This window comes from Oryctolagus cuniculus, chromosome 1, assembly GCF_051225735.1.
Source record: "Oryctolagus cuniculus isolate XC-2025 breed Fujian yellow rabbit chromosome 1, ASM5122573v1, whole genome shotgun sequence".
Lineage (NCBI taxonomy): Eukaryota > Metazoa > Chordata > Mammalia > Lagomorpha > Leporidae > Oryctolagus > Oryctolagus cuniculus.
The window spans coordinates 222,275,903-222,564,260 of NC_142867.1; the positions used below are offsets into that span (position 1 = coordinate 222,275,903).

At 37.8% G+C, this 288,358-nt stretch overlaps 2 pseudogenes; both read left to right on the forward strand.

Annotated features, from left to right (window-relative positions):
* The first annotated feature begins 17,146 nt into the window (after positions 1-17,146).
* LOC103352044 (RNA-binding protein PNO1 pseudogene) lies at positions 17,147-154,391 on the forward strand (annotated as a pseudogene).
* Positions 154,392-223,762: 69,371 nt separating this feature from the next.
* LOC103352043 (heat shock protein HSP 90-alpha pseudogene) lies at positions 223,763-224,685 on the forward strand (annotated as a pseudogene).
* The last annotated feature ends 63,673 nt before the right edge of the window (positions 224,686-288,358 follow it).

Sequence of the window (288,358 nt, forward strand, 5' to 3'; positions counted from 1 at the left end):
TTTAAACACCTAAGAATAATTGTGTGTTAATTACAGTGTTCAACCAACGGTAGTAGAAAAAAAATACTAAAATGGATAAAGTATTACATTGTAAATCAACCATCAGGACAAGAGCTGATCAAGTCACTGTTTCTCATATTGTCCATTTCATTTCAACAAGTTTACCCTTTGGTGCTCAGTTAGTTGTCATCGATCAGGGAGAACATATGATATTTGTCCCTTTGGGACTGGCTTAATTCACTCAGCATGATGTTTTCCAAATTCCACCATCTTGTTGCAAATGACCGGGTTTCGTTGTTTTTGACTGCTGTATAGTATTCTATAGAGTACATGTCCCATGATTTCTTTATCCAGACTACTGTTGATGGGCATTTGGGTTGGTTCCAGGTCTTAGCTGTTGTGATTTGAGCTGCAATAAGCATTAAGGTGCAGACAGCTTTTTTGTTTGCCAATTTAATTTCCTTTGGGTAAATTCCAAGGAGTGGGATGGCTGGGTTGTACGGTAGGGTTATATTCAGGTTTCTGAGGAATCTCCAGACTGACTTCCATAGTGGCTTAACCAGTTTGGTATTTCTATTATGTCTGTTGGTCTGCATTTCTGATTTTGTACTTCTATCAGACCGTTTTGATTTTATAGCCACGTATTTTGCATTGAAATATGTATTGAGATGCCACAGGTTTCATTTTTTATTGCTTGATATTGCTTTGGCCATTTGGGGTATTTTTGTTTCCATATAAATTTTTTTTTAGTTCTGTGAAGACTGTCCTTGAAATTTTCATTGGGATCACATTGAATCTGTAAATTCTTTAGGATATGATGGACATTTTCTTGATATTAATTATTCTAATCCATGAATATGGAAGATTTTTCCAGGTTGTGGTGTCTTCAATTTTTTTCATTAATGTTTTGTTATTTCTTTGTAGTGAACTTTCACTTCCTTGACAAAATGTTTCCCAAGAATTTTAAAAAAATTTGAAGCTATTATAAGTTTGACTGGTATTATAAGTTTTTTCTCAGCCATAGCAGTGTTGTATAAGAATGTTATCCATTTTTATGTGTTGATTTTATATCCAGCTACTTTACTGAATTCTCTTATGAGTTCCAATAGTGTCCTTATAGAATCTTTTTTGTTCCCCTATATAAATGATTTTTTTGTTTGCAGACAGGGATAATTTGACTTCCCCATTTCCAATTTTCATTTCTTTGCTTTATTTTTATTTCCTAATAGCTCTGGCTCCAGTAGTGTATTGCATAGTAGTGGTGAGAGTGAGCATTCTTGTCTGGTTCCAGCTCTTAGTGGAAATGCTTTCTGATTTTCCTCATTCAATATGATGCTGCTGGCTATGGGTTTGTCATATACTGCTTTAACTGTATTGAGACATGTTATTTCTATACTCAATTTTTGTAAGGTTTTCATCATGAAATGATGCTGTGTTTTATTAAATGCTTTCTCTGCATCTACTGAAATAATTATACAGTATTCATCCTTTATTTTGTTCATATGATGTACTACATGTACTGATTTGCTTATGTGGATCCATTCCTGCATCCCTGGGAAAAAATCCCACTTGGTCTGGGTGATTGACCTTTTTGTGTGTTATTTTGATCAGATTTTTTTTTTTAAACTCATTTCTAGTTAAACTTCTCTAAACCAACCTGCTGAAATGGTGTGATCATCAATCATCTCAAGTTGCTTTGTCCAATCCTCACTTCTTCGCTTCCTCTTATTCAAATTTTTAGACACATACAACACAATTAATTGCTTTCTCTATTTTAAAGCATCCTGTTTGCTCTTCTAGGCTTCTTATTTAAAGAATTCAGATAATTTTTATCTGGCCTTACCAACTTTTCTTTCACAGTTGCCATTTTTGTTACTCCTTCTCAGCCAGACCTCTAATTTTTGGTGTCTAAAGATCATTTCTGGCCAACTGATTTCCTACCTGAACATTTTTCCTAGGTGAGGATTTAACAGCCATCGGAATGAATTTGATTAAAGTTTATTTACTGGTAACCACACATTTTTTTCTCTGATACTGACATCCTTGAATTACATATATAAATAATAAATATATACATAAATAATTGTGTTTAAAATGCCATGAATTACCGAAAGAGAAACCATGAACCTTGTTGTTACTTAACAGCTCACTCTTAATGTAGTAATTGTCATTTCAATTTGTAACGTTAAGACTATAAAATCCAGATATTATTTTTGATTATTTTCTCTTTTGGACTCCATCATTCTGTCATTAAAGCCTATCAGCTGAACATCTAAACTAATATTCCAAATTCATTTACTTCTTCCAACTTCCACTATTATTGCCCTAGCTCAAGCCATAATCATTTATTGGAATTATCTTAATATACTTTATTGGCTTCTATGTCTATACTCTTGCCCATGAAAACAGCATTTCTTAAAACAAAAGTCTTTGTGATCTTTTAAAATCATGAATTATATTATGTAACTTATTTGCTTAACTTCTTCCAATTATTTCCTATTGTACTTGGAATAAAATCTCATTCATTCACCATGATCTCTAAATAGATCATGAGGCTCCTTAAATAAACCCCTGATTATTCTTCCCAGGTTTCATGCACCCATATTACTTTTCTCATTGTGTTTCAGCCTATTTTCTGTCTCCCAATCAGTTCAATGTCAATGTAGCTCTAGGGCTGTGTTACCTCTTCCCTCTAGGTAGTATCATTTCCCCTCAGAATTTGCAAGGTATTCTTTCTTGTCATTTATGTCTTAGTTGTGTCCACAGTAACCCATTGTGAAGCAACTAATTACTAACCATCACCACCATCTATTTATTTTCTTCACACAACTTATCATTCTGCTAAATCATTTACTTGTTTATTGTGTGTTTTACATCTCTCTTGATTAGAATATAAACTTATAAAGTCAAAGGCTTTATAGGTTGTATTTACAGTTTCCTCTACTCTAAAATCTTGGTTTATTATAGGTACTAATTTATTATTTGTTTAATAAGTAAATAATGAAGAACATAACTTTGAGAGACATAGAAAGCTGTATTATAGTCATAACTCCTCCATTCTCTGTTCCAATAACCCTGGAAAAATTTCTTTGGCTGTTAGAAATTATTTCTTCATCTATAAAATGAGGACACTAATATTTCTTTTACATTGTTATTGGGAAGCTTATGAGAGTATGCTATTACAATCCTTTACATAGTATTTAAAAAATAGAAAATGATTTATTTTCTTATCATTATAATTACTATAGTTATCATTATCCCTACTTCCACACCTATGGTAGTGCATCTTCATTGTTTGTACAACTTTTTATTATTATCTTATTATTTTCACTGTTGGTTAAGAGCCATGTGCTTTAAGACATGAATGTAACTTGTAAGGTGATAAAACAATTGTCACCCATCTTATCATTATAATCTTCCCTTCAAAATCTGCTTTTGAGTGAAAGGAGACTGAATTCTTTTTTTTAAAAGATTTATTTTATTTTATTTGAAAGTCAGAGTTACAGAGAGAGAAGGAGAGGCAGAGAGAGAGAAGTCTTCCATCTGCTGCTTAACTCCCCAATTGGCTGCAAAGGCTGGAGATGCACTGATCCGAAGCCAGGAGCAAGGAGCTTCCTCCGGGTCTCCCACATGGGTGTAGGGGCCCAAGGACTTGAACCATCTTCTACTGCTTTCCCAGGCCATAGCAGAGAGCTGGATCGGAAGTGGAGCAGCTGGGACTCGAATCGGCGCCCATATGGAATGCCACCACTGCAGGCAGTGGCTTTACCTGCTACGCCACAGTGCCGGCACCTAAAAGCCTAAATTCTTACTAAAGTGAGTTAACCTCAGACAGCTCAAGACTTGAGAGAACTGGAACTAGTCTTTGGGCTGCATTCAAATACAACCTTAGCAAGTTCATACTGCTCCCACAAGAAAGATAAATGATTCCCGTGCATCTGAAAAACTTAGAAATTTAAGTTATATTTACCGCATCACTTAGTCATTTAACTGCTGGTGCATAACAAATCACTCTGAAACTTAGTGTTTTAAAAATCAGTAATTAACTTAAATAAGTCCATGGCTCCACAACTTGGTAATTTGGGTAGGATTAAGTTGGTGATTCTTCTACGGTTTTGCTGGGTTCATTCGCCCATGCCTGATAAATGCTCTTCAGACAAGCTCAGCCTCCTGGGTCTGATTATCAGTAAGGGCATGAGGATACCTGCTTCCCATGACTCTCATTCTCCAGCAGCTGGCTAGGTTTTTTAAAACATTAATAATGGTCTACATTCAAATGGTAGAGAAATCAACTTCCCTTCTTAATGAAAGTTGATATAAAGTATTAATATATAAAGTTATAAAGCATGAAAGTATCTGGATTAGTTAGCTCCTCCTGTTCTTCAAATAATGTTAGATAATTCACATCTTCCTTCCATACCCCATTTCCTGAGTATGCCTTTCCCCATGTTGGCTTCACTGTGTTATATTCTATATTCTCTTTTTCACAATGGCTAAGAACTCACTATGATGATAGATGCAAAAATTTCATTTTTGTATTGTTCAATATTATCTATATTTTGTTCTGTACATTCAGGTTCAATTATAAAGCTACTGCTTATATCATCAACAAATTCAATATTACTAATAATGATTTCCTACCCTGAGACGAAGTAATAATTTTATTTTGACCTTTAGGATACAAAGTGTGGGAACAGCACTGTAATGTAGCTGGTAAAGCTGCCACCTGTGGTGCTGGCATCTCAAGTGGGTGCAGGGTCCAGTTTTTGCTGCTCCACTTCTGATTTAGCTCCCTGCTCATGTACCTAGGAAAGCAGCAAAAGATAGCCCAGGGCCTTGGGCCCCTGCACCCATGTGGGAGACCTGGAGGAATCTCCAGGCTCCTGGCTTCGGATCAGCCCACCTCTGGTGGTTGCAACAGTTGGGGAATGAACCAGCAGATGGAAGACCTTTCTCCCTCTGCCTCTGCCTCTCTGTAACTCTGCTTTTCAAATAAATGAGTAAATCTTTTAAAAAATAAAGAAATAAAAGACAAAGTGTACAACAGGTCACAATTTCAGGTAAAGTGACTAGGCCAGGGAAAAATAAAAATGGGACAAAAGAGCACTGCTTTTAGCTTGAAAAGCACATTAAATAATATTTTTATGCATAAATTATACCTCCCAGATTCTAAAAGTTGTGGTGGTACTTTGAAGCAGAAATAGTTCATGTTACAAGAAACTTTTGTCATCTTCTCACAGAGCTCTAGGAAATACACAAGGCTTTCTTTAAGAACTACATGCTTGTATAGCTCCCAAACATCTGGCGAATGCAGTACTCAAATCAGTTGGTCTGATGATTTGGCATCCTATAGACCACGTATCTAAATAATCAACAAAACAGATTGAAATTACTGGGGTTTCAGATGTCATGTCAATAGATCAGCTGAGCTAGAAGATGGTTGGTTGACAGGTTGGAGCTGACTGGCTGGCTGCCTCAAACAGATGGGACCCTCTCTGGTACATGGCCTTCTTCCCAAAGGCAATAGTGCATGCAGTAGCTAGAGACAGAGGCCACTTTCCAATGATGCAGTCAGTGTCAACTGGATGGTTTCAATCAACCAAAGCAACATTCCATGTAAGAACAAACTGACCTTCCAGAGGATTCAGCCAAAGGGTTCCTAGTGAGTTGATAGTTATCCTTCATATAAATATAACACACTTTACAAAGCACTTTCACATCATCTGACTCATTATAATGGAACACAGTTTTGTTTAAATTTTATCAACACATAATAAATGAGAAAATTGATGAAAGCTTACCAATTTGCTCAAGGTCACTTAGGAAAATAGTGAGCCAGGGTTAGCACGTAGATATTCCGATTCTGAGATATTACTTCCTGTGCAGCAATGAGAAAGGCTGATGTTAGGAGTTACAGCAATGAATAAATGAGAGATGCAATTGTTGATATCCAACACTGAGCTCATATAGGAAGGAGGATCAAAGAAGAAACCAAGATAATCTATAGTTATTTGGAATGGGGCTTATATTAAAAATAATAAGAATTATTACGAATAATCTCCCTCCAGAAAAAAAAAAAAAAACATTTTCCCATTTTGATGGTTCTACAATTTCAAGAAGTAGGAAAATAAAGATAGCCAATCAACTCCTCTAATATGATAGAACCAAAGTTACTCTCTACTGTTGCTTGAAATATTTTTAGTCCATGAAACAGGATAAAGTTCTTTCTTTTTTTAACTTTTATTTGGTAAATATAAATTTCCAAAATACAGTTTATGGATTACAATGGCTTCCCCCCGCCCATAACTTCCCTCCCACTCACACCCCTCTCCCATTCCAAATAATCAACAATTGAAGAATTATTTATTTATTTGAAAGTCAGAGTTATACAGAGAGAGGGGAGATACAGAGAGATAGAAAGAGAGAGAGTGAGAGAGAGAGGGAGAGAGGTCTTTTATCTGCTGGTTCACACCCCAGTGGGCCACAATGGCCAGAGCCAGGAGCTTCTTCTGGGTCTCCCATGTGAGTGCAGAGGTCCAAGGACTTGCACCATCTTCCACTGCTTTCCCAGGCCATAGAAGAGAGCTGGATTGGAAGTAGAACAGCAGGGACTCAAACAGATGCCCACATGGGATGCCAGCACTGCAGGCAGCAGCCCCAACTGCTACACCGCAGCATCAGCCCCTCTTTCTTTTTAAAAAAAAAAAATATTTATTTTATTTATTTGAAAGACATAGTTATAGAAAGGTAGAAGCAGAGAGAGAGAAAGTGAGAGGACTTCCAACTGCTGATTCACACTCCAAAAGGACACAACAGCCTGAGTTGAGCCAATCTGAAGCTAGGAGCCAGGAGATTTTTCTGGGTCCCCCATGTGGTACAGAGTCCTAAGGACTTGGGCTGTGCTCCAATACTTTCCCAGGAAAATTAGTAGAAGTGGAGAAGGCAATACTAGAATCAGAGCTCATATGAGATGCCAGTATTGCAAGCTGGGGCTATAACCTGCTGTGCCACAGCACTGGCCCCAGTTAGGTTTCTTTTTCCAGCGGATTATGATGAACCCAACAGGAGTCTTTTGCTGCCATTGAGAAATGGAGTTTGTTCTCCCTTTGTCCTGATCTTGAGACTATTTATCATTACAAAGAAGAAGAGCTGATGCTTAAGGAATTTCAGGCACACCCTTTAGAATGGCAGGAAATATTTCTCTTTCTGTCTTAGGATATATTTTCAGGAGATATGTTCTCTTGGAGCCAACTACTATGGTATAGGAAGCCCAAACCATAGAGATTGGTCACAGTTAGGCTCAATAACTCACATGATCCCCAAATCAACAGCCATATCAACAACTGGCCATGTAAATGAATAGGTTTTTGGCATTCTTATCAGATGAAACTCCAAGATGAATGTAACCTCAGTCAACATCACATGCAGAAGAAAACCACACAGATGAGCCAAGATAATCCATAAATACTATAAGAACTTGAGAAAAGGAGCTGGTGAAATGCAAGCATAAGGGAAAAAAAAGAGAATGGAAATTCTGATTGATGTGATAATACGTGTATTTAACTATTGCATGATAACTCATAAAAATGCACAAGTTTTGGCTGGCGCCACAGCTCACTAGGCTAATCTTCTGCCTGAGGCGCTGGTACCCCACTTTCTAGTCCAGGTTGGGGCGCCGGATTCTGTCCTGGTTGCTCCTCTTCCAGTCTAGCTCTCTGCTGTGGCCCAGGAGTGCAGTGGAGGAGGGCCCAAGTGTGTGGGTCCCTGCACCCACATGGGTGACTAGGATAAGCACCTGGCTCCTGGCTTCGGATCTGCACAGCACGCTGGCCGTAGCGGCCATTTGGGTGGTGTCTTTCTCTCTGTCTTTCTCTCTCTCACTGTCTAACTCTGCCTTTCAAAAAAAATGCACAAGTTTTCATGTTAGTTGGATTTTTTTTAATTTGAAAAACTCAAATAACTGTAAGACATATTAAAGTAGCTCTAATTTTAGCTCAAAAAGTTTTGGGATGATTCATTATTCAAGAACCGATAACCAGAATGGAAATTAGTGCCTAGAAGTGTGATATTGGTTTTGCAAAATGTAAACATTTGCTACAGGCTTTGTAGTTAACAAGAAGGCAGGGTGTGGTTATGAATCAAAGGAACCACTGGGAAAGGTGGGGAAGGGAGAATTTACTTTGTTACTCACATAATATAGTCGTAGTGAAAAGTTAACTGAGAACACAGAAAGCAGAAAAACACTTAAGGAAGAATATTTACAGGGATAACACTAAAGGAGACTGAATGTTTCTCTTTTTATAATTAATTAATTTATTTTTAAAATTTTATTTAAGAAATACAAACTTCAAGCATTTAATATATACAAATTTGAGAACATGGTGATTCCTCTCACCCTACCTCCCTCCCACCCATATTCCAACCCTTCTTCCTCCTCCCTCTTCCTTTCCCATTCTTATTTTTTTACAAAGGTCAGTTTTCAGTTAATTTTATACTCATAAGATTAACCCTACACTAAGTAGAGTGTTCAATCTACTTAGTATGAAGAAAAAAAGAATAGAACAGAAACAAACAAATGAACAAGAAAAGCATTGTTTCTCAATGGTCAAGTCAAGAGCTGTTCAAAATCACCACATCTTGTAAAATTTGGGACATGCTCAAGCTGACTTACCCCAAATGTTAGAGTTAGAAACATACCAGGGGATTCCAATTCAATCCCATCAAGGTGGCATGTACCAATGCCATCTCACTAGTCCAATTCTGTTCACAATTGATCATAATGAAAGGACTAAGAGTCAAAGGGATCACATAAACAAGTCTAGTACCTGCTATTACTAACCGATAGAATAAATAAAGGGGAAAGCAATCCAACATGGGAAGCAAGATACACAGCAGACTCATAGAATGGCGGATGTTCTAAATAGCACTCTGGCCTTAGAATCAGCCCTAAAGGCATTCAGATCCGGCTGAAAAGCCCATGAGAGTATTTAAGGCATGGAAAGCCAAGACACTCTGGCAAAAAAAAAAAAAAAAAAAAAAAAAAAAGAAAGAAAGAAAAAAACAAAAAAACAACAACACACTAAATGAAAGATCTCTGTGAGTGAGATCCCAGTGGAAAGAACAGGTCTTCAAAGAAGGAGGTACCTTTCTCTGAAGGGAGGAGAGAACTTCCACTTTGACTATGACCTTGTCTAAATAAGATAAGAGTCGGTGAACTCAAAAGGCTTCCATAGCCTTGGAAACTCATGACTGGTGCATAGGGAGATTACTGATGCCATAAACAGGAGTGTCAATTTGTTAAGTCAACAACAGGAGTCACTGTGCACTTACTCCTCATGTAGGATCTCTGTCCTTAATGTGCTGTGTATTGAGATTTAATGCTATAACGAGTACTCAAACAATATATTTCACTTTGTGTCTCTATGTGGGTGCAAACTGTTGAAATCTTTACTTAATGTATACTAAACTGATCTTCTGTATATATAGAAAATTGAAAATGAATCTTGATATGAATGGAAGGGGAGAGAGAGCGGGAAAGGGCAGGGTTGCGGGTAGTAGTGAAGTCATTGGAGGGGTGGGGAGCCAATGTAATCCATAAGCTGTACTTTGGAAATCTATATTCATTAAATAAAAGTTAAAAAAATCTGCATATAGCCAGATTAAAAATTTAAAAACAAACAAACAAACAAAAACAAAATCATTACATCTCAAGGTGTGTTTCACTCCTATAGATTATCTTTTAGGTACTTTACTAGTTACCACAGATCAGAGAGACCATATGGTGTTTGTCTTTTTGTGACTGGCTTAATTCACTAAGTATAGTGGCTTATAGTTGCATCCACTTTGTTGCAAATGATAGGACTTCATTTTTTTTTTATTGCTGTGTAGTGTTCCATAGTGTATATATACCATAATTTCTTTATCCAGTCCTCAGTTGATGGATATCTGGGTTGTTTCCATATCTTAGCTATTATAAATTGAGCTGAAATGAATATGGGGTACAAATAACTCTTTCATATGCTAATTTTATTTCTATTGGGTAAATTCTCAGGAGTGGGATGGCTGGGTCATATGGTAGGTCTATAATTAGATTTCTAAGTTATCTCCATACTGTCCTCCACAGTGGCTGTACCATTTTACATTTCCACCAACAGTGGATTAGGGTACCATTCTCCCCACATCCTCACCAGCATTTGTTATTTGTTGATTTCTATAGGAGAGCCATTCTAACAGGAGTGAAGTGAAACCTCATTGTGGTTTTGTATTAACAGTGGCACAATCTGTGCTGTTCTACCTCACCCTAGATTGCCAGGGTGGGCGCTTTTGGTTGGTTCCAAGCTGCTGGATCCTTTTTTGTTATCTTGCTCATTGCTTCATGTCTGCACCTTCCAAACAGGTCCTGTACATATCTAAGGCGTTTGCAGTATTCCACACTGCAATTTCCCCTGCTGCTTTACCCTGAGAGTGTACTTTTTCCACTTCTTTTCTATTAATTTCACGTAGCCAAGATCAGAGCACTCTGTCCCTATTCCGCATCTTGGAGCCCCGCCCCCATACAATAATCATTTCTTTTAGTTGCACTTGATAATTCTGGATATAGAGACAGATGAAAAGATATGGGGAAATGATCTTTTAGTTTTCAAGCAGAATCTCAAGAATTTTTTTTGAAAGATTTTATTTATTTACTTGAAAGTCAGAATTACAGTTAGGCAGAGAGAGAGAGAGAGAGAGAGAGAGTCTTCCATCCACTGGTTCACTCCTCAAATGGCTGCCACAGCCAGAGCTGAGCTGATCTGGAGCCAGGAGCCAGGAGCCAGAAGCCAGGAGCCAGGAGCCAGGAGCTTCTTCCAGGTTTCCCATGTGGGTGCAGCGGTCCAAGGACTTGGGCCATCTTGTACTGCTCTCCCAGGCCATAGCAGAGAACTGGATTGGAAGGGGAGCTGCCGGGTCTCAAATCAGCGCCCATATGGGATGCTAACACTGCAGGCAGTGGCTGAACCCGCTACGCCACAGCGCCAGTCCCCTAATTTTTTTTTTAAAGTTAGGACTTGCTGGCTCAAGAAAAAAGTGATTTTCTCCCTCTGGTATCCAAGAAAATGGCTCCTGCTAGTAAATCAAAATGTAAAGGTATAGCTTTGGGAATGCTTCTCTTGGATGCTTTTTATTTTTGCAGGAATTTAACCAGGAAATGGGGCTTCTAATCATTAAGCAGGGCATTTATTTTAAATAATAGCTTCTAGATAATAAGGATAATAAGAATCTTAAAGACTTTTTGAGAGTGGCAGCTGAATATGAGGATGCCCTTTCAGTATAAGGTGCTCTCAATCCCCTCCTCGCTTCCGTTTCATGCCATAACCAATAAGTGCTGGTCACACCAAAAAAAAAAAAAAAAAAAAAGAATTTTAAGGTTGACATTCTGTAGTACTCTGAAGCCCAGACCAAGGTAAGAAGGGACCTTTCTGAAAATGATTTTGCTATTCTATTATTCTATTATTTTGTTTTTTTTTTAAATAAATATTTTATCTATTTATTTGAGAGGCAGAGTTACAGACAGTGAGAGAGACAGAGAGAAAGGTCTTCCTTCCATTGTTTCACTCCCCAAATTGCCTCAATGGCCAGAGCTACACCAATCCAAAGACAGAAGCCAGGTGCTTCTTCCTGGTCTCCCATGAAAATGCAGGGGTCCAAGCACTTGGGCCATCCTCTACCGCTTTTTCCCAGCTGGATTGGAAGAGGAGCAGGCAGGACTAGAACCAGCACCCATATGGGATGCCGGCACCACAGATGGAGGATTAATTTACTGGCACCAAGGTGCCGACCCCTATCATTTTGGATAATACCATTTTAGATAATAGGCTAATACAGGCTTACATTTATACAGTAATTATAAATTGATACATAGGAAACCCATAGGATTTTAAAGGGGGGTATTTATAAACTTGAAATTTACATGACAGAAGTAATTTAAAATGAATTGAGACTTTTGGGTCTCTGACTTCCTATGTGCAGAAAAGACACTGAGCATGCTAATTAAATGCAAGCATGGTATTTCTTGTGGAAAAGAATGGATAGTGCAGAAGAGACAACCAAGAACTTAGACAACAGAACATAGATAGCCACTAGCAAGGTACATGCCTCTAATCAAATAATTGCCAATAGTACCCAGCTTCATTTTAGAACTGTGATGGACATTTAATGCGGTTTACCTGCTTTCAATTCCCCAGCACCCTTTCTTGGATAAGACAGCATGCTGTACATGGGTTGCTTCTTAAATTTGAGGGAATTTTGCAAACTGATTTGTAGCTCATTCAGTGACAGAAATTGGCTGTGTTGGGAGTATTTTACAGCATCAAAATTAGTAAATGCTACAAATCAACTCTGTGCAGTACCTAAAGAATGACACACCTATTTAGTAACAGAACCCTGAATATGTTAAATGTGTCTCCTGTCTCTGTCTCATCATTACATATTGAGGAGAGGGGCGGGTCCAGTTAGTCTTTTGTTCAATGGACTTTAATATGGAAAGGCACCATTTTCTTTTTTTTTTTTAAAGATTTATTTATTTATTTGAAAGTCAGAGTTACACAGAGAGAGGAGAAGCAGAGAGAGAGAGAGAGAGAGAGAGAGGTCTTCCATCTGCTGGTTCACTCCTTGATTGGCCACAACAGCTAGAGCTGCACTGATCCGAACCCAGGAGCCAGGAGCTTCCTCCGGTTCTCCCACATGGGTGCAGGGGCCCAAGGACTTGGACCATCTTCTATTGCTTTCCCAGGCCACAGCAGAGAGCTGGATCAGAAGTGGAGCAGCCTGTTCTTGAACTGGCACCCATATTGAATGCCAGTGCTACAGGCCATGGAGTTAACCCACTGCACCACAGCGCCAGCCTCTCTAACTGGTTTTAAGGTTAATAAATACATCTTTAAAATTATTTTCAAGATAAATGTTATCTTTAAATCAGTAGTTTACAAATAAAAACAAGGATATCTTAATTGGGATGAAGCAGCTTATACAAACAAGATTGAGCTTACCTTGCAACTCTTGTTTTCTGAATCCTACCTGATATTCAGTCCTTTGTATCTGACTATTTTGGCTTCTTCCTGACATTCTTGACGTCATTCTCTGTGATGTTTATTGCCTGTTAGCAAACTTTACAGGTTCAACACTTCTATGCTTTGAAAATAGTGAAAACTTAAGCCTACCACACCCCCAACCCAGAAAATGTATTATAAATCAAACATGGTATCCATCACCTCTATCTGCAACATTTGACATATTGGTAGACACTTAGTAAGTATATGATTTGGAAGGATTTCTCATTGAATTATTCTTTTTTTTTTTTTTTTTTTTTGACAGGCAGAGTGGACAGTGAGAGAGAGAGACAGAGAGAAAGGTCTTCCTTTGCCGTTGGTTCACTCTCCAATGGCCGCCGCGGCTGGCGCACCGCGCTGATCCGATGGCAGGAGCCAGGAGCCAGGTGCTTTTCCTGGTCTCCCATGGGGTGCAGGGCCCAAGCACCTGGGCCATCCTCCACTGCACTCCCTGGCCACAGCAGAGAGCTGGCCTGGAAGAGGGGCAACCGGGACAGAATCTGGCACCCCGACCGGGACTAGAACCCAGTGTGCCGGCGCCGCCAGGCGAAGGATTAGCCTAGTGAGCCGTGGCGCCGGCCGCATTCTTTTTTTTTTTTTTTAACAGTACCTCAAGCAACATTTGTCCAGTAGACTTCTTCATTATATGGTGGTCAGCAAGTATTTATGAGCTTTCTTCCTTATGGCCAGCTTCGTATAATGCCTAGTACAATGCTTAGTATAATGCCAGAATTATACATAAAGTTGAGGTAGATACATACTGTCAATATATTGACATTCACTTGGAGCTCTTGGAAGATGTCTGTATAAGGAAATACAAATGTGACTTTATTATCTTATTTGTGAACAGTGATGCATAGATTATCTGTGATTATTTTAAAAGTTACTGTTTATGGATGAAATGGCCATATTTTCATTGGACTATTTCTTATAGCCTTTGCCTACGTTCTTGCTACGTTTTTGCTTTTTATTTGTTGAACTGTTGATTTGGTGGAGCATTAAGTCCTTGACTAGTGTAAATTAAAAATATGTAATCTCAAAAGTGAGAGAAAGAAATAAAAGTTAATTTATTAATTAAGAAAGTTTACCAGCAAAAATATTTATAAAACCATTTTATAAGCATGTACACATACACATTCCATACACTGAATTATGAGAAAATGACTAAAGAGTCCCTTTTCAAGGCAAAAGTGTTCAGGAACTATTTTTCCCATCAATAACTCAAAACTTAAATGAAAAAAAAATATATTTCTGGGTTGACAGCTCTCTGGAACTCCATGAGTGATATTCCCCAAATATTCCCCAAGATGGAAAAACAGGGGAAGAAAGAATATAAATTGAATGAACCCAGGAAAAATTGCTTCTGAATTGTGGCTAACTCCATTATGTTGTGCAATAGTTCACCTATATGCTCAAGAAGGACTCTCTAGTTCCGTATTACCTTAATATATAGTACAAAAACTCACCTTCCTAAATTCCAGACAATTTAGTTCACATTCTGTCAAGAAGTTTTTTTTTTAAGTCTACTTCATCACATTTAAAGTGTTGCTTATTTTAAAATAATAAAGATGCTCACCAACATGTACATTGCTTCCTTTTACTGTTTTAATTATTTGAAAGGTAAATCTAGAAAAAGTGAGAGAATGAGAGAGAGATAATTGTCCATACCCTAGTTCACTGTCCAACTGTCTGCTACAGTTGGGCTTGACCAGGTAGAAGACAGGATCCAGAAACTTTATCTGAGTCTCCAGATGGGTCTCCGGGACCCAGATATTTTAGCTATTACCTGCTGCCTCCTAACACATAGATTAACAGAAAGCTAGATTGGAAGAAAGTAGGGACTAGAGCATAGGAACTCTGAAATAGGACGTCAGTATCCCTAGTGGTATGTTAAACACTCTGTCTAATGTCTACCCCATTTTTTAAAAAAGATTTATTTATTTATTTGAAAGTCAGAGTTATACAGAGAGAGAAGGAGAGGAAGAGAGAGAGAGAGAGAGAGAGAGAGAGAGAGAGAGAGAAGAGAGAGAGGCCTTCCATCCACTGGTTCACTCTCCAATTGACCACAACAGCCGGAGCTGCCAGGAGCTTCTTCCGGGTCTCCCTCTTGGGTGCAGGGGCCCAAGGTCTTGGGCCATCTTCTACTGATTTCCCAGGCCATAGCAAAAAGCTAGATCAGAAGTGGGGCATGCGGGACTCGAACTCCTATGCCACAGCACCTGCCCTTCCCACTTCTTTTTAATAATAATTCTTTGAAATAGTTCATTAAATGTTAATAGTGTGCCACACAATATTTACACATGTCAATTCATTTTGCAAATTAAAAAATAAAAGTAAAATATTTAGAGAATTTTGCCAGTTTTTTTTTTTTTAATCAGAGAACTTACCAGTAATGATTATATCACCATTTACCGAGAGTCCTTTTGGTGACAAATAATTTTATTACTAAAAGTTGCATGAGATAAGTGAGGATCTAAAAGATTAAGTTATGCCTGCAGGTAAAGCCGCCGCTTGCAGTGCTGGCATCTCATATGGGTGCTGGTTCGAGACCCAGTCACTCCACTTCCAATCCAGCTTTGCTATGGCCTGGGAAAGCAGTAGAAGATGGCCCATGTCGTTGGGCCCCTGTACCCATGTGGGAAACCTGGAAGAAGCTCCTGGCTTTGGATTGGCACAGCTCCGGTCTTTGCAGCCGATCTCTCTCTCTCTCTCTCTCTCTCTGCCTCTCCTCTCTCTGTGTAACTCTCACTTTCAAATAAATAAGTAAATCTTTAAAAAAAGGATTATGTGTTGAAAATCATTCAAGTTGAAAGTAGTAAATGTTAGATTTAATTCCAAGTAAGTCCTTCTAATACACAATGAAGATTTTGAAGAACAATTATAGAATCTTCTATAATATAATCTGTATTAGGTGATTACTCTATATGATTGAATGAATGAATTAGAACAAATTAAGGGCTATTTTGGGATCAACATTAGAGGTAAATTTACATAACTGTTGGTGAGTTTGCCAAGGTAACATTTATGACCTCTTCTTTTTGTGAAATTCCTTGAGAATAATAAAATTAAGAGATATGAAGAGAAAAAGTTCAATTTGATTGGCTGGGATAGAATGCCTTAAAGCAAGCACTTAACAAATGTGACAAAGCAGTCAATTTCCAACCACTTGAAGGTGCAACATGTTAGGCCTTGGGGCATCCTGTTAGTGGGCATTTTAGAACCCAATAGAGATCTTTTACTTGATTTCTTATGTGTATGTAAATGATGTATTTTTGGAATGAAGAGCTGACGTATACAACAATGTAATTCACATTTGTCAATGAAAAGATTTCATAACCAGGGTTGAGGAAATACGTTACTGATATGAGCTCCCCTTTGTTTTTTGTAAGCTTCTGTTAAGTTGGAGGTAGAATTTTACCACTATGACAACACGGGTAAAAATGAAGGATGTTGGCTATGTGAAATAAGTCACACATGGAAAGAAAATGCTGCATGATCTCACGTAAATGTGGGATCCAAAACTGTCAAATGCAATAGAAGCAGAGAGAATGCCAGTTCCCACTAGCTGGGGGAAGAAGAAATGGGGAGATGTTGGTCAAAGTGTACAAAGCTTCATTCATATGGGAGAAATAAATTCTGGAAGTCTATTATACAAGTCAACTGTTGTTAGTGATACTGTGCTGTATACTTGCAATTTGCCAAGAGGGTTGATCACACATATTCACACACAAAAGAAAATGGTAATGGAATGAAGTGATGGATATTTTGATTAGCTTGATTGCGGTGATCATTTACAATATATGCATATCAAAACATCAAGTTGATTATACCATATCAAATTTTTCTTTGTTAATTATACCTCAACAAAGCTGCAAAGAGAGGATATGAAGATAGGACTAAAATATCACAACAGATGTGTGCTTAAGAAACATTGCTGAGTTATTGATAAAAACGTATACAAAACAAAATAAATAAATTCTGTGTAGTGTAAGAGGAAAAAAAACAAATGGAATTTCACAACTTGAAATCTTGCTTGGGAATATTTTCTGAAAATCGTCATGGATTTAGAAGTGTTCTGTAAGCTTCATTTCCACTCTGTATCTCTTCTTTTACAATTAAACAGGCAGATTATCCTGAATGCCTGCTTTTGGTCTGCAATCTTTGTGGTGATTAAGAATATGGACTTTGGTGTCAGAAGTCTCATGATGGAAACATTCACTGCAAAATACTTGGAAGTATGTGATCCTGGACAACTCACTTAAACTCTGATTACTTGTTCCCTTGTGTAGGAATAACAGCTGCCCCATTGATGAGAGTTTAAAAAATTAGATATCATAACTAACATACCTAAGTTCCTGATTTATAGTAAAGATTAATGTTATTATATTTAAACTATGATTACTATTATTATTTTAATGTGTTATGCTGCAGTTATTGAAAGGTAGGTGAAGTGAGGGATCTTATAACTAAAAAGACACCAACTTTAACACTGAAATGTAGTTTAGTGATGAGTGCAGGGACCCAGGGTACACATTAGCAGTTATGAATGTGTACTCTTATAGTAGTATTTGTGTTTAAGTTCATTTTATTTAGGGAGCTTAGGTAGATACTTGTAGATACATAGAATTTAAGGTCTTGGGGTGGAGTGACGCTGATGCAGTGGTTAACACATAATTTGGTACACCCACATCCCCTATCCAAGTGCCTGGGTTAGAGTCCCAATTCTACTTCTGACCAAGATTCCTGCTAATGTGCTCACTGGGAGGCAGCAGATGCTGGCTCAAGTACCTGGGTCCCTGCCATCCAGGTGGGAGACCTGCATCCTATTTCAGGCTCCTAACTTCAGCTTGGCCCAGTCTCAACTCTGACTCTTGTGGGCATTTAAGGTGTGAACCAGTGGATGGAAGCCTCTCTCTCTCTCTCTCTCACTTTCTCTCTCTCATTCTCTCTCTTTCCTACATCCCTGGCTCTAGTCCCTTTTCCACCATTCTAAAACTTAAAAAAATAAGAATTTGTGATCCTGTGAGTATGAAGGAAGACATTGCTAAAAGTATATAAAAGTTGAAATTCCTTACTGAATGCTATAGATTGCAGCCACTGATCATATAAATGTGTTACTAGTACAGGAGAAAAATGAGCTGATTTTTTTAAAATATATTATTTAGGTAAACATTCACAGAGAATTTTTGATGGTACAGTAGACTTAATGACCTGAATAATTATAGTTAACTCCTGAGTGGTCATGTGCAAAAAAACCAGGAGAAATGAATGGAAAACACACTAATATAGACCTTTAGTTGAGAAGATTGTTTTTAATTTCTCCTCTACTTTGCTTTCGAAGAACTGCAAATGAAGAACAGAGATGACTTAAGGAAATTTTATCCTCTTACCTTCCCTTAAAAAATGCCTGTTTATTACTACCATCTTCCCCAATTGCCTATGTCTTCATTGTCACAAATAATCTGTCATTAAAGACTAAAGGAGGCAGAAAAAGAGGAAAAAATTAGCTGGAAGAAAAAAAAAGTAGCACTGTAATGCACATATGTTTTCTTAGTGACTTATTTGGTTGTACTAATTTGTGCATATTCCATTTAAAACAGCAATTCTCAAGTCTTTTTCCTCTTCTTGCCACCCATTACTGATGGCATACACATATGCTTGAGGCTCTCACATGCATTGGGCCATTCGCAATGTACTGTAATCCCACTCTTTCCTTTTATATCCAAATAATAATAACAGATTCCAAGTAAGTATATGATCAGCCACTCTTGTTAATGTTTAAACTTCTAAAATATTAATATTTAGCAAATTATTGGCAAATTAAATTTTTACCCTGCTATATTCTTTATGTGAATTGTCTCACTTAACCCTGCAATAATTCTATGAAGTAGGGATTAATATCTTTTTGGCATAAGTAGTCAGTTATCAAACCAACACACCTTCTCCTCTTGCACAGAGGATGCATTACTTTCCTGTGTCATTTGAAACAAATTACCAAGAACTTGGTGACTTAAACAGAACTTTATGTTCTCAGTGCTTTGGAGTTCAGAATTCTGTAATTACTTCTGATGAAACAAAATCACATTTTTGTCATGGCTTTGCTATCCCTGAAGAGGAAGAATCTGTTTCTTGGCTCTTTATGCTTCTGGGGGTTTCTGGAATTTCACTATGAGGTCAGGTTATGCTATAAAGTATAATATAATATATAATATAATATAATATAATATAATATAATATAATATAAGTCTAAAAGCAGGTAGGTACTCTCAGGGAAGATACCAGTGCATGGTTCTATGTTGCTGAGAACAGATGCCATGCATGCCTGTTTCAAGTAGTACAGTGCATAATTAAAGCAACAAGAACAGGTGGAAACCCACAATATCCAGCAATTCTAACAAACTCATCCCTCAGCTAATTTGGGCAGTGTAGCCGTATGTGCTGAACTTGGTGCTGCAAAAGTTATACCCTGACCTTTGTTACAAAAAGCTCAGGGTACATTTAAGGGCCCTCATTGAATATAAAGCTAAGCAGTTCTAAGAAAATTTTACATGTGTCCTGTAAGAAAGAACAGGGGTGTACTGGCTGTGCTCTGAGTTATTTGCATGCAAAATGATTTGTGAACTTACCAGTGCATTCTACATGGAGCACAAGGTTCTCCTTGGAAAAGCAGAGGAGGAATGGGGACCATACTGGGGCACTTCTGTCACAGCTGTCAATCCTTGACATTGCTAAATGACTCCAGTCTCCTTCACAATATCATATTTCTACTTCTGTTTGTATGAAATATTTCTTGGCCTTTGTTCTTTTTGTTTTCACATTCATTTATTTATTTAAATTGACAAATAAAATTGTACATATCCATTATGTATAACATTTACATGTTGTTTGGGGACTTGTGGAATGGCTAAATTGAGATCATGAACATAGATATTAATTTTGGCCAGTGCCACGGCTCAATAGGCTAATCCTCCACCTTGCGGCACCTGCACATTGGGTTCTAGTCCTGGTCGGGGCGCCAGATTCTGTCCTGGTTGCCCCTCTTCCAGGCCAGCTCTCTGCTGTGGCCCGGAAGTGCAGTGGAGGATGGCCCAAGTGGTTGGGCCCTGCACCCACATGAGAGACCAGGAGAAGCACCTGGCTCCTAGCTTCAGATCAGTGCGGCGCGCCAGCTGCAGCACACCGGCTGCAGCAGCCATTGGAGGGTGAACCAACGGTAAAGGAAGACCTCTCTGTCTCTCTCTCTCTCTCACTGTCCACTCTGCCTGTCAAAAAAAAATGAACATAGATATTAATTTATATATTTATCAAAATTTTTGTAGTGAGATCACTTAAAAACATAACCCTTGGCAATTTTCAAGAAGACACAACACTGTTGTTTACTATAGTCATCATGATGTGCAATAGGTCACTTATTTAACTGAGAATTGTTTTCATTCTTCCATCAACATATTACCAACCCTGCAACTAGCCCTTGGTAACCTGCTATTCTACTCTATACTCCCAAGAGTTCAATTTTTTAGATCTCATACATGTGTAATACCATGCAATATTTGTTTTTCTGTATCTGGTTTATCATTTAACATAATATTCTCCAGGTTCACCTATCTTATCAACAGTGGCAAGGTTTTCCTTGTTTTCTTAAAGCTGAAAATAATCCAAAATATTTATAGGTTTATTTTGATTTATCTGTTCACTCAGTGATGACCATTTAGGTTGATTCCACATCTTGACTATTGTGAATAATGCTGCAGTGAACATGGGAGTAAAGATATCTCTCCAACATACTGATTTCATATCCTTGGATTGCTATCTAAAAGCGACATTGCTGGGCCGGCGCTGTAGCATAGCAGGTAAAACAATGCCAAATGCTTTTTTTTTTTTTTTCCAACAAGCTAAACATTACAAGGCCTAGAGATTAGAACCTGGTATTTTGGGTAGCCATCATTGAGCCTACCAGAGTACAGAATCATTCTTGACAATAATGTTATCAGATTTTACATTCCTCTGCCCCCTACCATATGGATATCATTATGTGATAATGGGCTGCAAGCAAAAGTAATATGTTCTGCTGCAAAATTGCTTCCCATACCAAAAGTCAGCAATGAAAATATTTGACTTCTGGTTGTCCATTAATTTCCACAACCTTTAAAAATATGGAATGATAATTGCACATGCCACAAAAAAGAAAAGCCCCACAACAACTTTTAACAAGGATAACCAAAAGGAAAATGACATAAAAATATCCAACTTCATAAAATAATTGGTTCCTCTGCTGATTCTACAATTCTGGAATCAATAATCAGCATTGAGTTTTGTAAAATTTTGTTTTTAAAGTAATACACTGACATAAATAAACAGAAATACTTTTATATTAAATGAACATTATCCCATCATCCTATGACTATAGCTGTGATCACTTTTACTTGAACTGATTCTCAGTCAATATTACTAAATTATCAGTCCTAAGAAACGTTAGTGCTAGAACATAGGAAAACTGTCATTCACAATTCCCTAATGTATTATCATTTGCTTATTGTCTTCTCTAATTCATTGCCACAGTCACTGTGAGATTGGTTTCTGATATAGTAGAAAGTACACAGACAGGACAAGTACACATGAACCAGTTAATCTGTCTTCCAAGCTTGGCTGTTTCTCAACATTTTTTATGACCTTGGGTAAATACCTTTCACTCTGTTTCCTCAGTGACTACTTGATTCTTCAAAAAATAATAAACTGTTATTAAAATAAAAGAAGAGTTGAAATTTTTGGTTTTTGAGGACATTGTTTTATTACTGTTGTTATTGCTATCTTCTAAAAGAAAAATACTTTTTTCACTAAAACATAATATTTAAGCTAGAAAGATCCTAAAAATTGTTAGTATTTACACATTAGCTTCTAAGATTTCTCTTTTTTGGCCCTAACCTATAATGTTGAGTGATAAGTCTGCATGGTTTTTGTTTTTTAAAACTTGAAGTGACTTCTTTAACTCTGATAGCTGTGAGTTTCAAATGGCAAGAATATCCATCTTTTCTGTATGTGTTCCATGATCGGCTGTTGCATGTTTATGACTCTGATTTCTTTTTGTTCAGGTGACTTTATACCATTATTATTAATATTATTTTAATTGGGCATGTATAACATTGCCGCATAGAATAGAGTAGAAAGTTGCAAAACTTGGTAACTTAAACACTGAACATATCCAAAATCTGTTCAGAGTTTTGTGCATTGTATTTTGCTATTTTTGTGATGTTATCCTGTAAAATCTCCCAAATAAAACATTGAACATCCAACAAACACACAAAAAAAATAAAAAATAAAATAAAATAAACCAACTAATACATATGCAAATATTAATAAAACCTACACTATATCATGACTGGAGCATGTTCAACAGTTCATTATCATAACTTGTGAAGGTTCCAGGATGATGGTGAAGATTAAAAAGTGGCCCAGCCAAAGTGAAACATCTACTCCTAACATCTTGTGTGTTGAGCTCTTGACTGATCTCTATTCTTGGGTTTGGTCTTGCATTTGTACTGTCAGATTTAGATACAGACATATCCTATCCTGGAACATATTCCCTTCTATCACCTCAGTGCTCTGCCTTACAGTCTTCGAGTAACTCCTCATGGGCGATTTCTAAGTTAACACTTACCTGTGACTTTACATTTCCATTTTGGTGATCACCGTTTTAAAGGGCACTACCTCTCTACTTATTCCAAGGAGAATCACCTTCCTTTGGGAGTTTCTGATGCCAGGAAGCCTACAGTTTTTTTTTTTTTTTTTTTTTTTGAAGTTCTTACTCTTTGAATATCTTGGCTGATGATGTGAGGTGAACAATGGGGGAAAGGGCAAGTCTAGTTCAATTACCTATATTGCCTTGAAGAAGGTAGAGGAGCTAACTTACATCTACATAACCTGGATACTGGAGATCATTGTCCCACTACTGTTCTCAAAACCAGACCTCATTGTGAACAAACATTTTTTAGATCCAATTTTCATCAAGACTAAGTCACTGAGCTGATGGACTATTGCATTTTGGAGATAAATTATGCTTTTAATTTTGCAAATGCATCTGAACTGCAAAGGCATACACATCTAGATGTAAAACTAAGAGCAATTCCATAGATTAGGAGGCTGCATGATTTGCATTCTGCTGAGCAGGACCAATGGGCAAGGAGTGGTCAGAGTCCCTAATTTATTGGTATTTAATATTATGTGTCTCAGTGACTATGTTGTTGCATTTTATTGAACAGAGACACAATAGAAGCATGTTTATTTGCCATTAATTAAAAAATATATTCTAATCAATAAAATAAAAAATAAATCTCATGAGCTTTTTCTATTCTGCAAATGCATGCTTGGGTTGGAAAACACTTTTGAGAATATTCAAGCAGCAGCACATTTCTTTAAAACTTATTTTATTTTCTTGAAGATCCACAAATAGAGGGGACAAAGTATTGACTTTAAAATCATTCTTTTATTTTTTGGTTGCTATTAAAAATGATCTAACAGGGGCCGGCACTGTGGCTCAGTAGGTTAATCCTCTGCCTGCAGCACTGGCATCCCATATGGGCATTGGTTCTATTTCCAGCTGCTCCTCTTCCAATCCAGCTCTCTGCTATAGCCTGAGAAAGCAGTGGAGGATGGGCCAAGTGCTTGGGTCCCTGCACCTTCATGGGAGACCTGGAAGAAGTTCCTGGCTCCCGGCTTCGGATCAGGCCAGCTCTGGCTGTTGCAGTCATTTGAGGAGTGAACCAGTGGATGGAAGACCTTTCTCTCTCTCTCACCCTCTCACTGTCTATAATCCGTCAAATAAATAAAATCTTTTAAAAAATCTAACACACTTAAAACATTAAAAAACACTCTTGATAGTAATGGGAAATAGAAGTGTATTCTCTTTATCTGAGTGCCTTTAATTTTGTCCTTTTGAATGAAAATTTGGGTGAAAAATCAAAATAATAGCCATGCTCAACTATACAATTCACATGTTCACATATGTATAACTTGTCATGCTTGTGAAGATACATATCTATACACACATACATACATGATATCCATGGATATAGGTATAGTACATCTACATCATACTCATATTTAATGCAGATCTCTGGGAATAGATATAGAAACCCTCATGCCTCCTTTAATCCACCCTGAGAAGTTTATAATTAGGCAATTTACTTGTTGTGAGAATATAATAGAGGGTTCTTAACAGAAACCTAGATAGTACAGCCTACTGCACTTCTAAGTTATATGTATATCCAATTGCTCCTAGAATACAAATCTATATAATATGCTACTGTTCTGAACACTACAGTAGGCAATTGAAAGACAATAGTATTTAACCGTCTATATTAACAAAGAAAAGGTACAGTAACAATAATAGAAGGTATAAATTTTTCAGCACAATTATAATCTTGTGACGCTACCTACATATATGTGGTCAATTGTTGGTTGAAATGTCATTATACGGCACATGGCTGAGCATATACATGTTTATAAGCATTATTCTCAACTGTAATGCTCAAAATTAACACAGAAAACCCATTGGTGGAAATCTATGCCAAACCCACTCATTTGTACTACAGTGTTAATTGTGAAGTCCTCTGTCCCCACTTGTGCAATCTGTATTTCTACTTCTAAAATTCGTATATGTCATTTGAATCCAAATCAAGTGTGCATGTTACTGTTCTTGGGATCTTATTTTTCATGAACACTAGTCACCAGTTCTAGAATAAATATTTCCAGATACTGCATGAAAATCTGTTAAACAAAATTTCATAAATGATGTATCATTTTCCAATTATAAAATTCCATCTTCGGACAGTAGAGAGCTAATGTCTGTCTATAAGCTGTTAATTGAATTTAAAAAATGATGATAAAACTTTCTAGTGTGTGTTAAAACTTTCTTGGTGTTGGTGAACAAACCTGGACCTTTCATTGCTGGTCTGTCCTTATATTTTGCCTGGTTTCTGAGGCACATCAAGATTTTTGAAGATCCACAAAAACATATTTTATGGCATCTTGAGGCAGAACAGTTTTAGGGGAAGAAATTGAAAAGTTTGTTCCCATAACAAGAACTGACTTTGTACATTTTTGACATCCATCCATTTCATTTACTCAATGAATAATTAGCAGATTGTCTCTTCTTGGCTAAACTACATCACAGTGAAGCCATGGAGGTACAGGATCAAGAGCAACATTCAAAGTTTCTGTCCTTATGTTGTACACAGTCCTGGAAAGAAAGAGAGGTGGAAGAAATAATCATAGAAATAAATGAAATAGTGCAACAGAAAAAAAAAAACAGTTTAGAAATTACCTTACTTGCCGGCGCCACGGCTCACTAGGCTAATCCTCCGCCTTGCGGCGCTGGCACACCAGGTTCTAGTCCCGGTCGGGGCGCCGGATTCTGTCCCGGTTGCCCCTCTTCCAGGCCAGCTCTCTGCTATGGCCAGGGAGTGCAGTGGAGGATGGCCCAAGTGCTTGGGCCCTGCACCTTATGGGAGACCAGGATAAGTACCTGGCTCCTGCCATTGGATCAGCGTGGTGTGCCGGCCGCAGCGCTCCGGCTGCAGTGGCCATTGGAGGGTGAACCAATGGTAAAGGAAGACCTTTCTCTCTGTCTCTCTCTCTCTCTCACTGTCCACTCTGCCTGTCAAAAAAAAAAAAAAAAAAAGAAATTACCTTCCTCTATGACTGGTTGGCATAACTGATTAATTCTACCACACTTTAAAAGAACTATTAGCAATTCTTAAACTATTCAAAAAAAAAAAACAATCAAAAGGGAGGAGATTCTCCAAAAACTACTTATATGAGGCCAGTACTACCTTAATTCCTAAAACAGAAAAAGATACAACAGAGAAAGAGAACTGTAGACCAATATTCCTGATGAACATAGATGCAAAAATCCTTAACAAAATACTAACTAATGGAATTAAACAATACATTAGAAAGATCATTCACCCAGACCAAGTGGGATTTAGTCTTGGTGTGCAGGGATGTTTCAACATTAATAAATCAATAAATATGACACATCACATTAACAAACGGAAGAACAAAACCATATGAGTATCTTAATAGATGCAGAAAAAGCATTTGATAAAATACTACATCTTTCCAAGATGATAGCCTTAAGCAAATTGAGAATAGAAGGAACATTCCACAACACAATAAAGGAAATTTATCACAAACCCACAATCAGTGTCTTATTTAATGGGAAAAATTTGGAATCATTTCTTACTAAGATCTGGAACCAGACAAGGATGCTTGCTTACCATTACTATTCATTATGGTCCAGAAAGTTTTAGCCAGCACTACTAGGCAAGAAAAAGAAATCAAAGGGATATAAATTAGAAAGGAAAATGTCAAATTGTTCATCAAATTATCCCTATTTTCAGAGTATATGAACTCATAAATGAGTTTGGTTTAGTGGCAGGATATGAAATTAACAACAACAAAAAAAACCAATAGCCTTTGTATACACAGATAACGCCATGGCTAAGAAAATATATCTAAGATCAATAACAATAGCTACAGAAAATATTAAATCCCTTGGAAAGAATTTAACCAAGGAGGTGGAAGATCTCTAAACCAAGGCGGTGAAAGATCTCTACCATGAAAATTACAAAACTGTGGGGAGCAGCCCGGACTGGACTGAGTTACTGGAATTAAGACTTATTCTATGCATCTGCTCTCCCACAATATGGCGCTGGGAGAGAAGTAAACAGCTTCCACACAGCTGCCTCCAGTTCAGCTAATAAACTGTAGGACTTGCTCCTGATTGGAGGAGAGCAGCGTACTCAGCGTGTGGGCAGCCGAGTTGGGATTGGCGGAGGAGGACTATAAAGGAGGAGAGAGACGGCATGCACGAGGAACATCTAAGGGGAACATCTAGCTGAAGGAACACCCGTGCAGCCCCCGAGAAAGCCGGCCGGCGGTGTGCCGCTCCCCTGCGGAAGTGGGGAATGTGGCCAGGGGGAACTGCCCTTCCACGGAGGTGGAAGGGATAGTAGCCAACCCGGGAAGAACCAGCAGCAAACCCGGGGAGGGCCGAGCAGACGAAAGAACAGCGCAGGGTCCTGTGTCGTTCCTCCACGAAGACGGGGAGCGACACAAAACATTAAATAAATAAATAGAAGAAGACACAAAGATGCAAAAATATTCCATGTTTATGATTGGAAGAATGAATATCATCAAAAATCCATGCTACTGAAAGCAATTCACAGATTCAATGTGATCCCAATTGTGGGGAGCAACTCGGACCTAGACTAAGTTACTCGGATTAAGACTTATTCTATGCATCTGCTCTCCCACAATATGGCGCTGAGAAGGGAGAAACAGCTTCTACACAGCTGCCTCCAGTTCAACCAATAAACTGTAGGACCTGCTCCTGATTGGAGGAGAGCAGCGTACTCGGCGTGTGGGTAGCAGAGTTGGGATTGGTGGAAGAGGACTATAAAGGAGGAGAGAGACAACATGCACCAGGAACATCTAAGAGGAACATCTATCTGAAGGAACACCTGTGCAGCCCCCGAGAGAGCCGGCTGGCGGTGTGCCGCTCCCCCGCGGAAGTGGGGAAAAGTGGCAGGGGGAACCGCCCTTCCACGGAGGTGGAAAGGTCGGTAGCCAACCCGGGAAGAACCAGCAGCAAACCCGGGGAGGGCCGAGCAGAAGAAAGAACAGCGCAGGGTTCTGTGTCGTTCCTCCACGAAGAGGGGGAGCGACACCCAATCAAAATACCAATAACATTGTTCTCAGATAGAGAAAACATGATGCTAAAATTGATACGGAAACACAAGAGACTTCAAATAGCTAAAGAAATTTTAAACCATAAAAAAAAGCCAGAAGCATCTTAATACCAGATTTCAAGACATTGAACTGTGCAGTTATAATCAAATAGCCTGGGACTGGTGAAAAACAGGTAAGTAGACCAATGAAACATAATGGAAACTCCAGAAATCAATTCACACATGTATAATCAACTTGTCTTTGACAAAGGAGCTAAAATCAATCCCCTGAGCAAGGATATCTCTTCAACAAATGGCGCTCAGGAACATGGATCTCTGCATGCAGAAATATTTAACAAGACCCTCACCTAACACTTTACACAAAAATCCACTCATAATGGAACAGACACCTAAATCTATGACCTGATGCCATCAAATTACTGGAGAACATTTGGGAAACCCTACAAGACATTGGCATAGGTAAAAACTTCTTGGAAAATTCCCCAGAAACATAGGCAATCAAGGCCAAAATTGACAAATGAGATTACATCAAGCTGAGAAGCTTCTGTACTGCAAACAATACATTCAGCAAAGTAAAGAGGCAATCAACAGAATGAGAGAAGCTATCTGTAAAGTAGGCAACTAATAAAGAATTAATATAAAGAATTTATAAAGAGCTCAAGAGACTCAATAACAATAAAATAATCAAGTTAAGAAATGGGCAGTGGACTTGAATAGTCATTTTGCAAGAGAGGAAATTCAAATGGCCAACAGACACATGAGGAAATGCTCAGGATCACTAGCCATCAGGTAAATACAAATGAAAACTACAAAGAAGTGTCACCTCATTCTAGTTAAAATGGCTCTCAAATAGAAGTCAACAAACAAAAAGTGCTGGCTGGAAAATATAACCTAATCCACTGTGGGTGGGAATGTAAACTGGTACAGCCATTGTGGAAGACAGTATAGGGATATCTCAAAAAGGTGAAAAAAAGATATACAATATGACCCAGCAATTGCATTCCTGGGAACTGACACAAACAAATTGAAATCAGCATATGAAAGAGTTATCTGTACCCTGATGTTTATTGTAGTTCAGTTCACAATAGCTAAGATGTGGAATCAATGCAGATGTCCATCAACTGATGACTGGATAAAGAAATTATGTGATATATATACTATGGAATATTAATCAGCCATAAAAAGCAATGAAATCCTGTCTTTTGCAACAAAATGGATAAAATGGAAACCATTATACTTAGCGAAATAAGCCAGTCCCAAAATTTCAAACATCGTAAGTTTTCCCTGATCTGTGGTAATATATTTCCAAAAATGTGATGAATAAGAATGGAATTGACATTTTAAGATTCAGTCATTATTTACAGCTCTTGTCTCTATTGTTGAGTAACAATGTTCTCTTCTTCTTACTCTTCATTGAACACTTTACTTACTGTAGGATTAATCTTATGAGTATAAAATAAACTAAAAGTACATCACTGTAAAAATTGAGATGGAATAGGAAAAGAAAGAGGAAGAAATATCACAATGTTCCTAAATCTGTATACATGAAGCATGTGAATGTGTATACCTTAATATAAAAAAAACTATATTTAAAAATATTATCAATTTAATTTTTAAAATTACCTTTCTTGGAAAAATGACATTTAAATAAAATCTGAAGAATGGGTAAGGTATGAGGTAACCTGAACATAGTGAACAAAGAGATTTGCTCATGAAGATTAATTCTTTTTTTTTTTTTTTTGACAGGCAGAGTGGACAGTGAGAGAGAGAGACAGAGAGAAAGGTCTTCCTTTGCCCTTGGTTCACCCTCCAATGCCCGCTGCAGCCGGTGCACTGCGGCTGGCACACCGCGCTGATCCGATGGCAGGAGCCAGGTACTTATCCTGGTCTCCCATGGGGTGCAGGGCCCAAGCACTTGGGCCATCCTCCACTGCACTCCCTGGCCACAGCAGAGAGCTGGCCTGGAAGAGGGGCAACCGGGACAGAATCCGGCACCCCGACCAGGACTAGAACCAGATGTGCTGGCGCTGCTAGGCGGAGGATTAGCCTAGTGAGCCATGGCGCCAGCCTCATAAAGATTAATTCTATTGGGCATTCTATTAAGTATATTGCATTTCATGTGATATGTCCTGCACCAGAATGTCAGCTCCATTGGCCAGGAATTTTATTCTTTTCCTGTTTACTTCCTGCAGCCCGGCCTGGTGTATATTGGGTGCTCAATAGCATTTCTTTTAAAGCATGAATTCTTGCCCAATACTAAAGTAACCCTAAAAATTTGGAACTATCATGATTCTTAGCTTATTATCAATGAAAATGTTCAAGCTTGAAATGGATAAGTGTCTTTCTCAAAGTCAAGGAGTTTCAATAATGGATTCATTTGACTCATTTTATTTTTCTGTTTTTGAACTGACAGCATTATGCTCTTAGATGATGCATAGAAAAATGCATACATTCCCAGGAGTAGATGAATGCCAAAGTAAGATGTGTTACATTGATATAATACACTAATTTATATCATATGGTAGTAAAATATAATTGCAAAGCTTAGAATATAATTCCACATAAAAACTGCATATTTGGACACATTATATGAAACTTTACAATCTAACAATACATGTTTGTGTTTGTTTATTACCTGTGTGTTCCCAGATAACTGTAAGGAGATACATAATCATTCTGGCATGAACTCTATCTTCAGATTCCTTATAATCTGTTTATAATCACACTATAGGTCATGGAACTTTCTTGAGAATTCTTTCCTTAAGAATTTTGGGCAGGTTAATAAATTTCTCTGAGACTTGACTTTTTCTTTCAGTGAAAATATGAAATAATAACTATTCCCATAGAGTTCTATGAGCACTTAGGATAATATTTATGAACTGCATGCTTAAGGATGAATGCTCTACTAATGACCTCAATGCTAGTGATGACAGTGAGGATGACGATGATTTGAGGATGATGAAGGTGCCTGCACCCGGAATGAATTAAGGCAGGCAATGTACAAATGCATAACAGTAATGATATAAAGCAGACCTTAAAAGGAATTCATATTTTTAACAATAGAATTTCAAAAATGGGAGGTATATGTTTATACAAAATATTCAGTGAGATGTTAAAGATATTTGAGAAAATGAGAGCATAAAATATTCAATTTATGCCCTGATTGTAAACACATGAAAACATACAAATATGTAAATGGATATCTAAAGTGATTTGAGGTCATTTATACCTTTATCTGTGGAGTTACTTCAGTATGTTGTAAGATATACATGTTCTCACACTAACACACTCACCCTAGTGGAGTTTTCTTGCTTGTTTCCCATGGTAAAGGGGACTGCTACTAACATGAACCTTGATCTTAAGAGCACCAAGCTCATTAACTCTGAAGACTCCTCTGGGAACTATAACAAGTGAGAACATGGCTTTGGTCCAGTTTCTAATGGACACCTGTCCCAGTGACAAATAACTACTTTCACGGTGGGCATATTTGGAACTCTTGGGTATTAGATCACAAGCAAGGCAAAGAAAGTCATTCAAGTTCCCATCATCATTTGAAAGGCTGAGATAATCTCTATGAGTCACAGGATCCCAATTCTAATAAAACAGCCTTGTAAAGTGTGTATGCGTTGAAGATGGATGGGAATTCACATGGGGAGGTTCAGAACTTAGAAGGTTGCAGGAAAAAAAAGTGCACATATGAAGAAAATGTGTTGACTGTAAGTGTCCAAAAGTTACTTGCGTTTCCTGCTATCAAAATATGAAGTCTCTTCCCCTTCCCTTTGAGTCTCGGTTGACCATGTGACTTGCTTTGGCCAATAGAAAGTGATAAACATGCAATAGTGCAGGTTCTGAAACCAAGGCCTCAGAACACCTTTAATTACATTTCCCTGAGATCATCATGCAAGAAATCAAAAATGGGATTCTAGAAGAGGAGAGGTAACCAGAAAGAGAAACAAGACCCACAGTTGAGCATTTTCACTAATTTACAGACATATATAGGCAACTTGGACCTTGCAGCAGAAGTGAATGTAACTACATGAGTGACTCTAGGAATACCAGTCCAGCCAGCCTTCTGACCTGACAGAAATAGTACATCATTATTGTTTAAATTACTAGGTGAAGGGTGGTTTGTTACACAGCAATAAGAAACTGATACATTTGGTCATAGAGATTAGTTGAACCCCATAATTGTCTTTCTGTTATCTCCCTGAAAACAAATAAAGGTAATGCTATTAGGTTTGGCTACATCTTTCAACATGATATCAAGAATAGGAAATGACCAATTGTTTTAGGCCCCACTATCAAAAGAGATTAAATCATTTAACAATGAAATGGGGATATGGTTAACATGTACATTTCCTCTATGTTGTAAAATCCAGTCCAACTTGTTTGCTGTCTGCTTCCCTACCCCATGTCTCTACTCCTTTTCACTCCCACACGGATCTGGGAACTAAAAGATTTTCCCTTTGGTTCTGCAGAGAAATTTACTGTTCTCTGTTCAAATTCCTTAATTTATTAACCCATCCATTCACTCTCTGATTTGTCAGATATTTATTGATTGTCAATTATTTGTATTCAAGGAAACATGCTGCAGATAGAATAGTAGGAAAAAAAAGAAAGCCTACCATTGTCTCACATTCCAAATCCATCCATGTATCAAACAAGGATAAAATAAAATAAAAGAAATTTCTATTTTTAAATACAAACTACTTGGAAGAAAATTAGGGTATAGAACCATTTTTTTACATGTGTTTGTATCTATATGCATGCACACATGAGTTTAATTGTATAATGCAGTGAATGTGAAAGACATGCCTTTCAGTATAAGTTTATACATTTATACATATTTTGTATGTACTCATTAACATGCATAGGTGTGAATTTATATACTTCAATTGCAGTGTTTCAGCAGGTATAGCATATATATTTAGCCTGTGTGTGTGTGTGCATGTTTGTGCATGTGCATGTGTGTGTATGCATGTATGCTTACAAGCAGATAAAAGCACATGCAAGAACAAGGCACCAAATAAGTACACATTCATGTTTTGTTTATGTATGCATACATATAGCTGAACATGTGTATGATGAAGAGGAAAACACATATGATTTAAAAAAAAGAAAAAATTGTTAATATTTTACCTGTTTCTGATAAGTAGGAATTCCTTACTTGGACATCTTCTGAAGGTATCAAAAATAGGAATAGAAAAACTATTCCTAAGCTTCCCGTATCCTCCAAGTTTTGATACTCTGTCAATTCATTTATAATAAGCTCCATTTCTAGGAACTAATTTATCAAAAATAAGACAGAATCCACCGTTTGAAAAAAAAAGTCAGACCCATTAGAATTATTATGAAATATTCAGTAAGAAATATTTGAAGAAGAAATATTAGTATTTGACAAGACTCAGCATAGACATTTAATGGTGTCTTTATAAGGAGAATAAGATAACCAATCAAGAGCTTTGGTTACACAATTTGACCTCTGAAAGGTGCCACATCAGTTCCACTAATTAAGGATCAGGGAATTTTATGGGATTCATTGATGACATGGATTGCTGACAAAATACCCTTTCTAGGCTATTTAAATGAGCAAGATTTCAGTTAGTAGTCATCATCAGTTTGGAATGAATTACTTGCTTCTGTTCCATACTACACCCCTAGGAAGGCTTAATGGGTAATGTGTTGTGTTTTTCTAGATTTAGCAATCACACAAGATAATGATGCAGCGAAGTTCCCATTGTCTTACCTTGGAGACTCCTGAGTGCTCAATATATTCAACAGTTACGTTTGGGAGGTCCCAGCCTCATCAAGAAATTCCAACCTCAAACAAACCAGCAGAACTATTATGTAATTTGTTGTTTTATCCTCAAAGCAAACTTTTAAAGCATCTGAAACATCCTCAGAAATCTCTTTACTAATCAACCATGCTACAAATAATGCATAATGCCCTATTTCAAATAGAACTGTAACAACAAAGTATTTTCTATTTGCCAATAATGCAGATACATTATTTCATTTCCTCTTAACTGTATCTGTGCTAGGCCATCATTATTATCTCTGGTTCAAAGATGATGAAATGAATGTTCTTAGAGAATTAAGGAATTTACAATGGCATATGGACTGAACCTGGGAAAATCTGGATTAAAAACCAGTTCTGCCTTTTATACATTTATTCATCAACCACATATTTGTTGAGCACAGTTCACCATATATTGGACTCATTTTAGCAACTTGGAATACAGCATTGAACAAAAGAGACAAAAATACCTTTCATGAGACCTGATGATCAGATTTTACAATGTGAATATTATTGCTGACTTCCATAAGAACCGGGTTAATGGTCATGAGTGATTGGAATGCTTCCAGCGAGAAAAGGAGCAAAGGATTAGAGGCAAGGAGTTAGCACATTTGCAGTAAAGAATCAGAGAAAAGGCCAGAAGCTGAAAGGACTTAAGAAGTCCAGACACAATTTTTTTCCCTCTTTCTTTTTTTTTTTCTTTTTTTTCATTCTTCAAAACTCTAAACAAAAGAGGAGTTCACGAACAGGTCAAGGAACTGATTTAGACAGGAACATAGACTATAAAAGAAACATTAGGGAATAATGCTAAGGTTCCACATTGGGGAATAATGCTAAGGTTCCAAACATCTAGTTATATGAGATTAACACTAGAATATGAACACATTTGTCTAAAATGAGTTGACAGGGATCTGTGATCTGATTGCTGCCATTGTTTTTGATAAAACAGAATACAGAATAAATAGTCAAGACGAACAGAGGTATGGGGTGCTTTATGGTTTGAGAACAGAAGTAATAGAAAATGTCATCCACCAGAAAGGAAGGATGAACAAGGGTGAGTAGTGTGATGTCCAAGAAGCACCACGAATGAACTTAACTCTTTAACTATTGTGAAAGTTTATTTTTTTGTTTGAAAATAAGAGTGAGGGGACAGTGTTGTGGTATAACAGGTATAGTCTTCACCTGTGATGAATGGCATCCATATGGGTGCCAGTTTGTGTCTCACTTTCTCCACTTGCAATCCTACTCTTTGCTAATGGCCTGAGAAAAGCAGAGGAAGATTACCCAAGTGATTGGGACCTTGCTACTTATGTGAGAGACCTGGATGAAGTTTCCGGTGCCTGGCTTTGGCATGGCCTTCTCTGGCTGTTTCAGCCATCTGGAGAAAGAACTTACAGATGGAACATATTTCTCTCTCTCTCTCTCTCTCTCTCTCTCTCCATCTCTCCCTCTCCCCCCCCCAACTCTGACTTTGAAATAAATAAATATATTTTTAAAAAAGAAAAGAAAAATGATATATACAAGGAGAGAGAGAGAGAGCACTCCGATTCACTGATTTGCCCTACAAATGCCCAATATAATCAGGGCAGGGCCAGGCTGAAGCCAGGAACAAGAATTCCATCCAGGTCACCAAGATGAGTGGCAGGGAACAAAGTACTTGAACCATCTTCTACTGCTTCCCAGAATGCACATCCACAAGAAACTCGATCAGAAGCAGAAATGGGAATCAATCCGAGGCACTCTGGAGTGGGATAATGGTGGTCCTGCTGGCAGCTTAACCCACTGAGCCACAATGCCCACCCATATTTCCTTTTAAAATATAATTTTCCTCTTCCATTTTTCAATTGCCCTAGTTCTTAATCAGTTTTGTACAAAAAAGAAACATAATTTTGTGACTACTACCTTTGTCCAATATTGCAGTTACTAAGTGCAATGGCAAATTAGCCATTTAATATGAGGGCTGTGGGCTTGTGAGTGATAAACTTCAGTTTCCTCATTCATAAATTGGAGTTAATTTTATTCATGGTACACTTTTTAAAAAATATTTATTTATTTGAGGGATGGAGTTACAAGCAGAGTGAGAGGTCTTCCATCTGTGGGTTCACTCCTCAACTCACCACAATGTCTGGAGCTGGGCTAATCCAAAGCCAGGAACCAGGAGCTGCTTCTGTCTCCCACGGAGGTATAGGGGGCCACACACCTGGGCAATCTACTGCTTTCCCAGGCCATTGGCAGGGAGCTGGATCAGAAGTAGAGCAGCTGGGACTCGGACAAGCACCCATATGGGATGCTGGTTCCACAGGTGGAGGCCTAAATTACTATTCCATAGCGGCAGCCTCCAGGGCACTGTTTAAAAATTCAAAAGAATATGCTAACATACACTGTTCTCTCTAAAGTGTCATACTAATATGAGTGTTTATTATGTTTTTATCTGAAATCTATTTAATAACACATCTATAATATTTTATTTGCATAATACATATTTGCATAGATTAACTTTTTTGAATATTGAGTTTACTACAATATTGTGTGTGATCATAACCCAATGCAATGTAATCCTTCCTCTTAGAGGAAGATATGAAGGAATGAGTTGCTTGAATGATTGGTCCAAAGTCTGCTCTGGCTTCTATAGATACTCGGGGCAACTGATTCATATTTTAGAGATCTTTGTCACAGAACAATAACAGAGACATTAAAAGAAGAGGAAAGTAAATTGACATTCAGAACCTTACCTTATCCCCCCGTGTTTCTGTGATTATTCAATCTAGTGACTTTTGTCGGTTCTGGAGTCCAGGGATCTGTGCTTGCAAACTCAGCCACAAGAACTGAGGATACAGATTTTTAGGGCTGTCTGAGGTTCCACACAGAGTAACATCAAGAAAGAAAGAATTCCACAAAGGGGAATCAACTTCTGGTAATATGGATGTTTTTCTGAACCTCCTAGGTAATTGCAGACAAGCACAGGAAGACAGTGAGACTTGCTTTAGAAAAAAAGAGAGCTGTGATAATAGGCACTTCTTCAAGCCTTGAATCTCATGTTTAAGTATGCAAAACGCATTTTAATTATCATCACTATTATACCATTCATCATTGTGCTGTATTGTAATAAGAGGTAATAGGATGCATTGTCCCTTTCTTGCATTAAACATGTCAAGTACCATAAATAGGACAATTGACATAATTGCTGTAAATCCCAGGGTGTGTATGTATGTGGGTGGTAGTGGGGAAAATTATTATCCAACCCTCACTTACAATATTCCAGGATGAATTTACATAATTGGGTCTAAAAATGGTATGTCACCATTAAATACACTCACCTTTCTTGCCTCTAGCTCAGCACCACCTTTATGCCCTTTTTCTGAAGAGGAAGGGTTGCGACAGTTTTCACTGTGTTCTTTTAAATGCTCTCTTTTGTTCTGTGAGCTGGATGGAAAAATAGGGCTGATGCCACTGGAAGCTTGGTCCTGAATTTGTTGAAAAAATTCAATTATCCTTTAAGTAGGAAGGGGGACAGGAAATACCACATTTTATGACACATATGCAAACCAGAATTAAACATTTTTGAAAATATTTACATTCCAGAATGTGTCCTGACAAATTAGAAGAAAGCCTGGACCAGCCAGTTGACAGGGAGTTTGACCACAGTTTATTGCAGAAAATTTTGTGGCAAAAATTATACATTCTTTTCTTTAATAAAATCACCCCAAAATAACCATAGTGGAAGATGTATATAATAGAAATACTACCCACCTGTCCCTCAAAAAAAGTCAAGAATGAAAAAATGTCAGAACTTTTCAGAATAGAGAATAACTGAAGCCATTGAAAACTGAGAGCTCTGTCTGTGTCCCAGGGTCAACCCCCTATCCCATAAAAGAAATCCAAACAGACCATTCTGTCCCAGGGTCAACCTCCATCCCATAAAAGAAATCCAAACAGACCATTCTGTCCCAGGGTCAAACCCCATCCCATAAAGGTAAACCAAACAGACCATTCTGATCTGAAAATGCAGACAAGAGTCACAATTTGCATTTTTTCTTGCACTGGAGGATTATACTCTTTATTTACTTTTTAAATATTACTACCAGAACTGTATTTCCATGAAAATTATGTTACTATCCCATTAGTCTGAGCTGTATCCTAAATTTTGATTTCTATAAACGAGATTTCCTTAAAATGTCCCATATGTAACAGAAGCTTCATTCAGACTTCTTGTGCTTGTTTCAATTCAGTTTTCATAAAAGATTTATAATGATTTTTCTAAAAGCTTAAATGAAACCTCTTTCTTTTACTGAACTGTAGGGTCTTCTCATTGCCATTAGGGTAAAGTTCAGACTTGGATGTGTGTTATTTGATCTTGCTCCTGTTTGATGCTGGCCTCATTCCTCACCTGTCTTCCCATACCCACCCCTACCCCCTAATTTGCACTCCTTATCCCCCTATCTTTCCATTTAATGATCATGGGATTCTTCTAAGACTCTTTCACTTTTTTTTTTTTTTTCCGAGTTAACTCTATTCTCCGCCATTAGACTTACATTGAGGTTTTACTTCTGTCCAGGATGCCCTATCCAGATAAATAAATGACTACATCTCCTGGATAACACCTTACTCTTTGGTTGTATTATTAAAGATCACTTCCCCTGATAAGTTAACATTTTCCCCCAAATAGCCCTTCAACAAGTTATCTTGACTCTACTTTTACAATATATATCCTGAATTCACTCAGTTTTTTCCATCCCTACCTTGACCATTCTCATCTAAACAAAAATTTACTCTTACAATGGCCATAGTTTTATCTCTCAGTTGGTCTCCCTGTTCCATCTCTGGGTACATGCATTCTATTCTCCATGATGGAAATGCTTATTTGATATGAGGCAGCTTCTAATACTCCCCCTGTTTAAAATATTTTAGTGGCTTCCCACTGAATACTGAGTAAAGCCCAAGTTTCTTAGGAAATGTTAATAGCTTTGCTTAAGCTGGACTCTGTCCATCTCTGGACACTGGACCCGTGGTATCCTTAATCAGTGTTGGGGATGGATGGCTACTTCTCATCACTGAGGAATAAAGTCACTTGTCATCCTCTCCTCAGGACATCTGCAGCTAGATTATTCTTCCCCTATCTACCTGCTCACTTTTCTCTATTCCTGCTTCTTTTCACTACTTGAAAGCATGTTTAATCCCCAGAATATAAGCTTCATAAGGGAAGGGAATGACTCCGACTTATAGACCACTGTGCCCATGTAGTTAAGTCCAGGGCTAGCCGGCGCCGCGGCTCACTAGGCTAATCCTCCGCCTTGTGGCGTCGGCACACCGGGTTCTAGTCCCTGTCGGGGCGCCGGATTCTGTCCTGATTTGCCCCTCTTCCAGGCCAGCTCTCTGCTGTGGCCAGGGAGTGCAGTGGAGGACGGCCCAAGTACTTGGGCCCTGCACCCCATGGGAGACCAGGATAAGTACCTTGCTTCTGCCATCAGATCAGCGCGCTGCGCCCTCCGCAGCGCGCTGGCCGCGCCAGCCATTGGAGGGTGAACCAACGGCAAAGGAAGACCTTTCTCTCTGTCTCTCTCTCTCACTGTCCACTCTGCCTGTCAAAAACTAAAAAAAAAAAAAAAAAAAAAAAAAAAAAAAATCCAGGGCTTGATCTCCCAAAAATATGCAGTAAATATTCCTAATGAATGAATAGTGTATGTGTTTCATATAATGATAATTACTGTTTTCTACAAAGGTATACTCTCTGGGAGGAGGTTAGAACCTGAGTAGACTTCACCCTGTCTTGACATATTACCTAGTACTCTGAATTTTTGCTCGTTACTGGCTGAGTAAATCAGTTGCTTGTAGTTTGATACTTATCCTTCTTTTATTCTCCAACTTTAAATGACACAACAGGGATTTCATAAATTTTTTGGGTGACCAAATACAGAATAAACATAGATAGCTTTAAGTCTCTGTAATGGTTAAAAAAGAGAAGGTCCTATTGGAATTTATATTTGGAGGTTATAATTCTTATACTCCAATCCAGAAAAATTTTTCAGGAAATCTTATTATAAGATTGTCAAAATTTAATTAACTTAAACCTCTCCAACTTATTTTACCCAGAAATCCTTTTTCCTGTAGATTTTTAGTTCTGAGAAAGATGCTTTGGAAAAGCTATTGAGGAGAAAATAACAAGGGAATTGGAAAATTTGTTGATTCAAATTTTGCCTCTGACAGTTACTGTTTGTAAGACTTTAAACAAGTTATTTAACCTTGCTCCTTACTCTTCTCATCTTTGAAATAGGCGTAATGATGCCTTCCTGTCAGCCTCATCATGGTAATGAGATGGTGTATGTTTTAGTGCCTGAAACACAGATGGCACTCAGTAGAGGTGTTTTCTACTTCATATCTCCCATTTAACCTTCTCTCATCCAAAATGTGAGCCTGGTATCATTTTGTCGTCATTTTTGTTGTTTGTTTTATTACAAAAGTGGATGAGACTTGGCTATGACTCTGTGTTCCCTTGTTTGCAACAGCTGCCCTCCCTCCATTGAGTCAGGCATCATTTAATAGTTGATTTGACCATACACGTACCAGCAGCAGTCAAGACATAATTCTTCCATCTTTTCTGTAGCTGCAGATGGCCATAGAACCATCTGTGCCTTGGAGAATGAGTCATTCTTGGAGACAATGTGGAAGCAAATGGCCATTTGTATCTAACACATGAATTTTTTACTGATGGAAAGTACTGAATCCTTCCCAATATATCTTTGTTCTTTATGGAAATTTGTGACGTTCTTTGTTCAGTGTTCTAAAAAGAAGGCTATGTCGATGATGTTTTTCAACATAATAATAACTTGCATTCATATAGCATAGTATGATATTTATACTAGAGTTAATTCCATTTATTCCAGATGGCATTTGCAGATTGTCAATTACACATCAGTCCCTGATGGTGTAAGAGAGAGCCTGATCTCAAGAGATTATATGATATTCTGAAGGAACTTAAAAAAAATTCAGAACAATTGGACTAAAAATAAGTTTATTTTGGTGCAAAAATATTTTCAAGTTGTGTGCAGTTTTTTCATAATAAGCATTTTCCATGAACTATTTGAAGATCACTTATACACAGCCACATAAACAATGAATCCAGTACAGCCCTGTTTGTTTCTGAAGGCAGATATACTGTGGTCTCCTTTTTAAAGCTGAGAAAACTGAGCTATAAAGTAAATAACTTATTCAAAATGATTCCTACTTTGTCTTCTATAATAATTTCAATATTGAATACTTATTAACACATACTATAGAAATTAGTTATTTTAATAAAGTAAAATGTTGAAACATATGAATGGTTTTCAAATAAGTGTATTTGTCTTATTTTTTATTTAGACAATAGCACAAATCATTAGTCAGTAGGGATATCAAAGCTTACAGGAATTTTTAGTAAATATATTAGACATTATTATCATAGTTTGTGAGATTTTTTAAAGATGTATTTATTTTTTTGAAAGGCAGAGTTACAGAGAGGCAGAGGTAGATAGAGGAGAGAGAGAGTGCGAGAGTGGGAGAGTACGCGGGCGCACGCGCGCAAGAGAGAGAGAGAGAGAGAGACAGAGATGGAAGTTGAGAGTTCTTCCATTTGCTGGTTCACACCATAAATGGCCACAGTGGCTAGAGCTGGGTCAGTCTGAAGCCAGGAGCCAGGAGCCAGGAGCCAGGATTCAGGAGCTTCTTCCAGGTCTCCCATGTGGGTGCAGGGGTCCCAGGGTTGGGCCATCTTCTACTACTTTCCCAGGCCAAAGCAGAGTCTTAGATCAGAAGTGGAGCAGCCTGGACATGGCCCAGTCCCCATATGGATCCTGGCACTGTAAGCACCATCTTTATACACTCTGCCACAGCACTGGCCCCCACAAGATTTTAAAAATCATTCTGTTGGGGTTTTTAAAAGTCTCAAAAATACTTTGATGCCAGGAGAGAAAAAGTGCTCATATTGCTAATGTGCTCAATAAATTCTTCCTTTGGCCTATCTTCAGAAATTTGTATTTTTGATATAACCATTGATTAACCACACTTGAGTCCTGTGTTTTCCATAATAATTTGTGCTTTTTGCTATACCTTGAATCACCTTGTCTCTGAATATCAGAGATAGGATCCTCATTGTCAAGGATCTTACTCAAAATGCACCTCCCTTTCTGATTCAGATGGCAGTAATTGGAAACTCACTTATGATCCCATAACACTATGCAAACATTTCTGCTATACCAGTTTAGTCTATGATACCCCAATTATTTCCTTCTGTTTCTGTGTTAAATGTATATTCCCTCCCCGATTTATCCACTATAATCACTGCTGACAAGAATAATAAAAATAATAACTCTGATATGTTAAGTGCTAATAACATGACTATATTACAGACTATAAGAATTATCTTGTTATAACAACTCAGCTATTATCATATCCATCTTAACAATTTAAAAAAGCTGACATTTAGTCACGTTTACACAGACACTGTAGTTCTGGGATGCAAATCCAGGTAAGCCTGATTTTATAGCCTAGAGACTATTAAATTATTATACCAGAGACTATCTCAGTACTTGGTCTCAGGCTTTGACCAAATATTTATTGAATTCCATTAAAATTAAACTTAGTGATCACATGGGGAGCACTTTGGTCTAGTTATAGTCAAATAAGTACGCATTGCAAATTAGTGACGACCAGATTAATGAGGCCTAGGCTGAGTTCTGGTGGTGCTGCTAGCAGATGCTAATGTGATCTATTATTATAGTTAATAATCTTCATAATTACAATCTGAACTATGTGTCTTGGTTAAATAATTTTTTCTGACTCAGCCAAGAGCTCTAAACTGGACAAAGGAATGGTGTTCTCTGCTGATTGTAGTTACATTTATTTTAGACAAATTGAATAAGTGAAAGAAAACTAAAAACCTTGTATCCAACTCTATAATTTTGGCAACCTAAAATGAAATAATATCAATAAGAACAAGGCCATTTTAGTAATTGTCTAGCCATGACTTAGGGTCATGTCATCTAGAGGAAGACATACTTACATATATTTAGTACCTGCTCTGTGATAAATTATTTAATTCTCAAAAAGATTAGAAGAGCTAGTAATTATTATTGATAATGTATAAAATGAAGAAACTGAAACTTAAAAGTGAAGAGATGTAATGTTAATGGGAAGAAGGGCAGATGAGAGTTGAGAAAGACTGACAGTACTGCACTGATGTAGACCACGTTGTATGTCCTTGTTCCTCTCTGATTGGAGAACAGAGCGACATGAGGAGGTCATACCTCTAGAGGCTGCATTATGGAACTTTGTTTACTGATAGGCAGGGTCAGAGCGTGCCCATATATAAGCTCTATCTCTGTCTTTTGCCTTTTTTTGCATCAGCCAAAGAGATTCCTGGCCTTTTAATATTTAACAAACAAGGCCGGCGCCTCGGCTCACTAGGCTAATCCTCCGCCTAGCAGCGCCGGCACACCGGGTTCTAGTCCCGGTCAGGGCGCCGGATTCTGTCCCGGTTGCCCCTCTTCCAGGCCAGCTCTCTGCTGTGGCCAGGGAGTGCAGTGGAGGATGGCCCAAGTCCTTGGGCCCTGCACCCCATGGGAGACCAGGAGAAGCACCTGGCTCCTGCCATCGGATCAGTGCGGTGCGCCGGCCGCAGCTTGCCGGCCGCAGCTTGCCAGCCGCAGCGGCCATTGGAGGGTGAACCAACGGCAAAAAAGAAAACCTTTCTCTCTGTCTCTCTCTCTCTTACTGTCCACTCTGCCTGTCAAAAAAAAAAAATTTAACAAACACTTTCTGTTTCCTTTTACTCAAATGGGACATGGGACAATTTTTTTTTTCTTTGTCTCATTACCAATGGTCGAAAAAATTAGACTCTAGGAGAAGGACCATAATTTGCGCTTGAAGTTAAGGGACATGTTTTTGCTTAACTTGTGAGTCCTAAATTGAGAACCTTTGTCGACTGGCTAATAATTATGTTGCCCAACCTCTCTTTTTCTGCACAGACACACTTACACATACACACACACACACATTCACACACACACACATTCACACATGTGCAGTTTGTGGAATTATTATGGAGAGCAGTTACTGATTCTAACAAGATCTAGGTGCTTTGGATCCTCCTGCAAAGGATTACAGAACTTACTGGTTTCTAGTTTCACCTCTTGTGACCCCATCCTAATACTTGATACAACTTGAATACAAATATCCTATGAAGTGTTCTGTTTAGGAAATCTTGGATCTGTTTAGCATCCCTGTTCCTATAATTGTGACCAATGGTTGAAGGATGGAATAAAACTTTTAAGAATATGTCAATGTCTGTGATAATGTGGTTTGAATAGGACAAGAAACAAAACTTGTAAGAAGTTGAGGGATGTTTTTGTTTCCATCCAAAGATTCACTTCACAGCTGGATTAATCTAATCTCACTAATACAGATGGTAGCCTACTCCCCACTATGGTCTCTCATATCTCCAAATTTTTCTCATTTACCACTTATTCTTCTTGGCCTATGAGTGTTCACCTTATTTAAGATATCATCCAGGTATAATCTATCCAATAACAGTAACTCTTTTTGTTTCCCATGTCAGGTATATTTTACCTGCTTTTTTATTTTTAGATATGAATTCAGATTCCTTAATTTTGTGTTTAAGGTTCCATTTGTCCCTATCTCTTTCTTCAGTTGTATTATAAACGTTTTAAAATCAGGGAGCCAGAGCTGAGCTGACCTGAAGCTAGCAGCAGCCAAGAGTTCTTCTGGGTCTCCCACGTAGTTGCAGGGGCCTAAGGACTTGGGCCATCCTCTGCTGCTTTCCCAGGCACATTAGCAGGGAGCTGGATCAGCAGTGGAGCAGTCAGGACTCCAACCAGCACCCACATGGGATACTGGTGCTGCAGGCTGGGGCTTTAACCTGCTGCACCACAGCACCAGCCCCTTTCACATAACATTTTAAATTTACATTATAGTGTTTTGTCAAAATTTGTTTTAAATCTTTATCAAACAAATTAAAAATTATACACTACTACGGCTTTCATGGTCTGTGACTCTTCTAACATTTACTTTATATGTGTGAAGTTGAACATCTTTTCATTTGATTGTTGTTTATAGCCTATGTTTCTGCTGAACTATGGTCTATTTACTTTTATTTGTTGAACTCTTTCTTTAATGGAACTTTAAGATACATATGTTAAATGTTTGTATCTATTACAGAATTTTACCAAAAGGCCAACCTTATAAGATTCATAACAGTTAGCAAAATTCAAACTAATAATTGTTCATATATAAGTTATCATAAGGAAGTTACTGTCCTAAGCATTAGATTGTTTTTACATGGCAAACATCAATAGCTTATAGAAGAACAGATGATTAATCATGCCTTTTGCCTCCCTTTTTCTCCCTACCTTTGTCTCTTCCCTGTAACTTGAAATTTTTGACCTTGGCACAGACCAAATTGCCTATTGGATTCATGAATAAACAGTTTCTTTAAGCTGTCAAACAATGAGCATTCAATTTTCTCTCTCTGGAATGACTTTCATATGACTTTAGAGTTAACATTAGCCTTCGTAAGTCCCTCAATTCAGATTAGGGATGTTTCTCCTAAGAAGCATCACTGATCACCAGTAGCAAACAGCATCCCACCCTTTTACTATCACCATTTGAAAAACAGTAACGGTAGCAAAAAGTTCTCATTTTTTTGGCATGTATGAAAAACTGGGCAAAGAAATAGCAGCCAGCTGCAGATCAGCCCAGGATGCTCTCAGCTACCATCTCATAATTGAAAAGTGGCATTCAAGGCAGTGGCTCCAGCAGACTGGTGTTTGTAAAACTGCATCTTGCTTTTCTTTTTAGACAAGTTCCCTTTGAACGTCTTCCTTTCCTTCTTATAGATTTTCTGCTGCCTACAAACACCATGGAGATGAGTATGGCTACTTTGTTATTGAAACACCATGGTTGAAACTTCTTTCTTTATGCCCTTTTTTTCCCTAAGGAGGAGAAAGCTGAACATGGCACACAAATCAAAGAATGTAATCCAATCAAATAACCCAACATGGCAATGATTTGTTTTTACCAAAGCTGTAGGTATTTTATTTCTGGTTTTTTTTTTTTTTTTTTTTTTTGGACCGGCAGAGTAGACAGTGAGAGAGAGAGAGACAAAGAGAAAGGTCTTCCTTTTTTTGCCATTGGTTCACCCTCCAATGGCAGGAGCCAAGTACTTCTCCTGGTCTCCCATGGGGTGCAGGGCCCAAGGACTTGGGCCATCCTCCACTGCACTCCCTGGCCACAGCAGAGAGCTGGCCTGGAAGAGGGGCAACTGGGACAGCATCCGGCGCCCCGACCGGGACTAGAACCCGGTGTGCCGGCGCCGCAAGGCAGAGGATTAGCCTAGTGAGCCAAGGCGCCGGCCAGTATTTTATTTCTAATAAAAACTTCTAGAAGAGATATTTTTTCTTTCTTAATTTGTTTCTGTTTATGGTCCTGTAGTAGAGATTCCTACAACCATCTGGTAGAAACAGGTTAGCGAAGTCAGCACTATAAAGCCAACAGGAAACCAAGAGCTTTACAACTTGAGTGTTTCCAAGCCTGAGTGTTGTACACAACTGTCCGCTTGCTCTTCAGTCGAGGAATGCCACAGCTTGCTTTGCCTGGAATCTACTTTGACTTTTCCTGTCTCAGGTTTTACCTTGAAATCTAATACAGTATTGATCTATTGTCTGTTCCTAATAGATGCCAATTGACCTGGATTCAAGCTTTTCTCCATTGCTTTCTAGTTGGATGTTAGTAGTTTCTTGTCAGCCTTTCCTTTTTCTCATGAAAATGATAACTAGCTCACAAGGAAATCAACGATAAATATTCATAGTGTTGCTCAAAGTGTCAGATGGATAATCAATGTTAAAATGTTTAGTAACGTTAAATACTAAACACAAATCTTAAGATGTTTTTGCTGTGTTGATAGTTTTTCATGATTATAAATGCTGTTTACTTCAAGTTATGAACGTGTTAAGTATCAAAGAGAGAGCTCAACAAAATGCTCATTTTACTCTTAGTCCCCACATTATGCTGTTTTTCAATATTCTTTCAAAATTCTTTCAAAATATATAGCTTTATAGGGTTATAGCTTAACTGATATCCTTACTGAAAACTGAAAATTGTGTGAGTTCCTGTACTTCTCATATTTGTTCACACCATTTGTTCCTCCTGTCATACTTTCTGAATATTTTTACCTAAATTATAGCAATCCCTTGCATATTCAGGCAAACTCCACTTCTGTGCATCATCTTCTGTTTTGTCTTTGTACATTATAGAAATCAGATAATGGTGGTAATGGCAATGATGTTGATGATGGTGGTTGTGGCAGTGATAACAGTGGTGATATTGTTAATAATGTTGTGTTTTTGTTTTTTTTTTTTTTTTTTTTGGACAGGCAGAGTTAGACAGTGAGAGAGAGAGAGAGAGAGAGAAAGGTCTTCTTTTCCGTTGGTTCATCCCCTAAATGGCTCCCACGGCCAGTGCACTGCGCCTATCTGAAGCCAAGAGCTAGGTGCTTCCTCCTGGTCTCCCATGCGGGTGCAGGGCCCAAGCACTTGGGCCATCCTCCAGTGCCTTCCCGGGCCACAGCAGAGAGCTGGACTGGAAGAGGAGCAACCAGGACAGAATCTGGCGCCCCAACTAGAAACCAGGGTGCTGGTGCCGCAGGCGGAGGATTAGCCTAGTGAGTCCCAGCGCCAGCAATAATGTTGGTTTTAATAATAGTTCTAAAACCTGAAAGCTCTAGGTCCTTAGTGGTAATGGAAGACTCACATAAATCAGAAAAATGCAGATGGAAGATTGTTCAGTTACTGGAGAAAGAAGGAGCACGTGGATACTAAGGATCCACATAGTGAACTGAGGGTCAGAGTCCATGTAATTCAATGTATTCTGGAGTAAAAATGGTTAAAACTGTTGCAATACATATTGCCAAAAAGAGAATCCAGAAGGGAGTAAGAGAGGCTGTGGGCGAGAGCCTGATTGTTGAGGCATATCCTTACAATATTCTGGAATGGGAAGTTATGTGATTTAAGGTGGCATCTCTTAGCTTCAATTGATAAACATGAACTTGGGAAGGTACAGGACTGCATTCTGTTCCTAGTTTACTCTTCCAGATCATATATCCCCAGTTACTTAATGCTGCTCAGTGTGTGTGTGTGTGTGTGTGTGTGTTCTGTTTAAGTGGGTAAAAAGGATAGAATTGTACATATTCATCAGACAGAAAAGTGATTACAGTCAACAATACTGTGTGATAGTAAGAAAGGCATAAGAGAAGATTTTGAATGTTCTCCTCACAAGAAAATGATAAAGGCTGAGACGCATTATCTATTATCCAGAGTTGATCCACACACAATATATAAATATACTGAACCATCATACTGTACCCTATAAGGATATCCAGTCATTAGCTGTCAATAGAGATTTTTAAAAACAAGGAACTATTGTTCATAAAGTGCTTTCTCAGGGTGCATGACACCCTATGAATCTCCTATTATGGCAGACAAACATGCTAAAGATCAAACAGCAGACGCAGTATAATGAGGTCCTCTAGCAGGTGCAGGCAGCAGACATTCTTTTTAAAAAGGATAAATTGTTTTATAGCAGGAAATTCAGGAATTGGGAATCATAATCCCTAATAGTCAACCAACAAAACTAGCAGGGTTTCAGGACCACAATCAAATGGATTGAGGCAGACAGCAGGAATTTAGATACATGATTAACTTTAAGATTGGATAGGAAACAGAGGCAGCATCCCAAGACTACAAATGGGAAAAAAAAAAAAAAAAAAAAACAGAAGGGAAAACCGTGAAAAATTCAAACCAAAACATGAGTTTTGCGAGTGTGTCCTAAACTTCAGACACCAGGTGCATATTTAAAGCAGCAGGATTCATTCCATGCCACATACTCTGGTGGGCCTGAGGCTAGCATACCATCTGCCCTTGTCAGATTACTCAGGAACTAGATGATGCCAGGTTTACAAGTGAAAAAGTAGCCATGACTTCCATTGCTTTGCCCCAAGGAAGATGGGATGTCCCCACAAAAGTGGGAAAGTGTTCAGATGAGTAGTCACAGTACCAGGCTAATTATGTTCCCTAAAGTTGGGGCCAGATCTGAGGATGGTTGCAGACATAAAGTACAGACGTACAAGAGCATCAGGAGCATTTAGATTGTGCCATAGAAGATGCACAGAGCAAAGAAGCACTACAGACCCACTGAGACAAAAAGTCTCGAGATCTTACATCAAATCTTGACATTACCAGTTACACCATCTTGAGAAAATGCTGAGGAAGGCCCACTTTGTCTTTATCTGTGATATTAACAAACGTAACTGTCATGTATTGAGCAATGACCAGGTGCCGTGCTTACATTGCTAAGAACCTTGTGTATATAATCTTATTTCACTTCCATAACGAGTAATGAAAGACAAAATCTTATTTTCTCAATCCTCTGATGAGGTCAGTGAGAGCTAGACAAGGCAGAATGAGGTAAAAAGGATGAAGAGTCCAGAAATCAAAAAGGTTTGTTGGAGTCTGGATTTCAATTTTGGTCTATTCAAACTCAGACATTGCAACCTTAATTAATATACTTTACAATGGAATTCAACTTTGTATGATTTTGCTTTTTGGAGGGGGAGAGCATACAAACTTCCTTGATACATTTTACATATTAAAGGAATCCAGAGTGTTTTTGTTGAATGAGCTTAAATTGAGGACTTTTATTTATTTATTTATTTGATAGGTAGAGTTACACATAGAGGAGAGACAGAAAGAAAGGTCTTCCCTCAACTGGTTCATTCCCCAAATGGCCGCAGCGGCTAGAGCTATGTCAATCTGAAGCCAGGATCCAGGAGCTTTCTCCGGGTCTTCCACATTGGTACAGGGTGGGGGTAGGGGACTAAAGCACTTGGGCCATCTTCCATTGCTTCTCCAGGCCACAGTAGAGAGCTGGATTGGAAGAAGAGCAGTCAGGAATAGAACCGGTGTCCATATGGGATGCCAGTGCCACAGGCTGATTACTAAATCACCACACCACAGCACAGGCCCCAAAGTGGTGGAATCTTCCATCTGCTGGTTCACTCCTCAGATGGGTGCAACAGACAGCACTGGGCCAGGCAAAAGCCAGGAGCCAGGAGCCAGGAGCATCATCCACGTCTCCCATGTGGTGGCAGGGGTCCAAACACTTGTGCCATTTTCTGTTGCTTTTCCCAGGCATTAGCAGAGAGCTGGATGGAAATGGAGCAGCTGGGACACAAACAAATCCCATATGGGATGCTGGCTTCACAGGTAGCAGCTTTCCTTGCTACACTATAATACAGACCTCTAAATGATGATGTTTTAAAATTATACAAGCAGACAGCCATGATTAGCACCTTAGACTTCAGTATATGTTGTAAGTATAAGCTTGATAGTGATGTTATTTCCTGTAGAGCCACAATTCATTTTTACCCATCCCAGGATTTCTCTAGAGCAACGCTAGTAACATATTGATCCTTTATTGTGAGGGGCTGTCCTGGGCATCATAGGATATTTAGCTTCTACTTGGCCTCTACTCTCTAAATGACAGTAGCATACACTACTGCCCCCAGTTGAGACAATAATCAATGACATTACCCAAGGTACTCCAGGAGCAGCAACTCCCCAAGATGATAAGAAATCTTGCTAATTTATAACCCCATCTTCTGTTTGAGGGGGTTTCTCAAGAGGAAAAACAGGCACCACATGGTGGATAATTATTTTATCCATGTAAAGAGTTTGCTAGATCCTATATGTCATTCAATAAAAGATTCTAAAAGCAGACAATGTTACGTTCTGTTGAAAAGTGTAGTCTGTGCCTTTAGTACAAATGTAACAACTAATATCACAGAACATGCTTATTCTTTTTTATTTTAAGGAGATTTATTTATTTGATAGGCAGAGATACAGAGAGGCAGAGGCACATACACACACAGAGAGAGAAAGAGAGAGAGAGAGAGAGAGAGAATCTTCTATCTGCTGATTCACTCCCCAGATGACTTAAACGGCCAGAGATGCACCGATCAGAAGCCAGGAGCCAGGAGCTCCTTCCAGGTCTCCCACAGGAGGTGCAGGGGCCCAAACTTGGGCCATCTTCCAGTGCTTCCCCAGGCCATAGAGCTGGATCGGAAGTTGAACAGCTAGGGGACTTGAACTGGCACCCACATGGGATCCTGATATTACAGGAGGCAGCTTTACCAGCTATGCCACAGCACCAGCCCCATATGCTTATTCTAATGCTAGTTCAAATCCCAGTTGCATCATTTCCTGTCAACATGGCCAAGTTTTCCAACCTCTTGCAACCTATTTTTTTTAATCTGTGAAATAAGCATACTAACAATTTATTTCAAGAAGTAATCTGGGGGCTGGCACTGTGGCGTAGTGGCTAAGGTCACTGTCTGCAGTGCTGATATCCCAGATGGCTGCCGGTTCAAGTCCTAGCTGCTTCACTTCTGATCCTGCTCTCTGCTATGGCCTGGTAAAGAGTATAAGATGGCTCAAGTCCTTGGACCCTTGCACCTTTGTGCGAGACCCAGAAGAAACTCCTGGCTCTTGGCTTGGAATTGGCCCCACTCTTACTGTTGCTGCTATCTGGGAGTGAACTAGCAAAGGGAAGACCTCTATTTCTCTCTCTCTCTCTCTCTGTCTCTCTCTCTCTGCCTCTCTCTAACTCTTTCACATAAATAAACAAATCTTAAAAAAAAAGAAGTAATTTGTAAATTGGAGATAATGGTAAGGTTGATCTCATAAAAAGACAATAATTTAATATTCATAAAGCCCAGTGTCAAAAAGGAATAAGCTAAGTAAACATCAGTGATTACTTTTAACAGTTCTTGGCCTTATTGTATAATCTGTTGCCTTTTTTCCTGCCAACTGAGCTGCTAATGCAATTAGAAAGTAAGCTCTTTTGAACAGGGGCCATGTTGAAGCTGTTTATTGCTGAGTTCCTAATACCTAGGGCATAGCCTAGAATGCAATAGCTGCTTAGAAAATATTTGATGAATGAATCAATGGATTGAATAACAAAGCAATATTCTAAGAAAGACCAAATGCAGCCAGTATCATTAAGCACTGGTTGTAATGCCAATGATTGCTAGCAACTGAATTAGGAGGAAAAATTATATACCTCCCAAGGAGAAAGAGAAAAAAAAATGGAACGCATTTGCAAGCTATCTTTCAAAATTGGCTGAAAGGTCATTTGAATTCGGAAGTTGATTTAGCTAGCCTTCTCCTTCCCCTACACAATGCAGATTTTAATTGAAACATACACCCCCAGCAGCAGAGAAGTAATGAGCTAAAATGTCACTGCTGTGAAGTAGAGCAAGAGTGGTCCCTTAAAGGATACCTCTCTTTGCTGGGTAAAGGAGACTTAGCTGTATCAATTAAGAGAGGAGAACTAAGGAGTGACATGGGGCATATACAGGAAAAGAATGATTTCTTCTGGGGAAACCTGAGCAGCCGTTGTGAAGAAGGTAGTATCTGACCCGAGCTCTTCACCAGGAGTAGAGAAATAGCCTAGTGATTGCATGTAGGTGTTTATAATAAACAAAGGTTATAGATCATAATTCTGCAACCCAGTCCCTAGGCGTGTGAAGTTATTTGTATTTTACTTTATTCCATCATCACTTTTAAAGCTCCAATTTCCTTATATAACAGATGGGGGAAAATAATACCATGCCCTTCATAAGGTCCTTGTGAGCATGACATGAGATAAATGCATAAAATTTTGGCACTGTTCCTGGCACACAGTAAGTATGGAATGCAAGTGTCTGTTATTGATGTTATTATTACAGGTGAGTTGGGCTTCCAGCAGATGAAGCAACATAAACTTGGGGTGTAAAGAGGCTATAAAGTGCAGAAGTTAGGGGTGAGCTTGTTTTTGAGAAAATGCAGAGGGAGGTTGTGATGGGCAATCAGGTAGGGATCAGATAGATGAGAACATGCATTATGATTTTAAATATTTGAGGCTTTTGTGACAAGGTAGAGAAAATAGAGACATTTTTGGTTTTCTGTCAGTCATAGGGGTTATGTAGGCAAGAAGTGGCCTTTCAATCCCTGTAAATCAATTCATGTAGGTGACCTGGACCAAATTCTCTGTCTAAGAAGGAAATGTTGCTTGTGGCAGGAGTTATTCCCTAGCCAATCTTCTCCATTTTCCTGCCAAAATGAGGGCCTCTTTCATTGTGTGATGGAGAGAGAATGCCACATGTAATTAGAGAGAATGAGCAGAGAGGAAGAGAAAAGGCGGTAAGCATGCCACTGCGCTGGCGGAAGTCTCTCAGGAACAGAAGGCGATGTGTTGTGACAGATGCCTTTGTTATGTTGTTTGTTAAACACCGCGTGGCTGCATTTCACAACATTTCTGAGTCTGCCCCTGCATTCTCCCGGCATTTTGACAGCAGAATGCAAACTCTTGGGGCTGAGGTCAGGAAGTGGATGGAATCATGTGGAAGGCAAGGAGGTTTCAGACAAATTGATGCAATGACATTTGTGTTCCAAATCACCCTCATCCAAATATCCTACCCCTATCCAATCACTGCCTGTTTTGGGGTCTGATAGTCATAGTTTGAGAAGTCTATTCATTCTATTCAATTAGATTCAAATCTAATGAACATTTGAGTCCCAGAATTGCAGCTAACTATTCTGAGCTCTGGGGAAAGAAATAGGATAAAACACTGCCCCTACTCTCAAGAGATCCACAATACAGTGGAGACAATTAGATAAATGCATACCATACATATGCCCATGCCCAGACGCGTTTACATATTTGATCCAAAAACTAGGGTGTAATGAGATTTCAAAATAATCATAATTTGTTCAAGTTTGAAGGAAAGAATGGTAGCAGAAATCATTGAGAAATGTAGTAAGTCCTTGTGAATCATGAAGGAAGAGGAATAGGTGTTGATTAGTGAATAGCAAGTACATGGATAAAGACAGGGAGATGAATCCTTGGGAAACAGTGCATGATTATATTGATCTGGAGCACAGGATTTTTAGATGAGAGGGTAAGAGAAGAACATAAAGATGCAACAACGGAAAGTTTCTCTAGTATTGTGGAAATCCTTAATAGCAGAAGGGGAAGAGAAGGAGATACAGAGAGACAAAAAAGATTTGGCAAAGGAGAGTCATTGAATGATTTCTGATAATTTGCATGATACTTCAGGTTATACTTTGAAGTACAGCTGAAATTTTTCAATTATAATCAACTTTACATGAGGGGCTTTATAACAGCATGATAATCTAACTGTTGTCTTGTCTTAGTTGGTTTTTTGCTGCTGTAACAGAATGCCACAGTAGGAAGACCTTTAATAAAAGTATATCAGACTCATAGCTCTGGAGGCTGCAAGGTTCAAGATCATGGCTCAGGCATTGGGCACCATCCCATGAAGGAAGGCAGAACAGCAAGAGTATGTGAGAACGAAAGACACAGTACAGGTAATCCTGCTTTCCTAAGAAATCCACTCTCACAGTAACTCACCCAATCTCACGACAGCAACATTGATCCATGCATGAGCCAATAACCTCTTATTAGGCCTCATCTCCCAACACTGTTACACTGCGGGCTAAACTTCTGAAATATGAACATTGTAGGACACATTCCAACCCTTGCATTCCATTCCCAGGTCCCAAAATCCACGTCTTTCTCACAATGTGATCTGCTTTTATTCCACGTGAATTGTTCCACAAGTCTGAACTTGTTCCAGCAGCAACACATATGCCCATGTCCAGAGTCTCTCCTAAATCAGGAATGTGTGAGACTCAAGGGACAATGTATCTTGAGGAAAGTTTTGCACAGAATTTGAGAACTGAGTAAGGATGTAATTAGCATTTATATATGAGTATAAATATCACTATGAGAAAGGCATCAAATTTTATTTTAGTTTTTAAAGATTTACTCATTTATTTGAAAGGCAGAGTTACAGAGAGAGAGGGAGAGATTTAGGAAATGATTTTGCATCCGCTGGTTCACTCCCCAAATAGCCACAATGGCTGGGGATGAGCCAAGCTCAAGCCAGGAGCTTCATTTGGATCTCCCACATGGGTAAAAGGGGCCCACATACTTGGACCATCTTCTACTACTTTTCCAGGAACCTTGGTAGGCAGCTGGATCAAAAGTAGAGTAGCTGGGACTTGAACCATTGCTCACATGGATGCCAGCGTCACAGCCCAGTGACTTAACCTGCTGCACCACAATGCTAGCCTCAAGAGACAGGTGTTTTTCAAAATTAAAGAATTCTAACATAAAACATTTAATTGGACATGGAAGAACATATAAAATAGTAGGCACACTTTTTTATGAGAGAGAAGTAGAAAAGAACCTACTTAGTATGCTTTATAAAATATGTTTTATTTAAGTAATATAGTGTTTGATTATATTTTAGCTAGAAACAAATTATTTAATAAAAACGAGAGTTAACTTGGTCCACATTTTCTCATAACAACCTAATTTCACTATAAACAAATTATTAAACAGTTGACCGAAGTATCTTAACTACTTGAACATTAAGTAAATTAAATTTATATAACCTTTGGAGCAAAGGGAAACAAAAAAAAGGTTAAAAACCATCTAGAAAGCAATATAAGGAATATAAGAAACTTATTTGCATATGTCTTCACAATTAAAGAAAATAGTGAAAAACTAGAGATAGCATTTATCTTGAGGAATTAATAGAAAAGCAAATAAATTTGTACAAGGAATTAATAAACATAAAGCTTAAAATTAATGAAAGTGAATTAAAAATGGCACAAAAGGGGCCGGTGCTGAGGTACAGTGGGTTAAAGTCCTGGCCTGAAGTGCCGGCATCCCATATGGGTGATGGTTCTAGTCCCAGCCACTCTTCTTCCTATCCACCTCTCTGCTATGGCCTGGGATAACAGTCCTTGGGCCCCCGCACCCATGTTGGAGACCCAGAAGAAGCTCCTGGCTCCTGGCTTCGGATCAGTGCAGCTCCAGCCATTGTGGTCAATTGGGGAGTGAACCAACGGATGGAAAACTTCTCTCTCTCTCTCTCTCTCTCTTTTTCTCTCTCTCTCTCTGCCTCTCCTTTCTTTGTGTAACTCTGACATTCAAATAAATAAAATAAATCTTTAAAAAAATGACAGAAAAATATATCCAGCATACAAGCTGGTTGATTATAAAGGCAGTGAGATAGATAAAGCTCTTTTTAGCTTGATAACAATTAAAAGATATACAAAATATTAAAAATTAAGAACTATTAAGGAGCTATAACTACAAACACAATGTGGTCAAAGGATCACTGTATATATATATATATATATATATATATATATATATAAATAGCAAAATTTTGAAAACCTAGATGTAAAAGGATGATTCCTGGGAAAACTAAATAACTATAATTGATACTATAATTGATCCAATTGATCCCAGAGACATAGAAAATGAGAAAAAAACAAGTCCAATAAAAGATACATAAAGCATAATTATGCAGCTACCATTAAAAGTAGTCATAGGGTGGAGGTGGGGTCAGGTGTGAGTGTTGTGGCTCGGCTGGGTCAGCTGCTGCTTGGGATGCCTGCCTCTCAAAACCCAGTGCTGGATGAAACACTAGTTCCTCTGCTTGCTGTCCAACTTCCTGCTAAAGCATCCTGGAATGTTGTGGATAATGGCTTCAGTGCTCGGGCTGCTGCCACCCATGTGAGAATTGTAGATGAATTTCCAAGCTCCTGGCTTTGGCCTGGCCCAGTTCTGGCTATTGTTAGCGTTTGGGAATGGAACCAGAAATTGGAAGCTCTTTCTCTCTCTCTCTATCTCCCTCTCTCTTCTCATTCTGCCTTTCAAGTAAAATAAATGAATAGACATTTTTAAAAGCCACATGAAACAGATTCAAATCTGACCTTAATAAAGAATAATAATTTCAATGTTATTTACAATATGCTATTCCCTAGAAAAAGACATCATCTCAATTTATTTTATGAAGGCAGTAGGACTTTAAAATCAAGAGGCCACAAAAGATGACACAAGCACCTTCATAGATTGGAGGATTTGTGTAGAGGACCTAGAAATGGATCTGCATGTATACAATGTGTGTTAATTAAAAGACATTTTCTTGGAATGGGATATAAATGCAAATAATATATACAGTATACAGTTTGAGGAATTTGCAAGTGAACTCGCTCATGTGAGCACTATATCTGCTAGATTTGTCATCATTACCTCACTCCAGGAGTCCCATTTCTGCATTTTTTCAAGAACTACCTCAAACTCTTCTCCAAGAATAAACTATATTTATAATAAAATCATAGATCTAATTTTCCATGGAATGTCTTGAGATGCTATAAGTCTTTTGGTTAAAATTATTATTATTATAACTCCTCAGCTCAAATGATCCTTAGGTTATAGGTTAAATCATCATCATGTTCATAAAAATTATGAGCAGATTTCATATAATTATTTTTTTTTATTTTTTATTTTTGACAGGCAGAGTGGACAGTGAGAGAGAGAGACAGAGAGAAAGGTCTTCCTTTGCTGTTGGTTCACCCTCCAATGGCCGCCGCGGCCGGCGCGCTGCGGCCAGCGCACCGCGCTGATCCGATGGCAGGAGCCAAGTACTTATCCTGGTCTCCCATGAGGTGCAGGGCCCAAGTACTTGGGCCATCCTCCACTGCACTCCCTGGCCACAGCAGAGAGCTGGCCTGGAAGAGGGGCAACCGGGACAGAATCTGGCGCCCCAACCAGGACTAGAACCCGGTGTGCCGGCGCCACTAGGTGGAGGATTAGCCTAGTGAGCCACGGCGCAGGCCCAGATTTCATGTAATTATTATAAGGTAAGTGTTTTATTTTGAAATTTGAATCACGTAAAATTAAACTGAATATGCACTATTATTTTGTTTAAAAAAATAAAGAAATTGAGATTTAGAGAAATGAAACAATTATCCAAATTAACATAGGAAGGAGTTGGTAGAACCAGGGCTGAACTCATTTATGGGATCCTTCCACAGGATATTTCTACACCAGAAATTGTTAGTGGAATTAAGTCAAATAATAAACATAAAGTGTTTAAAACACTACTCACTACAAAATATATGCATAATAAAAGAATAATTACATAGCAATGCCAAAAAATACTCAGCCTTCACAACAGTATCAGGTGGATTGATTAACCTCCCATTTGCAGGTGAGGAAACCATGGCTCATGGTAGGTAAATTATCTGTCAAGTTCACACAACTACCTGGGAAAGACAGAGGCAACATTGGCCGTTTATTTCCAAATCTTGTGTTCTTAAACATTGCAAAGACCTAGGATCAGCTGCAACTACATTGACCTTAGGCAATTCATCTAACCTCTCTGTGTCTTGTCTGAATAATCACTACTTTTGAGAGCCTTAACTACTGTTCTAGTTATCTCAGAGTGATGGGATAAGAAAGGTGAAGGGGCTTTGTAATAATAACATCATAATACAGAAGATGATTGCCTATTCCTTCCTTAGTAGCATAAAGTGGCAGAGATAACAGCCAGGTCACCATTACTGCCAACAAATAATCATTTCAAACTAAGAAGAAAACTATGTGCTTTGACATATATTACCATAATAATTTCATAATATGTTTAATTTTCATGAAAATGGAGTTTATATTGCCTGGCAAATGGTACTTATTTCTGCATCCCACAACATTAATGGCAAAAAAGCAGAGCAAGCTATTTTCATCATTTGGGAGAACCGAGGTGGGGTGGATAACTGAGCCTTGGGGATATAATGAGCATTGTCATGATTCAAATTGTGAATTGCCACTTAAACAAAGGCAAGAATCTGTATTCACTGATGTTCAAGATTCCATGGGTTCTTGCAGGGAGAAGTGGGGGCTAGCACTTCAGAAGATGCTCACAGCGTAACACCCTACTACTGCAGCTGCCAAAGATTCTCTACTGACTACCAGACCACCTGTCTCTCCTGTTGTCATCAGTTCTCAATTCATCCCAAGCTTTCTGTATTTGCTCTCTATTTTTCTAACTCGACTTTCTTCCCCCAATCTCTCTTTTTTTATATACACACTCTACTTATCAGTAACCATTACAAAAGTCATGCTCCTCCCAAAATTTCTCTTTTTTTCTTCATTAGGTGTCATATTTTTCATTTCCTTTAATTAAATTTTATTTTCATTGGTGGCATATTTCCAGTTTTCCATGAAAAATCAACTATTTGTCACTACAACAATAAAATATCCAGTTTATTAAGTGTGACAAATATATAATTGATAAATGAAAGTGTTATTATTCCTACTTGTGTCCTATGCTCTTCTGCCAGAGTACTTCATTTTACTATTATTCTTTAACTTATAGTTTTCCAATTTTTTATATACATGCAAATACTCTATTTATCCTAAAGGTACTTTGAAATGAAAGCCACTGTTCTAATTATAAATATGCTGTCAAGTAATAAGGTCTATAAAGAAAAATAAAATGAGGTAAGGATATCAGGTTGATAACAATAGATTTTATGTGGGATGACATCACCCACATACATAAAGCAGGAATGTTCCTGGAAGTTATAGAAGCTATTGGAATAACTACTGCAGAAAAGGTAGATTCACTGAAATGTGAAGTGTGGGAATTTAAGATTGTAGGAGCATGATATGCGAAGATGCAGAAGTGGAAATGAACAAAGGGAATAACAAAGGGATTCTCTCCAACTTTCTCCCATGTCATCTGCTGCCAAGTCATGACCATCCTAATCCAATGATACCTTTAAACAATAGCTTATTTATTTCCTTATTTATGAGAGAGAGAGAGAGAGAGAGAGAGAGAAACTCCCATCTGCTGGTTCACTCCCCAAATGTCTGTACTGGCTGGGTTGGGCCCGGCCAAAACTGCAAGGTAGGAACCCAACCCAAATCTCTCATTCTTGTGGCAAGGACCCAATGATCTTAGCCATCATCTTCTGACTGCTACCTCCCTGAGTGTGTTAGGAGGAAACTGGAATCAGGAGGGAAGCCAGGGCTTGAACCCAGGGACTCCAATATGGGATGAAGTTATCTCAAGCAATATTTTAACTGCAAGGACTAACACAAGCCCCTCATTGGTACTTCTTAATTTCTTCATTCACTTAATCAACACCTACACTAAAACAAAGGCATTCAATCCCTAGAGGTGTACCAAGATCCGTATTGCCTATCTTGCTAGTGCTTCCTCATGGAAGCTACCTAAAACAGACCACAAAGCATGTACATGCACACACACATATACACACGCATATATATATATATACATGCACATACATACAAATATATATTTATTTAAAAGTAGTGCATGCATAAGAGATGCCATTAATTTTTTTAAGATTTACTTTATTTGTTTGAAAAAGCCACAGAGAGAGGTAAAGACAGAGAGAGAGGTCTTCCATCCGCTGGTCTACTCCCCAGATGGTCGCAGTATTAGGAGCTGAGCCGATCTGAAGCCAGGAGCCAGGATCCTCTATGGCTCTCCCACACAGGCGCAGAGGCCCAGGCACTTGGGCCATCTTCCACTGCTTTCCCAGGCCACAGCAGAGAACTGGATCAGAAGAGGATCAGCCAGGACTAGAACCGGCACCCATATGGGGTGCTGGTGCCTCAGGCCATGGCTTTAACCCGCTGAGCCACAACACAGGCCCCAGTGTCATTAATTTTTGTTTTTTAAATCTACTAACATTATTAAGGAAGTTGAGGATCTACTTCTCTTTCATCGTTCTAAAAATTCCATTTCCCACTCTCTCCAATAAAATACTTATATTTTCAATGTATTTATTATTGCATTTAGTTTTACAAAACAGATGCTTTATATTAGTTCATCATTTAAACAATATACACAATTGAGCTAGGCAGTCTACTCTGTTTATTAGTCCATATGTGTTCCTCTAACAAATATCTGAGATCAGGTAATTTATAAACAACAGACATTTATTTCTCACAGTTTCAGAGTCTGTGAAAGCCAAAATCAAGGCACTGGCAGGTGTGTAGTATTTGCTGAGGGCGAACTCACTGCTCACAAGATGCAGTCTTGTATGTTGGGTCATCAGTAGAGACACATGCTGTACCCTCATATGCTGTTAAGGGACAAAAATTAAAAGGACCTAGTTAATTCCCTCCAGCCCTTTTATAAAGCCTGAGTCCATGTGTCACACAGCATGCATGGCTTACTTCCTTCCTTGAGGCCCTACCTCCTACACTTGATATTGGAGATTAAGTTTCAGTATGAATTTGGGGAGCACAAAATCATGGATAGACCTATGATTAAATTTCTGTACTTTTCATCTATTTTCCCCTCCTGGAATTAATAATTGCTTTTTTTTATTTCTCTTTGCTTTGATTTCAGACATTAATTCACCTACAAATTTCCAACAAAACCAACCACAGAACTCATACGGTAGCCACACACCATAGTCTGTGTGTATCTGCTGACAAATTAGCCCCTGTGGAACACTTGATCCTGCTCAATTCTGGATTTAATTATTGTCTAGCAGGAATTCACAGCTGTTTTCTGGGAATCTCTTTCATTGTAATTTTAAAATTGCATTATCCTTTCCTCTGCCCTGCTTCTGTTGGGGATTAGCATCTTCTCTTGATTTGTACTTTCATATTGCTGGATCATCTCTCACAATATTTTCTCTAGTACTTCCAGAGTCACATTTTTGAAACCTTGTTTTCGATAGTGTCTTTATCATTGTTTATGGTGTTGGGAGTAGATTGGGTGTAGGAATGCTGCTTTTCTTTCTGGGAGATTTTAGTGTTGATTCTTTCATTTTTTTTTCTGTGAAAATTTTTCAGATTTTCCCTGGTGCAGGAATTATTTTTTTCTTTTTGGAATGAAAATTTGTTGGAATTCTTGCCTAGGATCTATGGTCTTCATTTCTTAGAGAGAGGTACATTCACACACATATGATAGGTTTATGCATATGAGTGTATGTGTGTATTTATAACGTCTTTCCTGTATATCTTCCATATTCTCTTTCTTTTCATTCATAATATAATTGTCTTTCAGTATACACAGGCATTGGTTCCAGGACCCCTAAAGATATCACAGTTGGGCGATGCTTAATTCCTTTAGTTAAAAAAGGAGTAAGAATTGTATAAAGCCTCATATACATATACTTTCCCTTATACTTTTGTCATTTTAAACTTATTCTTAATATTATTACTGCTATAATTAGGGATGTAAAAGACATGAGGATAAAGAGACAGCCTACGTTTCCATCCACTGAGTCATCTCCCAAATGCTCGTAAGAGCCTGGAAGTGAAGAACTGAGTCCAGATCTCCCATTCAGTTCTGGTCTCCAACATGAGTGTCAAGGGTCCAGATATTTATACCATCAGGGGCAACAACAAGGGCAACAACAGGTTGCTATTATAGTTTGATATTATAGCTCTTCTGCCCTTGTTGTTGTTGTTGTTCTTTGATATCTCTCTAAGTAATATAGTGAGGTACACATTGCTGTCTGCGACATATATGGAAATGTATATATGAGTAGAGAGACAGATAAAATTATGATGCTATTGGCACTTTTGTTAATTATCCTTTAATTTTGTATGTTTGTGGTATGTGGCTTAATGTCTTGACACATGTATACACCACAGAATGGCCAAATCAAGTGTCACTCCATCTCTCTCTCTCTCTCTTTTTTAGTGAAAGCACCAAAATTAATTTCCCCAATAATCAACATTATATTGTTGATAGCTTTGGTCGGCCGGTGCCACAGCTCCCTTGGCTAATCCTCAGCCTACGGCGCTGGCACCCTGGGTTCTAGTCACAGTTGGGGCACCGGATTCTGTCCCAGTTGCTCCTCTTCCAGTCCAGCTCTCTGCTGTGGCCCAGGAAGGCAGTGGAGGATGGCCCAAGTGCTTGGGCCCTTGTACACACATGGGAGACCAGGAGGAAGTACTTGGCTCCTGGCTTCGGATCGGCGCAGTGCACTGGCTGTGGGAGCCATTTAGGGGACGAACCAACGGCAAAAGGAAGACTTTTCTCTCTGTCTCTCTCTCTTTCTCATTGTCTAACTCTGCTTGTCAAAAGAAAAAGAAAAGATAGCTTTGGAGATTTTGAACAAATCCCTGAATCCAGCCCTCCTCGTCTGAAATTTTACCTTTGGACAAAATCACCCAGTCCTCTCACCCCCAACCTCTCGTGAGCACCAGGATATTCTCTGCGGCTGTGAATTTTACTTTAGTAGATTCCACATAAAAGTGAGGTAAGCAGTGTTTGTCTTCATGCACGGGGCTTATTTCACTTGACATCTTTTTGCACTAGATTATTTTACTTAACTCTTAACAGTAAGAAAAATAAATTGAAATAAATATGAAAGAACTGATAAAAGCAGACAAATACTTTCCACCATAAAGAGATTAACACTTTTAGTATATCAAGAGTTAAGGAAAAATTGTAACAAGAAAGTTTGAGTTCTTAATACTTAGAAAAACAATGTATGTGTGTCCATTTACGACCTATGCATCATCTCCTTCTTTGAGGAAACCAGCTCTTAATTCTCAATCACCGTCCAGTTCTCCTCTGTCAAATGCTATTATTAGTAAAGTGTACAATGTTTACATATTCTGGTCTGAAACTACAATTCTCACTGTTGTTTCATTTAATTGTATATTGAATTAGAATCTGAATTCACCCCTGATCCCGTTCCCATGGCTTCCTCATTTCCAATTACTTTGTCATCATTTATAATTTTGTTTGCCTGATTTCATTTTCCAGAATCTTTTAGTTTTTAAAATTCTAACAGTATATTTTATTTAATCCCATCTATTCAAAATGTCATCATATCAACATATAATCCACACAAAGTTATTGAGATCTTTTGTTTTGTCTTAGTCACTTTATCCCTATGAAGTCCTCAATGTCTGGTGTGTGTCTTCAGTTAGAGACTTTTCCAATCACATTAACTGCAATTCAGGATTTCAGTGGCACACATGGCTAGTGGCTGCAGCCTTGGAAGCACAGTCCTAGACTTTTTCCTTTCTTTGATCCATTTCCTACTAAATTGTGATTCTACCCCTGCAGCTTCTAGAGGGATTCCCGGAGTGTCAGTTTTGTAGTTATTTGTTTTTTCTTATTTTAAAAAACTTTTCAGCTGAAGCTCCTGGCTCATGGCGTTGGCCTGTCCCAGCCCTGGCTATTGCAGCCACTTGGGGAGTTAACATGGAGAATTAACCAGAGGTTGAAAGGCCTCTCTGCCTCTGTCCCTATCTCTCCTCTCTCTGTAATTCTAACTTTCAAATAAGTAAATACATCTTTAAAAAAAAAAAAAAAACTCTCAATAGTGTTTACTTAAAATAGCTTACATTTATTATCACAGCCATGCCAATAATCATGTATTCAGGTAGTCTCATTTTTCAAATGAAGAAACTGAGCTCCCCAGTGGTGCAAACACTTGTTCACAAGATGAGTGATTTTTGAAGTTGGGTTGTGTCCCACGTTCCTCTGGTTGCAGATTCATACTCATGTTCTTTTAATTCTGTCAAAAAACCTTAAAAGTTTGCCAGATGAAGGAACAAATGTAAGTAATACACTGCTTTTAATCCTCCGTTCTTTTAAAAAAGATTTGTTTATTTGAAAGGCAGAATGACACAGAGAAAGGGACAGAGTCCTCATCTGCTGGTTCACTTCCCAAATGCCTGCAATAACCAGGGTAATGCTACACTGAAGCTAAGATCCAGGAAATAAATGTGGGCAGGAATCCATGTACTTGGGCAATGATCTGATGATCCTTCCAGGCATATTAGCCGGAAGGTGGATCAGGAACACAAAGGAATCAGGAATTGAAGAAGGGACTCTCATATGGGATGTAGGCTCCCCAGAGGGGTCTAATCCTCTGTGCTGCAATACCCATACTAATTTTTCCTTCTCTAATATCTAACCCCTTCTTCAATATTTCTTAAACTTAAATACTTCTTGTATAATTTGACTTGGATATACTTCTTGCAGTGAATTTAAGTAGTTAGGAATCGACAACATTTCAATAACTTGGACATTGACTATTTTTTTTTTTTGATGTCTACATTACTCCAATTTATGGAGTAATCAGCACTCTGTCCTACTATCCTACCATCCTGTGAGCTCTCCCACTGTCATCAATTATTCCTCCTGTATGCATTTTATTGCAACCTTCACTTGGGGGCCCCAGCTGCCAAATAAAAGGTCATTTAACAGGCCTGTTATCTTTTTGAGCACCATTCAAGGCCACCTCTTCAATGAGCTCCTCAGAGAGAGATCCAGGTGGGAGCAGAAGGGCAGGTCACTTCAACAGTGTTTCCATGGTGACCCCTACATGAATGTGATGTTAGCTCATGACTTTGGACATAATGACCACTAATCACATCCTCTATGCCCCTCAGGACTCAGTGACTGCTTCAGCAATTTCCTGTGACTTCCTATAATGGCACGAGTTTCAGAAAGGTAAACTTCCTACCTCAAGCAGGCAGGGCCAACCAGCAATTACTTCGGGGCAGAAACTTAGAACAGAGTCTTTGCAGGTATCTCCACTAGGGTAGGAGATAAAAAAATCTTACTAGGATCTGAAGTGCCAAATAGACCACTCTAGATGGAGTGTTTCAGCTCCTAATTAACCTTGACTCAATTCAGTTCTGACCTACTTCCTTTCTGAATCCCACACAAAGATAATGTAGATAAAGGAAACTATTTCTAAAGTAAAATCTTTGAAGGAACAAAGAATGCTGGAATAAGTAGGAAGAGGATATACTATAAGGTCAAAGTTAACAATCTTCAAATATATCAAATATTGTCATGAGAAAGAAAAATTAAGGTTGTACTGTCTAGAAGTACAATCACTAAGAGGGAGTTACAGGCAGCCATCCTCTCCTTAGGAGGCTCATATATCATTGTGATCAGGGTAAAATATGAATCATGCTTCTGCCTTTGACCAACAGTGTGGCTGTGTGAGAATGTTGGTTTTCCTGTACTTGTATTTCCTTTTTTTATAAAATAAGGATAATATTGATATTTCTACATTTTATATTTATTGAGACCCTTTGTGTATTCATAGGGGCACTGTGAGGATTAAAGATACTGACTCATAGAAAGCATTTGACCTAGTTTATGGTAAATGACACACATGCTAGAAGTGGTCTAGACTGCTGTTATTATCATCATTCAAGCAATTACTAAAAATAAATTTATAAAATTCAGAATTGCTAGAAAGATCCTAGAGGTATTCAGTATCTCATTGCTAGCCAAATAATGACAAACAAAACATGGGAAAAGTGTGTGTGTGTGTTTGCAGCATTGGGGCAGGGGGTAGCATATAGTAAAGGGTTAAAATATAAGGCAATTAGTTGAACTATAGATATTGAATTATTGGGTTGCTAATTGTGAAATACCATTACACTGTGGTGTTTGGACACCCCTCACTATTGCCAAGTGTCTATGTAGGATTTCACTTCCTTTTACTGACAGCCAGTAGGTATGGAGTAGAACCACCACTTGTCACCAAAGCAAACTGATAGGAAAATCACAACTTTCCTTTATATAGCATTCCTATGCTTTCTGCATCCCAGTCTCATGAATTGTATTTGATTTTTTTTTCTTAGATATGTCACTGCCAGGGCATTGTATCTCCATATGGGCTCTTAAGTTCCTACCTTCATGAGTTTTCTTAATCCGAACATATTATGAAAGTTAAACTTTGAGTGCCATCTTCTCTTCCTAAAATTCCCACTTGAATGAATTTCTTTTTCACTTTTCAATATGTTAAATCATTCAGCACATGGTTACTGACTGTCCAATGTAAATACAGAGAGGAGAACAACCTAATTAGGACCATCATGGAGATTTGGTTCTGGAGTGGGGGAAGAAGAAAATACACAAAAAACTACATGGGTAACCCTTTTGCCAACATGAAATACCATGCAACAGAAAAACTGACTGGTCTAAATTTACATCTATTAATATGACTGCACCTTAAATACTATTATATGAGTGAAAATAGGAAATGTGATGTTAATACACAATAGTGGCACTTTGTAATAGATTTTGCAGTATAGGCCAAGAGTATTAGAAAACAAATTTAAGAGTGGTGAATCCACTATGGGGTAGAGAGTGAAAAACAGGAAAGGGATTTAGTAAGAACAAATAAATACTTCAACTTCTTTAATGAATTCTATTTTTTTCCTTTGGAAGGTAAAAATAAGGATATGTGTTTGAAGTGATTCCTAAAATAAAATAGTGCTACAAAAGGTATTATAAATCATAAAAGGGATTTTTAAATATTCTATGATATTAAATCAAAATAAGGAGTGATTGATTTAGTAGGGACATAGGACAAGACTGGCTTTTCTGTCACAGTGGCAATACCATTCAATAATGAAAATTAATAAGGTATAGAGCAGGGAAGAAGGGAAATGTGCTAGCTCTATCTATCTCCTTCAACATGAAACCTATTTCATCTCCACAATTGAAAAGGAGACTGATTAAAACTCTGATTATTGTTTACCTTTGTATCCAGTGAAACACTAAGCATTTTGTTATGTTGAACCCTAAAAAAGGTAGAATCTTGGAGCTCATGTAACCTGAGAATAACAAAGAGGTTAAGAATGCAATGCACATTTAATTTTTGTTGATACTTCTTTGGCAACTAGTCTAACAAAAAATCTTTAAAAATATTCTTATTGGGCAATTTTCTACCCTATCTGTTCCAGATAATATCTCCTCTTTGTTTCCAATTTATTTGTTTCCAATTAAGTAATGGATGATGTCTGAATTGCAAGCTTCCCCCTATGAAATATACTTTCCTCATTGTCCTTTATGTAGTTCACGCTACGATATTCTTTAAGATTTTACTCATATACCTGTGCCTTCATGAAATCTTTACTAATCAGTTGACTCCAAAGACTGAAGTCACTTCTCTGTACTCCTTTATAACTTCGTGATATTCCTTAACATGAGCTTTCTGGATATAAATTAGTTAGGTTAAAATATATGAAATAAATAACATGATTCATCTTTGTCTAGCGCATTAGAGAGCTCAAACTTGCCATGGTTCATGAGTCACTGTAGAGAGCAATACATTATAGTCATTATTATTATTATTATTATTAAAAGATGTGTCCCACCCTCAAAAATGTATATCCCATCATGAGAGATGGCAACGTTATAGGTGTAACACTATACACATTATTGCTATTCTTTATGTCTCATAGTCTAACAAATTCATTTTTGGCACACAACAGCTACTCAAGTATGAAAGAAAGAGATAAATAAATAAATAAATCCGTGAACTAACCAACATATGAATTCTGTTTATCTAGCCACATGGATATCTCATTCTTGCAAACATCCACCTTGTGCCCTAAGGGGTGGTGTTATTTATTATTTGCATAGGATAGCTCTTTGACAAATGAACAAAAGTCTGAGCTGGCTTCATTAAGAAGGATGGATATAAAACAGCAACATGTCTGTGCTGAGCCATTGAAAGTGAAATGGGATAATTGCCGTGGTTACAATGAGACTGATCAAGCTGAGAGAAACAAGTTTCAAATTGTTCCAATCAGTCCTAATCCAGCAGAGTTATTAACAGTGTTCTACCCTGGTGCGACTGCATCTGCTAACTCGAGATAATGATTTATATCACAGTTTATGAAAGTTCCAATTTGTCCTAATTCAATAAGTGAAACCCAGCAAGGCAGGCAGGAGACATACATTGCACTATGGCTGGAATCTCCATTTCTTCCTCCTCCTCTGCCACCCCCATGCAATCATAGCTGAATGTGCATCTGTTTGCCAAGCACCTGTTTTTGTAGTCTTTGAAAGTGCCAAGGGAGACAGAGCAGCAAGCTGAAGAAGTTCTTGATCATACCCTATGTCTGAAAGACCCCACAGGAAGAAATGTTTAGGGCAAAATTGCCATGGTAGAATCACATGATTAGGAGGCTATGTGCATTCAAGGTAGGCAAATGCGTAGAGACAGAAAGTAAATATGAGATTACCCCAGAGCCTGGAGGTTGGAATGAATAAGGGTTAGGGAAGGATGAAAAGTAAAATGACTAGTAATCATTATGAAGTTTCTTTTTATGAGATGAAAATGTTCTGAAGTTTATGCTGGTGGTTGCACAATTGTGAACATATTAAGAATCATTTGTGAACTATGAAGGGGTGAGTTATATGATATGTAAATTATATCTCAATAAAGCTGTTTTAAAATGAATACACAAATAAATGAAAACAACAAATGGAAATGCTTTAGAGACTCATAGTTTAGAAGTTCTCTCTCTAGAAATCAATGGCCCTTAGATTAGAGAGCGGTGACTTCATCAATGATTCAATACTCTTTATTTATGTTTGCTTCTGCAGGTGTGTGTGTGTGTGTGTGTGTGTGTGTTTGCTTACATGCAAGTTTCTCTTTTGGGAAGAAAGTACAGAGCTTCTATTAGATGTCAAATTGCTTCTGTGATCTAATAAGTTTATGAACCATGAACAGGTTTGATTCATTAAGCAGAAAGTGGGTTGTTCAGACAATTTCCCTAAGTCATTGTTAGATGAAGAACTAGATGGCAGGAATTCCAGAGCCAGTCAGGAAGTAATTTGCATGTTGAGATCTCTTGGACACCAGTTCTTGGCTCCTAGTCCTCCTTTGAAGCAATGTTTTTCTCCCTCCAGCAAGTAGCTGTGTGTCTCCTTCATAGACCAAGGTGATATATACAGATGTCAGATGACACTATGGAAAGCACACTGAGCTAGCTCTCTTCCCTAATAGAGAGTTGGATATAGGATAACACAAAGTGTGTGGTTATTGAACCAATGAATAAAATGAGAGCCATGAAATGCTATCAGTTTACTTCATTGACATTAATTTTAATCATTGGAAAAATAAAAAGATAGGTCTTTAAAATGCATGACAAGAGTTTTGGGTGAATACTGACATCATAAATAAGAGTGTCAATTGTTAAATCAACAACAGGAGTCACTGTGCACTTACTCCCTATATAGGATCTCTGTCCTTAATGTGTTGTACTATGTGAATTAACAGTATAACTAGTACTCAAACAGTACTTTATACTTTGTGTGTTTGTGTGAGTGCAATCTGTTAATCTTTACCTAGCATGTACTAAGTTGATCTTCTGTATAAAAAGAGAATTAAAAATGAATCTTAATGAAGAATGGGATGGGAGAGGGAGTAGGAGATGGGATGCTTTGCAAGTGTGAGGCTGGTTATGGGGGAGGGAAGGACCACTATAACACGAAATTTGTATTTCGAAATTTGTATTTATTAAATAAGAGTTTAAAAAAGTGCCTGTTTCAGGGCCAGCACTGTGGCACAGCAGATTAAAGCCCTGACCTGAAGCGCCGACATCCCATATGGGCACCGATTCTAGTCCTGGCTGCTCCTCTTCCAATCCAGCTCTCAGCTTTGTCCTGCAAAAGCAGTAGAAGATGGCCCAAGTGCTTGGACCTCTTCATCCACGTGGGAGACCCAGAAGAAGCTCCTGGCTCTTGGCTTCAGATTGGCACAGCTCGAGCCATTATGGCCATCTGGGGAGTGAACCAGTGGATGGAAGACCTCTCTCTTTGTCTCTACCTCTCTCTGTAACTGTCTTCCAAATAAATAAAATAATCTTAAAAAAATAAATAAAATGACTGTTTCAATTGCCTTAATATTTGGCAATGATGGTCATTTACTTGAGACTATATTCTGCATGACAAGTTAAGATACCTGATTTCAAAGATTCTATCCTCTGTGTTTATGCTGAGGATGGGAGAACTTCATGTCACCTCTAACTCAAGTAGACAGCTAACCACTCAGTTCAGCTGTGAGTAATGCCCTAGTGACCCTCATTGCATGACAAGCAAACTCAATCTCCCAATGCTGACTAACCCAGCCAGTTATTAAAATAAATACATAACACTTCTTGAGTGTCCTTGTTAACCAGATAAGATTTATAGCTAAGAACATACAAGTTCAAATTAAAAATGAATCCTTCCTTAAAGATCTCACAGTCTTTGGGGAAAAGAAAAACTATCTGGAGACAACAATCAAGAAGTCAGTTCAGGTGATAAGCATTTCATACAGTGATTCAGATGAACTTGGGGCACCCACATCCTTTATCAAAGCACCTGGTTGAAGTTGAAGTTCAAGTTTCCATTCAACTTTCTACTGATGTACATCTTGAGAAGGCTATAGGTGATGGTTTAAGTCCTGAGGTCTCTGCCACCCACAGCAGAGACCAGGATTGAGTTCCTGGCTCCTGGCTTCCACCTAGCCCAACTTTGACAGTAGAGTGAAACAATGGATAGAAGATTCTCTCTCTCTCTCTCTTTCTCTCTCTGCCTCTCTCTCTCTCTCTTCCAAATAAAATAAAAATAACTTAAAAATATTTTTAGAAAAAGATGACAGATTATAACTATTGAAGTCCTGGACTGAACAGATTAATTAAACTATCTAGGGAAAGGTGCTATGAGTATTTGTAGGATTAGCAATGGTGTTGGAAGAAACCTGGTTACTCAGTCTTGGGAGTAAATAAGAATAAATTTATCAGAGAGAGAAAGTGTCCTAAATAATGATACGGTAAAAGCACATTACATATTTCTGGAATACTGATTATTCTGGAATGAACCTAGGATAGTATCTGCTATTTAAGGAAAGCTCAACAAATATTTGTGGAGTTAATGAGTCAATAAACAGCTAAATATTAAACTATTATTACTAATGATACTAAAAATGAAAGAAATATCTATATGTATCAGATTGGCTGCAAATACAGTGTTTGGTCAAACTTTGTTTTAAAACTTTGCCAAATAAATTGATGGGAATTATATACTGCTACAGTTTTATAGATTTATTATTTTAAAATTTATTTTATATGAGTGAAGTTCAGCATGTTTTCATTTGCTTCTCATTGCCTATTTTGCTGGACTATGGTCTTTTTTACTTTTTATTTGTTGAACTCCTTCTTTAATAGAGTCATTAAGCCTTTCATTATAATGCAAATTAAAACATACCATTTCAAAAAATAATTAATATTAATTTGGAAAAAAAGAAAAAATGATATCTGCACTATTAAATTTTAACTGGGGTTAGACTCAATATTGAAGACTTTTCTTGAATTGTAACCATTTTCATAGCAACTGATGAGGTAAGCTTTGCTATGATTTTCATTTTGTAGATGAGTTTCTTAAAGCTCAGAGGGGCAGAGAACTTCTCCAGTGTTACACAAGAACTGGGCTACTATAGTGTTCATGACTTTATATTTTGTGCACTTAATTATTTTACTATAAGATATACAGTGTGTTGAAAAGTGGGTTAGGAGGAGATATACTTGGAAAGATGCATTACAGCCATACTGTGGACAGATTTGAACATTCCTTAGAGAACTTGGGTTCACCCTAGTAGGAAAGAAAGCTGTTTAGAGTTTTTAAGAATAGGTGAGGCAGGCAGGAGCTAATCTATATTTGGGAAAGACAACAAGAGTGTTGTAAAATATGGGCCAAAATGGCAAGAGTCAATATGGTTTAAAATCAGTTGAGAGAAAATAAATAAGGCATCTTCCACATAATATTTTCTAACCTACTTTTATTTTGCTTAATAATATACCATGCATATAGTTCCACATGAATACACCAACATATATCTCAATCATCATTTTCAGATAAAGTTTTTTTTTATTGTAAGAAATTATAAATGTAAAAAATGAAGGCCAGTGCCGTGGCTCACTTGGCTAATCCTCCACCTGTGGTGCCGGCACCCTGGGTTCTAGTCCTGGTCAGGGTGCCAGATCCTGTCCTGGTTGCTCCTCTTCCAGTCCAGCTCTCTGCTGTGGCCCGGGAAGGCAGTGGAGGATGGCCCAAGTCCTTGGTCCTGAACCCACATGCGAGACCAGGAGGAAGCACCTGGCTGCTCCTGGCTTCAGATCAGTGCAGCACGCCGGCCGTAGTGGCCATTTTGGGGGTGAACTAACAGAAAGGAAGACCTTTCTCTCTGTCTCTCTCTCTCACTGTCTTACTCTGCCTGTCAAAAAAATGTGAAAAATGAAAATAAAATCCTAACTTCATGTATCTAGCATATACTTTTCACAATGATCATACTATCTAATTTTAGCACACCCTATCTTATTATGAAGCAAATTTTGAAGCAATTTTGTGTTATTTATTAAAGATTTATTTCTATGTACATTTCTAAAATAAAGAGCCTTTTATCTTCATTCAATCAAAATTCTCTAAAGTGTTATTCTTGAACTACAACCCAGACCAAATGCCACCTGCTCCAATTTCATGTGTGATTCAACCTAATAATTATTTTGGCATTTTTACATTTTGACATAAGTAAAAAGAAAACAATATTTCATGATAAGTGAAACTCTATGAAACTCAAATTTTAGTGTCCATTAATAAAAGATTTTCATTATTTAAATTTTAAACAAGTTAATTGACACATAATTTACATATTTATGGGATACAGTAATAACTCAATACATGAATACAATGTGCAATGATCAAATCAGTGTAATTAATAGTTCCATCCCTTTAAAGATTTAACATTTCTTTGTATTGGAAATCTTTAAATTCTTCTTGTTCATTATTTATAAAATATGAGAAGTCTTCAGCATTCATGGGAAATTGTATTATGAATAAAGCTATGCATGAATTTAAACATTTACCTGTTAATTCTATCTTTCATGAATTTTTGAAATACCCTCTGCTGTGGCCCGGGAAGGCAGTGGAGGATGGCCCAAGTCATTGGCCCTGAACCCACATGGGAGACCAGGAGGAAGCACCTGGCTCCTGGCTTCAGATCAGTGCAGCACGCCGGCCATAGTGGCCATTTTGGGGACAATATCCTCAATTTTGTCTGTAGACCCCTAGAACCTAAAATAGTTAGTGAGAATCACTTAGAAGGCTTCTAAAACACACATTCCTGAGACCCAGCCCAGTGACTCTGATTCAGTGCGTCTGGGACAAAGTTATGAATTTAAATCTCTTTTTTTGATGTGTCTTTTTAAACATTATGTTATTATTTGAAAGCCAGAGCTACCAAGACAGAGAAGGAGAGGCACAGAGAGAGAGATCTTTCCATCTTCTGTTTTGCTCCCTAAATAGCCACAAAAGCTAAGACTGAGCCAGGATGAAGTCAGGAGCCAGGAGTTTCTTCTGGATCTTCCAAGTGGGTCCAAAGCCATCCTCTGATGCTTTCCCAGGCACGTTAGCAGGGAGCTGGATCAGAAGTGGAGCAGCCAGGACTCGAATTGGAGATCACATGAGTTGCCAGTGCTGCAGGCCTTGGCTTTAATCCGCTGAGCCCCTGCGCTGGCCCCAGAATTTGAATTTCTTATAAGCTCCCAAGTATTGATATCACTGGTCAGCACCCACATTTTCTCTGACCTGACAAGAAAATGAGCAGGGATTCAGGGCAGGGGGAGTGATGAATCTTACTGTTCAGTCCTTCACTAAATTCCTATCCCAGTATTTCATCTGAGAGGCTCTCCCTATGCCCAGCAGTCACAGCCTGAGCCTCATATGTGAAATTTCATCTCTTCTTGGAGAAAATGAGGACAGCAATCCTGCCCATGTGGATCACATTAACCAGGCAGATATTTATACATTAGATGCACAGCACACCTTAACTAGGAGTCTGGATCCTAAGCTTAAAATATAGATAATTACCCAGTCTCAAAAATAACCTCTCTGCACTGAGCCTTTAAACAAAACGAGGGAGGAGGGTCTGAAGAAATTGAAGGTATGAAAGAGAAGGACTAAAATAAAATAGTAATGAAAGCCTCTGTTTTAGAAAACTTGAACATCAATTTTCCAAAATAGAACATTTAACTCCCATGTCTTTCCCAGTCTGAATCAAATGTGTTTCTTCTCTTGTACTGCCTTTTCTGGATTGTGCCATCATCTGTCCTTTGGTGTGAACTTTGGATAAGAGAGGATAAAGCTTGGCTCTGCTCATTCCAAGCTGCGTGACTTTGGCCAAGTTACATAAACACCCTGAGTTCAGGTGCTAGAATGATCCCTTGCTATCATTTGGCTGGAGCTATCTCTGATATAGCACTGAAATTCCCATGTCTCTGGGACCTCTTAGTCCCAGGCAAACTAGAAAGTTTGGTCACGTACCACAATTGTTAAGATACAACAAAACAAATTTTAAAACCAAGCATATATATTGGCTAAATGATTAGGTTATCATGAACATTCAAGAGCAAAAAATCAAGCACTGAAGATGAGTTTATTCCTCCCTCCCTCTTCAGGTACCCATGCTACAAAGTTCAGCATACTACTTGAGTATCCCCACTCAAGGACAATCCACACCACTCCCATGGCACAGCATCTTTCATTTAGCTCCTCCCACTCTTACAGCCCAATTCGCCCTGCTCAATATAATGCCTCACCTGTCTGTATAGAAAGCACTAGTCATCTGGGCTTCTCCATTGGGTTTCATACCTCTATTCTCAGCATCTCCAACAAATCTCACAGGTATCTCTTTCTCAGTTCTTAGTCATACAAGTTATTTTAGCAGTACATTTCCTTCTGTGACTCTCTTTTGCCCAACTAAAAGTGATGGCCCAATTCCTCTGTAGGAGTTTGTGGTCACCCCCTTCAGTGGCCTTAACACCTATTAGAAGTCTCCACTTTGGTTTACTGATTTGTTTGCTGTTGTGAAGTGGCTTTGCTTAAACTGTTTCTTCTGCCAGAAATACTCTCTTCCTCCTTGATTCAGAACAGTGTTTCTCAAACTCAGTGCTATTGATATTTCGGATTTGCTGTGTGGGGAGGGAGGGAGATTCCTGTGCATTGTAAGATGTTTAGCAGCATCTTTGACCCCTTACTAGCTTGATGTCAGTATTGCTTCCAACTTCAGCAATTATGAAAATCAACAATCAACTTGTAGACTACGTCAGATACCTCCCAAAGGACAAAGCTGCCTGCCTTTGAGAGTTAAATATGCCTACCTCTGCCTACCACCCAAAACCCAGTTTTCATTGTCCATAAAATCTTCCAAAGGCAGATTTATACCTTGCATCAATTGTTTATGAATATGTCTTTCTCCCTCATGAACTTGAGAACTGTTGAAAGGAAAGATCTATTTTTGATTTTCATCTTTTTACTCTCTCCACTCTCCAGGATAAATGCTTTATTAACAAGCCCCCAGTAAGTATTTCTTAAGTGAACTGTGAAGCCAAGCAGATGGTTCTTTCGCTGAGGCTTTATATTTCTTATTGAAAGTTAAGCCAGGGTTTCTTAGCACACTGAGATCATCTAATGCCTTTAAATAAATATATGAGGAGATCTTCAAAAAGTTCATGCAAAATTCACATTATGAAAAATTGTACGTGGCTCTCAAATATTTTTGCACCAGAATAAACTTGTCTCTGAATTTCTGTTTCAGCAAGTTTTCTCTAAGTATTGTCACACTTGTGTGTATATGTACTTATTATTAAATTTTTAAAGGTTGGATTTTTCAGTATCTTCTTAAGTTTGACAAACGAAAGGTTCACCAGTCTTTTCTAATTTTCTTTTATATTTTGGCTTTGTTTGTTTTCTCTTGACTGTGCTTTTGCCTCCCTGGTCCCATTTTACACAGAGCTCTTCCTTTGCTTAGCTTGCAAGCCTTTATTGCTGCGTTAGCCAGTTATACAGTCACATTTGCTCCTCTTTCTATCCTGTCCCTTCTAATCAGCTGCTTCACTAACTGGTAGCTGGCATAAAGAAGCCGTGCTAAGTGCACATCTGTTCACATCTGGCACATAAAGGGCTGTAGGTCACATTTGTACAGGCTGCACAGATGATTTCACAGCAGTCTAGGGAAAAGAAAAGAAAAAATCTCTGGCCTGAAAGTTTTCTGTATTTGATAGACCACAGTAACTGGGGCATTTCCAGCTGGCATTCAGCTTGGCACTTGGAACAAAGAATGAAGTGGGTTAGGAACAGGGAGCTGGCTGTTGCCAAGACCTTTTTTTTCCTTTTAGTTCCTTCTGGACTTGAGCGTAAGCTAGTTGGAAAGGATTCTCCATCTCATCTCCTCCTGCAGTGTGCCCTCTTTCAGTTTGCATGGACCAGCCAGTCTCAGACCATTGTTTTTAACTACATCCTGTCTTCAGCTTGCAAACATTAATAAAGGCAATGTTTTTACAAATAGTAGGCATTATGATTGTCTCTCCTCACTCTGTTCCTGAATCTACAATAACAGATTGGAAAATGAAAGCCAAGGTTCTGAGTCTCATTGGGAAAGTCAGAGTCTCCTTCTGAGTTAGTTGCTGGGACCAAGAAGCAAGGGGCACCTGGGAAGTAGCCAGGAAAACACAGGCTGGTGTAAATGTAGTCCAAAATGAACTGAGATTTTTGCCTACAAAAATGGAAATGAAAGTAATTTGTAAATGCTCTTTTGTGATACATTTTTTGAAAGAGCCAAATAAGCAGCTGTCAGGGGCTGCAACTAGATGTTTTATAAGGCACTTTTTAAATGCTGACAAATCTGTCATGTTTTTATCAACTTACCTACCGCTACTCCCAGATTCTATTGTTCATTTATTTGCATTCGGTTTCCCCTTCTGTATTCTCTTCCCTCTTCTCTTTCTCCTGTCTTAACTTTTCAACAGACACAAGGCAGATGTCTCCACAGGAAGTGAGTATAACATAACCAGCAGATCACTAGTACCTTCTCTTAGCAGTCATGGAGGCTGACATTCACCATTAAGGACTTTGAGAAAACAGAAAGGTAAAACAGAAAGTTTTGATCCTTGAGTGTTCTTGTAACCTAATAAGATAATAAGGAAAGAAGCTATTAGTAAATCCTTTGCTAGCACAATAATACTTTCTAGTATGTTTAGTTCCTGGCCAACTTGTCAAGGTGTTCAATGCATAAGAATTCATTTAACTTCCACATTCACCTTGAAGTATAAGCAGGTGTGCATTATTTCATCCACTATGTAGATGAGGGAACTACTGTACAGGGAGGATGAGTGATGTATCCAAGATTATGCAGTGATGAGTGCTCGATGCAATCAGGCTGCAAGCCTCATACAACAAATCTGGTGGGATCTTCCACCATTTTATCCTCAGAGCCAGTGAATCCAGATCAGGATGACGTTTATCTCAGCAGCAAAGGTGACTGTTTCATTCCATCATTTGTTTAAATGAAGTGATCATTGTTGTTTGAATCACAGGCATAGATGAAACAAATCAAGTTCTGTTGTGAAAGTCTGCTTGCAGACATAGAGTGTTCATTTTTGGAAACTAAATAAAAAGTGAAATAAAAATGTGATATAAGCAAATAGTGTCACTGACTTCTGGAGGCTAAATAGGAGAGGTCAGAAAATACTTCTTGGAGAAGATGGAGGATAAGGTGAGCTTTAATCTCATTTAAACAGTAAGGGCAATGTCTCAGAGAGATAATAACATCCCCAGGAACTTAGCAAGGAGATCAATTGCTATACGTATGGATGTATGTATGTACAGAAGGTGAAAAATATGGTTTACTGTACCAATACCACCACTTCACTCGTGCTCAGAATTAACCTCATTGTTTTGTTTTCTTCATCTTTATTTTTATTTATTTATTTATTTTGGACAGGCAGAGTTAGACAGTGAGAGAGAGAGAGAGAGAGAGAGACAGAGAGAAGGTTTTCCTTTTTCCGTTGGTTCACCCCACAAGTGGCTGCTATGGCCGGCGCGCTGCACCAATCCGAAGCCAGGAGCCAGGTACTTATCCTGGTCTCCCACAGGGTGCAGGGCCCAAGCACTTGAGCCAGCCTCCACTGCACTCTTGGGCCACAGCAGAGAGCTGGCCTGGAAGAGGAGCAACCAGGACAGAATCCGGCGCCCTGACCAGGACTAGAACCCGGTGTGCTGGTGCCACAAGGCAGAGGATTAGCCTAGTGAGCCGCGGCACCGGCCTTCTTCATCTTGAGAACAAAAATAATGGTACATTCTGTTTGCCAAATATTTTTAGGAGGCATCAAAACAAAAAAGAAAAATATAATAAAGCCAAATTGCTCTACAAATGTGAGCCCAGTGGCTAAACATAATCATGGCTATAAGACTATGTTGTTAATAGATTATTTTCAAATCGAAATATAACTCCAAAGAATAAAATGTGTAATACAAAATATTATATGTTTAAATAGCTGAATAAGCATATCCTACATATAAAGAAGAAAGATACCGAGAGGTTATTAGGTAGATGATGGAAGATTTAAAGAGATATCTCAAGAGCAGAATGTGTTCAATCTCATTAGTTATTCAGGAAATATGTATTCAAACCAAAAAGTGGTATCACTACACACACTTCAGTAGAGCACAATAAAAATAGTATCGAATGTCAAATATTAGCAAAGATATAGAGTAATAGAAATTCCCTATATTGCTGATAAGGAAGTATATTGTATCAATTTTTTTGGAAAAACTGCTTAACACTGTTTGCTAAAGCTGATCATTTATATATTTATATACCCCATGACCCAGGAATTCTGCTAGTAGGAATAACCAACTAAAATGTGTATTTTATTGCAACTTGATGCAAAAGCAAAAGATGCATGGCAGGATATTTATAGCGGTAGAAATATTTTAAATCTCAACACAACAAAATATCTCTCAATAGTAAAAGGAATAAAGTATCAAATACTCAAACAATAGGGTGCTAACTAGTTGCATGAACACACTTTGCTCCACCCAAGAATATAGAAGAATCGAAATAAAAATAACCTGAACAAAGAATCCATATATAAACCATTGTTAATTCATGATAACTATTTATGTAAAGTTTGGAAATATGCAAAACATTGATGGTAATAGAGGTGAAGAACAGTGGTTACTTTGGAGTAGTGGGAAGAGGGATCAGGACATGGCTGGCATGATGGTTCTCCTGCTGTGTTGATCATGTTCATTTTCCTGATTTTGGTGATAGTCCTATGTTATAAAGGTGAGTTAACTTTGTTAAAATTCAAACCATTAAATCCCAGCCTCAATACCTATGAGCAATGTAAATTTGAGCATGTTTTAACGAGTTTCCACTTTTATTTTTATTTTTATTTATTTGAAAGACAGAGTTACAGAGTGAGGTAGAGAGAGAGAGAGAGAGGTCTTCTATCCGCTGGTTCACTCCCCAGATGACCACAAGGGCTGGAGCTGCGCTGATCCAAAGCCAGAAGCCAGGAGCTTCTTCTGGGTCTCCCACTTGGGTACAGGGGTCCAAAGACTTGGGCCATTCTCTACTGCTTTCCCAGGCCATAGCAGAGAGCTGTATCGGAAGAAGAGCTGCCAGGACTAGAACCAGTGCCCATATGGGATGCTGGCACTTCAGGCTAAGGCTTTAACCCGCAGCACCACAGTGCCGGCCACACAAGTTTCCACTTTCTAAATATCACAGGACCATTCAATTGTTGAGAAGGTATATATGTAAGACATGTAGAAAATTGCCAATAATATAGTTAAATGCTCAATAATCATTAAAGTCAAGGTTATTATCTACAAAGGGAGTGAATAAAACTTCTTACTCTATAAAGTTCTTATGAATAGTCTCTGGAATGGTCAAACCTTAACATAATTGTTGAAAACTAAAACATTTCCAAAAAATGTAAATTTTTATGAATTAATCAAGCAAATTTGTGTTTGAGTTTGAGTTTATGCAATCCCTGAGTGTATCCTAACACACCTTGGCATTCTGAGAAACACACTCACCAAGTGAAGCCTATCTGAGATATGACAGTTATACCTCATTTGGAGACATCAACTATATCAATCTCTTCTCCCTTTCATTCTGCTTATAAGTATGCATTACTATCTGCCTAACCTGTAGAGTGTGGCTTACCTGAGAAATGTTCCATTTCTAGCCATATGGAAACTATTAAAACAAGAGGCATTAAATATTTAACAGGATCATTTATTTTATTTTTTATTTTTCTTCCTTCTTATTTTCAGGTCAGCAAGGGAATGCAGAGTGTGATGCTATGCATGTAGCTGCAGACTGGCTTGCTAACTTTCTAGTCTGACAGAACTGGCTTGTTTCCTGCCACTACCACTCATCAGATGACATTGGGTCAAGTCATTTCAGCTCTTTATGCTTCATATTGTGTGCCTGTGAAAGAAGATGATTATAAAGGACCTATTTTTGGCTGGCGCTGCGGCTCAATAGGCTAATCCTCTGCCTGTGGCACGGGCACCCCAGTTCTAGTCCCAGTGGGGGCGCCGGATTCTGTCCCTGTTGCTCCTCTTCCAGTCAAGTTCTCTGCTGTGGCCCAGGAGTGCAGTGGAGGATGGCCCAAGCACTTGGGCCCTGCACCTGCATGGGAGACCAAGAGAGGCACCTTTCTGGCTTTGGATCAGCGTGGTGCGCCAGCCTCAGCACACCAGCAGCAGCGGCCATTGTGGGGTGAACCAACGGTAAAGGAAGACCTTTCTCTCTCGCTTTCTCTCTCACTGTCCACTTTGCCTGTCAAAAAATAAACAAATAAATAAATAAAGGACCTAGTTTTTAGTGTCAGCCTAAGAATTAAGTGAGATAGTATACTGAAATATTGTAAGTTCATTGGTAGTAACTGGCAGTTTTTATTTTTATTTTTATTTTCTTTTATCCTCCCTCAGTCCTGACTGTATTCCTTTTTCCATAAATTGAGATGGAATTTACATATGATAACTTCACCATTTTAAAATGTGTAATTCAGTGATATATATTCACAAAATTGTGTAACAGTTAATATTATGTCATTCTAGAATATTTTTTTCATCCTTAAAACAGTCTCATTCCCATTAGAAGACACTGTTTTTACCTCCTTAAATTCCCTGACCACAATGAATCTGCTTCCTGTTTCTATACGTGTGTTTCTTTTGGATGCTGAAGGTTAATGGAATCATAAAATACGTGGTCCTTTGTGCATGGCTCCCTTCATAAAGCATGTTTTCAAAATTCATTCATGTTGTAGTAAGTTAGTACTTAAATCCTGGTTGATAGCTGAATAATATTCCATTGTGTAGGAATAGTGCATTATGTTTACCTTCGGGTATATTCAAATCTTGAAATTATATAATTTATTGCTTAAGCAATCATACTTTGCCTTTCATTTTAAGATTCCCAAAGAACAAGTTTCCATTAGACATACATTGAGAGACGCTATTGCATATTGCATATCAAAGTTTAGAATTTGATGCCTAAGTTTAATGGTAGCTTCATCCGTTCTTTTTTGAATATATTTAGCTCAGATATATAATTTCTTTTTAGCTTATTTTTCTAATTTATAAATGAGAATAGTAATGTTGCTCATATAATTTCTTTTGGAGTCAAAATTAGACATTTTCTGATGCAAAGATGCAAAATTAGGTCCTCTTTCCTAAGACATAGTCTCTTCTGTTTGTGAGAAATGCTTACTCAGATTTTCTGGGAATTTTTCTCTCCCATGTCAATGGACATAGACTTCCACAGCAACCCCATCTTTACTATTTAAGCATCACAGATAAACAAATGTTCCAGGTAACATTCGCTACCCTGTGCCCAAAATTGTATGATACAATAAAATAGTTTTTTTTTTTTTTGAGTATCAATGTATACTTAGAATCATAAGAACAAATTAATTCAAGTGAACTGAGACTTTTTTTAAAAAATATTTATTTATTTGAAATTCATAGTTATAGAGAGAGAGGGAGAGACTGAGTGAGCGAGAGAGACAGAGAGATACTTCCTTCAACGGGTTAACTTCCCAGATGGTTGCGATGGCCTTGGCTGGGCCAGACTAAAGCCAGAAGTTTCATCTGGATCTCCCATGTGGATAGCAGGGGCCCAAATGCTTCAGCTGTTGTTGGATGATTTTTCTGAGGCCATGAACAAGGAGCTGGTTCAGAAGTGGAGCAACTGAGACACAAACTGGCATTTGTTTGGGATGCTGGAGTCTCAGATGGAGGCTTTACTTGTGGTGCCCCAACACTGGCCCCCCTGGTGAACTGGGATTTAAATATTGACTAGCGTGCTTTCATTGGCTCAATTTTTGCTTCAAGTAGTTTTATAAAAAGGTTATTTCAATGTAGTTCAAGAAGACAGTTACTAATGATGCAATAATACAAAAGGTAATGACAGATATAGGCTAGTTTAAGTATACATAAATATGCAAGTAATATCCATCTCTGATTTTCTTCCAATCTATCTATCATCTACCTACCTATCTATATCTATTTTTTCCACCACATCCTAAATTGGAACCAGTCATCAAAATCTGCTGAAATCAATTGAAAAAAGTCATTATGCAGGAGCTCAAGAGTTGTATAGAAGTCCTTGTGCATGATGGATTCTCCGGGGAGCCTCATTCATTCCCTTTCTTTTCAGCAGTTTGTTCCATTGGTCCAGATCACCAGACTGGGAGTAGATATCCTGAAGATCCATTCTCTGCAATCATCCATGGAGGAAGCAGTCACCTGTTAAATTTAGATTTCTCGAATCTGCCAAGAGTCTGACACAATGATAAACAGCCACCATTTCTGGTAAAGATTGGGAAAGCTCACTTATTCACTGCTAATTGCTTTGTGGTACTGAACCATAAAAAACGGCAGCAACTCAGTCCACAGCAACGTGTGATCATGTAAGGATGGCCACCCATCTTGATGACACTAAAGTCATTTCATCCATCTCCAGACTGCTGCTTAATTGGTTACTACCAGGTTTAAGACACAGCTTTTTGAGTAATTGAGGGTCTGCAGGAACTTTTTGAAAAATTACTTAAAGAAAATTATTTTCTTCCTCACTACCTCTAGAGTTATATAGAGAAGAGAAGCACTCAGACTTCTTTATTTTTATCTTTAGTTTCTTCATTCTGTTTAGGTTATTCCCAAGAAGATGACATACAATTGATTGACTACTGGTCAGTGGGTGTAAGGGTTCTCTTCGCTCTTTCTCTCGCTCACTCTCTCACTCCTCACATCCTGTCCTTCTCTCTGTGTGTCTCTCTACCCTACCTTACAAGGACTGGGTCATATTTATAAGATCAAAAATCTGAAAATCAGGGGGCTGGGGCCGTGGCTCACTTAGTTAATCTTCCATTTGCGGCTCCGGCATCCCATATGGGCTCTGGGTTCTAGTCCCAGTAGCTCCTCTTTCAGCCCAGATCTCTGCTGTGGCCTGGGGGGACAGTGGAGGATGGCCAGGTGCTTGGGCCCCTGCACTCACATGGGAGACCAGGAGGAAGCACCTGGCTCCTGGCTTCGGATCAGCACAGCGCCATCCGTGGCGGCCATTTGGGGAGTGAACCAACGGAAGGAAGACCTTTCTCTCTCTGTCTCTCTCTCTCACTGTCTATAACTCTATCTTTCAAAAAAAAAAAATCTGAAAATAAATTCTGGAGGGAAAAATGAAAGAACAGCAAGCTTTGTACTAAAGTGGATGTCTCATGTGTTCACGTTGTGCTTATCAGAATTTCTGTGGTCAGAGTTCCCGCTAAGCATAAAATTCCATATTCATTTTATGCAAAATGTGTTGCACATGGAGACTTTCTCTAAGAACCTCTTTGCAGGGAGTTCCTATTTTATTGTAATATATTAATTTCCTTGCAGTTTCTTTGGTTTAGTCCCATAATGACATCAGTCCCACTATCACCCCATCATCTTACCTTTACTTCTAAAACCAGCTTCCTGGAAAGTGCCGCCAGAATATTTTATTATGATATGTTTTGTAATATTTTATATGGATAGACAATGCAGTAAATTCAGTAAAAAATTGAGTAATGTAAGAGAAAAAAACTACTACCATTCCAACACTTATTCAAAAATATTTACTGAGCACCGACTTTCTGCTACTTATTGTTCTCGAAACTGGGATTACAATAGTGAATAAAACACATCCCTGCTATTGTGGCTGTAAAATTTTGGAGTCGTAGGCCAATAAGTAAATACATAAAACATTCAGCCTGCTGAATGATAAGGGCTATGGAGAAAAGTAAAATGAAGAAAGAGACTAGGATATTTGGGGTTCAGAAGGGAGGTGGGCCTTTTGAATAGAGCTTTCAGAGAAGATTTCACTGAAAATATGACATTTGAATGATGTTCTGGAAGAGGTAAGAAAATGAGGCACTTAGCATTATGGTCAGAAGTTATGGGGTAGTGATGCAGTGAGAAGAAACAGAAGAGCAAATCGTACGAGGGGAATAAATGCAATCAATCCTGTTTAGATATTTTCCATTTAATACTATTGAAGACTAACTGACTTATAATCAGAGGTATCTTTTTTTTTTTTTTTTTTTTTTTTTTTTTTTGACAGGCAGAGTGGACAGTGAGAGAGAGAGACAGAGAGAAAGGTCTTCCTTTGCCGTTGGTTTACCCTCCAATGGCCGCCGCAGCCGGCGCGCTGCGGCCAGCACACTGCGCTGATCCGATGGCAGGAGCCAGGTACTTATCCTGGTCTCCCATGGGGTACAGGGCCCAAGCATTTGGACCATCCTCCACTGCACTCCCAGGCCACAGCAGAGAGCTGGCCTGGAAGAGGGGCAATGGGACAGAATCCGGCGCCCCGACCGGGACTAGAACCCTGTGTGCCGGCGCCACTAGACGGAGGATTAGCCTAGTGACCGCGGCGCCGGCCAGAGGTATCTTCTTAAGCCTACAATTCTCTGAGTTTTGACAAGTCTTACTAAATTTATATTCATATATTCATCAACATAATCACCAACAAGTAGAATTTGCATTTGATTCCCCTAAATGTTCCTTGTGTCCCTTTCTTCAGCTGCAGCACCAGTAATGTCCAACCTGCTCTTTGTCACAGTAATTTGACTTTTCTACAATGTATCCTATGGTTTATAGTCTTTCATGTCAGGTTTATTTTACTTAGCAAAAAAATAAAATAAAAGAATATGCAACAACATGGATGAAACTCAAAATGTGTCATGCTAAGGAGAATTCCATTAGAAGAAGATGCTAAAATGTGTGTATCTATATTCATCTACTGATAGAACTGTGGATTATTTCCAGTCTTGCATTACTAGAAATTAAGAAGCTATAAATATGTGTATCGAATTTTTATGGAGACATATGTTTTAACTTTTGTCAGATAAATACCTAAAAGTGGAATGGTTTCATTATGTGGTATATGTGTGTTTAGTATATAAAAGCTGTCAAATTATTTTTAAAAATGGAAATAACCTTTTGCATTCATACTAGCAATGCATACATTTACAGGAACACCATATATTTAAGGATGTTTTACATGGTCAGGCCTTTACTGAGATACTGGCAGTATCTAACTGTTTTTCTATGCCCATTTACATATTTACTACTGAGGTCCAAAATCCTTTTGTATGCTTACTGGAAATTTATATATTTGCTTTTTAAGAGAATTTGCAAGTAAGCTATTTTCAAAAATTTAAATAGGTTTTAACATTATTAAATTATAAAAGCTCCCTATATACTCATATTCTAGATATCAATCTTTTATCAGTATGCATATCAACTTTTAATTTTCTTAATGGTATATTTTTAATTTTGATGAAATCCGACTCACCAATTTTTCATTATTTTTGACAACTGTAAGTTTGGGTAGATTTTCTTGTAGACTTATAATTTAATTTTATGTTTAGGCCTATGATCATTTACAGGTGTTCTATTTTTCTATATATAATTTCAAGTCAGCATCAAGACTTACTTTATTCCATAAGAGTATCCATTGCCCTGAAATTTGTTGCACATACCTTAATTTCATGATCTCAATGCTTTAGCAGTAGTGTGAAAACCAGTTAGTTTTGTTAAGTACATCTCTATTCCATTCAAATCTCTCTAGCCTTGTGTGAATGATACACTTTTTCATTCATTGTAATTTAAGAACATGTCTTAAATCAGGACATTTGTTTATAATTTCCAGAATTATTTTAGCTACCCTTGAGTTTTTAGTGTCAATTTTAAAATCTGTTTGTCAGTTTTTGCTGGATTTTAATTGTTGTGGTATCAACACTATAGTTAAATTTGGGATTACCAGATTAACACTGTTGGGTCTTCCATTTTAGTAATATAACACATAGGTCTCATAGACTGTCCTTTTTATATGTTCCCCCCAGAAGTAGGTTGATAATGTTTTGCCATATTTTGTGTGCCCCAGTACCACATTGGCATACACATAGTGACCAGAATATATATAAAGCATTGGAAAGTGAAGAACCTACTCTTGGTTTGGCCCAACAATGCTTAAAGTTGGGTAAACTGGTTTGTTTTATAATTCTCAATTTCACCATCTGGGAAACATAAAACATCCCTTCTTAACTAACTTCAAAATAGTTTAATTAATATAAGACAAAATTAATATGAATTTTTTGTAAACTTTAAGGAGATTTGAATAATAGTATAATATTACTAATATGGTACTATAAATTGTGGTGCATTAAAATCTATAGATCTTTTTTCGGAATGGTTTTCTTGCACTCCAAATATTTCCACAAACTCAGGGTAGCTAACTGGGTTTCTTGGATCTATCATAGTGAGATGTGGAAATTTGGCAGCATATGAGCAGGCACTTGGTATAGCAGTTAAAATGCCTCTTGGGAAGCCCACATCCCGTATCAAAATGCCTGATCTTAGGTTTGGGATCTACTCCTGATTTTAGCATCCTATTAAGTGCATCCTGGGGGGCAATGGGTTGTGACTCAAGTCATTGCATCCCTATCACCCATATGGGGGACTCAGATTGACTTCCCACTTCCTGCCTTCAGCCTGATCCAGTCCTGACTGTTGGAATTATTTGAGGAGGGAACCAGTGAATGGAATATCTCTCTCTGTTTGTCTCACTGCTTTTCTGTCTGATATTAAAATTAATAAAATAAATTTCAAAAGCATTTCAAAAACTTTACAAAAAACTCAGGGTAACCAGAACATGCATGTATGAACATAATCAGATATATATCTATTCATGTGCCTGGTTGCATGTGTGTACATGTATGTGAACATGTACATGTATATCGCCTGACTCAGCCTATTTGAAATGTTAATTGAAAAAATATCAATGACAATCAGAAAACTCTCTAACAGTAGTAGAGTTATTAGGAAAAAATAAGGTCAAAATATGTTTACCACTAGTCTAAATATAGAGCCAGTTGCTTAGAAAGAGCCTTGTTCATTCCAACAGAGAAATATCCTGGGGAAATGAGTTGATGATTTTTAACTATCTTGATTCCCCATGTGTTTTATAGAGACAAAAATGGAACTTTCAGTATCAGCATTCACTTGTTAGGATTTGTGGCACAAATGCAATACTTTTCTTATATATGAATATATTATAATGAGGACAGGGAATAATTACTTCCAATTGGGACTCCTTTTGATGACCACTGGATTGTTAACAGTGATAATTAGCAGCCAGCGCCGCGGCTCACTAGGCTAATCCTCCGCCTTGCGGCACCAGCACACCAGGTTCTAGTCCCAGTTGGGGAGCCGGATTCTGTCCCGGTTGCCCCTCTTCCAGGCCAGCTCTCTGCTGTGGCCAGGGAGTGCAGTGGAGGATGGCCCAAGTGCTTGGGCCCTGTACCCCATGGGAGACCAGGATAAGCACCTGGCTCCTGCCTTCGGATCGGCGCGGTGTGCCCGGCCACAGCGTGCTGGCCGCAGAGGCCAGTGGAGGGTGAACCAACGGCAAAAGGAAGACCTTCCTCTCTGTCTCTCTCTCTCACTGTCCATTCTGCCTGTCCAAAAAAAAAAGTGATAATTAGCACAGTATGAAAAGGAAGGAATAATGTAGATATTAGAATCACTGCATCAGATCCTAACATTGCCACTTACTAACTTTGTGAACATGCTAAGATAAACCTGACTCTAGATCAATTTCTTTGACCATGGTTGGGAAGGACTGCCTAGATGGCTTATGTTCTAACCCAATTTAAGGTTGCACCTAAGCCAATGTTATGGAGAAAGTTCTTGTAAAACACATATCAAAGAGATCTACCCCACAATACCTAACATTCTGGGATTTTGGAATTATTTCTGTGGATTAAACATGAGTGATGCAGATTAAAACTTTTTGAGTTTTAAATGTACCATGAATGCTCCCAAGTTCCAATACTTTATTATTTGTTAAACAAAGCAAGTACTGTGTGCATTCCAGCTTGTCAAAGATTTGAAGTATGCTTCCTCCTTCTTTAATATAGACATGGAAGGTCCTCAAATCTTGGATTGAAGCCTCACTGGAATTTTATTCACAGAGTTGTTTCTGATCTACTCTACGCAGTTCCTTCACAGTTTTTCTCATTGGACACTCTGTGGCTTAAACTTAGGCATCTCTAACAGAATAGTTGTCATAGAAAAAGGGCACCACATGTGACAATAGTCAAGATGGGACATGGTAAAACTGTTACTGGAAACAAATTATGTTTTAGGGTGAAGGTAAATCTGCAGATAACATATATGTTTTATTAAACAGTAGAGAAAACCTAACATAACCTAGGTCCTAAGCAGCTATATCTCACTATTATAATATCTCATTATATAATTTAGTTTATATGTTTTTTACTATTAGGCTATAATTCTATTGACATGTCTGAATCATGATAAGCTATTGAAATAAATCACTGTAGAACAAAAGATAACATTATAGGTTAATGGAATACTAAATGTCACAATCTGTAGACAAACCTCTTCTACTAAGAGGGGGCATTTACTGTTAAGTTTCATCTCCGTAGTACTGTCTGGTTTCTATCATGTTGTATAACTCAGTGACTCTAAAGAGTTGAAGTCTGTGGTTAACATCTCAGGAAAAAATCTTCTGAATATATAAAAAATCTGATCAACATCATCTCCAGTTCTACCACCCTGGTCTATCTCATCATTGTCTCAAATTTAGTAGCCCCTAGAATGGTCTCTGCAATTTATGGCAGCTTGAGTGAACCTATTAACGTCAGATCATGCAACACCCCTTTCTGAAGCCCACCAAGGACTTCCTTTTATGATCCAAAGAAAAGCCAAAAATGTAAAAATTCCATGCGTAATCTGGCTGTTAGCTTCTCCTTTGACATAATCTGCAGCCCCCTCTGTTCAAGCAATACATCTGCCCTGCTTGCTACCATCAAGTCCACAGGACACGTCCTGTCTCACAATGTACACTTGTTCTTTCTTCTCCCAGATTCATTATGTCTTACTTACCTCCTTAGGGTCCTGATTCACTCCGTTGAGCCTTTCTTTAACCATCCACTTAGAATTACTGTGTTTCCAACACTCCTGACACCCTTTTCTAGCTCAAGTTTTCCTCATAGCTCCTGTTACCTTTTAAAGCATATATTTTATTTATTTGCTGTTTTTAATAGTTGTTTTGACTACAAGCAATTAATGAAATGGAAAATAAACTCTATTATAGCCATAGCTTTTTGGTCTATTTTGACTATTGAGATCTATTATCTAGAAAAGTCATAAACTCATGAAATATACCTAATGAATTTATTTTGAATAAATGAAACAATGGAAAAAAGGAAGCAGGAAAAAGGGAATTGAAGGATGGGTAGTTAGTTAGAACTAGCACTTTGAATTATTCCAAGAAGAATAAACTTCATTTGGGAACATAAATTGAAATTTGTATTGGAACAGTGCCCTGCCAGGACAAAGCCAGTTCACTGGAGTTAAGCAGCTTGCTTGAGATCATTCAGTGATTTATGGCCAAACCAGGCCTACAGCCAACCAGCGTACTCATTTACTGCCCCAACACCCATTCTCTCCTCAGTATATACAGAATCACTATGAACAATCACTTGCCAGCAGGGATTTCTTTTCCCCAATCATGAGTTTTCATTTAAAAAGTAAAAAAAGAAAGAAATTCAGATTATGAATATGAAGTAACAATTGAAATGAGACCTTCTATGTATACTTTTCATCCTTTGTTCTTGATGACAGAGGGTCTTTCGAAGACTCTCTTCCCCAGATTAGTAATCATAATCGAGGAAGTTGAATATGGAGACATTAAGCCATGACTAACTGAGTGTCCCCAACTCCACAGCATGATGGAAGATACCAAGGAACTTTCTGCTATACTTCTGGCTCTTTTTATCTTATAGCTGAGCCAAAACTAATAAAACATTTTTAAGTTGTGAAAAGTACAATATACACAAATTTGTCTACTCTCTTACAAAGTATTTCCAATATCTTTCCTTTTAGGATAAATACTACTGTGGGATGAGTAGAAGAAGGCGACTCTGTTTCATGTTCTCTAGGGAGAGAGTGTGGTATTGAGGACATAGTGAAACTAAAACATTTTTAGAACTATCGATTATCAGTAATGAAAAGGACTTTGGAGCTCTGCTCCCTCCTGCTAGTACCCTATTTCAGAATGCAGTAATAGAAGCATGGAGCAGTGATTCATCTACTGTCACACACACTGTGGGCAAACTGCGATATGAAGGCAAATCATGTGATTCTCAATTTGGAACCATTTCTTGCTTTTATGCTATTTTTGTACACTAAGCTGCATTTATCTCTAAAAACCAATATTCCATGTTACATTCAAAGAAAACCAGAAGTGCCAGAGCAAAGAGTCAAATATGTATTTTAGTGATAAAATTGTATAAACCCAAGGTAGAGAAATGGAGCTGTTGAAAGGCAACAGATGAGAGCCTAAGTAGTTGAGAGAATCAGGTTGTTTGGAGTCTAGAAACCAACACTTTGTCAATAATCATGTTGCCTACAGACAGAATTTCAAACATGGATGCTGATATTTCATTAGCAATGACTATATCAGATCAACAAACTTAGGGAGGGTGTGCAATATGCTGGGGGATATGGTCTATCCAAAAGATAACAGTGCTTTGCCACATTTGTCAGATGAGGAACCTGAGTCTCCCACTAAAAAACGGATAAGAGGATGCAAATTTGACTGTAGATCTGTTTAACTCCTATGCCCAGTTGATACAAAGAAGATTATTGGCTGCCTTTTAGAATGTACACTAGAGAGTGGAGAGAACTATACATCATTCTTGGAGACTGAACTTATCAAAAGCACACCTCACGTTTCAATTAAAATGCATTTAAATGTTTTTGTTTATTTTTTCATTTATTTGAGAGACAGAGAGACAGAGATTGAAATAGTTAGAGATACAGGCTGGCAGACAGAGCTACCATCCACTTGTTAACTTCCCAGATGCTCACAATAGCTAGGGCTGGGTCAGGTTAAACAAAGGAACCAGGAATTAAGGGTTTCCCACCTAGGTGGCAGAAACTTAATTATCTGAGTCATCATGGTGACCTCCCAGATTCTGCATTAGCAGGAAACTAGGCAGGAGCTAGAGCTGAGTATTGACTCCAGAAATCCTGATGAACACAACCAGTCTGATCTGGAACTTGCCCAACTTAATGTGTGTCTTAATTGCTATTCTAAATACCTGTCCCTGCATTACATAAGTTTTAATAGAGGTGGTACCTTTCATAGTCAGGTAGATAACTGTTGTATTCAGCATATACTAAGTGATCAATTAATAATTTTAAAATTCAATTATAATAATGCTATAATTACATAATTTTACTGTAAAAATTACTCATTAATATTTTACAAATTCATTATAATATTAAGTAATTTTCTTTTTTATTTATTTATTTATTTATTTGACAGGCAGAGTGGACAGTGAGAGAGAGACAGAGAGAAAGGTCTTCGTTTTGCCGTTGGTTCACCCTCCAATGGCCGCCCCGGAGGCGCGCTGTGGCCGGCGCACCGCACTGATCCGATGGCAGGAGCCAGGAGCCAGGTGCTTTTCCTGGTCTCCCATGGGGTGCAGGGCCCAAGCACTTGGGCCATCCTCCACTGCACTCCCTGGCCACAGCAGAGAGCTGGCCTGGAAGAGGGGCAACCGGGACAGAATCCGACGCCCCGACCGGGACTAGAACCCGGTGTGCCGGCGCCGCTAGACGGAGGATTAGCCTAGTGAGCCGCGGCGCCGGCCATATTAAGTAATTTTCATATACCTCAGAAAATTACCTCTGGAACCTAAAATCATGCTATTAATATTATTTATTTGTATATGTTTCTCTCTTACTAAACTTGAAGACTCTCTTTTTTTTTTTTTTTTGACAGGTAGAGTTATAGGCAGTGAGAGAGAAACAGAGAAAGGTCTTCTTTCCGTTGATTCACCCCCAAAATGGCCACCACAGCCAGTGCTGCACCTGCCCAAAGCCAGGAGCCAAGTGCTTCTTCTTGGTCTCTTATACAGGTGCAGGGGCCCAAGCACTTAGGCCATCCTCCACATCCTCCACATCTCCTGGGCTACAGCAGAGAGCTGGACTGGAAGAGGAGCAACCGGGACTAGAACCTGGAGCCCATACGGGATGCTGGCGCCACAGGCGGAGGATTACTTAGTGAGCCACGGTGCCTGCCCCAGAAGACTCTTTAGGGGCAAAAAGAATGTCATTTCCTCTCAAGTGTGGTTCTGTGAGAAGCTTTCATCCACTGAAGGGTTAAGAAAAAAAGAGTTCATGACTCTTTGAGGCAGAGTAAATATTATTTCTAGAAAATTAGGGCTCTGAGTGATTAGCTTTCTGCTAAACTACCATTGGTGAAATAGGCATTAGAATTAGAGTTTTCCTTAGTAAATTCAATTTTTCATTATTTGTATTTCATATTTCAGTATACCTTAAGTTTCCTATCTAGGAGAAATTAGAGTACTTCTCTTTTTCTTATCTGGTGATTCTAACTTGTAATCACTTGGGTAATATTTTTTAAAATACGCCTGGACACTATGCAGCATTTAATTCTTTCTCTTTCTCCTTTCCAAGTCTCTCAGGTCAAAGATTTCACAAAGTCCCTATAATTGTCAGATAAATAAAATCACATTGCTCATAATTACCAGGAACAATTCTGTGTAATTAGATGTTAACTCTAGTGTCCCCTCTCCTTATGACTCTAAATAAATACCTATTCCTGTCTCAGTCTGGGAAAAAGCTTGGTTGAAAATGTAACTGCTTTTTGCTCTCCATGTAATTAACTACCATTAAAAGCTACTAATTAGATCGTAAGTTTTAAATAAGTTGCCCTAATTACCTTTGGTACACGGTGTATTGAGTCAGAAGGGCAAGTCCTTCAGAGCCAAGAAAACTTGGCTCTGTCACTAAGAGAATTAACAGGGCTATTGGGCTTCTGTTTTTCCTCCCATTCATAAATGGGTAAATGAGAAGATGGGGGTGGGATGGATAGAGGTGGGGTAAGAAATGTGGGTGAGATATGCAAGGCTTGGCAAAGCCAATCTCATACCGTCATCCTGGAAATTCGCTTACCTGTGTGCAAGGTGGATTGATCCTTAACACTGCTTTTGGACAGAGCCTACCACGTAATAACTGTTCTTGAGTCCTGAATGAATGAATGGCTGAATAAACAGGTAAGTGTAAAAATGAATTAGAATCAACACAGGATGTCATATAAGATTATAAATTTTGAAATATAAACAATTTATAGAATTGAGTTCAATACTGATAATTACTCTTAGAAAAAGTCTCCAATGGTAATTTTAATAGAGTAATAATTTTTACTAAGACCCAGTTGTCATCATTTAATGATTCTGATTGGTATTTCCACATAATAATCACTCAATAAATGGTGATGAATATAGTGACGATGATGATGATAATGATGATGATGATGATACAGCAAAATGTACAATTTAGATTTCAGTGGTTAGTGCTGTGGTAATAGGCTAAGCCTCCACCCACGATGCCAGCATCCCATATAGGCACCATTTTGCATCCCAGCTACTCCTCTTCCTAACTAGCTCTCTGCTTGCGGCCTGTGAAAGCAGTGGAAGATGGGCCAAGTGCTTGGGCCCTGGCACCCAAGTGGGAGAACCAGAAGAAGCTCCTGGTTCCTGGCTTCAGATTTCCCCAGCCAGTGGATGCACGACCTTTCTCTCTGTTGCTCCCTTTCTGTATAACTCTGCCTGCCAAATAAATAAATAAAATAAAAAAGAAAGTCCACCACAAAGAAGCATCTCCTAAAAAAAAAAAAAGGCAAAGTTGCAAAGTTTCAAATGAACAAATGAGCTCTATTGCTGATATTATGATGAGAACCATTTTATTTTTATCTGTTACATTATTAAGTCACTCCTAACAAACTCACCCTAGAATATTTTCTATATCCTTAATTGGGTCTGGAGCAATTAAAGAAGAAAATTCAGTTGTTGTTGTGGCATAGTGGGTAAAGCCACTGTCTGTAATCTAGCATCCCAACTGGAGACCAGTTCAACATCCTGATGTTCTGGTTCCAATTCAGATCCCTATTAATGTGCCTGGAAAGAGCAGCAGAGGACGGCCCAAGTTGTTTGGGACCATGTCACCCATGTGGGAGACCAAGATGGAGTTCCATGCTCCTGATTTCAGCCTGGTGCAGCCACATCTGTGTCAGGCATTTTGGAGTGAACCAGTGGATGGAATCTCTGTCTCTCATTCTCTCTCTCTCAATCTCTCTGCAACTGCATTTCAAGTAAAATAAAGAAATCAGGCCGGCGCCACGGCTCAATAGGCTAATCCTCCGCCTGCAGCGCCAGCACCTTGGGTTCTAGTCCCGGTTGCTCCTCTTCCAGTCCAGCTCTCTGCTGTGGCCCAGGAGGTCAGTGGAGGATGGCCCAAGTGCTTGGGCGCTGTACCTGCATTGGAGACCAGGAGAAGCACCTGGCTCCTGGCTTTGGATCAGCGCGGTGCACTGGCCGCAGCGGCCATTGAGGGGTGAACCAACAGAAAGGAAGACCTTTCTCTCTGTCTCTCTCTCTCTCACTGTCCACTCTGCCTGTCAAAAAAAAATAATAAAAGAAAGAAAGAAAGAAAGAAAGAAAGAAAGAAAGAAAGAAAGAAAGAAAGAAAGAAAGAAAGAAAGAAAGAAAGGAAGGAAGGAAGGAAGGAAAGAAGGGAGGAAGAAAAAGGGGAGGAGGAGGGGAAGGAGGAGGAGGAGAAAACACAGGCTACTCTCTAAGGAGCAGACATTCTGATGAGGCTACTAGTGTGTAAAAATAACACCACTGTGCAATAGCAAAAACCTTTACAAAGTACTGCAAGAAGTCACCTCATAGAACACATAATATCATTGATCCATTTGTTCAATCATTTCTGTCTTAAACACATAATTTAATATGTAACAGTTGTGACAAGTAGTGTAACAGCAATAATAAGAAAGTGAAGATAACAGCTAAGGTTAACTTAGCATGTATTTATGTGACACAATCTGTTCATAACGTTTTATGGAGATTAAGTATTCACCACAGCAAACCTTCAAGTAGAGACAAAACTGGGGACCCACAGTGATTTCTTTACTAGTTCACATTAATGCAGTATATTAAAATTTGAAAATGGCAAAGTCAGCACACAAATATGATATTCTTGTTACAAAACTAAAATTCTTAAGTATTGGATAATATGACCATGTTTAGAAAGGAAATAATTGAGGTTTCTTCTACTGTGACCTGAAAATCATGAGTAAACTTTTCTACATGTATCTCCTTTCACTTTCTTTCTCTTTGCATCTTCATTCCATCATAACAAAGGAAGGAATAGATTATCTATCAGGATATTTATAACTACACATTTACCTAGTTGATATTTCTTATAGCACTAAGAATCTGATTGAGTGGGACTGGCACCGCATAGTAGGCTAAGCAACTGCCCACGGTACTGGCAATCCATATGAGCACAGGTTCCTGTCCCAGTTGCTCATCTTTCTATTCATCTCTGCTTATAGCCTGGGAAAGCAGTGGAAAGATGGACCAAGTGCTTGTGTCCCTGCATCCATGTGGGAGACCTGGAAGAAGCACCTGGCTCTAAGACTTATATCAGCCCAATTCCAACCATTGCAGCTAACTGGGGAGTGAACCAGTGGATGGAAGATCTCTCTCTCTCTCTCTCTCTCTCTCTCTCTCTCTCTCTCTCCTTTTCTCTATCTGTAACTCTGTCCCTCAAATAAATAATAATAATAAATATTAAAAAATAATCTGAGTGAGTAAGCTAGACTTTCAATATGTATCAGTCTCTCTGACATCAAGGTCAAGTTTTCTTAGAGTTTCAAAATCACCTGGCATAAAGTCAAATTCAAAATGATGTCTTCTGCCTCTGTCTCTGCCATTGTCTCTCTCCCCATTTCTATGCCTATGTTTCTCTGTCTGCCTGACTGCCAAACCGGTGAGGAGACTTCAAAACTCATGGAAAAACAGAGTAAAAGGATAAATTTAGTGCAAAAACTTTTGAAATTCACACTTAGTTTTATAATATGAATTTTCCATGAATTTTTGGAAATCCCTATATGAGATACATATGAGAATAATATACAGTTATAAATGTATCTATGCATTTATGTGTACATATAAGCATACATATGGTAAATATATATACATACACATACATATACATATACATATACATATACATATAAATATATATATGGATGTTCTAAAATGTTCCTGGAAAAATTAAATTAAAAAGATTAGTTTATTTTGGTGCAAAAATATTTTAAATTCCATGCCCAGTTTTCATATGATATGCATTTTCTATGAACTTTTTAAAGATCTCTTGTATTTTTTATAATTTTTTGCACCAAAATAAACTTATCTTTCAATGTCCTTTCAACAAACCTTTTGAAATATTCTTGTAGGTGTACAAACAAATATGAACATTTAAGTGCACACATACACATAATATATCTATATAATTAAGATGTTTGTACTTATTAAAATAGTATAGGAAAATTATATTTATACATGAATTATATCTTATAAAACTACTATCATTAATATCAAAGTGATTAACAGCACAAAACAGGCAAAGTTTTTTCCCTAAACTCTAAAAAGCATCATCTTCCTCTGAATAGTAATGCATTCTTTTCTTACCCTGAAGTTTATTTTTATCACGACATGTAATTGCTTTATAGTTACTCACTTTTGACAGAAAAGAATCTATTGAATTCAGTGTTTTTTCCAAGATGTGCATGCATTACCCTTTATCTTGTTCTCTTTCCACCTGTGTTTTGGTTATCCCATATCTCAGATTTATAGTATAAAGTTAGATTTATGCACAGAACCCCTTCAACAGTGCTCACAGTTAGACACATTTACACCTACTTTGGCTCTATGGAGATGAAAGGATACTTTTTCCTATACCCACTGGCTGGCACTCTGACATTCTAAACAGATGGAGAGCACTGAGCATTTTCATTATTCTAAATTGCCTATTAGCCAATGACTACTAGTGCATTACCCAAAGTGCTTCAAAGAGAACCTAGGAAGGCACAAAGTTTCCTACCTATTTATATATGTGTGATTACAGATGTCAAAATGGGCGATGGTTTGAGTCCCATCCAGCTCTCTGCTATGGCCTGAGAAAGCAGTGGAAGATGGCCCAAGTACTTGGGAACCTGCACCCACGGGGGGGGACCCGGAAGAAGCTCCTGGCTCCTGGCTTTGGTTCGGCCCAGCTCCAACTGTTGCAGCAGTTTGGGGAGTGAATCTGCAGATAGAAGATCTCTCTCTCTCTCTCTTTCTCTATCTCTCTCTTTCTTTTTCTTTGCTTCTGCTTCTCTGCATCTTTACCTTTGAAATAAATAAACAAATAAGTCTTAAAAAAACACAGCAGTATTCTGAGTTCACAATTGGAGTGTGCTATGAGAAATTTTGTTTGTAAATGCCCAAGTTTCTAATACAGATAATCTAAGAAACTCAATCTGATCAAGATGGGACGTGGGCAAGAAAGGTGTTATGGAAGATATTAATGCTAACGTAATCCGTAATGAAAAATGATAACTAGTCTGGCAGAAAAAGTTGTAGGGAAGAAATTTCAGACACAGGAAAAAGAATTTGCAAAATAGATTAGCCAATGTTTAGTTTTAAAATATTGGGTATAACCTTATAAGATAGGAAATAGAATCCAGCATCAGCCTCTAAGATATATACATTTATTTATTTCTTAGTGTTTTATTCAAAACTATGAATGGACATCAAATTAGCTTGGTCTTTCTTATGCAAGTCATCTAATAGTAGGAGAATTCTGACATGAGAAGGAGGTTTTTGGAATCGTCTACATTTTGTTTTACAGCAAACATATAACTGTTTAAAAATGTTAAATAAAAGGAGGTATAGATGACCTACAGTGGTTCAATATTAAAGCAATTAAAAGCTTATCTGTTGGGGAAAATACTACTTTTTGCTGTGAATATCAATTCCCATCCAAATAGAATGATTCTGTCCAGCATGAAACAGTAAGATGTTTTCTGTTTCCTGATTCTTCCTCACTTTGGGACTTAGAGAAAAACTATGGGGGTATTTGCAATGGTCTATCTGTCTCTATCCTTTTCTAGGTCTGAATGACAAGTCAAGCAGAGAAATTGAATTTTTCACTTCTCTAAACACTTTTGGCCCTTAGGAACGCTGGAAAAGGTCAAGAATTTTGCAGTATGTTCCTCCCTAGGCTACAGGATCAAAGCTTCTTTTTTAAAAGGTTGCTGCAGGCCCAATGAGACAGTCAGTCGTGACGGAGAATATAAACAACAGTTTGTGTCTTTCGTGGCAGTGCATGCTACTCTTGGGGGGTTGACTGTGAAGACAATTTCTCCAGAGAAATGTGTTGCTCTCATTAGGGAAACAATAGGAACAGAAAACAGACACATGGGCAGTATGTGGGTAAAGATTTGTGTTTTGCATTCCATATCCCCATTTTTTCTTTTACTTTGCTCTCTTATTTCCCTTTTTTCTGTCTTTTTTTTCTATTGGTCCTTTCCACCAGTTGCCTTCATAGTTTTTCTTAAATTTTAGATCAATCTCACTTATAAATTTTCTCATTGTATTGTGCTTACTGTTGTTATAGACATTCTTCAAACTGGCTCACTCACGTGGGGTATTCCTGTCCGTGTGCAGTTGCCTCCCCTCTATTGTAAGCTGCAGATACTGACTCGCTTTTAATAAGCACAATAGAGTAGCAATTATCAGATGTCATTCCAAGATGAAATTACATAAAGCAGACATATTTCATCTTGCTAGTCTTTTTGTTATCAGTTTGGAGCCATCTCTCTGCCTATGAAGAGGCTCAAAAGGCAAGAGATTCATTTTCTTTTTTAACCAACAGCCATGAGAGTGTCCTTAGATGAGGGTCCTTCCCCAGTAGAATCTCATATTGACAGAAACCTTGTTTGGTATTTTTTTACGGCACTGGAAGAGACCTTGTGCCAGAAAATCTTAAGTAAACCGCCTTTGATTCCTGACTTACTAGACACTGTGAGATAATGGTTATTGTGTTAGGTCACTATGTTTTGAGACATTATGCTTTACAACAATAGATAATTAATGCAATTCATATCCTTCAACATCCCCCATATTTATTGAATCTTTTTGGAACCTCTTTTGTTCCCTGTTTAGTCTCTATCTAAGTTCCAAGCTGCCCAGATTTCAAGTTTGTCCATGACACAGAAAATTAAAAGAATCAGAATGGTTTATTATTAGTAACTTTCAAACTAAATTAGATGTCTGCAAACATACCCTGCATATTGGACAGGTCAGCTTTTCTGGCCTTCCTTTAATTATACTATTTGTTAAATATACATCCATTTGTCACTTTGGAAAACTATTTAATGGGTACCTACTACCTTTAATATATTGTTTCAGGTGCCATATATAACAGGGCAAGGATATACATTTCCTGTCATCAAAAATATTTTGAATAAAATTTTAAAAGTAGTAAATGAGGCATTTTATGTTTTAGGAGGGAGAGAATACCTTCTACCTGGAAGATCAGGTAAGGCTCTCTAAGGGAACATATTGTGCTGAACTTTGAAGACTGTGCTTGATTTGTATATGCCCATTCCAAATTTTGTTCACTTCTCTCCATTTGAGAGTCCATCTGTCTTACACTGTGTCTATAATCAACTCCTACATAATATGCAAAGACTTAAACATGATAGAAAAGATTCCCTTTGGATGTCTGCATCACACGTTGGAGTGCTTGTTCTGAGCCCCAGCTCCTCTGTTTTCAATCAATCGAGTTCCATGTTAATGTATCTCTCTCTCTCTCTCTCTCATTCTTTCTGCCTTTTTTTTTTTTTTGACAGGCGGAGTGGACAGTGAGAGAGAGAGAGAGAGAGACAGAGAGACAGAGACAGAGAGAAAGGTCTTCCTTTTTCTGTTGGTTCACCCTCCAATGGCCGCTGCGGCCGGCGTGCTGCAGCCAGCGCACCGCGCTGATCCAAAGCCAGGAGCCAGGTGCTTTTCCTGGTCTCTCATGTGGGTGCAGAGCCCAAGGACTTGGGCCATCCTCCACTGCACTCCCTGGCCACAGCAGAGAGCTGGACTGGAAGAGGAGCAACCAGGACAGAATCCAGCGCTCTGACCAGGACTAGAATCCGGTGTGCTGGCGCGGCACCGCAGGCGGAGGATTAGCCTATTGAGCCACAGCGCCAGCCACTTTCTGCCTTTCAAATAAAAGAATGCAAGGGCTAGCCTGATTTCTACTTTTATTCTACTTCATCCTCAATATTCTTACTAGCTAGCTATGTTTATCTTTTTAATGCTTCTACATCCTTCAATAGCTATGTATATTCAAGCATTTTATGAATATTTGACTTTTCCCTTAACAGCAAAAACAGTATAAATCATGGTGTAGGGACAATTCACCATGTTCCTGTCTTAGGACTAGTGTATCTAGATAGTAGAGGCCATGATGGTTGGCAATATTTAGAATAATAAAAAATTATTTGTTGTGAGAGAAACAAACCATTGGTGAGACAAAGTGATTTCTTTCTATAGAATGCACAATTGTTTGTTTGCAAAGTGGAATATCAGAGTGATTGTAATTTCCCATTTTTCCTTCCTTTGTGACTTGGAGTAAAACTAAGGCAATATTTGAAATGCCTATTGAACCATCGTACTCAGTCCTGTATCTTCATTTCAGTTTAAAATGCATGTTTCTTTGAAAAATTAGAGGGCCAGCATTGTGGCATACAGGGTAAAACCACTGCCTGAGACGCCATCATTCCATAGGGGCACCGGTTTTTATTCTAATAGATCTACTCTGACCCACCTCCCTGTTAATATGCCTGGGAAAGCAGCCAAAGATGGCTTGAATGTTTGGCCCCTCATTCACATAGAAGACCCAGAAGAAGTTCCAGGATCCTGGCTTTGGCCTGGCCTAGCCCCAGTCATTGCAGCCATTTGACGAATGAACAGTAGACGGAAGATCTCTCTCTCTCTCTCTCTCTCTCTGTATCTTCCTCTCTTGCTATAACTTTATCTTTCATATCAATAAATAATCTCAAAAAAATTTAAAGAGCTATGTATAGCACTCTGGAGTTATTCTCTCTTTTTTTTTCAAAAATAAATATATTTCTTCAGATTAGAAAAAGGTATATCATAGCAGATTTTTTATTTTGTTCTTCCAAATTGTACTATGTGAGATACACAAGAGATAAGTAGTTAAATTTGAGCTATGCCATTGCCATCTATATTTTTTTTATGGGACCTTCCTCAAATTCCCTAAAAGATGTTCAAATTTTTAATATTAAATTTGGAACCCAAAGAATTCAAAACAATAGTAATGATGACACAATAATTTGCATCCCAGAATATTTATCATAAAAAAAATCCTTAAATTAAAGGAATGTTTTGGAAAGAACATACAAGATAAACAGCACAAATATGGTGCTGTATATTGCAGTAGATCAACCCAATGGATTTTTAGCCAGCCATTAAAATGATGACTAGTAAAACATAAATGTAAGTGCGGAAATGTTTAGAATGTGACATTAATAAAAAGAGAATACTAAGTTACATGTAAATCATAATTATAACTATAATTTATATTTACTTATGAAAGAAAATAAAAAATAACAGAAAATAAAACAGCTGCTATGTTAGAATACACATCCTTTAAATTTTAATATGGGTTTTCTTGACACTGAATTTAGGGTCTGATCATTTATTTGGTGGAATGAAAGGGCATCTTATCCATGGTAGAATGTTTAGTCATATCCTTGGCATCTACCTAGTAGATGCCAGCAGCATTTTCCTGGTTGAAACAAACAAAAATGGTTTTAGACCTTGTGAAATGTCCTGGGAGGAAAGAGGACACACACAGTTACTTCCAGGTGTAAACCACTGTTTTAATGAAGGGTTTATCATTATTTTCTTTTGTTTTTAGAAGATAGAACATGCATAAATAAAAATGATTTAAAAAATCTTTGCCCTTGACCTGGCATTCACTTCAGCAACTTACCTAGAGAATAGTTGATATCAGCAATGTTCTGGTTTTAACAGACAAGGGAGCAAAGCATTAATGCATGTTGACCTGCTTGGGGATGTCAGCAAACCCCTCCAATCCTCTGAGTACTGGAAATTGGGGAAGAGAAATCAGTGCACGTTATATAAGAATATCTTCTACTGACAGTGCAGAGTATTTTTATCCTAGTGGAATTTGCCTCTGGGCTCTGAAGCCCTCTGTCAGGGAGTAAAGAAAACTAATTGCAGTGAAATATCTTTTCAGGCAACCTGCCCATCACCAAACTCTATATGTAGGGGAAATACACATTTCCTTTAAAGATGTTTCAATGGAAGTCAAACCCCAGAGGAGTCTTTTCAGTGCCAGGGAAACTTCTACACAGTATAGGACTTTAGTTCAATTGAGGAAATGCAAAAATTTCAATAAACCATTAAAAATTTCTCTAAGATTTCAAGAACCCATATTACCCAATCACCTGTCTTGACCTCTTATTTTATATTCAGGGAAACTTGAATCTAGAGGAGCTAAGTCACATACCAGTTCAACACACCTAATTGGGTGCACAGCACACTATTAAGCCACGTATATCTAAACTTTCTTAACCTTCAAGCAAACTTTGTCTTTAGTATTTTCTATTTCTATAATTGTTTATCATTGGAAAATCATCTATTTCTAGGTGAGTAATGTCTTCCACTGTTTGGAATATGGGTTGATCTTAAAATAGGATATCAAATTCAAGCACTTACTGAATAAACATTTGTTGAGTACTGCGTGCCAAATGCTGTGTCACAGAGTGCGTTTGCAAGATTAGAATACCAATGTTTTATACTTTTTCTGCTGTTTTTTTTAGATCTGCACATTATGCCACTCACACAAAGAACATTCAATCAATGCAGACTGGTTATCTGTACAGTTTGGCACACATTCCTATGGACTTACTGTGAAGGGTAAAGCTGAAAACTTGTCATGGGACTCCAATCCCATTAGGCTGGGTGATACTAATGTTATCTTTCATGTTAAAGTCATGATATTAAGTGTTCACTTACTTAGAGGAGTCACTGTACATTTACTCCCCCTGTAGGACCTCTGTCCTTAATGACTTGTACTATGAGAATTCACTGTAAACCTTGTTTTCAAACAGTACTTCATACTTTGTGTGCGTGTGTGGGTGCAAATTATTGAAATTTTTACTTAGTATAGAGTTGGTCTTCTGTACATAGTTAATTAAAAACAAATCTTAAAGAGGAGGTGGGACAGGAGTGGGGAGTGGATATGGGGGTAAGAACCACTATATTCCTAAAGTTGTACCTATAAAAATTGTATTCATTAAATAAAAGTTTTCTTAAAAATAGAATAGCATTAACTTCAATCTCTATTCTTGAGACCCTACTTCCATATTCCTGGGAACAACTCCTGCAACCTTTCCTTTCTATGACCTTGTCAGGCTCCTTCACTATCCTGGGCCAATATACATGTTAATGCATACACAGTAATCCTGCCATAGAAAATATACCATTTTTTTTAAATTGCTTTGTTTATTTGAAAGGCAGAGTTAGAGAGATAGAGAGATAGAGAGAGAGAGAGAGAGAGATTGATTTTCCATTCTCTGGTTCACTCCCCAAATGGTCTCAACAGCCAGGGCTGGGCCTGACCAAAGGCAGGAGCCAAGAGCTTTCTCTAGGTCTCCTACACTGGTGTAGGGGCCAAAGGACTTGGACTATCTTCCATTTCTTTCCCAGGTGCATTAGCGGAGAGCTAGAGTGGAAGTGGAGCAGCTGGGATTCAAACCAGCACCCAAATGGGATGATGGTATCTGGTATCCTGGGCAGCAGCTTTATGTGCTATGCCTCAATGTTGGCCCCAGAACTTACCATTTTAATTTTGAGTAAAGGAAATTCTAGTATCCTGTGTAACAACTGTAGCAAATATAAACAATTCCAACTTTGCACAAGAAAGGAAGTGTGAATTTAAAAAGTGGCTAAATGCCAGAAATTCTTGAATGTGCTTGGGGTTTCCATGGGAAGAATGTTTATTCACATAATCCTCATGGAATTTTTTTCAGCAATTCATATTTTTTCTGTGAACAAATGGCCGTTTTACTTTTGGCAGTTGCTCATAGAAATCAGGCTTTTGGACTTGTCTTAACTATTTTGTGCATTGTTTGTTTGTTTTCCATAATGCCTTTGGGATAGCAAGACCCAAAGTTTCTGATTTGCTGAGATAGCCAAGTAGGGATCAAAATGCTTTCTCACTGTGAATCACAGAGGGAGAAAAAGAAAAAACAAGAGAAGACAAGAAAAGAAAGAATTGGCAGCAAGGACTCTCAGCATTTTCCTCCCCAATGGGTTAGTGGAAAGCAAACCACATGTGGCTGAAAATCAAGGTGTTTTAATTTGAATTCTGGTTCTATGATTGTGTTAGAAGACTCATGGACATCTTAGTGCTACCAATTTTGTTGCCTGTTTTACAGAGATGTAAATACGTTCCTTAAAAGCAATATGCAAGAGCAGGAAAGTGACATTAAGTTAATATGCTATACTATTTCTTGGATTGGCTATAAAATTTTATATATAATTAAAGCCATAAGATTTTAAATGCAAATTTAAATATGTATGTTATTAATGCAATAAGCATTCAGTTTGTCCTTTAAGATGCATAGATGCAACCAGATCAAGTAATCAGTGCATATGCATGATAAGAATTTTATGATGTGTGCATTTAAACAATTGAATTCCAGTTGAATGATCTTTATTCCAATCAGAGGACACAAACTAATTTTTAAGTTATGGGAAATGACTGGATTAGAGGAAAGAAACAGAAATAAAACTTAGAGTCAGTAATGCATAAGTCAGGAAAACCTGAGATGAGATTGATGTATAAGTTGCTTACTGTGGGAGATATCACAGGGATAATCTGTAAAGGAATAGAGGAAACAGGAGAGGAAATATTATTCATTAAAAAAAGGTGTCTTTTCATCTGAATCTATCCTGGGATCTTGGGAGTGTGAATATCATCACAAAGCTAGGTCCACATTTTGGTGGGAGTGTCTGATATTTTTTCCCAAGAGTCCTATTATGCATCAAGGTGACTACAGTTAATGATGAGATATTATATTCTTAAAAATGCCTGCCATTTTATCTCAACATATTAATCAGTGATTTTACTCAAGCCACTCTTGGGGGAGATGTCTTTCTCTGTTTCTTCAGGCTGTGTGACTTTGAGTAGCTATTGTAAGAAAACCAATGAGTCATTAATGGCCCACACTAATGGCATCTGTAGAAAGCATGCACTAGCCAGGTCACAGCTTTGTGAGTTTGACACCGATAACAACTCTTAGTTACAGTAAGGCATACCTATACCTGTTTCTTCCACATCTAAACCCTTCCCCTTACTAATATTGAGACTTCCCGCACATTCTTACAGACTCAAGACAACCTTCTTCCTTTCAACCACAATGTGAGCTGAATGTACAAAGGTTCTCTTCCCTTATTCTTACTCAACATTATAACCCACAAATGGCAGTTCTCGACCTCCCAACCCTGTAATTGCTGTCCTTCCTTCCTCTCAAGACCAGTGCCTGTTTATTCATCCGTGTTTCCCAAGGGACTAGAAGAGTGATTGGAATATAGTTGCCAATAAATGATACGTTGTCTTCAGATAGAACAGAAGCATGGATATTCTAATAACTAAAAATATTCTCTCCAACTCACCTTCACTGTAAGAGGTGAAGACAGTGACTATGCCAGATGTAGTTCTCATCCTCTCCAATACCTAGGATATTGTCTATTGTGTAATGGGCTCTTAGTAACTTCTTATTGATTGATTAATATTGATATTGTTACCTTGAATTAGTCCACAATTTTCAGCTAGGAAAGTAAATTGATTAATGGCTTTTGCTCTAACTCCAGATTTAAAGTTATGAAGCTTTAGGACTGAAAATCATCAAAATAGTCCTCATCATTCATAAATGAATTGTCTTTACATCACATTGTGGGTGTAATTGTACCGTGTCCATGTGAAATTCTCTCATTTTGGAGAACTTACTACAACTGAGGAGAGGATTCTCTGTTATTGAAAACGCAAGAATTTCAGCACATTGTTTCTCATTGAATTGAGATCTGCTAGGCAGGGAACTTAGGGTGCTATCAGTAATTCAGTGGAGGGCAAGCTGACTTTATTCTTGCTTTACTAATCTGTTTCCCCTCCCTGAATTCTAACTGAAGGACCTTTGAAAAACTCTCACCTTGGGAGGAGTTGGCACAGTGGGGGTGTCCAGAGGGAATCTCGATGCCTTGCTTGAAATGTCCCTCATAGCAATCATTGTCCAGTGTTTCTGGCTTTAGCTCAACCTGCCTATGTGATAGTCCATTCTCCCTGACTCAGCCTTCTGTGCCCAGACAAATGATTCACTCCCACTGCATTTTTCTGCTCTTGCTAAATAGGCCCTCGAACCATCACTGTATCTTTCAATTCCAGCTAACAGCTTGGACAGCAGTTTTTAAAAAATGTTACTAAGCAAGCATGCTCAGCCAGAGAAATCATGCAGACTCCTTTCCAAATGCTTCCTCATTCCCTATGGGCTCACAGAGATTGCTGTCTTCTCTGAACTCAGTACAAAGTCCACTTCACACATTGTATTCAATGACAAATTGTTTACCAACCTGAGCAATTTTGTGAATCTTAGCTAAAATTTATCACATATTAGCTATATGCAAACAGTTTGCAAAATCCTTTGGACACATCATCTTATTTAATTTCTACTAAACACCTTTGAGCTTACTACTGTTTGAATTCAGATTTTACAGAGGAGAAAATGGAGGCACAGAAAAAGTAGGCACAAATAATTAAGTCGCTTGCCAGAAAGGGCAAGGTGAAAAAATTTTTTTGACACCACACATCTGACTACTGTGTGAAACTTCTGTCCTAACCCTATATTTTTATGCTAAGATGTCTTGAATAACATAGGTTGATTTCTTCCTTTAAGTTTTTCAAGAGCTGTGACATAATACCTGAACTCTCTGGAGTTCATTTTCTTCATATTAACAAGGAAGAATATTGAGTTCAGTGCTTCCCAATCTAATAAATCCCACATAACAACTATATCATTTCCCAAAGGACAAGTTAGGTAAGAAGATAAGGAGATTGGATGGAAAAAACAATTGCTTACCATGGAAGACATAAGAGGATAATATGGGCCATGGATGGGACTATACCCCATTAATATTTCTGCAGTAGGAAAGCCAAGGATTAAATCAGCAAACTAATTCTCATCCATCTGCAGCTAGAAATACTCTCAGAGATGACATGTATTTCAGTTATCAAACTCCCCAAAACTCTGGACTTAGAAACTGAGTAGAATCAAAAATATTCCATTTTCCGCCGGCACCGCGGCTCACTAGCCTAATCCTCTGCCTTGCGGCGCCGGCACACCGGGTTCTAGTCCCGGTTGGGGCGCCGGATTCTGTCCCGGTTACCCCTCTTCCAGGCCAGCTCTCTGCTGTGGCCAGGGAGTGCAGTGGAGGATGGCCCAAGTGCTTGGGCCCTGCACCCCATGGGAGACCAGGAGAAGCACCTGGCTCCTGCTATCGGATCAACGCGGTGCGCCAGCCGCGGCGGCCATTGGAGGGTGAACCAACAGCAAAGGAAGACCTTTCTCTCTGTATCTCTCTCTCACTATCCACTCTGCCTGTCAAAAAAATAAATAAATAAAAACATAAAAAATAAAAAAATATTCCATTTTCCTTGGGAAAAGAGGGAAAATGAAGGTAAGCAAACTGTACCAGGCTGGTATTTGTGAGTGTGTGTTTGTGTATGTGTGTGTGTGTGTGTGTGTGTATGTGTGTTTAAAAAGGCAGCTCCAGAAACTGCCCATGTGAGTGCATGGTTGCCTATGTTGCCATCCATCTTACAGTCTCTATTTTTTGCCTCCTGAAACACAGGTATGATATTAGAACTCTAACAGATTTCTTGGTCTTGGGAACAGGGCTTTCTTTGCCACAAACCAGTTATGGCATAATGGTGGGCTAAAGAATGTTGAATTACGGAGGACTTTGTGCACTTTCCATGCTAGTTCTGGCTGCCTAGCTTCAACATCTCTATGTGAAATGATAAAATTTAAAATTAATAATCCAATAAACATCAGAATTTGGATTTTCTTTTCTTTGATGATGCTAAATTGACTATTAAAAAGCATTAAAGAAGAATTTGAAACTAAGAGCTAATATAGCCATTTGGCCTTCCAATTAACATGTCAGGAAGGATTCCCCTGTTCCATATTGGTACCCGTGAATTTGATACCTGGCTCCAGTTACTACTTCCAGCTTCTATTGATGATGGCCCTGGGAGGGCACAGTGATGGCTCAAGTACATGTGTTCCTGCCACACTTCCAGCGGGAGAACTGGACTGAGTTCCCAGTTCCTAGATTCACCTCATTCTTTCCAGTCTTTTTAAGTGTTTCAGGAATGAACCAGAGATGGGCTCTTGTTCTCTGTCTCTTTCACTTTATCTTGCTTTCTCTCTTCTTTCTTTTGACCTCTCTCTCTCTCTCTGTCTCAAATAGTTTTTATTATTTTTTAAAAAGTATTTAGAGCTGAGTTTTCTGGCAGCCAAATTAAGGAAGGAATGACAGAAGTATTAATGAATTTTCTGCAGAAAAACAGAAATAATTGTATGTTCTCTGTGTGTATGTGTGTGTGTATAATTAAAAGATAAATGCCACGAAATTCTGAAATCTCTGTGTGTGTGTGTGTGTGTGTGTGTGTGTGAGAGAGAGAGAGAGAGAGAGAGAGACAGGAAGAGTTTTTTAAGTAAATTGACTGAAATAAATACATAAGCCAGGAAGTTCCACAATATGCTGTCTGCAAGTTGGAGAACAAGGAAAGCTGGTGCTACAATTCAGTCCATGTGTGAAGATCTGAGCCAGTGATTTAAGTTCTAGAATTCAAAGTTCCACAAACCAGAAGCTCTGATGTCTAAGGGCATGAGGAGGTAGATATTCCTGCTCAAGAAGAGACAGATTTGGAATTTGACCTTTGTTTGACTTGTTCTATTTGGGCACTAAGCAGATTGCATGATACTCTCCCACATTGATGAGGAGAGATCTTCTTCACTCAGTCTAAATATTCAAATATAAATCTCTTCAATAGCTGCACAGACACACCCAGAAATAATGACACAGAATTAACCTCATGAGGATTATCAGAGAATGAATCCTGGATTAGATGAATCTGATACAAGATTATATATCTTTTTAAAATGAAAAAAATGATTGATGAGGGATTACATGAGTGCTACAATAGAAGTTTCTAAGCATCTACGCTCCATCTCCAATACTGAAGATTTTTGTAATTAAGTTCAGTGTCCCCATGCTGAGTCACGTAGGAAAACTACTTGTTAAGACAGGAGCTTGCATGCCCCTACATCTCTCATAACCTTGCCCATATCTTATTTATTATTTATCTCATGGGCTAAATGTATCATAGTCATGAAGTGTGAATCTTTGAGATACTCCATGCTTCAATATTGACATTTAATTCCTCTATGATGGTAAAACCACAGATTACCTTTCCTGCTTGTCATATGCCACTCATTATCCCTTCAGCTAGACAATGTGTCCTTTGATAGAAAGTGGATGTAAGTAAGAAACACGGGGCATGCAGTAGGGTCCATAAATCAGGAATTATGACCACAGTCACATTACTAAATAATTAATTTTATTTTCTTAGGATACTCCTTTCTTCTCTCTCTGCATAAAGGCGTATGTGATCACACAATTCCTAAACTTTAGCCTTCTCAGGATCCTTCAAGTCTATCTAGCTTATATCTCATACTTAAAATTTCACAAACTGGACCTGGAGGGGAGAAGAGACAGATTCTAGGAAATATAGAAATAGCTAAAAAAAAAATAAATAAATAAAAAAAAAAGGCTTAGGACTTCTGAAATCAAACTTGAAAGTGCCAAAGTAAGAGGATTTCCATATGACATGGATGTTTTGCTTCCTGTCACATTGCTTTATGATACTCTTGGGTTTTCTTTCTAGATTTCACATGCATTTGATCTTGCAGTTTTATGAAATTTAGACAAATGTCAAAGAACTGAACAGTTCTCCTTGATGATCACACTAGAAGACACAGAGTGGGTTCATTCCATCAACCTCCCCAGACATGGTCTCCCATCAGAGGAAACAATGCTTGCCTTAAGGAAACAGGAACATGTGAAATTAAAATACTACCATGGCTCAGAGCAAGAGATCCAATTTAGATTATGTCTTCTTCCTACTTAATAATTAAGAAATCTTGGTTATATTCATGAACTTCGCTGAGCCTGAGTTCCCCAATATGTTATTCTAAAATGAAACAAACTATATATCATAGGCTTTTTATAAGTACAAATATCATAGCATTTGTAATATGCCCAGCAAAGGTTTTTCATATAATTTTTTTGATGAAATTTCTTTATTTTTCAATAATATTCTCATCTTTGGGGACAGTGAAAGGACAAAAACTAGAATAATTTGGTGATTCACTCAAAGATAATGTGGTCATACAAGAATAATTAGGGCTCAAACATTCTGAATTGGTTCATTTCTGACACCTCAGATGAATACTGTGGGACACATCATTGAATACACTAACTTCAAAGAGGGTATCAATGAATACAGATGTAAGAGTGTAAAATATTTTCATGAATGAAACAAGATATAAGAAGAACCTGCAAGAGTGTAGTTTTTGCCTGGAAGAAAACAAAAAACTCTTAGTAGGAACAATCTCAGGCTAGCAAGGGGTAAGACATTTGAGTGGTCAGGGAATATACAAATAGTCATGGAAAGATGGTCATAAAGCATTAGTTGGACTTCCACCCATTAATTTGATAAGGAACATAAGGAGATAAGATATATATAAGGAAAATGTTTTCCTGGTTCCTAATTTCTGACTCATAGTATGACAACATAATATGGTTACTGATAAAAAAAATCATTTTTTTAGTTTTTAAAGCCTCTACAGATATTTTTTTTAACAGGCAGAGTGGACAGTGAGAGAGAGACAGAGAGAAAGGTCTTCCTTTGCCGTTGGTTCACGCTCCAATGGCAACTGCGGCTGGCGTGCTGCAGCCGGCGCACCGCGCTGATCCGATGGCAGGAGCCAGGTGCTTCTCCTGGTCTCCTATGTGGGTGCAGGGCCCAAGCACTTGTCCACTGCACTCCCGGGCCACAGCAGAGCTGGCCTGGAAGAGGGGACAGAATCCAGCACCCAGACCGGGACTAGAACCCGCTGTGCCAGTGCCGCAGGTGGAGGATTAGCCTAGTGAGCTGCAGCGCCCGCTAACTTCTACAGATATTTTTACAATGTTTATGAAACATTGTAAATGCTCAGTAAATAGGATGACAATATAAATAGTTGCAAAAATCCAAATGAAAGGGATTTATACTGAGAATTATGCAAGGATGACTTGCGTACACCATGATTATCACAGGTAAGTGGAGATGTACTTTTTTCCTAGGAATAAATACATCTCTCTTACCTGGATACTGATTGAAAATTATCCTGCCAGTCTTAATATTCCAATCTCAATTTGATTTTCTTAGATTTCTTAGAAGATCTGGTGATTATCCTCAATAAACTCTTACTTTTTTAAAGATTAGGGCACATTTTTAACATTCTCAGGTAACTGACACATGAGATAGATTAAGCTTGGCATTGATTAATCTTCATGACTTAAGTCAAGGTCATTTTCCACAGACCTTTTGCCCTCTATTACTAAGCCTACGGTAAAATATTTATCCAATTGACTGTTTCTCTACCAACCCCCTCTACATTAACCTTATGGATTAGTCTTTTATGTGTATTGTACCAAAAGTCTACTAGAAGTCCAAGTGAATTATATCTATCGTAACAGTCACCTTTCCTGGAAAATTAATCAACTTCGTTAAGCATGTGCTGCCTATAAATGTCTATTGTTACAGGACTGTGCAACAGAAAGAGAGACTTCAGACTGCTATTATGGAAAGCTCTCTGGTCTGCAAACCAAATTTCTGATTCTTTATTTCAATCCTGGCTCTGACTGGCTGTGATGACCTTCAGCCATCTGCACACAATCTTTGTGATGCTGAAGAATGTATGTAGTAATAAAATAAATATCTTGAAATCACAGATAACTTGAACTACCTATTATATGTAATTTAGGGTAGGTTATTTAATTCACCGAAACCTCAAGATTTTCTTTTGTAAAATGTAGACAATAATAGTATAATCTATTATTTAGGGTACACATATGAAGTTCCTAAAATCCTATGGTTAAGTTATACATTGGCATTTTTCTAGAATTCCTTATTTCATGTTTTTTAGTAGATGCCTCTTATGTGTTGAATTTCACCCTCTGTCAAAGGAGGAGGTAGAGAAAGTATTTGAAGTCCTAAGCCCAAGTACCGCAGAATGTGATCTTAATTGGTAATAGTGCTTTTGCAGATAATCAAGTTAAGATGAGTTCATTAGGGTGAACTCTAAATGAATATGGTAGGTGTGCTCATAGAAGGGGAAATTCAGATATTGATGGTTCTAGTCCCAGCTGGTCCACTTACAATCCAGCTCTCTGCTGTGGCCTGGGAAAGCAGTAGAAGATGGTCCAAGTCCTTAGACCCCTGCAGCCCCATGGGAGACCTGCAAGAAGCTCCTGGCTCCTGGCTCCTGGCTTTGGATTGGGCCAATTCCAGCCATTGTGGCTATCTAGGGAGCAAGCCAATAGCTGGAAGACCTCTCTCTCTCTCTCTCTCTCTCTCTCCCTCCTCTGTCTCTCTCTGCCTCTGTGTCTCTGTAACTCTACCTTTCAAATAAATAAATAAATATTTAAAATAAATAAATAAATAAATAAAATAAAACCCTTTCTGTCTAAAGACAGCTGGGATAAAAACAGGGTATTTCACATACCCTAATGAAAATGATTGATCATCATCTCTTTTTTAAAATTTTCATTCTTAATTAGTTTTCAACAGATGCAATATAGTTCATAGATACAGTTCTAAGTGGGTAACAATATTTCTTTCATCTCTTTCTCCATTATGCTGTCTCTCTAACCCTCCTTTCCTAACCCTTTGTTTCATTTTTTCAGTTTTTGAGATAATATCTTTTATATTTACATTACAGCAAAAAAGCTTAATACTTCACTATGTAAGATTTTAACAAGAAAAAAAAAACTGTAGTTTAGCAGGAATATAGGAAATAGCTATAAACAATAGTTGACTGGAAAGATGACCATTTCATCCAAATACAGTAAATTTTAAAGTAATTACAAATCATTAAAACTATAATAGTATAACATGCTTGATCATTGACTTGACAAAGTTATAAAACAAAGTTTTGCACCACTATATTTGCAGAAATACTGATGTGCATACAGGCATTTCTTTATTTTTAGTTTTGTTTTTTAAGCTCCCACTTATAAGAGAGAATATGAAGTATATGTCTTTCTGAGTCTGACTTATTTCACCCAATGTGATGTGCTTCAATTGCATCCATTTTGTTGCAAACGGTAAAGTTTCATTCTTTTTTAAAGTTGAACAACATTCCATTGTCTATATATACCACATTTTCTTTATCCATTCCTATGATGAAGGACACCTTGATTGATTCTATATTTTGGATATTATGAACAACACTGCTATAAACATAGTGGTGCAAGTATCTCTTTGAAACAACGTGTTCATGTCTTTTGGGTATATATCCAGTTATAGGTTCGCTAGATCATATGGCAAGTCTATTTCTAGTTTTAAGAAATCTCCACACTGTTTTACACAGTAGCTGCACTAATTTAAATTCTCACCAGTAATTTATACTCCATATCCTCACCAGCATTTGTTACTTTGTGTTCTGGATTTTAACCATTCTGACAGGAGTGAGGTAGTTTTGATTTGCATTTGGAGTGGACATTTTTGGGGGGTTTCAACAGATGATTAATTTTTGTACTTATTCATGTCTTTGTTCTCAGACTTGATTTGCATTTCCTGATGGACAGTGATATTTAACAATTATTTGTAGTATTAAAAATAAGCACAAACATAATCACAAGCAGAACTGCATCAGCCAAGAGCCAGAGCAGGAGGCAGCTTGGACACGGAGGTGAAACCAGACTGCAGCAATCCGTGGTGATATAGCCAGAGGGAGAGTATGATGTGAGTCCATACTGGAGCCTTGGGGCTAGCAGTTAGTAGCAGTTGCCATAGACTCAATGGAAGTAGAGGGGACATGTTTATCTCACCCTAACTTCCCCACAACAGCACCCACTGCTGGGCCGAGAAAGGGTGGGCCCATTCTGGGTTTGAGCAGGAACTGCAGAAGACTTGTGCATGCACAAAGCAACTGGCTGAGAAAGTTGTCATCTTCTTGGCAGTACTGATGTAGTGAGATCTCAGCCAGTGGTTCTTGTGTACGCATGTGATATAGAGGTTCTAGTAGAGGAGATAATCTGCAGTCCCCATTGAATTTGAGCCTGGCTGTTAGGTGGCTGGGCAACCATTCAGGATAGTCAGGTGCCCACAGCTGCCCAGGCAAGAAGCCTGGATGGAGATGTCTCAGGAAACATCTGCCTCTCTATTGACTGGACAGACTAGAAGGGCCAAGAGAAACCTTTTCACCCAGTGACTATGGGTGCCTTGTGTGCTGAGAGCAAAGAGAATTATGGTTACATGAGAAGGTGCAGAGTGTAGCTGGGTTTCTGGAAAATCACTGGATTAAGCTCTACACATTCAGAGCTCCTTGGTTGCCTACAGTATATCATTGCACTGAGAACTGTGCTCACAGTGAAGACTGCTCTGATCTTTTGAGTGGTTCATATGGTGGCATGGATTACAATGAGAGCTAACACTGGGCATTGAGTTCTACCATGCTCAACTTGGGTGTGATACTCAATACTCACCCTACCTCCAAGCACTGAGCAGAGCTCCCTGGCCACAGTCACCACACACTTCTTGGTGTTCAGAAAGTTCAGACATTATATTAAGCTACAGAGGCATAGCTCAAACAAAAACACGATCAGAGGAAAAACAAACAAACAAAAAAACACAAAAAACAATGGCACAAATGCCTAAAAACAAATGCAGAAATTTAAGAAATAAGAATAAGGAAGACACCATTACCTCCCTACCAAGGAACACAAAAACATTTCAATAGTGGAATATGAACATGAAGAGATTGAGGTAATGCAGGAAATAGAATTCAAAAACTAATCATAGGATTACTCAAAAGCAATCAGAAAAATATCCATGCACTAAACAAATGCTACATGACATGACTGAAAATTTTTCCTGTGAAATTGAGGTTTTAAATAAAATGTTAAAAATGAAAAATTCAATAGATCAAAAAAAATGTGGAAAGGCTTAATAGCAGACTTGGTGGGGTAGAAGAAAGAATATCTGAATTAGGAGATAAATCTTTGGAAATCTTACAGAAATACAAAAAAGAAAGAAGAAGAAAAAGGAGGAGGGTGGAGAAGAAAAAGAAGGATGATGATGAGGAAATAGAAAATACAGTGTTGGAAATTTATGGGATATTATCAAATGACCCAACATGCAGGTCTTAGGAGTTCCTGGAGGTTTGGTATGAGAGGATGGACTAGACAGCTTATTTAGTGAAATAATTACAGAAAACTTCTTCAACTTGGAGAAAGAAAGGGACACCCAAGTACAGGAAGCACACAGAACTCCTAACAGACATGACCAGAAATGATCTTCACCACAAAATATTATAGTCAGACTTCCAACAGTAAATAAAGAAAAGATTCTAAAATGTGCATGAAAGAAACACCAGATTACCTTCAGAGTAAGGTAAGCTCAGCTGACTTCTCATCAGAAACCCTACAGGCTAGGAGAGAATGGTGAGATATATTCCAAGATTTAGAGAAAAAAAAAAAAAACTTCTCATTTATGAGTGGAGGTGAAATAAAGAGTTTCCATAATAAACAGGCATTGAAAGAAGAACAAAAGTTGCTTAAAGGTGTGATACACACAGAAACACAAATAGATAGGCATCATTATGTAAGAAAGTGAAGGCAGAAAAAACTCCAGTGAAAGTATGAAAAAAATCCCAATAAAAACAGGAGTAGGTATAGGAAAATGGCAGGGTCAGGTTGTTACTTAGCAATAGTAACCTTGAATATAAATGGACTCAACTCTCCAGTTAAAAGAAACAGACTGATAAATGAATTAAAAAACAAAACCCATCTATTTGCTGCCTACAAAAAAATCTCAATAATGAAGATACATGCAAACTGAAAGTGAAAGGTTAGAAAAAGATATTCCATGCTAACAGAAAGAAAAATGGGCACATGTTGCCATCCAAATAGGCTTTAACATAAAATCTGATAAAAGAGACAAAGAAGAACACTAAATAATGATTAAGGAATCAATTCAATAGGAGGATATTACTATAATAAATGTATACACACCCAATTACAGGGCAACTGGGTATTTCAAAGAAATGTTAATAGATATTTAAAATACATGTTAATGGATCTAAAGAAAGACATAGACTCCAATATAATAGTAATGGGGAACTTCAACACCCCACTGTCATCAATGGAAGAACAACTAGACAAAGTCAACAAAGAAACAATGGAGTTAATCAACACTACAGACCAAATGGACATAACTGATATATACAGAACTTTTCATCCCACAGTCGTGGAATACACATTCTTCTCATCAGTGCATGGAACTTTAAGATAGATCACATGTTAGGCCATAAGGCAAGTCATACTCAGAAAATTTTTTAAAATATTGAAATGTTCTGCATCTTCTCTGACCACAATATAATGAAGCTGGAAATCAACAACTCAAGAATCTATAAATCATATGCAAACATGTGGAGACTGAATCTAAAAAGAAATTTTAAAAAAATTTTGGAAATGAATGAAGACAACAATACATCAATTCAAATCTTATGGGATACAGCAAAAAAGTTTTAGTAGGAAAGTTTATAGTTAACAGTGACTACATGCAGACATTGGAAATATACCAAATAAATGAACTATCAATGCATCTCAAGAACACAGAGCCGGCGCCACAGCTCACTAGGCTAATCCTCCGCTTTGCAGAGCCAGCACACGGGGTTCTAGTCCCAGTCGGGGCGCAGGATTCTGTCCTGGTTGCCCCTCTTCCAGGCCAGCTCTCTGCTGTGGCCAGGGAGTGCAGTGGAGGATGGCCCAAGTGCTTGGGCCCTGCACCCCATGGGAGACCAGGATAAGTACCTGGCTCCTGCCATCGGATCAGCGCAGTGCGCCGGCCGCAGCGTGCTGGCCGTGGCGGCCATTGGAGGGTGAACCAACGGCAAAGGAAGACCTTTCTCTCTGTCTCTCTCACTGTCCACTCTGCCTGTCAAAAAAAAAAAAAAAAAAAAAAAAAAAAAAAAAAAAAAAAGAACTTACAAAAACAACAAAAAGGCAAAACCCAAACTAGTAGGTTAAAAAGTTATTAAAATTATAGAAAAAATAAGTGAATTTGAAACAAAAAATACAAAAGATCAGGGGCCGGCACCATGGCTCACTAGGTAAATCCTCCGCCTGTGGCGCCGACATCCCATATGGGTGGCAGGTTCTAGCCCTGGTTGCTCCTTTTCCAGTCCAGCTCTCTTCTGTGGCCCAGGATGACAGTGAAGGATGGCCCAGGTGCTTGGGCCCCTGCACCCAAGTGGGAGACCGGGAAGAAGAATCTGGCTCCTGGCTTTTGATCGGCCGTAGCGGCCATTTGGAGAGTGAGCCAATGGAAGGAAGACCTTAAAAAAATAAATAAATAAATAAATACAAAAGATCAGTGAAATGAAGAGCTTTTTAAAAAAAAATAAACAAAATTGCCTCAATATTCAAAAAAAGAAAAAAAGAGGGAGAAGACACAAATCAATAAAATCAGAAGTGAAAAAAAGATAGCAACAGATATCACATAAATGAAATATCATTAAGAGTTACTTAAAGAGCTGTATGCCAATGAATTAGGAAACCTGGAAGAAATGGATAGATTCCTAGACATACAATCTACCAAAACTGGGTCATGAAGACATAGAAAACCTAAATAGAAGAGTAACCTAGATGGAGATTTAATCAGTAATTAACACCCTCCCACAAATAAAAGTCTAGGACTGGACAGCTGAACTGCTGAATTTTACCAGAATAAGAACTACTCCAATTCTCTCAAGCTATTCAAAACAATTGAAAGGGAGGGAATCCTACAAAACTCCTTCTATGTAGCCTGCATCACCTTAATACTTGATGCAGAAAAAGATGCAACAGAGAAAGAGCACTATAGATCAATATCCCTGTTAAAAATAGATGCAAAAATCCTCAACAAAATCTTACCTAATCAAATCCAAAAACATATCAGAAAGATCATTTACCTGGACCAAGTGGGATTTGTCAATAATATACAGAGATGGTTCAACATTTGCAAATCAATAAATGTGATATATCAGATTAACAAACTGAAGAACAAAAACTACATGGTTATCTCAATTGTTGTAAAGAAAGCATTTGACAAAATATAACATCCTTTCATGAGGAAAACCTTATGCAAATTTGGTATAGAAGGAACATTCCTTACCATAATCAAGGCAGTTTATAACAAACCAATGGCCAGCTTCCTATTGAATGGGGAAATACTGGAAACATTCCTATTAAGATCTGTAACCAGACAAGGATCCCCACTCTTACCACTGCTATTTAATAATGTCCTGGAAATTGTAGTCAGAGCCATTAGGCAAGAAAAATAAATCAGGGATACAAATTGGAAAGGAAGAAATCAAATTATTCCTATTTGCAGATGACCTGATTCTTTATATAGAGGCTCCAAAACTCTCCATTAAGAGTCTATTAAAACTCATAAAATAGTTTGGTGAAGTGTCATGATATAACACCAACACAGAAAAATCAATAGCCTTTATATATACAGACAATGTTATGGCTGAGAAAGAACTTTCAAGATCAGGCACATTCACAATAGCTCCAAATTGAACTAAACACCTTGGAACAAATTTAACCAAGGATGCAAAGTATCTCAACAATGAAAATTACAAAACAGTGAAGAAAAAAAGATAAGACATTTAAAAATTTGAAAAATCTTCCATTCATGTTCATGGATTGGAAGAATCAATATCATCAAAATGTCTTTCCTACCAAAACAATTTACAGATTCAATGCAATACCAATCAATATAACAATGACATTCTTCACAGATCTAGAAAAAATGTTGCTAAAATTAATATGGAAACACAGAGACCCTGAATACCTAAAGCAATCTTATACAACAAAATCAAAGCCGGAGGCATCACAGTATCTGATTTCAAAACATATTGCCATGCAGTTATAATCAAAACAGCCTTATACTGGCATAAAAACAGACGTATAGACCAATGAAACAGAAAAGAAACACCATAAATCAATCCATACATCAACAATCAACTTATTTTTGACAAAGGAGCTAAAATCAATCCCTGGATCAAGGACTGTCTCTTTAACAAATAGTGCTGGGGAAACTGGATCTCCACATAAAGAAGTATGAAACTAGACCCCTATCTTACACCTAACACAAAAACCCACTCAAAATGGATCAAATGTCTAAACCTATGACCCAATATATGACCCAATACTATCAGAGTATTAGAGAACATTGGGGAAACTCTTGGAATACACCCCATAAGCACAGGCAAACAACACCAAAATTGACAAATGGGATTACATCAAATTGAGAAGCTTCTGTACTGCAAAAGAAACATTCAGCAAAATGAAGAGGCAACAGAGAGAATGGGAGAAGAAATTTGCAAACCACACAACTGATAACGGGTTTAAATTCAGAATCCAGATTCAGAATTCAATACAACAATCTCAAAACAAACAATCCAGTTAACAAATGGGCAAAGGACTTAACAGCCATTTTTCAAGAGAGGAAATTCAAATGGCTGACAAGACAATTGAGAAAATGCTCAGGATCACTAGCCATCAGGGAAATGCAAATCAAAACCACAATATGGTTTCACCTCAGTACAGTTAGAAAGGCTCTCATAGAGAAATCAACAAATGAAAAATACTAGTGAGGATGTGTGGGAAAAGGTACCCTGGTTCACTGTTGTTGGGAATGTAAACTGGTGCAGCCACTATGGAAAACAGTAGGGAAATACCGCAGAAATCTGAATACAGACCAGCAAATTGATCAAGCCATGCCACTCCTGGGAATTTCTCCAAACCAAAATAAGTCAGCATATGAAAGATTGATCAGTACCCCTAGTTTACTGCAACTCAGTTTACAATAGCCAAGATATGAAATCAGCCCAGATGTCCATCAGCTGTTGACTTGATGAAGAATTATGATATATATAAATTACATAGTACTACTCAGCTATAAAGAAAAATGAAATCCTGTCTTTTGCAACAGTATGGACACACCTGGAAAACATTATATTTAGTGAAATAATCCAATCCCCAAACACAGATATCATATGAATTCCTTGAACTGGGGTAACTAATAGAGTACCTGAAATGTAATGTATTGGGATGAAATAGACATTTCAAAATTCAATGATTGTTTTCAGCCCATGTCTTGAGGAACTGTGCTTTTTGTCTGTTTGTTTGTTTTCTTTTTTTTCTTCATGTTATTTGTTGAACTCTTTTACTATGTGTAGGGTAACTATATGATTGTTAAGTAAACTTAAACTAGATCTCTGTAAAAATTAAAGTGGGATTGGTGTCATGTTCTCCACAAAAATAGAAAATCTGATTTCCTCTTTTACAGTTCTGCTGCCATTTGTTTCCTTCTCCTTAATAGTTGATCTTGATAAAACTTCAAAAACAGTATAAATAAGAGTGGAAAAAGTGAACATCCTTGTCTTGTTCCAGATCTGTGGGGAAATACTTTTAGCTTTTCCCCGTTCAGAATGATATTGGCTGTTGCTTTGTCACATGCAGTCTTTATAATTTTGAGGTATGTTCCTCATATACCTAATTTGTGGAAGATTTTTATCATGAAGGGGTATTGGATCCCCTCAAATGCTTTCTCTACATCTATTGAGATGAAAATATGGATTTTGTTCTTCATTCCACTGATGGGATTTATCACTTTTATTGATTTGTGAATGTTGAACCAACCTTGCATTTCTGGAAAAATCCCAGTTGAGCAAAATGTATTATCATCTTGATGTGGTTTTGGATTCCATTTGCTAATATGTGTTGAGAATCTTTGCATCTATGTTCATTAACAATATAGGTCTGTAGTTTCCATGTTTTGTCTTTGTTCAGTTTCTTTAATGATGCTGGATTCATAAAAAGGGTTTAATAGTTATATCCTATTCAATATTTTGGAATATTTTGAAAAGTGTTACTCCTCTTCGAATGTTTTATAGAATGCTGTAGTAAAACCATGGAAGACTTTCGATTACTGCTTCAATTTCTGCTTTCTATGGATCTCTTTAGATTTTCTATATCTTCTTGATTTAATCTTGGTAGGATATTTGTTACAACGATTTTGTCCATTTCTTTAAGGTTTTACACTTTATTAGTGTATAGTTCTTCGTAGTAGTCTGTTATGATCTTTTGTATTTCAGTATTTCAGTGTTGTTAGTGGTAATGTCTCCTTTTTAATTTCTAATTTTTTTATTTGAGTTTTCTTTTTTTTTTCTAGTAGTCTGGCTAGATGTTAACCTATTTTGCTTATTTTTCAAGAAAAACTTTTTGCTTTGTTGCTTTTTTTGCTTATTTGAATTTCAATTTCATTTGTTTCTGCTCTGAGCCTTATTATTTCTCACTTCCTGGTGATTTGGGGTTTTATTTGTTCTTGTTTTTCTAAATCTTTGAGACACATCATTAGATCTTTAATTTGAGACATTTCTCTTTTTAAATGTAAACACTTAATGTTGCACAATTCTCTCTCTCTCTCTCTTTTTTTTTTTTTTTTTTTGGACAGTGAGAGAGAGATCTTCCTTCCATTGGTTCACTCCCCTAATGGCCACTATGGCCAGTGTGCTGTGTCAATCTGAAGCCAGGAGCCAGGCACTTCCTCCTGGTCTCCCATGTGTCTTCAGGGCCCAAGACTTGGGCCATCTTCCACTGCATTCCCAGGCCACAGCAGAGAGCTGGACTGGAAGAGGAGCAAATGGGACAGAATCCGGCACCCCAACTGGCATCGCCGGCAGAGGATTAGCCAAGTGAGCCATGGCACTGGCCACAATTCTCTCTTAATACTGCTTTTGTAGGTTTTCATATATTGTGTTTTCACTTTCACTTATTTTGAGAAATTTTTTTATTTCATTTTTAATTTTTTCAGTTACCCATTTAACTGTCACTAGCATGTGTAATTTCCAAGTATTTATGAATTTTCTATTGTTCTTCTTGTAGATTTCTAGCTTTATTCTTTATGGTCTGAGAACATGCATGGTGTGATTTCAAAGCTTTTAAATTTGCTGAGACTTGACTTGTGGTATAAAATCTGGTTTATCCTGGAAAATGTTTCATGTGGTGATGAAAAGAATGTGTATTCTAGAGATGTTGGGTGAAATGTCCTGTAAATATCTGTTAGGTCCATTTGTTCAATGGTATATTTCAACTCTGATGTCTGTTTATGATTTTCTGTCTGGATGATCTGTCCACAGATGAGAGTGGAGGGCTGAAGTCCACCACTATCATTGTTTTGGACTCTATCTCTCCCTTTAGGTCTAATAGCATTTGCTGTATAGATCTTTGAGGTCCTGTGTTGGGTGCATATGCATTTATGATTGTTATGTCTTCTTGCTTAACTGAACATTTTATCAAAATATAATGTTCTTATTTATTTCTTCTTACAGTTACTGATTAAAGTTGGTTTTATCTGATTTCAGGATAGCTACTCCTGCTAATTTTTGGTTTCCATTTGCCTGGTATATCTTTTCCAACCCATCACTTTCAGTCTGTATGTATTGTGTATCTTTGTGAAGTGTTTCTGGCAGGCAACATATATTTTAGACTTGGTTTTTTATCAATTCAACCAACCTAAATCTTTTGGCTGGAGAATTTAATATATTTACATTCAGGGTTAGTATTGATCGATTAGTTAATACTAGTATTGATAGATAAGAGCTAAGACCTGTCATTTTGATGATTAGATACTCATTCTACTTACCCTTATAATGAAATTGTTGGTGCCATGTTTTTTCATATTTACTTCTAATGTCAGACTCCATTTAGAATTTTTTGTATGGTTTTGAGTACTCTCAGTTTTTGCTTATCTGGAAAATACTTTATTTTGCTTCACTTTTAAAGGATAGTTTCATTGGATATAATATTGGGGTTAGAAGGGTTTTTTTAGGGTTTTTTTCCCCAGACTTTGAATGATTTTTTGTGGTTTAATGAATGTCAGTTGTGTCTATAAGTGACACAGTGGTCTAGTCTGCTTTAGGGTGAAAAGATAAAAGTATGGCTTTGAGCTGAATATGGGATTCCAATGGTGTATTTGGTCCACAGAGTTCAGTGTCAGTCTCTCTGTTGATTGTTTTAATCAGGACCTTGTTCTTGGTGCTGAGGGAGACAAAATAGACTGTTTCCTTGTCTCACTAGCAAGCCTAAGTGGTGCCAGGGATTGTGGCATGAATTGCAGTGGTTCTATGACTGTGTGATGCAAATGTATCTTCCTCATGTTCTGCCAGGAATGTCTAACTAATGTTGTGGCTTATAACACCAACAACCCTAGACCTGGGACTAGGGAATGTGAACTGAACTCTGTTCCAGTCCTACAGATTGACTACAAGGTATTCAGGAGATTGTTTCTCTAGAGGGTATGAGTCCAGAGAGGTGAAATATAGGTAGGTTCTTCCTACCTATATTTAGGTAGGAAGATTTAGAACTATTTGTTATATTCCTGATGTTGCAGGGAATAGTGGAGTCATAACCCAGGTGGGGGTGAATTTTTATGGGTTATTTCTATATTTAGTCCAGAGTAGCTAAAGCGAGTCCCATGGCTCAGGGAGAATATGTGTGCATAGTTCTGGGGCTAATACCTCAAAATTCCCACAGCAGCAGGATGCAGGGGATGTGTTTTTGTTCTACACATTGCTATGACTCTCTCATTCTGGTAGGACTGGGACAGAGGCACACTGTGTAAATTTTCACTGCCAAGTTTGGCACTCTATGGGGTAGGGGAAGGGAGGGAACCAATGCAACTTCCCTGCTCCAAGCTCAGCAGTTGCTTAGACTCCAGTCAGCTCCCCAGGCTGAAGTAAAAGTCAATGAATGACTGGGTTTCCCTCTCAGCTAAAATTGCAAGCAGTGGGGCATGCGGCAATTTCTTCCTACCTTGACATAGTAAGATAGTGACTCGCAGCTAGGAGATAGCTGTGCAGTGTGGCTGACTACCACACTTTCTTCTCTCCTCTTTTTATAGAGACACTTTTTCACTTCTTCAACAAAAATTCCCACCAGTCAGAAACCCTGGAAATGTGGTTCTTCCTTTATTCTTTTCCAAATCAGCTCAAATTAATATGGCTATACCCTATTCAGTCATTTTGCATCCTTCCCCTTGAATGGATTTTTGCACAGGGTGAGAGGTAATGGTGTGGGAGGCAGGAGTCAATTTTCCTTTACAAATATCCACTTGTTTTAGCACCAGTTGTTGGATAGAATGTCATTTCTCCAGTGTATGTATTTTGCATCTTTGCCAAAGATCAGTTGGTGATAGATGCATGCATGAGTAATTTCTGGGTTCTCCATTTTGATATATTTTGCTATGTAGCTGTTTTATGCCAATAGTATACTATTTTGATTACATTAGCTACATAGTTTGTTTTGGAATCTGCTATTGTGATGCCTGTCTTTTCTTCTTGTGTTCAACATTGCTTTGGTATTTGCGTTATTTTGTGCTTCCATATTTTTCCTTTTTCTGTGAAGAATATCATTAGTGTCTTAATTGGGATTTGTATATCATTTTGAGTGGTATGGACATTATAGAAATTTTTTAAGATTTATTTTTGTTTGAAAGGCAGAGTTACAAAGGAGGAGAAAGGAAGAGAGGGAGAGAGGGAGAGAGAGAGAGAGAGAGAGAAATTCATAATTTGAATTTTCCTGTCTGACTAAAAGGTGATGTATTATACTGAATAAGAACAGCGAGAACAAACATTCTTGCCTGGTCCTAGCTACTAGAGAAGATATTTGAAGCTTTCTCACATTCAATATTGTGTTGAAAACAGACGCAAAAATTCTCTTTTATTTTCTTAGGTCTGTTTGATCTTAATTTTTTTAAAAAAATAGTTTATTTGAAAGGAATAACTCTGAAGAGAGAGATAGGGAGAGATCTTTTATTTGCTGGCTCACTCTCCAGATGGCCATCACAACCAGGACTGGTCAGGCTGTGGTGCAAACACTTGATCCATCTTCTGCTGCTTTTCTCAGAACATTAGCATGAAGCTGGATTAGAAGTGGAGCAACTGGGACACAAATTAGAGTCTATAAGGGATGCTGGAGTTCAGGTGGTGTCTGATCACTACTCTACAATGCTGACCCTTTGTTCCTTCTATTCCTAAATTTTTCAGTTTTTTTTTGTTTTAATCATGAATAGATGTTGAATTTTATCAAATGTATTTTCAGTGTATTATGTTTATTGATTTGCAAATGTTGAAGCATGCCTATATCCATGGAACACTTCATAATGTTAAATGATCTTTTTGATATGTTGGATTTGATATGCTTAGTACTTTCTTGGCAATTTCTGCATCTGTGCTCAACAGGAATATTGATCTACAGTTTTTGCTTTTTTGTTTGTCCTTACCTGGTTTTGGAATGATGGTAATGCTGGTCTCATAGAAATTGAGATTTGGTGCTAGTTCTTCAAAATTTTGGTAGAATTCAACTAACGCCATCTGGGACTGAACTTTTCTTTGCTGGGAGACTTGACCACTGATTGACTCTCATTACCTGTTACTGATAGACTTAGCTCTGTTTTAATCTAATTTAATCTCATTAATTCTTTCTTACTTACTTCTTTCTATGCCCTCATGATTCAATTTTAGTAGCTTCATGTATCCAAAAATGTACTCTTATTCCAGTTTGTTAGTATATAGTTGTTCATCATTCCTAATGATTCTTTGTAGTTCTGTGTTATCAGTTGTAGTATCACATATTTTGTTTACTCAAGTATTTTCTCTGAATTTCATAGGTTAGAAAAAGGCTTTGCACTTTTATTTATTTAAAAAAACAACTGTGTTATGTTGCTGTTTTGCATTTTCTTTTTAGTTTCTACTTCATGTTTCTTTGGTATTTGCTTTTTCCATCTACTGATTTATCATTTGGTTTTTTCCTTCATTTTCCATGCTCTTGAGATGTATAATCAGTTACTTTCTTTGATGTCTTTATTTTTATATTTCATGTATTGCTATTACCTTCCTTACTAATAATGCTTTCCTAATATTGGGATTTTGTTCATTAATTCCATAGGTTTTAAGGAATTTTTATATTTTCTTTTTTATTTCTTCAATGACTATTTATTCAGCATCAGGTTGTTCAGCATTTATGTAATCCTTATACTTTCTGACTTGCTAATTTCTAATATGATTAGGTTGTGGTCAGGGATATACATATGACCTTGAATTTTTTTCATTTTTGAAACTTTTTCTATTGGTCTATCCTAGAAAGCATACAATATGCTCATGAAAAGAGTTCTTTAGCTACTGAATGGAATGCTCTGTAAATGTCTGTTAGGTCCATTTGCTCTATTGTGTAATTTAACTATGCTATTTGTTCACTGATTTTTTTTCCTGATGATCTGTCCATTGACAAAAAAGGTATGTTGAAATACCCCATCATTATCATATTGGAACCTATCTCTCTCTCTCTTTTTAAATCTAATGATATTTGTGGATGCATATACATTTGCAATTGTCATACCTTCTCATTGAATTAATCTCTTGATCCCCTGATCATTTTACCATGACTTTGTTTCCTTTTACAGTTTTTCTCTTAAAGTCTGTTTTGTGTATTATAACAACTCCTGCACTCTTTATTTTTTTAAAGATTCATTTATTTATTTGAAAGGTAGAATTACAGAGAGAGAGAGGAAGAGACACAGAGAGAGAGGTCTTCCATGCACTGGTTCACTCCCCAGATGGCTGCAAATGCTGAAGCTGTGCCAATCTGAAGCCAGGATCCAGGAGCTTCTTCTGGGTCTCCCATGCTGATGTAGGGGCCCAAGGACTGGAACCATCTTCTACTGCTTTCCCAGGCCATAGCAGAGAGCTGGATTGAAAGTGGAGCAGCCAGGACTTGAACCAGTGCCCATTCCTGCATTCTTTTAGTTTCTGTTTGTGTAGAATATCTTTCACATTCTCTCACTTTCATTATGTTTTTGTCCTTATTTGTATATTGAATTTCTTTTAGGTACTATATCATAGGATCTTGTGTTTTTTAAATGTTAGAGTTTTATTTTCTTGTATAGAAACTGAGTTTTTCAATAAGATTTGAAAAAGGAAATAGAGTTGTTGAAATCTTGTTTCCTGCTAAGTTTGAGTAAGGATATAAACATCCATAGAATGACTACTCAGGTGAACAAATGGGCACTGGCCATTTCAGATGTCTTCCTAATTTCCTATACCTCTGTCCCCTAGATGACCAAGCTCTAATTCTGTTTTTATGCTTCCCACCAATTATTTTCTATTTCTCCCAACACAGGGTTTTGCTTGGTTTTACATCTTCTAATTTTTGTTTAATAAAAAGATTTATTTATTTTTATTTGAAAGTAAGAGCCCCATAGAAAGAGAAGAGGCAGAGAAACGACAGGTCTTCCATCCAATGGTTCACTCTCCAACTGCCACAATGGCTGGAGCCAGGCCAATCCAAAGCCAGGAGCCAGGAGTTTCTTCTTGGTCTCCCCCATGGATGCAGGGGTCCCCAAAGACTGGGGCCATCTTCCACTGCTTTCCCAGGTGACAGCAGAGAGCTAGATAGGAAGTGGAGCAGCAGGGTCTCAAACCAAAGCCCATAAGGAATGCTGGCGCCGAAAGCCAGGGCATCAACCCACTGCGCCACAGCGCCAGCCCCACATCTTTTAGTTTTTCAAGACTTTGATATAAGTAATTGTCAGTATTAGCTAAATTGAATAATATGAGTAATAGCCAGATTGGGGGAAAAAGAAATTGATGTCACTCCAAGTGCTAGAAAGTCAATAAATAAATAATTACACATGCATGAAATGTTAGACATATAATCTATTTATTGTGCCAACACTTCCTTGGAAATTTGAATTTATCCACTATCTATAACCTAGCAATATTTTTTCCATGATTTCAAGAAATATCACAAGGGGTTGTATAAATAAAACAGCCTGATACTTGTGAAAAAATTATAAATGTGGACCAACGAAGCAATATAGAAACATCAGAAACAAATGCACACATTTAAAACCAACCAATATGTGATAAACAAGTAGAATCACCCCATAAGAAAGGACACTCTCTTCAACAAATTATGTAGGGAAAACCGGATCTCCACCTGGAGCAGTGTGAAACAAGATCCCTACCTCATACCTGCCAAATATAAAAAAAGAAAAAAAAAAGGCACTGGGTTCTAGTCCCAGTTGCTCCTCTTCCAGTCCAGCTCTCTGCTGTGGCCCAGGAGGGTGGTGGAGGATGGCTCAAGTGCTTGGGCCCCTGCATACACATGGGAGACCAGGAAGAAGCACCTGGCTCCTGGCTTTGGGTCTGCACAGCACCGGCCATAGTGGCCATTTGGGGAGTGAACCAATGGAAGGAAGACCTTTCTCTCTGTCGCTCTCTCACTGTCTATAACTCTACCTGCCAAATATATATATATATATGTATACAAAAATAAAATCACAATGTACTTGATACAATAAAAAAAACTAGGAGAAAATGGTGTAAGAGACTGTCATAAGTAACGACTTCTTGGAAAAGATTCCAGAAGTACAGGTAAAAATAGACAAGTAGGATTACATCTATCAAAGAAACTTCCACAGGGAGATACACATCAGACTCACAGAATGGCAGATGTTTTAAACCGCACTCTGGCCTCAGAATCAGCCCTTAAGGCATTCGGATATGGCTGAAGAGCCCATGAGAGTATTTCAGGCATGGAAAGCCAAGACACTCTGGCAAAAAAAAAAAAAAAAAAAAAAAAAAAAACAACACACCACCTAAATGAAAAATCACTGTGAGTGAGAACCCAGCAAAAGAATGGGCCATCAAAGAAGGAGATACCTTTCTCTGAAGGGAGGAGAGAACTTCCACTTAGACTATGACCCTGTCTAACTAAGATCAGAGTTGGTGAACTCAAGAGGCTTCCATAGCCTTGGCAACTCATGACAAGAGCCCCGGGTGATTACTGAGGCCATAAACAAGAGTGTCATTTTGTTAAGTCAACAACAGGAGTCACTGTGCACTGACTCCCCATATAGGATCTCTGTCCTTAATGTATTGTACAATGTTAATTAATGTATAACTAGTACTCAAATAGTACTTTATACTTTGTGTTTCTGTGGTGGGTACAACCTATTGAAATCTTTACTTAGTATATACTAACTTGATCTGTATATAAAGATAATTGAAAATGAATCTTGATGTGAATGGGATGGGAGAGGGAGTGGGAGATGGGATGGTTGTGGGTAGGAGGGAGATTAAGGGGGAAAAAGCCACTATAATCCATAAGCTGTACTTTGGAAATTTGTATTTATTAAATAAAAGTTTAAAAAACCCCAAAGAAGTTTCTGCACATTAAAAGAAACAACAAAAAGGGGCAATCAACAGAATGGGAGAAAATATTTGCAAATTATGCATCTGAGAAAGTATTTATATCCAGACTATATAAGGAGCACAAGAAACTGAACAACAACCAACAATCCAGTTAAGAAATGGGCAATAGAAACACATACTCATCTTTCAAAGTATTAAATATAAATGGCCACCAAACACACACACAAAAAATGCTCAGATCACTAGTCAGCAGGGAAATGCAAACGGAAACCACAATGGGGTATCATTTAACACCAGTTAGGATGGCTATCTTCCAAAAATCAATCAATCAATCAATAAATAAATAAATAAATAAATAAATGTTGGTAAGGATCTGGAGAAAAGGGTACCCTTGGTGGGACTGCAAATTGCTACAACCAATAGGGAAGACAGCATGGAGATTCCTCAGAAATCTGAAAATAGATCCACTGTTTGACTGCTATCTCACTCTGGGGAACTTACACAAATGAAATGAAATCAGCATATGAAAGAGTTTTTTGTACCTCCATGTTTATAGCAGCTCAATTCAAAATAGCTGAGACAGATATGGAATCACCACAGATGTTCTTCAACTAATGACTAGATAAAGAAATGTGATAAATACATACAATCAAATGCTACTCAACCATCAAAAAGAATGATGCAACTGGAAACCATTATGCTTATTTGTTCCAAAAAGACAAATATCATGTATTTTCCTTGATTTGTAGTGGTGATTATATGGAATAAAGAAACAAACAAATAAAAAGTTTAAGGATTAAACTGATGTCTTATGATTTGATTATTGTTGATAGCACTTGTCTATATTCCTGTAGAACAGGTGACTCTACTTTTTGCTTGTTGAGCATGACAATGATTAATTAAGCCTGAGATAATAAACTAATTTGGAAGTATGTTATTGCCAAAATTAAAGGAAAAAGAAGGGAGGAAGAAAGAGGAATTGAAGGAGGAAGAGGGAGAGAATTAAGGTTATGTTCTCAGAATTCTATTTATTAAATATGAGAAATCTGTTCTGCATATATTAATAAAAATAAAATGTTAAAAACAGAAAAATTTACTGTGAAGAGGCACATGATACATATTGTCTCTCTTTTTTTAAGATTTATTAATTTATTTATTCGAAAGGCAGAGTTTCAGAGAGTCAGAGGTAGGGCTAAAGAGATAGAGAGAGAGAGGGAAAGAGAGAGAGTCTGTCTTCCATCCTTTGGTTCATTCACAAATGGCCACAATGGCCAAAGCTGGGCTGATCAGAAGCCAGCAGCCTGGAGATTCTTCTGGGTCTCCCACAAGTTTGCAGGGGCCCAAGGACTTTGGCCAACTTCTATTGCTTTCCTAGGCCATAGCACAGAGCTGAATCATAAGAGGAGCAGCCAGGACTTGAACTGGAGCCAATATGGGATTCTGACACCACAGATGGAAGCTTAGCACACTCCATCACAGTGGCAGTCCCAACATATTGTCTCTAACATCAAAAAATAAACTTGAAACAAGCCAAATTCCATAAATAGTGGGAGCAGAGGGTGAATTGCCAAAACCACAACCTAAGCCAACAGGATGGAGACGTAATACTGAGGCAAAAAAGGAAAAAGAAAACAAACAAACAAAAATTTGAATCATGTCTTTTAATCCATTCAGTCAATTTCTATTATTCAAACTGGAAACAATGTATTTATACTCAAGGTTATCACTGATAAGTAATGGTTTTGTCCTGTCATTTAAAATTATTTATATTGAATATTCTTTTGTTTTGTTTTGTTTTTCTTATGGGTTTTATGCATTCACTTGTTTTTATGATGGCTATCTTTCTTTTGCTTCTATAAGTAGAACTCCCTTAAGTACACTTTTGTGAGACTGGTCTGATAAGTTATGAATTCCCTAAACTTTTGCTTGTCTAGGAAAGTCTTTATTTCTCTTTCAGTTATGAAGTGTAACTTCATTTGGAAAAATAGTCTCTATTGGTAGTTATTTTCTTTCAGAACTTGGATGGTGCCATTCCAATCCCTCTTACCTGTAAGGTTTCTGCTTAAAAATCTACTGTTAGTCTAATGAACATTATATTTGTAGGTTCCATATCTTTTAACACTTAAAAATTCTATTTCAGTTTCTTTTTTGAGGAAGCATAGACTGTGATCTCATTTTTATTAAAATATTTCAGTAGCAATAATTATATATGTTTATGTGGTATAGTATGACTTTTCTGTCCTTCGTTTTGTGCTCCTAGAAGTATTTTTAAATTTGTTTTAATATTTAGTAACTTTTAGCATTTCTCCATATCTACTTCATATGTAGATATTACATACATACATACGTTTACAATTTTTTTCATGAAAAAAGGGATTTTGTTACCACATAATTTTGGACTGATGACAATTGACACAAAGTGAGAAAAGAAAGGTATATTGCTATGTAGATGATATAATTCAGCAAAAAAGCATGCTGCATTTGTGTTTTTCTGTCTGTCTTATTTCACTTGACATAATGATCTCCAGTGTCATCCATTCTGTTACAAATATCAGGATTTCACTCTTTTTTATGAATGAGTAATATTCCATCAGGTGTATACAACATATTTTATGTATTTTGTCACCAACTGATGGCCATATAGGAGTTGATTCCATATCTTTGAAGTTATTGCATAGCAAGAATGAAATGATACTTGTCAGCAATTGCAAATATTCTTTCTACTGGTAGAAAAGTAACTTTCTGTTTTCGGCTCTGATTTTTTTCTCTGGGAGAGTATTTGCCTAGTGTCCTGTGTGGTCCATGACCTTTCTCTCTAAATAATTCTTACTTTTCTAATTTTTCTTGTGGTCATATATGCAATGAAAATGGTAAAATATTTTCGTTGACTATAGCTGATTTTGTTACTTTATTCTTCCTGCTACAGGATTACGGCCTGAGGTGCTTATTTAGGGTCATCCTTTGGTTTTGATTTCTCTGGCAATAAATATGAAATGAGCAGGGGATAGAAACTGTAAAGTATACATTGGTTATAAGATTACGTTTAGTTGGATATGTGCATATCCACAACCAAGTAGTCCTTATGTTCATTCTTCTCTTCTATCTGTTAGATCAGGTGTGACTATATTATGCCATTCTCCAACTATGGAATATTACCTTGAAGTCACTAAAATAAAGGAGTGTATAAGAATGGTCAGGCATCTATTTAAAAAAAGGTTTATTTATTTATTCAAAAGGCAGAATGATGGCATGCCTCCCCGTCAGGGAACCGAACCTCAAATCTCAGTTAAATATAAGAGTGAGAATAAGAGAGGGAGGAGATGTACAGTTTGGCACATGCTCAATCTGACTTGCCCCAAATGGTAGAGTTAGAAATGTGACAGGGTATTCCAATTCAATCCCATCAAGGTGGCATGTACCAATGCCATCTCACTAGCCAAAGTGATCAGTTTCAGTTCACAATTGATCAAAATGATAGGACTAAGAGTCAAAGGGATCATATAAGCAAGACAAGTGTCTGCTAATACTAACTGATAGAATTAAAAAGGAGAGAATGATCCAACAGGGGAAGTGGGATACACAGAAGACTCATAGAATGGCAGATGTCCTAAACAGCGCTCTGGCCTCAGAATTAGCCCTTAAGGCATTCGGATCCTGCTGAAGAGCCCATGAGAGTATTTCAGACATGGAAAGCCAGGACACTCTGGCAAAAAAAAAAAAAAAAAAAAAAAAAAAAAAAAAAAAAAAAAAAAAAAACAACAACAAAAAAAACCCTAAGTGAAAGATCTCTGAGAGTGAGAACCCAGCAAAAGAATGGGCCATCAAAGAAGGAGGTACCATTCTGTGAAGGAAGGAGAGAATTTCCACTTAGACTATGACCCTGTCTAATTAAGATCGGGGTCAGTGAACTCAAGAGGCTTCCATAGCCTTGGCAACTCATGACAAGAGCCCCGGGTGATTACTGAGGCCATAAACAAGAGTGTCATTTTGTTAAGTCAACAACAGGAGTCACTGTGCACTGACTCCCCATATAGGATCTCTGTCCTTAATGTGTTGTACAATGTTAATTAATGCTATAACTAGTACTCAAACAGTATTTTACACTTTGTGTTTCTGTGGTGGGTGCAAACTGTTGAAATCTTTACTTAGTATATACTAACTTGATCTTCTGTTTATAAAGATAATTGAAAATGAATCTTGATGTGAATGGGATGGGAGAGGGAGTGGGAGATGGGAGGGTTGCAGGTGGGAGGGAGGTTATGGGGGGTCAAATTCCACTGTAATCCATAAGCTGTACTTAGTAAATTTATATTTATTAAATAAAAGTTAAAAAAAGAAAAAAATAAAATAAAATCAGGGGATTGATTTACTCAAGATAACATGGTTGACTGACATGGTGAAAATGGTCTTAATGTATTATTTTATATTACTTGGTCACCAAAAATAGTTATAAAACAGCATGTCAAGCTAATGCTAATCTTTTTAAAATTTAATTAAGTGTATAAAAAGGCTCTAAATTTGTTTAACAAATAAATTTTCAAAAATCAAAATAAAAAACAATGCAGAATGATACAGAGATGGAGAGAGTCAGAGAGAGAGAGGGAGAGATATCGTCCAACAACGGGTTTATTCTCCAAATGGCGCTAACAACCAGGTATGTACCAGGCTGAAGCAAGGATACAAGAACTCCATCTGAGTCTCTCACATGTCTGTCGGATGTCCTATCATGCGGTCCATCTTTCATTGCTTTCCCAGGTGCATTAGGAGGAAGCATCAGAAGTGAAATAACCAGGACTTGAACTGGCATTCCAGTATGGGATGACAGCATTCCAAGCATGTATGTTAGGCCAGGATATTGACCCAGGCATTTATTTTAATGACTTTTGCTGATATAAATGTGCTTAGTGAAAATCTTATGTTATTTAGGATACTGATATGGTTGACTTTTCAACACTGAACTCTTCACTATCCAGAATGTCAATTTGCTTGCATATCGTAGGTGATCTATAGGGACATTATTCAATCAGCAGAAAGCCCTTAAGAACAATAGTTAGGGTTTTTCTGAAGAAGAAATTCTTTTAATGGGTAGAAGCTTTAGCTAATGACCAAAGATCCTATCCTGCCTTTCCAGGTAATTTCTAGTTTCTTGCTGGCCTGCTTTTCACATTTTCACTTTTCAATCTCCCAAAGTTGTACAAACTGCTTATTTTCAATGAGTATGTGAATATATATTACCTAATAACTGTTCTTCTCTTCTTGGGCCCTGACAATCTCCCTAAGCTGACAAACAAGGCAAGACCATAAAATATTAATTTAAAAAAAAACTGTAAAATGATATAACAATATACTGTGTTCATGGATTAGAATGATAAATTTCAAAATCCATTCTAAATGGTATTTAGTTTCAATGAAATCAATATACATTACAGCAACATTTTAGTAGGAATTGACAAAGTGAATATAAAATTGTACAGATAACCAGTGAGCCCATAACAGCAAAAATTCAAACAATAAAGTAATTAGTTGACTGGTAGTACATGATTCTAAGTCTTAACTCGTTTTAAGACTTAAGTTTAGCTATATTAACAAAGATAATATAGTCTTGGTGAAAGGGTAGACACATGAAACAGAGAAACACAATTAGAAAGTCTAGAAACACCTCTACATGTATAAATTCCGTGTATTTTCAGCAAAATCTCAAAGATAATTTTGAGAAAAGGTAGTACTTTTCTCAGTAAATGTTAGAAATATTGCATATCTATACCCAAGAGAAAAAAAAAAACAGAATTTGACCTAAACTCATATCTTAATTGTATTAAAATATACTCAAAATTCACAACCTAAAACTAGAAAAGTAAAACATTTGAAGAAATCTAAGAGAAAAACCCTGTGACCTTGGGTTAGGCAAATACCTGTTGGATAAGATACAAAAATTATTAGCACCACAGAACAGTATTACAAATTGGAGTAAATTAAAATGTCAAATTTTATCTCCTCTAATGGCACTGTTAACGAAGTGAAAATTCAACTCTAAGATTGACAGAAAAAGATTTTTCAAAACACACATATAGAGATGTGTTATCTGAATCTGTAAAGAATTCTTCCAACTCAATAAAATAAGCAACATTACTATAGAAAATCAGCACAGATTTTGAATAGCTATTTCATCAAAGAAGAGACACAGACAAAAAGGAAGCCCATGCAAATATGCTATACATCTTCAGTCAGAAAAATTCAGTTCAAAGCACAATGAACTACTATTCTACACATATTAAAATAAATTAAATGAATAAAATTTATGGTATCAGGCACTGGAAAGGAGGAGAAGTGACTGGAACCTGCATGAATTGCTGATAGGTGTTGATACTTAGGAAAAACTTTTTTGCCAATTTGTAAAACTAAATATAAACTTATCCTGTGATATAGCAATGTATTTACTCCAGAGAAATGAAGAAACATGTTCACAAAAAAATGCCTGCACATATGTTCATAGCAGTTTTGTTCATTATTACTAAAAACCAAATGTTCATTAATTAGAAATTCTTTATCTTTGTGTTGGTAATGATAAGATCATCTAAGTTTTTTCCCGTTTAATGCAACTATGCATGTTATATATAAATTTTATGTATTTACTGTACAAAATACTACTCAGTCTTTCAAACCCTGAAATTGAAAAATTAATGCCAGATGAATTACAATGTTAACTATGAAAGTCAAAGCTTTAAATCATTTAAATAAATAATTTGTGAGTATCTAATTGTTCTTTCCCAAGGAGCAGCATCATAAGAACTAACCAACATTTTTTAAAAGACTGATCATTCAACTATAATAAACTTAAGAATTCCTATTTATCAAAAGAAATAAAGATGTTAAGTAGCAAGTAAGAACCTGAAAGAGATATCAGCTGAGACTAAGTGGTCTTCCTACATAAAGTATCATATATCATGAAGAAATAACACAATCAGCTCAGTAAAATAATTGGCAAAAAATGAGCAGGCATTTTACAAAAGAGGAAAAAATAAAGTAAAAATAATCTGTGTTAAGATACTCATTCTGAGCAACAAGAAATCAAATCAATGGGAATACTGACATACTTTAAGTGGAGATGTAAATTGACATAAGCTCTTTGAGAAACAATTTGACATTATCTTGTAAAGTTGAACCTACTTGAAAAGTACTACACAGATATTTCAGTCCCATTATACACAACTGACTTTTTGTAATATGATGTTGAGTGAGGAAAAAAATGGAAGAAAATCACATAGACTATGATAACATGTTTGGTAAATGGGTAAGTAGATGCTCCTCAAATTTTAGTGGGGTTATATCTCAACAAACCTATCATAATTTGAAAATATCATTAAGTTTATACTTTGTTTAATATGCATAATTTATCACGTAAGCAATATACTAAGCTACAGAGTATTGGTTGCTTACTCTCATGATCATGTGACTTACTGGCAACTGTGGAATACTGACACTGCCCAGCATCACGAGAGAGTATGGTACTGCATACCGCTAGGCCAAGCAAAGATCAAAATTCAGAGCACAATTTCTATTGGATGTATATTGCTTCTGCACCAACATAAAGTAAAAAAGTCATAAGTTAACCATAATAAGTCAGAGACAATCTGTATAGTTAATGTGTGAAAAAGAAAGCAATAGATAACATATGTATGATTCATAAAAGGAGTTACTTTTGGGTAAAGAAGGGAAAGAGGAGAATAGGTTCATGATGGAACACAGTGTTACTTTCAGTGATTTTGTAAGTTCTGCGTATTTATAGATCAGACAAAATGGTCCTGAATATTATCTTTATCATGTTTCATACCTTTACGTGTAACATGTCATTTGTAGCTACCAAGGGCTGCATAATTTTTTAAAAAAACTAGTATAGTGAATGGATTGAAAATATGGATGAGTTCCATTGATTTCAGGAGTAGGAATAATTAGAGCAGATGAACTGGAATTATGGAACATAAAAGCCAGAGAGTGATATATTTAATTTCCAGATTTAAAAGCTGGAGTGATAGGTTGGCTATTGTTGATGACAATGTTTATGGTATATTCTTATTGCAGAATCATTAAATAGTGGCAGAGGAGATTGAGGAAGTCAGTGAAGTTAATGAACTGAGAGTTTAAGAGTTTGGGTAGAACTCCATAGCTGATGAAGCTACCCAAAATAATTAAAGCAATAATGGTATAAGAAATGAGTAAGCAAGATACCAAAATAGCAATGAATATATGGTTGAATAGCAATAAATGACAGTAACAAGTAGAAACAGTTCCAAAATCGGCTGGTGATTTTGCACAATGAAAACAGCTTGTGCACAATGGAAACATGGGCCTTTGTTCAAATAAGTATCAAAAATTTGTAGAAGATAATAAACATAGCATGAAACTAAGGATAGAGCTCTTGAGACCCATGAAGCTGACCATGGTAGTAGGAAATACTAATGTATAGTGAAGTGTCTGACAATTCACTTTCATGGAATCATTTGGAAAAATGTGGAAAATGGAGAGCAAGGGGTTGTGTCAAGGATTAGAGATTAACTTTCAAGAGAAGTTTAGGTATAAAGAGGAAGCTGCTTATGACACACAAAGAAGTCCAGGCAAAGTGAAAGGATTTTGGAAAATAAAAAGGAACGTATAATGAATAAGATCAAGGATTTATGGGACCAAGAATATCCATTTGATGATATTTGTTTATACTTTGATGGTGAACAAATAATGATAGAAAGTGCAATGAAATTGGATCTTGAGGCTTTTGGAAGAAAATTGGATGTTATTTACTGAATGTGTATATTCCCAAAGAACTTATAGTTTGAAGTCCTAACCCACAGCTTGGGTGTATTTGGAGTAAGGAAGTAATTAAGGTTAAATGAAGTCATGTGAACGAGACTCCTATAATGGCAGTGTGTGCACTTTCTCCTTCTCTCTCTCATCACACACACGCGCGCGCGCACACACACACACACACATTAGCGCTGAGGCCGTGTGAGGACATAGTGAGAAGGAAACCATCTGCAAGCCAGGAAGAGAGCTGTCATCAGGAACTGCTTTGGCAGATAGCTTGCTCTTGGACTTCTGGTCCCTAGAACAGTGAAAAATGAATTTCATTCATTCTGTGGTATTTTGTTATGGTGGCCTAAGAAAACTAAGATAGTGGGTCCTCAGTTGAACTAGAAGTACATATCATTTACCAGGGGCCTTGGAAAAATCTTCATTCTTGTAGATGAAGATACTGTGAATAGCTGATAGATGAACAGGAAGCCAGTCTTCAAGGAGAGCTTTCTTAAATAGCTTAGTAAGTTGAGTTAGCTCTTAAAGAGACTCCTACCAAGCTTGTCACCTCCTCCAGCTGGAGGTGTTGGTCATCTTGGACATAGAGGGAGGATAAGATTTCTGGGTGCTGGGGCCAGCATTTTGGCACGGTGGGTTAAGCCACTGCCTGTGACCCTGGAATCCCACATGTGCTCTGGTTTGAGTCATGGTTGCTCCATTTCCCATCCAGCTGCCTGCTAATGGCTTAGGAAAGCAGCAGCAGATGACCCAAGTTCCTGGACCCCGGCACCTACATTGAGATCTCGAGGAAGGTCCTGGCTCCTGGCCTCAGCCTGGCCCAGCCCCAGTCACAGCAGCCGTGTGGGGAGTGAACCAGCAGATGGAAGGTTTCTCTCTTTCTGTCTCTCATTCTTTCTCTGTAACTCTGCCTTACAAGTAAATAAATTTAAAAAAAAAAGATTTATGGGTGCTTGTTCACCATTAACAGAGGTGCTACTTTTTTTCAAATACCAGGTGAAAATTCAGTGCAGCCTGCTATGCCTCTCCTCCCAATCTGCTCCTGTAGCCAGGAAACAAGTGAATATCTGTGGTTTGTGTTCCTTCTGCATGCAGATATTATTACAGCTTGAAACAGCAACATGGCAAAGAAGCAGGGAGGCCACAAGAAGACCCATATGAAAACCTGCTGACATCCATTAATGAGCTGAACAAAAATATATGAATTATATCAAGCTTCTTTTGGATTTCTGCCCAGTAGTCCCAGCTGCTTCTTGGGTCCAGCAGAAATATCCCCAATCCCTCAGCCAGAGACAGCATCAGACATAACACAGAAAAGCTCCCTGCTCTTTTCCAAGTTAAATGTCTCTAATCTGTTCAGGGAGAAACCTAAGGGAAAATTAAAATGTAGAGTCTAGATCTTACCAGAGATCTCTGACCATCTACCAATCCTGCTGCTTTAATGGATCCTTCATCCTCCTGCACTGGTAGTTTAGTTTTCATGTGCAAATATGGCCACATTTCTTTCTGTAAAACTTTACTCTGCAAATGAAGTAGAAATTCCTTACTACAAACTACCCTGATCCCTGTTTACCTCCTTAACCGCATTCTTGAACTTGACCTTTCCTAACCCATATTACGCATACTGTGCAGAACCTTACTTCACATGTAATACATTTTTTGGAACTTCTCTCATATTGTTCTCTGTTACTGCCATGTCTTCACACATTTTTTCCTGTCTGGAACATAGTCCTCACATTCCCCATTTCATCCATAGCCTGAGAAACATACACAGTGTCTGCTTTGCCAGTCTATCTCCTATATATCCTGTGGGGTTCAGGTTACTTACAAGTAATAGGTAAGTGCTTTTTTATGAGCAACATGTAATACACATGCACTGTGACTTCTTGCTTTATCTTCCATCTCTCTTACTTAGCATAAACTCAATAAAGGCAGTAACTGTATCTTTCTTGCTGATCATTTGATGAATTAAAGCTTAACAGTTTTTGGCACAGAGTAGATACTCAATAAATATCTAGAGAAGGAAGGAAGGGATAAAGAAAATATGACAGAAGGAAAGAAATTATTCAAAATTTCATACTTCCTGGCAGGCTAATAGGAAAATGAAATCTGTGGATTTTAAACCTCATCATATGAGTGTAAATGGGTCGTCAGTGATAGTGTCTAGGTCCAGGGCTAAAGTTACTGACTTTGTATGAAAATACTGTTTTTTTTCATTATTCCAAAATTCTGGAGTAGAGCCACCGGTTCTGTTCTATATCTTGAATATTGGATTTTATTCTCTTTATCCCTCTCCGGCATCTGCAATATTGGTTCTTTTAAATTTCTTCAAGCTGATTTTCCCAAAAAGAAAAAGAATATGACTACTGTTATTCTAATAGTTTACAATTAACAATTTCAATTTTCATTATGCTAATGGAGTTAAATGGAGAGGGAAAGGCTTGTTTCATTATATTCATAATCCATTTAACTCATTATCATTTTGAATAATAGAGTCACATAGAGGCTATAAGTTATGATTGTGAGCTTGGTTCACATGTGAGCTCCAACCCCAAGAGGGGACCATGACTTGATCTGGTTGAACCCCTTTTGCTAATCTCTGAATAGAGATTTTGCTTAACCCAAAATATACAAAATAAATAAGAACAGTAAAGGCACAACACTTAGGTCATAATGCAGAGGCATAAAAGGAAGATATGATGAAATTCATGTTAAGTTTTCCCTCTGTGTTTGTCAATATCCAGAAACTATTATACTGTTCAATCAGTTTTCTTAAAAGTATCAGTATTTGGTAATATGGCAGCAATTAATGTGAAGTAGGCTCCTTTTAATGATTTTCTAAATTTTCCATTATTTATATCTATTAGGATGCAGTTTAAAGCTAAGAAACCTATAAATTTTTAATCATATTCTTTAAGAATATGTGTAGTAATTCTTTAAGAATTAAGTGTAGCTTTGAGTTTGTACCTCTTATTATAACATTTTTTCATTGAGAATGGTATTTGTGTTTCTCAGCCAACAAATTTTGGACCACATAAAAGCTATTGGCAACTTAGAGTTGAAAATATTATTAAAACGTCAGCCCTACTATTTGGAGAAAGATAATTTTTTTCTAATTAAATAAATGAGACAAGTAGAGTCCTAATAAATTTAAGTGAATTTTTGAAGGCTGTGAGAAAAAAATAAGTGTTCCCTGAAAACCTATGTTTTTGTCTTTTTTCCAGTCACTTCTATATGGCCATGAGAACTAAGATTTATTTAGCACTTGCTGTGTGGCAGGCACAATTTAATAAGATTTGCATTTAGGAAACCATGTAAAACCCAAAGAAGGCTGAGGTAGTTGCTGGCATACAATATCCCATAAACGGAATATGAAATACAAAGGCATTAAACAACTTACCCAATGTAGTGTGGATTAGAATCGATGTTGGCCGGCGCCGCGGCTCAATAGGCTAATCTAATCCTCCACCTAGTGGCACCGGCACACTGGGATCTAGTCCCGGTCGGGGCGCCGGATTCTGTCCTGGTTTCCCCTCTTCCAGGCCAGCTCTCTGCTGTGGCCAGGGAGTGCAGTGGAGGATGGCCCAAGTCCTTGGGCCCTGCATCCCATGGGAGACCAGGAGAAGCACCTGGCTCCTGCCTTCAGATCAGCGCAGTGCGCTGGCCACAGCCCGCCAGCCATGGCGGCCATTGGAGGGTGAACCAATGGCAAAAGGAAGACCTTTCTCTCTGTCTCTCTCTCTCTCTCACTGTCCACACTGCCTGTCCAAAAAAAAAAAAAAAATTGATGTCTATATCTGATCCATGAGACACTAGAGCATACATTTTAAAGCAAAACTCAATACTTCTTCATGGAAGTTCTATTTCAAAACAGATTGAAGTTACCAAAGATGAGAATACTTAGTAATTTTGTGCAAATTTCAACTGCAAAATGTGCAGTCAAAATATTAGCAGGGCCCAAGATGTTCAAATTCAGTGCTCTTTCTAAAACATGACGCTTTATTCATCTATTTTAATGATGTTTTCTTTTTTTTTTTTTTATTTGACAGGTAGAGTTATAGACAGTGAGAGAGAGAAAGAGAGAGACAGAGAGAAAGGTCTTCCTTTCATTGATTCACTCCCCAAATGGCTGCCATGGCTGGTGCTGCGCCAATCCGAAGCCAGGAGCCAGGTGTTTTCTCCTGGTCTCCCATGTGAGTGCAGAGTCCTAAGCACTTGGGCCATCCTCCACTGCTCTCCCAGGCCACAGCAGAGAGCTAGACTGGAAGAGGAGCAACCAGGACTAGAACCCGGCGCCCATAAGGGATGCCAGCCCTGCAGGCAGAGGATTAACCAAGTAGAGCCATGGCATCGGCCTCCAATGTTGGTCTCTTTCAATCATGTTGCAAACAAGATAAGAAGATAACAATAAATCTAGACCTTTAAATTCTCAAGGATTTGTCTCTTTGCTCAGTCAACAGATAGAGAACCTCACTGAACATCAGGGACCATCCTAGAGACCAAGTTAAAGCTAAATCAAATAAACAACATTTTACCTCCTATAACTTCTTGCTTTGTATCCTAGAGGGACTCATTCAATTCTATCCATACTCAGCTATAACATTGAGTTAGCGATTCTCCAGCTATTAACACTGGGAGAGCAATGGTTGTCTAGTGACTAATCAAAAGATTGTTAGCAAATAACATCTGATGCAGGTCTGACATATGATTGTCATTGATAAGCAAAAACTAGTAAATAAAATGAGTACTGTAGGTAATTAGTTTTATTGGTGTACTGAGGACGACTGTGTCATATCTGGCTTGGAAAGTCAAGGAGGCATTTACTCAGTGTCCTGTGTTCACTGGGAGAAGGCTTCCAATATCTACGGGAGAAAAGAAGGATGTTCCAAGAAGGAAAAGGTGTGAAATCAGAGCAGTTACTGACTCTATGTTAATGGGACACTTTTTCCCTATTAATATAAAGGAAACATAATAAATAATTGCTGAAAAAAACTGATATTGTCAGATCATTGGGACGGGATGGCAATATCTTAATTGTCAGACTTAGGAGTTCATATGTTTTTAAAAATGTTATTAATACAAAGTAACAGATTTTATGTATAACATAGATATAATTCCAAGAAGATAGCCATAAATACCTTTCTTTGATTTTCTCTCCCTCAATCCCTCTCCTTCCTTTCTTTTCTTTCCTTTAATTTTTGCAATAACATTATTTCAATTTGCTTTGTAATCACAAGCTTAATGCACCGCTAACCATAATGTGCAACAAGTAAAAAGTAGATAGGCTACTGTTCCATAGAAATATAGATGAGGGCTTTAAACAATAATCAAATCATAAGACGTCACTTTCATTCTTACGCTTCTTTGTATTCTATATTACCTACCATAATTTCGAGAAAACATGACATTTGTCTTTTAGTGTATCTAACAATGATGCAAATTACAATTTGTATGGTGGGGGCTATTTGGGAGCAGCTGACATAGGAATGTACAGATTAAGACACGTTTCTCCTAAATATGCTTGTCTTCATCCAAACGTGTGTGCATTTTTCAGGTTCTAATGTCACCATTTGTAAAGTTACTGTGGCCACCCTGGTTTTGTCGTCAGATGACTTAGTTCCAGTTGAGCTCCTCTGCTTACTCCGTTAAACAAATGAAAAGCCAAATTGTCACTTTTAAATAGAGTCCACACATAATCACATTTTGAAATGGTCCTTCTCTGGCAGAGGAGAAGCTGTGTGCATTATAATATTGAATTTTAAATAATATATTACACAAAATAGTTTCCAATTTGATTTGGGGGATATATTTTCATGAATTATTGAATATCTGATTATTGTAGAAAGCTTTAGCCATTATGCACTGAAACTGTCATTCTCTCAGCTCTGTGATATATGAGCTTTCTTATCAATATTTAAAGTCACAGCTCACCATGAGGTGTCTAAAAGCTGAGACAAGGATTAATCAGCAGTGACGAAGGCAAAATGCCTTCCATGCCCAGTGATGCTCTGGGCGAGTTTCCTAGCCTGCTTTCTGTGGATGTATCTCAAGTTCCAGCTCATCTTAGAGAAACTCACTTGGCAAAAAGAAGTTCTTAGTGAAAAATGAGAAGCTGATCCAATATAAAGAAGAAATTTATATGTACTTAAGGTTTATATTGTCTTTCAAAAACTTAACATTTTTTGCATTATATGATGTTTAATTGCAGCTCAATTGACAAAAAAAAATGCACTCAAGTTTGGCTTATTTGATTCTCCAACTCTAATGTTAGATCCCAGAAGGGAGGAACATTTCTTGTCTTGTTCATGATTATATCACAAAAATTATCTCTTTGGTATAGAGTACCAAAGACAGTTATTTTATGTATTGTTCTGTTCAATTAATGAAATATGTTTTATTGCCTTTGAAAGGAGAAATGAGTAAACAATGAATGAATGAATGAAAACTTAGTGTATGGTGTTCATTATACACTTTTGTGTAGAGTAGAATATGGTTTCTTTATTTTACTCAGAATATATATTTGTATGTTTGTGCCAGAAAACTATATACTGCGTGCATGTTTGTCACTTTACTTAATATTGTTAGCATCCTTTAGCACGCTAAACACATTTTTCCCTTTGTAGCTTTCATGTTTTTAGCAAATTGACATAGAGGTTAGTTATTTATACATACGATGAAGTATGCAAGCAAAGAAAAGACTAAATGTTTTAGAAAAACGTAATGAAAAAATTGTGTGGCCGGCGCCGCGGCTCACTTGGCTAATCCTCCTCCTGAGGCTCCAGGAGCCCGGGTTCTAGTCCCAGTTGGGGCGCCAGATTCTGTCCTGGTTGCTCCTCTTCCAGTCCAGCTCTCTGCTGCAGCCCAAGAAGGCAGTGGAGGATGGCCCAAGTGCTTGAGCCCTGCACCCTCGTGGGAGACCAGGAGGAAGCACCTGGCTCCTGGTTCAGATCCGTGCAGCGCCAGCCATAGCGGCCATGTGGGGGGTGAACCAATGGAAAAGGAAGACCTTTCTCTCTCTCTCTCTCTCTCTCTCTTTCTCTCTCTCTCTCTGTCTCTCTCTCTCTCTCACTGTCTAACACTTCCTGTCAAAAAAAATAAAAAAAAAAAAAAAGTGAAGTGTGGTCCATGGTAGAAAAGATCAGCCTAGGAAAGTAATATGAAGCTGATCTGGTGATGAATAAGAATAAGCTAGGTAATGCACATGGGATTAAAGAAGAAAAAGAATAGTGTTCCAGGTACAGGGAACAGCACTTTGTGAGGGCCCCCGCCATGCAACGTAAATGATAATAAACAATAATGCATTGCGCACCACTTAAAAACTTAAGAGTGGATCACATGTTGTGTTCTAATAATTAATTGAAATTTCCAAAAAAAAAATTAAAAAGTAAATGAAAGTAGGTGAGTTGTGGCATATTTGAAGAATCCCAAATCCCTGTCTCCTATATTGATGGAACTATTGTCTGACTTTTCAACACAATTGCATGTGTCTATTGAAAAAGCAAGTGGTGAAAGAAAGAAAAGTTTCAACATTCAGAATCTTAAGACCCAAACACATTTGACTCTCTCTCTGTATCTCAAGGTCTCTCTCTGCTTTGCTCACACATGCCAATATGGACCTTCCACATACAATTTTGCAAGATAATTCAGAGATCGAGAGACTCTTCATTTTAAATCTCATGTTGATTTCATTCTTCATGCCTGCAGCTCTGTGTCCCAAAACATATATTTACCATAGATAACTATCATGATGCTTTATTTGACAAAAAGCACTCTACTTCAAACCATGCATGATTTTGGCAACTCAATTGTAAAACATTTTTTATTTTCTTTTTTAGCAGATCTACTTATTTATTTGAAAGACAGTCAGCTTGGAGATTCCTCAGAAGCCTGAATATAACCCTACCATACAACCCAACCATCCCACTCCTTGGAATTTACCCAAAGGAAATTAAATTGGCAAACAAAAAAGCTGTCTGCACCTTCATGTTTATTGCAGCTCAATTCACAATAGCTAAGACCTGGAACCAACCCAAATGCCCATCAACAGTAGACTGGATAAAGAAATTATGGGACAGCCGGCGCCGTGGCTCAATAGGCTAATCCTCCACCTTGCGGCGCCGGCACACCGGGTTCTAGTCCCGGTTGGGGCGCCGGATTCTGTCCCGGTTGCCCCTCTTCCAGGCCAGCTCTCTGCTATGGCCAGGGAGTGCAGTGGAGGATGGCCCAGGTGCTTGGGCCCTGCACCCCATGGGAGACCAGGAAAAGCACCTGGCTCCTGGCTCCTGCCAGGATCAGCGCGGTGCGCCGGCTGCAGCGGCGGCCATTGGAGGGTGAACCAACGGCAAAAGGAAGACCTTTCTCTCTCTGTCTCTCTCTCTCACTGTCCACTCTGCCTGTCAAAAAAAAAAAAAAAAAAAAAGAAATTATGGGACATGTACTCTATAGAATACTATACAGCAGTCAAAAACAATGAAATCCGGTCATTTGCAACAAGATGGAGGAATCTGGAACACATCATGCTGAGTGAAATCAGCCAGTCCCAAAGGGACAAATATCATATGTTCTCCCAGATCAGTGACAACTAACCAAGCACCAAAAAGGAAACCTAGAAATGAAACAGACACTATGAGAAACAGTGACTTGATCAGCCCTTGTCCTGACTGTTGATGAACAACTTAATACTTTATCCCTTTTAGTATTTTTTGTCATACTTAATACTATTGGTTGAACTCTGTAATTAACACACAATTATTCTTAGGTGTTTAAATTTAACTGGAAAGTGATCTCTGTTAAATATAAGAATGGGAATAAGAGAGGGAGGAGATGTACAATTTGGGACCTACTCAATCTGACTTGCCCCAAATGGTAGAGTTAGAAACATGCCAGGGGATTCCAATTCAATCCCATCAAGGTGGCATGTACCAATGCCATCTCACTAGTCAAAATGATCAATTTCAGTTCACAATTGATTATAATGATAGGATTAAGAGTCAAAGGGATCACATAAACAAGACTAGTGTCTGCTAATACTAACTGACAGAATTAAAAAGGAGAGAACGATCCAACATGGGAAGTGGGATACACAGCAGACTCATAGAATGGCAGATATCCTAAACAGCACTCTGGCCTCAGAATCAGCCCTTAAGGCATTCAGATCTGGCTATAAAGCCCATGATTGTATTTTAGGAATGGAAAGCCAAGACACTCTGAAAGAAGAAGAAGAAGAAGAAGAAGAAGAAGAAGAAGAAGAAGAAGGAGGAGGAGGAGGAGGAGGAGGAGGAGGAGGAGGAGGAGGAGGAGGAGGAGGAGGAGGAGGAGGAGGAGGAGGAGGAGGAGGAGGAGAAGGAGAAGAAGGAGAAGAAGGAGAAGAAGGAGAAGAAGGAGAAGAAGAAGAAGAAGAAGAAGAAGAAGAAGAAGAAGAAGAAGAAGAAGAAGAAGAAGAAGAAGAAGAAGAAGAAGAAGGAGGAGGAGGAGGAGGAGGAGGAGGAGGAGGAGGAGGAGGAGGAGGAGGAGGAGGAGGAGGAGGAGGAGGAGGAGGAGGAGGAGGAGGAAAAGAAGGAGGAGGAGGAGGAGGAGAAGGAGAAGAAGAAGAAGAAGAAGAAGAGGAAGAAGAAGAAGAAGAAGAAGAAGAAGAAGAAGAAGAAGAAGAAGAAGAAGAAGAAGAAGGAAAAGAAGGAGGAGGAGGAGGAGGAGGAGAAGGAGACGAAGACCTAAATGAAAGATCTCTGCAAGTGAGATCCCAGTGGAAAGAACAGGTCATCAAAGAAGGAGGTACCTTTCTCTGAATGGAGGAGAGAACTTCCACTTTGACTGTGACCCTGTAACATAAGATCAGAGTCTGTGAACTCAAAAGGCTTCCACAGCCTTGGCAACTCATGAGAAGAGCCTCAGGTGATTACTGAGGCCAAAAACAAGAATGTCATTTTGTTAAGTCAACAACAGGAGTCACTGTGCACTTACTCCTCACGTAGGATCTCTGTCCTTAATGTGTTGTGCATTGTGATTTAATGCTATACCTATTACTCAAACAGTACTTTACACTTTGTGTTTCTGTGTGGATGCAAACTGTTGAAGTCTTTACTTAATATATACTAAATTGATCTTCTTTATATAAAAATAATCGAAAATGAATCTTGATGTGAATCGAATGGGAGAGGGAGCAGAAGGTGGGAGGGGTGCGGGTGGGAGGGAAGTTATGGGGGGGAAAAAGCCACTGTAATCCATAAGCTGTACTTTGTAAATTTATACTTATTAAATAAAAGTTAAAAAAAAGAAAGACAGTTACATAGAGAGAGATGAAGAGACAGAGAGAGGGAGAGAGAGAGAGAGAGAGAGAGAGAGAGAGAGAGAGAGAGAGAGAGAAAGATTCCATTTGCTATTTCATTCACCAAATAGCTGTTATCAATAAGAGTTGGGGCAGCTTAAAAGCATGAGCCATAAACTATCCAGATCTCCAACATCTCGTGGGGGCCAAGACAAGACACTTGGGCCATTATCTGCTGTTTTCCCAAGCACATTAGCAGGTCAGTGGATCAAAATTGAAGCATTCATTTCTCAAATCAATGTTCATGGGATGCTAGAATTGCATCTAGAGACTTAACCTGCTGCACACTACATTGGACCCCATACTTTCAATTTCTAGACAAAGTGTTTATCATTTTAAATAGAAGAAATATGATATATTTTCTTGTACATGTATACAAACACACACACATTCTTGATCTGTTCTCAAAACTCTGGAATTTCCCACCCCTCTGACACATGGCTGCCTTCCTGTATCTGACTTGTTTACCTTCCAGTCTTGACATCAGTGAAGCTCATATTCAAAACTATTTGTCAAGGAACTTAGTTTCTGTCTTCAAACAAACATGTAACAGTCCAGCTCTCTGCTGTGGCCCAGGGAAGGCAGTGGAGGATGGCCCAAGTGCCTGGGACCTGCACCCCTGTGGGAGACCAGGAGGAAGCACCTGCCTCCTGGCTTTGGATCAGCGCAGCTTGCTGGCCGTGGTGGCCATTTTGGGGGGTGAACCAATGGAAGGAAGACCTTTTTCTCTCTCTCTCTCACTGTCTAACTCTGCCTGTAAAAAAAAAAAAAAAAAAAGACAGAAAAAAAAGAAAAAAAAGCTGCAGTCTTCCAACTCACTCTCCCCAAGATTCAAACCAATTTGCTACCACTTTCCACTCCAATGTTTTCATCACTTCTAAATAATGTGTAGTATTTAATGATTCTTTCTGTTATCTCCCACCTATAAAAGTTGTCAATTTAGCCTTTTTGTACAAGTTACCATATGAATGGATTTCAAAAAGTTTTGCAGCAAAATACATTTCACTTTTAATTGTGTTTTGGTGAATTTTCTGAAGTACCCTGATATAGTTCACAAGCACATACTCCACTGTCATAATAAATTAACCTTGTATATCTGATTGCAATCTATACCCAGTTATTATGTTAATATAATTATGTATATGTTTTGCACTTAACGTACTGAAGTACTCTTCCATTTGTCCAATTATTTTTGTTTAAACTGCTTAATAATTATATCCTTCTGTTACTTAGTTTTCTGTGTACTTGTAATTATCCTTTCCATTTACAAACAGAGCTGTCAATCTGGTTACACACAAGTCCCACGTTTTTTCTTAGAGCCTCCTTTTTTTGGACTCCTTTGTACTTTTGCCCCAGTGTGATTAAAACAGCCCATATCTATGAATTCTGGCCTATCCTTCATCTTAATTTAGGGAATTCCTGCTATGGTTCTCCAGGGTTACATGTCATTCTTTTTGTTTAGTTCAGTTCTTGACACATATTTTCTAGTAACTTACAAAAAATATTTTGAAGTTTACCCTACAATAAAATTTACTTATAATAAATGTATTATATTTATTATATAAAATTTAATTAATAGTTTGACTTGATTTGTCAAGTTCAAATCCCATTCCTTCAGTTATTTGCAAGAATTCACCTATTATCTTCTAAGAAGCATGCTATCATTCCAAGCCCTGGTTCTTTCATTAGTTTTTCCTCTGCTTAGGAAGTTATGAGAAGTTATCTAAGGCATAGTAGAGGAGGAAACACTTCTAAACACTTGTAGCAAAACTAGCATTAAGCTAATACCATAGCTACACAAGAAAAATTTGAGAAAAATAATGAAAGACCAATATCTCTGACAGATATCAATGCAAAAATATTCAACAAAATACTAATAACTCTAATGAAACAGCACATTAAAAGGATTTTATACCATAATCAATTAGGATTTATCACCGATATGCAAGAGTGATTCGATATTTGCCCACCATTATATGTGACACATCAAATTCACATACATGTATGGACACACACACACACAATGGAATATTGTTCAGTCTTTAACATGAAGGAAATTCTTCTATTTTTAATGTGGAATAGGCTTGAGGAAGTTATACTAGGAAAACTGACAAATACTATATGATCTCACTTATATTTGGGATTTAAAAGAAAAGCCCAAATCACAATGAAAGAGTGTGAAATGATGGTTACCAGGAACTGATGAGTGGCAGCAAAAGGGACCTATTAGTCAAAGGCACAACTCTTCATTATAAAATAGGTAAGTACTGGCAACCTAACATGGTGACTATAGTTATGATAATGTATTGTAAACCTGAAATTTCCTGAGAGTAGATCTCAAATATTCTCATGACACGTAAGTGATAAAAACATTGAGATAACATATATGTTAGTCTTCTTGATTGTGATAATCATTTTTATATGTATACATATACCAAAACATTCTGTTGTACCCCTTAAGTATATACATTTTCTTTTTTGCCAACCATACCTCCACAGAGTTAGGAGGAAAAAAATTCTAAAAGCTAGGAATAAAGACAAATGTTCAAAAAGATTTTATCTTTAAATTCAGAATTCTGAAGTTTTATGCTGCTATTGGAGGGTACGAAGCTTTAAATTTTGCTTTGCTGGGGGCTGTCATTGTGGCATCACGGGTTAAGCTGCCATCTATGACAAGAGCATCCCATAAGAGAACTGGTTCAAGTTTCGGCTCCACTTCCAATCCAGCTCCCTGCTCTTTCTCTCTCTCTGCCTTTCAAATAAGCAGTAGAAGATGGCCCAAGTATTTGGGTCCTTTAACCCATTGGGAGATCCAGATAAAGTTCAGGCTGCTGGCTTCTTTTGCACTAGGTCCAGGCATTGTGGGCTGCAGGGGCCCAGGTATTTGGACCATCTTTCATTGCCTTCCCAGGCCATTAGTAGGGAGCTGGAAGTGGAACAGTCAGAACATGAACTGGCACCCATATGGAATGCCAAGGCCTCTGGGGGCTACCTTACCCACTAAGTCACAACACTGACCCCACTGGGGAATACTTTACATCATATGCATACAATCATTCCATTGTATCAGGCAATTACGTTTTCCATTTCTTTGTGTTTGCTTTGTATTTGGAGTGTACCAGTTTCTCTGGCTCAGCTCTTTAGAGAGGATATAATACACTTTCTTGAACTAGGCAATGCATTGCACTGAAAAACAACAGAACCTGTTATATGTAGCTACTGTGTGCTGGTGCCTATTATCCACCCCCTCTTCACACAAACACTACCTTTCTTAGTCTCTTGTAATTACTGTTTTTTGAAAAGATTTAATTATTTGTTTGAAGGCATTAGCAGGAAGCTGGATCAGAAGGGGGATAGTCAGAACTGGAAAAGGTGCTCTAGTGTTCAATGCCAACACCACAAGCTGCAACTTAAACCTCTGCATCTCAATTCTGGCCACCTATAATCACCATTCTAAATGCACTTAAAAACACCAATTTTATTATTGTTTAACTTCCTGTGTATGAAATATAACGTGTGATATTTATCCTACTGTGTCTGGTTTATTTTGCTTACTACAATTATCTTCATTCCATCCATATTTTGCTGCTGCAAATATCAGGATTTCATTGTTTCTTATGTTTGACTAATATTCCACTGGGTGTGTACATCATGTTTTCTTTATCCTTTCCTCCAGCAGTTGCTGCCTAGATTGTTTCAACGTCTTGGCTATTGTGACTAGTGCTGCAATAAGCCTACAAGTGCATTTATCTAATGCTGATTTCATTTCCTTTGAACATACACCAAGAACAGGAATGGATAGGTCATGTGGTAGATCGATTTCTAGTTTTTTGGGGAACCTCCATATTTTCTCCATAATGGCTATACTAATTAGCGTTGCTACCAACAGTGTATTAAGGTTCTTTTTCTTATACATCTTTGCCTACTTTTTTAATGTTTTGTCTTTTTCACAATAATAATTCTAACTGGAGTGTGATAATCCCTTGTTGTGGTTTTGATTTTAATTTACTCCTGTTGTAGAATTTGGAACTTCAGGTGCACTTTTACTTGAAGTCAAGGACTGTAGCGATCAGGACTTGTAAAGAAACCAAGCATGTCAGTGCTCCGACCAAAGCTTCTGACTCTCTGAAAGCCTTCCTCCTTGTCTTCTGGGTGGTTGGATGTGCTGGCCCTCCTCAGATTGCATGACTTCATCCTCGAGTCTTTTGAAATAACTAATGTTAAGCCCCTTAAAGGAGACCACCTGTTCAGTGCAGTAGGAAGAATCACCAGCAACAGAGGTAAAACCAAATTCACCATAGAGAATGGGACATGGGCATGGATAGTTTTGGCTGATGTGAAAGTTCATACCCTTGACTCTTTCCAAAACATCAAGATGGAGAGAACTGCCATCTGCAACCTCACCCTGGGAAATCCTCCCTCAAAGGTTTATGGCAGGGGCTATTGTGGTGTAGCGGGTAAAGCTACCACTTGCAGTGCTGACATCTCATATGGCCACCGGTTCAAATCCTAGATGCCTCAGTTTGGATCCAGCTCTCTGCTCTGGCCAGAGAAGGCAATAGAAGATGGACCAAGTGATTGGGCCTCTGTACTTGCTTGGGAGACCCAGAAGAATCTCCTAGCTCCTGGCTTTGGATCAGCTCAGCTCCTGCTATTGTGGCCATCTGAGGAGTGAGCCAGCGGATGGACTCTCTCTCTCTCTCCCTCCCCCTGATTCTGCCTCTCTATAGCTCTTCTTTTCAAATAAATAAATAAAATCTTTTTAAAAAAGTGGTTTATGGCAACATTCGAGCTGTGGCTAGCAGATCAGCAGATTGATTCTGATGTCAACTCTGAGTCTCTTTATCTTGTCCTTGGACTCCAAAGAAAAAGACCTGACAGTCTACAGGCCATCAAAAGAAACCATGTCATTTTGCACCTCAGTCACTTCTTCATTTTTAGCCAGAAGCATGGACACTAAGGTTTAACAGTTTCACACTCAGTAGCTTTCAGAGCAATATAAATGTCAATATCTAACACTGATTATATGCATAATCTTTTCTTTTCTCTTTAAAACACATGTAGCAGATTTGCATGGAATGTAAATCTTTTATTTGGTGTAAACTTCTGGCTTAAACAGTTCTGTATGAATGTGTTAGTTTTTATTTATAAATTTATAACTTTTTATGAATTTACAAACATTTTTTTCTGTATAAATTGTAATTAAAAGAACCATCTAAGAAAAAAGGAATAACATCTCTATGTATAGTTATTTTTTCTATAACTGTCAAACATTGATAACGCATTGACAACCATAATTATGTTTCTGTCATTCTCCCTATATTTTGAACAGTTTTCTCTTTATGTATTATGAAGTTTTATTTCATCCTTTTGAAGTTATCAATGCTGCATTATCATCTCCAAGAGTTCTTGTTATCACTGGGCAACTTTTGCATCACATTTGAGCAATTCTGAGTATATATCTTCAGCACTTTTACCATAAATTTGTGAGAGTTTATTTGCCTATTTTTATTGCTATCATTTCTGTAATTTTTTTGGATTAGAAAAACTACTGGTAAGAAATGAATAATAGAATATTCTATTTAAAGCCACCATACCCATTGCATCTTGATTGGAGGAACTTAGGATATCATTGTAGAATATTGTAATACTATGTCAATTATCATCCCTTTTATTGAGCTAAAATTTATTTTATTTTTGTTTATTTTTATATAATTGCATGTATAGATCTTGTTTGTTTCATGTTCTAGAACAATTTGAGAATAAATAATTTTTGAATTATTAAACATTATTTCAAAATCACTGATAGATATTAACATAAAATATAATAAGGGCATACACTCATTTACGACTTTAAACTATTTGACATTTTATCTTTTCCTTTCTCTACATTTCCATAACAAATTAATATAATTTGAAAGCAGATAATCATATTTTTCAAACAAATTTTATTTGGTTAGAGTTAAAAGGAGCATTCATAGTAGCTATGTATTCATTAATAACTGCTCCATAAATATTTACTTTTACCCCATTATAGCAATTATTTTATCTTTTAAAATGCATCACATTTTAATAGGTATTAACTAATGATTCTATTTAAGAGAACACAGCAAAATATACTCCACAAAAATAGGAGAACAAGAAAATGAACAGGCTTGAAACAAAGTATGCCCAAAGCCAGTAATGAATAAAATCATAGAGTGTTTTTAAAAAAAATTTATTTATTTATTTGAAAGTTAGAGTTATACACAGAAAGGAGAGTTAGACAGAGAGAGAGAGACAGACAGACAGACGACAGAAAGTCTTCCATCTGCTGATTCACTCTCCAATTAACCGCAATGGCCAGAACTGTGCTGTTCCGAAGGCAGGAACTAGGAACTTCTAGGTCTCCCATGTGGGTGCAGGGACTCAAGGACTTGGGCCATCTTCCACTACTTTTCCAGGCTCTAGCAGAGAGCTGGATTGGAAGTGGAGCAGCTGGATCTAGAACAGGTGCCCATATGGGATGCTGGCACTGGAGGCAATGGCTTTACCTGCTATGCCACAGTGCTGACCCCTAAATATACTCTTAAAATTACCAACAGTCCCTTAAAATCAAATATCATGAATTATTCTAATGGAGAAAGTCCATAGAAATCCTTTTCGAATTTATAAATAAAACACCATGTCCATAGAGTACTATTCAATTTTATATATTTTTAGAAATGCATTAGCACAAGAAATGTGAGGAGAGTTTTAAGGGAAGATAGGGTTAGGCGAGTATATTGATGTATATGTTTGGAGACAGAAATTTATTTGCAAGTGCCAAATCAAGATCTGCTTTAAAAAATTAAACTAATAAAGTAGATAAACAACAAAAATGTGGACATCAATTTATGATAGCTAAAATATACAGAAGCCTTACCACATGTCAGTTACTATTTTAAGTGTTTCTCTTTGGCTAACTCATTTAATATTCATAACTATTTCTTTTTCAAAAATTTTATTTATTTATTTGAGAGGCAGAGTTACAGAGAGAGAGAGAGAGAGAGAGCCAGAGTTGAGCCCTTCCAAAGCCAGGAGCCAAGAGTGTTTTCTGGGTCTCTCAAGTAGTTGCAGGGGCCCAAGCACTTGGACCATCTTCCAGTCCTTTCCCAGGCCTTAACAGAGAGCTGGATTGGAAGAGAAGCAACCAGGACACAAACCAGTGCCGATATGGGATGCCAGTGCCGCATGTAGAGGCTTAGCCCTCCCTCCATACCACAGCGCCCACCCCAATATTCATAACTATTTCTAGGATATAGGTCCATTTTCCAGATTAGGGCTCCGAAGCACACAGGCAAAATTTAATTGCTAAGGACATAAAAGTAGGTAGTGGCTGATCCATGATTATATCCAGGTGGTCTCCTTCCAAGGTTCTGTGCTTCTGAAATCTATTCTAAACTGCCAAGAAAAATATTAGCATAATAACAATTACCACTTGGAAAACATGCTTAAAAATCCTTTCATAATAGCAATAAGATGTGAAATATTGAGACATCAATAGAATAGGCAATATGCAGCCATGAGTAAATCTATAAAATATTATTAGAGAGAATTTTAAAAGAAGATTTGATTAAATGGCTGGATACAGTATGTTCTTGAATGGAAAGAACAATATTGGAAAATTGTCTATTAACCTTGATTTTAGCTTAAATTGAATTCAAATAGAAATCCACCATCTTATATTTGAAACTCAATTAAATTATTTTATTTTCATTTGGAAATGTAAGTAGATGGAATGTCCATTATTCAATAAAAGAATATCAATAAGAGTAGTCTAATCTTACCAGATAAAAGTTATGTTATATAAAAATAAAAAATATAAAACAATACAATTAAATGAGAGTATATTAACACATGGTTAATATGAGTCTATTATGCTTTTGGTTGATTGTTACTGTGACTAACCACTTGCGACCAGCTTCAGTGATAAAGAAGGAGCAATTGTTTCACATAACTGAAAAAATCAGAAATATATGGGCTCAGGGACACTTTAATCAAAGAGTTAATTTTCATTTCTTTGAGGTTTTCTTTGCCTTCTCCTCAATTTCAGCTTTTTTTTTTTTTTTTTTTTTTTTTTACAGGCAGAGTGGACAGTGAGAGAGAGAGAGACAGAGAGAAAGGTCTTCCTTTGCCGTTGGTTCACCCTCCAATGGCTGCCGCGGCCGGCGCACTGCGGCCGGCACACTGCACTGATCCGAAGGCAGGAGCCAGGTGCTTCTCCTGGTCTCCCATGGGGTGCAGGGCCCAAGCACTTGGGCCATCCTCCACTGCACTCCCTGGCCACAGCAGAGAGCTGGCCTGGAAGAGGGGCAACCGGGACAGAATCCGGCGCCCTGACCGGGACTAGAACCCCGGGTGCTGGCGCCACTAGGTGGAGGATTAGCCTACTGAGCCGCGGCGCCGGCCCTCAGCTTTTTTTTATTTATTAATTTATTTCAAAACAGAGAGAGAGAGAGAGAGAGTCATGCAGAGAGTTCCCATCTGCTAATCCACTCCACAAATGCCAGCAACAGCCAGAACTGGGCCAGGAACTCAATTCATATCTTCCACATGGGTGACGGAAGTCATTTGTTGGAATCATCACTGCTGCCTACCAGAGTATCCATCAGCATGCAGCTGGGATCAGGAGCTGGGCACTGAACTGGAGCCATTCTGATATAGGATAAGATTGGGTGTTCTAACCAACAACTTCACTTTTGGCTAAATGCCCATTCCCAGTTTTCTTGCTTGCTTCTTTCCTTCCTTTTCCTTTGTTGGTTTGAAAGACACAGACAGACACACACATGCACACACACACACACACAGAGAGAAAGAGAGAGAGAGAGGGTTCATCTATCTTCTGGTTTGCTTGGCAAATACCATCAACAATAGGGGCTGGGCTAGTCAGAAGAAAAACACCACAAACTCAGTCTGGATTTTTCATGTGAGCAGCACAGATCCAACTACTTGAGACATAACTGCGAGCCAGAATAGGTATGGAACAGTGATACAAACTCAGCATTCAAATGTGGGATGCAGGTGCTTCAGGCAGCATCTTCTCCACTGTGCTAAGTGCCCACACTCGTCCGCTCTTCTGCTTTATTTCTAACTGATCTTCCCTCTTAATATTGCAAGCTGGCCACCATTAGCAAGTAAGCCTCCATGTTTTATTATTATAACAATATACTAGACCTCGTGGGGTTCCACTAGCATTGAACAAAACATTTTATTTAAGTTCTACATGGGTCTTTATGAATCAATATGACGAGCAGGGTTGCCCCATGTTGTGCACTAGATTAGGGTCCTACTGTCTACTGGGATGTGGTTTTGGCTTTCCAGGGGGAACATCTCACTGCAGTTGTTTGGAATGGTGAGATGGAAAGGAGGCTGCGTAGGCAAAGATGAAACAGGTACTATATAAGGGATCTTCATGAAGTTCATGAAAATGAAATGAAAAGACTAGTTTATATTTCATGGAAAACATTTATATCCATGCATACTATGGATTATCAAAAAGTTCATGGAAATATATACCATGCAAATACTAAGTACATAGAGATAGTTATGAAATCACAACTGTGCTAGAATATTACTTTATGAATATTTTAAAAGTAAAATAATAGTCATGTTCATTATTATTTTAATCATTAGTATTACACACTGAGAATTCATTTAATTCAAAGCTATGGTATTATAGCTAACATGGAAACATTGATAAAGTGAGCTGAAGAGATTGGTCTGAAATAGATAAAGCTGCATTTTAACACATGAGCTGATAACAGGTGGTTATTTATCAAGCTTTTGATACCAAGCAAAGAGGAAGCCATTTTAAATTGGCTTAAAAATAAAATGATTTATTATTTCTTCTAATTGAAAAATGTGGAAACATTACTATTCTCATTTTATAGATAGAGAAATGGAACACTAAGAAAGTTTAAATAAGTTTCCTGCAGGCTGTGGATTCAAGGGAATTTTAATCCATATTTCTGACTCCTTAGGTTTCATTCTTCTGTAGGATTCCATTATCATCTTATTTTCTTACTAGGAAAAATTCACTCAAATTTCTGTAATATAAGCTGTTCAAGGAAAAATATGATATGATTTTTTATAGAAGATTACAACAAGGAAATAAATGAATGCTCTCTTACTATCTGAAAATGTGATTCCATTTGTGAAAAAAAGTCTGTGAAATAACTGAAATACTACACAAAGTAGTTCAGGTTCATTTTTGAATATGTCAAGGCATTAAAAAGAGGAGAATTTATTTGCTAAGGAAGAGGAGGATATTTTCTTTGGAACTTCTGAGATCAGGTAAGGGACACTTGTGAGAAGAAAAGATATTTGAAAAAATAGCATGGAGAGCTGGGAGAAGATGAAAGAGAGTGTTACAGCACATATTTGGAGGAGAAGAGGTAGTCATGGCAGAGAATAGGGAGGCCAGAGGCTTTGCAGGGTGCTCTGCTACTGTGATATAACCCTTCTCTGACTCCTCCTCACACTTTAAATCTTAAATAAGATTGGCATCTATATATTTACAAAACGAAAGAAACAAAACTACCTACATTTCAGCATGATACAAAGGAGAGGAAAAGATCTAGAAACAGAATGAAGGATGATATTCTCAAAAAACAAAAGTACTTTTTAAAAATACACTGAAAAATTCTGGGTTGGGGTGGGATATAAATGGTTATGGACCTCCAAAATCCTTGAAATTAGGGGTTCTTGTTAATTCTTCTCTGAAGGCCAGAGATTCCTCCTGCTGTTCTTATTGATGCATTTGTAAATGAAGTCCAAACGAAACTGATGCACTCCTTAACTCCCCCTTTAATATTCTTTCAAGCAATTTTTACTGATCCCTTGGCATCTTATCAAACTCTGGGGATTCTAACCCCAAAAATCAGTTTCCCAGTTTTGTGGGGTTGGCACTATATAAGAGAATTACAACCATCAGTAAGCAACAAATTCGATGATTTTTATTATTTTAACTAAAATTATTAGATGTGATACCAAAGAGAAACATAGGAGCTAAGAGACCATATGCTCTGCATGGCATTGTTGTCCTGCTCTGGGCACAGCTTCTTGAGGAAATGGAATGTTGGTGGGTCCTTGGTGAGTGTGATGGGAGAGTGTATTCAGAAGGCTGGCATGGGTGATTAACTGGGAGATGAGCAAGCAGTGGAGGGAGATGGGCAGGCTTAAAGGTCTATAGAAGCCAGAGATACACATCATGGCAGGTCCTTTACCAAGGTTAGAATTTGCTGAAAGAGTTTTGGAACCAATTAAAAAGTATTTGTCCATCATGAGTGGAAGAAAAAGGAGTCCAGTGGTGTGCATGACATTAACATAAACGTATTCTTAAAAGGACCGTGCAGGTCGATGATTCAGACTTCAATTCTTTGTCCTGGTCTGGAAACAATTCTTAAGCTGTCTCCATCAGCAGCAGCTAGAAAATAGCACCATTTAAAATTTGTATTTAAAAAGTCACGTGACAAAATAAACTCTCAAACTCAGTCTCACTTGCCCCGTGCTTCAGAGGACCCTAAAAGAGAGAAAAGAGGATGTGGGAGCAGAATGAACTAACTTCATTAGACAAGAGAATGAGAGGTGCTCAAGGAAGTGGAGACTAGTTGAGGCTCCAAGAATCTGTGGTGTGCGGCCACCTTGAGAACCCTCGCCCTCATGCTGAAAGAATGCTATTGATGGAACACCATGGACATGCATGAGGCCATTATCCTCATTCATCAACATCCTCCACCACTGCCACCTTGAAATGCCTCTGGTGCTGACTTAGTGCATTTGCTCTAAGCCACATTTTCTCTCATTGATGATTGTAAAGCTGCGCACGTGTCTGGGAGGCTCAGTGACTCAGAAAACTTGGGTGTGGGGGCCGGATTGAATCTGGAGAAGGATTACCTCTTGGCTAGGTATTTATTTATTTATTATTTATTTATTTATTTCCACTGGCCCTTGTCTTTTTTTTTTCCTGTTTTGTTTTAGAGGAGAAAACAGATTCCATAGAGACAGAATCTTAATAAAACCTGAAATTTCGAGGTGATGGAGAATACCTCAGGATCACCAAAATAACTCTCTCTTATTCTAAGAATATGTGGCAATTTTCTTGACTCAAGATTCAGACTCAGAAGTCAGGAACTCAGTCTTGGAATCTGTTCCTCAATGAATCCACAGAAGATTGGAAAACAGTGATAGAGATGGCAGGGTGGCAATAGGGGAGAAATGTTATAAGACCAGGTGGTAGTTCCTTATATGGGCAGCAATTGAGAGCTCATTACGTTTGTCAATTGGTTTGTGATCTGGGTTGTTTTTAAGAATCCGGCTCCTAGAAGAAGTTTAAGCTATTTTAGAAATTATTTTATTTTGGGTAAGGAATACAATTTCATGCATTTAATGTCTATAGACTTGGGAACATGATGATTCCTCCCCCCCAACACACACACCTCCCTCCCACCCATGCTCCTGCCCTTCTTCCAGTTAACATCACGGTTGAGTGACAGGCATGGGTAACAATTGTTTTCCTACAGGAAGTTGCTGTTGTTTTCAGTCATTTTTACATTTATGTAGTGCTTCCTAAAGGATCTTCTCAGATCCTACCCACTCTTATCCTCAGAATAGCACTGTGAGTTTAACAAGACAGCTTTGAAAGCGGAAGCTCAAAAAGATCAAGTGAGTTTCCTTAAGCTACCAGCTGTTAAGTGTCACAAAAAGGTCTTAAAATGTGGCTTTTCTGTCCTCAGGTCTATATTAAGATTCCTAACTTTAACTTTAGCAAAAAAAAAAAAAAGACAAAATAAAATAAAAAGAGAGAGTAAGAGAGGAAATGTTTCAACATCTATCCTAGAAAAGAACACTGGCCCTTCATGGTTAGGTCAGAGGCTTAAATTATCTCATTTGGAAGTTGTATCCAAGTCACTTTTTTGGCTGATGGCTAATTTTCATCCTTAACTTCCTAAATTAAGGACATATTCTTATGTATCCACCTGTATTTTTCTCTTCTGTGACATTCAATCATGAAATTCTACCTGTGTTTATTTTTATTTGCAGATTTATTTATCTGCTATCCTACTAATGTTTTTAAGGTCCATGGTATAAGAGTCTATATGTGAACTGCTCATATAGAACTAAAACTACATAGAAAGTTGCTTGTCTTCCAAGACTGTAAGTTCCATGTTGTATTTTCCAACGTATGCTCAATTGTAAGCAAAGAGAAAATGCTCGGTTAATAACTTGTCACATGAGTGAATGGAGAGTCACTAACTTCTCTGAAGTTCAATTTAAGATGGAGTTCTTGGGGCCAGCGCCATGGCTCACCTGGTTAATCCTCTGCCCACGGCACTGGCATCCTATACGAGTGCTGGGTTCTAGTCCTGGTTGCTCCTCTTCCAGTCCAGCTCTTCTGTGGCCTGAGAGGGCAGTGGAGGATGGCCCAACTGCTTGGGCCCTGCACCCTCATGGGAGACCAGGAGGAAGCACCTGGCTCCTGGGTTTGGATCGGCGCAGCGCTGGCCATTGCAGCCATTTGGGAGGAAGGAAGACCTTTCTCTCTGTCTTTCTCACTGTCTATAACTCTATCTGTCAAGAAAATAATAATAATAAAAAAGATGAAGTTCTTAACATCTGCCTTAAAAATTGTGTTTTGAGAGAAAATGTATGAAAAATGTCTAGCACATTTCCTCGCATATGTCAGCATTCAAAATATCAGATCCCTGATACTGGTGATATCCACGTCAGAGTTTCAGAGTTTCCACTTACACCTAGCACAGCTCCAGAGAACTTTCTGGTGGCTGCTTTGTATGAGCTAGATGTGAAGGCATGGGTGGAAGAATTGCGTTCTTAGCAGTAAGTATTAATTCAGCGGGTAGCTGCTGCTCGCTGTTTTTGTATGGCAGTCTTCCAGCTGTTGAATGGAAAATGCCCGACCCTCAGTGTTTAAAAATACCCTGAGACTGATTCATTGTTGGTTGCTGACAGGCAAGGGGCATGTGTGCTACTTTATACCCTGACCCTGCACTCAAAACAGAATAACACAGCAATTGATTTCCTCTCCCTCCCATTAACAGTTCTGTAGATGTTGTAATTGTATTAATGAACATTTTTATAACACTTTAGGATTTAGAAAGCACTTTCACATAGATTCTCTCATTTCAGCCTTCACAATCTTTCAAAGGTTGGAGTGAGATTCATGTGAGCAAATAAATGGTTGCGTACTGACTTAGAGCCTTCTGTAGTAAAAGAGGATAACCACACTTTCCCCATTAGTGTTCCCATCTTCCACATATGGAAATAGTTTTGGAAAATCAAGGTCAATTTCCCAAGGACATTGAGCTAATAAAGGTGAAAGCCAGTCCCGTATGAAAGACATGGAATTCTGGAGCAAGTTGCGTTGGTCAGTGTGAGCTCTTAGTCTATATATCATAGACTAAGTGCTTTAATCTATACTTTCATTTCCTACAGTTCAAGAGGCTGAATATCCAAGAATCCAGGTAAGCAGATCAAGGTGAGAGTCCAGTTCCTCATTGCAAGTAAATGTCATGTCCTTAGAGACTCACGTGACAGCAGGAAAAAAGGACAAAAGTTCTCTTATGTTTTAGTTTTGTAAGGACACAAGTTTCATTCATCAAAGCCTATTCCTAACTGTCTGTCAGTGGCCCCACTCAGGATTTAATCCCATTTAAAATTAGTTTTCACTGTATGAATTTAAGGGTTGGGGGCACACATATTCGGGCTACAGTACCAGTGGTCATCAAGCTACTTATGGTTAGCAGGAGGTTGGAGTGGGATACTTTCTATCTAAATTTCCCTCATGGAACTCTGTTAGTTTGCTAGGATGGCAATAACAAAATATCACAAACTGAGTGGCTTAGTCACAGAAATGTGTTTCCAAAAACTTCTGGAGGCTAGAAGTCCTGAATCATGATGGCAGCAGGAGTACATTCCTGGTGAGGCCTCTCTCCTGCCTTGCAAATGATCACCCTCTTGCTGTATCTTCACATGGTTTTCTCTTCATGCACACTTGGCATCCTTTTTTTGTGTGCAAATTTCACTTTTTGTAAGGGCACCAGACAAATTGGATTAGGGCATATGCTATTCCTTTTACTTGATGTAACTATCATTCTATCTTCAAACACAATCATATTCTGATAGGCAAGAGGTTAGTATCCAAAACAAGTGAATTTTTGAGAAGCACATTTCAATCCACAGCAGGACCAACAACCAAAAAAGTGTGCAATCAGTCCTCATTATGCAGGATCATTTATTTTTTTAAGGATTTATTTTATTCATTTGAAAGATAGGGTTACAGAGAGAGGTAGAGACAGAGAGAGAGGCCTTCCATCCGCTGGTTCACTCCCCACATGGCCTCAACGGCCAGAGCTGCGCCAATCCAAAGCCAGGAGCCAGGAGTTTCCTCTGGGTCTCCTACGTGGGGTACAGGGGCCCAAGCTTTTGGGCCATCTTCTACTGCTTTCCCAGGCCATAGCAGAGAGCTAGATTATAAGAGGAGCAGCTGGGACTTGAACCGGTGCCCATAGGGGATGCCAGCGTTTCAGGCCAGGGCTTTAACCCACTCTGCCACAGCGCCGGCCCCTAATGCAGGATTTATAAAGTAAAGGGTTCCACAAGTTTTAAACCCTTCAAGTAGAAAGACATCAAAAAGAAAGCATAGGAAGGAGAGACCACTGCAAAGAGATGTGTTGGAAAAAAAAGTATAGAAATATATCCAAGACTGTTCATAGTAGGATTATTCACAGTAGCCAATCCCTCCCCGCAATAAAAAGTTAGAAGCAGCCTAACTCTTCCAATTTATGAATAGAAATATTATATTTGAATAGAAATGGCAGAGTACTATTCAGTCATTAAAAGAAATGAGGTACTGGGGGCTGGTATTGTGGTGTAGCAAGTAAAACTGCTCCCTGCGACGCCAGCATCCCATATGGGTGTCAGTTCATACCCTGACTTCTCCACTTCCATTCCAGCTCCCTGCTAATGGCCAGGAAAAGTTGGTGGAAGAGGGCACAAGTGTTTGGGCCTCTGCTACCCACGCGGGAGACCTGGTTGAAGTTGCTAGCTCCTGGTTTCAGCCTGGCCCAGCACAGGTCACTGTGGCCATCTGGTGAGTGAACCAGCATACAGAAGATTTTTCTCACTTCTTCTCTTCCTCTCTCTCTGTAACTCTGACTTTCAAAGTAAATAAATAAGTCTTTGAAAACAAAGGAAATGAGGTAGGTACATAATATACAGAAGAACATTGTACTATTTAAAAGAAATTAGTCACAATGGGCCATATAATGTATGATTGTATTTCTACGAAATATTCAGAATATATATGTATATATATATTCAAAGGGATTGAAAGAAGATTAGTAATCTCCAATGGATAGGGAGATTGGGATATGGGGAAAGACAGCTTAGTGAATGTGGGGTCCACTTTTCTTTTTCATCCAGCTCTCCTACTCATTGACTAAGTTATATGTGTAATAAGTTAAAATAACACCTGTGTGATACAATGGTCTGAGAATTTTTTCTTTGCTACTACAGGTACGTGGCTTGAACCAGCATCATTGTCATCCCCTGGAAGCATGTTAGGAATGTAAATCTCAGGCTCCATCCTTTGTTTACTCAACAGAATCTACACTTGATCAGGTCACAAGAGATCCATTTACAAATTAAGGTGGAGAGACACACTTGATGAAATGATATGATGTATGTTACATTGCTTAGTGCAGCACCTGGCCTATTTCAAAAAACTCAATGAAAGTTTGTTCATTCATTCAACAAACATGAATATGTACAGATTTAGTTGGGGCCAGGAGTCATTTTAAGCATTGGGACTATAGTAGTTAATAAAACTGCTGGGGACCCTAAATTCATGGAGTTTATCTTTTAGGGGAGGAGATGGACGATAGATAATCAAATAAATATGTAAATTAATTTCCGAATAGTTAAGAGTCACAGCCAATCAAACTCAATCCAATTATCTATATGTATATATATGTGTATATATATATCTGTGTATGTTTCTACATATATATTATACATATATGCATATATATACATGTTACATATATGTATATATAATGTAAACATGAGTTACATGGAATTTTGTAGGTATCTGTAGGGGATAGAAAGAGAACAGGTATCTGCCCTATTAGAATGGCTCTCTTTCCAAAGTGCCATGCTGATTTCTTACTTAACATGAGTGAAGAATAAATACTTCATTAGGACCAGAAAAAATAGGAAATCACAATACATTTTATAAAAATCATTATTATAAGAACACTTCAAGGTCTCTGCTTGAAGAACCACAGGCTTACATTTGTCTGTATGCACAAAACAATTGCTGGTTGAATGCATTTTTTCCCTTCACAACACAGGGTAATTGTAGAATCCTCCAAGCAGATGAGAACTTCGAAGAAGTAAGTGAGGTCCATCCCCCGAGGGTTAATGGTTATTCTGGAGAATTCATAACACACAAGTTTTGCTCACATCACTAACCTCATCCAAGTACTCCTGTGTTTTAACTGAAATCAAATTTATTATAGAGAATGAAAGCTTATTGATGAGTACATGGGCACATAAAAACACATGAACATGTACACACTGCAAATGTACAAAAGCAAATGTGTGTGTAGGGTGAATGCACAATGTACTAGATAAGGAGAACAATATGAGTCTTAAAAGAGTACTGACTTACATGCTCAGGGTATATGTGTTGATCTGGGGTGGGAGAATTCCTGTGTGCTTCACTTATTTTCTGATTTTCCATGCCATCTGATTGTGCATGAGATTTGTTCCTTCTTAATGGACTTTCTGATCCAGTGGAAAGGAAATCACTGCCTTTTTATTCCCCATTCTGGTGCAGCACGATGGCATATATGTTCTACTCTAAACTAGTAATCCAGAAGAAAATTGAATCCAAATATACAAATGATCCCCTATATGGCATACAAGTGTACATTGGATTAGCCTTCACTTGGGACACATTCATCCTACGATTAATTTGAGACCTTTCTCTATTCCTGGTTATAGCTTTCTGCTAACTCACATCCTGGGAAGCTCAAGTAACTGGCTGAGCTTACCCACATCTAAGGCTCAGAATCAATCTGGGGCTCCCAGCTATACTCTGACCCCAGCCCTTGCTGTTGAAGGCATCTGAGGAGTGAACCAGTGGATGGATGATACCTCTGTCTGGTGCTGTTTCCAAATAAGTAAGTAAGTAAATATTTGAAGAATCTCTTCGATGTAACAAGCTAACTTCTATCCTATTTCACTAGAATTACTTCTTTATATATAATCTTTGGAATAATTTAGAAAATCTTTACTGAAGTCATTGTTGCAATCCATGGTTCAGATGAAGAAATATAATTGGGAAAAATGGTATCAGGAATTCTTAACAAGTTCACTTATATTTCTCTGTTGTCACTGTACTTCTGCTCATGATTTCACTTCTCACTTATTGTGTGTTGTCTCACTGAATAGCAAATCTAGACTGAAATAGATTATTATCAGATTTGTCATTATGTACTGTGATTGGACGATGAATCTGCCCCCTCCATCAAGGGGACAGCAGAGAATTGAGAAAATTATGAAGTACCTAATTTAACTTCTCAATTTAATTTTAATCTGTATCTGTATGCTATAAAATTAATTGTTCTGAGTGGTTATTTTGTGTGTACAGTACATGGTTCTTCAAACAGCAGTTGCTTTGGGTGTTTTTATTATTAATAGTGATGCAATCATATTTTGTGTGTGCTCAAGTACAAGAATAATTTTCAGCCTGCGGCGTGGGCACACCAGATTCTGTCCTGGTCGCTCCTCTTCCAGTCCAGCTCTCTGCTGTGGCCCTGGAGTGCAGTGGAGGATGGTCCAGGTCCTTGACCCTGCACCCGCATGGGAGACCAGGAGAAGCATCTGGCTCCTGGCTTCAGATCAGCGCTGTGCGCCGGCCGCAGTGGCCATTGCGGGGTGAACCAACGGAAAAGGAAGACCTTTCTCTCTCTCTCTCTCTCTCTCTCTCTCACTGTCCACTCTGCCTGTCCAAAAAAAAAAAAGAATAATTTTTCAGAGAGTACAAAAATACATGCTGAGTTTAAAGATGAAAAAGAAGAAACATCAGTTGAGAGCTTGCTACATACTAAGTAATGAAATGCGTCAATGTGTGGATAAAGTTTGAGTGTGTCTCCCAAAGATTAAGTGTGGAAGCTTGTCCCTGATGTGGTGATGAGGAGGACAATACAACCTGTAAGTTAGGGGACCTTGTGGGCATTGATGCAGTTACAGAGGTCATGCCTTCAGAAGGAAGAAATGTAGTTCTCATAGGACCCTGGTGAGTTCTTGTGAGTGGGCTGTTTGAAAAAAGCAAAACTGGATCATTCCTACTTTCTGGATTTCAGTTTCGTGATAGAGTCTCTACCTCTCGCACTCCCTTCAATCACTGATATGCCAGCCACCATGAAGTCCTCACCAGGTCTGAACAGAAACTGGCAACAGGCTCTTGAATATTTAAAACTGTGAAGTAAGCCTCTTTTATCTTAACTATACAAGCAAGGTGTTTTCTTACAGCAATAGTAAACAAACCTCTTAACTCACTAGGTACCAAGAGATAGGTTTATATTACTGTCATTTTCAAAATGAAGAAACTAAGGCACACAATGTTTGAGCAGCTTGCATAGTATTTCTTGGGTAGTATTTGGCTACATCAGTCAAAATAGATGTTCAAGTTAAGTATCTGAGATATTTAAGGCTCAAAGGGGTTGTTCCAGGGTAAGAAAGGAGGGCAGGATAGGACAGTGACAAATTCTGAGCCTCTACCTCCCATTAAAATAGGAGACCTACTTTAATGGGTTTTATGATTTAGACTTCCAAACTACTTTTCACAGATAAATGGCTTCTAATGTTTTAAAAATTGTGGAAAACCCCAAACTCTATTACTCTGTTTTGCCTCATCCAGACAGGATAAAACTTAATATATCTAAACTATCTCTCCCTTCCCTTTACAAATAATGAGATTAATAATCATAAATTCATCCGTTTTCTTGGTGCTGCTTCTACTTGCTGCGTGTAATGAGTTTTGTATGTCTGCTGCCCTTCTTTGAATGAAGTTCAATTATTACACAAGTATCCTATTCAAGCCTCAAGGGAGTCCCCCATTCTTTCTGGGTAGGCTGGGCTGTATGCTGTCTTGCTCCCTCCTCACCTCTCACCTTTCTATTTTTTGTGATTTTATAGAAGCTAAAATGAGTCCACGCATCTAGCTTACTTTCCCTGGGCTTTGCATTTTCCTATCAGTGAAAGGCAATTGGAAGTAGGAAGACCTTATTTCCTAATCCAACTGTCTTCTTTAGCATTTGGCCATAATAGGGACCCCCTCCTCAACTTCAGTAGCACTTTTCTCAGAATATTTAGGGCTATTACAATATACTGCCACTGGAGAGCCTGAATAGGGAGCTCATTAGCTTTGTGAGCCTGCATATGTCCAAAGAGAGTTTATGTGTAATCCCAACAATTTTCTTTTATTTGTTCTTTATGTTGCACTCTCTTTGGATGAGGTTGATTACACTGAAATCATTAACTCACACAGAACTGGAAATAACCCTGCAGGGAATCATCTCAGTTCAGACCCCAGGGAGGAGCAACACAATAGTCCCTCTCTATCTCCAATGACTCTGTTTCTAATTAATGACAGTCTCAATGCTGCTTTTTATATGTTCTTACATCACTACAACATCAGCTCCACAAAGAAAAAGAGCTACTTACAACCTTCGTCATGAATTTAATTTCCTATTCTTACTCTCCTACTTGCTACTGAAAATTGAACTAGCCCGTGCCTATCCTTTAGCATCAGAAAGCCTAAGGGTACTTTTGGGGCTCAGAAAATGTTTCTCCAAAGTGCAGGCCTCAGAACCAGGCTCAGAAGCAAAGTTTCTTTCTGAGTTTCCCCTGCTCCCCTCACTCTTTTCCATAAAACTTCTCCGAGACAATCCATGGAAAGTAGAATTTGTCTTCCCAAGGCAGTTCGTAGAAACAGGAAGCCCTATTCTCCAAAACCAGTCACAAAACTTTTAAGCAGACGAGTTCTGCTGTTTGCCTACTCAGACTATCGCTATTAGACTATGCCCATTTTTTCCTATCACGTGCAATTAAATCCAAGCATATAAATAGTATTGCACATTTGCCCTTCTGATCTTCAAGCTGAAGGTTTCTGTCATGAAAACTTATGATCAAATAACTTTATTATGTTTTTCTGTTGTTGACATATCTTCTGTTATATGGAAGATGGCCATGACCCTTTATGATCGTCAGGAAAGGCATCACCTTCTTTTTTGCCCCCTACAGTACCATACCTATTTTATTCACTGTCTTTCTTTTTGAAACATTTCTTCACATGTGGACTAGTTCCACAATAAGAATATAACTCTGTTTTTGAGTAATTTTATAATTAATCTTTTGATTCCTTTTCAGGTACTTTGTCAATCTCTTCATCTTCACAGTCTAATATTGGAGTATTATTGTGTTCCTTTGGGGTGTCATATGGTCTTTTTGTCCATGTTTCTGGTATTTTCTACACTTATTTTTATGTACCTAGGGAAAAACTTGTTTGTATTTCCTCTGAAGTTTTGTCCTGGCAAATGTGACTTTACAGTTTACAGGAATGCCTGTTCCTTTGGCGGATATACAGTGGTGTGGGCTGGGTGGATGAAGAATTCAATACATTAAATAAAAACATTTTGGAAAGCCTTAAGAACAGATTAAGTGAGGCAGAAGAAAGGATGTCTGAACCAGAAGATGAATCTTTGGAAATATCTCAGTCAGACAAAAGAAGGAGAAGGAGGAGAGGAGAAGGAGAAGAAAAGCAGTAGCAGCAGAAGAAGGAAATAATAATTAGAGAAACTGAAAACAGTGTTTGAGATCTATGGGATACCATCAGACAACCAAATATATGTGCCTTAGGAGTTCCTGAAGGAATGGAAAAACAAAATAGCTCAGAAGACTTATTCCATAAAATAATAGAAGGAAAGTTCCCTAATATGGAGAAAGATATGGAAAACCAAGTCCAGGAAGTGCATAGAATCCAAATGGATATGATCAAAAAAGATCTTCACCATGACACATTATAGTCAAACTTTCAAAAGAAAAAAGATCCTAAAATGTGCAAGAAATAAAAGCCAGATTATCTTTAAAAGAGCTCCAAAAAAATTGACAGAAGACTTCTCATCAGAAACCCTACAAGCTAAGAGAGAATGGAAACATACATTCCAAGACCTAAAAGTAAAAAAAAAAAAAAAAAAAAAAAAAAGAATAAATCCAGAATACTGTACCCAGTGAAACTCTTATTTATAAATGAAGGTGAAACTAAGAGCTTCCAAATCAAATAGACATTGGATTTGTCACAACTTGGCAAGTCATACAAATGATATTTAAGGATGTTTTAAACATAGAAACAGAAAAAGATAACTAGCATTATGAAAGGATGTGAAGAAAGAAAAATTCCAAGTAAAAGCACAAAGGAGATTTATAAAATGCAAAGTTTATGGGAAAATGACCATAAAAAGACCAAGTCATTACTTATTAATAATAACCTTAAATGCAAATGGACTAAAGTCCCAAAGAAAAGATACAGACTGGCTGAATGGATTAAAAAACAAAGTGATCTATGTGCTCCCTTCAAGAAATACACTTCATCAACAAAGATACACATAGATTGAAGCTGAAACTGAAACTGAAAAAGAAATTCCATGCAAACAGAAATCAAATCAAGCAGGAGCAGCCATCCTAATATCAGAAAAAAATAGACTTTACAACAAACTGCTACAATAGACAAATAAGAGCATAATGCTATGATCAACATATCAATTCAAAAGGAAGATGTAACTATAGTACATGTATATGCACCTTATGTTAGGGCACACAGTTATTTAAAAATGTTAATGAATCTAAAAAGAGACATACAATACAATAATAGCTGAGAACTTCAATATCCCACTTTCATAAATAGATCAACTAGACAATAACTCAACAAAGAAAACACAGAACTAAGCTAAACTTGCATCAAATGGAGCTAGTTGATATCCATAGAGCACTTCATCTCATGACTACAGAATCCACATTATTTTCATCAGTGCATGGAGCTTTCTCTAGGATATACCCTACGCTAGGCAATAAAACAAGCCTTAACACATTTTTTTAAAAATGAAATTGTACCATATCTTTTTGACCACAATAAAATGCAGCTGGAAGTTAATAACATAAGAAATGAAAAAATATGCAAACACACAGAGACTGAACAACATTTTCTTGATTGAACAGTGAGTCATAGAAGTAATCAGAAGAGGAAATTAAAAATTTCTACAAATGAAAGAAGATGACAACAAAACATACCCAAACGTATGAGATACAGCAAAAACAGTGTTGAGGAAAGTTTATAGCAATTAGTCCTTACAAAAAGAAATGTGAAAGACATCACAAAAATGATCTAACAGTGCATCTCATGGACCTAGATAAATAACAACAAACAAAACCCAAAGTCATGCCTCCAGCTTTGTTTTTGTTGTACAAGATTGCTTTAGCTATTTTAGGTCTCCTGTGCCTCCATATGAATTTCAGCTTCATTTTTTCCAGATCTGAGAAGAACGTCTTTGGTATTTTGATTGGTATCACATTGAATCTGTAAATTGCTTCTGGGAGAATGGACATTTTGATGATATTGATTCTTCCAATCCATGAGCCTGGAAGATTTTCCCATTTTTTGGTATCCTCTTCTATTTCTTTCTTTAAGGTTTTGTAATTCTCATCATAGAGATCTTGAATGTCCTTGGATAAGTTTATTCCACGGTATTTGATTGTTTTTGTAGCTGTTTTGAATGGGATTGATCTTAGAAGTTCTTCCTCAGCCATGGCATTGCCTGTGTATACAAAGGCTATTGATTTTTGTGCATTGATTTTATATCCTGCTACTTTGCCAAACTCTTCTATAAGTTCCAATAGTCTCTTAGTAGAGTTCTTTGGATCCCTTAAATAAAGAATCATATCATCTGCAAAGAGGGATAGTTTGACTTCTTCCTTCCCAATTTGTATCCCTTTAATTTCTTTTTCTAGCCTAATGGCTCTGGCTAAAACTTCCAGTACTATAATGAATAGCAATGGTGAGAGTGGGCATCCCTGTCTGGTACCAGATCTCTTGCATATTGTTATGCCTCCAGTTTGTTTTTATTATTTAATATTGCTTTAGCTATTCAGGGTCTCTTATGTTTCCATATGAATTTGCCACAACTTGGCAAGTAATACAAATGATATTTAAGGATGTTTTACACATAGAAATAGAGAAAGATAACCATCATAATGAAAGAATGTGAAGAAAGAACCTTAAAAAAAAAAATCCTTAAGTGTCCAAGAAATAACCCAGTTCGGTTTAAAAAATGGGCAAAGAACATGAAAAGGCATTTTTCAAATGATGAAATAAAATAACCAATGAAAAGATGAAAAGATACTCAGTATCACTAGTCATCATGGAAATGTAAAGAAAAATCATAATGAGATTTCACCTCACCAAAATTAGAATGGTTGCCATCTAAAAATAAAATTGCAAATGATGGTGAGGATATAGAAGAAAAAGTTACACTAATATCTACCTGTTATGGGAATATATAAACTAGTACAGCATTATGGTAGACAGCATTGAGATTCTTCAGAAACCTGAAAATTGATCTACCAAATGACCCAGCCTTCACACTCCTGGGAATTTTCCCTAAGGAAATGAAATTAGCATATAAAAGAGTTATCTGTTCACTCATGCTTATAGCAGCTCAATTCCTGATATTGAATCAGCACAGAAGTTCAGCAACTGATGACTAGATAAAGAAAATGTGGTATATATACATATTGGAATACTACTTAACCATAACAAGTAATGAAGTCTATCTTTTGAAATGAAATGGATGCAACTGGAGACAATTGTGATTAGTGAAATAGATCAGACCTAAAAAGACAAATGCTGTATGTTTTCTCTGGTTTGTGGTAGCTGATATATACAGTACAGAAATATAATATATAAAAGTGAAACTAACACACTGAAATTTTATTATTTATAGTCCTTGTTTATTCTCCTACAGAACAGTGATCTTTCTACATTGTACTTGTTGAACTTCTTTATTTAGTGGAGTATCAAGTCTGTGATTATAAAGTAAATTGAATTTATGTTATTGCAAAAATTGAAAGAAAAATAGAAAGGAGGAGGGAAGAAGTGTGGGAAATACATTATGTGCTTAAAATTATATATATGAAATACATAAAGCTATTTTCTTTATATAAATAAATAAATAAAATAATATATGTTTCCACAAAAAAAATCCACATTACTTTCTTTTTTTCTTAAAACCTGATTTTATTTATTTACTTGAGAGTTAGATTTACAGACAGAGTGGAGGGGAAGAGAGAGAGAAAGAGAGAGAGAGAGGTCGTCCATTTGCTGGTTCATTTCCCCAGATGGCTGCAACAGCCAGAGCTGAGTGGATCTGAGGCCAGGAGCCAGGAGTTTCTTCCAGGTCTCCCACACAGGTGCAGAAGCCCAAGCACTTGGACCGTCTTCCACTGTTTTCCAAGGCCTTAGCAAAAAGCTAGATCAGAGGGGGAGCAACCGGGACTTGAACCGGCGCCCATATGGGATTCTGGCACCTCAGGTGGAGGTGTATCCCACTGAGCCACAGTGCCAGCCTCCTAGTTACTTTCTAGGTTATGAAACTAATAAATATGTATTACTTTCAGTAACAAAGAATATTACAGTGAAGTTTTGCTTGTTCAGTCTTAGCTTTTGTTTTCTGAGGGTTGAAAATTAAAATTTAATTTCAAGTCTTGTAGCTTAAAAGCTGTAACAGGCAGCTGCTGTATAGTAGTTACACATAGACACAAAAAGGTTGCTTTTCCTTTTATTGGATCTCCAGGATGTCACTATCCTATGATTTGATTTGAATTATTGTTCTAGGACACTGTAGACATTCAAATGTCCCAAAGGGCAAGTTAGATAGAAAACTCTAAGACATGAATTCAGGAGGAAAATAATAATTTCATTGGTGACTTTTTTTTTATCACATTTTGGTGTAAATGCTATTGCTACTATTAATTCTACCACCGTTTCTGTGATGATCATCACCAAAATCAATTATATGCTTATGAACCACATATGCTGCCAAACCCTTAATGTACATCATTTCTTTTTTCATCCTCCAACAATCCCTATTAACTCTGTTTTTAAAACAAATAAAATTAGACTTGGTAAGGTTAAGTAAATTAACCAGGATCACAAACAGAAGTAATGAAGCCAGAATTAGAATCAAGATTTTAAAACTGGAGTACCTGTAAATGCAATTGTTCTGCCTCATCTACTCACCCACATTAACTCTCTCCTTTTCCTCTTTCCCACCCTTTTTCTTTCTCTGACTATGTCATTCATCCATTTTGCTGGACATTAGATCTGAATGTATTGTGGAAATGAAAGCCAATGTGAGGTTAATAGAAAAATATTAGAGGTTTTTATTGATCAGAAGTAGGAAGGCTATGTGGTTATACAACATAGTTGAGACAGGATCTCTGGGGAATAGGATGCTGGTGTTAACCATCATTAACTATGTTCATTTCCTAGGAACTGTAATAATATATGGTCATAAAACACTGAGAAACACTCTACCTCCATCATTAAGGATCTTTTGATTCATAGAAAAAATGGGAAGGTAAAAATTTTATTATTTAGAAAGAAATGTTAAAGCTAAGTGCATCATACTTCAGTAGCCCAGAGAGGACCATCTAATTAAATCTTAGGCATCACAGAGAAATTTCCAGAAGAAATAAAATCTAGAATGATTTTTAGAAGCATAAGTGTGAGATAGGTAATCTAGAGTTTGCTGACCATTAAGAGATCAATTAGGGACAAGGAAGCATTGTAGGTAATCTGTGAGAATTTCTGAATGTAAAATACATCTAGAATAAAAATTTATAATGTCCCAAAAGCACAGCACATAACACACCCTAAGAAATTGTAGGTGCTCTGTAAATATTTCTGTCTTTTTTCTGATATTAATGGCTAATAAATGGCCCTTTAAAGATGTGGATTTTTATTATAAGTAACAATAAGATTAGTGGAAGTTGATTCTAATTTATTATTGTTGCATAATAACCCAACCCAAATACTGGAGTGCAACATATCAATCACTTAATTATGCTTATAGATTAAGTAGATCAAGAATTCAATTATATGCTCATACAACTTAAGTTCATTATTGGCTAAAGCAACCACTACTGGACTTCAATCTCAGCTCTATTGTTTAACAGCTACATTACCTTAGGCAGTCGGTCATACCCTGTGTAAGTTTCTGTTTATCATCTGTAAATTGGGAATATGAAGAATATTGCATAGCATATGTTACTTTAAAAAGTAAATGAACAATGAGTTATTTCTGTAAATCTTTAATCACAGTATCTGAAAAGTAGTAAGAGCCAGTAAATATTAACTGTCATCATTTAGAAAAAGGAGTACAGTGGAAATAGCTGGACTCTGCTGAGGGCTCATCTGGTAAGCCTTGAATGGTTGATGGTAGGATTCACCTGGAGGCTTCCTTTCTTGAATGGCTGGGAACTGAGAGGGATAGTCTCTAAGTTGTGGCTTCGCTGGAACAGTAGATGACATGATAATGTACATGAGTCTCATCGTGTAGTTTTGGGTATTCTTAGCATGGCAGCTAAATTCCAAAGAAAGTGTTGCAAAGGTACCTCTTTCTTTGATGGCCGGTTCTTTCCACTGGGATCTCACTCACAGAGATCTTTCATTTAGGTCATTTTTTTTTTTTTTTTTTTTTTTTTTTTGCCACAGAGCCTTGGCTTTCCATGCCTGAGAAAATCTCATGGGTTTTTCAGCCAGATCCGAATGCCTTAAGGGCTGATTCTGAGGCCAGAGTGTGCTTAAGGCATTGGCCATCCTATGAGTCTGCTGTGTATCCCGCTTCCCATGTTGGATTGTTCTCTCCTTTTTAATTCTATCAAATATTATTAGCACACACTGGTCTTATTTATGTGATCACTTTAATGCTGAACACTATCATTTTGATCAATTGTGAACTGAAATTGATCACTTTGACTAGTAAGATGGCATTGGTACCTGCCAACTTAATGAGATTTGGAGACCCATGGCACATTTCTAGCTTTACCATTAGGGGTAAGTGTGAGTGAGCATGTGCCGAACAGTGTACTTACTCCCCTTGTAGGATCTCTGTCCTTAATGTGTTGTACTATGAGAATTAAAGGTAAAACTAGTCTTCAACCAGTACTTTATATTTTGTGTGTCTGTGTGGGTGCAAACTATTGAAATCTTTACATAGTATGTACTAAGTTGTTCTTCTGTATATAAAGATAATTAAAAATGAATCTTAATGAAGAATGGGATGGGAGAGGGAGTAGGAGATGGGGTGGTTTGCAGGTAGGAGGGTGGTTATGGAGGGAAAAACTAAAAAATATTTAAACAAATAAATAAACAAATAAACCCCCCAAAAATAAGGAAGTATTCCAAAGAGCAGCAAGCAAGGTGCATATGAAATTGGAAATATTTTATGGCCATCTTTGGAAATTAAAATCTGGTTATAAGGCCATCCTAAAAAGGAAGTTTCATATTTTGAACAATATCACCTTGTCTTAAATGTTGAAGCATAGGACTTAATTGCAATCCTAGCTAAGATCTTGGGAGTAATATATATGCCTTAGTCATCATTGCCCTTTTTTGCCTGTTAATGTGGCTGGTCCATAATAAGTGTTCTATTGATGTTTGTTAAGTGAACAAATTAAGTCATGTTCTATTAAAAGAATGTCAAGTAGGGAATACATATATAAGACTTAATGTGTTTTCTTGTGCTGAAATTACGAAAAAGAAAAAACAAAAGTGCTGTATATGGCCATAGTTTTCCTCTCCCCAAACAGTAACTATTGTGTCATTTCTAAAGCTATAATAACAGGGTAGAAAATGCAAAATATTTATGAAAAAAAGACTTTTCCAATACTCTTCTCCCTGAAGATCCCATCATTTTTCCTAGGAGAAATTTTTCCAGTACAGAAAAATAATATAATTTTCATCAAAAAAAAAAATAGATACATCTCTTCTGTTGATTTGTGCTATTGCTGTGCCTTGGGAGACTAATCATATAATTATCAGTATAGAGCCTAAAACTAGAAATAATTTTGTTAATGACTCATTGTATGACCTTGAACCCATAGTGTGCTTTTGACATCAGCTTCCCTGTTACTTAGGCAGAACTTAACAGCCAGAAGACAGAGCAGCAAATGAGCCAAAATTTTGTCCAAAGTGACAGCATAAGGAATATTACAAAAATAATGTGATGATCATAAAGACATTCTCCCTGTGTCTAAACACCCCCTTGACCATAAGTTAGGTCTCCCTGGAAGATACATTTACTCTCTTAGACAATTAGAATATATACACTAAATTGTGCCTCTGATGCAAAGCAGCTGGGAGAATTTGGCACCACTAACTTTTTTTATTTGCTAATATCATTTGGCTTACTCCTTAAATGAAATTTAAAATGAAACAGTTTGGCAATGCACATTAGCACCATCCAGCAAGAGTCCCATGTTGTTTCTACTGCAGTTTGATAATTTACAGACTCATTGGACTGAAAGGGACTTGGCCAGCTTATCTAATTCAGTGGTTCCTAAACCTGGCTGAATGTCAACATTTAATGTGGGCCTTTAAAAAATACAGATTCCTGGGCACAAAGCCCTACTGATCAGTAGGTTAGAATCTGCACAAATCGGACATAGCAATTTTCTTTATCACAAAGCTTTCCAAATTATTCTTACGATAAACTAAGATTGGAGAACGCCACTTTATGTCTCATCCTCAGCTGAAACTTTGAGAGTGGTTTTGTTCAGTTGTTTGTATGTTCATTCATTTGTTCATTTATTCACTCATTCATTTATTTTAGGAAGGGCTATCCAGTAACAAACCTTCCAATTCTCTACTGGTAATTTTCAGACCCCTCACAGGTGAGTGCAGGGTGTGTTATGATCAATTTCAGAGACAAAACACTGGAAGAGGTTCTTCGGAGCACCGGTGCCTTTGAGAGCTTACCATGCAACATTTCTTCTTTGGTAAATCCCTCACAGTGAGGTCACTCTCTCCCCTTTCTAATTTTGTTTGATCTATTACCAAATTTGCTGATGTCTGTTGGACATTGGTGCTTCCTCTAAAGCAAGGATTTTATCATACTTTGTTCTCATCCAAATCTTTTTAACACAATCATTCTTTTTTAACTTAGACATACAGATTAAAAGAAAATTTATGTGATTGTCATATCTCTCCCATTTAAAAATTCTAAAATATCTCTCATCTGATGAGAAAATCCAGAGTTGTTACTATGTCCTTGATCCTCTGGACAATTTTGCTATTGATGGTCTTTTTGATCACACAATGCCTGATTTCCCTTCTTGCTGTCTGGTCTCAAAATCTCCTTTCTGTATATAAAACTCACTGCCTCTGCAGTTCAACTTCTTTTGCTCTGCCTTGAAAATTTTCTTAACAGATCTCAGCCCAATTTTCAGATTGAGCTTAATTATCTCCTTTCAGAGCGAACTGCCTGAGTAATCTACTTTGTCTTTTACACCTTAATGCTCTCTAATTTATCACCTAATGCATTTCCTGTGCAGCAACAATCAGAAGCTACTATAGTATTGTTTATTAATGCATTCAATGCTATGTTCTGTCACATATGAGAATCTATGCTTCCCAAGGGGAGAGACTTTCTACCTCTTCTCTGCTATATAATCTTTGGCTCTCAGAAGAGGGTTTGGCACAAACCAGGCAATCTATCTATATATGTCTATATCTATATCTATATATATGGCATATATATATTTATACATATATATGGCAGCACTTTAAAATGTGGAAAATGAAGTGAAAAAATCAGTTTATTTTAGTAAAAAAATTGAAATCTGTTTTTATTTTTCATATTACACACTTTCCACTAGCTTTTTGAAGGCTCCTGTGGGCATGGGTTTCAAAAGTTTTTTTTTAATCCCAAAATAAACATATATTTTGATTCCATTTACCACACGTTTTTTGAAATACCCTCAAATCTGTTGAATGAGTAAGAGCATTGTGACTTTCCATACTAGTTAGGGACTGCTAAAATCAGAAATAGATTCTTGCCCCAATTTGCAGTGTTGTGAGACTTTACTCTCTCAGTATATCTATCTGACTTAAAAGTAACAATTGTACTTAGAGTGGCTTATAAATTTTTATAACTATCTTATTAACTAACTTGAATACTGTTTTTCTCCAACACACTTTGCACATTGGTTTCAGAAAAAAAAATCAGCATCATCCTTACAGTGTGTTCTCAGTAACTTAATTTTAGAAAATAACACCATTAGTTTTGAGAAACAACCTAGCCTAGCAGGGACCACACACTGTAACACAGCAGGTTAAGCTGCTGCTTGCTCTACCAGAATCTCATATCAGAGTACCAGTTTGAGTCTCACCTGCTCTGCTTCAGATGCAGCTTCCTGATAATGCATTGGGATGGCCGCTGGGGATGGCCCTGCCACCAATGTGAGAGACATGGATGGACTTCCTGGCTCCATGTTTCAGCCTGCCCCAGCCCTTACTGTTGTGGTAATTTGTGGGGATATGAACCAGTAAATGATATCCCTCTGTCTCTGTCACTCTGCCAAATAAATAAATAAATAAATATTTTTTAAAATCTACCATGGAAATTAAATAATGTACTGAACGATGATGTACAATCATTTCATTTTTTATATACAGAAAACATATATTATCATGAGTAATAAGTGTGGCAGCATTTAGAATCCCCTTAACTTTCTCAGCTTTTTGTTTGTAGGAGTCTAAACTTGAAATATTTCATTATGGGTCAGCGCCACGGCTCAATAGCCTAATCCTCCGCCTACGGTACTGGCACACGGGGTTCTAGTCCCGGTAGGGCGCCAGATTATGTCCCGGTTGCTCCTCTTCCAGTCCAGCTCTCTGCTGTGGCCCGGGAGTGCAGTGGAGGATGGCCCAAGTGCTTGGGCCCTGCACCCCATGGGAGACCAGGAGAAGCATCCAGCTCCTGGCTTCGGATCAGCGCGGCGCTCTGACTGCAGCGCGCCGGCCATGGTGGCGTGAACCAACAGAAAGGGAAGATGTTTCTTTCCGTCTCTCTCTCAATGTCCACTCTGCCTGTCAAAAAACAAAAAAGAAATATATCATTATGGAACAAACTTTGGGGTAAACAAGACTTGGAGTCATTATTTCATCTTCTTCTATGATCCCAGAAGTGTCATGTCACATATATGAGCCTAAATTTATTCCTTAATAAACATGAGATAATAAATCCTGACCCATGCAATTATTGTGACACTCAACATCCTGATATTGGAAAGGGATATACTTTATAAAACCTTATTTATTCAAGCTTACAGTAATATAATAGAAGTGTAAGATGCTAGTCACTTATCTAAAAAGACTTACTGGACATCTAACATGTCTGATCATTTTGCTAAGTGCAAGAAACACAATTAAGAAACATGAACAGAGTCTATGTCCTCGTAGAGCTATAAGTTGAAGTGAGAGACAAATATTAAATACTCATAAATAATCATATCACCTCTACTTTTGATAACATTATAAAAGAATACCATAGAAGATTGTCAAGGTGTCATAAAATTAATTTCCTCACCAGTAAATCATAGTATAGTTATAAAAGTGATATTATCCTAGGACATTCTGCTATTATGCTAAAATTAATCTTTGAAATTATTCAATCATGAAGGCACAAAAACAAGTAATAGACATATCAGAAAAGCAATAGTTTTGTCTATTGTACATCAATGAATGCATTAGAATTATTTGTAGTTCAAATTAATAGTGTAGGGCAGTATAAAAAAAAAAGGAATTTTCTTCGAGAAAATGTATGTGCCAACTTCCAGTTACATCTCCATACTAATCTTAGAATTTTACTTTATTTAATTTTCACTCACCTCTACTCTCCCTTATCTGTGCTAGTTTTCTGAAGAATTATACATTTATTTTCCTCCCTATTTCTTTACACTTACAGTAGTGACTTGACCATTTATCAAATACATGGTACTATCCTTTAATTCATGAGTCTATTTCTAGTGTGCTTCTTACTAATATAAGTGAAATCTGCTCTTAGGAATCATTTAGTCAATAATCGTTCAATGTATACAAGTCATAAAAATAATTGGAGCTTTGAAGAAATGATACTTAACAGCCAACTGTCTACACATAATCAAAGAAAATAAATGAAGAAATTAGTTGCATCTCATAATGCAGAGAAAGGAAGATATTATTTATGCAAAGATCTGTTGAAAATCAATGAGAGAGCCGGCACCGTGGCTCAATAGGCTAATCCTCCACCTTGCGGCGCCGGCACCCCGGGTTCTAGTCCCGGTAAGTGCTCTGGATTCTGTCCCGGTTGCTCCTCTTCCAGTCCAGCTCTCTGCTGTGGCCCGGGAGTGCAGTGGAGGATGGCCCAAGTCCTTGGGCCCTGCAGCCGCATGGGAGACCAGGAGAAGCACCTGGTTCCTAGCTTCTGATCAGCGCGGTGCACCGGCTACAGCACGAGCCGCAGGGGTCACTGGGGGGTGAACCAACAGAAAAGGAAGACCTTTCTCTCTGTCTCTGTCTCTCTCTCTTTCTCACTGTCCACTCTGCCTGTCAAAAAAAAAAAAAAAAAAAAAAAAAAGAAAATCAATAAGAGAAAGCCAAATGACTTAATAGGGCAATATCAAAAAAGATGAATAAGCAGTCAAAAAACAAAGAACAATAGCAATAGCAAATAAACATTAAAGGCAGCACAATTTCACATATAATAAAGAAAACTAAAATTAAAATTTTAATGACATATTTGTGATCTGCCAGAATGGTATAGTTTAGAGTTTGAGATTTCTATAGTTTGGCAATAGCTAAGAAAACCAGATCTAGTATAACTGTGTGTACAAATGTATATTTTTAAATATATCATAAAAAATAGAGTTCAATCTGATTCAGTTTTTTGAAAAATAAATATTTTTCATAGAGTAACTACTTTTCTTAATCATACTCTTCAGACGTGCTGCATTTATTCATTTGTGAAAGTGTTTTTACATGTTATCTGTGGTTTTTTAAAAAGGTACAATATAAATAACATCAACCGCCCATGAACAAAGATTGGTTAACTAAATTTCCTGCATTAGTATGTATTGAGTCTTTGACAAAGTGCTCAACAAATAGCATAACATATTCATTCCTGAGCTCAGAATCACTTGCAAAAAATATAAAACTAGCACATGCGGAGAGCAAAATATCCTCTTTTAAAAATGAGCAAAGGCTGTGTTTGAGAATGTAGATAATATCTAGTCAGATTGGCTTCTTAAAACACCCACTGCAGCCTTGAATCATTCCAGGACAGAATATGTTCCTGTAAGACCTGCTGCATGGGACAGCACTTTCTAACATAAAGGAAGAGTCTGATATAATGTGCCATGCATGGATAAGTTCAGCAATCATATAAACCCTTCCCTTACAGAGATGTGAATTAAACAAAGACCCACAGGAATACAAACATTCATCTACTAATTTAATTCCATATGTGAGGTAGCAAAGAAATTCAGACCTGGATCAAATCTTCTCCCCACCCATAAAATACAGATAGCAAGAAGTATATGCCCAAAAGAATACCAAAAACTGCTAAATATGAAGCAGAGTATAACAACTGATTCTATTTTATTACAAATCATCTAAGCCTTCAACACATATTTGAATAACTGAAATTCTTCTGGAAAAATGAACTCCTATTATTTTTTAAAAAAAAATACTTATTTTGAAAAAGTTAAAGAGAGAAAGAGAGGGAGAGACAGAGAGATCTTACATCCACTGGTTCACTCCCCTTATGGCAGCAATGGCCAGTGCTGGTCTAGGCCAAAATCATTAGCCAAGAGCTTCATCTGGGTCTCCCACAGTGGCAGGGGCCCAAACACTGGCTCTATCTTCCTCTGCTTTTCCCAGGCCATTAAGAGGGAGTGGGATATGAAGTGGAATAGCCAGGACATGAACCAGTGCCTAAATGGAATGCTGGCATCATAACTATGGCTTTACCTGCTATGTTAGGATGCCAACTTCCAACTTCCTTTTAATTAGTTGGATTTGTGAAAGAACTGGATCCAGGATTGGGGCAACCACTACTCTTCATTATATACCATCTACATTCTTCATATTTGCTTTTATTATTGGTAGATATTATCTTAATAATAATAATAATAATAGTAACACAAGAATTAAAACATTAGTTTCTACCTTAATGTTGCTAATGAAAAGCAATTCATTCTTCACTCACTCACTCCAAACCTCCTTTCCTGCTTTGTCTCTAACACCTAAGCGTGCAGCCTGAATACCACCAAATGTTTGTATTATCTCAGCTAAGGTTACTGGGCCAATGAAAAAAATATTCCCCCTCAACTCTAACTGTCAATAAGCTGTCTAAGAAATCGCACTCTATGCTACTGGTGGGCAACAAGATTGATAGGCAATTTCTCAAAGATGACACTGCTGTATTTCTCAACAAATAAAAACACATTTTAACCCAGCAATTCCAATGTGAAGAATTTATTCTAAAGAAATCATCAGAGATGTGAGTAAATACTTAGTTTATAGGTTGTTAATTAGGAAATTGCTTTTAATCACAGTGGCATGAATACTAACTATTAGAAAGTTCATTAACTAAATTAGGAGACATCCCTACCAAGGAAATCTTGTTGTCATTAGAGTAACAGAGAGGCATATATATGACCTAAGAAGATATTCATGACTGAACCTTAAATAAAAAACACAGGTATGTAAGTTATGTAAGATGTGCATATCTAATTTTGTAAATAAAATCTAGATAGTAAAAGATGTGGAAGAACACGTGGTAAAATATAATTGGTAGTTAATTCTGAGTAATAATAACTGTATTTTTATTCTCTTTTGTTTATCTACATGGCTTATTTTCTTAAATTTCTTTAGCAAGTGTATTATTCCTGTACTAAATAGATTTAAGCATTTTAATGAAAAAAAAAGTTATAGCAAAAATGTTTTTAGGTTCAGGATCCAAGTAAGGAGCCGTTTATTTCAGGACATTTTCTCATGTTTCTTTGTTGCCGTATTTTCTCCTGCCACTACAGTTTCCCTTCACAGGTGTATAGATTCTTTTACTATATGTGTGAATCCCTCCCTAGGTTAAACTTTCTGGAGAGAGGAATCACGTCTTATCTCATTGGGATCCACTCACCCAGTTCCCACTTGAGTGGGTGATTAAGGATGGAAAATTCCAAGTTCACAAGGGTCAGCACCCCCTAAAATGATCTTTACATGCCGAACAGAAGCAATGATTTAGCAGATATCAGGCGTCAGAAAGGAAATGTTCACAATGAAGAAAGCTCTGGGGGCTGCATCAATCTAACCCTTGTACAAGTCTGGAGTTATTAATAGAGAGCCTGGTAATCTAGCACCTGTTCTTATCCTTGCTTTTTGAGGAAATATAAACTGCAAAATAAGCCTTGGCAGTTTTGTGTCTCTCCAGGACTTGTTAAATTTCTCTCTCCTCTTCTCCTACCTCCAGAAATCTTAAGCTCTGATGCTTTATGTTCTGGCTTGTAAATGAAGCCTGTTATTATCATTGAGATAGTGTTTTTATGGCATAAATAATGAGCTCAAACAGAGGAAGCAGCGTTGGGTGGAATTACTGCCTGAGCTGTGATGGAAATAATCAATATGTCCTCACTTACAAATCTCATCTGCATGTCAACTCCATCCTGCTGGCTGTCTCCCTACAGATTCATTTCACAGGAGGCCCAATAAAACATGCGGGTGGCATTGATTTGTTTTATTCATAGCCAGAGATAGAAATGCATCATTCGAAATTAATAGAAGGACTTGTGTTTATAACCCAACCCAGAACGAGAAGCCTGCAATGCAGACCATTAAGAGAGGGCTCATTCACCCAGGAAAAGGGCAGACTCCAGGGACTAGGAAACAGGGAACCACATCTGAAGTCCTTTGTGGTGTTATGCCTGTTACCACGCAGCATGCTTCAGGGATTTGTGAATTGAATGCTATGACTACTCATTAGAAAAATTCCTTTAGTCAGCCCAAGTTGCTATGAACAGTTTGAATACCTTACTCAGACTCTGTCAGCCCCCTATTTTTGTTCTTTTAACCTGCACAAATGAACTTTGTAGTAGAATCTCATAGAAGTTGAAAAGTTAAGTCAGGAAAACATGTATTTCAATCTTATTCTTAATCATTATAAATGTTCTATATCATAATAGACAACTAATCTGAATTTATCCAGATGTGAGAAATTCAGTATTTTTAACACAGCCACATATATAATAGAGTTTAGAATATTTTGGTCAGTAGGAAATTTTTAGTAAAAATCATCCCTTGATATTTCGAGAGGAAGTAGTTCTTTCCCTTAAACCATGGTATTCCTTATATAGTAGGATTTTAAGAAAACACAGCATAAAGAAGCAATTTGTTTTTGTTCCTGTTTTGTTTGTTTTGTTTTGTTTTGTTTTTGACAGGTAGAGTGGATAGTGAGAGAGAGACAGAGAGAAAGGTCTTCCTTTTGCCATTGGTTCACCCTCCAATGGCTGCCACGGCTGGCGCGCTGCAGCCGGCACACCGCGCTGACCCGAAGGCAGGAGCCAGGTGCTTCTCCTGGTCTCCTATGGGGTGCAGGGCCCAAGCACTTGGGCCATCCTCCACTGCCTTCCCGGGCCACAGCAGAGAGCTGGCCTGGAAGCGGGGCAACCAGGAAAGAATCTGGCTCCCCAACCGGGACTAGAACCCGGTGTGCCGGCACCGCTAGGTGGAGGATTAGCCTAGTGAGCCACGGCGCCAGCGGCAATGTTTAAAATGACCTACAATGGACTGAATGATAGGATCCCATTTTCTTCTTCAGTTTATCATGTACCATCCTATATTCATTCTATGTTAATTACCTTCAGTTTTAGGACATACCATGTTTCCTCCTGCCTAGATTCCCTCTCACTATTTGCCTGGTTAACACAAACACTTTATACTAAACTCAGATCAAATGCTGTAGGAGAGATTTTCCCAGGTATCCCAGGTTATATCAAAACTCTCTTTGAGGAACAGCACTTAGCTAAGAAGTTAACACAACTTCCTCCCACGTCACAGTACCTGAGTTCCAACTTGGCTCTGGCTCCTTCCTTAAGCTTCCCACCAATGCAGAACCTGAAAGGCAGTGTTGATAGGTCAGGTCAGGGAGTCCCTGCCAATCTTGTCCTGGTTCCTGGACCCAGTCCAGTGCCAGTTGTGTGGGCAGTTGGGGATTGAGCCAGCAGATGGGAAGCTCTGCCTGTCTGTCACCCTCTCTCACAGTGTTTTTCGGCCTCTCAAACAAACTTTTAAAAATTTCTCATCATATCCTTTAATCCTATCAAATGTATTCCCTTATAACTGATATTGTAGTTTTAATTAAAGTTTTTATCCTGAGATTATTTTAAATTAATATGAAACTATCAGAAATAATACAGTGACATCCTGTGTACCCTTCACTCAGATTTCCCCAATGAAAATGGTAACCTTGGGCAAAGCAATAGTACAAGGTCACTGCTAGGATGTTGACATTGATGCAGTACATTGATTTTCTGTATAATTTTCTAATTTTACTTATACACACTTGTGTATATATAACTATATGTGATTTTATAGCATATGTGGACTCATATATCCAGTACCACATTTAAGACACAGAATTACAATAACTAGTTGTCCTTTTATCATAACCTCCTTCCCCTGCATAATATCCTACCGCTGAATGCTGTCATCCCTAACCCCTAATAGTCACTCATCTATTCTTCACTTTAATGATTTTGTCATTTTATGTGTTGTATACGTGGAATCATACTTTTATGCAATCTTTTGGGATTGACTTCTTTCACTCAGAGTAATTCCACTGAGATAAAATCTTCTGCACGCAACAACTTCAACTTCAGAAGAAAAGACATCTCTGAATCTAAGGAAAGCCTTAAAAAAAGTAATATTTGAGAGTCCTGAGGAGGAGTGAGATACGGAGTACTAGAGATGGAGGAAGGAGATTCAAGAGAAGTGACATAAGAAAACCAAAAGTGTAGATATTAAAAGAAATTAAGAGTATGTCAATTGAAAGAAAGCCAGAATGAGGGTACTGGAGTCATTAGGCATGTATAATAAAGGGAGAGGGTTTGTGTTGCATTAGGAAGGGCCTATGCATGCAGGTGTCATGTTTTGGCCTTTATCCTCTTGGCAAGAATGGCAATTAAAGATTTTTGAGCAAGGACACCATTTGAGGCATTATGCTGAGGAAGGTGCTTATGGTAGCAGAAAGGTTTGGAGGAAAAGTGACTAGATTAACACATGTAGGTCAAGAACTGCAATAGAGCACAAGTAAGCAAGAATGGGGAACTGGAACAGCTAAAAAAATCAGGGCACTACAAGAAGAGTAGAACAGCAAGAGTAGAGGATTTTCAGAAGGGCAGTTGGAGGACTTGGACAGGAAACTTAAGTAGGAACACTCTGTGAAATATCTAATAGCTAAGATTAGGATACAAGCATGGGCTCTACCAGCTGATTTAGCTTAGCTTCAATTTTCATTCTTCCACTTTCTTGCTATGAACTTGGGCAAATAGAAAATCCTTTCTGGGCCTTAGTGCCCTCATCTCTGAAATGTAATCAATGATAGAGATCTTACAATATGTCCCTATTTTCATGATTAGATAAAGTTATAAATAGGAAATATTGTCATTAGCACATAATAATTCAATAAATCTTAGCTATGCTGTTATCCTTAATTTTAATTATCATTATTATAGATAAAATTAAATAATATCTTTTTTCCAGGGCACAAATGAAGAATATTATATTTTAAAGATGGCCTTATATATTGTGTAGAGAGTAGATTTGAGGAAATTGAGAGCCACAGCGAAAAGACCAGTTAAGAGACTATTGCAACAACGTGGGAAAGAGATATTGAAAACCTGGACTGGAGAAAACATCTTATAAGTAAACCACATGGATTGTTCATTGCTGTAACCCCAGTTCCTAGAAATATACTGACACATGTAGAGTCTTAAAATAACTAATGAATGAGTGAATGAAAAATGCCTGAGTGTGTCCATAAAATCAACTTGTAAAACTGATATGTGATGTGCATAAAGATCTGTTCACATAGCCTAATGCAATACGAACTTTCCTAAACTGAAATAATACCTACAACCATCTTCCCAGTTGAAAAGAAAAGAAAAGAAAAGAAAAGAAAAGAAAAGAAAAGAAAAGAAAAGAAAATTATCTTCAACCCTGAACTCTGCCTTTGGTGTTCCTGCCACTTACTATCATACTACAAAAAGGCCATTGTACTGACTTTCAACAAAAATAATTTTATTTTAGCTCAATCTATGTGAATTTCTTTTATTGTGTATGTATTCCAATCTATAAGTATGTTATAGTTATAATTTTATTATAGTTCAATCTACATATATTTACTTTGAGTATTTTTGACTTTTGTATTTAAAATTTTTGCCTGTCCCAAGGTTTAATAAATTTACTGCTATGATTTCTTGAAAGCCTTTATTGTTTCCCCTTTAGTTTTAGATCAAGAATCCACACAGAATTTAATTTTGACACAGAAGCTCAATGACTTTTTCATGAAGATATCCAGTTTATCTTCTGCCCTATATTGGCAAGATCATAATTACCCAACAATTTAATGTCATCAGTATAATGAATTAAGAAATCTCATGTTAGGAATTATATTCTCTTTTATTATTCAATTTATGCAAAAAATCATCATTATTTTGCATTTTTGAGGAAACCAAATCATTAAGAAAGGGCAATGCTGGTAGTTTTTCCCTTAAGTGATTATTGTAATTGTTAAAATGGAAAGATATATATGGCAGCATACTATAATGTTAATGCACCTTTGTATAAAGGTGTTATGCTTATGCACTGCTTTTTTTCCAAAGTTATATTTTTCCTAGGCCCACAAAACATTTAATTAAAGAAGAGAAGTTATTAAAGAGTAGTAATGATTGTAATGCAGAAATGGTTTTTCTGGGAAAGTCCACAGTTTGCAACAAGTTCTCAATGTTGAGTTTGAACACACAGATAGTTGAAACTTCTGTTGTTTTCACATTCTTGAAATGAGATCTATTTGAAAGCTTCATGTAATGGCTACCGTTTTATTTGCTGTATGTGTAAAAGAATATATTTTTACATTTTGCTGAGAACATATAGGGTAAGTTCATATCTTCTACACATCGTTATGCATAATGTATTTGTTCTAATTCTTCTTAGCAACCAAAGCTCAGTTTGGTCACAGAGAATAATGGGCAAAGCCATGGTTCTTCCAGAGACCAAGGTTCTACTCTCAGGGCTATCATTGCTTACAGAGCCAAAGAGAGCAGTTATTAAGCTTTCTCTGCTGCCCTTTTCTCAGAGTACAATGAGGCTAATAAAGACTCAAGTTATGATCATGTATCATGAAGCTAATTAAACAATCAATCAAAAATTTCCTTAAATGATTATTGTAATTGTTAAAATGGAAAGATAGATATGGCAGCATACTATAATGTTAATGCACCTTTGTATAAAGGTGTTATGCTTATGCACTGCTTTCCTCCCAAGTTATATTTTTTCCTAGGCCCACAAAACATTTAATTAAAGAAGAGAAGTTATTAAAGAGTAGTAATGATTGTAATGCAGAAAAACTGACAGGCGTCTTCATTTTGTACTTTAATTTTAAAGGAATTCATTATAAATTTTCCAAACACAGCCTCCCTGGAATCTGTCATAGACAGATTTCTCCTGGCTTCATGGTGCTCTCCTGTGGTGTGTACCAAAATTGAATACATGATTAAAATTCCCACAGGAATCTTTTATCTGTCAGTGATATGTTTGCTTCTTTCTCCCAGAGATATATTTTTGACTTAGGGAAATGGAATTTTGCTAATGTATTAATAGAGGGAAAAAGGTAAGATAATTTCATATGAAGACTTAGCCTCTGGTCCTTTCTCATCACAACTAACTAGTGCCAAAGGCTGGAACTCCTGAACCATAGCTTTTACAGGGGAGTAGTAATTTCTCTTCCCTTCTCTCTTAAATTTTTAACCTTGAAATAATTATAAACTCAACAAGATTTGCAAAAATTATATATAAAAGTTATAAAAACACTTCTACTGCCCCCAATTGTGACATTTCACATTACTCTATTACTATATCAACAGGAAATCATGATTGGTACAACACAAAGCAGACTGCAAAGTTTGCTTGGTTTTCACACAGTTTTTATGCATTTGTGTGTGTGTGTGTGTGTGTGTAAATTTCTGTGTGATTTCATCCTTGTCTAGATGCATGCTTCCACCATTTTACTTAAGATACACTACTGTGCCATCATCACTGAGAGATTTCCTTGTGCTTCCCATTCATTGTGGGTACCACAGTGGGTATACTCGCTCTCTTCTGCCTAGGTTAAAGTTCAAACTTCTTAGTTTCTTTGTCAAGCTTCTTCAAAGGGAGCAAATTCCTTTGTAGGCACAGCACTAAGGTGTTTCTTGAGGCCCTAGTTTATTTGTTGAGTAAAACACTGTATATTCAAAGATGAATATCCAGGGGACAAGCCCTTTCTAAACTTGCTCTAGGGGTATAGGTAAATTTTGGTAGAGTACTATGTACATCCTCACTCTTTCTAGCCTTCTTCATTTTCATGCACGTGGTATGACAAAATGTGTTTCACAAGAACATGGAAAATTAGAATTGATCTGTCACTCTCAGATTCCTTTATTTCATTTCTGCTACCTGCAATTGAAAAGGTAAGACAATCTCCTATAAAGATGATCTTAAATTCAGAGTGAGGAAGTAGAAATTATGTTTTCCTATACAATTTGTTTAAAATTTTGCATTGAATATTGTCTGATGCTTTCTTGAATAATAATCAAAAAGCAGCAATCAGATTCAAATACTTTTTTTCTTATATATGTTGCTCATTCAGATTTTTATTCTGCTAAAGAAAAGGCAAGTGGCAGGATCATCAAATATCATTTATGTCCTCACATTCATTAAGTTCTAGTCATGTTCCTAGGTTCTAGGTTCTTACTAGTGAATAAAATTTACACAATTTCTCCCTTTATAAAACATGCTATGTAAAGGAACAACTCTTAAGGGCAGCATTCATATCTCATTATCTCAAAATAGCAGTGTCTGGTTCAATGTATTGTATATAGTAAATATTCTTTATATATTGGATAGATGAATCCTCTAGTACATGAATCAGATGGAGAAACATTTTTTCTGCCAGGGAAATTTGGATATCTATAACATAATTCACAGACCATACAAAATATCAATTTAAAATTAGCCTGCTGTAGATTCATTGACTTTTCAGTCCAACCTGTGATTGTCTTGTGAGACAGACCAAATAAAGCCTGTATGCTGGACATTTCCCACCTTTGCAAAGGTATGAATGCTATATTTATGGATATTAGCAAAGATTTTATTCTTTTTCCTTTCTAAACTGAAATTTGAAAGCTTGAAAATCAGCTGAAGTTTTGTAAGAAAATGCCCTGTTTTGATTGCAAGATGGAAACTTGAAACCAAAGCCTTAACTATCTCCACAGCTTAGTAACCTGCCTTTTGTGAGGGTTGTAACCAGCTCCAAATAGTTTGCTTTGCTCTCTTCCTCATTCTAATTTACAGTGAAATTAACTCAAATGAATTAAATAAATTACAAAAAAAAGAGGTATTACTAAAATTTGAGTCTAAACAATTAGCATACAAAAGTATAACTGCAGAAGATCTTTCCAGATAAAAGGTCCAGGGAGAGCTTGACAGCTTATAGGCAGGAACACTAGTAATCATGAACGTTTACATCTCCTTTAGGGAATTTGAGCAAGGGAAATCAACTCCCTGTTAGTGATCCCAAAGCAAACCAATTTTGTTTCCCTGCAAACTAATTTGAAAACCAGCATGATTCATTGTAAATGTGTGTGTTTGTGAGGAGGGTGGAGGGGAGACCTCTTAAGTCTTGTTAAAAGGAAAATGTCACCCATCCAATATTCTACATTGGCCTGCAGAATTGACAATGACAAAATGTTCATTATGAGCAGATCATTTGTTTAAAGTTTAGACTAAATGGTCTATTAAAGGCAAATGGGATTTAGTTGTTTTACGACAAACACTCCTACAATCCATATTCTTTTGTGTGAACTTACAGCGGAAGGACTTTTGTATAATGGAGAGTAGATGTGCTGCTATAGTTGTTCCATTTTTGTTTAATTTTTTGTATCGCGCCATGTTCAGAATGCTATCTCATTAGTGTGATATTGGCAAGTCCTCACAGTCATCATGCAGTCTGTTCTGGAATACCTCAGTGTATTTTGCCCATCAGATAATTGCCTTAATAAGTTCTATAAGACCCTCTTTTATCATAATCTTTTCTATATAATCATCTTCATCTTCCTCGTGCATTTTCTATTTCAACTTACTCAAATGAACCAAACTTTTCAAACACACTATGCCCATGCCACGTGGTTAAGCTCATGCTATTTCCCTCTACCACCATCCTGTACCAACATATTTGACCAATTCATTCTATGTTTTTGAGACTCACTATAAAACTCACTTTGTTTTACTGCTAGAATTAGCATTCAAATTTATTGTAGAATTACTCGCTGCCCTTTTTATGTTCTCCCAAACTGTGTGGATATAGTTTTCTTTATTGATTCTAGGTTTCAGGTATTTTCTGTTGCATTTTTAAAAATTTCTGTATCCTTAGTGTCTACAACAATGCTTTACAAGCAACATACATCATTAAATCTCTAGAGAATAAAAAAGTGAATGATGCTAAGAACAGGTACTAGTTTGAAACTTGTGCTAACTTTACAAGGTTGGGCCAATAATATAAATGTACCAAGCCTCATGTTCTTTGTGAAGATTACTGACAAATAAATATGAGCAGTAAGATGTAAAAGAGTCGGTGTATTTACTGACTCCTCCTTTGATATTTATTATTATTCAATATTTGTTACTAGTTTTCTTCTGTCTCTGCTCAACTTGAGTTGTGATGATTGAAAACAGAAATTGAATTAAGTAAGGTTAAATCACTTTGAATAGAGGGAAAGAGAGAGTAGTATAAGGAGTATTGAGCCAGATGTGTGTGTGTGTGTGTGTGTGTGTGTTGTGGAGAGACATTCATCACCCTACAAGACAACAGAGGAAAACAAGTACTTTTTGCTTAGGTAGGTTTTGAATTCATTGTTGGAGAATGAAAATATCCAGATTGAAAAGCAATCAAAAATAACTGTTGTCTTGGTCTCTGTAAGAGTCATTGGGCAATGCCTATGGAAAGTGATGATACAGATATATTTGGGGGTTGTCTACAAAGTCCAAAATCATCAAAAGGCACTGTCTTAGCAGCCATGTTTTAATTACGTCACCCCAGAGAGATTCTATCTAAACCCAAGCTCAATCACAATCTTTACACTGTTGTTGGACTTCACTGAGACATTCTGCTAACTGTGTTCTGGGAGCTTGAGAGAAGCAGATATAAACTGTGGTGTAGTGGAGTGGTACATACCCTTTTTCAAGTATGCTTAGGGGAGCAGAGAAATCCAATCTGGATTTCACAAACCATTGAATCTATGGGATGCAATTGGATGTTATGAGAAAGAAAAAAAAGAAGACTCTGCAGTAAGCTGTGTGTGGTAAATTCTAGTTTAAGCAAAATTGAGTTTAACCACTTTCCTTGCTACAGAATTTCTCACAGCCTATAAAATGGTAATGTGTTTTGTGACTCCACAAGATATTTATAGAATACATAGTAACTTTCATCTTTAAAAATCCTTGAGGCTTGTAGTCCATAGAACACCCTTGGGATTGTGTCATATAAATTTAGAAGAAGGGAGATGGGCCTTGTGGCACAGAGGTTTGAGCCACAGTCTGGAATGTCCCCAACCCAACTACAGCACCAGTTCTAATCTGCTTCCTGCTAATGCATCTTGGGAGGCATCCTATAAGGGGTCAAGTGTTTAGGCCCCTTCTGCCCATATGAAGAACCCATATGAAGTCCTAGATCCTTGCCTTTAAGCCAGTTCAACTCTGGGTGTTGTGGGCATTTGGGAAGTGAACCAGCAGATGAGATATCTTCCTCTCATTTACTACTCTCTCTCTCTCTCCTCTCTCTTCTCTCTTTGCCTTTAAAAAAAAGATTTGTTTATTTAATTGAACGTCAGAGTTACACAGAGAGAAGGAGAGGCAGGGAGAAAGAGAGAGAGGTCTTCCATCTGCTAGTTCACTCTCCAATTGGCCACAACGGCCAGAGCTGCACTGATCCGAAGCCAGGAGTCAGGAGATTCCTTGAGGTCTCCCATGCAAGCACAGGGGCCCAAGGACTGGGACCATCTTGTACTGCTTTCCCAGGCCATAGCAGAGAGCTGGACCAGAAGTGGAGAAGCAGGGACTTGAATCAGTGCCCACATGGGATGCCGGCAGTACAAGCGTTGCTTTACCTGCTATGCCACAGTGCCAGCCCCTCTCTTTGCCTTTTAAGTAGAAAAAATGAATAAACATTAAAAAAAAAAAAACAGAGAGAAGATGAGCTTTAGTTCTGGCTCTACTCACAGTATTGACCCTCTTTGTGACCTTGGTGGAGTCAATTGAGTCCCCTAAAGCTCTTCACTACAAGTATAAATTCAAATCTATGTACATATAACATTAATATATTTTTTGTCTCATATCAGTAAATACCCTCTAAGCTGTACTATTTTTTCTTTGACAGATAGAGTTAGACAGTGAGAGAGATAGAGAGAAAGGTCTTCCTTCCATTGGTTCACCTCCAAATGGCCGCTACAGCCGGAACTATGCCGATCCAAAGCCAGGAGCCAGGTGCATCTTCCTGGTCTCCCAGTGGGTGCAGGGGCCCAAGCACTTGGGCCATCCTCCACTGCCCTCCTTGGCCACAACAGAGAGCTGGACTGGGAGAGGAGCAACCAGGACTAGAACCTGGTGCCCATATGGGATGCCGATGCCACAGGCAGAGGATTAACCAAGTGAGCCACAGTGCTGGCCCCCCTCTATGCAGTATCTTGTGAGAAGGAAGTGACACACACAAAGCGATGTTTTTAAGGAGAACTCAATATAGGAATGGTAAAGGGAAACAAAAAATATTGAGAAAGTATCCCAGTGCTTCAAGAGCAGTGTGCTATTGATGCCTCTGGTCTTAAAAAAATGAGGTAAGTACACAGTTTGGGAAATTACAGATATTTGTATTTAGCAAGAGCAAAACAGCACCTCACAGGAGCAGTGGATTCTATAAAAGGATATAGTTATCCCATGTAATCTGAAAGAACAAGACCAGAGGAATTGATACCCAAACCTTATTATGCTACTACTCTCCAGATTTGTTGTCAATGCCTCTCGTTGGTTACACCCAGTAGAGTCACAGGGCAAAGGAACCCATTGAAATAGTCACTCAAAGTCAGACTCCTGGGGCTTGAGCAGGGATGGGAAGAGGAGGGCCCGGTCTGTAGCTTCAAATAGTTTCCAGCCAATGAAAGGAAATCCAGGTGATGATGTAACATTTTTTGGAAAATTGTAAAATCATGTCCCTGAAGATGACAATAAGGTTGGGTTCCCTGAATGTCTCAAAGTGTGCTCAAACTGCAAAAGGTTTCAGAAGGTTTTCCCTAATTTGGAGAAATCAAATATTTAAAAATAGACCCACTTTGAAGTTTCCCAGCAAGCAGCAAGTCTGGGAGTTGATAGATCTAGTTATTAAAAGTCAGTCCATCTGAGCAATCTGTTTGACTGCCTTTCTTGCTGTGTTGGTAATTTTGTAAAAACTGCTGAATTTGCTTTTCTCACAGCAGATTGCAGTTGGAGTAAAAGATGTCTGTTGGTTGTCTATCACCCTTAGGAAGAACAACCCCGCCCCCCTCAACTACTCACAACCTGTTAATCTGTACCTTTAGAAAAGAGAGGAAGCTGAGAATTATCATTATGCAAGTAATTGCATGTGTTTGTATTTTATGTGTTGCAGGCAGAGAATAAGCTCATTCTTCCCAACACCTTTTACCTCACTGTTAACTAAAGTCTTTTGTCTGCTATTCAGATTGATAAATCTTGAGCCAGAGACAGATCAGCAGACTATAAGATAAAGAAATAGATGGGGAAACTGAGGGATAAGCTCAAAGACTGAGCAAAAGAGTCAAGACGAGAGAGAGAGAGAGAGAGAGAGAGAGAGCGAGCCAAGCAGAGCCAAGCATGAAGGAGGGGAGGTTAGAAAAAGGAGGCAAAAGAAAAATTAAAAATAACAGTGTAGTTCCCAAAAGTTCAACTTAGTTTCTGCCTATTTGTTGCCAAGTATAAGGCTCCAGGAACTAAAAATCCTCTTGCATTTCTGTTTCTATCTGAGTTATTATTGAACTATTGGGCACAATTAATTGTGAATTATACCCAACAAGCATCTACCATCACCAGCACTGAAGAGAATGTTCGCCATATGCCAGATCATAAATGTCTGTTTCCCACAGGAGTGACTTACCTCCTCAGCAAGAATCTATTCATCCTTTTCTTAATGATGCTTGTCCCATTTTTTAAAATAAGGTATTGTTTGAAGCAGAAAATGTGGAAACTCCTGCTGTAGTCTTGGGAAGTCTTAGATTTGTAAGCAACCTTGGGCAATTTAAAAGACAAATCTGTTCTGATTTAAAAACATTTAATAATAAGGAAAATCACAGAGCATTTTATGCCAGTTGACCTACAAAACTCCCCAAATTCCATGCCAAGAGAGCCTGGCCAAATACAAAGCTTCAACAGGGAAAAATCTGAGAATGTATCTGAATATAACAGTACTAAACAATCAGGAAAACAGGGTTGGTTCTATGAATATAAACAGGTTTCCGGTGTGTTAAAAGAGGACAGTAATATCCTTCAACACCTGATTCACATATTATATTGAGCTCAGACATGGACAATAAGCAAATATGATTGATATGTTTGAATATTTTTTTCATTAGAAGTATACAGAGTATTTGTACTCCTATGAAATGTGCTCTTCCTATTTTTCACTTTTTGAATATTATGGTTAGTGATGAATTAAGCTTGTGATTATCAAGTGGATTGAAAGTATGTTTGTAAAAATTAAAGGAAAAGGAGAAAAGAAGGAAAGAGAAGAATGCAGGGACAGAGAGGAAGAGGGAAGGAAGCATGGTTGTCTTCTTAGAACTATACCTGCGAAATACATGTAATCTGTTGTCTTTATACTAATGAAAAAAAATTTTTTTAAAGACAAAAAAGGAATACTCAGAGTGTAAATAGAGCAATAAGGCGACTGTTTCAATTCAGAAATCAAAGCTCCATAACACTGTTTACTACTCTTGTCTCACTGGCTCTTTAACCCCCCCCCATATATGGATATTGTCTGTCTCCCTCTGTCTGAAATGACTTCCCTGTCACAATCCTTCACTCACCTAAAAATGCCACCTCTGCCAGGCAGTTCCAATTGTTCCCTTCCCAACTCTACCACCATCTACGACCTCAGGGTCAATCAATCTCAACAATTACATATGAAGGAAAAAGATAGACTCCTGTCACCACCTTGATTCAATCATGGTTGGCCTTGGAGCCTAAGAGTGATGAGGCCATGGTTTGAATTGATGCACATAGTAGTATGATGAGATATAAAGGATTTGGGAGCAATAATTCTTGTTAAAAACTTCCCTCCCAAATTAAGTAGGATACAAAAGATGTTCCAAATTTATTTGTCATAATTGATGTAGATATTTTAAAAACACTTGTTTTAAAAATACAAGAAATTATGAGATTAATTGATCAATTGCAAAGTGATATTTGCAATAGTGGAATATATCCTTTGGCAGAGAGACAATGGTGGATATAGGCTAATAAAAAATCAACATTGCTGTGTTATTGGCTGAATTGGACCCCTGCCACCAAATTTATATATTGAAATCCTAATCTCCAGTGTCTCAGGATGGAGGTAGGGTATCTAATGATATAATTAGCATGAGGTCAATAGGCTGGACCATAATCTAAAGTGACTGGTTACCTTGTTAAAAGAAATTAAGACATGGACACGTACAGAGGGAAATGTGAAGAAATGAGAAGATAATCATCTGTAATCCACAGAGAGAGACCTCAGAAAACTCTGACCCTAACAACACCTGAATTTAGATTATAATCTCAAGAACCATGAAATAAATAAGCTTGTCCAACCCACCCAATCTGTTATGATTTGTTATGGCATCCACAGAAGGTGGCTACACCTAAGAAACCTGGGATATTGAAACAGATAGAATTTTAAAGCCTGGACTAAAGTTTGGCACTACCACTAGGATACTGAATCACTTGCAGAAAGATTACTCAAGACTAGGTGGTTAGAATGTCAGGCCAACTAGTATCATATCTAGCATCACCTGAATCATCAGCCACATGACAAGCCTCTCTGAGTTTCAGGAGTTTTTTTTTCCTTTTTCTTTTTTAATTTATTTTTAAGGAATACAAATTTCAAAAGTACAACTTTAGGAATATAGTTATTTTTCCCATCAAACCCACACTCCCACAACTCCTCCTCCTCCTCCTCCCTCTCCCATTCCCTGCCCCATTCTCCATTAAGATTCATTTTCAATTAACTTTGTACACTGAAGACCAACTCTATACTAAGTAGAAATTTCAACAATTTGCACATACACACACACAAACTCTTTGAGAAGTAATTTTACAGTTTACTCTCATAATACAACTCATTGAGGACAGAGGTCCTGCATGGGGAGTTAGTGTACAGTGATTCCTGTTGTTAATTTAACAATTAACACTCATATGTATGATGTCAGTTACCACCTGAGGCTCTTGACATGAACTGCCTAGGCTATGGAACCCTTTTGAGTCCACAGTCCCCAACATCATTTAGGCAAGGCTATAAGCTAAGTAGAAGTTCTCTCCTCCCTTTAGAGAAAAGTATATCTTTCTTTGATGGCCACTTCTTTCCGCTAGAGTCTCACTCACAAAGATCCTTCATGTAGAACATTTTTTGCCACAGTGTCTTGGCTTTCCATGCCTGAAATGCTCTCTTGGGCTTTTCAGCCAACCGGGAAGCCTTAAAGGCTGATTCTGAGGTCAGAGTGTTATACAGTCTGCTGTGTGGACTGCTTCCCATGTTGGAACATTTTCTCCTCTTTCATTCTATTATTGTTACCAGGCACTTGATCCTATTTATATGATCACTTTAACACTTGAGGGAAAGGGAACAAGAAAATGTGCTTCAGAGCTGGCCCTGTAGTGTAGCATGTAAAGCCACCACTTGCATCCCATATGGGTGCTGATTTGGGTCCCGGCAGCTCCACTTCTGATCCACCTCTCTGCTATGGAATGAAAAAGCAATGGAAGATGCACCAAGTCCTTTGCCCCTGCACTTACATGGGAGACCTGGAAGAAGCTCCAGGCTCCTGGCTTCGGATGGGCCCAGCTCTGACCATTGAGGCCATTTGGGGTGTGAACTAATAGATGGAAGACCACTCTTTCTCTCTGCCTCTGTCTCTCTGTAACTCTGCCTTTCAAATAAATAAATAAATCATTAAAAACAACTGCTCAACAGAGAGTAGATGACAGTTCTTTACAAAAGTATACTTCAATTAATTTGTGCCTTTCCGAACATACAGGAAATACTGTGAAATACTAATTGTTATTATTACTACTATCATTATTTTATCTCTCCATTCTTCAGCTTTCATATGAAAAAAAAAACAAAATTACTAACACTTCCTTACTTTTATGAAAAAGCAAATATATTACTGTTGAACAAAGAATGTTTCCATGGTGTGCCAAGGCTCGCGGTAGAAGAGGTTTGTTCCAAGTGTGGGTGTCAGGATGGTTGTCCTCTGTGGTGAACTTAAAGATAAGAATAATACTAATATCTGGTATGCTTCAACAATCTCAGTATGAAATACCCTTGTTGTGAATTTAATATTATAAAATGAAATGTACAAACCAAGTTGAAATAAAACATAGGGTAAAAATAATTATATGTTCTTCCCAGGTTCTAAATAGATACTCAGTACAGCATTGTACATATTATCTCATTTAAGTTGTAGAATCACTTTTCAAAGTGTTTCTAAAAAGGAGAAGTAACGTTTCCAAGTTCACAAAATTCATGTAAAAGACTATCTGAAGTCAATGAGTATGAGTCCATAGCCAAACTAGTTTTATAACAACCACCAACAAGATTTGGAGAATAAATGTCTCCCTCCATCCTCATTTCTTGGCAATGAGCATACATGGAAGAAGCCTATCCACATGCATAGCATGAGTCCATATGTAGCCAGCACATCTCCAACGTGGCCTGAGACCATCATTCTTGATGCGTCCTGTTCATACTGGCCCATTGTCTTGATCTCACTCATTTGGTGATTTATGGACCACATCAGTGTAATTTAGTGTCTTAATGCTCCTAGTCAAGGACCATCAAATGTCTTCTAAAGCCTCTGATGTCCTTCAGAGAAAAAGAATTAGAACTAAAGTGTTATTTCGTAGGAGTACAAAAAAAAAAAAAAAACCCACAGGGCAAAGAGCCAAAAGATCTGAGACCCTGACTTTCAACTTACTAGCTGTGTGACTTTCCTCCTTGACCTAACTGTCATAGTACTTGCCACTATTTGGTTTTTAAGCTGTTTATAGATTTGTCTCTTTCTCTCTGCTGTGAGAACCTACATCAATAAAATATGACTCTATATAAATAATTATATATTATTTTGTTCTTTATTTTAGATGCTTAATACCTAAATAAGTTTATAGCCAGTTAGTGATAGTCTACAAATATTTGATGGATGAATACAAGAAGAAATGAAGTTTGATGAAGTTCTTATAAAACAGGTCCATCAGAAGGCTTATTGGGATCTGAAGTTGTTTATACTCCTGAATTATATATGGATAGTGCTGGAGAACAGGCTCATAATTTCATCTTAAAGACCACAGACTAAAACAGTGAAGACTATCATATATTTTTGAAGATGGGAAATCATTATATAAAAGCAGATTATATGTCTTGAAATAAGTTTAACACAAGAGGGTGTTTCAAAAGTAAAAGATAAAATCAATAGTTCTCCCGGGAAGAGATACTCAAGAGGGAAGTAGGTTACCTTTATTTTGCATTTCTTGAGACTTCAAAATATTTTGAATACAAGTTTATGTGTTTTGATTCCACGATATTCAGTTGAGCATGGAATGGCAAAGAGAAGGAGTGTGTTAAAGATCAAACAGCTAATTAATGTCAAGTCTTCTAGTTCTTGTTTTCACTAACCCAATTCTTTCTATGATTTCTCTCCACACATTGAATTGTTTATAAACTATATTACTGAACCCCAACATGAAATAGCAGAATTGCACTCACTGAAGCAAGTGTTGAGTATCTGATACTGGAGCACACTCTTAAGCATGGAATCTGAAATTCTAGATTGAGATCACAGGACAAAGCCACGCTAGCTGTCATAATATTTTCAATTCAAATTAGAAATGCAAATCAGTTAAGAAAACTCTTTCATGATTATTAAGTGACTGAGTCCTTGTCCTTGCAGAAAAGATTCTCATTATATTCCCAGATTCAAAATCACATAAAAGGACACAGAGGTACAGATTGCAAACCCCACACACAAGATTTCCACCAATATGTCCTTGATTCCTGCATAAGCTGCCAGAACAGACAATTGCTTGGATGTATGATGAATCATAGTTCTTAGATTTGTACTTACCCGCAGCATTCTTTGGCACGATACATAACAAGTCTGTTTTTTTGTTCCTGTCTCTCTTTTCTTGCTTGTTTATGGAAGGGGTGGGGTATCTCACCTGGAGATTACTATTGTTCAGAGATGCCACTTACTTGGTCTTCCTGGTGCTGGCACCAGAATGGTGATGGAAATTCTGTACTGGGCCTAAATCCACTGATCTTTTATGCTACTCAGCAAGGAGACTCAGTGCGCCTGCTGTCAAAACAAACTAACCATTTCCACACGGTGATACTAGATTGAATTCAATTAAAAATTAGCCCTTGCAAGTTAAGAAAAGAATCCCTTTATTCTTGATATACCACAAGACTATTTTTTCTCATCATCTTACCCAATACTGCAGCAATCCCTTTAAGAAAAAGATTGTGCCAGAATAAGTTCTAAATTCTTTGGCATGAATTTCAAAGCTCTTCCTGATTTGCCATCTGCCAACAGTTCTAGCATTCTGTGGGATGCTAGAACTAGCCACATCTCTAGTTGATATTTTTTCTCAATTTATTAGAAGTTTCTTTCTCTGCCTTTAAGGCACTGAGTTTTGTTCACATATAGTCCTGAGTATAATCTATTTTCTCTATTTGAGCTCTTCTATTCTTCCACTTCCTCTTTTCCTTTGGTTTGAGATTAAACTTCACCTCCATTGGTGGCTCTTCCTCAACTCCAAAGAGCATCTCAGGGTCTCCTCCTGTGTACCCTTCCCACCAGTTTGCTTAATAAACTCCTGGGGGTGAATGTTTCATTGTCTATATTTCCTATTAGATTGTAAGATTTTTTGAGGCAGAAAATATGCTATTTTTTGTTTATGGCAGGACTCCAAGAGTACCTTTCCCTGAGATCTCTGTGTAATCAATAAGTATGTATATTTAGCAGAGTGAATTCTCAGTCATTGAGAATAAAGCCTAAGTAAATGAGGCAGGTACATCTATGGTCAAGACCAGAAGGAATATATGTATATAGTAGCTATAGATCATAACTGTAAAAGCTAGGTGTGATAGTAGCCAGGTAAAGCTGTCAGATTCTAAGGAGGAGGAAATCATCAACAATTCAAATCATGAGAATAACAAGAGAAAAGGTGGCCCCAGGTGAACGAACAAGGGTGGGCAGTGCACTTTTGGGGACAAGGACTCCATCAAACTAGCCCTACCTAGTATTTGGCTAAGACTACCATCTGCATCTCTGTTACCTGAAATAGCCTTTATTGGTTAATATCAACTGATTATTTCTCAGGGTACCTTAAATGCCTTTCCCAACATCTGATAACTTCCAAAGCCTTTGGTCAGCAATCATATTATAAAGATAAATCAATGGCTATGTTGTTATACTCAAGTTGGCCTCATGTACTGACTTAACTTTGCCCTTGTATGGTCTATATTTCTAAGTTTAATGGCTTGAGAGTGACTACATTGTACTAATTCTGAATTATGATAAAATGGGGGGGGGGTTCCCTTTTCTTTCCAGAGGTCTGTTGTTTATTTTATATTATGTTACATATTTTCTGTATATCTTCCTGAGATATCCTTTTTAAAATGGAAATTTTGAGACCTGTACTACGGTCTAGCGGTAATTCTGCTGCCTGTATTGCCAGCATTCCTATGAGTGCCAAATGAGATGACTGCACTGCAGGTGGTGGCTTTACCTGATAAGCCACAGTGCTGGTCCCTCCTTTTAGTTTTTAAATTTAATACTTCCATGATTCTGAACTCCATGCCTTCTCTTCCAAAGTTAACTATATCAGATGAATGGTCTTTAGTACTGTGTTTGGAAAACCCTTAGTAACTATCCATAACCTTTTCCTTTATTTTGAAAACCCACATTTCTCCAAAGGAAATTCAGTCCACTTAATCTTTATTGATTGGCATTTAGTGCTGTGAGATGATACTTTGTGAGAACTCTAGGTGTCTAACCAGCAGTTTGATCAATTTGTTATAAGTCTTGTCATGCTAATCTTGTTCTGCACCTGGAAGCCATGTTTCCCAGAAGTCCTCTAACTTCATTTAAAGTCAATGTCATTTCTAATTTGGCAATGAAGAAACTGAGGTATGAACTGTTGACCATGCTATGATATTCTGTGTTGAAAATTTTGTGCTACAGGAATTCCCTACACAACTAAAGCACATTCTTCTCCTTTAATAGCAAATGTGTCCTGTTTTTGTTTATAATGAACACACTTCCATGACCCTGTAGCACTCATCTTTTTTTTTAAAGATCTATTTTATTTATTTTAAATGCAGAGATTTAGAGAGAGGTAGAGACAGGGAGAGGTAGCCTTCCATCCACTGGTTTACTCCCCAAATGGCCGCAATGGCCAGGGCTGGGCCAGGCTGAAGGCAGGAGCTTCCTCCACATTTCCCATGTGGGGCAGGGGCCCAGGCCCTTGGCCCATCCTCCACTGCTTTCCCAGGCACATCAGCAGGGAGCTGTATTGGAACTGGAGCAGCCAGGACTTCAACAGGCACCTATATGGGATGATGGCACTGTGACACAGCGCCAGCCCCTGCACTCACCTAACTTCATGATCCATAAGACTTAGTTTTTTCTCTGATAAAATGGGGGTGGAGGGGACCGGCACTGTAGCACAGTAGGTTAACACCCTGGCCTGAAGTGCTGTCATCCCATATGGGCACCAGTTCATGACCCAGCTGCTCCACTTCCAATCCAGCTCTCTGCTATGGCCTGGGAAAGCAGTAGAAGATGGCCCAAGTCCTTGGGCCCCTGCACCCTAGTGGGAGATCTGGAAGAGGCTCCTGGCTCCTGGCTTTGGATCAGCACAGCTCCAGCCATTGTAGTCAATTAGGGAGTGAACCAGCGGATGGAAGACCTCTCTCTCTCTCTCAGCCTCTCCTCTCTTTGTGTAACTCTGACTTTCAAATAAATCAATGTTTTTAAAAAAATAAAATAAGAGATATATAATTTGGGACATGCTCAAGCTGACTTGCCCCAAATGGTAGAGTTAGAAACATACCAGGGGACTCCAATTTAATCCCATCAAGGTGGCATGTACCAATGCCATCTCACTAGTCCAAGTGATCAATTTCAGTTCGCAATTGATCATAATGAAAGGACTAAGAGTCAAAGGGAGCACATAAGCAAGTCTAGTACCTGCTAACACTAACCGATAGAATAAATAAAGGGGAGAGTGATCCAACATGGGAAGTGAGATACTCAGCAGACTCATAGAATGGCAGATGCCCTAAATAGCACTCTGGCCTCAGAATCAGCCCTAAAGGCATTCAGATCTGGCTGAAAAGCCCATGAGAGTATTTCAGGCATGGAAAGCCAAGACACTCTGGCAAAAGATCTCTGTGAGTGAGATCTCAGTGAAAAGAACAGGTCTTCAAAGAAGGAGGTACCTTTCTCTGAAGGGAGGAGAGAACCTCCACTTTGACTATGACCTTGTCTAAACAAGATAAGAGTCGGAGAACTCAAGGGGCTTCCATAGCCTTGGAAACTCATGACTGGAGCATAGGGAGATTACTGATGCCATAGACAGGAGTGTCAATTGGTAAAGTCAACAACAGGAGTCACTGTGCACTTACTCCTCATGTAGGATCTCTGTCATTAATGTGCTGTGCATTGAGATTTAATGCTATAACGAGTACTCAAATAATATATTTCACTTTGTGTTTCTATGGGGGTGCAAACTGTTGAAATCTTTACTTAATGCATACTAAACTGATCCTCTGTAAAAAAAAAAAAAAAAAAAAAAAAGAAAAGAATAGAAACTATCAACTCCCAACTTGACTCTCACTGGGATTAAACATGACAATAGGTCTGATCTGATTTCATCATCATTAAAAAAAAATCATCTATTATTTTTCACTTTATGTTTCTGTTTGGGAGCAAACTGTTGAAATCCTTACTTAATGTATACTAAGCTGATCTTCTGTATATTAAGATAATCGAAAATGAATCTTGATGTGAATGGAAGGGGAGAGGGAGTGGGAAAGGGGAGGGTTGTGGGTGGGAGAGACGGTATGGGGGGGAAGCCATAGTAATCCATTATTCGTACTTTGGAAACGTATATTCATTAAATAAAAGTTAAAAAAAAAATAAATAAAATAAAATAAAATAAAGTAGGATGGGCAGACAATACTTACCTCAGGGTGTTTTTATAAAAGTGTATTAAAGGGGCCGGCACTGTGTTGTAGCAGGTAAAGCAGCCATATGGGTGCCGGTTCAAGTCCTGGCTGCTTCACCTTCCATCCAGCTTTCTGCTATGAGCTGGGACAGAAGTAGAAGATAGCTCAAGTGGTTGGGCCCCTTTACCTCCAAGGGAAACCCAGAAGAACCTCCTGGCTCCTGGCTTCCGATCAGCATAGCTCCAACAGTTGTGGCCATCTGGGGAATGAACCAGCAGATGGAAAACCTTTCTCTCTCTCTCTCTGCCTCTGCCTCTCTGTAACTCTGTCTTTCAAATAAAAAAATAAATTTTTTAATAAAGTATATTAAGATAATTTATGAGGAAAGACCCAGTGTAATGTTAAGAATATTATAAATGGTCAACAAATATTTCCTACAAATGAGTGTAAAGTCGCAAGAGTAAGAGTAGTGAAGACAGAACTTCCAAAGACAGCGTTCTTGGCCGGTGCCATGGCTCACTAGGCTAATCCTCCACCTGCTGCACCGGTGCCCCAGGTTCTAGTCCCTGTTGGAGCACCAGATTCTGACCTGGTTGTTCCTCTTCCAGTCCAGCTCTCTGCTATGGCCTGGGAATGCAGTGGAGGATGACCCAAGTGCTTGGGCCCTGCACCGGCATGGGAGACCATGAAGAAACACCTGGCACCTGCTGTCTTGGTTCTCCTCTCTAGCCTCCTCCTCTGGTCTCTTGGCTCTCTCTCTCAGCTCCTCTCCTCCTCTCATCTCTCTTCTCTGCTCTATCTTTCCTCACTAGCTCCTCTCCTCTGGCTCTGTTATACTTTCTCTCTTTTTCCTTTGCCGCCCCTTCACTCTGGTCTGTTGGGTGTTCCCCAATAAACCCTTACCCTTACTCCGGTGTTCAGTGTGTTTTGTGACGGCTAACATTAATATATAAGGTGAGGCCATCTGGGTTTGCAAATCATCCCTTTTTTTTTTTTTTTTTTTGACAGGCAGAGTGGACAGTGAGAGAGAGAGAGACAGAGAGAAAGTTCTTCCTTTACCGTTGGTTCACCCTCCAATGGCCGCCGCGCCGGCGCACCGCGCTGATCTGATGGCAGGAGCCAGGTGCTTCTCCTGGTCTCCCATGGGGTGCAGGGCCCAAGCACTTGGGCCATCCTCCACTGCACTCCCTGGCCACAGCAGAGAGCTGGCCTGGAAAAGGGGCAACCGGGACAGAATCTGGCGCCCCAACCGGGACTAGAACCCGGTGTGCCGGCGCCGCAAGGAGGAGGATTAGCCTAGTGAGCCATGGCACCGGCCCTGCAAATCATCCCTTATAGTAGTGAACCTCCTGTGTTCTCAACAAGACTGGGATACAGTAGTGCTCTCTTCCTTGGTGAATACACATCTCAAAGTCCTCGAGGAAGATATTTCTGAGTTGTAAAATGCCACGAGGCTGGGAAAATTTTACATGTCAAAGGGGCAAAGAAAAAATTGACAATTACCAGATTTTTAAAGCAGACTAAGAAAAGTGAGGTTATGCACCTATAGTTGGAAACAAACTGTCTCAATGTACTCAAGTTAAGGGAAACCTTAAGGCAATCTTTCTCAGTAGGCTTCAAAAAATGTTAAGACAATAACAGATGCTGACATCTCATATGAGCACTGGTTCTAGTTCCAGCTACTCCACTTCCAATCCAGCTCCCTGTTAATGTGCCTGGGAAACCAGTGGAAGATGGCCCAAGTTCTTGGGCCCCTGCCACCCATGTCAGAGACCTGGAAGAAGCTCCTGGCTCCTGACTTCAGACAAGCCCACTTCTTGCCCTGTGGTCACTTGGGAAGTGAACCAGAGGTTAGTAGATTTGTCTCTCACTCTGTCTCTCCCTCTCTTTGTGTGTAAATCTGCTTTCAAATAAATAGATAAATCTTAAAAAAAAAAAAAAACAGAAAAAGAAAATAATAATAATTCAAGATTTTTGGACAAGCATGCTCTGAATTTAGTCTGATTTGGTTTCAAAACAAGTGAGTATTTTCATTCTGAGAAAAGATTATATTAAGGATTCAGGGCAAGATAGAGATATACAATTAATGGATTGGGAAGAAACCAGATTTTATAAATATACATTTATTTTTATTTATTTGAAAGGCAGAGCAAGAAGGAGGTGTAGTGGTGGGGGTGGGGAGATATCTTCCAACTACAGTTTAGTGCCTCAAATGCTTACAAAAGCTAAGGCTGGTTCAGGCCAAAGTGAGGAACCAGGAACTCCATTTGTGTCTCCCGCATGGTGGTAGGAATCCAAGTACTTGATACCTCGTGTTCTATTTCTCCCAAGATACACATTAGCATGAAGCTGGATGGGACCAGGCATTCCACTATAGAATTCAGGCATTAGAAACAGTAGCTTAACTCTGTCTCACATTGACTGCCCTAGAATTTAGATTTTTAGTTTTATATTACCTATTAATTCTGTGGATGATCTTAAGAAATTCCATTCATCTTTTTGGCTCTCAATTTGCTCATCGATGAAATAGGGAATCTGACCTGAATGGATCTTAAAGAATCATTTCAAATCACTGATTTTCTATCATTGTGTAACTAATCAACTCACTGGAAAGAAAATCACCTAAGAAAAATAGCTATATTTCTTTTAGGAATAAATCTCTTTCCTTTTGAAAATTGTTAAACAAAACTCAAAAGATTGTGAAAGAGAAGGACCTGATTGAGACAGACTGAGACTGAGGGAGACAAATTCCTCCGAGTGTGAAAATAACAAGGAGTTCTCTTTTCTCTTGGTTCCCTGGGAAAGACTATATGAGGATCCAGAAATTCAGTGAGATGGATAATAATGTTAGTAGCTAATACTCTCTGGTATGCTTGAAAATGTTTGAGACCCTCAGTGTTTCAGCTGTGTGAATTTTGCACAACCCTTTGCAATAGGTACCTTGAGTATTACCTCAATTTTATAGAAGAACAAACTTACTCAAATTTTACAACTCGAAAGGAGTACCCTTGAATAACAACCTCAGGTACCACAACTGAAGGAAATGTGACAAAGACCACAAGGATGTGTCATAGGCTAGAGGTCATGGAGTCAAAACTTGTCAGAGATTCCTGCGGAGAAGCTAACGAAAGCTGTTGATTAATTTCAGCTCTAGTGATTTTCTATGTCCAGTTTTAAGTTGCTCTTACTTGGTGTTTTCCTTTCTCTCAATATTCTTCAATGTTCAGAAAAAAAGGTAGGTGACTACCAAAAGTATTGGATTGCAAGTGTTTGGTCAGTGAAGCATTGGACGGACACAAAATCAATAGAGAAGAAGAATGAAGCTGAAGAGAGAGGCCAGAAGGATGATGGCAGAAGGCAGCAGAGTCTGCACAGGGAAATCGGGGCCAGAACGCATCCAGTGCAAGTAAAGAAAAAGCATAGAAAAGGGTATAGACTAGAAGTGACAAAAAGCCTACAGGTTTATTTAATCACCACCTTTGGACATGCTGAGAATTAGGAGAAGAGTCTTCAGTCCAAAAATTGCATGGTGGGAAGTTCACCCCAAGGAGTGAGCCTTTGGAAAGACTGGGTGACCTCAGGCTGTTTTTGCATTTAGGAATATTTGCATTATAAGCAACATCTCCATCCGTGGAATAGTATTGCAAAATCACCTTTCTGAATCCTCCCTAATCTTCAAAGACCAGTTCAGATCTATTATTGTTCATCTTAGAGATCTTCCTAACGTTTGAGTCAACATTGCTTCTGCCTTCTTTAAATTCACAAGAAGGGTTTGCTCTAATTTTTATTGCAAATTAACTGCTTTATCTAAGGCAGTTATTTCTCCATCCTGAATCACAGAACTTGTCTTGATGTCACTTTTTATTTTTTTTTTTTCAAAATATCTAACACCAGTCTGGGCACACGGTGGTTGTATCAAATTAATTACACACGTATTTGTGGACCTAGCACTTTAACATTTAGAATTATTATAGAATTCTACAAAAGATTTTCATAAACAATGCAAATGGATCAGAATCTTCTTAAAATCTTGTTCCTTAATCAATAAAGGAAATACATTTTTACCCACGTGTGCTAAACTTAAGCCCTCTTCTCTCTTCTCCTCTTCCTCTTCTCTGTCTCTCACTATCTCTCTCATCTTCTCCCGCATACTTCAAAAAATTCACAAAGTAATGCAATTAAAAGACAAGTTTGTTTTGGTGCAAAAAATTTGAAATCATGCATAGATTTATCCTAATGTACATTTTCCACATATGTGCTGGGTCTTTTAGAAGTTCATAAAAATTTCATATGCAAAAACCTCGTGAATCTCAAAACGATTTCACCAAAATAAACCTATTTTTAATTACTTTTTTTCATTAACTTTCTAAGTCTGTGTGTGTGTGTGTGTGTGTGTGTAAGACATATGCCACTTAGGATTATTTTAACATTAAGAGCAAGAATATAACTGCCAGCATTTGGAAGTACAGCACAAGGGAAACATTGAAACATAATCCTTTCTCTATGCAAAGTGTGCTTTGGTTTTGCATAATGCATTGTGCTTCAGGTGCCAGATTCCAGGCACAAGGAGAATTAATGGAATAGCATCAGTAAAGGGCTTTATACTCCTCAGAGGAAGTTCCCCAGCCTCATTAAAGGTAATATTATTCCTGTTATAGAGTTTAGTTAAAAACAACAAAATAATGTTTCCCATCTTTATTGCTAATTTATCCAGAGTGGACAAAAAAAATGCTATGTGGTACATCATGGGCTCTATCATTCTTGTGAGTCATAGAATTGCATTTCAGAATGTCCTACACTATGATACTCATGACTGTGAATTGTAAGGATATGCAGGCACATGCATTTCCTGAATAATTTTGTGCATGTAGCTCTTGCCGCTCTGAATTTTATTTCCTATGATTAGGTTCGTATTTTTTATTTAATTTTCAGTCTTGGAAGCAAGGGGCCTTTTGGTTTCTTTCCATGAACTAGAACAATGTCTGACACATAGAAGGAGAAGTCATAAAGAATAAGTGAATGAATGAAGTAATTAGTTAGTGAACATCCTCCCAATAAAACTTAGGAATGAGCAATGGAAAGGATCCAGAGAGAACAACTAACCTGCATGCATTCTGATGGAAGTATTCTATGATTTCACCAGGAAAGCACTTTAGAATGTTACCTGAAATCCCCCACCGTCTACTGCAAGCAATCTACATTTAATACAATGGACATATTTCAAAGAAGCACTCTGTTTCTGGACCACAAAGTGTCTGTGATCTGGTTTTAGCATGCTACTTTTGGTTCCATCCTCTGCTTCTGTCTCCTTTCAGGCTGACTCTGCTCTACTTACTATGATCATCTTACTTTCCTCAAATATCCACACGTTCTCCTATCTCGTAGTTTTTGTACTGTCTATGCCCTCTTTTTGGAGTCGTCATCCCATAGCATTGTTCCAGTTCATCAAGTCATTTGTACAGTGTAGACTGCACCTCCACAAAGAAGACTTCAGGGACCACCCTACTTAAAACACCATTCCTCTTCACTCCTTCAGAAAGGTCATTCTTCGTGGCCATAGTTGCCACCCAGCATAGATTATATATTTAATTATTCATGTTATTATGCTAATCCTGTCATTCATTACTATAATGTTTGTTCCTTTAGGGAGAAAGTGTATTTTTTTTTTTTTTTTTTTGCTGCTTCTTCATTGTAGCAAGTGTGTATAGTAAGTAACCAGTATGCACTGGCTGACTGAATACATGATAAATAAACAAATAAGTAAACTGTAACACGCATGATGGATGTAACACTGGACCAGGAGTGAAAAAAACTTCTATTTTTAAGGCACTCTTACAATTTCTAATCCAGTTCCCTATTACTTTTAAGAAACATAGTCAGTACTATCTACCCTACCAAGGTTTCAAGTTTGTTTGATACTTAAGTAATTGCTTTAATACCAGCAATATTAGCTACAATTTATTGAGTAATCATTATATGCCCAACATTCTGTTTAGGGTATTTCATGAATGTTTTCATTAATTCTCTGAAAATTTCTATTATCTCTGTTAAGTCTCTCTTTTCTGTAAATAAAATGAGGGTAATGATTATCTTCGCTTTACCAAAGAATAAAGTATATAGAAAAATCAATATAAAAGTACTTTTCAAGGAGCAAATGTTGTGGTGCAGCAGGTTAAGCTGCTGCTTGGGGAACCTACATCCTATATTGGAGTGCTTAGGATCCAGTCCCAGCTCCTCTGATTCTGACTGAATTTCTTTCTAATGTGCCTGGGAGGCAACAGATGACAGTCAGAATATTTGTGTCCCTGATGCCCATGTGGGAGATGCAGATGGAGTTTCTGACTCCTAGCTTCTGCCTTTGGCCTAATCCATCTTCCCCTGTTGTAGTAGGCAGTTAGGGAATGAACCAGTGGATAGAAAATAGATTCCCCACCGCCAGTACTCTGCCTTTCAAGTAAGCAAATAAAATCTTTTTTAAAGACTGTCTTTCAAATGAAGGCCTTTATTGATGACAGATAATATCATCAACAAAACTCCTATGTTGAGTACTCACAGTCAAGACTTATATACGAGGAAGAGAGACAGAGAGAGCTCCTATTCACTTGTTCATTATCCAGATACCAAGCTGAATCCAAGATCTGGGAGAACTCAGTTACAAGTCTCCTCCTTTTTGAACTCAATTATTTGACCCATCACCTTCTTCCTTCTCAGGTGTGCATTAGCAGAAAGCTGGAATCAAGAGCAAAGCTCATACTTGAATCCAGGCCTTGTGATATGAGACTGGGGCACTCAAACCAGCAACCTAAGTGCTAGACTCAACTCACCCCAAGAAAGCTTTTTGATCAGACTTTTGTATCTGAGCCTTCTTTCATATCATATGTAGGCACAAAATGTATGTTTGACATGAATGAATACAGATATATGTGTAACATCTAAATCTCTGAGGAAAAAAAACCCTATTTGTAGAATTTTCCAGTTTCTGTGGTATAAATACTCCCACCACACTAATCTCATGTTACCAACTTGAAGTCACTGAATTTAGAACTGGATATAGACATTGCTAGCCACCTCTGTTAAAGAAGAAAGAACGCCCCATCCGCAAGTGCTATGCAGTATTTTTTTTTTTTCACATACGGAGTGGATAGTGAGAGAGAGAGAGACAGAGAGAAAGGTCTTCCTTTTGCCGTTGGTTCACCCTCCAATGGCCGCCACGGCTGGCGAACTTTGATGGGTGCACCACACTGATCCGAAGGCAGGAGCCAGGTGCTTCTCCTGGTCTCCCATCAGGTGCAGGGCCCAAGCACTTGGGCCATCCTCCACTGCCTTCCCGGGCCACAGCAGAGAGCTGGCCTGGAAGAGGGGCAACCGGGAAAGAATCCCCGCCCCAACCGGGACTAGAACCCGGTGTGCTGGTGCTGCTAGGTGGAGGATTAGCCTATTGAGCCGCGGCGCCGGCCAACTCAGTCTTCTTATGGGTATAATTCCCTCAAGTCTTGTCTGTTCTCCTTTCTATTTGACACAAAACAAGTGTTCTTTCCAAAATGCAAAATATAGCATTTCATTTGAAACACTTCATGGCATGTCTGTCTTTCCACCCCAATTTAAAGGCCAAATTTTATCATATACCTTGTCTTATGAGACTCTCCAAGTTTACACTTTGCTTCTACCCTGTCTGTAACTTTTTTAAAAGCTATTTCCTTATTTGTTAGTCTGAGTTACAGAGAAGGAGACACACACACACATACACACATCCCTCCAGTGAATAAGTCCCAAGATGGTCACAACTATCAGGGCTGATCCAGGCTGAAGCTAGGAACCTGAAACTTCATCCAGGTATCCCACATACAGGCCATCTTCAGCTGCTTTTCCAAGGCCTTTAGCAGGGACCTGAATCAGAAGTGGAGCATCTGGGCCATCAACCATCACCTATATATGATGCTGGAGACACAGATAGCAACTTTACCTGCTATGGCACAACTCTGGCCACTGTCTGTAATTCTTACTTCCAAACATACTGTTTGTATTTTCACCCCTCATCTTGAAGTATCTATGGTGCAGGGAATATAGCTGTTGTACTAACTGAGCAGAGAACTGCTTGACCCTTGGTGGATGGGTCAATGAATTTAAGACTGTGATTCTGAGGACATAGATTTTGGCCTGCTTATATTATGTGACTGTGGACTTGCCCAGTATTAGCACATATTTCCGACTTAAGGGGATTTTACTTGGCAGGGAGCATTACTGAAGTTGCTTTGTGCATGGTGCATTATTATTCAATTGCATTTCCCCTGGTGAAAAGCTGGCAGACTGCACTTGAATGACAGATGTGCTTGTTTTGGTTGAGTCACCACCACAAGGCGTGTTATCAGTTTTACTAATGTTTGCTCTTTTATACTCTAACAGGTAGTGTGATTCACCCAGTCCATACAAGTCAGGATCTGATGCATACATAAATCTATATTGAAGGAATGTGTAAGCACAAAGCATTTCATCCAGTGAGGGGGCAAGGACACAGAAGACATTGCATATATGGATAATACATAAACACATAAAGAAAGATAAAATTAGAGTAGGTGATTATGGGCTCATGGACTTTTTTTGAAAGGCAGAGATTTTGAGGGGAGGGAACAGAGAGAGAGAGAGAGAGAGAGAGAGATCTACATGCTGGTTCATTCCTCAAATGCCCACAACAACAAGAGCTGGACTGGTCAAAAGCCAGAGCCAGGAGCTTCCTCTTCTCCCATATGGGTGTAGGGGGCCAAGCACTTGGGCCATCCTTTGCTGCCTTCCCTGACACACCAGCAGGGAACTAGATGGAGCAGCTGGGACTTGAACTGTTGCCTATATGGAATGCCAATACCACAGGTGGAAACTTTATCTGCTATGCCATAGTGTCAGCCCAGCACATGGACATTTTTATTTTTAATCATTTGATATCAAATATCCAAAGGCTTATTGTATTTACAGTTGATAAATACTAGTTTGCCAATCTGTGCTAGATGATACATCTGGGGATGGTTTTCATATACAAATTATTGGGTTCAGAATTTTATTTTTCAGAAAAAATGAGATAGAACTTGGATACCTCAAGTTTTTAATATTTCCAAAATTTCTACAGCTAATGCTGATGGGCAGCTAGGATTGGAACCATGTTTTATATCAAATATGGATACACTGAGAACAAGTGTTTCCCTATCATATGTCAATTGGAAGTGGTTTCTTGAAGTCTTGTGTTCAGAAAGATTCTGAGGAAGCATCATGAAATGTGCCATGATAGATAAATACTGTATTTAATGAGTTTACTTGGGAGGGTAGCAGTGTGTTTGCAATGTATTTGATAATCCTCTAAGGTAGTCCAACCATATAAATTCAATCCCTTCTGCAGTTCCTCTATGTAATGGCCTTTCTGATTCTTAAAATATTTCTAGTAAAAGGAAAGTCCCAATATTCTAGGAGCAACATATTTATCTTCTTGTGGCTCTTTTTAACTTGAATTAATCAGTTTATTTTTAAGTGTTTACTTATTTGAAAGTCAGAGTTACAGAGAGAGGGAGAGACCTTCCGTCTGATGGTTAATTTCACATATAGCTGGGACTGAGCCAGGCCAATGCCAAGCACCTGGAATTCCATCTAGGTCTCCACATGGGTGCAGGGACCCAGACACTTGGGCCAGCTTCTACTGCTTTCCCAAGTACCTTAGCGGGGAGTTGGATTGGAAGTGGAGCAGCCAAGACTCAAACTGGTGCTTATGTGAGCTATCAGTGTCACACTGACATACATAACCCTCTGTGCCACACCCCTGCCACTTAAATTGCTTTTTGAGATTTGCATTATGATCAAAATTTCATTCATCTGGGCCAGACAACACAAATCTTCAGCTTCTGGTCATGATGGGCTTTCAGCTCTCCTAAGGCTGTGGTGCATTATCCAAGCACTCATATGCTCTACCCCAGGACAAAACACTTCCTTTTTCTAAGGCATTGACTGCTTCCCAATGGCGGTTGCTTTCCTCTAGGCATTGTTGTACCACAATTGTGCTGTCCAGAATTAGACAAGCTGCTACAGTTCTGGTGTACACATCTTTAAAAATAACAAGATTGCCATTGCCCTCAATTAATTAGTTAATGGCTTAGTTATTGCAGCCTTTTGCCATGCATACTTTATTTCTGATTCAAAAGAGGCTTACTTTTTACAAAATGTATTTTTTTTACATATGGTTTCCTGACACCCATGTTTCTTACTTTTGCTTTAGATATTGTAGCACCGAAACATAAACTCTATATTTTTAAAATATCCCTAAATTTCATCTGGTTGGAGTAGATCATTCTAATGAAGGGTCTTCAAAAAGTTTATGTAAAGCACACATACCAAAAACTATTCTGCATTGGTTTAAAAAATTTCTGCACCTAAATGAATATATCTTTAATTATATTTTCTATGAACTTTTTGAGGTATCTCTATATACAACAAGGATATTCAATATATTGCTAAGCCATTCAGAGAGTGATGCTAAATGAATATTTAATCTTGATGTCATTTCTAAGTAGATATATTACTAGGAAGATTTTCTTGAAATATCTAAGTTTTATTTTATTAATTCATAAAATATATAAGATAAGATCTTCCCAAAGCTGATTTGTGATATGATTTCAAAAAATGTTGTTTTTATTGTCTGCTTTTCTTGTGATCCAACTCATTTCCTGATTGTCAAACTTCCTTTTATATATAATGGAAAGAAAATTCCTTTGTTTATAATTTCCTTAGTTCATCAATAAAACTAATGGTTTAGTTGTGTACTTTTGCCAGACACTCTGCTAGACATAGGAAATGGATAATTAATAGGAAATGGATAATTAATAGGTTAAATAAAATTCCAGTAATCATGAATTCACAATACAACTAGTATGATGATATAATTATCATTATGTGTGCTAAGGGCTAAAGCAAAATCCCAATAGAATTTTAGGAGAGATCTGCATATCTTCACCCATGTTCTTTGCTAAAATAAACCATATATTGGAGTAGGGCAGAAGATATAGTTCTACTTCAATGACCTTTAGTCCACAAAGAATAATAATGAAAGTGTGAACAACTGAGATTTAACACTTCAAATTTTACAATTTGGAATACTTTCCACTCTGGATTTTTAAAGTGAAAGAAACAAAATGTGTGTGTGTCGTGTGTCTGTCTGTCTGTGTGTTTAACCATAATTTATATTTGAGGAATAGTGAACAAAACCCTCTGTAGGTCACCTGGGCCATAACACCTTCCTGGTAAATGAGGCTATCGTAGACAGGAAGCACAGAATAAATGTCATGCTGCCAACAGAGTTGCAGTGAAGTGCAATGAAAAGTGGTTTTGTTCATTATACTCTGAATCGCCATCTGTCTGGGTTGGTCCTTTTAATCTCTCCATTACTGTTCTACTTTGCAGGCTGTAATGAAGAGGTGAGTGGATTAAATTCCTGCACTTAGTGTACTTTGTTTTTCTCCTGAGTTCATCATCTAGGCTACTTCAGAGACAGAAAAAAAATTAACATACTTAGGAGTGAAGCTCTATGAATTTCTGAGGGTACTCCCCTCTGGATATTTCATTATTCAAAATTTGAAGCTAATTAGTACATGAGCATTGGCTTGTAATTGGTGATGAGGACATGTATCTGGGATATGATAACCACCCTTACAATTTCTGAATAGCTCAAGTGTGATTGATTCAGTTGTATTGAGGGCTGGGTGGTGTAGACATCAGCACAGAAAACATCTACACCAGGGACTTGACCCAGTGAAGATGGAAAGCAGTCAGTGATGGAATAAGCCCAGCTTCATGGAGCATCAGGAAGCCACTCCACCCAGTAAACAAAGTAACGGAGGAGGCAAGTATTATGTATCTTACTTGGTTGTTAACCATGATTGTGCCTCTAGTCAACTCAAGAAAATATTCTAAGTTAATAGAGTTCAAAGAAGCAGTTTCTCAAAGAAGCAAAGGTATTTTACCCAATATGGCAGTCATGAGTTAGCAAATACAGGAACAGTGGAGATCTCTAGTCTTGGGCATAGGAGACATGGGAATTAATTAGATTCAGATGATTGCATCAACCTAAGAAGCTTCTGCACAGCAAAGGAGACACTTGAAGTGAAGAAGTAATTGACAGAATGGGAGAAAATATTTGCAAACTATACAACAGTTAAAGATTAATATGCAGAATATATAAGGAGAACAAGAAACTCAACAACAACAAAGCAAACAATCTAGTTAAGAAATGTGTTAAGGACATGAATAGGCATTTTACAAAGGCCGAAATGCAAATGGCCAATAGACACATAAAAGATGCTCAGGATCACTAGCCATCGGGGAAATGCAAAGAAAATCCATAGAGAGATTTCATCTCACATCAGTTAGAATGACTATCATCCAAAAATCAAAAGATAAGAAATGATGATGAGGATGTAGAGAAAAAGTTATCTTCATACACTCTTGTTGGGCATGTAAACTAATACAGCTATTATGGAAAATGGTATGGAGATTCCTCAGAAACCTAAAAATTGACCTACAATATGACCAGTCCATCCCACTCTTGGAAATTTTCCCAAATGAAATAAAATCAGCATATTAAACAGTTATCTGTATCTCCATGTTTATAGCAGATAAATTCACAATAGCTAAGACATGGAATCAACCCAGATGTAAACCAACTGATAATTGGATAAAGAAAATTTGATACACACACACACACACACACACACACACTATGGACTACTACTCAGCCATAAAAAGGAAGGAAATCCTGTCTTTTGCAACAAAAGGGATGCAACTAGAGGCCATTATACTAAATGAAATAAGCCAGTTCCCAAAAGACAAATATATGTTTTATCTGATTTGTGGTAGCTAATATAGAGATTACAAAGAAGTAATAAAATGAGTGAAATTGACATATTGGGATTTGATTATTGTTTAAAGCCTTACTCTATATTCCTGAGGCACCAAATTCTTTCTACTTACTCACTTTCTACTTACTTGTTGAATTCTTTAGTGAAGGATTAAGCTTATTGGTATAAAGTAAATGGAAAATATGTCATCATCAAAATTAAAAGAAAAATAAAAAAGGAAGGAGGAGAAAGGATGAGTGTAAGGAATGGGTGGGAAAGAGGGTGGGTGGGAAAGATCATTATGTTCTTTGTATAAGAAATATACAAAATATGTTCCCTTTATCTAAATAAATAAATTGATTTAAAAATGTACCACATTTGGGCACAATAGTGTTAAGTTGTAAACTGTGATTTCTCATTGTATTTTTTTTCTCTATTTATATTTTTTAGTTCTATTGTAGGACTTTACTTTTCCTTTTAGAATCTCAGGTTCCCTAGTGGAATGACTGAGGGCATCTTCCTTGTTTTCCAACAGGGAAGGCCAATCGATCTTTAGATAGAAGGCCTCAAAAGTTATCCAAACCAAAGTAGGATTTCATTTTTATGTGTTTAAGATTTTTTTTTTTTATTTTTAACAGGCAGAGTGGAAAGTGAGAGAGAGAGAGAGACAGAGAGAAAGGTCTTCCTTTGCCGTTGGTTCACCCTCCAATGGCCGCCGCGGCTGGCGCGCTGCAGCCGGCGCACCGCGCTGACCCGATGGCAGGAGCCAGGAGCCAGGTGCTTTTCCTGGTCTCCCATGGGGTGCAGGGCCCAAGCACCTGGGCCATCCTCCACTGCACTCCCTGGCCACAGCAGAGAGCTGGCCTGGAAGAGGGGCAACCGGGACAGAATCCGGTGCCCCGACCGGGACTAGAACCCGGTGTGCCGGCGCCGCAAGGCAGAGGATTAGCCTAGTGAGCCGCGGTGCCGGCCAAGATTTTAATTTCTATATAAAATCTCATTACAATTCTTTGATAATTATTGAAGTTTGGCAATTGTTGAACCAGAATATTCAAGGACACTCTTCTGGCTATCTGTGAATGGTACCTGCTAAAAACAGTCTATACATTCAAGGCATAATCTGAGTGATCTCCAGGTACAGTTAATGTAATCAGAGGTAGGGAAGAGATTTAAGAAATAGATTCAGTTTGAAATGACAGTTGAGTTTTTATACTAAAAATAGCCAATGTACATGGAAGTTACTATGTTTCACATACCAATCAAAGCACCTAACTTACACATATTGTATTAACTCATATAACCATCACAACAATCATAATTAGTTGATTTTATTAATTTTTAAAATTTTACAAATAAAAGAAGAGGCATATAATGATTAAATACTTGTCTAATAAGATGCAGAGCAAATAATTTCCACTCCTACAGATTTCCTTCAGAAGTTAGGCTTACAGTCATGGTGTCGTCCTTCCCTTAGTCTCAATTTCAGTGGCAGAAAGTTTGTCTTAGACCAACAGTAAATATAAATCCTCAGTCATTTATCTTTATATTGTGTACATCATTCATCTACTCATCCAGTTTGTGAAAACATTTGTCAATTGTTTACTGAATATGTAAAATGTGCTGTAGTATCAATTGCATCCCTTTCCTCATTTCTTGATATTGGTTCATTTAATTAGATTTCATAAAAATAAGTTAATTTCAATGAAACCCATTATATATTAAAGTTATATCTCTCTAAGAAGTATACAAAGCATTAAGTAGTAAATTACTATGGACTCACACCCTCTGTAGATTTACTTACAGTGAAATGGAAATTAGCTTTTATGAAACTCAAATATTTATTGTAACCCAAGGCTACTCTTTTAGAGTCTTCTACTGATGTGAACAGCCTTGGAAATCATATAGGCTCAACAAAAAATAAATATAATACTTTCAGTTTCTTGGAAAAGAGAGTAGTTTTTATTTTTAACAATGAAACCATATTTTGAGAATGGACACCTCAAATGTGATTACTTAAACAACTCTCTTTCTTAAAGTTAAATTCACAAAAAAGTCATTTATGTCCTCAGAGAAATCAATCTATTTTCTTCAATATGGGTGTCCTTCTGGCTTTGGTATTCGGTGCAATCTCATTTTATTATTATATTAAACCAACAATAGCATTTCAGGCATTCTCTTGGCAGGGAGCAATAAAAACAGGCAGCATCCTGTGTTAGATAAAATCTTTCATTATATACGACCTAAATGCCATGTATTTTGCAATGGTAAAATGTATTTGTGGATTTCACATGTGTGATGTGAATCATTTTAAAAGCCATAATCACAACACAGCAGATGCTAATAAATTTTCAATCTGTTAGGCTTTGTTTTCTGGAGAATGAATTTGATTTGTGATACAAATGTTACATGGACGATTGTGTTTAGCTATGGAGAATATGGGAGGTTTGGTATGCTAACCTCTGGGGTCTTTTTTATTATCCAGTAATGGCTACAGAGAATCTACTTCCTAGGGTACTGTGCTTCATTGCAACAGCCTCAGTCACCTGTTAAAAAGCCCTTTTAGGAATGTCGTTGTAGCATTATGATATTTGTCAGGACCTATGTTTCAGGTATTTGAATCCCTCACAGGACATCAACATGTAGTGATCATAGTCCTAATCTATCTATTTTTCTCTCCATTTATTCATTCTTAGGAGTGGAGTCCATAGTGCTCCTTCTTTTAGCTTTATCAGTCTTCGTGGCTAATTAGTTAATTCCCACTATTCATTTATCCCCCTGATCTCTGAATTCCTTGACCTTGCCTCACGTGCTTGTAATGACCTATAATTTCATGACTACCCATACAGACCTGTATGTATTTGAGGCAAAGCCGTGGTTTCAAAGACAATCAAAGCAGAAAATTATTCACTACTGAAGGGCTGAAACTGGAAATAGATGATAGATGGTAGCTCGGGATGTTTGACTCTGGGGAAAGCAAACATAAGGCAGAAACTAAGAGAAAGCCATTGATAAATGTAATATTTAGAATCTAGATGTCTGTCACAGTGTACAGGGAATTCAGAAACTGTAATTAAAGCAATGTGGATCAAATTAGAACAGAAGGCAAAGTAGCAAAAATCATAAAATTGGAAAAGTAAAACAATGCGGTACCAGCACAGGATCCTAAATTGGAATCAGAATAACTTTGCTTGAGACTTAAGGTAGCACTGCTGTGCTTGTATCTACTCCCCACCATTTGTCATAGTTTATATGCTAGAGAAGGTCTTAATTGCACTAATTGATTCTGACAGTGGTTTGCATAATGGTGAGAAGACATTTTAAATAGAAGGATAAACATTCTCATTAATTTGGACAAAAATGTTTAAAACTCTTCACTGAACTGGCAGAAGATAAAGAGAATTATAAAAAGTATATGAGCAGTTCTCTAAAAATATAGAGTTTTGAATACATGGAGACTCAATACTAAAAGAAGCTTTCTGAGCTGCTAAGTTACCAGACATCTGCTTCTGGTGATGAGATAGTTTCTCTCAATGCCTATTGCACCAGCAACACATTTACTACATCACGGGTGGGACCAAGGACTAGGTAGCAAACTTGGTCTTCATGGAGCACCTTTAGAAGCACTGCTTGGAACTGATCTACATGATTGAGCTCATTGACAAGTATTACATCCAGCAGCTGAAGGAATTTGATGGGAAGACTTTAGTGTCCATCAGCAAGGAGGGTTTGGAGCCTCCAGAAGATGAAGAAGAGAAAAAGAAACAGGAAGAGAAAAGAACAAAGTTTGAAAACTTCTGTAAAAGCATGAAAGATATATTGTATAAAAAAGTTGAAAAGAGAGTTGTAACAAACAGATTGGTGATATCTCCATGCTGTATTGTCACAGGCACTTACAGCTGGACAGCTAACATGGAAAGAATCACAAAAGCTCAGGCCCTAAGAGACAACCCAACAATGGATTACATGACAGCAAAGAAACACCTGGAGATAAACCCTGACCATTCCATTATTGAGTCCTTAAGACAAAAGGCAGAGGCTGATAAGAATGCGAAGTCTATGAAGGATCTGGTTATCTTGCTTCATGAAACTGTGTTCCTTTCTTCTGGAAGATCCTCAAATACATGCTAACAGGGTCTACAGGATGATGAACTTGGTCTGGGTATGGATGAAGATGACCCAACTGCTGATGACATTAATACTGCAGTAACTGAAGAAGTGCTGTCCCTGGAAGGTGACGATGGCACATCACACATGAAGGAAGTAGACTAAGCTGTGCCTGACAGATGACTTGGACATATGTTCAATACTTTACCTTCGCTCCCTCTGATAATATATTTTTCAGGATTTTTTTTCTGTACTCTTGTTAACATTTTTAAAAATCTGTATGGCATGACAACTACTTAAGGGAAAGATAAGATTTCTTTCTACTTCTAAGTGATCCTGTGATGTTAGGAACAAGCAGAGGTAGTAACACTTCTCTGGTTTCACATTGGCTTGCAACAGATGAGATAACACTTGCTGTAAGATGTATGTAACCCATCGTTAACTTTGTGGTCTACAGCGGTTAGCTATCAAGCTGGAATCCTTAGGAGACCAGATCTTTTGTCACTAAAGTGTTCTGAGCTAAACCTTGGTGTTTAAAAGAAAAATACTTTTTAAAATGCCTTGAGCTTCATCTTATAGAGTGTACTTTTTAAACTTTCCCCTGTAGTTACCGAACCTGCATGTACTCATCCTCCAGAAATAGTTTAAACTGAAACAAGTTTATGGGAGGAACTCTCCACAAGGCATGTTTTCCGAAGAAAAGTATTATTAAGGGTAAAAACTGATAAACCTACCTAGGGGTGATGTAAAGCTGTTAAAAAGTAAGCTCACTAGGCTAATCCTCCTCCTGCAGCACCAACACTCCGGGTTCTAGTCTCGGTTGGGGCGCTGGTTCTGTCCTGGTTGCTCCTCTTCCAGTCCAGCTCTCTGCTGTGGCCCGGGGAGGCAGTGGAGGATGGCCCAAGTGCTTGGGCCCTGCAGCCGCGTGGGAGACCAGGAGGAAGCACCTGGCTCCTTGCTTCAGATTGGCGCAGTGCGCTGGCTGTAGAAGCCATTCGAGGGGTGAACCAACGGAAGGAAGACCTCTCTCTCTCTCTCTCTCTCTCTCTCTCTCTCTCTCAATAACTCTGCCTCTAAAAAAAAAAAAAAAAAGTAAGTCACTGAGGTTTGTGGATGGAAACATAGTGCCCAAATCATTTTGCTTTAAAAGGTTATGACAAATACTGATGAGTTTGGCCGGCGCCACAGCTAACTAGGCTAATCCTCCACCTGCGGCGCCGGCTCCCCAGGTTCTAGTCCCGGTTGGGGCGCCGGTTCTGTCCTGGTTGCTCCTCTTCCAGTCCAGCTCTCTGCTGTGGCTCAGGAGTGCAGTGGAGGATGGCCCAAGTCTTTGGGCCCTGCACCCGCATGGGAGACCTGGAGAAGCACTGGCTCCTGGCTTCGGATCAGTACAGTGTGCTGGATGCAGCACACTGGCTGTAGTGGCCATTGGAGGGTGAACCAATGGCAAAAAGGAAGACCTTTCTATCGCTCTCTCTCTCTCACATAATATTATGTCCTGAACATATTCCAAATTCCAAGGCAAATTTTACGATATAATTTATCAAGGCTTGTCGCTCCCCGTCTTCGTGGAGGAACGACACAGGACCCTGCGCTGTTCTTTCGTCTGCTCGGCCCTCCCCGGGTTTGCTGCTGGTTCTTCCCGGGTTGGCTACCGTCCCTTCCACCTCCGTGGAAGGGCGGTTCCCCCTGCCACATTCCCCACTTCCGCAGGGGAGCGGCACACCGCCGGCCGGCTCTCTCGGGGGCTGCACAGGTGTTCCCCTTAGATGTTCCTCTTAGATGTTCCTGGTGCATGCCGTCTCTCTCCTCTTTTATAGTCCTCCTCCGCCAATCCCAACTCGGCTGCCCACACGCCGAGTACGCTGCTCTCCTCCAATCAGGAGCAGGATCAGCTCCTGGAGGTCATCACTCAAGTTGGCAAGAGGCAGCTGCGTAGAAGCTGTTTTCTCCTCTCCCAGTGCCATATTGTGGGAGAGCAGATGCATAGAATAAGTCTTAATTCCAGTAACAGTATAGTCCGAGTTGCTCCCCACAAAGGCTGTCTCGATTTCATTAATGTTTTACAAGTTAGTTAACAATTCTCCACTTAGATTTTCTTTATTGTAAACAATGACACAATGAACATCCTTCAACAAATGTATAGTGTAAATAATAGACTACTTTATTAGTATATGACAACCTAGAATATATGTTCAATAGTCCATGCCAAGGGTTTTATACTTTGATTCATTCTACAAAATTGTTTCACAAATAAATATAAAAATAACACTAGTGTCAGAATGGTGTATATACCAATTTTATTGTAATTTCTCTAGCATTTTAATACATAAGTAGATCATTTAATTTAATGAATGCAACACAAGTCTTCCTATACCTATTTCAAAGCAAAAGATCTTCACAATATAACGTGGTATTATAATCAGAAAGAGCCTAAGAAATAAGTTAGCTCAATTCTCCTATTTTACAGCTCAAGGTTGAAGAGTGCATTATTATTGGATCAGGGAATATAAGCCAGGTCACCTGACTCCTTTTTCAGTTATCCATTACATCAACACATTTTTTGGGATTCTCATGGGTGAGAACACTTGCATCTCAATCCAGGAGCAGTACTTATTAGTATTTTATTTATTGTCTATTTTATAGCACATACCTGCATGTCTTCATTTATAAACCTATATCAAAAACACATTGTCATTTAAAAATGAGTTCTAGATATTGCTGTTGTGGCTGTTCAGGAAATCTTTCTAGTTGCATCTCAATATTTTTGTCAGCAATATTTTTCTCCATCATTATATTTATTTTGGATAGGAGGGGATGGTAGACAGAATTCTGAATGGCTCCCTGGTACCACTGTAATTATTACATTATCTAATGTGGGAAAATGATTTTTCAGGTGTGATTAACTTACTAATCTATTGATTTAAAATAGAGAAATTATCTAAGTAGCCCTGACTAATCACAGGAACCTTTTAGAAGCTACCTTCTGCTGCCCTCACCAACTTATAATTGATGATGATGTTGAAGAAATTCAAACTTTGAGAAATGTTAGACATGGTTACTGGCCTGAAAATAGTAGAGAGCACATGTAAGGGTTGGAGAATGGCCTCTAAGTGCTGAAAATGACCCTTAATTGAAAGCCATAGAGAAAATGGTCATCAACTAGAAGGAACAGCATTTTGTTTACAACCTGGTAAGTTTGGAAGCAGCTTCCTCTCCAAAGCCTCCAGGTAAGGACTCAACATGATAACAGATTGATTTTGGACTTAAGAGACAGGATAGAAAACCCTATAAGTTGGAAGGGACTTGTGACCTACAGAATTGGGAGCTAATACACGGGTATGGTTTTAAGCTGTTAAGTTTATATTAATTTTGTAATGTTGCAGTAGGTAATTAATTCAGTCATTCAGGATGACTGGCTTCATCTACAGAAAGCTGAAAGGCTAGACAGTCTTTCACTCACTCCAACACAGGTGGTAGAGCACACATGGTCTAAACTCAGTCTACTAGACCTTCTTTCTTAGAATTTTGTATCTGAGAATGACTTCAGGATAAGAAGAAGAGTTACATGCCAGGAATCATACTGAAATGTAATGTTGTCCTCAGATTTTTCCTAATACCAGAATACTGCGGGGTCTTTGTTTACTATCTTCAGCAAACTTCACTTCTGAATTATAAACATGGGTTTCTAATTGTCCTTGAAAATGGTAGATTATTTGGTGCACGGTTCAGTAATTCTAGTTTGCTTAGATTATCAAGGTTTTTATACTGTTGCCTATAAGAATCATCTAATGGGGGCTGGCACTGTGGTACAACAGGTAAAGCCACCACCTGCAGTGCCGGCATCCCATATGGGCACCAGTTCAAGGCCTAGATGCTACACTTACGATCCAGCTTTCTGCTGTGGTCTGGGAAAGCAGTAACAGATGACCCAAGTCTTTGGGCCCCTGCACCCACATGGGAGACCCTGAAGAAGCTCCTGGCTCCTGGCTTTGGATCAGCGCAGCTCTGACAGTTCCAACCAATCTGGGAGTGAACCAGAAGATGGAAAACCTCTCTCTCTCTTTCTGCTTTTCCTCACTCTGTGTAACTGTGACTTTCAAATAGATAAATAGATCTTTTTTTAAAAAAAAGAATCATCCAACCGAGAGTAGTAGTAGGTAAAATATAAACAATTTTTTTCTATTCTTTCAGTCACATACAATAAACAAAACAATTTCTTTCCAATCACATTTATTTAATGGAATATACCATGGCCTGTGAACATCAGTTAAAGTCTTTATCAGAACCATCTGCTCAGTTTCTACTCACCAATTTTGAGAACAATAGGAAATGACTCAAAACCTAAAGAAATGAGAGTCAGGTTTGACGGTATGATGGGAGTTTAAGCACAGTTATTTATTCAATATGCATTATCTTGTTCATTAGGTAGTTTCTGGAAAGAGTATTCTTTATTATTTTGAGGCTTCATCTCCTATCTCAATAATATGATTCCACATAAAGCTGCCAATCACAGGATCTGACTGTCCTAATCACACTGTAGGCAACTGATCTCACCTGAACCAGCCACGCAATCAATTCTCTAGTCATAGTATTTGAACAAGAAATAAGTAGATTGGGGTCGGCGCTGTGGCATAGTGGATAAAGCCACCACCTGCAGCACTGGCATCCCATATGGGTGTTGGTTTAAATCCCGGCTGCTCCACTTCTGATCCAGCTCTCTGCTATGGCCTGAGAGAGCAGTAGAAGATGGCCCAAGTCCTTGGGCCCTTTCTCCCATGTGGGAAACTCAGAAGAAGCTCCTGGTTCCTGGCTTTGGATCAGTGCAGCTCTGGCCATTGTGGTCAACTGGGCAATGAACCAGCAGTTGGAAGACCTCTTTCTCTCTCTGCCTCTCCTTCTCTCTCTGTGTAACTCTTTCATATAAATAAATAAATCTTTTTTTTAAAAAAAAGAAAGAAGTAGATTATCCTACATTGGTGAATCAGTGAAGCTGCTGGTATCAACTCTTCTACCTCTTTGGTCATGTGACTTTAGAACTCTAAACCCAGAATGACTTGCAATTTTGCAGTCAAACCCTTGAGAAAAATTAAAGGAAATCTATGGAAGTATCTAGTGATTTAAGACAAAAGGTAGAGAGAATCCTGCTGAGAGTCAAAGTCCTAAATTTCATCCTCCTCTACAGCCATGAAGTCCCTGCTCTTTTCTTAGTTTCATTACATGAGTGAACCCATTTCTCATTAGGTTTAAGATGTTAGATTCCCATGACTGTTGGTAGACCATTAAGAATACAAGACACTGTCTATTATATTATTCTCAAAATCAAACATGCTGGAAAATCCGGAGATTCAGATATATTTTCAAATATCAGATTGTGAAATATTTACCTAATCTCTTTTTTTTAAAGATTTATTTATTAAATTGAAAGTCAGAGTTAAACAGAGAGAGGAGAGGTAGAGAGAGAGGTCTTCCATCCACTAGTTCACTCCCCAGATGGCCACAACAGCCAGAGCTGCACTAATCCGAAACCAGGAGCCAGGAGCTTCTTCCAGGTCTCCCACGCAGGTGCAAGGGCCCAAGAACTTGGGCCATCTTTTACTGCTTTCCCAGGACATAGCAGAGAGCTGGATCAGAAGTGGAGCAACCGGGTCTTGAACCAGCACCTATATGGGATGCCAGCACTGCAGGCCAGGGCATTAACCCCCCACAGCACCGTCACCAGTATTTACCTAATCTCTTACTCTGTCAGAATGGTTTACATTAAAAAAAAATTTTTTTTTTTTTGACAAGCAGAGTGGACAGTGAGAGAGAGAGAGACAGAGAGAAAGGTCTTCCTTTACCATCACACTCCAATGGCCGCCACGGCCCCATGCTGATCCGATGGCAGGAGCCAGGTACTTATCCTGGTCTCCCATGGGGTGCAGGGCCCAAGCACTTGCGCCATCCTCCACTGCAGTCCCTGGCCACAGCAGAGAGCTGGCCTGGAAGAGGGGCAACCGGGACAGAATCCGGCGCCCTGACCGGGACTAGAACCTGGTGTGCCGGCACTGCAAGGTGGAGGATTAACCTAGTGAGCCGTGGCGCCGGCCTACATAAAATTTTTTTAAATTAAATTTTAGTGGCCAGCATTGTGCTGTAGCAAGTATAGCTGCCACCTGCAGTGCTGGCATCCCATATGGGTGCTGGTTCTAGTCTTGTCTCTTCCACTTCTGACCCAGCTCTCTGCTACAGTCTGAAGCAGTAGAAGATGGCCCAAGTCCTTGGGTCCCTGCACCCGCATGTGCATGGAAGACCTGGAAGAAGCTCCTGGGTCCTGACTTTGGATAGGTGCAACTCCAGCCTTTGCGGCCATCTGGAGATTGAACCAGCAGATGGAAGACTCTCTCTCTCTTCCTCTTTTTCTGTAACTCTGTCTTTCAAACAAATAAACAAATCTTTAAAAAAAATTAAGTTAAATTAAATTAAATTTTATATTTTTAAATATTTACACATTTACATGTAATTATAAGAAATAATATAGAAAGATTTGATGTACTCTTTACACAGTCTCCCCAGATGGTAATACCTTGTACAGTTAGTTATATTACAATACCACAGCCAGGATACTGACAATAGTACAAAGTGCAGAATACTCTATTAATCATCTGTTCTCTATTTCTATAATTTTGCCACATCAGAACTGCTACATAAATGAAATCCTACAGTATGTAATTTTTATATGTTATTATTTTCACTCAGCATGAGTCCCTCAAGATGCCTCTGACTTTCTTCATATATCCATGGTTATTTCCTATTGATTGAAGAGTAGTATTTCATGCCCTGAGTGTACCACACATTTTCAAACATTTATCCATTGTTTCCAGTTATTTGAGCTAGAAAAATAAAGCAAATGTATTTATGTATTCATTGCTATGCAAACATAGATTTTCTTTTCTCTGAGATAAAAGTCCGAAAGTGCAATTGTTGAATCACATGCTCAGTTTTTAAAGAAACTGCTAGATTTTACAGATAATTTTTACCATTTTACATTCCCACTTGCTTTTTAAATTATTCTGATAGCATGTTAGAGTTATATGAAATATTCTATAATATTCTCTGTTGCTTTCTCATTGTGATTTAAATTTTCATTTTCATAATCTTCTGTCCATTTTCTAATTATATTTCTTTTTTATTTTTGATTGTTGAGAATTTAAAAATACTTCCAAGACATTATTCCTTTCTTTTCAGATACTTTTTTTTAAAAAATTTATTTTATTTATTTGAAAGGTAGAGATATAGAGAGAAGTATAAACAGAGAGGTTTTCCATCTGCTGGTTCACTTCCAAAATGACCGCAATGACCAGGGCTGGGCCTGGACAAACCAGGAGCCAGGAGCTTTTTCTGGGTCTCCCAAGTGGATGCAGGGGCCCAAGGAGTTGGGCCATCCTACGCTGCTTTTTCCATTGCATCAGCATAGATCTGGATTGGAAATGGAGCAGCCAGGACTTAAACAGGCTCCACAATAGGATGCTAGTGCCTCAGGTCGGGGCTTTAACACACTGTACTACTGCACTAGCTCCCAGATATGTGATTTCAGATATTGACTTCCAGCCTAGATCTTGTTGTTAATCGTCTTCAAAAGGACTTTAACAGAGTATTGGTTTTCAATTTTGATGAGACTTGACTTCTTAGTTTTTCATTCTGTAAACCATGCTTTTGATATCAAGTATAGGATATCTTCAAGTTACTGTAGATCCTGAAGACTTTACCTTGCTTTCTTAATATTCTGTGTTTTATGTTAAAATTAGTATGGCTTTTGTGTTAATTTTTGTATATGATATGAGACAGGTTGAGCAGCTTCCCCACTTCCTCCTCTTTCTTAATTTTCTTCTTCCTATTAATATCTGATTGCTCAAGTGCTATTTGTTGAAATGACTATCCTTGCTCTGTTGAATTGCTTTTGTGTCTGCAAAATTTCATTAAAGTACATTTGTGTGGATCTATTTTAGGTTCTCTATCTGTTCTATTAATCTATGTATCTATCCTTCATGAATATAACACTGTAATGGTAACAGTAGCTGTGTTTTAGATCATGATACCAGGTAGACTGATTTCCACAATTAATTTTTTCAAGATCGTTATAGCTATCCAGGGAAATTTTCTTTCCACCAAAATTGTACAGTAAACTTATCAATGTCTACAAAATACCATTCTAGGATTTTTATAGTAACCATAGTAAATCTACAGATCACTTTGTTGATTGTCAATTTGCATATTGATATCTTTACTATGTTAAAATTTTTTAAAAAGGTTTTATTTATTATATGAGAGATAGAGTTACTGACAGAGAGAGGAAGCTACAAGGAGAAAGATCTTCCATCCGCTAGTTCATTCCCCAAATGGCTGCAATGGCTGAAGCTGGGCTTATTGGAAGCCAGAAGCCAGGAGCTTCTTCCAGTTCTCCCATGCAGTTGCAGGGGCCCAAGCATTTGGGCCATCTTCTACTGCTTTCCTATGCCATAGCAGAGAGCTGGATCTGAAGAGGAGCATCCTGAACTAGAACTGGTGCCCATATGGGATGCCGGCACTGCAGGCATAGGCTTAGCCTACCATGCTCTAGCATCAGCCCCAATTATATTAAATTTTTTATGCAAACATAAAATGCCTCTTCATTCATTAAGTCTTTGATTTCTTTTTATTTTATTTATCTATTTGAAAGTAAGAGATACACAGAGAGAGAAGGAGATATAATGAGAGGCAGAGAGAAAGAGAGGTCTTCCATCTACTGGTTTACTTCTCCAAATGGCCACAATGGAGCTGCACCTATCCGAAGCCAGGAGCCAGGAGCCTCTCCAGGTCTCCCGCATGGGTGCAGGGGCCCAAGGACTTGGGCCATTTTCTACTGCTTTCCCAGGCCATAGCAGAGAGCTTGACTGGAATTGGAACAGCTGGGACTTGAACTGGCACCCAGAGGGGATGCGGCAATACAGGCAGCAGCTTTACCTGCTACACCACAGCGCCAGCCCCATAAGTCTTTGATTTCTCTCATGAGCATTTTGCAGTTTTCATCACATGAATCCTAAGCACATCTTATGTTTAACAGTTACATTTAATAGTTAAGTTAAAACATTTTATCTTTGGAATAATTGCAACTCGCATCATGCTTTTAATGTTGGTTTCCATATGTTCATTGTTTGTGTATTCAGTGTTTTATATATCTTGATTTATTTTCATGTGTTGCTGTTGTATCTTATGACTATACTCAACTCAATTATAGCTACTAGGAGGTTTTTTAGATTCCTTGAACTTTTCTATATAAACTATTATACAAAAAGAAGGACAGTTTTTTTTCTCTTCTTCGGTTAGGAAGACATTTTATTTATTTTTCTAGTGAGAATTTTGAGTAATACATTGAGTAAGTATCATCTGAACATCCTCACCTCATCCCCAGTGTTAGAAGGAAAGTATTAGTCTTTTTACTGCTTTATTCTATATTTGATGTAGAAATCTTTGCAGATTCTCGTTGTACAATTTAGGCACTTTTTTATTTTTAACTTACTAAGACTTTTATTTTTGTTTGCTTGTTTTAAATCATGCCTGGGTATTGTAATACACATAATTTAAAAAAAAAAAAACGCTTGGTTTTGAGTTTCCTACTGGAACTAGAAACTTTCCTTGAGTTTCAGAGATGCTATTCATTCGTCTTAATCTTTGCTGTCTAATTCCCTGGACGTTAGGGTGGATTATGTGTCCAGTACCCACCACATTCTCAAAATAACGTGTTTTCCTATCATCCACACCCTGGGGGATACACAGATGGATCAGATATAGGGCCCATTTTAAAGACACTGAACATTTAATGAGAAATAATGTACATTAAAGGATATGATATAGATAGGTGTCTGAAAAAATATTCAATGGCAGGACTGATGTATTCATATGGCTTTAAAGAATTTTAATGAACTGACTTTTTGGAAATAATGCCACTTACAGTGCGTTTTAATGACAAGCATGATTTAGCCAGGGGACAGGGATGGGATGGAGACGGCAGGATGTGGAGAGGTTTCTGACACTTACACAACTGGCATCACACGTGCAGAACTGAGATACAGATAATGAAAAGGGTATGTAAATGTCTAAGCGGAAGCAAGAATAGATTAAAGTGAGAGTGAGGAAATACTTGATAGCAAAATACATTCAGGAATAGAGTTTAGTAACCCAGAGATCTTGCTATTGTTGGAAGTAGAATTAAATAGATCCTGGAGACCTTTCAAAACAAAACAATACCTATTGACTACCTTAACTATAGACCTACCCTGGAAGCAGAAATATAATTATACTTTTAATATTTTAAGCAGCTCAAAGCACTTTCATATCCATTATTAGACTGGATGTATCTAAAATCACTGTTATACTTACTTTTTATGCTTTGCCTTTGCAAATTCTCACGGTACCAAAATCATGAACTCATTCTCAAGAGAAACAAACATGTCTCCAGGCAGAAAGTAAGCAACTGAAAGACTGCATTCAGCTAAGGTGAATAAAATGAAATTCTATTTTCACCAAAATAGTGCAACTCAATTTACTGAGAAATACTTGGTCCTCAGTCCTTTAATAATTGGAATTTATTTCCTCAACCTAAATAGAAGCAGATAAAAAATGATTTTTTTGACTCAGTAATTGCAGACAATGAACAAAGAAAAGTATGAATTCTATATTGCCATGCCAAATTTGTATAATTCTATTCATGAAAATCCTCAAATTAGGAAGTATATGAGTATATGACACTATACAAATATTTACATTTAACTAATACTAATTATTCTGTATTTCATAGTGCTGAGAACTAGAGCAGAAAATACTGGGAATATAGGGAAGTTGAGTCTATGTACTTCCCACATACGTAAAGTGAGAAGCTGGCATTATGTATGATATATACTGGCAAAATACTGAGAGAGAGAGAGAGAGAGAGAAAGTGAGAGGGAGAGAGAGGGAGAGAGAGGGAGGGAGGGAGGGAGAAAGGAGGGAGAGAGAAGTGCAAAGCACTTTGTTAAGAAATAGAGATGGGCCGGTGCTGCGGCTCACTAGGCTAATCCTCCGCCTGCAGTGCCAGAACCCTGGGTTCTAGTCCCGGTCGGAGCGCCGGATTATGTCCTGGTTTCCCCTCTTCCAGTCCAGCTCTCTGCTGTGGCCCAGGAGTGCAGTGGAGGATGGCCCAAGTCCTTGGGCCCTGCAGCCTCATGGGAGACCAGGAGAAGCACCTGGCTCCTGGCTTCCAATCAGCGCAGTGTGCCGGCTGCAGCGACCAACAGAAAAGGAAGACCTTTCTGTCTTTCTCTCTCACTGTCCACTCTGCCTGTCAAAAAAAAAATAGAGATTATAGAAGGCCATTTCATTGCAGTGCAAAGAGGTTTGGTGGGAAAAATAAGCATAATGAATAAAACACGCTTGAAGATTCAGCTTAGCTGGAATACAATGTTTAAGAGGTGTATGGAGGAGCCAGTGCTGTGGAGTACCAGGTAAAGCCACCGCCTGCAGTGCCAACATCCAATATGAGCACGAGTTCAAGTCCCGGCTGCTCCACTTCCTATCCAGCTCTCTGGGGAAGCAGTAGAAGATGGCCCAAGCCCTTGGGCCCCTGGACCTGCATGGGAGATCCAGAGAATCTCCTTGCTCCTGGCTTAGGATTGGAGCGGTTCTGGCCGTTGCAGCCAACTGGGGAGTGAACCAGTTGATAGAAGAGTTCTCTCTCTCTCTCTCTCTCTCTCTGTTTGCCTTTCCTTCTCTCTTTGTGTAACTTTGACTTTTAAGTAAAATAAATAAATCTTTTAAAAAACATATTTTAAATTGTATAATGAAAATGTTCATATCCTATGCTGACATTTTCAATGCCAGGTCTATCAAGCTTCAGCTTAACTACTTCTGTACTTAATCTGAAAGATTTACACATTTGTTGGTTTGATTGTTCATTATGCAGATATCTTCCTGCACAATTATAACTGGCAGGGTTGATTTTCTAAAAATTTTATAATACAAATGCTTGGTAACATATGTGTCTTATAAGTTCAGTTTTACTTTGAAGTGCTAACAAAAGTGTATCATCTCTAGGATCTTTCATTCAGGAGAAATAAAGTTCTAAATATTGGAAACATATTGATTAATTTTCAAACTCATTTTGTATTATGTTTAAGGGAAGACATTTTGCAGGTCTCTTGGTAGGATGCCTATTTATTCTACTACTCTTCTTCAATATTTTTTATATACATGCCAGCCAATATGTAGTCAATGCTTTAGTGATCTACTTATATCATACTTTTTCCCTTGTTTATAATAATCCATCAACCTAGCTGTAAGATATAGCCCAATGTCATCCTTATATTTGAATCATAAATATGTCTTTTTATGCTTTTTCAGAGACAGCACGGAGACTGAAGATTAAGTAAACCAATTAGATTTCTTTTCACATGTTTATAATTTGTGACTCAAGGAAAGTCAAGCAAGGAAAGCTGAACAGTGACCTGGTGGTACAGTAAATACCAAAATATAGGAGTGATTCAAAACTATTGAGTCAGCAGTGCCGGTATAACTCCTAGATATAGTCCATTGCATAAATGTTTTTCCTTGCCCTTTAAGAAGCTTTACTTAATAATTGTTCCCCCAATTTGGTGAATATTCTTTCCAAAAACTTTGTTCTTTGAGCTAAATATAACAGTGACAAAAATTTGACTAGCACAATTAGAATTTACACCACAGAGTAGGCATTTCCAACTTGAATCCTAAAGACAAGGGACAATTCTGTCCTACGTGTAAGGCTTTGGAGCATGCTGGAACAGAGATCATTATATCCCAAGAGAAGGAACTGGCTTTTGCAAAGCATGATGGTGTCCTCTATGGGAAATAATTAGTGTAGGTGAGGGTGGTGGAAGCGACTTGCTGTTGGTGATTGGCACTGGAGTTCAAAGTATATGAAGAATCATGGGCAGAGTGGACATCATTCATACTAAGCAAAGGAGTCTGAAGACAATCATTAAGATGGCAAGGGAAATGAGTGAAAAAAATCTGAGAAGTGAAAGTGTTAAACATGACTTAGATATTGAAAGAGGAGAAACAGTATCTTTACTTTCAAAAGTTTGTCCTTGCTACACTTAGCATGCTATATTTGGATGGTTATAATAACTCTCCCATCACCCTACCCCCATTGTCATGCACATCTACCAATTCTATAATGTTACTTTATGTGAATGGTTGTTTCTTCTCACAAACCTCAATAGGATCCCCATGAGCTCATTTAGAGTCCTGTATCATGCTTAGAAGTTTACTGATCACACTTTTGCCCTAACATTTTATCATGTAAAATTTTAAGCATATAGTAAATTTTAAAGAATTTTAAGTAAATACCCACCTACCCACAGCTCTGATTTTACCATTAACATGTTACTATACTTATGTTATCCATACTTATCCATTATTGTTTCATATCCTTCATAACAAATTGGCAATATCCATACATTCCCTCAACCAAATAATCCAGTATGCATATTGTTATCTATAATAATATTTTATATCATAAACATATTTACATAAAGTTTGTATAAAATGAGATATATTAAATCATATCCCTCTGTAACCTAAACTATTAGCAGGATTAAAGTACTATTTTATCATTTACCCAAGAAGCGCCCTCATGCTCCTTACAAATTAATTTTTATAATAAAATGCTAAATATTTGTTCAAAGTTTCCCCATTATTTCTGCACCAAATGTCTGAGACTTTCACTTGCTGTACATCATTATCATCATTTGATATGTCACTCATTTTATTTATTTTTTTAATTTTTAATTTTTTTATTCAGTAAATATAAATTTCCAAAGTACAGTTTATGGTTACATTGGTTCCCCCCCCCAATTTCCCTCCCACTCGCACCCCTCCCATGTCCCGCTCCCTCTCCCATTCCATTAACATCAAGATTCATTTTCAATTATCTTTATATACAGAAGATCGATTCAGTATATATTAAGTAAAGATATCATCAGTTTGCGTCCACACAGAAACACAAAGTGTAAAAATACTGTTTAGGTACTAGTTATGGCATTACTTCACATTGGACAACACATTAAGGACAGATCCCACATGAGGAGTAAGTGCACAGTGACTCCTATTGTTGACTTAGCAATTTACACTCTTGTATATGGCATCAGTAATCTCCCTAGGCTCTAGTCATGAGTTGCTAAGGCTATGGAAGCCTGTTGAATTGGTCGACTTTGATCTTATTCCAACAGGGTCATAGTCAAAGTGGACGTTCTCTCCTCCCTTCAGAGAAAGGTACCTCCTTCTTTGATGGCCCCATTCTTTCCACTGGGATCTCACTCACAGAGATCTTTCATTTAGGTCTTCTTCTTTTTTTCCCAGAGTGTCTTGGCTTTCCATGCCTAAAATACTCTCATGGGCTCTTCAGCCATATCCAAATGCCTTAAGGGCTGATTCTGAGGCCAGAGTGCTATTTAGGACATCTGCCATTCTATGAGTCTGCTGTGTGTCCCGCTTCCCATGTTGGATCGTTCTCTCCCTTTTTTATTCTATCAGTTAGTATTAGCAGACACTAGTCTTGTTTGTGTGATCCCTTTGACTCTTAGACCTATCAGTGTGATCAATTGTGAACTGAAATTGATCACCTGGACTAGTGAGATGGCATTGGTACATGCCACCTTGATGGGATTGTATTGGAATCCTCTGGCACGTTTCTAACTCCACCATTTGGGGCAAGTCCAATTTAGCATGTCCCAAATTGTACATCTCCTCCCTCTCTTATTCCCACTGTTATATTTAACAGGGATCACTTTTCAGTTAAAATTTAAACACCTAAGAATAATTGTGTGTTAATTACAGAGTTCAACCAATAGTACTAGAACAAAACAAAGAAAAAATACTAAAATGGATAAAGTATTACATTGTGCATCAACAGTCAGGACAAAAGCTGATCAAGTCACTGTTTCTCATAGTGTCCCTTTCACTTCAACAGGTTTCCCCCTTTGGGGCTCAGTTAGTTGATGCCGATCAGGGAGAACATATGATATTTGTCCCTTTGGGACTAGCTTAATTCACTTAGCATGATGTTTTCCAAATTCCTCCATCTTATTGCAAATGACCAGATTTCATTGTTTTTGACTGCTGTATAGTATTCTATAGAGTACATGTCCCATAATTTCTTTATCCAGTCTACTGCTGATGGGCATTTGGGTTGGTTCCAGGTCTTAGCTATTGTGAATTGAGCTGCAATAAACATTAATGTGCAGACAGCTTTTTTTGTTTGCCAACTTAATTTCCTTTGGGTAAATTCCAAGGAGTGGGATGGCTGGGTCGAACGGTAGGGTTATATTCAGGTTTCTGAGGAATCTCCAGACTGACTTCCATAGTGGCTTAACCAGTTTGCATTCCCACCAACAGTGGGTTAGTGTCCCTTTTTCCCCACATCCTCTCCAGCATCTATTGTTGGTAGATTTCTGAATGTGAGCCTTTCTCACTGGGGTGAGGTGAAACCTCATTGTGGTTTTGATTTGCATTTCCCTGATTGCTAGTGATCTTGAACATTTTTTCATATGTCTGTTGGCCATTTGGATTTCCTCTTTTGAAAAATGTCTATTGAGGTCCTTGGCCCATCTCTTAAGTGGGTTGTTTGTTTTGTTGTTGTGGAGTTTCTTGATTTCTTTGTAGATTTTGGTTATCAACCCTTTATCTGTTGCATAGTTTGCAAATATTTATTCCCATTCTGTTGGTTGCCTCTTCACTTTCCTGACTGTTTATTTTGAAGTACAGAAACTTCTCAATTTGATGCAATCCCAAATGTTAATTTTGGCTTTGACTGCCTGTGCTTCTGGGGTCTTTTCCAGGAAGTCTTGCCAGTACCTATATCTTGCAGGGTTTCTCCAATGTTATCTAATAATTTGATTGTGTCGGGTCGTAGATTTAAGTCTTTAATCCATGTTAAGTGAATTTTTGTGTAGGGTGAAAGGTAGGGGTCTTGCTTCATGCTTCTACATGTGGAAATCCAGTTTCCCAGCACCATTTATTGAATAGACTGTCCTTACTCCAGGGATTAGTTTTAGATCCTTGATCAAATATGAGTTGGCTGTAGATGTTTAGATTGATTTCTGGTGTTTCTATTCTGTTCCATTGATCTATCAATCTGTTTCTGTACCAGTACCATGCTGTTTTGATAACAACTGCCCTGTAGTATGTCCTGAAATCTGGTATTGTGATGCCTCCGGCTTTGTTTTTGTTGTACAAGATTGTTTTAGCTATCCGAGGTCTCCTGTGTCTCCATATGAATTTCAGCATCATTTTTTCCAGATCTGAGAAAAAGGTCTTTGGTATCTTGATTGGTATTGCATTGAATCTGTAAATTGCATTTGGGAGAATGGACATTTTGATGATATTGATTCTTCCAATCCATGAGCATGGAAGATTTTTCCATTTTTTGGTATCCTCTTCTATTTCTTTCTTTAAGGTTTTATAATTTTCATCGTAGAGATCTTTAATGTCCTTGGTTAAGTTTATTCCAAGGTATTTGATTGTTTTTGTAGCTATTATGAATGGGATTGATCTTAGCAGTTCTTTCTCAGCCATGGCATTGCTTGTGTATACAAAGGCTGTTGATTTTTGTGCATTGATTTTATATCCTGCTACTTTGCCACTCTTCTATGAGTTCCAAAAGTCTCTTAGTAGAGTCCTTTGGGTCCCCTAAATAAAGAATCATATCATCTGCAAAGAGGGATAATTTGAGTTCTTCCTTCCCAACTTGTATCCCTTTAATTTCTTTTTCTTGCCTGATAGGTCTGGCTAAAATTTCGAGAACTATATTGAATAGCAGTGGTTAGAGTGGGCATCCCTGTCTGGTACCAGATCTCAGTGGAAATGCTTCCAACTTTTCCCCATTCAATAGGACGCTGGCCGTGGGTTTTTCATAAATTGCTTTGATTGTATTGAGGAATGTTCCTTCCATACCCAATTTGCTTAGAGTTTTCATCATGAAAGGGTGTTGTATGTCACTCATTTTAATTCTGGGCATTCTAGTGGTTATATAATAGCATCTCACTGTATTTTCAAGTTGCATTTCTTGATGTCTAATAATGGAGGAAAACAACCTTGCATGTCTCCCTTTCTGAAATATTTGTTTATACTTTTCCCAATTTTTATTGAATTGACAATGCATTTTCATAATGGTATGTGCTGAATTTGATGAATCCTAATTTATCATTTTCCTCTTTTATGGTTGTTTTTTTTTTCTATGATTTGTCTAAGAGAACCTTTACTCATATGCAAGTTCAGACAATTTTTTCCTATATTTCCCTGTAAAAGCTCCATGATATTTTAGCTTTTATATTTAGGACTATATTATCCTTAATGTGTTAAATTTTGCATGGTATAAAGTAGATATTAAGGTTCTTTTTTATTTTCTTTAATATCTTATTATGCCAGGACCATTTCTCGAAAATATCTTTTTTGTTCAATTTTAAGCTGCTTTTTTCCCTCAGTTGAAAATAAAATGGTCTTAGCATAAGTGTCAGTTTATTTATGAGTCATTCTAGTCCATTGATCTAATTTCCGATCCTTATTACAATATCATATTATATTGATTTCTACAGCCTTAAGGAATAGATAATGCTTTAAGATTTATTTATTTGAAAGTTACAGAAAAAGTAGAAGACACACACACACACACAAACACAGAGCAAGAGCAAGAGTGAGAGCTAGAGAGAAAGAGAGGGAGAAATCTTCCATCTGCTGGTTCACTCCTCAGATGAACTAAATGGCCAGTACTGGGCCAGACCAAAGCCAGGAGTTTCATTTAGGTTTCCCATATGGGTGGTGGGGGCCTAAATACATGGGCCATCTTTTGCTTCTTTCCCAGGCCATTGGCAGGGAGCTTGATAAAAAGTGGAGCAACTTGAACATGAACTGGTGTGCATGTGGGTTGTTGGCATCACAGGCAGCAGCATTACCTGCTACCCCATAATGCTGACCCCAAAGAATGAATAAGTTTTGAAACTAAGATGGAATAAATCTTCCAACTTGTTTCTTTTTTGAGATTGTTTTGCATAATCCAGGCCTTTTGTACTTCCATATAAATGTCAGAATAAACTTGCCAATTTCTACAAAATAACCTACTAGAATTATTTAGAGAGAATTGACATCTAAAATATACTGAATTCTCCAAGAACATATTATATCTTTCTATTTATCTAGGTATTCTTTACTCACATTTGGCAATATTCGGTAAATTTTTTGGAATGGACTTACCAAACTTTTGTTGAAAGTATTCCCAGCTTTCTTTATAAATGATGTTGTTGTAAATATAATTGGTTTATTTTGACTTTAGATGTTTTTTTATGCTAGTATGTAAAATATAATGGGTATTTGGCTTACTCCTATATTCTGAAAACTTGCTAAATTCACTTATAAATTTTAATGATTACTTCTTAACCTTAGGATTCTCTATGTAAATAATCATGTCACCTATCAGGCAGGGCTCATTTGAAATGATTAGGTGCAATCATCTTGCACCCTCAATAAAAATACATCATTGGCAAAAGAATGCAGAGAGGAATTGAAAAATATGGTAAATAATTGGAGTTCAGTGTCATTAGGTAAGGATTCGCATTCAGCCTTTTTCTTGTTAATGTAATTCTGGACTAGATAATAGCGGAGAAAATCCAGAATTGGAAGAACATAACTTCAATTATCTATCCCTTCTTCACATTAATAAGCAAACAGACTTCTTTTTCTACATCTTACAATTTAATAAAGTAAGAAACATAACATCCTTTAAAGATTCCCTTTCTCTTTTACTTCTGATGTAAAAGCCAATCATGTTCCCAATTTTCCATTTTCAGAGCATATTCTGGCCAAAGCATCTTGTGTGAATAGCTTTATTTATCAATGAATTAATTTCTTCCTTATATCACAGCTAGAGAAAAGAACTATAAACAGAGAAAATATTACCATCCAGTAAGTGCTGTGGAGTTTAATAAAAGTGAAGACGTCAGAAGATTTTAGTTGGCAAAGGTCAGCTGGAGCTGAGTTCTGAATGCTAATCAGTTTTGCCTTGTCATACCAGTCCCCAAGGGATGCCGCTGCCTTGGTAGATCCATATCCATCTAGGACTGTTCCTTGACATCCCTGTCTCAGACAATTCATCTCTGAAAGTGTTTCTGGTTTTATCTGCATCAGGAATGCTGGTTCACACTAAGGATGCTCACTAGAGGCTGATGGATAAAACCAGAATAACAATGTGCTAATTTACACTGAGAAATATCAATCTAACATAGATTGAGTTTTATGTCAGCCTGGGCAGTACACTCTCTCCCAACAGACTGGATAAGTGGGAAGATAAATTAGCAAAAGGTATGCCTCATCAGCGCAAGATTTAAATGAGCAGATGAGCTCATATAATGCAAATAACTAATTGCTTTGGGTTAATAGACGCTGATGTGTCCGTCTCTACACTAGGCATAGTTCAGCAACCAGAACCAGACAGGTGATAATTTTAGGCTAGATAATGTTCTTTCCTGGGCAGAACAAGTCTAATGATTGTTAAATACATCCTTTGCAAAATGCTTCAAATCTGTTTTGGCATATCCTTTCGGTAGTTGCATTTTTACCTTCCATTAGATTACACAGCTGATTTAGAACAACGCTACATTTTTAAAATTTACATGGAATTTTCTTAGCCATATCCATCATAAGTTGATATCATGGATTACACATTAATAAATGATTTGGTCTACCCAATTTCAAAATTATTCCCTTTGTGGTATTTTGATTTCTGTTCAATTGTTATCAAATCATGGTTCTTGAAATATCCTGTAAATTTCCAATAAATCTGCAGAATAATTCTGAGAGGCCAGTGTTATTTCTCTACATGTGTTTACAGACATTAGAACTGAGGTTTAGAAAAGTCAGGTGATTTTTAAATTGTCAGTTCACAAATGCATATTGAGACACTATCATCTACTAGGTTTGGCGTGAGATGTTAGGATGATAAACTGCTTTTCCATGCTGTCTTACAAGAACATAGAAAGCACTGAATTAAATTAAAACATGTGAGCAATTTTGATATTTCCATTATCATTTACAAAACTTGAGAGCTTCATTTCTTTTGAGGTTTATTTTATTTTATGAAAAACAAATGAATGAATGAATGGGTACATATGTACCATTTTCATTACTTCTTTCTGTAAGTAAAGAAAAGACAAAGTTTAAAAACTAGGTTCAATCCTTTTAGAACTTTCAAATGACTGGAGTCCCAATTGTTGCAACTTTTAATGAATTGCTGCAGTGTTTCTGGCATTGTGGAGAATATAGAAGAGATATGACCCAGGCGAACAGATACACCATCAAAGTGGGACAAAGGCCATCAAGAAACAGAAGGAGGAGGTGAATATCTTTTTCCAAGAAGAAACAGCTGGAGCTGGTTTCTGAATGCTAAACAGTTTTGAGTTCCTCTTTGATACAAGGAAGCAAAATCCTCAGAACTTAAAGTTTCAGATGGGTTTTGAACATCCACAGACCCCCGAACTGAGCTGGGAATCTCCTGTGGAGAGGTTTCCTTGGGTTATTTCCTTACCTCTTCTCTTCTGCATTGGTTCGGCAATGTATGGGGAACGGCCTCTGTCTGATATTTTCTTCTCTGATCCTAGCACAATGCTGGAGGGGCAAAGGTCTTGCAACATACAAAAGGGAAATATAAGCTAAACCAACTGGTAAGATGTTTCAGCTTAAGGCAACATTAATAGATTCCATTTATTTGGTTTTCAGCATATATTAGATAATGAAATAGCACTTAGTGTAATTTAGTGTCTTATTTAATATTAAGTTAATCATGTGTGGATGGGATTATTACAGTCCACCTGTTATAGCTGAGAACACCGAGGTACAGAGAAGTACAGTGACTTTACCTAATTCTGTTGAGAATTGAGTAGGAGTTTGTACCCAATCATGGATATGTCCAATCGTCCAAAGGCTTAATTGCTCTCCATGGCCCCTTTCATTTAAGGACTTGCAGGCTGCCCCTACCACACAAGCTGCATCCCTGTATTTGCCTTCATTTAATCCCCTTTGTGAATCCTAGAATATATTTTATGATTGTATTAGAGAATGTAAAATTTATTGCTGCTTTACATGTCACCAAAGATATTTCCATACTAGATTCTGCTCTTCTTGAAGGCAAGAATAAGGTTAGAATCTGTTGTTCCTACCAATATTGTATAAGACAGTATTCAAAAGCAAACTTAAGCAAGGATTCACTGAATTGAAGATCAGTTAAGTGCCTGCAGAAAATTGGATAATATATATGCTAATGTGAAAATGCCATAGATGATCTGTTTCATGGATTTTGCCAAGATCATAGGCCAATCAGAGACAAGATCTACTTTGCAAGCAGGGAAATCTGGCCCATCTCTAGTATAAAGAGGAGGACCATTTTATTGAATATCTACCATAATTCTATTGTACTTTGGGAGGATATAAGAGGAGGTTCAAAAGATTTTGGAAAAATATAATTTAAACATACATTTATGGTAGTGCCAAAAAACCTTTGAAATCCATATGTGCTTTTTATTTCATAGCATACATTTTTCCTGGACATTTCTGTGCATAAATTTTAAAAATTGATTGTACCAAAAACAACATCAACAAAAAACTCTTCTAAGTCCATTTCCCACATAGATGTTGAAGTACTCTTATAGGTCCTCTTCTAAAAGAATTTATGGTCTTAGGGGGGAGAGCAGAAAACCACCCTTGTTGAGCAATAATCACGAGTCATGGACAGTACACTAGTAACAACTATAATGCAGACTTTTAGAAGAGCCTGTATAAACTTGGCTTTCTTAGGTTGCAATTGACAGAAAACCCAATTCAAGCTTCTACTCCTATTTCTCTTCTCATCCCATCCAAGTTAATCTATTTTGTGTTGAGAGGGTTCATTTTCTCTGACTTGAAAGGTCTTACTTTCCTGAAATCAGTTTCTGTTTCAAAAGATCAGTACATTTCTAGGAAGTAACATGTAAGAAACAGGAACAGGAAAAAGTCATCCAACATAGAAATGTCAGTCCACAAAATGGGATGATTAAATAGAAAAGGTCATTAATTCAGATTTTGTGAGAAATTCAGTCTGAGTTAAAGTGAAAAATACTTTTTGATGCCTATGGAGACAAGACTTGGTAAGAAAAATAATATAATTATACTAACAGAATATTTATGTAAAAATTGAGATCAAGTGTTTCCAATTGTTTGCCTTCAACAATCATAATGCCACTCGCTATTTATTCATATATTTTTATTAAATCAAATCCGCTAAAAACTTCCAATTGACAGTACCTTATTTACCTGATTATTTACAATTACTGTCTTGTTTCAAAAAAAATGGTGCAGCTAAAATACTTTTTAGCCTGATTCAATGGAACACTATATATTTGTAGAATGCATTAGAGAAAACATCCATATGTAAATCTAAGCTAGTTCATTCAACAAAATTATCTAAAGAAGTTAAGAGTGAGTTGATAGAGCTCATTTTAGAAGTGAAGAAACTGAGACTTAGACACTCCTGATGACTTTTCATAGCTAATTCTGTTGATACATACAAGATGGAGGTCGAGGTCCTGGTTAAGATCACTGTCCACTATCATATCCAATGAGCAGGCTGCAACCACAGTAGCTTTACATGTTTGAAAATAAAGAAATTTCTCATTTGCATAACAAACATCCCATCTCTGATTCAGACACCACACTAATCAGAGTAATTTCTCTCTCCTCTCTCTCTCTCTCTCTCTAGATTGAATTATTTATTTGAAAGTCAGACTTGTGTGTGTGTGTGTGTGTGTGCGTGTGTGACAGAGAGAGAGAGAGAGAGAGAGACTTTTTGTCTGCTGGTTCACTCCCCAGAGGGATGCAATGACCTGGGCAGGTCAAAGCCAGGAGCCAGGAGCTTCATCTGGATCTCCCACATGGGAGTACTTGGACCATCTTCTGCAGCTTTTCCCAGGCTATTAGCAGGGGGCTAGATCAGAAGTGGAGCAGCCAGGAAGTGAACTGGTGCTTATATGGCATACTGTCATTGCAGGCAGCAGGTTAATCTGCTAAGTCAGAAAGCCGGCCCCCAGAGTTTCTTTTAATGTTAATATATCTGCCTTGGACTAGATGGTCATTGAGTCACAACAATGAAGGAGGAAACACCAGCTGGATGCACTGAGAAGTGGTATTTGTGAAAGGTCAGGCCCAGACACAATTTCACAAATATCTCCCATGTCAATGCCTTCCTCCATACCAGCCCTGACCCTTTGGTCTTAAGTCTGCACATCTCTGAAAGAAGCTATTATAACCCTCCTGGAGCCAGTGCTCTTCCACTGGGTTTAACTCCTCCCATTTCCAGTAGGATTGTATTTTATTTTGTATTCTTTTTTCCTAAAGAAATCTGATCAAGTTACACACTCCTGCGGAGCAATCTGCACTCTCTTTGTATTGCCTCTTCTAGGACATAATAAAAATTCCTGAGCTGGGATGTAAATATCCTTGAGGTTCTAGCTTCAAGAGAACTCCCTTTCCCAAAGTGTGCTGTTCAGTCTCCATGAGCTCTTTAAATGTGGATAGTTATTCTTAGAGAATTTTTAGTTTCTCCTATATCTGCTCAAAGTATGTTTCTTTTGTGGCTTGAATGCACCTTCCTTTTCTATCTAGTCTTTGTCACATGCAAAATTTCTTCGCAGCCCTTGAGTTATGAATCAAATAGCATCTCCTCATAAAACCTACACCGAATGCCCAGGGATCATCATAAGGCCTATTCTTTATATTCACAGAATAAAAATACACTTCCTCTGATGATACATCATTAAGCATGTTTATTTCAATCTCTGCAAGTGTCTTTGATCAAGCAAATATGTATGAGGAGATTGACCTAAGCAATCAACCAAACATGTCAACAAATATTTATGTCTAACAGTCTTTTCATTTCTACATCTGCGAAAAACTGAAAACAGTTATTTAAAAAACTGGATAATAATAAAATAATTTTTAACTTTAACTCCATTTTCAAGGTTTTTTTGACTCTCATACCTTTTGAATCCTTTTAAATATTAATGACCTCGAAGCTTATTCCTCTGGCTTGGACCATTCCCCTTAATCCTACTGCATATTGGATACCTCCACTTGGATGTGCTACAGGCACCACGCACTCAATAAGGTCAAAATGAGTGTCTGATATTCCCCCCACCCAAAACTAATTTCTTTGAGCATCCTTCTGCATCTCAGCTAAAAGCAGCTCTATTCTTTCAATGGTGCAAATCAGATATTTTGGTCCCTTGCCATCTCTCTTCTTTTTATATACACTATGAAGTTCTTTGAAAATTCTGTTACCAAGACAGTCAAAATAGATGCATAACTTGATCCCCTCTCTCCACTTCCACTGCTATCACAGTCATTCAGGACATTTCTTACCTCAATAATTATGACAACTTCCCACTGTGGATTTTCAAAATTCTGCCAATGTACCCTTCTGTCTAGTAACAATGCATAAAACATTGAAATATTTTTTAAAATAAAATTTCACAGCCTTCACTTCTTTTCTCTAAATCCTTTGAAAACATCCTGTTTCATTCAAATAGGAAACCATTCAGATGGACTACAAGGCCCAATACAATCTTGCCATGAATTCCATCTCTGTCTCATATCACTATTCTTCCTTCTATTTCCTTTGATTCAGACATAATGGTGTCATTTTTGTTACTCAAACATGCAGGTCTGTCTGTACCTGCATTAAAATCTTTAAACTTGGTGTTCTCTCTAACTGTACTATTCTTCCCCCAGCTATTTGCAAGCCTCACGCCCTCATTTACACTTTATTTCAGGGATTCTATTCTGCATCCCTGAATATCTAAATTTCAGACCCAATTTGATATTTCCTATCATGTGATCTGATTCTCTAGATATCACAAACTCGCTGTGTCCATGGTGCTAAAATTTACTTCACAAGTGTTGCTTTAATAACCATGTTTTAATCCTACTTTCTTACATACTAGGGGAGTGTCTTCAAAACACTCACAGAAAATGTACATAATGAAACAGCTAGGCATGTAATTAAAATTTTTTCCACAAAAATAGATTTATCTTTTTAACTCCATTTTTTCATAAACTATTTGAAGAACTCCCATGTATTTACTTTTTTGTGTTTATTACTGATTTTTCCTCTGGAAAATATGTTTTATAAATTCAAGATTTTTGTCAGATTTATTCTCTCTGTATTCATAGGATATATAATTGTATTAAGAACAAGACATAATTGTGAAAAGAAGAAAGAAAGGAAAGAAGGGAGGGCACAAAGGGTAGAAGGCAGAGAAGAGGGAGGAAGGAAATCCATCCATTGAATTTACAGTTATGAAGTCATCCATGAAAATGAAGCTGATCTATATTAACAATATGGACATACCTCTAATATATATTAGAGGAAGAAATCAGTTTTCAGAAAGGTATGTATATTGTTATTCCAGCTTTTAAAAGAAATATTTTTTCTAAGATTGTATAGGAATAAAATGAAGGCCAAAAAGACTATAGACCACTTAATAGTGGTTGTCTCAGGAGGCAATATAAAATGGTACTTAGCCTCTTTATTTTGCATTTCTATATATATTTGCCTTTTAAAATATCTATTAAAAATTTTACAGTGAAAATTTGATATTCAATATAATTGTGCAGACATATATTTTTTCACAATGAAAACTATTCATAAAATAATCGTTAAGCAAAAAGGCAGTTTAGAGAATAATAATAGAGTGAGCATTAATTCAGAAATCCCAAAGCACTCCATAAATTAAATATATTTTTAATATTAGTTTAAAAAACCTATTTGACCACAAAACCTAACTGAATTGACATGAATTTATTTATAGACTTGAGTCACATATAATATTAATATTCATGATTTTCACTAATTCTGTCTTAGAATCTGCTGTGGGTGATATGTTACATAATACAAATGCTACACATGAACTATCTGCTATTTAATCAAATCCTGAAACACATCCCACCTCAAGATGTTTCACATTTGTCATTGTGGATATATTATATCTATTATATATATATATATTATTTTCACATCAGAGCTATCATATTTGCTTGGTGTAATTTTGACCATTTTTTTTCTGTTTTGCTCAACTATATCTTGTTCAATGATTTCCACAACAAATTATTATGTAACAAGTAAAAATTATTGGGGCTGGTGCTATGGCTCACTTGGCTAATCCTCGACCTGAGGCACCAGCATCCCATATGGGCGCCGGGTTCTAGTCCCGATTGCTCCTCTCCCAGTCCAGCTCTCTGCTGTGGCCTGGGTAGACAGTGGAGGATGGCCCAAGTGATTGGGCGCCTGCACCCGCGTCACAGACCAGGAAAAAGCACCTGGCTCCTGGCTTCGGATCGGCATAACTCCGACCATGGTGGCCATTTGGGAGGTGAACCAATGGAAAGAAGACCTTTCTGTCTCTCTCTCTCACTTTTTAACTCTGTCAAATAAATAAAGAAAACAAGTAAAAATTATTTATAATTATATATAACATTAAATGTAAATTTTATGTGGGGTCTATAGGTTCAGGGAAAAAATAAGTTTAAAATAACAGCTACTACCTTATCCAAGGTGTGACTTGCAACAAAACATTTTAAGATGTAGCAACTCAGAGTCTCCAGGTGAGAGAAAGAAAGCCTATCTGATGAAAATACCAAATGGGTAAATTTGAGTAAGAAGGGGTACAGGAAGTGGACAGATTCCAAGCATACCAAGGGACAAGTTCTGCCCTGTGAAAAATTTGAATTCTCTACTGTTGACAGAAGCACAGTCATGGCAGGATTCATTCCATTTCAGCCCAAGATAGTCACATTTCCACCATCCCAACATCTTTGGCTGGTTTCCATTAAAGACAGGAGGGAGTGCTGGTGATAATAATAGAAGAAGCATGTTCTTTTCCTGTTCAGCTATTTAAAGAAATGTTCAGCTTCAAGGTATGCTGATTTATGCAGCTTATCTTCCTGAACCCAGAGAGAGCTCACTGCTCTTCAGTCCATTACAACTCCCACTTAATGGAGCTGTAACTGACTTTCGTCTTGTGATATAAAATTTACAAGGAAAAGGTTGTATGTGTGTGTGCACGCACGGGTGTGGAGAGAGGCACTGTTATTGTTTCCAGGTGTTGTTGTTCACACTTGTATGGGGTATGAACACTTCTAATTAAATTTTTGGCCATAAATGCATCATAAGCAAATTTAGAAGACAACTAGACAATGGTAAAGGAGAGGCAGGAAATTATTGTCAGCAACCAGGTGATCGTAAAGTGAAGCGCAAGTACTTTTTCAGGGGCATTAAAAATGCAACCAGGGGGCTGGTGCTGTGGCATAGCATGTAAACCCACCACCTGCGGTGCCAGCATTCCATATGGGCATGGTTTGAGTCCCAGCTGCTCCACTTCTGATCAAGCTCTCTGCTATGGCCTGGGAAAGCAGCAGAAGATGGCCCAAGTTCTTGGGCCCCTGCACCCACATGGGACACCCAGAAAGAAGCTCCTGGCCCCTTGCTTTGGATCAGCCCAGCTCCAGTCGTTGCAGCCATTTAGGGAGTGAACATGAAGATGGAAGACCTTTCTCTCTATCTCTCCCTCTCACTGTCCGTAACTCTACCTCTCAAATAAATAACATCTTTTAAAAAAATCCTATTTGGGTTTCCCACAACTCATGCTGAAGTGCTTAGGTTTGAATCCTGGCTTCACTTTCAATTCCAGCTTCCTGCCATTGGAGACCCTGGGAGGCAGCAGGTGATGGCTCAAGTAGTTGGGCCCTTGCCACCCATGTGGGAGACCCAAATTGAGGTTTTTGTTTTGTTTTAATTAGTTTATTTATTTGAGAAGCAGAGTTACAGAGGGAGAGACAGAGAGAAAGGTTTTCTATCTGCTGGTTTACTCCCTAAATGGCCACAATGGCTGGAGCTGAGCTGATCCGAAACCAGAAGCCAGAAGCCAGGAATCAGGAGCTTCTTCTGAGTCTCCCACATGGATGTACGGGCCCAAGTACTTGGACCATCTTCCACTGTCTTCCTAGGCCATTAGCAGAGAGTTGGACTGGAAGAGGAGCAGCCAGGACAATGAACTGGTGTCCATATGGGATGTTTGCACTGCAGGCAGAGACTCCCTACTATGCCACAGCACCAGCCCTGCCAAGCCGAGTTCTGGCTCCTGCCTTTGGTGTGGCCCAGTCCTGACTGTCGTGGACACTTGGGGAGTGAACCAGTGGATGGAAGATATCTCTCTCTCTGTCTCTACCTCTCTCTCTAATTCTTTCAAATAAATAAATAAATATTTAAAGAACGAAAACAAAGATGACATACAAATGGCCAACAAGCACAGGAAGAGAAGTTAAATATCACTAGTCATTAGGAAAACGCGTATCAAATCCAAATGAGATTACTCAACAGGGTGGATACTACCAGAAACAACAACAAAAACAGAATAACACGTGTAGGTGAGAATACAGGAAAATCGGCACATCGCTGGTGAGAATGCAAATGAAACAGTAACTATTTTATGGAAAACAGTGGGATGGGTCCTCCAAAACTTAAAAAGAGAATTTCCAGATGATCCAGCAACTCCACCTCTGGGTATATAAGCAAAAGAGGGTTATTCACAACAGCCAAAAAAGATAGAGGTACCACACAAGTCCATCTACAAGTAAGTAAACAAAATACGGTGGGCACACTCAATGGAATATTATTCAGCCCTCAAAAAGAAGGGGCTTCTGATACAGGATACAACCTGAAGAACCTCGGGGACATTAAGTGCAGTGATATTAGGCAGGCATAGACCACAAATGTTGGCCAAGTGCTTGGGACCCTGCACCCACGTGGGAAACCCAGAAGAAGCTCTTGATTCCTGGCTTAGAATCTGTGCAGCTCCAGCCATTGCAGCCAATTGGGGAGTGAACCAGTGGATGGTAGACCTCTCTCTCTCTGTGTCTCTCTTTCTCTCTGTGTAACTCTTTCAAATAAATAAATAAATCTTAAAAAAAAAAAAAAAAAGAAATGCAACCAGCTCTTCATGAATGGCTTAGAAATGTAACCAGCTGAAATGAAAAAAAAATGAGATCCAAAAATGAAATGCATCATGCAGTTTTGGATCTCAACTATTAGAGACTGACCTCACATCTGCTTCTGCAAGCCCTTGTTTAATAATTGCTTCCTCCCTAAAGCTTCCCCAATTCCCGTTATTTCAAATTAATTTTCCTTTTTTTCACTTACTGCTTTTTATATTTCTTGTCTTTGTTATTTATCTTTTGTATAATGTTTAAAATGTTTGCATTTATTACGGCACTGCCCAAAATTGTTGCATTTGAGCTAGTTTTTTAAATGCATGTGCTGTGTATGCTAACTTTAAAAACACTTCTATGGCCGGCGCCGTGGCTCAATAGGCTAATCCTCCACCTTGCGGCGCCGGCACACAGGGTTCTAGTCCCGGTCAGGGCGCTGGATTCTGTCCCGGTTGCCCCTCTTCCAATCCAGCTCTCTGCTATGGCCCGGGAGTGCAGTGGAGGATGGCCCAAGTTCTTGGGACCTGCACCCGCATGGGAGACCAGGAAAAGTACCTGACTCCTGCCTTCTGATCAGCGCCATGTGCCGGCCGCAGCGCGCTGGCCACGGCGGCCATTGGAGGGTGAACCAACGGCAAAAGGAAGACCTTCCTCTCTGTCTCTCTCTCTCTCTCACTGTCCACTCTGCCTGTCAAAAAATAAAAAAAAATTAAAAAATAAAAAAACACTTCTACTTTAACCTTAGCCTCATCTGTTAAATTAGAATTTTGAGGGAGAGGCATTGTAGTATAGTGGGTTAAACTACCATGCTTGGGATTACCAAAATCTTCATAATCAAGAAAATAATAATTTAATGTTAAATATTTTCATCTAGTTTCAAAATGTACTTCAATTCCTACCATGTATAATTACCATATTTTAAAAGTTCTTGCAGAAATGAATGACTGCCATCACACAGGAACAACACAAGACTGCTCTTCTTCTTCACACATTCCTATCCAGAGTGTAGATACCCTGATCAGTCGTAACAGCCTGTATCAGCAGGAAGCAGCCAGAAAGAAGTCAGCGCCCCATCTCCTCATCTATACTCAGAGTCAGGATTGATGGAACAAGAACAAAAGCTTCAGCCATTCTGACTTCTTACCCTAAAATAGATAATATCTGAATTTAATCCCTTACCCCTCCATCTTTAAAATTGGAATTTTACCTCTTGCCCCTGCCTTCTTTCAAGAGACCAACTAAGCCCCTTGACCTGCATTGTTCTCTATCTGGCCCCTGCATGGTTTTCCAGGTTTGAAAGCCTAAGAGATACTTGAAAATCCTGTATGGAGAAATTCACCTCCAACTACTGCCCCCCCAACCCCTCTCTGAAGCCTTAGTACACCTTAAGACAGATACGGCCCAGTCCCCTGGAGGAATGGGCCCTCTGCCATGCGTTCCGTCTGTATGCACGCTAGCAATTGGTCACCCACATCTGAAAAATATGTTTCTTAAATAAATTTGTTCTGCCTGTGAATTCACATCTTATCTCCTCTCTGTTCTGCAATCCTTTTCCATAAAACATGCATGCAACTTTTTTCATAATATGTTTTTCCCATGACCTTTTTGAAGACCTCTCCTTTATTATTTCCCATCAGTCCAACTTCCGAGATCATTTCTCAGGTATTTCTGAACCTGAGGGAAAGAAAGGCATGTGACTTACTGATCTTGTTAAACAATAATGAAAGAGGAACTTCCTATTTTAAAGTGCATTACAAACTCCAATTATTAGTTATTTGTAATACAAATTCACTGCCCTCTTTTCTAAGTATTTTATATAAAATATGTACATAGTCATTTAAGCTTAGTCCCTTAGCTCTTGGGAGCAAAATGAACTCAAGACCGTATTCTCTTTTTTCATTCCACACTACTGTTACCATCCTGTCATCCCATGCACACACACTCCTCTCCTTTAATTATAAGTCACAAAATATCTTGATGTCTCCCATCCTTGACCTCTAGCTACTGCCTCCATCTCTCTCCATTCATGCCCTGGCCCTCAAGGAAAACATCATGTTTAGGATGATAATGTAATTAAGGTCACATTCTGCCTTCAGTCATTGATGTGCAAATGCTGTATGACTAATGAGACAATCTTAACAAAATCTCCTAAACTGCATCCTCTAACAAGGCTAAACAGACACGGTTTCCTCAGCCCCTTTTTGACAGGGATGAAAATTTGTCCTCCCCTTCTGGCTGCTGGCAGAGTAAGAAAAAAGGAACCAGCGTTTGAATCATGGGGATTTTCAGAAAATTAGTTCTAAGAAAAATTAACTCCATGTCTACTATCTTTCTCCTCAGTGACATTGTCTTTTTCCGGAGGACGGATTTGTGTAACAGGATGGGGACTCTGGTACCAGGAAGACATGGTAGACTCTCAAGACAGCAGGCTGTACAAGCAAAAGTACAGGAAAGTAAAAAGTAGAGGAATAGAGCAGATTCCAACCCTGACCAGGTGGAGATGAATCAACTGGCACGAGGAGACAGGGGTGGGGCTGAAGTTCAACTACTATTTTAGTTTTGATTCCCTTCATTTCCTAAAACATAGAGCACATCTTGTGTTCTTTCCACAGGGTATTTTTGAACCTATTCTTTTGCTTGTATAAACTATGGATCATGATAATAACTTCTCCTCTGGGCTTTGGTAAGAATTCACTAAAACCAGAATCTGGATGGTTCACAGCACAGCATAATGCCATTCTCAGATCAGTAATAAACAAATACTGTTTTTCTTTTCAGTATCTTAAAATCATAGGCCTGGTATTTATTTACTTTATTATTTTATTTGAAGAACAGAGAGACAGAGAGAGAGAGAGATTCTCCATTCACTGGTTCAGTCTCCAAATGGCCAAAACAGCTTGGACTGGGCCAGGTCAAAGCAATGCGTGCAGATATCTGAGCTCCCAAATAAGCAGCAGGAAGTAGTAGGATGTGCATGAGCAGGAAGCTGGATCAGATGGAGTGGGGTGGCAAAGGCTGAATTTCCACTGCAGTAGGCCTCTCCTCTCAGACGGGAGCCACGTGTGTGCCCACTCCCACAAGCACCCCGGCCTTCATAGGTAACACAAATGGAGAAGACGTGGGATCCCCTGTCTACTTGGAGAGGCTAAGAATGCTGAACAGTAGTGTGGCCTGGACAATACAAAGCAAGATGAGCGACCTCCATTGACTTCCTTGTATTCCTGTCACTGCTTCCACAGACATGCTCCACAGAACTGTCTCAGCCCCTGGAGTCCCGGGAGCAGCACCAGAGCTCAGACCTGGATTCTAACCAGACTCATTCTTCAGGAATCCTGACCTCCTCCTTCTCCTCCACATCTAACACTGATGACTTAAAGAAGCTGGAGAGAATACAGAGCAATTGCAAGTGAAGCTGTCCACTCCTCTGGCATCCTGCACCTTTAGTTTACTAAACTAGGAGTCCTCATGGCTGGAAGTGGCCTCCTCGCAGGCCTCGTGTGCACAGACTGGTGTGTAGGTGTCACGCCGAGGATGGAGGATGGGGGCAGGAGTGGCCAAGGCACAAGTCTCTGCACACGCTCTGCTTCTCTCCGCCACAGCCACCGTTCTAGGAGACTGACTGTGGGTTAGTGTAGTGCACAGCTTGTCAACAGCTGTTCTCCTCTCAGCCCACACTGGTTTCCATATCATTTTTCTTTTGTTTTCTTTCTAACTGCTCATTTGTAAAATTGTCCTTATCTTTCCTGGTTTTATTAGAAACACTTTACTAGTTTTCCTTTGAGTTTGTGAGCTCTTCCCTCTATAGTCACTGTAGTCTGTACAAATGCGGGGCATGACACACTAATTTAAGAGAAATTTATAAATAAAGTGTGCATTAACTTAAAAAAATAAAGGATGTGGATCAGATGGAACTAGAACCAGGTATCCCAGTGGGTGACGCAGTGTCCCAGGTGGTGACATAGCAGCTAAGTCTCCAATGCTTACTCCAACTTGGTTCTTTTATGAATAATTCTGGGCAGCAATTTTTCTATCAGTTTCACCCTTAATCCACATCACTGATTTAATCATTGTAACTTAACGACCTTGTCATTTCTCCCTTGTAGTACTCAATAAAACAAAAACAAGCAAACTTAATAATGTCTACTGCTGCTTCCTCTCTTGCCTTTCTCAAATCTGATTTCTGTAATATTGTGAGAGTGATCTTTTATACATTTATAGCTGACCATAGCTCTCCCCTGCTTATAATCCTGCAATGCTTTTGTTGTTAGAATAAAAAATAAAATTCTCAAAGTAACTTAGGCTGTCCTATGTGAACCCACTCCACACGTCGTGAGTCCGTTCCCCTGTCTCCAGCATCTAGCCATGCTGGTCTTTATTTCTTAGATGTCCTTTCCTTGCCTCAAGCCTTTTGCACATGCTGTTCTTTGCCTAGCTAGTGTCTGTATGTCTTTCTCATCTGTATAAACATCATTTGTTCTGGGAAAAATTATTTGGTGCCCCCCTTGCTGCACCCCAGAAAATAGCTTTTTTAAAAAAATTCAATTTCTTTATTACATGTTTTTTTTTTCTTTGCAGCGCTTACATAAATTTAATTTACATAGTGAACATGCTCTTATTTACCTGGGACCTAAAAGCACTGGGAGAGACAGAACAAATATGTGTTAAGGCACAGTACTGTAGCTCTACTTACTTTTTCTTTTTAAAGATTTAGCTATTTATTTGGAAGGCAAAGTTCAGAGACACAGAGAGCAAGATAGAGAGAGATCATCCATCTGCTGGTTCACTCCCCAAATGGCCACACTAGCCAGGGATGTGCAGCCCAAACTGCATTACAGGTAGCTAATCCCCATGACCAAGCTGAAAACAGGAAGCAGGAGCTTCTTCCAGGTCTTCCACATGCGTTCAGGGGCCCAAAGCCTTGGGCCATCTCTGCTGCTTTCCCAGGCACATTAGCAGGGTGCTGGTTCAGAAATGAAGTAGTCGGGACTCTAACCAGAGCACATATGGGATGCCGTCATTGCAGGCGGTGGCCTAACCTGTTATGCCACAATGCTGTCCCCATGTAGCTCCACTTTTAATATTCTAAAAACTGAGAATAAAATCTATTAAATCATCTGTTGAAGGTCATTAACCATCAAATGATAAGATAGAAAATTAATACTAATACAGGGGAAAACATTTAAACAGAGGAACACTCAAGATGAGAATTCAATTCAGCTAGCAATTACAAAGAGCTGGTAGCAGTTTTACATATCTTCCCATCAGAGATTTTTTAGTAAATCCCAATACTCTTTCTATTAAACACAGATTGGAACTCAGAGTCCTTCTCAACACATTGTCCAACCAACTAGTTGAAAAGTATTTTCCAGCCCTGCACTAGAAGATTTTTTTAATGGTGAAATACAATGAGTAATATCCATATACAATCTCTGGCAATGGAACAAAAAATGATGATTTAGCTTTTCTCAGATGTGTTTCGGAATCCTTTGGTTTTTCTGAAATATTGTTAAACTTCATTTCAGATTATTTTGTGCAACTATGAATATGCAACCAAAATTGTGTACTGATTATAAATTAATTAATTTGGGCATGCAATCCTCAACGTGGGGTAATGTAAGCATCTCTGACCCCTGATTTATTCCAAAGTCAGTGCCAGCTTCTGAGAAGCTGAAAGTCTGTCCACACCTAGAAGGCATTGTCCACACCTACATGGAACATTCCAGCTTCCCCTGCCTAGTTGCATCTCTTTTTCAAGATCCTGTATCAGGCCAGAATTCCTTGTTGTTGTTTGTTTGTTTGTTTGTTTGTTTTAATGTCATGCTTTACCAGAGAATATAAGGGAAATCATGTACCAAGCTGTTGCATGGCCTTCTGGGGCTTCTCAGTTCACTCTGATTCTATGCAAACTGGAGCCTCCCTCCTCTGTGACTCTAACCTTACTCCCTTAGAATCTGCCTCAGCCAACCAAACCGAGGCATCTCTAATCCCCAGCTGAGCTCTTGAAATCTTTTTTGGCAGCCTTATCCACTACTAAAATTTAATCTGCCCCAGGTAGAGCACAAGGAATTGATATGAATTTTTTGATTGGGTGCCTGTCTTTTTTCTCTTCATCTCTTTACTTTTCGGCAGCTGAAGGGGATCCATCATGATAATTTCCTGTTATTAGGTTTGAAGTGTTTTGAATGTGAAATGCCTTTTCACTTAGGAAAAATTGATGCCTATAACTTGTAATGTGTTAGCAGTTTGGTAGAGTGCTTGACAGCCCAAACTGCATTACAGGTAGCTAATCCCCATGGCTGAGCTCCATTAAAGAATAGATCGTATCTGTTAATACAGTCATAGAGTGCGGGTCATTGTGCTGAAAGGCAGTCTAGCTGCTGGGAGAAAGATTATTATGTGACTTTATTCTATTTTAAACTTAGAGAATATATGGTAGATATACTAGTCATGATTGATTAAAGATGTGAGAGGGATTTTATGGCTCCTCTGGTATATACCAGGCTTATAATTCCCACCAGGAAGAAAAATTTCCCCAACGGCTTAAATGAAACCAATAGCAAATATCAAGCTAAGGACAGCCCGCTAGCTCCTCTGCATTCTTCACTGTGGTTTCTGTAATATTTCACACAGTTCTTTGCGAGAGTGTGACTCTGATTCCCTCTGATTTTTAATGTTTATTAAAAGTAGCTCTCAGAAAGAAAGGGATTCTGATCCAATATCATGGACCCAGTCTAATTTGAGTTATTAATATTTTTCCTGCTGGACTTGTAAAGGCAAACACCTGTTAGTTCACATGGCATCTCTAAGAGATAATGAGAATCTTGAACTTTTTGAGTACCAAGGACTGTGATAACACATAGGTACCAGGATCTATTACAATGTCACCTGTAGACTTAGGTGGGTAAGTAGAGGCCAATGTACGACATATTTGCCGTCCTTGATATAAACAAACTCAAACACATTTTGATAATCACACTCTTTGGAGCAATTAAGACCTTAGTCAAGATTATGACTCTCACTGGGTCAAATAACCTAAAGGCAGTCCAGTTAGAATATATGAAGTCTGAATGATGAGTTAGCATCCATTTTATTGTGTTAAATATAGTTTTTAGTACACAAATGGTTATTAATGGGTCCTCATAAATACAGCCCATTTCACAAGCAAGACTTCATTTAACAGTTGGTGTATTAACTGAAATTCTGTAAGAGAGAAGAAAAGTGCTGGCAGCACCTTAAACAATATGCACATTAGAGTGGGGCACTAACTGTGGATTTATGGAATAAATAACCAAAGAGAATTCAAGTACCAAAATATGAGCAATCCATGGATTCATAGATTTTACCACACAGGTGGATTCAATATTATGTCAGAAGCATTGGGATGGAAAGTACGTCTCTCCAGTACTTATTTCTTGCTAACCAAAAACTGTTCCTTGGAATTTATCTAGCCTATCTCATTTGTGAGGTACGTGGGGTTGGTTGGGATTATTTATCACAAGTTCATGCTTTTGATAAATCATAAATCTGCATGCATGTTAATTCTCATACTGAAAAATTTGATCTAATAGTGTTATATGGTTTTATAAAACAAAATGAATTCAATTTTAGTATTGTTACTTACAAATCTCATTTACTTAATTATTTCTTATTTCAGGTAGCATTGTATAGGAGGTGAGATCAAAAGACAGGAATTAGTACACTTTGCTTATTTTATTTATGATCCAATTAACTTAGACTTATTACCTGTACCTCTGTTTCCCCATCTGTAAAATGGAGCAAATAATACCTACTAAATCAAGTAATTGTGAATATTCAACAGAATAATGGATATGAGGTCAATATACATCTCCTTGTCAATATAGGATCTCCTTGTTTGAACTTCTACTCAATCACAGAAGAAATGCAAAACCTTTCTGGTTCATCTCTCTTGTCCAATATGGAGTTTCAACTGCTAAAGTGATTGAAAGTACAATTAAAATACAGGTTAGTAAATTATGTCTCCTTAAGTCAATTAAATCCAAAGAGCAGTCTGATAGCAAAAGTTCACTTTCCATTTATTATTTTTTAAAGTTTATTTTTTTTATTTTTTTATTTGAGAGGCAGAGTTATAGAGGCAGAGAAAGAGAGAGGTCTTCTAACCCCTGGTTCACTCCTAAAATGGCCACAATGACCAGAACTGGGCTGATCTGAAGCCAGGAACCAGGAATTCTTCCAGGTCTCTGATGCAGGTGCAGGGGCCTGAGGACTTGGGCCATCCTCTACTACTTTCGCAGACCATAAGCAGAGAACTGGATCAGAAGTGGAGCAGCCAGGACTTGAATCAGTGCTCATACGGGATGCCGGCGCTGCAGGTGGTGACTTTACCATGGTGCTGGCCCCTCCATTCTTTATTAATTAGCAAATATTGAGTGAGTAGATTTTAATTGTTATATTAGTTACAAGTTTGCTCAAAAAAAAAAAAAAACTTCTCTGTTAGTAACAACTGAAGATTATTTGGATCTTGAACTTGAGGATACACATGGCTAAAATACTTATTTCTAAATAATCTTTATACCTTAGAATGATAATGAGCTCCACTATCAAGTTATCCCTCTACTCACACCTTTAGTTCACTGAGACATCAGAATCCAGGAGCTTCTCATCTTCTAAAATCTCTCTAGTAGGAATGTTTGCCCCCTACTCAGTGATAGTTCTCTGTCCCATCTCCCTAAACTTTCAACAACAACACATTTAAAATTACAAGTCAATAATTAAGGTGCTCTTTTGGAATCCATATTTTCCTAGGGAAAAACCAACTGAAGCCAAGAAAATATATATCAGAACACCTCAGCCCTAAAAGAAACCATATAGAGGCAGGTATATGGTGTAGTAGGTATGTTACCTCTTGGGATGCAAACACTCCATATCCCAGTGTCTGCTTAATGATCCAGCTACTCTGATTCTGATTCAGCTTCCTGCTAATACACATTCCGAGAGGCAGCAAGTGATGGTTCAAATATTGAAATCACTGTGTTCGTATGAAAGACTCAAATGGAGTTTCTGGCTTTAGACCAACACAATCTGGGCTGTTATATGCATTTGGGAAGTGAATTAGTGGAGGTAAAATATCTTTCTATCTCTCTCTGCTTTTCAAACAAAATGAAACAGTAATAAATAAAAGCTTTTAAAAATAAAATAAGCCATGTAATGATGATTTAGGACTGATCTTTCATATGATCAAAACTGGAGTCATTGCTTTATAACGATCATGAAAAATCAAAGATGAACCCTCCAATTAAAAAAAAGTAGTTTTGCTACTGAAAGTGAAGAAAGTATTAGAGGAAGTTAACTGAATAAGACTCGCCATTACTTGACAGAGTGCAGAATCAAATTGGCCTCTTATAAGATGATTTACTAACCAATAGAATTACTACTACTTAAAATTCCTCTGATAACAGCAGAAACATTCCTCTCAGGTTTAAATTCTGTTTGGTTTGAATCTTCCATGCATGTCTGCAAATAGAATTTTCTATGTCTCCTCTTAATTAAACAATACCCATGATCATTGATCGATCTAGCTTTTATCTACATCTGGTTAAGATTTTTACATTGATCCATGCTTTCTGTTTGCACCAGAAATGCTAAATATTTTCTTTTTTCTGACTTAAGTAACCAGCCTTTTCTCTGGGACTCAATCCTTATGTGCCTGTCCTTTCTAAAGAAGCAGAAGTAGAAGCAAAACAATCTTACAGACCACCTTTGATAACATTTTCCCAAGAGTTAACAGTCATTTTTTTTTGGTTCTGTACTATCTTTCAATATCCAAAGCCTTTTTAAAGTAATTAAAAAATAATTTCCATTTTATTTGAAAAGCAATGAGTCACAAAATACACACACACATACTGAGAGAGAGAGAGAGATTTTCCATTTATTACTCTTCTTTTTTAATTTTATTTAAGTTAAATAAGTTTCATGTATTTCATATATACAGATTTAGAAACATAGTGATACTTCCCACCCTTCCCTCCCCTCTCTCCTGCCCACACTCCAAACTTTCTTCCTCCTCCCTCTCCAATTCCCATTCTTAATTTTTACAAAGATTTACTTTCAGTTTAGTTAACGATTGTAAAATTAACCCTAAACTAAGTAAAAGAGTTCAACAAATAGTATGAAGAAAAACCGTTCCTCAGCAGTAGAGACAGGGCTGTAACACTCATCGAATCTCAAATTGTCCCTTTCACTCCAATACATTACATTTTAGGTCCTCAATTAGTAACATCCTCAAATGTTGACAATAACCAGGAATAGGTCAGGATGAAGCCTGGATTCAGGAACTCAATTCGGGTACATCAGCCATCAACTGCTGCTTTCCCAGAATATACATTAACAGGAAGCTCGACCAGAAATGGATCTAGGACTCAAATCAGCATTCCCGTGTGGTAGGCATGAGTTCCAACACTATATCAGCAACTGTGTCACACACATGCCTGCCGAACAATGACCAGGGACTATTATGAAAGGACATACTGATGGAGTAGAGAAGAAAGGAGAAGGGAAAGACCTTGGCCTTCAGAGAGAGGATATTGAGACAAATCTGTTGATATAATACAGAGTTTCATTGACAGCATTTTTTTTAAAGTTTATGAGTAGTAAATGAATAAACTTGAGTTAGTAACAAATATGAATATTTCACAGCTTATAAACTTTATGGAATTAAACACTTAGGGTGTTCATATACTTAATTGATTAAACTTTATTAAGATAAACTTTTATCAAGAAATTATTATATTGATGTAAATGACCTTTTCATATAAAATCTGTGTTTATATAGGTGAGTTCAAAGAAAAATCTTGTATAGAAATTTTGAATGTAAACACTTAAAAGACAGCATTTACAGGGCTGGTGTTTACAGTGGTGACTCAGAGGGCCTGGCTGCTTCTCTTCTGCTACATGTTCCTGCTAATATGCTGGGAAGGCAGTGAACTTGGCTCCTGCCACCCATGTGGGAGACCAGATGGAGTTCCTAGTTCCTGGCTGGTCCTACCCAAGCTGTTTGGCCATACAGGGTGGTAATCTGGTGATGGAATTCCTGTCTCTCTCTGTCTCTCCCTCTCATCCTGTCACTCTGCCTTTCAAATAAATAAATCATTAAAAAAGGCAGCATTTAAGAAATATCTTTATGTTAGTATTTCTCTCTTTAGTTGTCTGTTGAACTATGTGAAATAACTTAATTCCAGCATTCTGGGAATCAATGTGTCATCAGTCTTTCTGATAGTTGGCACTTTATCACACATTTAAGTTTTATCTTATTATTAAGATAAAATTGACTTTTGGCACTTGAAAATGCTAGTGCCTGGATCATTTTGAGTTCTATGAAATTTTAGGGAAAGTTTTTTAGGTTGTACTAGCCCAATATTCAAAAAAGTTAATTATGTGAGAAACACTATGAGGATTCCTAATCTACTTGGATAGGGGAGATGAAGATCTTCTAAGATGGTACGATTGTTACAATATTGTTTTTCTATATTTTTGTGTTCTAGTCTGCGTTTTCAGTCACTTAGACATTGTACTACCTTTATTTCCTCATTCATTCACCTCATCAAATGTGTTTTAAATATGCCTGGAACATTTTCATTATGTCCCCTTTTAGAGTTTGAGCCTATATGTCTTTCCCTTCTGCTGACCATCCAGCATTAGAATCATATTTGCCACTCTCAGAGAGGGACTTCATCTTTCTTACATAATTTCTGTATCCAAGTTTTAGAAACTAGGTCTGAAAGCTACTCTGAAGTTGGTCTGAAGCGTGCCTGTATAGATTGCCCTCAGATCAAATATCTACCTTGAATTCTAAGGAAGCCTTCTAAATTGTCCCAGGTTGAGCCCCATCTGTTTTCTTCTTAATGCTCATAGCTTTTGTAGGTCACCCTCCTGTCTCCTGTCACTGTCCAACTGGAGATGATTTTTATCTGACATTTTGAGCTTTCTTCCATTGCTTTTAGCTGGATCATCATTTAGGCAACCAGTACTCCAGAGAGTTGCAGTTAGTCATTATTATACATCCTTTTTAACTATTTTCCCTTTTTACTTCCTGTCCCATGAATTAAAATGAGGCTTAATTTTCATTTTATTTAAAAAGCAGAGAATGTCAATATTCACATCGCTTAAGTTTCTATCACAATAATTCCTAAAATTTATTGAGTGCTTCTTCTATAAGAAATATTGCCAAGTGCTTTATGTCTCATATCTTTTTTATATAATAATCCAATGAGGAAAGTCCTTTTTTCCTACCTTTTTTTAGATTAAAAAAAGAAGTAAAGCAAATAATCAAAGTCTGAGGTTTAGAGGTATCAGATAAACTGCTGAAATGCATGTTCAGTAAGCAAGAATCAGAACTGGAGCCAAGATGCCTACTCAGAAAAACATGCTGCTTTCTGACCAAGTTGGGTGCTATACAGATTGGAACACATGTTCTCATTGAGTCTTAGAACCAAGATGATTTGCAGAGCAGGTGAAAGAGAAAAAAAAAAAAAAAAAAAAAAAAAAAAAAAAAAAAGGAGGAAGGAGAAAGATGTCTTGTTTCCTGTTTCCCGCGGGAGACAATGAAACAACATCTTTGCCATAATGGTGTTAATGCATTAAGACTTTCATCATCACTAGGAGTTGCCAGATATTAGAGATTTTTTTTTTTTTACAGGCAGAGTGGACAGTGTGAGAGAGAGACAGAGAGAAAGGTCTTCCTTTTGCCGTTGGTTCATCCTCCAATGGCCCTCCGCGGCCGGCGCGCTGTGGCCGGCGCACCGCGCTGATCCGATGGCAGGAGCCAGGTGCTTCTCCTGGTCTCCCATGCGGGTGCAGGGCCCAAGCACTTGGGCCATCCTCCACTGCACTCCCGGGCCATAGCAGAGAGCTGGCCTGGAAGGGGGGCAACCCAGCGCCCCGACTGGGACTAGGACCCGGTGTGCCGGCACCGCTAGGTGGAGGATTAGCCTATTGAGCCGCAGCGCCGGCCTAGAGATGTTTTTAAAAAACACACTTAGACCATTTCATGACACTTTATAGTATATGTGACTTAACTAACAGATGTGTACTTTTGGCATCTTCTATTCCATCTCATATGGCCACTTATATCTGGGGACAAGCAGCAGCTGTAGAGAGAGAAGGTCATGAGGATACCACTATGGGGAAGACAGCAATTTCTTGGACCACTCTGATACTGTTATACTTCCCTTGCTTCTCTATGTATTTTGGCCTTGCCGGATGCTTTGTTTCAGGAGCTCCCTGACTGTATAGTTTGCAAACTTGAAATTTCACACCACATTTGTCACCATAGCAACAAAAACCCCTACAAAGTGGAAAATTTGTCAAATCAACCACTGGATTTATGTCTTTTTGGTGTCCAGTGAAACACATAACTGCATCTTGGGTGATCTGTGCAATGGACTATTGTTTTTCCTAAGAACATCAGAGACCAAACTTCAATTTCCAACTGCCTCAATTACTTTTTTTATGACCTTGTTTGCTTTTGATCCAGACTTGGTCATTGGCCAAGGAAACATTTTAACCTTTCCAACTTAAAATTCTGTTTTTAGTAAGTCTTTCTTTTTGGTGCACAAAATAACTTTGGAAATAAACATAGTTAAAGAAAGAGTGTTTATCATGAACCCATGTTGCTCAAACAACATGGAGATAGCTTTTTCAACATCTGAATGATTTAATTTAAGAGGGACTTATAGGGGCTGGCGCTGTGGCCTAGCAGGTAAAGCCACTGCCTGCAGGCGGGCATCCCTTAATGGCTCCTGGCTTTAGATCGGCACAGCTCCGGCTAATTGGCAAGTGAACCAGTGGATGGAAGATCTCTCCCTCTCTCTGTCTCTCCTTCTTTCTCTGTGTAACCCTAACTTTCAAATAAATAAATAAATCTTTTAAAAAAAGGACTTAAAGATGAATTTTAGTCCGGTAGGACCTGAGATTGGATATGAGGAGCATTTCAAAGTCAAAGCCTGGGGGTTGGTGTTGTAGCATAGCGGATAAACCTGCTGCCTGTAACACTGGCGTCCCATTTGGGTGCCAGTTTATGTCCCAGCTGCTCCACCTCTGATCCAGCTCCCTGTTAGTGCCCTGGGAAAAGCAACAGAAGATAGTCCAAGTGTTTATGCCCCTGTGCCCACGTGGGATACCCAGATGAAATTCCTAGCTCCTGAATTTATCCTGGCCCATCCCTGGCCATTGCAGCTATCTAGAAAGTGAACTATCAGATGGAAGATCTCTCTGTCTCTCCCTTTTTCTACATAGTTCTGACTTTAATATAAGAAATAAATCTTTAAAAAATGTCAAAGCCTGGTGTAGAATAAAAGTGACACCTAAGAAGCAGGGTCTAAGAGAGAAATTTTGTCAAGCAGATGGACTGGTAATGATGTTGGACTTCAGTAGAGAAGAAAGGTGCATATGTGGCAAGTTACATGGTGGCAAGTTCAAATGATAGATAGATAAGTATCTATAGATGAGCAAAGCCTCCTTCTCTATTTCCTTGCTAATTTTATTTTAGTGAAACTTCATACATACAAGTGAAAATCGCTTTTCTCTTCAAGCAGCCTTTACACCCATATTTTGTAATATTTCCCCTTCCCCTTTCTCCATGTTGGTGCTGTACAAATCTTGCCATCCTAAAAAAGTCAATTAATGGAGTATATCCTCCCTGAACTTTTCCTTTAAACCACCCCCACAATTAAACATGACATCTCCTCCTCTGAATTACTGTACCAGTTGGTCTCTATCTCATAATGTTGTTTGCTTTGTTTGTTATACTTGCATTGTTTTTCTAATTGCTGAATATCTATAGACAAAATAGACTCTAAACTCTGTAAGAACAGGCATCATATTCAGCCTGTTTATCCTCATTCTAAGAACTAACACCATGCTAGTTAATTTTATTTGCATATGCATGAGTAATTACACATAGGCTTATACTAATGTGTACAGTGTCTGGTGCAAATTACTTGTTGGCAAAGTATACATTAAATTTTCCATTCTCTGGTGTCTAGTGCAATGCTTTGAACACAGTGGGCTCTTTATAGTTCATTGAATGCTTGTTCTCAAGAATGCCAACTATAGAGATTCTCCAGTGCATTTGAAGAGGCCATACGTTTCTTATGTATACAGATTAATGCAAACAAAAACAATTATGCAAATATAGCTAAGAGAATTCAGGAAAGATGGAAATAGAAATAACTCACAAACGACACTTTGTCTACACTACTATTTCTCAGAATCTGTCATCCTGAACATGTCCCGTAGAAGCCCATAGCTCTTTCCAGGAACAAAGATGATGGTATGATGTGCTGTCTCTGAGGCTCTTAAAATCCCTACTCCTTATTCCCCTATGGTGACCGTGATTGGAGGAACCTGTGCAGCCCCTAAATGAGAACTTTTATAGCCAGGCACTGCTGCTGACACTACTTCATTATAAAGATGCATGGGGTGGCTGCTAGCTAATGAATGCCAGTGCTTGGAAGGATAAACTCAGCTTCTCCCTGATACAATTTAACATCGTATTTCCCTAATTTGAGCCTGATTTAGTCGCTGGGGTATTTGGACGCCTCTTCTATGGTGCCGATAGTTAATTAAACAGATGTTGCAGAGGGAATCATTAATTTTAGTGCTGCAGATGGGAGCGGAATGACTTTGTGAAGTTAATGTTTCAGCAAAACAATAGGCTTCTGTCATCAGTTGGTATAAACTGAGTAAATTAAGAGAACAAGTAAAATGGGATAGGTTGCTCTGAAGAAATATCAATTATTCATTTTAGGAATTACACTCTTTTTGTCTGTGCATTCCTGTAAGGGAATGTGGATGCCTACAGGGAGGGGTGGTAGAAGCAGAAGAGAAGCAGATTGAAAGAGTTTGGAGCTTTAGCTTTGCGAAGATTTTTAACGTTGGCAGAGTCTATTTTGTGTATGAGAGTCAATGCTGTAGGAACAAGAACTGTGTCAGATAAACTGGGAAAATTTGTGATTAGACAACAAGAATATACAATTGGTAGACATGCATTCCAATGAATTTCATTAGAGCTGTTCATTAATTCAGAAAATGTTTATTATTGAGCAGCACTTTGGGACTGAAAACATGGCAATGAACATGACTGTGCCCTTGCATTTACGAAGACCATAGTCATTCAGAAAAAAAAAATGTAGGTGTAGAATCTTTGCCCTAAAGCACTGCCTTACACTGAAATATAAAGTGGATCACACACATTGTGGAGAAGAGAAATAATATTCCTTAAGTAGATGCTGTTCCAGGATTTTGTTTGTGCTTAATATTTGTTATGAGTAAACTCAACAAATATATGAGGAAATTGAAGCCCCACTGTTACAACGGCATTTTGAAGAAGTTGTATCATAACATTGGTTCAGAAATTATTTTTTTCAAATTGCTTCCATTCAGTGAGAACATAATGATTACATGAGTCTGTCTATCCATTATACAAGCTTTAAAATTCTCATCATGTAAGTAAAATTCTGCGGAAATTCATGAGGGAAGAAATAGAGGTTCACAAGGACAATCACAACAGAAATTGTAGAGAAGGGCACATGTAAACTAAGCCTCAAAGGATAGATTTATTTAGATATGTTAAAATGGATGAGGATTCATTGAGGAAACACATTGTAGCATTCTTTCTCCTGTTAAGAGTGATGTTTTCTCGTACAATAATCTGAGATTTATGACGACAGTCTATTTTGGCCCAACAAGATGTCCGTGTTCTAACCCTCAGAATGCAACTATGCTATATTGCATGACAAGGAAGGATTAAGTTTGCAAACATGCATTTTGTTAATCAGTTGGCTTGATTAAAGATTATGCTGGATATTTGGATGAATCCATTGTAATCACAGAGTTCCTAAGTGAGGAAAAGGGAGACAAAAATTTCAGAACCAGATGGATAGAAGCATGAGAAATGCCTGCCCATCCACAGCTATCTTTGAATCTTTGTAGATAGATGTGGATCATGAACCAAAGAACATGGATAATCCCTACAGGATGTAAAGCAAGACAATGGATTTTCTGTTATAGCTTCCAGAAAAAAACTATAGCTTTGTTCTTAGCCCAATGATACCCATTTCAGATTTCTGAGTGCCACAACTCTAAGATGATAATATGTGTCATTTCAGACCACCAAGTTTGTGTTCATTTGTTACAGCAGCAAGAAGAAACTGATGCATGGACAGAGAAGGGTTATCTCTTTGGTTTCTAAGCACATGACAAATAATAAGCTTAAAAATTCTATCATAAAATCTGGATGCTTGTCTATCCTAATTCTATGTTTTTCTTAATAAAATTACACAGTGCATGCAGCATGCCCTTATAGCCTGCTATCTTTTATGAATTCTAATTCGAATTCGAATGGTTCAATCATCAGCCAAGTGTCTCCTTAGATCTCTTGATAAATGACAATGAGTGAAATAGAGACCCTATACTCCCGAAGCTTATATCATGGTGAAATTTAGGCCTAACCAAGGCAGATGTGCCTGCCACTTGCTGTGCCAAGGAACATGGAGGCAAGGCCTAGGTACAGAACAGAATGGCATTAGTTTAAATTTATGTGTGTTGAATATGAGGCTCGAGGAAGCCATTGCTGATAAAAGTTTTCAGGTCATAAGTGAGAATTGGTCTAGAAATACAATCATTCTCCTTATTTATCATTCATGCCAATTGAATTTTTATTTAAGGATGGGCCTCACGAATGGTGTTGTATGTGAAACTTACTGATGCCCTGTGTGATTTCCTGAAGGCTGTTGGCATAGGCTGTATCCCTGCGAATCTTACATGGTTCCTGGTTCTCTGAGTTTTACTGGCCTAGATGGCTGTTATGGGGAAATGAATCTGGGAAGAGCCAAGTGGTATACAAAATGATTACTTTGCTCCCTCTCAGCGTGGTGCTAAGCATACCAGCTGTGCAGGGCCCATTCATGTGCCATGCTCCAAGTGTGCTGATTAAACTGTATGCTCATTGATCTCTCGGGGCTTTGTTCTGTGATGGCACTGATTCAGCTGGGTAAACAGGTTTTATTTTTGCTTAGAATCTCATGATGGCTCCACCCTATCATTCTTCAACTACCCTCAGCAGTAACTGCTTTCAAGAGTAAACCCCCAGGTCAGCCTAGATTCTATGTGTTTTCTGCCTCACATGTATAAAACATCTATTGTTAATAGACACTAAAAGGCAAATTGGACCAACACCACCCAATGAGTCAAGAGTTGGGTCATGTGCCTTTCTGAATATCTCAAGTTTCCCCCTTAAACTATGATTATTTGTTCAAACTGAGCCAACAAACAAAATCAGTCTTAATGTTGTATAAACACATAAAAAAATATATGCTTAGCATCTAAACAATAGTAGGAAACTCAAAAATTTTAGATTCAAGTCTTGAAAAATTAAAATTGAGTCCGGCGTACTCTGACCATCATTGCTACCTATTTTTGTGTGTGTGTGTTTTCTTTTTATATGTTAATTATAGGATTAATTCACAAACTACTTTGCATAAACTTAAACTGAGACGAGAACTTAGGCCAATCAAATTACGTACATTCATACAAACATACTGAAAGTCTTTTTATTAATTAGAGAATCACTACACAAAAATTATTAAGAATGAGTTAAGGTCTGGCACTGTGGCAAAGTGGGTAAAGCCACTGCCTACAGTGCCAGCATCCCACATGGGCGCCAGTGTTAGTCCTAGCTGCTCCACTTCTGATCCAGCTCTCTGCTATGGCCTGGGAAAGCAACAGAAGATGGTCCAAGTCCTTGGGCCCCTGGACCCACATCGGAGACCCAGAAGAAGCCCCTGGCTCCTGGTTTCAGATCAACCCAGCTTCAGCAGTTGCAGCCATTTGGGGAGTGAACCAGCGGATGGAAGACCTCTCTTTGTTTCTGCCTCTCTGTAATTCTGCCTTTTAAATAATAAATCTTTAAAAATAAATAAAAATAATGAGTTACACAATAAGTATCTTTGATGTCCTAAGGCAACCTCTAAGTTATCAAAAATCTATTTTTATATGAAACTATGAACCTGGGGCAATATTGTGATGTAACAGATAAAGCCACTACCTGCAATGCCAGAATCCCATATGGATACTGGTTTGTGTCCCTGCTCTTCCACTTCTGATCCAGCTCCATGATAATGAACTAGGAAAAGCTTTAGAAGATGACCCAAATGTCTGGACTCTGCCAGCCATGTAGAAGATACGAATGAAGCTCCTGGTTCCTGGTTTTTGCCTAGCCCAGCCTGGCCATTGTGGCATTGTGGCTATCTGAGAAGTGAACCAGCAGATGGGAGATCTCTCTCTCTCTCTCTCTTTCTCTTTAACTGTAACTCTGTTAGTCTGTAACTCTGACTTTCAAAGTAAACAAATAAATTAAAATAATGAACCTATCTTTGCACTGTCATTATCTCTATTGTTGATTTTCAGCAAATAGCTTTAGAAATATGGAATGCTAGTTAAATCCTATTGTTTGCTTTTGGGGTACTGAGGCACTAAAAGGGCAAGGAGTTTGCAAAGGGTCCCACATTAAGTAACAAAGCTGAAAGCAGATTATTTGAATTCCTCTACAGGCTTTTGTCTTCCAACAACATAATACAACTCTATGTCTTAGAAAATTGATTCAGAAAAAATAAGAGAAAAAAATCCAGATTCTAGATAGGAAAAAATATGGAAGCATTGCTATTTTCTTTGAAGGTAAAGTATATTACCACCCTGCTTTCCAAACATATGTTTCTATAAACTCGTAGAAGCTTGGGCAAATGGGCAGATATGGGAAGTGGCAGGTACTTGAATGTAGGTATCTAGAGCCCACCTGGATTAGGGTTAGTGTCTAGCAAGGCATCAACCACAATTGAGGACATTTCAAGGTCAGGAACTTTTGGTGAAGAGAAAATGAAACTGTATTTTAGGTCTTTCTGTGCACTAAAGGATAACTCTCTTATGAAGAGGGAGAACAGATCATTATTTAGTAATTATAGCAATGTCTTATTATAATGCTTAGTTTCTGGATATTTCTAACTTGTCTAATAAGGACAAGGTTGCAGGTTTGATGGACATTGAGGCAAGTTTATTTCAGTCCCGCCAGTAATACAGTCAGTTGAGTACTATTAATCATAAGGGCCACACATTAAAATTATTGCTGATTCAGCTTAATCCATCACTATTACAGTAATGCTCCGAAGTTTTGGAGATAGCAAGAGTTTGGCCTCAACATAAGTGGGTCTATTCACACCAACCTTGCTTAATCATGGTATCAGTTCTCTAAATTTCAAGAGGACACATCCTAAGTGTCTTGTTCTCTCATTCATTCCTGTATTCTGGATTTTTAGCTGATGGTTTTGCACATGGAAATAGCCCTTTAATGTGAATGAATGAATTATCATAATCAATTTACAAAATATTTATTGTAATATTGTGCAGAAACCTGGCAACAAGGCCTTGGCTATGTCAGCAGAATTTCCCATAAATGCTATGGTCTGTGGAAGGCATTTAACCTTTCAGGAACTCATCACCTTTTCATTTATAAATGGAATTTGAATACATATTTCACCAGACTGCTGTAAGAGTTTATGAACTGAAAAGTACTCTGCAAATATTAGGTGCCATTATAAGTTTAGCTCTTGTGCACCCCTGAATGCAGAAATATAAAGAGAGAGAACATATAAAGAAGAAATTGACAATTATTGATTGTCCACCAATAATGTCAGCCACTTTTGTATGTGCTTAACAATATAATCTAGGCAAAAGCTCTTACTCTAATAGTAAATGTTACCATTCTTAATTATCAGGTAGAAAACATAAGTCTCAGGTAGAGATCAATTGATTTGACCTAACTGCATGTGATTACAATGATTTCCTTCTCTCCATCATACCCCCCACTGCTTTCTTACACATGTGAAAGACAGAACAATCATATACTACACCAAAGAGGAATTAATTGCTTGACTTTATGATAACAAACATAACATTTGAATTGGAAAACTGGGAGAAGAATGATATGAGGAAATGTTTTATAAATAAAGCAGAATTTTAGCAAGGGTTTAAAGGTTGTATAAAATTCTTTTCATCTGAGTAGACGGAAGACTGAATTAGACTTTGGTGTGCATGAAACTATTAGCACCTGTGAAGGAGCAGAGGCAGACCTTAGCACTAAGGGAAACTCCAGTTTAAAGACCTGGACAGAGACAGTGTAGGAGTGTAAGGGAAATCAAGTTGAGTTACTTTTCTTTTCCTGAATAATGCACAAAAAAAAGTTCAGCATTCCTGCACCAAGAGTGATGGTTTCTCTAGGTTATCAAATTTTCCAGAATAAGAAATGAGAACTAAGAGTGATGTCCCCGACCTGTCATTGAAGCAGCTGGCGGTGGCATAGCTCTTCGTGACCTTCCTCACTTTCTCCCCTAACAAATCACAGAAATATTCAGTGCAATGAAAGAGGTTCTGGAATTCCAACGATACAGGCATAGTAGTTTGAACTGTATTATATACATATTAAATAAAAAGACACTGAATCTTAAGGATTTTTAGTATTCAAGAAATATAACCTGAGTTACAGCTCCAAATATTATTTATCTTTTAAAGATTGATTTACATATTTGAAAGGGAAGGCAGAGTTAATGAGAGAGAGAGAGAGAGAGAGAGAGAGAGAGAGAAGGCTTTTCCACATGCGAGTTCACTTCCAGAATAGATGCAACAACTGAACCTGGGCCAAGCTGAAGCCAGGAGCCAGAAACTAAACCCAGCTCCCCCACGTGGGAGGCAAAAATTCAAATATTTTAGCCATCATCCTCTGCTTTCCAAAGGGCAGTATCACAGAGCTACATCTGAAGTAGAGTAGCCAGGACTCGAATTGGCTCTCATATATGGGATGCAGACATTTCACTTTATTTTGAAATTACATTTAGTAATTTTCAACTCTGGTTGTACATCAGAATTTAATAATTATAGTTACCAGGTTCTCAGATGACCCTTGAGATACTGACACTCTAAAAACAAGAAGTCATGCAATCTGAATCTTGAAGATTCTCCCTTGATAATTCTAATGCATGGTCATTTAATATCCACCAGCATAGATAATCCACAAGTTCTGATCCATGTGGCTCATGAATTAATAGAATTTTTAAAGAGTTGAGAAGGTTCCTCTAATTATAATCAATGTTTCCAGCTATTTCAGGTATCAAACATTGACCATTGTCAAGCAAGAAAGCAACACTCTGTGAGAAAGAAGGAAAGGAGGAGGCGGTCAGGGGAAACACACAGAACCACATCATGCAAACGGTGTTTATCCAAGGCTTTGTACATTCTTATTTGAGTTTTGAAACAATCCCTGCAGATTATGGGGATACTTTCAAACATTTCTGTTCTCCTTAAAATTTCAGGCGTTCTTTAGTTCTTTGGGATACTAAGATTAACAACCAAGAAGTATCTCTTCATTTCACTTACAAAAATCCACTGACTACTCTGTGCCAGTAACAGTGCCAACTTCTGGTTATAAAGATACTTTCCTTAACTTTGATATTTGAATCCCTTGAGAAACTTACGTGGCAACAGTAATAGAAATATACAGATCTTTTAAAAATGGTACTTTTCACATTAAATAAGACTGATTCTTTGTGGGTTCTGAGTGGCAGCATTCAGTCACCTTACTTCATGAAGTCTCGATTAGCTTTTCACTTGTGCAAACAAATGCCTATCTTGTTATAAGATTCAGGGCTGTAACAATACCTGAAACCAAATATTTCCTTTGAATAGAATGCTTAATGGATATTGGACCAGGGGAAGATGTAAGTTACCTGTAGAACAGAATGTCAATATATTATGATTTGTTGGATGTGAAACGTCTCCACTAAGCCATGTCCTAGTAAACTATTTTACCTTGATATTTGTAAGGTGTCCAATATCCTGATACTGATCAACAGACAGTTAGGATATATTGAGATATGTGATAGATTAAATCCAACTAATTCAACATATTGATTTTACAGATAGGGAGATTGAGACCCAGAGAAAGGAAATGACTTATTCAAGACCACAGAACTATTTGGCCATGAATTCAAATAGCAACATAACCCTTAAGCTTTCTAATTTCTAGTCTGTTATCAATTTCTATTTATTATTCATCAATTTTATTCTTCACTTGATCTTAGCCAAAAGGCTGAGAAGTGATCATCAATTTTATTCTTAATGCTTATTTATAGCTGTTTCATTCTAATAATGAAGAATGGCCACATAAACATACAAGCTTTAGTTTCATGGTTCAATATAGAATTTGTATTTTAATAAATTATTTCAGGTGATTCTAATGCTCCCGGTCTGATATAAGTCCACAATCAACAATGAGAAACTCGAATTCCAATCTCTGTTATCAGAGAATAGTTATTATGATCCCCTTTGCAAACACTTCTGTTATTGGCAAATATTTCTCTACATGTTTTAACTTAAAACTAATGACTACCGTAGGTTGTCAATATTGAAATTTTAGAATCTAGATCGGTTGTGTCAACAATGCTCAAGATTCTAAGGGAAGGACTTTGGTGCAGCGGGTAAGCTATCATTGGGATGGCTAGATCAGGGTGTCTGGGTTTGAATCTTGGGTCTACTCTCCATTGCAGCTTCCTGTTAATACACACTATGAAACATAACAAGTGACAGTTCAAGTGGATGGTGCCCTGCCTCTCACACAAGAGCCCCAAACTGAGTTCCCAGCTCCAGGCTTCAACCTAGCCTTAACCTGGACCAGCTTTGAGTGTTGCAGGCATTTTGGTGACTGAACAAGTGCATGCAAGGTCTCTGTCTGACTACCCCTTCCTCTATCAGCCTGTCTACCTTTGAAATAAGTAGCATAATTAAATAAAAGTTTTCAAAAATTCTCAACATTTCCTAAAAAGACTGTGTCTATAAAAGGCAAGTGGCAACACTGGAAACAGAAGATCATGAAATAAAATGAGTAAGAAATTATCAATTCCCAACTTGACTCTCACTGGGATTAAACATGACAATAGGTCTGATCTGATTTCATCATCATTTAAAAAATCATCTATTATTTTTCACTTTATGTTTGTGTGGGAGCAAACTGTTGAAATCTTTACTTAATGTATGCTAAACTGATCTTCTATATATAAAGAGAAACGAAAATGAATCCTCATGTGAATGGAAGGGGAGAGGGAGTGGGAAAGGGGAGGGATGCGGGTGGGAGAGATGATATGGGGGGGAAGCCATTGTAATCCATAAGCCGTACTTTGGAAATTTATATTCATTAAACAAAAGTTAAAAAAAAAAAAAAGAAATCCCCAGAAGAAAAAAAAAAGACATCTTGTAAATATTTTAGCTCAATATTTTCTTGCATGTAGCTAAGAGGAAATAAGAGATGTAGTATCTATTATACAGTGATGTTATAAAATGTTTGCTTTGTTTTCTAGAGCCACTAAACCAGTAGATGTATTCTCACAGCTCTAGAAGTTAGGAATTCCTGATTAAGGTGTCAGGAAGTTTTGTTTCTGAAGAGAGTTCTTTTCCTTGCTTGTGCATGGCCACCATCTCACATCCTCAAGTCGCCTTTCCTCATGTGTACACGCTTAGAGAGAAAGAGACATCTCTCAGGTGTTTTCTCTTACAAAGACACTGATAATATCTTTATGAACTCGGCTGGCACCGCGGCTCACTTGGCTAATCCTCCACCTGCGGCGCCGGCACCCTGGGTTCTAGTCCCGGTTAGGGCGCCAGATTCTGTCCCGGTTGCTCCTCTTCCAGTCCAGCTGTATGCTGTGGCCCGGGAAGGCAGTGGAGGATGGCCCAAATGCTTGGGCCCTGCACCCGCATGGGAAACCAGCAGGAAGCACCTGTCTTCTGGCTTTGGATTGCCGCAGCGCGCCACCCACAGTGGCCATTTGAGGGGTGAACCAACAGAAAAACGGAAGACCTTTCTCTCTGTCTCTCTCTCTCACTGTCTAACTCTGCCTGTCAAAATAAAATCTTTATGAACTCATTTAACCTCAGTTACTTTCATAAAAGTCTCCTTAAAATATATCCATACTGAGGTTTAAAGTTTGGCACAGTAATCCAGGGGGTGTATAATATCCTGTTCATAGCTGATGCATATATTAGTTTATATGTAGACTTTTAAACGATGCAACTTCTCAGAAGTGGGAAATTTGAATTTTAAGCACTACTATATATTCAAGGATTATAGTGTATTTCATATTTGTGTCTTCATTTCAGCGTGGGATTGGGGTATATCTTGGTGTTTAACCTCCATTCTAATGTTCTTATTATTTGGAAAATATGGCAATTGAAATGAGAGCAAGTATGGAAAGTAAGGTTGACACATGGTGCTTGTGCAAACTTGCACAAACCTACTATTAGCATCTCTTCACAATTGTGTGTTCAGGTAATGTGACATCACTTGATGAAATTGGTAAGGGTAGGAATATCTACATCATGGAAATTGTAAATTGTAAGCAGTTAGGGCTCAACCAATCTTAGTGAGTATATTGTTAAGCATTTACCAGCACTAAACACACAATGGAACATATTTGTTTAGTGATCTGTATATTCATGTTGAGGCAGAGGAGGCCAGAGTGCATAATAGCTTATGATGGGGTACTAACTTGCAAATAGACATTCTTATATGTATGGTGAATATATCGGAGTATAACATAAAGCAAATGAAGCTGATGGATGGGGAAGAAAATTCACCATCAATGAATCTCATTTTTTCCCATTTATAAGATAGGATGACTTAGTCCTGACCCTCTATACACACTTATGAGGATATATTGTATGATGATTAAGAGAAAAAAATAAAATTCTGACAAAATTTAATATTAGACCAAGGCCAATGATTAAGTAGCAATGTGTGTTAATTTTCATGGTCCAATTTATAAAGTAGGATTGGTATATTACTTCCCCAATAAAATTGTTGTCTAAATTAGATAATAATGAAATATGTTTAACATACTTCCAGGCATCTTAGTATAGTATCCTAAATTTACAACAACAACAACAACTACGACTACTATCAGTACTACTATTACCACTGGTATTACATTGCTACTAATGATCATCCTCACTCTACCAAAGGCAATTCTAGAGTTGGGAGATCTGAGGGTAGCGAGACTATTCTTGACTCAGGGCAGCCAATATTCTTTTTATTACAAAGGTACTAAATTGATAGCCTCTGCCACTAGATTGGCACTTTTCCTATGCCAACAACCTTAAAGTTACAAAATCCAAAATTACAACAGCTTATTTCTGAGCAAAGAATTAATAGCAATTAAACAAGTTTCATTGTGAACATTTCATTGGGAATCAGTCTCGCCAATTGATTTCTTCTGTCAGCTGGGTATGGTCTAGAGACTAAATGTCAATTTCTGGGGAAGGAGAAAGGGATGATTTAGGAATCTAGAGCAATACTTGAAGAAGGAAAACTGTGGAATTGGAGGTATGAGTACTTAAAACCTGTTTTAAGAGGGTAGGTGAAAAATTCTTCAAAGAAAAAAATCTATGAACTTTGCATTTTAAACAGGGACATACGTGCATTTAGATGTGGAAAGAGAGTGCTATGTAGGTGAAGAACACAGAGCTGGATTTAGGTTCTAAATGCTCCTATGTCTTTTTCAATGTCATTTAGTTTAAGAGTAGTTATTAATCCTCATTTATGACATGAGATAATACTACTGTGCCTTCATCAGAGGGTTCTTATAAGTATTATGCAATCCACAGAAAGAAGACATTGCTTGGAGCACAGGATGAGTTCAATATGTTGTTTATTATTATCATCTTCTTTTCGATCATCTTTCTTTCCCTCATGTTTCTTTTTCCTTCATCATTATTGTCATAATCATCACTAAGATCATCATCATGTTTACTATCATCTTCATCATCATCATCAAACCACACATGGAGCACTTACTATGGGCTGGGCACTCTTCTTAGTACACATAATCATACCGTAATATATATATATATATATATCATTATTTTACAACTTAATAAATGGAGACAAAGAGAAGTAAAGCATTTAGTAAAAGCCCATGCAACTATTAGTGGTGGGGCTGAAATTTAAATCTCAGCACCTTTACTTCATGTATGTATTCATGTATTTTCTAATTACTACAAAAGCATGAATTGCCCCAAAGCCCTTATTTTAGAATCATTGTTCTTAAGTATCCAGCCTCCATTTTGTCATCTAGCAATATGAATAGGAAATTTAATATGATCATCACTAAGATTCTATTTATTTATTAAAAATGACTGTCTAAAAAGATGCTGACAAGTCAAAATCTGGATTAATTAGTACACAAATATTTTCAAATGATTTTCCATGATCTGGTTACTAATGATGATTATGAGCATAAATTAGTTAAAAGGCCGGTGAGGCCCAAGTTACCAGGGAACTTACAATGTAGAGGAGGAAACAAGCAGAAAGCTATTTCTATTTTTTTTTTTAATAAATAGCCAGACAGTAAATGTTTCATGCTTTGAAGTCTATATATTCTCTGGTTCAACTACTCAACTCATTACAGAGCAAAAGCCAAAAGCAGCCATAGATCGGCATTTAAATACATGCCTCTGTTTTCTGTGAAACTTTGTTTACAAAAATAGTTGGCTGCCCAGATTTGGCTTTCAGGCTATTGTTTGCTGACTCATGAATTCTCAAAGAAATGAATACATAAAATCCCACAGTATTAGTTAGAGGTAAGTACTGATTAACTAAATAGCATAGGTAACATAGTGGTATTTTTTAAAGATATATTTATTTATTGTTTGAAAGACAGAGATACAGACAGGCAGAGGGAGAGAGAGGAGAGAGAGGAGAGAGAGAGAGAGAGAGAGAGAGAGAGAGGTCTTCCATCTGCTGGTTCACTCCCCAGATGGCTGCAATGGTCAGAGCTGCACCAATCCGAAGCCAGGAGCCGGAAGCTTCTTCCAGGTTTCCTACACGGGTGCAGGGGCCCAAAGTCTTGGGCCACCTTCTACTGTTTTCCCAGGCCATAGCAGAGAGCTGGATCAGAAATGGAGCAGCTGGGACTTGAACAGGAATCCACTTGGGATGCCAGCACTGCAGGTGGGGCTTTACCTACTATGCTATAGCATCGGCCCCTGTGTTCTCTTCAGTCTGTAAGAATTGAGAGAACTTTTTGGAAAAGAGGACACCTCAGCTGATGGTTTAATAAAATGAGATAGACGGACATGGGAAAATCAGATGGAAGAGTACACAGAGGAATTGCAAATGGACTGGAAGAGTAAATCCTAAAACCTAATATGAAGGAAGGTAAGGTTGGAGGCATGCATATTAGACAGACACATATTAGAGGAATACTTAATCTTGGTTAATAAGTATTAATTTCATTATGAATGAATTGAAGAATTACAAAAGTGTTGTGTTTTTGTTTTTGTTTTTGTTTTTGTTTTTTTGGATCATAAATTATCTTAAAGGGGTGAACATTTAGCCTAGTGGTTAGGGTGCCTGTTGAGATGTGCACATATTACATCAGAATATAAGATTCACTATCCAGATACGACACCTGAATGCAACTTCTTGGTAATGCTGATTCGTGGAGGTTGTGGTGATGGCTCAAGTAACTGAGTTCCTATCACCCACATGGAAGACCTAGGTTGGGTTCCAAATTGCTGTCTTCAGCCCCAAACTAGGACTGCCGTGGGCACTTGGGGAGTGAATCAGTGGATGTGAGTTTCTCTTTCTCTCTTGCTCACTTGTTCTAGCTCTCTGTTTCTCAAATGAATAAATAAATAAAATTTATTTTAAAAATTGGGGTTTCTGGGAAGGGGGAAGTAATGGAATAGTTTTTGTGCTTTCTTAATCTGAATATAAAACAGAGAAACTAGACTTTAAACCAAAAAAAAAATCATAGAGTTAAATTTACAACAAATTTAAGCACATTGTCAGCATCCATAGAAAGCAGCATAGTACTAACATTGGTGTGAGAATACAGAGAGACAACAGGGAAACAAAACCTAAAATAGCAAATATTTACAAGAAAATTAGCAAGTCAATTTGAGAAAAGTGTATGTAGGGATTTGGGCCAGATGAAAGCAAGAGGTCCATGATAAAGACTAGCTGAGCCTGAGTAGGAAATCCACACTTAACTGTTCACCAGGACTCCTTCTAGGACAAGGCCTCTGACTTAAGGAGAAATTACTGAAAATGGGATCAAAACTGTGCAGAAGAATGGCAATGGAGACTATGGAAAGATAAATTTCAAATAAAATCACAGAAGGAAACAGATAGAATAGCTGAGAGGAAACCATTATATTTTGTGACATTCCCTAATTATAACATTTGAGAGAGCTCTGAAAAGTTAGAACAGCTATTCTAAATCACACCTCCATTTAAAAGCTCAGGAAAGCTATTTTTACACAAATGTAAACAATGGAAAACTATTGAGACTAAATCCCACCTAAAGTTATTATTAAGATCAAAGCAAATAAGGGATAGTTACTTACCCTTGGAAAATGAAAGCATTTCAGAAAGATATGCACACAGAACAGAGCAAAACTGTAAACTCTCTGTTAACATGATAAAAGAGATTTAGAAATGATATAAGAATCTTGGCCGGTGCCTCGGCTCACTAGGCTAATCCTCCACCTGCGGCGCCGGCACCCTGGGTTCTAGTCCCGGTCGGGGTGCCAGATTCTGTCCCGGTTGGCCCTCTTCCAATCCAGCTCTCTGCCGTGGCCCGGGAGTGCAGTGGAGGATGGCCCAAGTGCTTGGGTCCTGCACCCGCATGGGAGACCAGGGGAAGCACCTGGCTCCTGGCTTTGGATCAGCGTGGTGCGCCGGCCACAGCGCGTCGGCCGCAGCGGCCATTGGAGGGTCAACCAATGGCAAAGGAAGACCTTTCTCTCTGTCTCTCTCTCTCACTGTCCACTCTGCCTGCCAAAAAAAAAAAAAAAAAAAAAAAAAAAAAAAGAAAGAAAGAAAGAAATAAGGATCAAATATACTAATTTGAAAAAAAAACAAGAGTTGCTAAAACTGAAGGAAAATCATTAAAATTATAAAAAGAACTAATTAATATACAGAGTCTTGATTAGAACAAGTACAATAATTAGTAAATATAACAGATAATGCTTTAAAAGAAATAAAGGAGGAAAATGAAAGACATTAAGAGAATAAATATAATTTAAAAAATAAAGATGGAAGTTGAAGATCACCAAATGTTTATTACTCACATTTGAATCACTTAGGAGAAAAAACACAGGAAAGTAAAAAATAATGAAGATTACAATTCCATAAAAAATTGTTGAAAAAAGTGTAAAGTTATATATTGAAAATGCTTATTACACACCTGAGTATATTGACTCAGGAAGCACACACAAAGGCAGTTCCTATAGGATCACTTGACTTCACATAATAAAAATCCCTTGGGTATCTATACAAAGAGATCTAATCACTTATAATAGAAAGAAAATTCATCATGAGGCTTTTCAGCAGTAATGCTTTACTTCAGAAAGAAATGGAATAATATATGTAATATTCAATGATAGACAACATGAGGTTAATGGAATGTTTGGTACAAGAGCTGTATGTACAGAAAGTGAGAATGCAACAATGAAAACCAGAAGCAGGGGTAGAGAAAAAATAACTATTTTTACTGCTCTAAGTGGTTGTGATGTTTTAAGCTTATGATTATAAAATAAACTGAAGATATGTCATTGTTAAAAAGAAGAATAAGAAAGAAAGGGGTGAGATTGGAGTGTGGGCAGGAGGGAGGGTAGGGTGCGAAGTATCACTTTGCTCCTAAGCATATATATGAAATACATGAAATTTGTTCACCTTAAATAAATAAATAATAATTAAAACAATATTGACTAGATGATATGGGAAAAGATAAATTAAACTGTGCGGACTACTATAATTGCATTATCCCACCTATCCTCAAGAACCAAGATTCTTGGTGCATACCAAGAGAGATGTTACATAGAAGCCAAATTTTTAGCAATATCAAACCAGCAAGTATGGATGCCAGCGTTCTAAATTTGAATAAGAAGTATCAATGGGATAATTTCCCAATACCTATTTTTATTTATCTGTATTTGTATATATGTAAATATAGATACATACATATAGATGTACATATATATATATACATACACACACATATATATATGTAACTTTTTTCCTTTTAGTTCTGTCCAAAAAGGAATGACTAATTAGTTAGATCAGTTGTGATAAGCTCAGATAGTGTACTGCTTTTGGTCTTGATACAGCATTTTCCATTTAAAGAAAAAAAAAGACTTCTAGATTTCTTGAATAAACAGTTACTAGCAGTCATAGAAATATTCAAGATAAACCAGAACATTTTGTCATTCCAGTCGTTCAATTCTGGGAAGCAATTAAAGACAACTAAATAGGCCCAAGAGATATTCAAAAAGACTCTCATTGAGCAAAGATGAGACAAGAGACAACTGAGTTTTGAAATGAACTGTAATTGCAATTGCTATAAACCTGTCAAAAAGGTTTAAATCTGACCTTGGTCAGTTTGGAAAATCTTTCTCTATTTCTTTCTCTACCTCTCTCTGTAAGTACTTTCAAATAAATAAATCTCTAAAAATGGTAATTAAAAGTAAAAGTTCAAATGATTATCTTAACTTTCCCATATGAACTTTGTCAACAGCCAACCAAATAGTTGATGAGGGAAGTTTCTCTTTACAGGAACACATAAGCTATTAAATAAAAATAGAAATAAATAATTTGAACATCAACATTTATCAACTGAATGATTCAATGGATTCAGGCACTGAGTTTCAACAATTGAGAACATTTCAAAAAGGGATTTAAAGAGAGGTTATGTGCCTCTTGATGACAGCACACAATCCCAACTCCAGTCTTGCCAAAAGGATTGCATATATGAACATCACTCTGCATCCAGTTGTCAATTTGCAAGTTGAAGGAATGTGTTGACCTGCACCATGACCCCCTATAAACAACAAAACTCAGACCTAGAAACTCTCCAAGTCAAATAATATTTAAGAAAAATTTTAAAAAGACATTATGATGGCTATAGATTAAAAGAGATCTGCCAAACACAAGTTAAATTATAGAAAAAAATAATAAAGGGAGTGTGAAGGCAAAATAAATGTTAGAACACATATAAAGAAGGGATTATTACAAAAATCAGCATAGCAGGAGCTTCTGAGGCAGATCTATTTTTTATCATTGTTGGTGGTTTCAAAGATGTTTGTTTTATAATGATCAGTTTGCCACTACATCTGTTTTGTTGTTTTTGTATCTGTTTTGTTTTCCAATTAAATAATTTAAATATGAAATTCATTCTTCAGTAAGGTGATTAAACAGGAGCAATGATTAAAACAGGGTCAGATTAGGGAGCTACTGCAGTAGAAGAGAAGAGGTTTTCATATGATTCTCTGCTGTCTGAGAAAAAGAGAAATCATTTTTTTTTTAACTTCCTTGTAAAATAATACTCAAGCCACTGAAAGCGATGTGGAGATGGATGTGCCAATACCAGTGTTCTCAGTGAAAGCTCAATCGCTTAATACTTGATTAAGGTATCAAACTCAGCACCACTTGGCATTCTGAATGCTACAGAAAGATAGCTGTTTTTCTCCTTAGATGAATAAGTACATTCTGATTAAAAAATAAAGAAAAATCTTAAATGGCTACGAATTTTGTCAATGGATGATATTTAAGTATCCTAATGACCAACTTACATTTAAAATGTTTTCTACATTGCATAAATTATTTTATACTAGAACATATTACTTCATATTGAGGAAAATCACTTAGATTTTTGGGAAAAGTGTTTGACAAGTTATATCTACAAATCCATTTATGTGACCCTCCCACTAGGTTTTTAATTCCTAGACATGGGCTTGTTTCAGCTACCAGGAGGTCCCATGTGACAGTTTCTACAGTTCCCTGTGCAAAGAGTAACTTTTTAAGGACTTGATAAGCTGAATCCAAAATTAACTGAAAAATTAAAAATTTGCATATTATGAAAATTGTATCAGCCATTAAATTACATTGGTAATTTATACTGAGCTCACACTCATACTTTCTCACTGAAAATGGGGATATATTTTGATGATTACTAGAAAAGTCAGAAATTATAGAATTGTTACAAGTGGAGGTAGGGAAATGGGACGACAGAGAATGAAATATGAATTTGAGAATGGGATAGAATTGAGTTTGATGTCTTATAATATTTCCAGCTTTATAAAACCAAGAAAATCACTAAACACTATTAAATCTTAACTTCTACACTTGCAAGTGGATGTGAATCAGCAGAATTACATGGAATCAAAAAACATCGACCTTTCCATCTTTGGCTCAATTTGTGTATCACATAAACATTGCTCAGTAAATGTGAGTGCCTTTCTTTCTCAGGGACAGTTTCATTCATGAACTCTTTTAAACCTAGCTGCCTTCTACATACTGCAACATGTTTTTAATCTTGAAAGGATCACCATTGCCATTAGAGCTGACATTTCTCAGTGTATCTTATGTGACCATTACATTGATACCAACTTGACCAAAGTGGCTTCCATAATAATTCCTTTTCTCGACAGTCACTTGCTGTCAGAAATTGCCAGTGCCGAAGTAATGAATTCTTATTCCCATCAGAGTCCTAATTAAAAGTGTACCAAATTAAACTCAAATGTATGGGAAACAATTAGCTCTGTCTTTTGTCTCTCCATTCAAATCCATTATGCAGAGCATCCAGGTGTCATGTTCAACAAATCCGCATCTCCTGATGGGTAAAGAATGGAGTTGGAAAAATTCCAAGGCTTCCCCCAGAGGCCTCTTCTGGCCTTCCCATCTTTTCCTGTGATGCAGTTATCACCATAGTTCTGTTTGATTTCCCCTTTCTCCTTCCAAGAAAACAAACGTGGACATAGTTTTCTCCTTCACCATTTGCTTTTTTCTGGAGATTTGCAAACAATGTTTTCAACAAACGCCACAAACACTTGAATGCTATTTTTCACAGAACTGAAGAATCAGACACCTGTTCACTCTACTGTTGCCCTGACATTATGCACATACCTTAGTAGGAGGTACATATACCATCGCAAATATTGTTTCCCATCCCTGTGAGAGCCCCGGTATTATTTGTTCAAATATTATTATTATTCTTATCCAAAGCAGTTTCTTGCAACTGGCTGACCTTTAACCTGAGACTAATTCCAGTAACTAAGACTTCATATAGAAAATTGAACTTAATAAACTGCTCAAACCCCTGACCCCTTTTAGACTAGGTCCTTTGCTCCATCATTGGAGGTCCCCTCCCCAGAATTTCGGTAAATGAAAAAGGTTTGCATACCCTTAGCTACTGAAGAAAATGGTTAATACTACAAGATTAAATCAAAGCATGCAATCAATTCTTAAATCAGTTTGAAAACGACATCTCAGGGAGGAGAGATTTAAGAGATAATGTAAAGGAAATAAGGGAAGACTACAGTTTTAAGTTCAAATCCTGATTTTGCAATTTCACAGTCATGTGAATTCTTACATACTATTGAACCTTTCTGTGTCTCTATTTCATTGATCATTATCACTTACTATAGTGATAATAAAATATCTGTACTCTGTACTCGTTGACTCTTTTTGAGGATTTGAGATGATTTACATAATACATTAGCATGACACTTAGAGTATTAGGAAGATTGTGTTATCGATGCAAAGGAGATCTGTCTGACTAGAATCCAAAGTTCACACTGAGCTGTTGCCTGCAAATGAGACTGAGGGGAGGCCATG